The following is a 288,358-nucleotide window of genomic DNA, read 5'->3' as shown; positions in this document are numbered from 1 at the left end:
ACTACAAGTCCCAACTGTATGGAAAATGTTCACAGCTATTAAGAATATAAGGGCCTTCCGTGCCAGCTCTTGCCAGGCAATGAAGCCTCTCTAGTGAAGTGTTCACAGCAAATAAAAGGAATAGCTGAATTTTACTTATTTCCCCTATGCATCAGCAGACCTCTACACTTTTATAGCTCTGGAATGTATGCATTATTAGATCCTTGTACATACCTGTCACTGTGGTGTTCAAGTGCTGTTCATCTTGAACCAATGCACACTATCCAAAATTCCTGATATCCAGCTCTAATTTTGCAGTTTCAGACCATTTTTAATTGTTCCATATGCTTGGAAACGAGCCAGTGACACTTTCTTGGCTTTGTTTCCACTCCTCCCCACATTTGGGCAAGTTGTCTAATTATTTTAAATATGATTCAAATAATTTTCTTAAGGTGCTGTGAGACCTTCTGTGCTTAAGACAGTAAAATTTGTCATAATAGTATTTTTTGTCTCCTTTAGTTCTTAGCCTATGAAAAAATTTTATGACCATTGAATGTTCTTGTACATCTCCCAGGAAGAACACACAGCCAGCAACACTGCATGGACCTTTCTTAACCGAGGTATTAAGGTGTCTTACTTGCACTGTGGACTGGTTACATTTTGAGATCTGACTTAAATTATTCCAAACTGATCTTGATTTGCTGTAGGGATAGGAATATCCAGAGACCAGGAGCAGTTGCAGAAGTGTGCCTGAAGTTTCCTCATGGACAGAAAGATGACCATGAGCCAGCAGCGGGCCCTTGTGGCTAAGAAGGCCAATGGCATCCTGGGGTGTATTACAAGGGTTGTGATTAGAAAGAAGACAGAGGTTCTCCTCCCTCTCTATTCTGCCCTGGTGAGGCCACATCTGGAGAACTGCGTCCAGGGAACAGGTCAGGAAACTACTGGCCCCAGCACCCTGCCACTAAGATGATTAAGGGAGAGAAAAACCTTCCTTATGAGAAAAGGCTGAAGGAGCTGGGCCTCTTCAGCATGGGGAAGACTGAGGAGTGACCTCATCAATGTCTATAAATATGTAAATGGCTAGAGTCAGGAGGACAGAGCCAGGCTCTTCTCAGTGATGCCCAGCAATAGGACAAGGGTGCAAGCTAGAACATAGGAAGTTCCATGTGAATGTCAGGAGAAACTTTTTCACTGTGAGGGCGACAGAGCCCTGGGACAGGCTGCCCAGAGAGGTTGTCGAGTTTCTTTCTCTGGGGACATTTGAACCCTGCCTGGATGTGTTGCTGTGTGATTTAGCCTAGGTGATCCTGCTCTGGCAGGGGGGTTGGACTAAATGACCTTTCAAGGTCCCTTCCAACCCCTAATGTTCTGTGATTCTGTTTTTACAAACTTCAGTTTATAACCTGTCAGCCCCATTGACCCAGCTGGTAACCACTGCCTGTGCTTGCATTCTCCAGATTGCACTTCTTCCACTCCTCCTGAAACAGCTCTGCAGACTGTCACAGCCATTTGTCCCTGCAGAGGCAGGCAGAAGCTTTACAAATTCACCCAGAAGTTTAGCTTTGACTAGCCTTTCCCAAGAGGTCATTTCAAAGTGCAAACCTGCTTCTGCTTGGTGATCCTTTATCCTAGGTAGTTAAATAATTTTGTGCACGCTTCCATCTGTTTTATTCTTCAGCGTAGGGTTTTTTCACAATATGGTAAATGCACCTTAGCAAGGTGACAGCAGAGTGAAGCCCTTTAACTGCAGACAGGCTACATTCAGAGCAACAGCAGGGAAAGCTTCCTCCTAATGCTTGCACTTTCATCCTGCCCTGGAGAGTTTTCTGCCATTGTTGCATTCTTGTTAACAACGGTTGTCAGCAGCTGACCGTTTTCCTAGCACAGATGGACCCTAGGTATCTGTAGCCAAAAGTTATTGCTAAAGCCATTTGTTGATATGTATTCAGCCTGCAGTTCATGCTTAAACTCTTACATTCCAGCAGCTTTTGCTCCACACCGCTTGCATCAGCTGGTACCAACATCTGGCCCAAACTTTAAAGCTCAGGTCCAGCTGAATCAGTACAGAGTATGGCAATTTCTCTCATACACAGGAGAGTCCTGAACACTATACTGAAATGAAACAGTTCATCAGTTTAATTCTAAACCCATAACATCATGCATTTGGACATTACGCCAAATTTCCCGTGTCCTAGCAGCAGTGCTGCCACCTGCCAGGTAGGCTCTTCGGGAAGTGCTCAGTCAGGAATAGATGGGAAAGGACCCTCACATGTCAGCTGGATGCACAGAGCGGAGTTAGGTTTGCAGGTCCCTGTGGCTGGAAGCAGCACTGGCTTTCTCCATAACAGTGTTAGTGAGCATGCAAGTACCAGCAAAGAAACTCAGCCATCCATCTAGTATTTTCTCACTTGAGATGCTATTTTAAATTATTCTGGAGTAGTTTTTACTCTGACAAAACAGTCAGACATCCAACATCTCCACTTCTTCCTGCGTTGGTTGCATCAAACACTGGGCACTAAGTGAAGATGGTTCCTGGTTGTACTTAGGATAGACATTAGTCCTTTAGTGACTGATCAAAGATTATTGTGTTTCTTTTACTCTCTTTACACAAGGAACAAAGGAAGAAAAGCCCATTATATTTCTTAAAGAACAGTTTTACCTGGACTTGTGTTTACTTATGCTGCTGTGAATCAGAAATAGCATTGTTGAGCTCTGTGGTGCTACCTCAGGGTAAATCTGTTGTTAAATCAAAACCAAGGATGTTGTATTAGAATAATGATATTAGAGATCCTTCTCTTCATATGAAGTATTGCTGAAAGAGGGGTTTAACACAATGCTTCAACTGGAGTTCTCTGCAATTTTAACAGCAGTTGAAGAGGGTTTTTTTCCTTTTTTTTTTCTTTCTGCATATTATGCATATCATTCATCCATAAGATCCCAAATTATCCTAAAAGTCTACATACAGGACTAGCCATAACTCTGAATAAGAAGCAGTAATTAAAAATAAAAATAATGCTTAGACTAAACTCTGAATCCACAGAAATCAGGGTGCTCAGCTTAAGTTCCCTTGATAATCTCTCTACTCGTTCATTTATAATGTGCATAGGAGAAAAGGTGGAGATGTAGCTAAAGTTGTCATGACAACTTTGCCTTTAAATTATCTGTCTTTTGTCAGTTGCCTACTTTGGGGTACATGTTGCTCAGCAAAGCACTTGGCAGAGCATGAGTTTCATAGAAGCAGCTTTACAGATCTATAACTTGGTTTAAACTCTTAAAAATGCATTTATGCATATATATAACCAGAGAGAATAAAGGCTGAACATTTGATGAATCCAAGCATCAGCTAAAATGGAATACTTTGTGTCTTCAATCAATATACTAACGTTAGCAAGACTCTTTCATTTTACTTTTAGTATCCCTCAATCTTCATATGGAAAATATTCAGGTGATGTCTGAGCTGGAAAAGATGACATATTCATTTACCATCATTACCACTCTCAACCATTACCATTCATTTGTTTTGTTAGGAGCCTAATGAGAAACTGCCTCCTCCCAGAGGGAACATGATAAGCCCTCAAATGCTGCACAGAGACTTCTCTGCAGTAGGAACTCCGTATCAAACCGCAGTATTAAATATTGTTTCCTCACATATGTTTAGTCTTTGGGCTTCACAGATGAGTCTTTCACAGATCATTCTACTTGCATCATGTTCCTAGGACCAGAGCTTGCATACAGCCACCATCTTCATAAAGTTTAGTAAAGCAAAACAAAACACTGAGAAGCCTCCGCCTTTGCCCGCATGTCCTTGAAATTCCTCTGAAGTAAAAAGTTCTCATTTGATCTTGTAACAGATTTCTCTTGCAAAATATGATTTCAAGTGGTAAACAGTGATCTTTAAAGAAGGTATTTCCTCTAAAATACTTTCAAAATCATAACTCTAAGTCAGACAAGGGTTTAAATACAGTATCTGTGCAGGCTGAAAACGTCAAATTGCTTTCTAATTTGACTTTTCCTATCTGCTCCTGAAAATGTCAGCAAGACCTGCTGATAAAAGAAACTTGCAGAAGAACTGCAAACCTATTATTTTTTTTTCCTCTCGCTCACCTCAGGAAGATAATCTCCATCCAGGAAAGCCTTCCTCAAAATAGGAGCTCTGCTTTATAGACAAGAGTGTGTAGCAAGCAGAAGTTGCAGTCCAGAGCTGTGATTCCTGGGCGCTGCAGTAATGTGTCTAACAGTGAAATAACAACTGCAGCAGCATATTAGCAGACATCAGTAAACTCTGCACCCAGTCCACATTTCCTCATTTCATGGAAAGAGTTTGTTTTGTTTAAGTGGATCCACAGCCCAAGATCTCCACTTGTTCTGGATTAGACTCACAGAACTTCACTTTTTCGCCACTACTTTTTGCTACTAACCATATGCAGAGAACCAAGGGGTCAGAGTACAGGAGATTACCCAAATGCTGCTAAAAGGCTGTGGCCTGTCCCACAGGGGTCCCCGTAACTCAGTTAATATCTGTAGCTGTTAAAAGCTGTTGAAATGATGGTGCTAAAAATCCAAACAAGCAAGACAGAGGAAAGGCTGGCTAGAATTACTGAACCATGAAAATAAAGATGAATACAAGAATTTAAATGCATCATCACTATCACCACCACCCAAAAAAAAAAAGCAAAAAAAAAAAAGCAGGGGAAAGATAAAAGGCAAAGCAATAGGCAGAGAGCTCATAATCATCTGAAATCAGCTTTCTCTTCCCCCTTTAGTTTCTCTTCCTCCTCCCCCTTCCCCATCTTCTAACTCCTCAGCTCCACTTATACAGCTCTTCGGCCTCTCCTGTCAGTTTAGCATTAAAAATCCTCTTGCTGGATTTCATGAAGTCAAGCAGGCTCAGCGACGATCACTAGGCTCAGCTTACTCCTGGTGTAATCTTACCCAAATCCATGGAGTTACATGAGGGATGAGCTGGAACCAGTGATGTTTTCTGCATCTCTTGACATCCAGCTTTGGAGCTTTGTAACTCCAGACTGATGATACGCGCTGAAGGGTTTTCTGAACACAGCAGAGGGGGAAAGAAAAAATATAAGCTCCTTGGGTGGTTTTCATCACAGTAGTTTCACTGCTTCTGCCATATATCAGAACAGTTCCCATGTTTCCTACCCAAGATTCATAACATCTCTAAAAACACCACCATACTTCACCATGTTGAAAAACAAATTTCTCCATTGCTGGAGAAATACATTTTTCGAGGTATGATGGCAAGGAACACAATGTCCTCTAGTGCAATTTAACAAAAGAAATGATCTGATTCCTGGAAAGCCTTTTGCAATCTCTGCTTTTTTATCTGCAAACACTCTGCAGTTGTTTATTCGTGGAGCAATAATCCTCTCCCTTTGTCTTAGTGAAGACCTCTTCCTGGGAGATAAAAAACAGTTTGTACAAATCTGCAGTATTGCTTGTGAGTAGCAATAACCAACTCGCATCAAGGCTGTATTTTTTCATTATTATTTGTACTGCAATAGTGGTGGGAGCCCCTTGCTGGCACTGGATGTCACTGTGTTGGAACTGCGTATATATGTGGGAAGAGAGGCACTGACTGATATGACTGATCAGATGCACTACATTTTAAATAGAAGAGGCAGGGAAGAAAGAATTAAAAAATGAGACCAAAAAACACCTCAAAAGGTCACCTAATCCACCTAATCCTAATCCATAATGGCAGACTCATTTATGGCTGTTATGTTGCTACTATTGGTTGTTTCATCTGTTCTATAGGCGGAAAACAAAGAGATGGTGACGTGTCCATGAAGCCTTCTGTCTGGCTGTGGTAGAAGTGGAAGTTTAACACAAATCTCACAAGTCCTGGTTGATAGAGTCCATGAAAATATTTTATGTTAACTGAACTTGGGAGCATCTAAGGAAACCAGTCATAAACCTGCTATCTGTATTTGCTGCTATGAAACAGGGAGTTAAAATAAAGAAAATCTAGCTATCAGCTGCGATTTTTTATTTGCTCTTCTGCACTCAGGCATGCCTTAAAAAAAGCACAAAGTCCACAAATAGCTGTATGTATTAAAATATCTCCACCTCATTTATCACGCTGCATTAGATATTCATTTTTCCTTCACTATCAGTAAAAAACACTATTCTGTGTCATATATAATGTATGAAAGTCACACTATACAAAAATTCAGAGAAGATAAAATACCAAGATCAAAAGCACTCTATATCTGACAAAGGCTTCTTACACACTGCAGCGCATCTTCTGCCATGTATCCTGTCTGTTCCACGAAGCAGTATACATGTGCAGTATCAGATAAGCTCATCCTTTTAGTCAGTTATTGTAGATACCAAGTTTTCTGTTTCAATGCCGAAGAAAAAACAGTTCCAAGTTACAGACAGTTCCTTTTCTATCACCACGTTATCATTGCTTCTCTGAGCTGAAGTGTAATCACCCTCTTTCATAGGTTACTGTTTCTACCTTCTATTTCAAATAAGTTTCATACATTGATGCAACCTAGGTAAGATTAATATGGCTTTCCTCTTTAATATAAATCTTTTGATTTGTTGCTGAATGGACTGTTCTCAAGTATTGCTATCTAACTGCAAGGGACAATGCTGTTTATCATTTCGCCCTGAAAGCAGCCATCCAGATCTAGATATTGCAGCACTTTGAATTTAGAAACCATGAAATATAAATGTGTTCCTACCAAGAGTGAGTAGGAATTAAATGAATGTTTATTTTACATCTGAAGTACCTTTTACATTTACTTCTCATCTATGACATCTAGATAAAAATCCCCACTAAAACAGACAGCTAACACTGAAGGCTTCTTCTGAATAAGAAATATAGAAGTTCCAAATTAATGAAATTAAGATCATGAGAAATAAATTGAAAAAAAAAAGTAATTACACTTTGTCAAAAAACTTTGGGAAATGTTGGAGGGGTTTAAGGCAACAAATTTTGGGGCAGCTCCCTCATAAAGTCTAATTCTTGTTTTGAAAAACAAAACAATAACAAAAAAAAATCCCAAACCACCACCCCAAACAACCAACAAAAAAACTCAAAAAAGCTTCCATGTATTATTTCAAATTATTGCTTCTAAAAATCTTTTTACATCAAAATACATTCTAGACATTACAACTGAAACAAAAAAGACAATGTGATAGCTCGATTCACAAATTTCAGTTTTTACCAATTTTCTTTCCATTTTGGAAATGAGAGGACATTTCACAGCTGTTGGATTTCCTATCAGATAAAGAATCTGACACCAGTTTTCAGAGCATACTTACTTTTACCAGCTACATATTTCTTTCTACTAGTCATCCTCTCCTCCTCTGCTCCTACGGTTTGCAAAGTTGAATATTACAACACTTAGTACTGTTAAAGACAGCAGAAGTAATGTCCTGTGCTGCTGATGGTACTCTGGAAGCATGAAGAACATTAATTCTGTTTCTTACACTACAGAATTGAGTTATCCTATAGTTTTCTGACACAGAGTGGTATCATCCAAATGACCAAACAGGGACAAGCCTGTTTACATCAGCTGAGGTTGCTGTTGTACACATACCTGCTTTAGCTTGAACCAACCAGCTACACTGAGATGATGCTTTCACATGTACCTTTCTGTGCCTTTTCCTTAAAGACAGGAGACCCACAGGGCTTGTAAACACTCCAATCATCCAGACTCTGTTACACCATACCCCAGGGTACTGCAATTACTAAAATGGAGGAGGAAACCCAAATCCACTGGGTAACAGCATAAAAATAAAAAAGGATGTGAGGCAGACTGTCCCTTGTCCCCTCCTTGCAGGGTCACTGCTTGTCTCCAGGCTGTCTTAAATCTAGAAAGCTTGCTGGGTTTCAGCAAATGCTGTGCTCTTTTCTCAGCTCCCAAGAAGAGTCTTGATCTTCCATTGCTTCTGCACCTGTTCCTTGCCCTCCTCAGCAAACTCTGTCCCTGCCCAGAGCATGTTCAGTTACTTTGAAAGACTGGAAGCTCTCCCTCCTTCTAAAGTACTCCAATCGAATGAGGGTCTAGGGGTGAGGCCAGGCTGAGGCATACCTCCACCTTGCTGCCAGGTCCTTTCCTCAGAAGACATCCTTAAGCTTTACCAGAGGTTCTCAACTGTCAGTCAAAGAGATGTTAGCTCTGCAATAGGACAGGACAAGTAAAAACTTTTATCTATAGTCTAGAAAACCATCCTCACTCTAAACCAATGGAAACTCTCTAAACCAAAGGAAACAATCAGCTCTAAATGGGTGAATGAAGAACCCATTTAAAGGATCAAAGGAAGAGTGAAAGTGGATTAATGGCTGCCTAGGGATGGTAGAACTCAGGACCTGTTTGATATTGTTCATTACTGATGGGAGCCCCCAAAACACTAATAAAAGAGTTGATCTTTGAACCTGACTTCTGGAAGGCTTCTGGTGATACTGATGATGACCATGTTTTATTAAGCACAGAGGTACAAATTGTAATTGCTAATTTTTTATCAGACTCCAATTCTTGTTTCTGGGAATGGCACAGACAAAATACTTCACTGCACAGGTGAGGCTCCATTTCTTGGGAGAAAGGCTAGGAAATGGAAAAGTAACATACTGGCTATCTGGGAGAAGAAAAGGGCAATAGTTTACACTGTGGAGGTGTAAAAAAAAAAAAAAAAAAAAAGTAAATGTACAGCTTGTGGAGTCCTGAGGGAAGAACCTGGCACCTGTTCCCCACCTTCATGTGCAACTAAAGAACCAGGTGTAGGAGAACAAAATCAAGTAAACTTTTTTATCTAGAAAGGCTCACACCTCTCAGAAATGGGAAGTTTTAGAAAAGTTCAGAGGACAGATACAATTTTTTCAGACTGTGAAGAGCAAGACCCAAAGAAAAGAGTTGCATTTGGTGTCTGCAGGAAACACAGAAGTGCTGCGACAGGACCACTGAGTTGCTTTTGACTGATGGAAGAGTGGTGTTTAAAGGACTAATGGTTGGAAAGGATGTCTCATGTATTTCTAGTGGAGGGGATATGTGTAATGGATAATATATATTGTAGTTCCTTGTTTGTGAGCTTTCTCTGAGGTCCTTGAAACAGAATCAATGTCTATTTTTCTCATCAAGCCCCCACCACAATTTGAGTAGGTCACATTTTTAGGGGGGTCTTATTCACTGAAGACTCAGTTACTTCATCACTGAATATAAGTACAATATCATACTTTTGAAGTCAATAATTATACAGTCCCTTCAAAAAAACAAATCAAGATTTGCTTGGAGTGCTTGATCATGCAAGGTGGCATCTCCACCCAAAAAAGCACTAACAATTGAGAGTAATCATAAGCACACAAGTAATGCACACTTCAATGTGATTATGAACATTCAGGATTCAGAACAAAATATCTGTGCCAGTGGAAAACAGTGTATAAAGCACAATTAGCTGTGCATGCATGCTATTTAATGGGTACCCTTGCTGTTTCAAGATTGCAAGGCCTAACTACAACCAGTTGTAGCTATAATACAGGACTTTGCCATACTGCCTTTGCTAGTATGGAAGATTATTTTTTTATTACCCTGATAAAGGCTATTATTTTAAGTACAAAACAACTTAATTCTGTTCCCAGAATTAAGTTGTTTTGTACTTAAAATAATAGCCTTTATTCCAGATAATAGCCAGAATTCCCAGAATATTATAGCTACCAGTTGTAGCTATAATAGCTAAAATAATAGCCTTTATTCCAGAATAATAGCCAGAATTCCCAGAATATTATAGCTACCAGTTGTAGCTATAATACAGGACTTTGCCATACTGCCTTTGCTAGTATGGAAGATTATTTTTTTATTACCCTGATAAAGGCTATTATTTTAAGTACAAAACAACTTAATTCTGTTCCCTATGTCATGAGTTGGCTATTTAGCTGGAAACAGCATGTCCAGGGGTAAGCAAATGGAGAATAATTACAGGTTGATTTCACAATTTACCTTTTCTGTATCTGAAAAAGAAATGGGCATAGGTTAATCCCCTTCTGCTTAGAGGAGAAGCAAGCAGAAAGACTGCCTAGAGGAAAATTAAGAAACAATTTTCTCTCTAGCCGTTCCCATTTTATCTCATCTTTCCATTTCATCCTGAAGCTGCTGCCAATAGTGTTGGTTGTGGAATTAATGTCTTGCCAAAATGGTGAGAAAATACTTTTAAACAGCGAAGATCTATTAAATTATGCAGTAGTTTCCACAGGGGAAAGGATGAGAGCCTTATTGCTTAGGTAGTTCAAAAAATGCATGGATGGTTTAACAAAGGGAAGTGTAAAGTCCTGTAATGGGGAAAGAACAGCCACAGGTTCCACTATATTCTGGAGGCCACCCAGCTGGAAAGCAGCTTGGAAGAAAAGGATCTGAGCATCCCAGAGGACACCGAGTTGAACATGAGCCAGCAATGGGCCCATGCCACAAAGAAGGCCAATGGTATCCTGGGCTGCAATAGGTAAAGTATTGCCATCAGGTAAGAGGGAGGTGATCCCTGCCCTCTGCTCAGCACTGGTGAGGCCATACCTGGAGTGTTGTGCCCAGTGCTGGGCTCCCCCATTCAAGAGAGATATAAACATACTAGAACAAGTCCAGTCAAGGTTCACAAAGATGATGAAGGGACTGGAGCATGTCTCCTATGATGAAAGGCTGGGAGAACTGGGTCTGGTAAGCATGGAGAAGAGAATGCTTGGGGGGGATCTCATCCATGTCTACAAATACCTGTAGAGAAGTTGTAAAGAGATCAGATCCAGGCTCTTTTCAGTGGTGCCCAGTGCCAGGACTGGAGGCAACAGGCACAAACTGAAACACTGGAGGGTGATGAAGCATTGGCATGGATTGCCCATGGATGTGGTAGAATTTCCATCCTTGGAGATATTCAAAAGTGACCTGGACATGGTGCTGGGCAACCAGCTCTAGACGGCCCTGTTTGAGAAAAGGGGTTGGACCAGACAACCTCCAGAGACCATTCCCAACTTCAACCCTTCCATGATTCTGCAAAACCAAGCACTCAAAACCGTATTATAGAATCAATGTTGTACTAATGTGCAAAAAAATAGGATGATAAGGCACCAAAACTGTCCTTTCACCATATCTAATATTTGTAATTAAAGGTCCTATTTATATACATACCATTAATTGGTATCATTTATCTGTACTACATGAGTCAGATAAGGTGCCATGACTAATTTAGAGAAGAAATACAGAATAGTACTTGTTACTGGCAATTTTTCTAAAAATAATACAAAAAAACATGTAACCAAATCCAAGCACATTTCACAGACCTCATATGTAATGCTGGAAGCTCCAAAATTAATGGAGGATCAGCTTAGTGAAGTTTTCTTAACTAAAAAAAAAAAACAAACCAATGAAGGCTTTGTTTGACCACCTTGTCTGCTCTTTTTGTCCCAGAGAAAACTGTGAATTCCTAAAACAGAGTAGAAAGATACAATCAAAAAACATTCAGTGAATTACTTTTGAGTGGACTCATTACTGGCATGGAAAGCTGCTTCTCCCGGACAGGAAGGATGTACCATCCAAATTGCTTCCTGTTGTGCAGCCACAAAATTATGAAAAAGAATTGCACTTTGCAAAAATTCTTTGCTATTTGCTTTAAACATCAGGTTTCCTTACACCTATGCATCCCTTTGTTAGAGTACTGGAAGAAAGGTGCAATCATAATCAAAGTGAACTTGCTAAGAATTTCTACTTGACTATTGACTGAAAATATTTCTGTTGTCCTCACCAATGCTCTGTCTGACATCTCCCCTTTTGGCAAAACAAATTATGTCTGACAGTGAGCAACATTGGGTGTCCTGACCCAATTTTATATTTTCCTTTATTTTATTTTTAAGTGTGCTGTCTTATTATACAAATCTCCCAGTTGATTTAAAAATGCATACAACTCCAGTGCAAATGGCACTGTGGCGCTGCTGACACAGGTACCTTCATAAGCGTAAGGCAAAATGAGAAAGGAAGAAAAAATATTTTCTGATGGTTTGTCTTCTCTGCATCAATTATCTCAAGTTATTAAACACAAGTAGTTCTCCTTTGGTTAGTGTATGTGTCAGACGAGAAATTCACTCTGCAAAACTACCACCAACTAACACAGACCTAGTTTGATTAACAAGAGAATTATGGTTTCGGTCCCAGATGCTGTAGCTCATGCACATGCACTGGCTCAAGTGTCAGCAGCATTTGACCTCAAAGCTGTATCCAGCAAGCCATCTGGATCAAGCTCACAGCCCATTTAACATGAGCTAGAAACATTTATCAGGACAATAAAGCTTTCAAACTATCAGCCATCTCGGAGCATGAAGCTTGTTATGGAGCCAGCATCAGCAATGGAAGATGCCAGCACATGTTAGTTCCATTCCTCACATATCATCTAAAAGGATATCTCCTGGAGTGAAAGACATGTCAGACAGCACAAATGAGACAGTAAAGCAGGTAACTATGATCAATGAACAGAAATATGTCTGTGCCTGATAAGGTTTATTCACTTTTCAAAATGGGGTCTGCCAGTACAGATCAGTCAGGAGACGAGCCAGATGGCAGTATGTCATTGCGCAGGAATGAAAGCCCTTTCAGCACACCCTTGGTTCCACCTTCACTGATACCTGATATGTGCATTACCCAACAGTAAAAATTTCATCTTGGTCAGACAAGAACACAACTGTTTTTCTGTCATGTTAGAAAAAAAATGATACAGTACTTACATCAGCTCCTTGCCACTTGGAAAAGACAGTCAATACCTAGTCCCCTCTAAGAGAATGGCATGAGACTGCCTCTGCTTTGGAATAAAGTCCACTGGCAAAAAGTCAGCCCTTCAAAAGGAAAAAGACTTACATTTCAATTGTCAGGGTGAGTTTGCATCAGTTCTGTGTTTGTGCCATGTGTCCACGGTGTTTTTATCTGATCGAGTCTTTTAAGGTGGATCTGTGCATCACAGCTTTGGTGTCATATGTGTTCAGCACTTCATGAGACTCCATATTCATCAGTGGAAACTCTAGCTATGAGACAGTGCATTTAGGATACATGTAGGATTTATCTAATAAAACTTTAGATGTCAATAAAGGAGGTACCTGCAGCTAAGCTAGCCATTGGAGCCCGCCGTGCTAGTGAAGGGGGGAAAAGGAACATGTGGAACACGGCTTGCTGGCTTGTTTTAGAAGTTCTTTTCACAACATGATGACTCCAACCCTGAAACCCACATCTTCTTTACATTGACCTGAAAGAGAACCTATGTGACCAGCTGAATTCTAGACATCTATATGATCTGTATGTATTCAATTGAATCCTACAAATGCAAATTAGGGTACAACTAACCAGTCTCTTCAGTGCAGGTGTCTCTGCCTGTATACTGTTAGGTGGCTGCTACTTTGCCATGGCTGTTGAATTTGGCCATAATTTGTCCTTCCTATGAAAGTCAACCCTTCATCCCAGAAGTTCGTAATTCACTTTAAAGGATTACCAGAAATGTTTTATCACCTGCTCTGGTGTTAAACCATTGCTTAAAACAGTCTGCTACGACAGGAAGAAATGTGAGGGGGAGATCATTCAGGAAACTCTATCAGAAGACTAACTGGTCTGTGAAATACTCAAATATATGGTAATTATCAACTTAATAGAGTATGTATTCTGTTCTGATTGGTGATGGGGAGTCATTTAAACAATTAGAATTATTCCAATTTGTCAGTACAGCAATCCTAAAATTGCATTTAAAAATATCATGCCAGGACACTGGGAATTATAATTACTAAAGATCAGGCCGTGCACCTAATTTTGTTAATGGTTCTTTGATTTTTGCTAATGAATAACTGGAAGTATGGATAATATTTGAGTTGGAGTTTTTTTTAAGAGTCTATTGATCAGTGCTTCCTCAGCTACCAAATGCGTAACTGAAACCACTTTCAAAGTGGCCAGTGCTCAGGACATTGGATGTTCAGCTGTGTCCAAATATCCAAACATTTAGAGTTACTCAGATGGCTTTCCTAAACACTAAGCCATCTTTATAAGAAACACTTCAAGAATCTTGGTCTGCTTGCTGGCTTGCATTTTCACAAGAGGCAGGCAGACTGCAGACCTGCCTCTGAAGACGGATGGAGACAGATGGAAGCTCTCTCTGTCCGTGTGCTGAGTTGGACATACGCAAGCTAAGTGCTGTTCAGCAGTTGTATAGCTGTATTAGCACAGCAGTGTCAACACAGCTACACAACTTCTGGAGCAGAACAGATGAGGCACAGCACTGTGCAAACACAGCCAAATAGTTTCTGGACGGTGTTTGGTGGAGCTCAGGAAATACGAGTTGTTGTAAAATTTGAGGGAGGGCGTCCTATTCCTAGTAGAAGACCACACATTTTTGATTGACCTGAAAACAGAGGATGTCAGGATTTGCTTGGGTTTGTCCTGTCCTAAGCTGATAATTAGCTTGTTTTATTTAACTGAGGTAGGAAATGTCCAGCAGTCAGGTTTGCTTTGGGTTAGCCCTAGTTTGTAGTGATAATAAGTAGGTTTTCTATGTAGATTATATTACCTATGATCCTAGAATAAAATATGGTTTGTAAGAAAGCAAACACAGGAAACAGCCAGAGGTCCCAGACTGTAAACACAAATCCCAGTGGTCAGCCAGTGGTCACTGCAGGCATGCAACTGTCTGAACCGGTTTAGGTATATAAGCGAACACAAAACTGAATAACTGGGAACTGAAGAAAATAAAGCCCAAATAATGCAGGCTGTGTTAAGAAAACGAACAAACATCGAACCAAATTGACCCCAAAACAGAGGAGGACAGAATCTCCAGCATCAAGCTCATCCTGAGGAAGAATTCAGGATACTGATGGCTGCTGACATCGTCTCCAGCCCCTCTGCTGCCATCCCCAGGACACCCTCTACTGGAAGGATGGAGTCAAACCACAGAAAAGGGAGAAATACTTTATAATTTTGAAATTAATGCTATTTTCTTTGCAGCTTCCCTATAATCTGTCTTTTTGCCCCAAAAAATATTCACCATGAGATTTCTTTCACTTAATTTTAGCTATCTATACTGTCATCATCTACGCTTGATCTAGCCACCCCGGGGCTTCTATCATAGTCACTGGAGTAAAATGGGTATTTTTAGGGCATGAATTATCTGATGTGTTTTAGACGTCTGCTTTGAGCTGACAGGAATTGCACCCTAGAAGAGTTAATTTCCCTCCATTGACTAGAAAAGGGTCAAGGCAAATAATTCAGAAAGGGACAGCTACAAGGACTTTTACATATAATAAGAGAATCACAGAATTTTTGTGGCCTCACCAGTGCCAAGTACAGGGCACGATCACTTCCCTACTCCTTCTCCCTCTTCTACTCCTTCTCCTCCTCCAGCCTGCTTAGCCATGATCCTCACTGAGACAATAATTATTATGCTGGTTGCAAAACTATCTACCATACAGCCCAACAGTAGTATTCTTATATAGCCTACATGTAGTTTGCAGTCTATAGTGGATTTAGACACCGGGGGTGGGGGCGTAAATCCAAACACAGTAGTTGAGGTGCAGCTGTCACTAGAACCATGTACAGGGGATGATCACTGCCCTGGTCCTGCTGGTCACACTGTTCCTGATACAGGCCAGGATGCCATTGGCCTTCTTGGCCACCTGGGCACACTGCTAGCTCATGTCAGTTATTGATCAACACCCTCAGGTCCTTGTCCCCCAGGCAGCTTTCCAGCCACCCTTCCCCAGGCCTGTAGCTTTGCATGGAGTTACTGTTACCCAAGAGCAGGACCCAGCACTTGGCCTTATTGAACCTCATGCAATTGGCCTCAGCCCATCAATCCAGCCTGTCCAGGTCCCTCTGTAGAGCTGCCTACCCTCAAGCAAATCAGCACTCCTACACAACTTATTGTCATCTGCAAACTTACTGAGGGTGCCTTTGAATCATTCACGTGAGTGTACAAATCCTATCCTCTGTGTTACTGTGGTATTCCTGTCTTCTTTACATACAAATTATTTCAATGAGTCATTGGATTTAAACCCCTTAGAACACACGGGCTCAGGATTTAATTATAAAACAACACTGTTAGAAGTACAGATCACTCATTTGGAAGGAATTTGCATTGTACCAATAATAATAACACAGCTAATAAACAAAGGCCATAATCTGAAAGGTACTGCTGTTTCAGGAGAAATAGATAGGAACTATAGAAAATCAACACTTTCCAAGAAGTAATTCAGCATCTTCCTTGTAAATTAGGAAGCTCAGTTAAAAGGATCGTAAGTTAAGGAGCAAAGGCACAGCTACATGAGCAGATGGAGAGCTCTGGCAGTGAGTCCCATAGGAAGCAAGGAGAATTTGACACGTTTCATCCCTATTCTACACTAGCCAGCATGTTACTAGGACATCCTAAAGGACAGGACTACCCCAGGCTTGGGGCTTCCCAGCAGAGAGCTCTTTCCCAATCCCCCAGTGGTGCAGCCTCCTCCGGCCTCATCACTGAGCTCAGCCTGGGAAAGGAACCAGCCATGTGAAGCACCAGCTACTGCGCTGGTCTCCAGATGAGACAACTCGGCTCTGTGCCCATTTATAGCTCCATAAACAACAACAATACCAACAATTTACTAACTTCTGGTAAAGACCTATTTCTTGGGAATTGCTGATACTTCTATTTCTATGGGAAATAAATCTCTTTGGAAGCTTTGCTCTGCTGCTTTCTGAGCACATGAAAGTGCTGCTGAAATTCCTAATTGCAAATTAGACTTTTGACAGGGGAAGGCAGAGCAGACGGATTGAAATAGCCTTAAAGTGCTTTCCTCTTCCTGATGGCAGAAGAGTTCATAATCCAGACAAATTAACTGATTGTAACAAACAGCATTAAGGCAGCACTGTGCAATGTTGTGTCTGGCAGCTGGTGGCCAGACACTAGAACATACTTAACCAATTAGCACAGTCCCCCCGCGCTGGCCAAAACGCACATTAAAAACAACTGAGATGTGATCTGGGACACTTTGTGCTCCACGTACAGAAGCTTTACCAGGTGGGCCAGAAAAGTGAGATTCTCAGTGGATGAGTTATCTGGGGCTGTAATAAACCTGAGTCTGCTGGAAATCAGTCTTTGCATATCTTATTGGCTAAACCACCCCAGGTTTAGCTGAGCTGTCTTTTTGTGGCTTTGTAACACTTCAAGGAGATTTTAGAGGCATTTGGTGATTACTGATGCCTATGCCTTTCTATACTTACAAAAAAAAAAAACCCAACTAAGTAGTCTGCAGACCTTTCAGAATATTCTTTATCTGACATGGCAATAGTTACACTTACAGGAATAATTATTCTTGGTTATTGTACAGAACCTTCCTTCAGCTTTCCTAACATTAGTGAATTGCATGCTTTATTTTCAAACTCAGCGTTAGTGACTCAGCAGTCCATAAAAAATGCAGTAATTTGTCTGTGTTCTCAACCTAAAGATTTAGGTACTTTAGTCACTCATACCTGAAGACATGAGCTGTAGAGATTTGAGGCGCAGGTGGGAATAGATCACAGATCTCATGACAGTTAGTCATGTATCTACCCCAAAAGGCTCTGTTTCATCTTATGCCTGGATGATGTGAGGAAAACAATCCTTTTGCTAACATAGCATGGGAGTGCTGGCTTGCTAACACCCAGTTAGGAGCAGCAGGTGGGACATCTATGAATCTCAAAGCAGCATTTTGTCTCCCTGGCTGACCATAGTTTTGGAAGATGGGCTGGCTTGGATATCTACCTGTCCCCGAGGGAAAAAAAGAGTGGCAATGATATTGTTAAAACCAGGCTGTCTATTCACTGAGTCTATTACTTTAATTTCAGTTCCAAGGTTAATGAACCTTATTTTTGATGCACATAGTCATGTTTCATTCTGAATGTTTTTGCTGCTTAGGTAGCCCTGTGCCTTCCTAGCCAGTGTGAGCCCACTATCCAAACACCCCAGAGTTGTTAATGATCCATGTTTTCACAACAGCTATAAGGAAGCAGCAAATGCTTGCCCTTCCAGGAAATGAAGGAAACTGGAACACTGAAATTTTCATATCCCTGATTCTCAATGCCTTGAACATGGGCTGCTTTGCATTTCCTGTTAAATCAAAAGCATTCTTCCTGATTTTGGTTGTGTATGCTACAGTAAGGTGACTCACACCCTAGAAATGACTTCTTTTTGTTTCCATCAACAAGAAAGGAAGCCTAGGCAGATAATCTCAGAAAAAAAGGATCTCTGCATGGTAGATGCTTGGAGTTAAATTAAAAAACCACCAGTCCCAGAATGGGAGAGTGACTGCTGCACTGTGCTGCACATGCACAGACAAGAGGGATCAAAAGTGTGAGATATCAGAGACATCAGGAGAACTCCCCCCCAAAAAAAGTCTCCAGAGTATTCTGGCCAATTTACATATCATACTACTCTGAAATTAAGAAAAAAAGAAAAAAAGAATTCTGGTTACTTCACACCTCACTGAAATTAACTCCCTTAGGAGTCTGTCCTGTGTAAAAGAAAATAATCTGATCGCAATTTCTAAACAAAATCTTAGGTCAAAAATAGACGTACAGGCAGAAGAGGGTGAGGTGTGTGAGTTCTGAGCTCTCCATTTCAATCAGAAGACTGTACTCAATAACTTTGCTAAAAAAATCGTCATTAAAGCTAACATTTTTGTTAGTATGAATGTTTATCTACAAAGCAAAATATTTCAAGTCTGTTTCTGATTTATCTTGTAAGCTAACGTTAATACAGGAGAAAATAACACGCAGTAAATTGCTTTCCAACAGCAAAACAAGTTTGCTGATGCTTACCTGATGCCACCCTCTGACTAAATTCAAGAACATCCAATATAAGGGGTTAACTCTGATGTAGCCTTCATTTCACAGACTGACACCATAGCCACTTGACCGGACTGAGTTTGAGATGGACATTATCTTACTGACACAAAGAAAACACTTACTGTTATCACTGAAACTGCAGAAGTCCAAATAATACCTTCAAATAACTGAGGAGGGACTTGGTCCTTCTGTGGCTGGCTGCTCCTACTATCTAGTTGAGGATCTTCATGTCCCATGCACTTTTAAATCGGGTGAAGCAGATTCTTCTGGCTCTTCCCTAGCCATCTATCTCCACGGTGTATTCATTACTACGCTGCTTCATAGCGCATGTAAAACATTGTTACTCCCTTCACCTTGCATTGGCTTGTCAATGCTTCAACTTCTTTCCTTTCTACCTTCCTCCAATTTTGACTTGGAAGCCCAATACTGACATCTCATCAAGACCTGAGATATGAACACCATCATTCAGGGCAGTGTGTTGCAGAATTGATGCTTCAACATTTCTGTAGGCGGTGGCCATTTACCGGGCGGGCTCAGTGTATGGCAAGGGTTAGGTTTAGGCAATACAAAGCCTGTGATTGCCTCAGGAGCTGGTTTCAAACATCGAGTTACCTGCTGTTCTTTTTAGCTCTTTCATATGCAGAGGTCAATACTTTTGTAGAGATTATCCTTTTAAATCAATGTCAGCTGACTTACACTCCGATCGGCTTACTCAAAGTCTGATGGTATTTGAAGCTGTGGGGGGAATGTGTGCGAGCAGGGAATCCCATGCTGAAGGTCGGCCGTAAGTGTACACCCAGGCTCTGTTAAAGCATTTTGCAGCTTCTTTATTGTCTACTTACGACATGACAGCAGATTTACGACATGCTGTGACAGCCCCTTCAGCAAGACAGCGCCATTAATCTCCAGACAGACTACTGAGACCAGCACTGATCTTGTGTTTGGCTCCCCTAATCCAGGACCCTGCACCCAGCAGGACCCCTCGCTGCGGAACCTTGTCCCAGAGGCACAGGGCTTGATCTCAGCCTGGGCTCTCTTAACTCATATTTAATCCGTACTACTTTTCGCAGTTCCTCTGCAAGCGTTGTAATGCAGTGACTGAAAACATAGCCAAGCGTTTAAGTACGTGATTAACCTAAAGTGCTTGAATGGAATTGTTGACTTAGCAGAGCTGCTTGTATACTTAGAGTTAAAAATGCGCTCAAGTGCTTCACAGATCAGTTAATTATCATTAAATACATGCAGCAAGCAGAAACACAGAGGTGACACAACTGCAAAAGTACTGCAGAATGCATCTCCTGCAGCAGTAATGGCAAATCTTCTTTTTGGGTGCACCTTGAAAGTATGTATTGCAACACTAAGCCAAGAGGACATGTGGTTTTTAGAACACAACAGTCTCAGCATGCAAAACATGACCACTGTCAACCTGCTCGTGAGCTGTGTCTTGTTTCCCACAGAATAATCAAAATGCTGTGCTAAATGCATGCCAATAGCAAATTACAGAATATTGAAAACTTTATAAGGGAAGAAGCTGGTCATTGCTGTTCCCTCACACTGATACGGAAAATCACATTTTATTTAAAAAAAGGGGGGGGGGGGGGAGAGAAATGAAAGGGAAAGGGAGAAATGGGGAAGAGGAAAAAGGAAGATAAAAGTTTGCTGATTTATTCATTTGCTGTCTTGTTAGGATTTTTCCCTGTGAAGTATTGGAAGGGACACTTACTGGGGTCCTGTTGAGGGTCCTAAGGACACTATTTCTCAGGCTGCCTTGCTGTTTGTGGTGAGGTGGGACATGGGTGCGCCCCAGCCCTGGGATGCTGGGGGTCAGGTCAGCTACGGGACTGCGGGGCTGAGGGGCTGCTGGTCTTGGGGGCTGCAGGGCTGAGCAGCTGTGTGATTGAGGGGCTGCGGTGTCGAGGGGCTGAGAGGCTGCGGGACTGCAGGGTCGAGGGGCTGAGGGGCTGCAGAGCTGAGGGGCTGCAGGGCTGAGGGACTGGGGGGCTTCAGGGTCGAGGGGCCGCGGGGTCAAAGGGCTGAGGGGTCGAGGGGCTGCAGGGTCTAGGGTCTGCGAGGCTGAAGTTCTGAAGGGCTGCCAGGCTGCAGGGTCGAGAGGCTGAGGAGCTGCTGCCGGGCTGCGGGCGGCCGGTCCCCGCGGCGCTGCCGGGTTCCGCGGGGCAGCAGCGCGCCCTGGAGGCACCGCGCGGCCCCGCACCGCACCCGGCACCGCGCTCGGCTCCCAGCCCGCTCTCAGGGTCACTAATGTTTTTAAGAGAGGTGGCCGAAAGTCTCCGGGCTGGCCTGGGGCTGTGCCAGCGCCGAGGCACTGCTCTCGGTAGGGTTTTGATTAATGCCGCGTGTGGCGGGAGCAGTGATTTTCTGTACATTTGCATTACTTATTCTCCTTGAAAAGTAACAAGAAAGGGCAAATTTGGCTTATTGTTTCCTCATCCCTGTACGGAAGACTGTAAATCATTTCCAGGATGGATTAAATTATGCGGGGGGAGGCGGGAGGCGAGGTTGAGAAGGAGATGTGCAATGCAATACACTTTGAGTGATTTGCAATTTAGATTCGCTTGTATTGATCACTGCGCCATTGGGGGGGTGGGGAGGGAAGGAAAAAACCCCATTTGGCAGTTCTCCGACTCCAAATATTTCCAAAATGATTATACATTTTATTAATCAAGGTCAAAGTAACCTCATTTGGCCAGTATTAATGAAAACATAGGGTATGTGTTAACTAAAAATCACTTCAGCAAGGAAAATTGAGATATATTAGAACTCGGGGGAGAGCAGCTTACAGTGTGTGGGCTTCAGACGCCATCTACCGGCACATCTCATGCTGCAAAATGACAATCCTGCCTTGATTCCTGGGCTTGCAGGTTCCCCTCTTCCTCCCCACAGCCCACTGCCCACCGCCCCCTTCAGCAGTTTTCCCACCGCGGTTCAGGCTCAGGAAAACGTTTAAACCCGTTTCACTTTGGCTTGAGAGGTCAACAGGATTTGTGCAGTGCTCGAGCGCTTCGCCTTGCTGACTTGCCCATGACAGCGTGTTAAAGGTTGACTGTAACAATGCCCGCACAGGATTCCCTGTAAACACCAATGAATGAAAGGCGTTTTGCAACATAAGTACAGCTCAGAGCGCAAACATGATGCATGGCAGGAAAACCACTCCCAAGCACCTGAAAATAAAGTCACCTTGAAACAGAATGTATTGTGCAGTAAAGCCAAATTATTACTAGAAGTCGTGGTGCCTGGGATTATCAAAAAAAAAAAAAAAAAACCCAAAAGAAGCCTAAAGGAAACACTAATGTGTCACATATTTGGATCATAGCGTGAACTACGTGCTGCAAGTGCCCAGCAGTCAGTGGGAGTCTTTCTGTCCGCTTCAGGCTTCGGACTGGAGTCAGACAGCCCTATCCAGCTTCTCTGAGTAAGCACCTTTTGCATTTGGTGACTGTTTTCCAATTAGTTTGTTTCAGCATTGCATGGGAAAGGATCGATCTATTTCTGGGAAAAAGCCCTGGAGGGAAGAGGGGCCCAAGACAGATGGTTTATATTTAAGGATGACCTCCTCCAAGCTCAGAAGCGATGCATCCCAACGAAAAAGGAAGTCAGGCAAAAGCACCAAGGGGCCTGCATGGGTGAACAAGGATCTCCAGGGCAAACTCAAACGTTAAAAACAAAGACTACAGTGGGTGGAAGCAAGGGCAGAGAGCCTGGTAGGAGTACAGCAAGAACTACAGAGAGAAGCTAAAGCCCTTATAGAATTTAATCTGGCCAGGGACATCAAGGACAACATGAAAACTTTGTATAGATGATAAAAGGAAGATGAAGGAAAATGTGACCCTTCTTGAGAATGAAATGGGACACCTGGTTACCCACAATATGGAGAATGCTGAGGTACTCGACAATTGTTTTGACTCAGTTTTCACCAGCAAAGGCTCTAGTCACACTGTCCAGTTCACATCAGGCAAAGGCAGGGACTGGGAGAATGAAGAACCACTCACTGCAGAAGAACAGGTTCTAGAACATATAAGAAACTTAAAGGTGCACAAGTCAGTGGGACCTGAGATCCATCAGTAGATTCTGAAAGAACCAGCAGATGAAATGGTTAAGCTACTCTCCATCATATTTGAGAAAACATGGTAGTTTTGTGAAGTTCCCACTGACTGGAAGGGGAAATCTACCCCCCTTTTTGAAAAAAGGAATAAAAGGAGGATCCAGGGAACTCCAGGCTGGTCAGTCTCACCTCTGTGCCCAGCAAGATCATGGAGCAGATATTCCTGGAAACTATGCTCAGGCACACAAAAATAAGGAAGTGATTGGTGACAGCAAACATGGCTTTGCTATGGGCAAATCATGCCAGATATATTTGGTGGCATTCTACAACAGGGTTAGAGTGTGGTGGATAAGAGTGACAGACCTCATTTACCTGGACTTCTGCAAAGCATCCCGCATGATATCCTTCTCTCTAAATTGTAAAGACATGGATGGATGGACCACTCAATGGATAAGGAATTGGAAGGATGATCACATTCAGAGTTGTGCTCAACAGCTCAATATCCAAGTTGAGGCCAGTGACAAGTGGCATTCCTCAGGGGTCACTAGTGTTTAACTCTTTGTCAGAGACCAAGTCAGTGGATCGAGTGCATCCACAGCAAGTTTTCTGACAACACCAAGCTGTGTGGTGAGGTTGATACACTGGAAGGAAGGGATGCCATCCAGAGGTATTTTGACAGGCTGGAGAGATGGGTCCATGCAAACAGCCTGCGGTTCAACAAGGCCAAGTGCAAGGTCCTGCACATGTGTCAATGTAATCTCAAACACAACTACAGGCTGGGTGGAAAATGGATTGAGAGCAGCCCTGAGGATAAGGAGTTGGGGATGTTGGGGGATAAAAACCTCAACATGAACCAACAGTGCGTTTGCAGCCCAGAAAGCCAACTGTATCCTAGGCTACATCAAAAGAAATGTGACCAGTAAGATAAAGGAGGTGATTTTGCACCTCTACTCTGGTATCATGATACCCCACCTGGAGGGTTGTGCCCAGCTCTGAGATCCCCAACACAAGAAGGACATGGAACTGTGTCCAGAAGATGGCCATGAAGATGATGAAAGGGTTGGAGCACCTCTGCTATGAAGACAGGCTGGGAGAGTTGGGCTTGTTCAGCGTGGAGAAGAGAAGGCTCCGGGGAGATCATATTGCAGCCTTCCAGTACCTGAAGGGGCCTACAGGAAAGCTGGAGACGGGCTGTTTATCAGGGATTGCAGCAATAGGACAGGGGACAATGGCTTTAAATTAAAATAAGATGAAATATTAGGAAGAAATTCTTTACTTTGAAGGTGGGGAGGCCCTGGCACAGGGTGCCATAGAAGCTGTGGCTGCCCCCTCCCTGGCAGTGTTCAAGGCCAGGTTGTATGGGGCTTTGGGAGAGCTGGGCTAGTGGAGGGTGTCTCTGCCCATGGAACTAGATGATCTTTTACTTCTCTTCCAATCCAAACTATTCTATCATTCTATGATTAAATCCAGCAAGAGTCCGTACCTGGGGAGCTCCCAGCACACAGGCCTAATTCAAGCAAGCAGGTGCCTTCAGGACAAAGCATAAATGGAACGGATTTTTTCGATTCTGGGCTAATAAAACCCCAGGCTATTCTGCAGACTCAGCAGTCTTTTGTGAGCTACAGTTCCAGTTTTTAGGCCCCTTCTCTGTTTCTTTGATCTGCTACAAAGCAGAGCTACCATGCAGTTTAAATTAATTTACCTTGTATTGCATCAGATTACGAGCACACATATGGACATTTTCTCTCTCCTTTCCCTTCTCCATCTCCCTCTCTCTCTCTCACTAACCCATCTCCCAAAGCTGTAAATTTATGGACAAATAATCAGACTTTTTTGTTGGTTTTTTTTCAGTGTTGTTTCACTTTAATAGGACCAGTGGGAATTGGCCTACTTAATGAGAGAAGCTTTGAAACTCTTTGTAAATAAATCTTATTCCAAATTGTGAGGAATAGCCAAAACCTACAAGGTATTACAAACCCCCTGTAAATCTGAACATAAAGGTTAAGCAAAATGACTCGGGCTTCCACGTCCTGACAACTCTTTTTCACTGAAAGAGTTGTCAGGGCCTGGAACAGGCTGCCCAGGGACAGGGTTGAGTCACCATCCCTGGATGTGTTTAAAAGATGCGTAGATGAGGTACTTAGGGATATGGTTTAGCATAGGGCAGGAATGGTTGGACTCGATGATCTTAAAGGTCTTTTCCAACCTTTTAATTCTGTGATTCTGCAATGTACAAACAGATTTTTTTGTTAATAAGTTTGAATGTGTGATTTATTACTTTGACAATTTTGTCAATAACCTCTGGTTTTAAATATTTTTATTTTGAAATATAAGACAGGGATTTATCAATTTTGAAAATATTAAATGAATGTCTTGGCAATTAAAAAAAAATGCCCAGAAAGACAGCTATTTCCTGAGACCTTACTGGATAAATCCAGAAATCTAACTCTGTCCCAAAATATAATCAGCCTTACATAATGTACAGTAAGTGCACCAGATAAAGATAAATCAGCACCTGTCAACTAATGAGGAAGGGTGATCATTAAATTATCCCATAGTAACAGTTTCTTCTCCTTTCCTCAAAAATAATTTTTAAATCTCTACTTTAAACGTCTATTTTAAAGGGCCGCTGTTATAAAATACAACTTCCCATGCTAAAAACTCTCTTCAAATTCTTTCTCCTGAGCCACCTTGTAAGAAGAAAGCTGTAATACCGCACACACTGTGAAAGCTAAAAATACTTTGTGTCAGTGGCTGAGACAAGGGCTTGTTCAGGTCAGCTGCACTCTGTTGACACAGCAGAAGCAGCCTAGGTGAGGACCTGCCAGGTGCCTCTGAACCACTGGCACAGGGGAGAAGGACACAGTCCCAAACTTCAAAGTTCATGGGATCACTGGCTCCAGTCAGTGGGTGTTTACTGGCAATGGGACCTATCTGTTTTGCAACTCTGTTTTGAGTCAAGCAGCGCTGCCCCCAGCCTAGATCACACAGCCCCGATCATAGGTAAATGTGCAGGGGAACCAACTTCCTTACCATTCTCCAGGACTGTTTCTCAGTTTCCCCACCACAGCCTCCTTTTGCACAGTGGATTAGGGCCCAGAGCCTGCAGCCTCAGCTGTGCAGTTGTCAGAACACGCCACAAAACCTGCACCCCAAAACAACCTTGCTATGAAACACCTGGTGCTCCTGCTCCCACCACCACTGGTCACCATGGTCCTTCTGCTCCTCCTTGCCATGCAAAGACTTCCCAAACTGCCATTTGCTTAGTCTGGGGTAGGTTACCGTGCCACAGTTTCTGCATCTCAGTTCTGTTTGCTCTCACACTGGAAGAGAGGCATCTCTTCACCCCAAAACATGTAGAAAGACCAATAGGAAAGCTCAGAGTCTCAACAGTATTAAAGCATATAATTTTTACTGAAATTAATGACAGTAAAGTACTTATGTAGGACTTAGGGCCAGATGCACAAGGATTTCAGTGGGAAATCAAGTCCCTGAAAGTGATTCTTTAACACCTAACGACCTGAAACCCTTGTTTTTCACAAGTTAGAAACAGTGAATGTAGAGGGGCTTTAAACACTGTTCGGCTGTTCCAAAATGGATTCCTGGGTTTCACATCTCTGGAATTAATAGCATGTTAAAAAAAAAAAAAAGATATTGTTCATAAGGAACAGTGCTCATAACATGTTTCACTCCTTTTGCCCTCTAAACAGAAAAATAAAAGGAAAATGTTGTTCTTCCTGCATAACTGATTCACAGGTTCTCTTTGAGGTGGAAGTATTTGCTACATGAGCCATTCTGTAATGAAGCACAGATAGAAAATAGTAGTCTCAGCATACTGGAACAGACTCAGGGCCATCTTTGTTGCTGTTACCTAGATACCAGATACGCCCATTACATTTGCTCCCAAACCTGGAGACAGTAGACCCAAAACGCCACAAAGTATTTGGTGGGAGAGGAAGCAGAGAAGAGCAACAGGCTGGGAAATCACTAGGTCTGGGGTTACAGAGATGAGGCAGAGGGGTGGTCACAGACAGAGCACGTGAATCTAAACTGCAGGAAGTTTCCTTCATTGCCTACTCAACTGTAAGAAGCAGGAGCAAAAACAGATGCCAGTCCGACCCACAGACACCATCTAAACGAACATGAACACAATATTCAGGTACAGGATCAAGTGCAGATCTAGAGGAGAGTGTTGTGCACCCTGCTTGCTTAAATTAATCCTTGATAAAACAGTGCTGTCGATTTTGACTAACCAAAATACTCGAAAGGTCTGAAGGAGGACAGAAACTGTAGCTAGTTTAGAGCATAAATCTATCCAGCTGCAGGAAATTTATTGGCACTAATCATTTAATCATGTTCAAGTGAAGTAAGTAGTAACTCTGATTTTTCCTGAAGGCACATGTGAAGCAAGCTTATTTTGCATGAAATATTCTCTGTAAGCACAGTAATTGTCTCCTGTATGACATTTTTAGGAGCTTCTCTCATCTCCTTTTACATCCTTTAGTAGCTGAAAATGTTGAGATGCCTGTGTTTCCTACTTCTCTGGCACTGTCAGAGGGAGAAAAGAGTGATTTAATAACTTAAGGCTACAGAAATGTTGTTTTCAGCCAAAACAACAATCAAATTCCAAAGTTCTCAGAAATTTGATTCATGGTGTTTACAAAGCTGTGGTTCTGTGACCTCTGCTTATCACTGCAGTCATAAATAACTGTCTGTGTCCCTCTGCTACTTCTAGTTTCCTTTATCCACCCTCTGTCTCTTACTTCATCCTTAAATTGTATGCTCTAAGGAACAAGAAGCAGCTTTTCTCATAACAGTGCAGGACTGTGAACTAGTAGGTAGGTGCTTCTCTAATACAAATAATGAATACTCAGGAACAGCAAGTTGAAACTGAAATGCCCCTTCTGTGCCTCCCCTGCAAGTAGTCAACACCAAGTCCTTGTGGCTTGAGTTATATTAGCACCTGGGCAAAACAGAGACCCGGCAGTCATACAATTACTTTCTAATGTTCTGCTCTGCACTCTTCTGTTTACAAACAGCATTAAATGCTTCGCAAATGTGATGCTTGGAATTTAACACGTAATTTAACCACCGTTTTACCACCTTCAAATGTGATGTGCTTAAGTTTAATGGAGCCAAAAATGGATACTGTAAGAAAAGCACAATCTCCAAATATGTTGTATCCTAGTATAGGCACCTTATCTGAGGGTGAAAATCCATGTCATCACATGATATTACTGTATTCACGTGGAAGAAATTCGTAGGTGTTTAGTATGAGCAGTCACAAAAATCCCAAGAAAGGTCTTCATTGTGACCAGTGTTGCTCACAATTGGTTATAGGCCAATTGTTTCAACTGACAAGACATGAAGAAAGATTTCTCTTCTGACAGAAAAAGTATCTTAAATCTTTTATGGGAATTTATAAAAAGTAATATGGGTTTTTTAAAATATTTTTTGTAGTAAACCCAATTACCACAAAAAAAAAAAAGGAAGAGAGTACAAAAACCTTTCAACAAACTAAAATTATATTCAACAGTAGTTTTAATATCAAGCTACTGGCAAACATCCATAACTAATAAAAGCAACATTCCTAACACTCCCCACCAAGAGCTTACTTTCCCTCCCACAACATCCCCATGTGCTTAAAAAGTAGCTATGACAATTCTTAAGCATGTTGTGTAGCTAAAATATAAGACACCAGTTAATGAACTATGTACCCCTAGATCTGAAAAGGAAAGTATACCACATATGGTTAGATAAGATCCAAAATAGAAAAGTCATGGGAAAGGAACGTAGGAACTACATTAGCCTAAGAAATGTAAGACAAACATCTAGCCCAGACTTCTAAGGGCACAGGTCTTCGAGATGTTTCACATGACCAAATTATTTCATCATTTGCAGTGTTCAGGGCAATTCAGCCCCTGACAGCTTACTTAGCAAGCTGCATCTTTTTTTCACACCTATTTCACCTTGCTGAAAATGCTGGTCTTCTGCACTAAGTACTGTGTGAAAATGGTAGAGGTTAGGATCTATCTGATCTATATAATCTCAAAGGAAGCAGATTACCTCAGCAGCTGAGATCGTACACTGGCCTCAACCCACTGTCCTCTCTGGTTTTGATAATTGCAAGGTAGAATTTCAAGACAGGAGGATTTTGTAATGCCTTTTCATCTGTGTTTTCCCTTCAGCATACTAGGACCCATATCCCAACCTCAATATCGTGTAGCTGGGCCTGTGTGAACTCGAAGGCTATTTCTGGAGGCAAGGAACAAGCATAAAGTAGAAGGGAAGGGAAACTTTAAGTAGAGATATAGGGAAAGGGAAAAAATCCCACTGCTCCATCCGGCCTCTGCAAAGACCACACCTCCATATTAAGGACACTGAGTGAACAAAAAGTTATTGTACTTACAAAGAACTAGATCTTAGGAAAAGAATCTTTGGTTATGTACCGAGTAGCAGTCTTTGTGTCTGTCTTGTCTACAGTTTGCCTCTGGGTATTTTTGATACATAATACATATAATTAATACTATCATTTTGTCTATATACCCCCAGCTATGCTGAAAGTTTTCCAGATTTTAAAGATTAAATATATGGCCCCTGAATTCAGTATTACTTTATAACAGGCCAGTTCTTGAATGAGAGATTAGCAGATGCAAAAGAATATAAGGGGAGAACAAGAGCAGATGTGCAAACTTCACAGTAATGAGAACAAATTAAAGATTTCAGAGTTGAATACCTAAAGTGAAAAATCCATCTTCTATTTTAACCGCTAACGATGACAGAATTCTCCATACGTTCTTTTCTCATCTAGTCCAAATATGCAAATCTAGAATTAAAAATCTATTTGAAAATATATTTCAAAGAATGCACAGGCAAAATTGCTTTCTCTTTTTGTCTCATGCACCTCTTCTCACATCACTTTTTTTTCCTGTGTTCATCTTTCAGGGTACAATTCTGTAGGGTTGAAGCCAGCTGATCTTTTGCTGCTGGATCCACTGGCAGCAAGGTTGAAATCCAAAACTCATAAACTGTCTGAAACTGTCTTGATATTTGTATCTCTTCTGGTGTCAAGGACCTGAATACAGACAATAAATTCAGATGAAGGGTGCTTTATTACCTTTCAAATAGTAAATCTTTGAGAAGAACCATTAACCCTGGGATGAAACAGTCCCTTACTCTGACTTTGCGATTACACATATTAATAGATTTCTAACATTTACAGCTATAATACGTAAACTTCCACCTCCGTACAAAGATTACCTCACCTTCATTCCCTCAATTAAGTAAGAAATAAAAGGTACAATAAGAAATTATTTGTAGGGATGTCAGTTTATTTGTGATACTCTCTTTGTTGTACATTCATCTTAGGTTATCCAGTCAGGTGCTCTCTTCATTACAGTATTTTTCTGATGCATAATGTAAGGACATGCATAACAGAAGGCTTTTAATACCTTTTAATCAAGCCAGGCCAAAATTGGAGGCCACAGCTGAAAGGCTCTGCAGGTACAGAGATTCTGGTATATTATCATGGTATAAAGTTAAAGCAGATGCAGTTTATACAAGCAGAGAAGTGCTTTTGCCACTACAGTTTAGTCTAAGCGTTTCTTGTTTCTGCTGACCCAGGTTAAATACATCAGAGTAGCTAAGCACAGTTTTATGGGTGGAACTCCATCTACACTTGGCAATTTTAATAGCACCACAGCTATTCTGGTCACACATCATGACTCATCACGTTCTTCCTGGCAAAAGTTTGCACTCAGGCTAGAGAACTGCTGCCAAGAAATTATATGTCATTTGTGACGAAGAGAAAAAGAAACCACTGAAAAGCTAGAAACAAACTGTTAAAGGAGTATCAAAATGAAGTGAAAAACTCTGAAAGTAGGATAAAATATGACTCACTGCACAAAAATCCTGACCTTTGTTACACAGTTCTTGTAGATGCTAATAAGTCATGTCTTGAATTGGTCCTGCTTGAAACTCAGCACATTAATATGGTCAAGTTATGGCCAATACTATCTAAACCTTGACATCATTCAAATTGAACCTTTGCAGCACGGGGTAGGAATGTCTCAATCTCATACCAGCACCAGATAAACATCCACTCCTAGTTCCTCCTCAGTCTTCTGCTTCAATGCAGAAGGATGTAATTCATACTCCATGTGACTGTGAAAGAATTTATTTCTTTCAGTGAAAATTCAATAAACTGAGTTTTACCGGAGTGGAATTGGAGCAAAGTACAGGTTATCTTCAAATCGTGATAATGAACCTTAACTACATTCAGCCTTGTACTATCCTACTATTAGACTGTATATACTTCAGGTACTGAAGATAAAAGATTTTAACTTACATACACAAATGGCAAAGTAAACCACACATTTTATCAATTAGTAGGACTTTGAAATAGCAGGAACAACAAAAATTCCCAAAGGTGCTGCAGACAACATAAACATGCTAGTCATCTAGTGATCATGATCCAGTCTACAAGACATACAAAGAAAACTTTTGTCTATGGAACATGATTTCAGAATCTCATGAGACCAGAAAACTCTCACTGTTTCAAAAAGAGCTTAAACATTAACTCTATTGGTCTCTTTTGTCCGAAATTCACTCTTTCTATGAAATTCAACCCTGCACAAAGAGCCAGAATCAGGATTAAGGATCTCATAAACCCCATTTAATTCCTTAAAAAGGCTTCTGTGCAGAAATTAATTCCAGTCTCTGAGAAAAGTTGTACTATTAACAAAAGTATGCACACACACACACAAAAAGCATTTAGAATTAGTTTGGAAATTTTCTAGGAAACTTTTGAGATTCTGGGGAAACCTGTTTTTCCTCAATGGAGGTGTACATTCTTTAAAACATGCATTGAAATCTTAAAATATTTCCTCCTAAGAAATTATAACCATTAAGGTTAATTTCTCAGTTGCTTCTGGCTATGGAACAATAGTCAAAAATTACAAAGATCATATCAAATTCAGCCAGCAGCCACCAGAGCTTCTGACAGTCTCATCATTTGCAAGGATTCTCTCTAAAATTAGGGAATTGATCTTCCATTGACAGGAATAGGAAGCAGAGGAATCAAAGACAGGGAGTCTCCAGTAATATTTTCTTTGTGTACTCTGTAGGAGGTTGAGTTCAACAAAGAGAAGAACAAAAGATTGAAAGGAAGATGGCCCTACATTCAATTTCTACCTCCAGGCATAGTTTTACTTGGGGGTCTCCCTGTCAGTCCTAGCTGCTCTTTCTTCTGATAAAAAGTTATTGTCTCTATTACCTCTGTGCAATGCATAAGATAAACAGATTGAGTAGTGGGTTTGGTGAAGGGACCTGGAGACCCTACTTAAGTAATTTGGTGAATGGTAAAAAGAGCAATCCCTTCTGAGGAACTGCAAAGCTGAAATTCTTCGTGCTGGCGGAAAATTTACTTAAAAAGCATTAGAGCTCATTATCATGGGTTTCCTTGGCTAAAATCAGTTGTGACTCTCCATTACTAATCTAAGAAGTTATTGAACTGTTATCTGTCAGCCAGTGAAATCCAGCTTGGTGACTCTGCCAGTTCCACATAAGTCTAAACCCCTGGTAAGTTTGGGTGCATTCCTCCTCAAAAAAAAAATCAGAAAGGTTTTTTTCCTCCTCTTTTTTTTTTTTTAAGTTGGGGTAAATTCCAGCATTATTATTTGAGTGTGAGCCAGCCTAATGCTCAGTATGCCTGGGAGCCATATAGCGCTTGCAAAAACTGTGCTGATGCAGGAAACGGTCCCTGGGAAATGTGGGCTCCGAGCTTCCCATTGCTTACCTCAGGGAAAGGAGAATGCCCCAAGCAGGAAGGATCTGGTTTGTGGAAGAGATGTCCATTTAATCCTGTACATCACTGAACCCCAGAAGAGCTCAAGCTTCAGAGAAACTGCAATGTGAGCATAGCAACAGCCAGGCAACCAACAGATTGGTTGGAAAGCAGCAGAGCAAATACTCCACAGTGAAAGTAGCTAACAACAGAAGTGGTCAGTGGGGGCTGCCACTTAAAATAAATTGAAGTTTCCAAGATATTAATTCCCTTATTGTCTAAAGTCATAGGGGTGGGGACTAGGCTACTCTGGTAAAACAGAAAATTCAGTCCTGGGGAGATGCCGTAGACGTCTCGTGGCATAAATGATTTCACAACCCCAGTGAAAAGGTGATGATGGTGCACATGAAAATCAACTTCATTTACATTTTACATGGCAGATAACTGCTTAATGCATAAGAAACATGCTAAGAAACTCAGAGAGGAGCTCTGAAAAAAATAGGCATGTCTGGAAAACTTGTATCTCTTGACTGGAGGTCAGCTTCTAAAACCTGAGGACACAACATGACCCCACAGTGCAGACTCCCTGGGACTGGGCTCTTTACTCATCTGAAACATTATTAGAAAAAAAAAACCCAAGACAAGATCACAGAACTGCAATGGTTGGAAGGGACCTCTGGAGATCATCTAGTCCAACCCCCCTGCTATGGCAAGGATCACCTAGAGCAAGTTGCACAGGACCATATCTAGAGAAGTCTTGAATATCTCCAGAGAAGGAGACTCCACAGCCTCTCTGGGAAGCCTGCTGCAGGGCTCTTTCACCCTCAAAGTAATCTTTCCTCAGTTCACATGGAACTTCCTGTGTTCCAGTTTGTACCTGTTGCCTGAGGCTTCATTGAAAATAGTTTGGCCCATCTTCTTGACATCTATCCTTAGATATTTATAAGCATTGATGAGTTTCCCTCTCAGTTGTCTCTTCTCCCCAGTCCTGGAAACTGAGACTTACAGACATTGCAGAATCACAGCTTTTCTAGCATTGTTCATAAGTAAAACTTCTCAGCTGTCCTTCAAAAGCCAGCACTCATACTGTAAACCTTTCATGCCATTTAAGTAAAAAACGTATTTATCGTATATTTTCCTCAGTTACACACAATATATTCACTGTAATCACCTTATTCCCGTCTTCTGCACTACTAGAGCAATACACCTACAAGGATTGCTTAGCGCTTTTTATCACTAGATGGCGACATTAGAAGGAAGAAACGCGATGGAGACCAGGGAAAGAGCAGCACCTTCCACCGCGGCTGGGGGAAGCATTAACACCCAGCAGCAAACGGAGCAAACCTGCTCCGCCGATTTATTTATTTATTTGAAAATTCACGTACTGACTTTAAATTGAAAGCAATTAAAAGAAACCTCCGCCCAGGGGCTGTAAATCCCTTAATACAATCCTAGAATTATAACCACTCTAATCCTTGCTTTATAAACATTTTGGCGGGAATTCAACCCACCATCTACAAAAAAAAAGAACCTGTTTATACCTCTTTACCATGCAACATCCACAGCGGTGCTATGCAAACAAGATGAGAAACAATTGTCTTTCATTTCCAGGTATTTCATCTCTTTGTGACTTCATCACCGCTTATTTTTAAAGAAATACATGGAGTTGTTTACCAAACCCTGTTAAAATAGTACAAAAGATTTCAGCTGAATGAGTTCCAAAGTAGCAGTTTTCTACCACAGACCAAGGAAAGAAGAGCAAATTTAAGACACTAATCTTCTTATTGAAATGCACTGGTAAGAGTATGAGCTCTGAACGGAGCCCAGCATCCTAGTCAAGAGCAATTTTAAGCAGAAAAAAACCAGTGGCTCATTATTGATGATGTTAATAGTTTCCTGCATATACTCATCTACAAAATGTCTCGTTCTTTGAACAGTGAAAGTAGTGCAACTTACCTATGAATGTATTGCAGCCCCCACCACCCAAACTCCTCTGCTGCAATACTTCCACTTTCTCCTGTGACTACAACAATGCTCCAGTCACCTCCCCATCTCCTAACTTCCATTTTTGGGGTTCCCTGCATGAACTCCAGCCCCAGCTGCAGGCAGCACACATGCTCAGCAAATCAGGGAGTGTTCCAGAGTTGCTAAAACCAAGAAAAAGAGCCCTGGGCAGATCTCTCCTTGAACACCAGCAGTAGCAGAACCTCTGTCACCTGGCCTCTGATTTTCCACATGTATATAACATGAAACCTCAGCATGATCCCACTTCTGACTGAGGTTGAATGAGGAGCTGTGGGCACCACAACCAAAATGGGATTTATAGACACCAAAGATCACAGAACGTTAGGAGTTGGAAGAGACCTCAAAATCTAGTCCAACTGCCCTGACAGAGCAGGATCACCTTGACTAAATCACACAGGAACACATCCAGATGGGGTTTGAATGTCTCCAGAGAAGGAGACCTCACAACCTCTCTGGGCAGTCTGTTCCAGGGCTCTGTCACCCTCACAGTGAAAAAGTTTATCCCTATATTCACATGGAACTTCCTATGCTCCAGCTTGCACCCATTGCCCCTTGTCCTATCGCTGGCCATCACTGAGAAGAGCCTGGCTCTGTCCTCCTGACTCTTGCCCTTTACATATTTATAGACATTGATGAGGTCACCCCTCAGTCTCCTCTTCTCCAAGCTAAACAGGCCCAGCTCCCTCAGCCTGTCCTCATAAGGAAGGTGTTCCACACCCTCAATCATCTTGGTGACCCTGCACTGGACTCTTCCAAGGAGTACTATGACCTTCTTGAACTGAGGGGCCCAGAACTGGACACAATATTCCAGGTGTGGTCTCACCAGGGCAGAATAGAGAGGGAGAAGGATCTCTCTTGACCTACTAACCACATCCCTTCTAATACACCCCAGGGTGCTAGTGGCCTTCTTAGCCATGAGGGCACATTGCTGGTTCATGGTCATCCTGCTGCCCACCAGGACCCCCAGGTCCCTTTCACCATGCTGCTCTCCAACAGGCCAGTCCCCAACATATACTGGTACCTGGGGCTGTTCTTCTGCAGATGCAAAACCCTACTCTTGCTCTTGTTAAATCTCATCAAAAACATTGTTTACTTCTAAGAGGCCCACAGAGGACAGAAGTGCTGGCAGAGATTTTCCCAGCATGGACACCAGTGGGATTTCCCCTCCAGCTGGGCTCCAAAGCAGCACCCCAAGAACTTCTCCATAGTTACAGCTGTCCCAGCCTGCCTTCGTGTGCCCCACCACTTGAGGGCTGAACACAATAAATTCAGCTGACTTGCTCCCGAGGCAGCAGAAAAGAGAGGAAGTGACTCTGAGGGCAGCGCGATGCTTTCGCAGAGCCAGGCCACCCCTCAGCGACCAGTCACCTAGCAGCTGCCCTGGAGAGGCACCACACTGACGTACGGAAATAGACTCTATCACTCAAAAGTTATAAAGTAGGTATGTTTATTGCGCGCAGATGCACGGGGGATCGCTCCACCACAGACATGCACACCTGGAGTAACAAAACCATCCCATATTTATACAATGAAACAATGAATGTTCAATTAACGCCTATACATATTCATTACCTAAACCCGCCTACTCTCGCTTCTTATGCAAATTAGATTATCCGTCCTTTGCGATTGCGCAGTTTCTTCCAAAAATTGTGGGCAAGGGTCTTCGGTGGTCCTTGGGAGGAAGGCCCCGAGTCCTCCTCATGATGTACTTTTCACCTCTCGCCTGGAATGCGCTGATCTTGCCAGCTTGCAGTGTTCTTATCAGTCTGAACTAATTTATGGCCTTGTTAACTATCCGTTTTCCTCCAGTAACGAGGTCTACGAACACAATTGGTGTCCTTTATCAGCCACCTGTTTTCTTTAATAAGGAGGTAACGGGATGGACATTATTCCATCTTAGAGTTCTCGCTCTTTTATCTTCTCCTCGAGATAGTACAAGGCCTTCAGGAGTAATCCCTTTGCTATGGAAAAGAAAAACAAAAAGACTCCCCTTCTTCTTCACAAGCCGTTCCACATAATTATCTAGCTGAGCAAGAGTTGCTCTCCATAATTATACTACACTACATATATAATCGTGATTCTATACCCTCAGATCAATTCCTATACTACACTACATATATATGATCGTGATTCTATACCCTCAGATCAACACCTCAGAAACGCACAGAGGTTTTCCCCAGGAACGCATCGCGGGCGGACACAAAAGCGACTACAACTAAACCGCCACACTAACACTGCCTGAGACATGCTGGCAGGAAAGATAGCGGGGCTGCCGGCGCCAGGTCTCGAACCCACAACCTCCGGATCCCCAGCATTACGCGCCAACCCCGGGAACCCAAACACACCACAATCTAACAGCACTTCCGTAAATATCGCGGCAACCGAATGGCAGGGGTCAGGGCCAATCGCAGCGCGCGGGCTGCCGGGGGCGGTGGTCTCCTCTCGGCGGCTCGAGCGCCGAACCGCGGGAACGTTGACGGTAGAAGTAATGGCCGCTACGCGCCTTGCTGAGGGGAGGGTTCGGGGGGAGGGTTGCGTGTGTCGCGGCTGAGGCGGCGGGCGGTTCAAGCCGCTTAGTGCCGGGAGCAGGCCGCGGCAGCTGGGCGCGTCTCGCGTCAGGGCGCCTCCGCCGCGTCGGGTCTTGCTGCGGGGCGGGTGGTTGAGGGTAGGCCGGTCACCCTGCGGGAGGGTGTGGGGGTGGGAAAGGGGGTGCCTCGTCTCACCAGAGGGCAGCGGGCGCAGGGCTGCGCCTCAGGGAGGCTTGGCGGTGCTGGAGACCCTGGGCGAGCGCGGTACGCCGCTCCCGTGAACCTCTGCTTCAGCTGTGGGCTCCCCTCCTTGGCGGGTGGCTTCCCTTCAGACCTGGTCTTTCCATTCCGTTCGTGCTGGAGTCAGGTAAATCCTCTTCAGTAACCTCTTCGGAAGTTGCTGTGCAGGCTTAGTTTTGTTTGGCACCAGTTTCTGTGTGTGCCTCTGAGTAATTGCTAAGCCATAAGCATCTGGGATAAAGTATTCGTGCCCTTACATATATATATATATATATTTAATGGCATATTGAAATAAGTCCTTTACCAGTTTATTTTTTGGTGTGTTGTCACAGTCTTCAAATGGAGATAAAAGCAGTTGTGAGAAGGTATGAAACAAGAAAAAAGACAGCAGGAACGGGACCATCGTGCAAATCCCGAGTTGACTGGAGACGTACTAAGAGGGAGCTCGTACTACCTGACAGCAGTGATGAGTCCTCCTCTGCCTCTGAGAAGGAGGAGACTACTACATCAGAAGATGAAGTAGATGATAAAGCTGAAACCGTTGTGGAGAACGGCCTTTCAGATCAGGGAAAGAAAAGCCATGATGGGGAAGTAACAGAAGACGGTGAGGATGAGCGCATCATGCCTGCGAAGCGTAAAAGGTTGAGCACCTCCATCTTGTTTGACAGTGATGAAAGTGAGGACAGTGATATAGTTGTGAGGAAAGTTTTTGCTAAACGCCCCTGTATAATGGATGAAGATGAGTGTTTTGAAGAAACCTGCTCTACAGAAAATGTTTCTACTAACAGGAAACAGAAAGTGTGTGAAAAATTAAAGGAACTTGCAAGACAAAGAAAAACTCGGAGCTCCTACAGTGAAAATTGTGAGGTCTGGATTTTGTCTTTGAAATTCAATTGGAGGAAATACCAAATCTAGAGGAAGGATGAAGACAGATAGATATTTTGGGGTTTATTTGTGACAAGGTAGCAGTTCTGTAATATTTTAACAGTTGTCACAATGACTAGATATATGTTTTCATCAGTCAATATTGTTATCCTGAGTTTATTTTTAAGCACTGAAGATTTAAGAATATTCTTTTATTTGCTCTTTCAGGTATTCTAATGACTAAGCAGCATAGAACGCAGGTGTATCTTCTCTGCATAGTCAGAAGGGATGTGCGAGATGGCTATCACATGATTTTTTTTTAATCAAGAAGCAAAATACCTGCTGAAGTAACTTAGAGATCACGTTAGCTTAATTCCTACGAATAGACTGAAGAGAGGTGCAAGAAGCTGGCTGATTTAAAGCTGAAAGTAATTGTCATATAGTATTGTGTGATGTGTTTTTTGGGAAACGTTATTTCTTTTTCATTGAACAAACAGTATTATTAGAAATCTAAAGTCTTATCCAGTATATGTAATATTTTGTGAATGCAAACACTGAAATAATTTCTAAAATTATATTAGGATTCTGATGATGAAGAAGAAATAGAAGAGGAGCCACTCTGTGAGTTGTCCCTCACATCAACAGAAGGTAGTGAAACTGACGGGGACAGCATGAAAGATTTTATAGTAGAAGATGATGATGATGATGATGATGATGATGATGATGACAACACAGACCATGGAAAGAGTGAAAATCAACCACAGCAGAAGGAGTTAAATACATCAAATAGCGAGCTGCTGGCATACTACATCCCACGCTGTAAGATGAAAATTAGTGATGATACTGTATATGACTTGCTTGTAGTGCTGTATAATGATATATTAATGGACTGTAAGTGTAAATAGTTTGTAGTAGGATATGATAGTTTAAAAGCAGATTCCTAAAAGGCTTCAATTCATTGTGGAAGCGCTCTGATTTCCACAGTGAAGTTTTACAGTCTTTATCTTACTAAAGAGAGGGCTTAATTTGCGGGGAAATGTGATTTTTAAGTTAGTTTGATTTAGGATGCAGTAGGCTACCTATGATACAGTCATTCCTATGGAGACCCAAAAGCATCATCCTATGCCTTGTGGTATATGCTAAGAGCAGCTATGTTACTTCTGGCCAAATTCTGCTCTGGAGAGTGATGTAAAATTCTTTGTCATGAGTTTGGGTGTTTTGGGACTAGGGGTTACTATTTTTCTTACTGTAGTTTTTTATTCCATGGTGGTAAGACTTGGGAGCCCAAGTCTGTAGGGGTTTTTGAATTCATTGGTCATTTTCAGCTGAACAACAGAGAGCGAGAAAGCTTTTCAAGTTGTTTTTTTTATGAAAACTGGGATCTGGATAGAGCAGAGAGGTTTGAAACAGCTTAACGCTGGTTCTCTTTTTGTAGTGTTTTTGCCCCAGACAGCAGCTGAGTACCAGTCAGCCACTCACTCGCTCCTGCCCTGCAAGGAGATGGGGAAGAGAATGGGGAAAAAACCTTGTGGGTTGAAATAAAGATAGTTTTAATAGGACAACAAAGGAAGATTATATAATAATGAAACAAGTGATGCATAAATGCAATTGTTCACCACATGCAGAAAAACAAACAAACAAAAAACCCCCAAAAACCCAACCCAGTGGCCAGTCTCTTTCTGAGCAGCAGCACCACCTCCCAGCTCGCTTCCTGGTCCTATCTGGAGCACAGCATTCTATGGTGGGGAACATCCCTTTGGCCAGCCTGGGTCAGCTGTCCTGGCTGTGCTCTCCCAGCCTCTGGTGCACCTGGCAGGGACTGAGAAGCTGGAAAGTCCTTAGCATAGTGTAGACACTACAACTACCTAACAACAACTAAACCCATCAGTGTGTTATTGACACCATTCTCATACTAAATCAAAGCTACAGCACTGTACTGGCTACGAGGAAGAAAATTATCTCAGCTAAAACCAGGACGTCTTACATATTTTGATGTCCAGAAGCAGGTATGTACGGACTGGTTGATGCTATTGCAGATAATCACAAGCATTTGTGGTATTTCTGCCCCAGTGAAGACCTGAGCAGAACTGTGTGTAGTTGAAAGAAAGTTAGAAAAAAGAAAGAACAACCAACCCTAAGTCTGGCCTTCTCAGGTGTGCATTATTTCCTGCTGTTCATAGAACAAATTATTATTTTCTTCTAGTGTTTGTAGCTCTTGGTGTGGGCCCTTCTTGCTGAAAGGGTGTATAACTTCAGGATGCTAGAGTTCATTATGACCATTGGCATGGGAAACACTATTTAAAGGCAAGGTCTTAAGAGTGTGGATATTGTACACTGAAATTATTTTAAAATCCATGTTTAAGTGATTTTAAAATTCTGAATTTGCAATAATAGAGGAAAAAAAAAGAGTCAATGAAATACTTCTAACATTGCTTACACTCCTTTCTCAGTTTCTTGTTTGTTTGGTTGTTTTGGGTTCTTTTTAATTCTGGTTGTATTGCTTTATTCCCAGTGTCTCGCTGTGATCATTATGTACACTTCAAAAGAATAGTAAAGGCTTTCCTCATAAATGCAATTGATGACACTTTTCTGGGCTCACTATATGGTAAGTAAATTATATTAAATAATATTATGACATGTTCAAAGTTATACAGAGTTCTTTGAGGGAAACATGTCTCCTGATTAGAGTATAGGACTGTGAGTCCTGAGATCTGTTCTTAGGTTTCCTGCTCTGTAACTTTGGGAATTAAAAAAATAGCTATCTGAAAAGCATAGAGTAATTTTTGAGGAATGTACAGCCTAGAAATGAGGAATGCAAGCCTAGAAGGCATTCTGAGGTGTAGGGATGTGTTTCTGGGTTGCTAATTAGTAATAACAGTTCCAGCATGAAAGTGAAATTCATTTCAACGTAGATATCTCCGTGAAAATGTTGTAGAGTCATCTGATTTGTCAAAATGTTGCATGCTGTATAGCTTTTCCTAAGGAATTTGATAGATAATAAATAATTTTAGTTATGGAGATTGCTCCATATCTGTTTTTTATTATTATTATTGTTTCTTTTTTAAAAAACGTTTGTGCTTTGGGATAGGACAGTCAGTTCTTGCTAAGGAAGTGCTTTTTGGCATTTGGCCTGTTCAGGCTGAATGGCAACCTCACATGTAGTTTCAGAAGCACAGTAAAGGTGGGATTAATGAGAGGATTGTCAGTGTGAGGGTTTGGAAGGAGTCAGAGAGGAAGTTTTGGTGTCATCACCAACTGAGAGGAACTGAGAATGAAGTACACTGCAGGACTTCAGAATAAAGGCTGCATATTCTTGGAGCTAAAAATGTCTTTCATCTACCACTGCTAGTTCTTCCAGGCATTAGTTTTGTTTTGTTTTACCAAGTGAAAACAAATGTATAAGTAGTACTAAGTAAACTTTGCCAGTTACATGTTTTAATAGCTTCCTTCTATTTCAAATTGTATCTGCTCCACAAAACTAACAACTTACTGCCAAGGTGCTGGAAGCAGATCAGCTGTGTGGGTGAGTTGGAGGTTATAGTGTATCTTTCTGAAGAACATTGTGTAGTATGAACATAGCCTAGCATTACAAAGACAGATTTTTATAGCACCGAATGGCTTTTTCTGAGTTTAATGGAAGCAAATTTGTTAATCAGTTTGAATCACGAGCAACTACTTTAGTATCAGAGTTCAGACTTGCTTTTATTGTGAGGGATTTTTTTACAGTTTTCAAGCTTTTAGTATAGTTGACTTATGGAAAATACATGTCTGGAAAATACATATGGAAAAACAATTGTGATTATGGTGTCTATAATGATAATAACAATTAGCTTTTTATATAGGAAGCTGGATAGCCAGTTGCCTTTCTCAGATCTGTTTCTCTGGTAACAGCGTCACTAGGGAAGGTAGCTGAATTAATTTCTGCCTGTACATGCTGAAGCTCGAGACAGTACGAATTGGCCTGCACCTGTGAAAGTCCTGATTCGTTTCTGGAATCCAGCACATACCTGGGAGACAGTTAAGGGTCCCATGCGCTACCACTACCCCAGCCATTCAAGCCCCCCAGTAGGCACAAAAAAGGACTGTTGTTGTCCCAGAGCAGCACAAAGCAGCCTTCCTCTGACCATCCCCTTTTATGAGGGAGTGATGTCAGGTGTGGAAAACAGCCTGGGCTAACTCAGCTCACCTCTGCTGGCTTCTTGAGGAGGTTAACTCTGGCCTGGCCAAAACCAGGACAGTTATAAATGACGGAGAGTTGTCAAAATTTCTATTGTGAAGTAGCTCATAGCAGTTTGTTTTCATAGATTGCAGTCTCCTCTCTTATACATTATGAACAGCTTGCATAAAGTGGGCAAAAAACAAGAGACTTGTCTGCTCCCCTTTTTTTCATTCTTTTAAATGGGATCAAGTGAGTGGGTCCCCATTTGGGATGACAGTTTTTCACTTCAACCTTGATTGTAGAGTTTATTTGTGTACCTCTTGTGATACAGACTTTTAAAATAATTAAACATATCAGCTTACCAGAGAGGCATGGATCACTCTATGGATAACAGTAATAAATGTGTTCAGTAATATTATATTAAAATAATTCATAGTTCTTAGTATGCAGAAGCATAATGGCTTTGAAAATTTTGTTTGAAGAAGCTTGTACAACATAGGGTTATCAGCAAATTAGTAATGATTCTCCCTGAACAGATGGAACAAGGCAAAAGCAGTATGCACAGGATATGTTGCTCTCGCTCCATTATTTGGATGACCGCTTCATTCAGCCTCGGCTTGACAACTTAATCTCTAGAAGTCGCTGGAAAGATCGATACAAGGTATGTAGCTTCTGCTTTACATAGTGAAGTGAGCTCCAAATCATATTATTACTGACAGATTTTTTTCTTATACCTTAATTCTCACTGATTCTATATACTTTTTTGATAGAAAGTCATTGGTTTTTACCTTATGTAACTTATTTTGGTACTCACAAATATCAGAAGTATTTTATGTGTTTATAACCAGGTGAACATTCAGGTAATAAAACAGACTCTCTTCTCAGTTACCTGAATGCTTCTCCTGATAACTGCAGCAGATAACTTTTTGAGGTTATTTTCTGACTTGCTAAATGTTATAAGAAAACTTATTCCTCCTCCCAACAGAAAGATAAACCAGTATGTTCATAATGAACCTCATAATACTTAAAAAAAAAAAAAAAAGAGTGAAGTCACTATACAGTAACACAGTAATTGTATGTGAATTACTATTACTAGAACAGTGCTGGTGTTAGTTGTGGTGATCTAATAATGGCTGCAATAATGAAGTATGGACAGTGGAGAGATACAGTACATTTATTTGAAGTAGACTAACTTGATATAGTTGCACCCTCGACTCAAAAAAAGAAAAAAGACTTGGGAGGAAATTCTGGTGTGGGGTGCAGGAGCCATTGTATAAGTCTGAAGCTAAAAAAAATAGTGAACTAGAACTGAGTAAAGTGTTGGAAAATGATTGAGAAGGTATATGATGGCAACTGAATGGTAAAAGACTTCAGATTTCAATCTCTTTGTTTTCTCTTGCACTGATTTAGTATGAGTACAGAGTATTCAGCAGCCTATTTGAGGCGTCTTTCTGTTCACAAAGATTCTTTAATGTTATGTGAAATCTGTTTTCCAGGAGCGTGTGGATTGTTACCCAGATGTTCGCATAATCTTGAAAAGCTCAGAAAAAATGTCTTGTCAGGCCTGTGAATTGAATCGATATTGTAAGTTTAATGTGCAGCTCTCTGGAAGGCTTTATAACAGCAGAACTTTGGAAGCAGATGACTTCATGTCAGATGACAGGCAGGTAACTACAAACAAGCACCCTATATAATTATTTTTTAAGCTTTGCCTAGTGTTACAGAAAAACATACAAAGACTAGAAATCCTATCAACACGTCTAATGTCTGTAATGCTAGAGACAAGAGTTAAGCTACTCTTCTTCCATGCCTAAACACTTTTAATTTTTAAAATATGAGGATTCTTTTGCAGGTTGAGGGCATATAGTCTTGGAATTAGCCAGGAATTATGGAAGAATTTCCTATGAAACTTAACAGGATGAATAGAGGCATTCCCCCCAGCTCCCCACACACTCCCACCATCCTTTCTTATATTTGGGAAAATGGTAATACAAAGTATCCTCAAATCAACCTAACATTTATCAAGAAAATTAATAAGTCTTTTTTACTTTTCTGGGTTTGCCTGCATCACACTGATCTGTGTGCTGTTTACCCCCCACTTTTGCCACTTAATGCCTGATGCAGCTCATGTACTTGCACTGCTTTGAGTGCTAATAAGTACCTGACCATGAGCTGGACTTCATGGTAAAAATGATCAAGGGTTTGAAACATGATAGGGTTTATTGGTGACTCTTGCCTTCAAGTAAAAATTGATATTTGCTTTAATTTTTCCTCTGTTACAAATCTTTACAGTCTGAGTTTCATCCAGGACAAGAAGGAAACTAGGTACATGGCATCTTATGCATCCTACTTGGCATGCTTGTCTTCTGTGATGCATGAGGAGGCAGTCTGAAATGTGTGTTAGAGGCTGACAGCACACATGTAGATTCACATACTAACCAAAGCTCTAATACGAGCACTCAATCAGTTATTTTTAAAGTAGAGTTTTGGTATTTTAAAGAACATTCAGTAGAAGAGAGAAAATCTGAAAGTGGATGTGTATCTTAAAGAAAGGAAAACCAGTGGAAAAGAAATTACACAACTGTGTGATGCTCTAAACATGCTTGGTGTTCCTGGGTTTCACCAAGTACCTGAGAAATACTATGGTGTTGGGTTTTTTATCTTGTCTAGGTCATATCTCTTTATTCCAGGAGCCTGAGGCTTTAAGTCAAAACTGACATTTGCCTCAAATTTACATACTTTCTAAACCTCAGAATGCCTTTTCACTGGAATTAGATCACTGGGAAGCCTTTATGTATGCCTATAATGACCATAAGACTTTCCCAGCAGGAATCCTGCATTATTTAGCTTTCAGAAACATTACAAAAATAACTATCTAATCGACAGTCATCTCCACTGAATGATTGTGTTTTCTATTTTGTTGCCAACTGTATCCTGGGGTGCACTGAGCACAGCATGGCCAGCCAGTCCTGGGAGGGGAATATCCCACTCTACACTGCATTGGTGCAGCCTCACTTCAAGCATTGTGTGCAGTTCTGGACACCTCAGTCCCAAGAAGGACACAAAACTATTGGAGAGTGTCCAGAGGAGGGCAACAAGGGCAGGGAAGGGTCTGGAGGGAAGTCTTAGCAGGAGGGGTTGAAGTCCCTTGGTTTTTACAGCCTGGAGAAGAGGAGGCAGAGGAGACCTCATTGCGGTCTGTGGCTGAGTTCAAGAAGCATCTGGATGACTTGCTCAGTCCCATACTCTGACTTGGCTGGGTCTGTGTGGAGCCAGGTGTGTTGGACTTGGTGATCCTTATGGGTCCCTTCCAACTTAGGAGATTCTGTGATTCTGTGAAGTTTTTTTCTTTTTTTACATTGGGTCACTAGGTTTGTGCCTACTATGCCTCTAGCATAGTGTGCACTCCAGCTGTTCTTGTTTGCTCTAGGTCACTGCTGACTGCAACAGTGATGCTGTCATACTGATAGTCTAAGTGCAGCCTAGTTAGAATATACTGCTTCAGTATTTATTCAGAATTTACTTCAAATCTGCTATTTCCCATGTAGTTCTTCACCCAGGGTAAAGTATCTCGGCAGCTCAGTTTCACTGACACTTGATATTGCTGGTGGTCTTTTGAGAAGATTTGTTCCTAACTACTTCAGTGCATTTTATTGGAGCCTTCTTTTTCATTACTGCATTATCAGAACTACTTGTCCAAAGTAGAAAACCTTATGATTTAGGCAGTCTTGCCTCTTTTTCTCAGTCAGTTGCCTCTACTAGGACCTTTTGGATTGAATTACATTTTTGGTCCAAAACATGTCTTTCATGTGGTTACATAGTCATTATACACTAGACAGTCATTTTAGATGACAGGAACAGTCAATTTTCTCACATTTAACAGCTGAGACTTTTGAAGACCTCAGCTCTTAAGAACCCGTGTGTTCCTAAAATTTAGGGATCTTCAGTTACAGCTACCACTAATTGTTGTGATTGGGTATGCATATGACTTTCTTAAGTAATGTAATTCATCACCTTTTATGATTAAACTCAAAGCACAGGATTTGTCCTACATAAAGTATTGGCTATTTTTTATTTGGAAAAAAAATTGAAATATGCTATTGACTATTGAACCAACTTGGTAGTTCAGTTTGTCCTCTTCAGCTTAACAGTAGAAAATGAGAACTTTTTTTGCCCTGGGAACTGGTGAGATGCCTGTAATGCACATGCTCAGTGTAGCTCAGGGGCTGTAGAACAGACCCGAGAGAGAGAGTTATTGAGCACTTTCCAGTAAGGTTTGATAGTGTCTTTTGTAATGAAGCATTTGTGTTCTTACAGTGGCCTGTAATATAGGCTGCTTAAGGTACTCTTCTCATCTTTGAAGTTCTGCTGGCAATGCATTGATCAACTTGTCCTGCCAATTGAGAAGAGAAAAAGGAATGGGGGAGGGGGGGGGAGGAAGGCACTCAGAACTACATAAAACTTTCACTTTAAGAGTTTAATTGACTGAAAGAGAAGGCAGTTCAGCACTGGCAGATCAGATTGAATGGAAACACATAGTTGGACTGTTTTCTAAAATTTTATTTGAAAATACCCCAGAAAAGTGAAGAGAACAAAAACAGACCTCCAACCCTCCTCCAACCCTCCTCTTCTGCCTAAAACTTTCCTTTTCTCTCATCTCTGAAATATTCTGCTTTGCCAGTAGAAAGAGAAGAGAAACAGCTGTTGCAGTTTTGCTTAGGCTTGCAGTGATTGTTCTGACTGTAGCTGCCAATTCTCATTCCTCCTTGGTCAGGGAAAATCGAACAGTTTAGAGGTGTAGGTGCCCCATGCACACACTTCTTTGTTCCTGTGTCACCTGGATGAAAAACTGTTTTCTACTTTCAGCCTTGGTGTTCTGCTTCCATTTTTAATCATACTTAGAGGACATGAATTCAGTCACTACGTGTGCTATTGTCAGGCTGTGCTCACGCATTCCATACAAAGTGATTTAGCACAACTTTGGCTGATAGGGCCAGCTTGAGGAGATAAGGATTAGGACAGCATCACTGAGAACTGCAAGGGGAAAAAATAAGTGAGTACAATACAGACATTCTTTCCAAAGCTGCATTCTGAAATAGCATCTTATTTTAGACATCTTTCTTGCTTTATAAACACAACACATAATTACATTTTATGATATTTAGCTATTTGCCTCTGGCATTTCTCCTCTGCAGATATACTTACACCTTGCACGTAAATGAGCTATGAAACTTGTTGCCACAAGATACTTTAGAAGTGAAAAGGGTTGGTGGGTCCCAAAACAGATTAGACAAGTTATTGGGGAAGTTTCTTCCACACTATGGAACATGATAGTTGGGGCGATACAGACTGCCTCAACTGCTGTCTGCTAGAAGCTGTACGGTAACGTTATAATCAGTCTGGTGTTTGTCCTGCATCTTACACCAACTTCCAAAGTATCTCCTGCGAGCTGTTGTTACAGGCAAAGAACTGGGCTGTCAGTTTGATGTAGAGTGCTATCTTCTGTTTTGCATCATGTAATGTTCTAGATACTGCACCTCATTGTTTGGAATACCTGGGAAATTACGATATGCTCTGTGAAACATCTCAGTTCTTAATTGTTCTAGTATTTGAAATGGTGCTTCTGGAAATTTGAATGAATCAGTTGATATGTCTTGCATCTCAGAAGCACCTATAGCAGTGAACACAAGGCTTAGATTTTTCAGTTTTAGGGAAAGCGGGAAATGCAGCTCCATATAGATACATGTCCATGATCAGTAGAGAACTGTAATATGGTAACAGGGATTTCTTTATCTCAAGATGGTTAAAATTTCATTTAATAACCATCTACTGTAGGTCAGATCAAAAGTTCTTCTAAATGAGCAGGTCTCTGTTGACTTTGATATACCTGCCTGTATCAGTTGGGCTACTGGTGAATATATTTAAGAAATAAAATATTGTATTACATTTTCTTAAATATAAGAATATAAGTTTGTTTATATAAACTTTTTAAATACAAATATGCTTTTCTTTTACTGTCATTGTCAGTAGATGCTGCTAGTCTAGGTTGTACAGGTCAGCCAGCTGTTTGGGGAACTGCTCACAGATCCAAACATTTGGTCATACATTCGGAAAAGCTTCCTGAAAATAGGGATTGTAAGCATTGATTAAATCTTAACCTTCCCATAATGTAAAAGAGTGTTGAGATTCATCTGCTCTAGGGAACCTGCTTTGGCAAGGGGTTTGGACTCAATGATCTCTGGAGGTCTCTTTATACCCCTACAGTTCTGTGATTCTGTGATTATTACCAGTGGCAGCAATAAAGGGCGTCGCTGTTGCAGTTCAGAAGAGGTAGTTTTGTGATACATATATCATGGTTGCTTTTTAGCTGGATGTGCATGTGATCTGAAATAGCAAAACAATCACAGTTTGCATTACTTATGACAAGAACTTTGATGTTTAGCCATTTATCTGCTTGTTACTCCAAAAGGTGTGACAAGACATCAGTCCAAAACAGTACTGCCCTTGAAGAATAAGTCAGTCTTGGTTTGGATTTTGGGTCAGTTTGTTTTAGTAAAACCACATCGGTTTCTCCTGTATGGATGAGGAGCTGAACTTCTTTACAATTACGCTGGTTTTGAATGTAGAAAACTTGGCCTGCAAAAACCAGCCAGATGTATAGATTTCCTACCTGACAGGCTTTGTCTCCATGGGCTGGAGCAGTAACCTCAGGGTCATTTACAAGGGATAGATTCCTCGTCTGATTTGTTGTTGTATGCACTTGAACTACTTCTGTTGTGGGAATGGGAGAGAACTACTCATGTGAAATGCAGGATGTCCTTACATGCAGATGAACTTTGCCTCTTTCTCCCTCATCCCCTAATTTCACATTCTCTTAGCGAAGATTTAGGATTGCCAGAGAATCTTGTATCCAGTATGTTAGACCATATTTTCAAGTAAACACCTTCATGGAATCGTAGAATGTTTAAGGTTGGAAGGGGCCTTTAAAGGCCATCTAGTCCAACCCCCTGCAGTGAGTAGGGACATCTTTACTAGATCAGGTTGCTCAGAGCCCCATCAACATCTTTGTATAAAATTGGAGGTCAAGGTATGTTCAAAAGTAATCAAACAATTTCTCTTCCTCTGCTTTCACAATATAACAGTTGTGTAAAAAGCTAGTGATTTTGTAACTGAGTTCCACCAGGAGACAGGAAAGATACTACCAATGATAAACGTGGTTGTGTTGGCAAGGAAACAGTACTGATAAGCTGCCATTGCATAGACTTGCTGGTTGCCTGCTTGCTCAAAAGTTGCTGTGCTGTAGCTGTGTAAACTACACAGCTTTGCACTGACTTTATGCATGTAATATCATTCTGTTTATTTCATTATTCAAAAATTCTTCCTAGATAAAATCTAACTAGACTGACTTGATATTCTTAATAATGTCAAGATAGTCACAGTCCTGTAAGAAAGAATGATTTGTTCACTTTGGCCTAGGTTTTGAAGGTTGGCGGGGTGTGTGCAAATCGTACAAGAGTTTATCATAATTTGAAGCACTTCAAATACAAGTTGTATGTGGATTGCAGCTCCGTTGCAGAGTTGGATGGTGTTGAGGATGAACCAGTCAAAGACACAGTCGAACGGCTTTTCAGCCAGTTGGAAGACAGTGGGTGGATTCAGAAGGTACAACTGAGTTATTTGATGTATCCTTTTCCATGCAGATAGAAGTACACTGGGATAATATGTCTGATTAACTGATTGGTTCTTAATTACCAGGCTTCAACAATGTAACTCAGCTTACCCATTCATCTTCTTCTGCCAACCCAGTGGTACGCTGCTGTGTTCACGATGAGTGGGTCTCAGCTGTGGACATGAAGCTTTTTGACAGCTGCCTGATCTCTGGGCAGTGGTAGGCAGACTCCTGTTTTGTTTGAAAATAGCAACACAGCAAACTCCAGCTGCAATGTAAAAAGATTGGAAACACGTATGTGAGGTACAGCAGGGATATGTTACTCTTCTGCTTGCAGTGGAGTATGTTGACTTACTCAGAAACACTTTATGAACTGTGATAAGACAGTTTGTAGTGCAGTTGCATATTTAGCAAGCTGTCAGATACGATTGGCTCCGAGTTGTTACTGACATGCTTGTTAACGTAGTGAAGAAAAATCAGTCTCTATTAAATCCAGGTATTAAACATTGATAAAATAATACAGGTTTTATTTTATTTGCAGAGATACCATGATCTTGAAGACTACATGAATGATGCAGACAGTTTCCAAGAAGAGAAAATGGATTAAGTGGTCATACAGCTCTTCAAAAGACATCTTGGAAAAATTTTAATGGCCTGTTTTATCTGCATATATGTCACCTCTGCTTGGTCTTCACAATTCTTTTTGGGCTGTCTTATACATAAATCCATACACCTTTAAACTGCTGCTTCAGAATGTGCTGTATCTTTTTTTCCTCATCTGTGTCAATAATAGCCCAGTTTTAACAAATCAGTCCTTCTGGTTTTACTGCAGGGGCCACTTGAAGCTTCCTTCTGTTCTTAAGAATAACATCTCAGCATTTGTCAACTTGTGAAATAAAACTTCCATCTGTTTGTAGTGAGCTGCATCAGAGGCAAGGTAGGAGATGCTGAGTCCTTTTGCAGTAGGAGTAGCTGAAAAGGTAAGGCTGTGTTCTACAAGAACCGATGACGTGCAGCTTACCTTCCCTGTTGTATGCAAGTAAGTCCAACCATTTAGAGTGATAGTTACGATAAGCAGGAACCAAATGCAAAGATCTATTTCCCCTCTGAGGAATCAGTATAGACTGATGCAAGGCAACAGAGGAAGTGTTCTGCAGGCCTGAGTACATCTGCAGCACAATAGTCATTCCTCTCTTTAGAGAGTATGTGATGAGTCACATTATAGGCGTCATACAGACCCAGTCTGGCTTAGCCATCCAAGTGAATGCTTGAATGGCTGGCCTCCAGCATCTGATCCCTCAGTCTGGATGTGCAGCCAGGGTTGTCCCTTCCCGGGTGCGGAATCTGGCACTTACTGTGTCCAGCTCTGAGGTCCCCAGTACAAGACATGGAGCTGCTGGAGTGAGTCCAGAGGAGGTCACAAAGATTATCAGAGGGCTGGAGCACCCATCCTGTGAAGAAGACAGGCTGCAAGAGTTGGGCTTGTTCAGCCTGGAGAAGAAAAGGCTTAGGAAGACCTTACAGCAGCCTTCCAGTACCTCAAGTGGCCTACAGGAAAGCTGGGGAGGGGTTGTTTGCAAGGCCTGTTGTGGCAAGATGAGGGTAACAATGTAAAACTGAAAGAGGATCAGAAATGGACATAAGGAGTAATTTTCATTATGGCGAGGCCCTGGCACAGGTTGCCCAGAAAAGCTGTGGCTTCACCCTACTGGACAGTGTTCAAGGCCAGATCCGATGGCCTTCCAACACAAACCACTCTATGATTCTGTCCCTGTACTTTGTACTGCATATAAAACCATGTAGATGTAGGCCAAGATAAGATGCATGGCATAGAGTTTCTAATCAGTTAGGAACTGTTCCTACATCTTGCTGCATGCATGTACTCTTTTATTAATCTTTTGTGGCTGAGCAACTCGGTAAAAGCAAAGATACTGTTAGCACTCTAGATTCTTTCACCAAGCTGGTCTCTCAGAAGCACTAATGAAACCTGATTTCTTATGGTTTTGTCTGTAAGAACTCCCCGTATTTGTTATGCCACTCCACAGGTACCGTAGACTTCTTGGCTTGGCAACTGCTGCCCGGAGTATTGCTTAGCTGGCTGTTCTCCATGGGAGCTGTACCCTACATTTGTCATTCAGAACTCCTTTTCCGTCATTCTTTGTAAGAAATTAACTACTTTTCTATTTTAAGGGCTTGAAATTCAGCTGTTAGTCAGCTAATGCCATCAGTTCTCCATTGTACCCCATACAGACACAAGATTTACAAACCAAGATGAAAAACCCCAAGAAACAGATTGAGACTTTGTGTCAAGTAAACTTAGCTTTAAGATATTATTTCCATACCTTAACTGTGAATTAGATATGTAAATATTCTGAGATTTGATGCATCTTATACCTATCTCCTTGGTTACAAAAACTGAATAAACTCTGTCTTCTCTTTTTTATTCTGTCTTCATCCCTGTTCTGCTGGGAAATGCTGGTGGAAACATGCCTATCAAAAGTACTCAAGAATCCATCTTGCATATACTAGTAATATATAGTAATGCCCTTTAATGCACTGCTTCTTTCTGTTTGAAAATCTCTATACGCTTCTGTTGGGCTCTCCAGAGTCATAAAATAACATTTGTATTTGGTGTAACTTTATTCTTGCAAAGGAAAACTGTTCTGAAACAAACGGGGTCTGTACCACAGAGTGAAGTATGTCCCCTCAGAGCCCTCCTGGCTGGTGGTAATTTCTGCTTCCTTCTGAATTATCTGAAAGCTCTTGAGAATGTATGATTTTTATTTTAAAATGTTGCTATCAAAATGAACGGTCGATTTCTTGTTTTGCCACTTCTAAACTGCCTGCCACCAAATTAACAAGTGTTTGGGAAATTTTGGCTTGCTGATTATTTAAAATATTTGAAGAATACATACATTTGGATTGAAAATTAAAATTGGCAAGTTATTCCACTGATGAATTTTACTCATTTTACTGATTTATTGATATCTACATCCCAGATCATGTTTATAACCTCCCCTTCATTCACCTAAAAGCTGTGAGCTATCTGCTTCTTCCTGGTTCCTGCAGGCATTTTTTTCCCCCAGATCTTACGTTTTTTTTGTCTCTAGCAGGGATAGAGAAGTATCCCATTAAGAGTTTCTTAGACTAATCTTGTCTGTGGCACTGCTAGTCAGAATAAGAAAATGCCCAGAACTGACCCAATTGATTTCTGTTTCAGATATTGGATGTAGCTTGGCAGGGGCCGACATAATGTTTGTGTGTGCACCGTCTCTCGTGAACTTTGATATTCCCCTCACTGAGATTGGAGGAAGTGGTAATAATTTTGTGGCTGTTGTTTTAACTAAGAGTTTCTACGAGGCAGAGAACACCAAGCATCATTACATTATGTTTTCATTTGTCTTCACCACAGGAAATGAGAAAAAAACCCCACCTATTTTAGAAGAGCTGTATATGTAAAAACTTAGACCTAATTTTCCAGGACAGTCTGTAAAAGCCCATACTGCATGGAGTGTGAAGAGAGCTCTTACCCTGGAGCCTTTCCTGTCCAATTAGAGTAAGAATATTTGTAGCAGAAAGATTCTGTGCAAATATCTGATGGTGGGAGAAGCCAGAAAGCCAAGCATTCTTTCATACTCCCTTTCCCACAACAGAGAATTTGAATGGAGTTAGGGCATGAGAGGATATATCGTTCTGATAGGACATTTTTAATTGTCTTTAATGTTAATTTTTGAAGTAGTAGCTCTAATTAAAATAATGTACCTGTCTTAATGGAACAATGAAGAGAGCTCAGTATGCGATTAGAGTCGAAGGAGGCGATTAATGATCGTGCTTGGAAATTACTTTAGTTCCTGTGAGGTTTCAGAAATCTGCTCTGGTTTGAATTCTGTGACCAGAGACTACGATACACTCATGCGAGGTATTTACACGCGGGGTCAGGCTTACTAATGGGATGTCCCTCTTGCAGTGAAGGATGAAAAGGAGCAATTCTTCTGCCTGTGTCCCTTGGTTTTTGGAAAGAAAGTAATTTGAGGATCAAACAGGATGGTGAACTTTGCTAACTGAAGGTAGCTCTTACTGTCAGGGGTTTTTTTTTTTGACAGTGAAGGCTGCTCCTGTTTCCAAAAAGTAGCTATTTCTATCAGTTCAGCAGGCAATTACAGGCAATTCCCATGCTTAACTCTTCTAGTTTACATTTATTTGGATAAATAAAGACTTGTAGTTTTATCCTTCTTTAAGTCTGTCTGGATAAACAGAGTGGGTGTGTTAGATAAACACATGTAAATACAATACCACTCCATGAGAAATACCCAGCACACACAAAACAGACTTCATATAGTTTACTTTCTGATTCTGCTTTGAGAAATAAGAGCTTCCCATTTCTAATCTGAATTTAAGGATAAGAAAAAAAGTGTAAGAAAGTATGATACGCTAGCCAAGGAATATCGTGAGAAATATGTGAAGTGGTATTGAAAGAACCTGATAACAACCCCCTCAGTGGCTCTATTTCCCTGAATGGTTTATGTGAATTTTGGTATTTTTCTAGGTAGTAAACGATGTCATGGGGTTGCTTTGGTTGTGTTGTTCTCCCTGTGGTGGTAAAGAAGGTGTAGATGCAATTCCTTTAGACTGCTGGGTGGGGTTATGTTCTCAATTAAAAAAAAAAAAAACAGTGTGTATGTGTGTCTGTGTGTGTGTTCAATATGGTTTGTGTTACAGTTTAAACAGAGCAGTAATTGCATGCACCTTGTGCTTAAAATTGAAGGACAAGAAAACTGATTCAGGTGCAGTCAGACTCTGTTCCAAAGTTAAACAATTTACCAGGTGAGCAGCATGATGAGAGGGACCTGTGGGTCTTGGTGGGCAGCAGGATGCCCATGAGCCAGCAATGTGCCCTCATGGCTAAGAAGGCCAATGTCATCCTGGGGTGTATTAGAAGGGATGTGGTTAGTAGGTCGAGAGAGGTCCTTCACCCCTTCTACTCTGCCCTGGTGAGACCGTACCTGGAATATTGTGTCCAGTTCTGGGCCTCTCAGTTCAAGAAGGACATAGAACTCCTTGAAAGAGTCCAGTGCAGGGTCACCAAGATGGTGAAGGGAATCGAATGCCTTCCTTATGAGGAAAGGCTGAGGGAGCTGGGCCTCTCTGGCTTGGAGGAGACTGAGGGATGACCTTATTAATGTTTATAAATATGTAAAAGGCAAGAATCAGAAGGATGAAGCCAGGCTCTTCTCAGTGATGGCCAGCAACAGGAAAAGGGGAAACAGGTGCAAACTGGAGCATAGGAAGTTCCACATGAATGTAAGGAGAAACTTTTTCACTGTGAGGGTGACAGAGCACTGGGACAGGCTGCCTAGAGAGGTTGTGGAGTTTCCTTTTCTAGAGACATTCAAAACCCAACTGGATGTGTTCCTGTGTGATTTAGTCGAGGTGATTCTGGTCTGTCAGGGAGTGGGGTTGGACTGGATGATCTTTCAAGGTCCCTTCCAACCCCTGAAGTTCTGTGATTCTGCGATATGTGAGCAGCATGGTATGTGAACCTGTCTATGTGAGAACATCCCAGGAAATACATGTACATATAACTGTAGTCATTCAAAATGACCAAGAACCCTCACTGAAAAGCAAATGATGCAAACAGCTGAAAATTCAAGGTTCCAGTTTGCAAAATCCTTAGCAGGATTGGTATTGGGCATTTGCCTTTCTGGTGGAATCATAGAATGTGTACTGTTGGAAGGGACCTTTAGAGGCCGTCTAGTCCAACCCCCCTGCATGTGAGCAGGGACATCTTCACTAGATGAGGTTGCTCAGATCCCCATCAAGCCTGACCTTGAATATCTCCAGGGATGGGGCCTCCGCTACCTCTCTGGACAACCTGTGCCAGTGATCTACCACCCTCATATTGAAGAGCTTTCTCCTAATATCCAACCTAAATCTTCCGTTTTCTAGTTTAAAACCATCACCCCTCATCCTATTGCTACATGCCCTTTTGAATAGCTTGTCCCCAGCCTTCTTACAAGCACCTTTCAGGTACTGGAAGGCCACTATAAGGTCACCCACGGGAGCCTTCTCTTCTCCAGGCTGCACAAGCCCAACTCTCTTAGTTGGAGTTAACATAACCTTGAAATAATTTGATAGGTGATTTCTAAACAGAGATGAATGAGATTTGTGCCTAGACCAAAGCATCTACTCGAGTTTTTAAGTGACATAGGTTCAGCACAGCCTTTTATTCCAGTTTTCAAAAAGTTATTAACACAGTGGGACGTTTATGATGAGAAGTCCTGGCTGTGAACCCAGGACAAAGAGGTGCTGTGCTGATGTGAAGGTGCTGCTGACTTAGGGAACTCAGAGCTTTGACAGCCGACCGAGTTCACCCAGGAAAGGGGCTGGAGCGTGACACCTCATGGGAGATTACAGTGTTGTTAAAAGGACTCAAATTCGTGTCAACAGAAGGAAAAAGAAGTAATTATTTGGCACCTGTTACCGTTTTATCTCGTGTGTATTAGAACCCCTATGACACGACTCGCAAGTGACTTCCCATGACGTCAAGAACCGTTTGCTTCTAAGAGAACTGACAACTAGCCAATCCAAACGTGACAGCGGGATCCAGGGGCTGGTTACCTTCGCCGGGGTTTTCTGGACAAACCCCGCAGATCCGAGGGATGAATTTAGGGCACTTCCTTCCCGGGAACAGCAGGGGCAGCATTTGCTGTGTGTTGAGCGAGCCGGCCCCGCAGGCAGCTGCCTGGCTCTCGCCCTGAGAGGGCCGTGTTAAACCGCGAAACACGAGGTGCCGCTTGGCCAAAAGCGAATCTTAAACATCATAAGTTAAAATTGAAAAATCTTTGTTATGAAAGATCATTCTCTGAGCTCTACAAAATCTTGTGAGAGAGAGAGAGAACGCCTGCAGCTGCCCAGGCATCCCCTGAGCAGCACTGCCGATTGCCTATGCCACAGCAAGTTTGAAAACCCCAGCCAAGCTTAAGAGCTTATTCTCCGTGAGTCCCGTGTGTTCCTGTTGTGTGCATCCTGTGACTGGCCCTCTTGAACACAGCAGTGACACCTGAGCCATAAAGAATGAATAAAAGCCCCAGTGAGGCCCGAAGCAAAGGTAACACTGTCTATTCTTTTACAGACATTAAAATTTCATTTTATTTTCCAACTGTGCCGGCCCGTTGTTCTCAACAGATGCATATGCCACCGTTACGTGTCAAGTAATAACTCACTTTTCCTCAGCTGCTCAAAGTCAAGAAAAAAAAACCCACCCCAAAAATCCCCTTTTCCTGTTAGCAGTAACACCTTCCTCGGAAGGCAGCACATCCACAAACCTGACTTGCCCAGACCTTGTCCCTCAGTGAAGAGTCAAAATTGTTTGCTGGGGCTATTGTGGGTCTGAATGTGCTGGTGACTCTGGCTGGTGCTCACACAGCCGGATCCTGTTTGTTAGAACAGGAAGGAGATACAGGGCTGTCGTATCTCCTGTGTGTCCAGCACTGTGTATCTTTTATGTATTTTGGGGGGAATTCCCAGGAACGTGTCATTTCATCATTGGCATCTGAAGTATTTGTATGCATGACCTTGGAAGGGAATAAAACCACTTGAGAGGGTTATTATTAGTTCCTCCTCATCCTCAGGTTAATGCTCCCGGTGCGTTGTGATGAAAGTTGTGCAGTTTTCCGACTGCAGAACTAACTGAGACGATGCCCCCTTGTATGAGGCGCTGTAGAAGGATATGTCAGCTCAGGGATATGTCTCCACTTGCTTGGGGGGAATTTTTATTCCCAAATTCCCAAAGGGAATCAGAGTGGCACAAGAGTGTATTGCTTTAACAAAGCCGACCAGCTCCCAGCTGTGTTCGCATCCCTCTCCAGAGCTCACCTAGAGCAACACGCAGGACCTGACTGCTGCCAGCTGCAGCAAGGCCAGTGACTGGGGGCCGGACCTCGCAGTGGCCGTCCCTGCTCTAAATAGAGGAGTCGGGCAGGAGAAGCACCAAGGCTGAGGCTTTCCCAGGGGGGAAACCAAAGTGCAGGCGCTACGTGACTTGCGCCGGACACCCAAGAAGCTCATGTCCGAGCCCGGAGCTCCCACATCCCGAGCCTGACCTCGTCCCGTGCATGGGAGCGCCCTAAGAAGGCACTGCTTGTTTTTCTACCGTCTGTTCCAGAGAAATCCAGCTGGTAGAGGAGCGCAGCGCCGTGATTTATTTGAGAACTCCCTCGTACTCGCCCGAAGGTCTCGCCGCCGGGGGAGGAGGGAGAGCGGGGAGGCTGCGCTCCTCGGCAGCTGCTCAGGCGGCGCAGCGCCCGCCCGCGCCCCGGCACCCAGGTACCGAGTGAGGAGGGGAAAGGGGATTTCCTTGGCTTCCTCCCATGCAAATACCTCCCGGGGAGCAGCGGCGGCGGCGGCCCGACTCCCCTCCGCGGCCGCTGGGAGGCTCCGCGCCTCGCCCCGGCCTCCCCGGCGCCGCGTCCCCGGTGACACCCGCCTCCCGCCCCCGCAGCGCCCCGCACCGCGGACCCGCGCCGCGCCGCACGGAGGGGCAACGGGCAGCTCGGGCACCCGGCGGCAGCGGAGGCATCGCCCGGCGGAGGCAGCGCCGATAGCCCACCGGCAACCCCGCGGGTCCGGGATGGAATATACAAAAACACAAAGGAAAAGTGGCTGGACTGTTCTGGGTGCAAAATGCTGGAAGTTTGTAAGTGCAACTCTCCGTTTGTAATTACTGTCTGAAGAGGGGCTGGCTTTTTTTTTTTTTTAATTATTATTATTTTTCCCTTTTTTTTTTTCCTTTTTCCTCCCCGTGCTTTTCCTGAAACTGTACTTGAAACTGTTCAGTGTCTGGGAGCGTGAGGGAAAGTATGCGAGAGGAGTTCTTTGCCTGGGTTCGTAGCTTGCTGCTTTATTACTAAGGGGGGAAATAAGCGCTGGAAGCAATACGGATTCCTATCCAGTGGCTGGATTAACGTGAAGGCGAAGCGTGGGTCTGGAAGTCCACTGACTGACATTGTTCCGGACCGTGGGATCCGTCTCTCTGATTTTTTTAGAGGAACTACAATTTAGCGGCAGACAGTTGGACACGGTAATAAACCGAAGAGTGGCCGGCAAAGAGCGGGCGAGAGAAACGAGAAAGCACAAAGACTAAACTAACCCCAACCTCCGCCTCTTCCTCCCCCGGCTCTCTATTTGCACATTTACTAAGGACTTTATAAGAAAAAAAAAAAAAAAAAAAGAGGAAAACCCAACCCCAAGCCCCGCTCCCCCAAACCTACGAGGTTTTTGGTCCGCCGGGGGTTTCTCCGTGCCGCCGAGCGCGGCTATGCCTTAAATTTCCACTTCAAGGAATAACCCCCCCGCTCCCCCGAAATAAAATAAAATCAATAAACCTGCCAAGTCTCACTCATTCCCGAGGGAGAGCTCCTTCATCCAGGGATTCGTTTTGGAGGCAGCGGCTCGATTTTTTTTTTCTTTTTGGTTTGATTTTTTGGGGGCTTTTTTGGGTTTTTTTTTTTCGGTTTGGTTTTTTTTTTTTTCTCCTTCTTCCCCGGCGGAGCCCCCTCCCCGTCCCCCCCTCCCCGGGCGACCTTTCCGCCCCGCGGAGCCCCTCGGAGGGGGCTGCCCGGCCCCGAGGCCCCCCTACCTCCCGCCCGGCCGATGCTGGCACAACCTTAGCGGCCGCCGGACGCCCCCTCCTCATCCCGCCCCGTCCCACCCCCGATCTGTCAACCCCCCGCGGGGCCGTCACCGCCCGGGGGCCGGGTGGGGGTGGGCTGGGGGCGCGGGGCTGACCGCCCTCCGCCCCGCCGCCAGCCCCCGGGCTCGGGCTCCCGCCGCTGCCCCCGCCTCTCCTCCCCCCTCACACCCCCCCACACCCCCCCCCCCCCCCCGCTCCTCCATGCGGCAGTGAGGACCGACCCATCCGGAGGGCCAGGACCGGCAGGCAGCGATGGGCGACACGGCTCCCCCCCAGGCCGCGGGGCTGGGGGCCGGGCTGCTGGGGGGGGGCCCGGCGGCGCCCCGGGTGCACAGCGCCATCGTGGAGCGGCTGCGGGCCCGCATCGCCGTCTGCCGCCAGCACCACCTCAGCTGCGAGGGGCGCTACGAGCGGGGCCGCGCCGAGAGCTCCGACCGCGAGCGGGAGAGCACCTTGCAGCTCCTTCACCTCGTGCAGCAGGGCCAGGGCGCCCGCAAGGCCGGCAAGCACCCCAAGGCGGCCGCCGCCGGCGGATCGGCCGCCCCCGCCGCCGCCGCCGCCGCGCCCCCGGACTACCACCAGCACCTCCTCAGCAACGGCGGCATCAACGGGGAGCAGCCGGCGGGGGAGCAGCGCGCCTCGGCCCTCCTGGCGGTGAGTCACAGTGCCCCCTGCCGGCGGGGAGGGGCCGCGTCGCGCGGCTGTGAGAAGACCCCCCCCTCCACCACCACCACCACCCCGCTCCCCTCAGGGCACCCCCGCCTCTCCCCGCCGCCGTCCCTCAGGCCGGGCGTGAAGGCGGGGGCGGCGCCCGGGCCGGGGCTCGTCCCCACCCGGGGTAGGTCCTGGGCGGGGGTGTGGGGAGGGGGGTGTGTGTGGGGAGGTGTGCCCCGTGTCCCGGCTGCCCAGCTCCCTGCACCTCCCGCGCCCGGCCATGGTCCCGACCGAGGTGCTGGGCCTCGCAGTGACATGGAGGGTGTGAGGAGCCGGGTGGCAGGACGGGCGGGCCCGGAGCGGGGTGGGGGGCTGAGGGCCGTGTCCTGCCTCGAAGGGACTGTGGCACTGACTGGGTGTTTACTGAATGGGGTTGTGGTCCTACAAGTGCTTTGCGTGCCGCCGCCGTCACCTCGCCAAGGCGGTGACAGCGGGCATCCCTGAGGAGGGGCACCGGCAGCAAGCACTGTCGGCGCATCCCCAGGCAGGGGTTAAAGTGGCACCAAAGTATCGCTCGACTTCAAAATTGCCTCCCTGCCCCGTTTAGTCCTGTTCACCGGGGCTTCAGGCGGCTATTTTCACTCAAGGTGCCACCTTGCCGCCATGTCCCTTGAACTCAGCCGGTACTCTCGCAGGAGGCGGGCGGGCAGGGCTGAGAGACCGGAGCCTGTGTGCCCGGCTCAGCTGCCCACCTCAGCGACCGGCCCGCTGGCAGCAGCAGCAGCGCTGGATGGGAGCACACAGCGACGTCCAGCATGGCAGCGGCATCCCGCGCCCCGTTGCTCTGAGCCCCACCAGCACCAGAAAGGGTCGATCTGTTATTATGGCAGAGTGTGTTTCTCCCAGCAGAGTTACAAGAGTTTTCCAGGCACTGACACTTTGTAAATGATATGTTGACCTTTTTCAACTGGAAATTGCTCTGAACTTGTCAAGGAGGTGAAGCCTTGTCTCCTGTTACTTTATTGCGAGCAGTCGGTGTACCAGGCTTTTGAAAGGCGTGCTGCACACTGCGCTGCCTTCCAACTTCTAGTTCTCGGCACACAGGCAAAATACTGAGAGGAGTGACTGCGTCCTGATAGGCCCGTGGCTGCTATTCGAACGGCTGAAAATAGACCGTTCCCTCTGCTCCAGACATCAAACCTATCTTTCTTAGCGCCTGACGTATGCAAAAATGGGACCTTTGTGGCTGTTTTCTCTCTTCTTACCCGGGAGTTCGTCGCGGTGCGTGAATCGACGTTTGGGGCTGCGTTACTCAGCATCATTCATAAGGGTGATGATGTAAGCATTAATGCGATAACATTGTGTTCGAGGGGAATTTAGGCACTTCGACCTGACTCAATGTTCAGATTAAATCTCCCCACGTTTCTCGTCACAGTCAAGAAAGCCATTATCTTATTTTTCCAGTGTGTATTAATGAAGTGCCTTGCACTTGTCTTAAGGGAAAGAAAAAGGCTTTTGCCTAATAAAGCACGTCCCAGAAAAATCCACATTCTGAACTCAGGGAGCAGGCCCATGTGTGGGTTTTTTCGTTGCTTTTGGGAGTTTTCTTGCTAGTTGTTACTATTATTATGAAATAGCTGGGAGCAGCTGTTTGAAAGTGCTAAAATGAAACAACTCCAAAGAAAATAGTGAAAGATTTTCATCTTTTAAATGCAGAGAGGTTGTCCTTGTTTCTGAAATACCATTAAAGGTCGTTAAGCTGTTCTTTGCTGGAGAATGCTGTGCATAGCCCTCGCTCCACACTGTGTTTTGCCATACCTCCCAGATAACTCCATGCATATGTGCCTTTTTGACAAGGGAAAGGTCTGACAAAGTCCCCCTCTTTTTTTGCATGCTGGCATTCTGCAATGCTGCTGACAAGGTATGTGACTTCACTGAGCATGACGTCTGGGGCCCCGAACCATGTTTTGACACTGAAGAAATGCTGGCTCATGAAGCAGTATTGTTGTAATGGTATCACGGCACATCAATGATCCTCCCACTCCGTGCTTGACACAGACATTCCTCTTCTGCTGCTCTGGTAGGACTGCCTAATTAAGCGACAGAGAAAGTCATCAGTTCAAAGTCACGTCTCTCTGTCATGGAGGCACATGTCCCCCTTACCAAGAGCCCCTTACGACATTGCTGCAAATACTAAAAAGGAAAAGCAAACCACACAGTGCCTGAGAGGGATGAATTCAAGTGGCTGAGGGTCATGCACCAGGTAGCAGCACAGCATTGTGCTCCCGTTCTTGAAAATTCAGAGGGCAGGGAGGGATAGCCCAGGAAATAATGGGGCCTTGCTTTCACTCTGGTCATAGCTGGAGGATGAATTTGCTCTACCAGTTATTTCAAGGGTACTTGAAAGAGGAAGTTACAAGGCAGGCTAAGTCTATTGTCCTGAGCATTACAAATGGACAGGGAAGAGAACCATCTCTAAGGCAGAAGAATTCATCCTCAGTGGGGTGTTTCCCAAGAGGAAATCCAGTGGAAGCCTTACACGGCACCGATGGCTATTCCTCTAATTCCAGAGTTTTTGCTGGTAGCAGATGTCAGACCTGGGGTGCACAGGGTCCCGGAACAAAACGCAGCTCTGAGCTTCAGTTGTGGCAGGTACAGCTCTGGCAGAAGGAAGCACAAGCCAGTAGCATTTGTGTGAGCCACATGCTGAGCATGTGAGTGAGAATGGGAACATCTCTGACTCTGGGGGAACTGTGAAGCTCCACCTGCCTCGCTGCAGTTTAAAAAGGGAGAAAAATAAAAAATCCACAGAGATAAGCACGAAGGCAGTCATGACTGTCTTCAGGGAGTTCTTGCTATCAGGACGCTCTTTGTCTGCAAAACCAAGCTTGTCCCCGTGCTTCCTCTCCTGAAAATAGCTGGGTTGTTTCCTTTGCTTTGCAGGTCCCTCTGCTCTTGTTACAAGGGCGCTGCCATGTTTAGTGGCACTGGATGGGTCGTTTACACAGTTGGACTCAAGAGTAAATATTTGACACTCGATAACATTTGAAACAACGTTGACTTGAACGTATCAGAGAGCTTGAAGTGACTGTCTGACACTGTTGATACTATTATTTGATTATTATCTTTTCCCAGTAGGCACTTTAAAACCAGCAGAAGGGAGGGACTTTAGTGGCGCTTGGTTTGGGCTTATTTGGCTGCACTACTTTGGCAGGAGCATTTCTTAACTAGAGAGAGGAGAACAGATTTTTTTAGCTGGACCTATGGATGTGGGTGCATGTCAGGGAGAAATTTATTCTTCAGGACACAACCAGGAAAGCTTTTGTACTTTCTACCTCCCTGCATTTCCCAAGAGCTGACATTTGTTTATTTATACCGTGGTGTTACTTTTCATGGTGCAGAGTGGAACAGATAAAATATTCTGTCTCTCTTTTATACATACATCTATATGTATGTATATGCCCTCCAGCACTTAGCTGTTTATATTATTTATGTTATATATAAACAGTTAGCTCTGGAGGGCATTCCTCTGTGGCTTAAGCATTGAACTGGTAAAACCAAAGTTCTTGCTCTGCAGTTTCAAACCTCCAGTGGTCGATTCATTCCTTCGTTCTTCTGACACAGGCAGAGCACCGTATGTTTTGCTCTGTGCAAACCAGAAACTCTGTTTCATGTGCATTATTGTATTATGCTGGTCAGGTTCTTTCATTGCAACCATCACAGCAGTGGCAAAATCTTCCTCCAAGTGTGTTAAAGCAATGTTTTCTGTTGGTGACAAGTGACTTGTTCTACTTTAACTCATCTCAAAGTTGGACTGAATTTATCACTGTAAGGATTGCTAGTATTTTCTGTACTCAAAAGAGTGACTGTGAAAGGGGCCTGCTCCCCAGATGGAGTCTTGCAAGCCAGTGGAAAAGGGAAACAGTCCCATAAAAACAATGTAGCCGAGGAAGAAGGCAATAGGTTAATTCCTCCTACTCCCCTAACTTCTCATCCATGTCAGTATAAAACTGGAAGAGCCAGTGGACTAGTGGTTCCTTGAGGACCACAGTGGAAGACAGGGTTTCTTGACTAGTGCTGAGAGCCATGTTTGGCTTCTAGAACCTCAATTTAGACAGTTATTTTGCGCAGAGACCCTTTAAATGATCATGAAAGTCCTGGCTTTGTTTCCTAAGAGCTTTTTTTTTTTTTTTTTTTTTTTTTTTATGATCCACAGTGTGCTTACTGGGGTTTGGCCTCTCCTGTGTTAGCATTAAAAATCCTCAAGTATTTTGTAAAGAAGGATTGTGCTCTGGTATCTTTTACACTTTTCCTGTCTCCCAAGCTCTTTGCTTTGTTTACTGCTTGGCTGTGATTCAATGATACCTAACAATGCTGAGGTACCCATGCAGAACTAGTTGTGTTTTCTGGACGTACGTAACTTTTGGAAGCGCTCTGAAGCAAGGAGTATGAGGTGATCAGTTATGGGGCCAAGTGAAGTTATGGTGCAGTGAACACAGGTGGATTAAAGTGCAAACCATTTGGTGAAGCTGGGGTGGGATCTTTTGACTGACAAAGTTTGGTGCCGCAGCAATGAGATGTTCTGGTTTTGAGGTGAAGGACTGCTGCCCACTGCTTGTGATACTGAGGGAGCAAAGCTGGGTTCTGATAAAGACAATTATCAGTGTAGCTGAGACAGGTAAAATGAATGTCACATTGCCTTTGTGGGTAGGAAACTTTGATCTGCTGTCATGGACCCTCTGGCCTGCTGGGAGTCATTTGGTGAGGGTAGACACGGGCACCATTTAAAATCTTTGTTCCCCACAGCTGTGAGAAGGCTTTCTGAACCAAAATCAAGAAGACCCCCTGGAAGCTGCATAAAAGCTATATTTAATGAGAAGTTCAGCAAGTGAATTTGTTAAATGTATGTTAGTGTACGAGCCATTTCCATCCTAGATCTCCCATCAAATCTCTTGCCTCCTTTGGAGCTTTTTAAGCTGTGAATACATTTAATGAAAGTCTTCTCTGTTCTGAAACTGTTTAACAGACTGTTTCCACCACCAAAGTTTCTGTAGATAGTGAGCAGAGGAACAGTTTGTCTGTGAGAGCTTGACACGCCAACCCATGGGCTTCTTAACTTCACTATTACAGCATGTCCTCTGATAGAGCTCTTGCATCCCCTGGGGTACTCAAATTGAGCCCCTTGTGTGTAGCACCACAACAAAGGATAGTGAGATACAGTTTCTCTTTCTTCTGTGCTGAGAAGTGTGACTCCAGCAAAAATGTTAGCCACTCTGTGGGGAAATTTGAACCTTAGAAAGGTATGTCTGAGTCAGAGAAGCTGCTTTGATGAAACTTTGACTTATCTCACTATTATTACTTCTCCCCTCACAAAGAATACTGCCTGCAGAAGGTGTTACATTGGGTTCAGTTAGCTTACACTGACCAAAAAAACCCCAGCAACTAGGATAGTCAGCAGGTTAAGAAAGGCCATAACTTGCCTGTCTTCCTCTTCCTAACTGCTGTCAACGGTTCTTACTACCAAGATACCATCTTCAGAGGCCAGTTCTAGTCTTTCTTGTTGAATCTGTTGGATTAGGAAACCAATGGAAAAGAAGAGCTCTATCCCCTCTACTCTGCTCTGGTGAGACCCCACCTGGAGTACTGTGTCCAGCTTTGGAGCCCTAAGCACAAGAAGGAGATGGACCTGTTGGACTGTGTCCAGAGGAGGGCCACAAAGGTGATCAAAGGGCTGGAGCACCTCTCCAGTGAAGACAGGCTGAGAGAGTTGGGCTTGTTCAGCATGGAGAAGAGAAGGCTTCAGAGGGACCTTATAGCAGCTTTCCAGTACCTGAAAGGTTCCTGTAAGAAAGCTGGGGAAGAACTATTCAAAACAGCATGTAGCAATAGGGCAAGGGGTAACAATTTTAAACTAGAAAGGGGAGATTTAGGTTGGATGTTAGGAAAAAGTTCTTCAATATGAAGGTGGTGGATCACTGGCACAGGTTGCCCAGAGAGGTAGTGGAGGTCCCATCCCTGGAGATATTCAAGGTCAGGCTTGATGGGGCTCTGAGCAACCTGATTTAGTGAAGATGTCCCTGCTTACTGCAGGGAAGTTGGACTAGATGACCTCCAAGTGTCCCTTTCAACCTTACACATTCTATGAACCTGTGATTTATGTATCCTGGTCCCTCTGACAACTTTGGGAAGGGTAATATCTCCATTTTTATTGCATGTTCTGTGTGGTGTCGAAGGAGCCGGAAGCTGGCAAGCTGTTCCAGCTAGCAAAGCTCTGGCATAGAGGTGCTGGCTGTGCCAGCAAGCATCACTGTGGCCTTGTGCACATCCTCTGTTGTGCCACTCTTTCCCTTGTATACCTGAGCACTGTCTCACTGCCTAACACGTGGGACCTTGGTCTCTGCTGGGAGTCCAACTCCACATGGTAATGACCTGTCACCACCATTTCTATGGAGTTCAGAAGGTGGTTAAAGGAACTGCTATGCCACATGTAAGAGGGCACACAACCAGCTACGTGGTAAATGGAAGAGCTTTAGCCACCTGGCTGCTCTGAAGAGAAGAGGAGGAACAATGTCTGTTCTCTTTGGCTTCTCTCTGGTGTCTGTATGTCAGTGTTCCCCTGTATGACGTCCCGGTGATGGTAGTGTCAGCAGCACTAGGGTGAAGCTGATGAGATCCATGACAGGTCTGTGTTTTCCCCAAAGCTGAAATCAGTGGCTGTAAACATGAAAGGGATCTTACCCTTATCATGCTGCTACAGTTTGGAACAGCTTTGAGCAGTGAAAGAAGCAGTGGTCTTGGCTGCAGAAAAGGAGTTGATGCCAAGTGAGATTTGGATCACTTTTTCAACTTCACAGTATTAAGAGACAGATTTTTTCTGGGTTTGTTTTTGGGTTTGTTTTTTGGGTGGGTTGTTGGGTTTTTTTTTTAGATGAAAGCATAAACTACTTATGCCCCAGATTTCCCGTGAAGAGCTTGCTATAACCACTTGACAGTCAACTTGTGAATATGTCAAACTTTGTCAAGTCCTTCCAAAGTATTACTAGATGCAGGTAATCAATCCCTAATTGCACAGAAGTGCCAACACCAATACCTAACACAAAATACCTGCAACTGTCGAGCAACAGTTCTTAGATGTGAGCACTGTACAATAAAATCTCAGTGTTTCTATTCTGACATTAGAGTCTATTCAACATTGCTTCTGTTGTTTCACTTCCATAAACCCCAGTCTCCTCTATGAAAAATGCTATTTATCACCTTTGTAAAGTGCATTGAGATCTGATGGTGAGTTTTGTGGCTTAGAAGCCAAATTCATTATTGAGGGGGCCTAAGACAGGATATTTGAATGTTTGCTTTGGCCAAGCTGCAGACAATGTGCATGAGTTGATGGATTCTTCTTACTTCACTTCTGTGTTTTGAGCCTTTGAGGTGCACTCCAATCACCTTTCCAGCCTTTGACCCACAGGTATGGCTACCGGAAATACAAACCCATATGAGTCATTTACATAATCACTCCCAGGGCTGGGATTTTATGGCACCAGGTTGCCAAGGTTCACAATAAATATGCAAGATGTGGCGGTGCCCCTTCCTTTTAGGAGAGAAAAGCATTTCCCATTTTTTTATTCATAATCATAAAAGTATGCTTCATATTTTCTTGCTTTGCTTGCTCTTGGTTCTGCTCAGTTTGTACTAAAATTAGCCTCCCAGTTATTTTGGCTGTGTCCAAGCACTTCATGTACTTGATGCTCCAGCAAACTGGGAGGAAAGTGAGGCTGGAACTGAGAGCGTATACACAGGTCATCTGCTCTTGGTCAAGGCTGCAGCTGTACCCCCAGCACTAGCAGGTGGGAGCCACGTTGTCCAGCATGTGTTGCCTCCCATCTGCTAAGATAACTGTACTGTAGTAATGAAGGAATGTTCATGTCTATGCCTGTGGCTTCGCACACAGGTGGTGGCATTTCCCTGAAGGAATTTCTTTTGTTCAGAAAGGGCTCCTGTTGCTATTTTTATCTCTGTCACTCAGGTATCATTCTGATGTGCTCGCAAACCCAGCTGAATCAAGGTGCACATAAATTAGTGCCAATTAGAAACTGGCATGTAAGTGCTTCTGACACAGTGAGGAAGCAGCTCTTGCAAACCCATTTACCTGCTGCCCAAGCCTGAAGCTAGCTGAAGATCCTGAACTAGCAGATAAAACCCCAAGAAGGTTCATCGGGGCTATTCTGCTTTAATGCAAAACATGCTGTTGAGCAAGTGTCATCCCTGTGGTACCCTGGCTTTATTACAGAGCTCTGCAGGCACCTCCCTAGGGTAGGTGTTACACAAACACCCAGTGAGGACCATGCCCTTCCCTGCATACCTTAGGGCCTCGAGAGACAAGATAGACAAAGAATGGAAGAAGGAACAGAAGCAGAGAAAGGTCAAGTGTCTTGTCCGAGGTCAAAGAGCAGGTCAGTGGCAGAGCTGGGAACGGAGCCCAGATTTCCTGACTCCTAGTCCAGCACTCTATTAATCATCTCTGTGCTTTGTGTTCTGTGGCCTGTTACTGTCCATAGGAAATGTGAGGATGACTTTCCAACAGCTTCAGAGTTACTTCTTAGTTTTGGAAACTTGATCATCAGCACACTATCGAGATAAAGAGGTCATGTACTGGACATACGCACTGGAGGATTCAGAACTAAGTGCTCTAGGTATTGATTTCATTCCAGGACACAGAAGAAACACTTGGGACTATGAAATATGGCTTTTCAAAGTCAGATTTTTAAGTGTCTTTTTTTCCCTTACATTTTGTACAAAGTGGTTTGTTTTCATGGAGTTACTCATCACAGTTGAACTCCTACATTGGTGCTTGCCCTATAAATTATTTTTTTTCCTTGAAAATGAGCCACAGCAGTTATTTAGTTAGCAGGGCTTTTTTTTTTTTCTCTGTGGAATTTACCAATGAAACAGTCAGAAAAGCAGTCAACAGTGCTGAGACACTTGTGATTCTTACTTATTTTCATTCCTCCCCGTGCACTGTATTCAGTTTTCAGTCCTTCGATGGAATTATCTTGATCACAAAGAAGTTAATTATACCTGTGAGATTTTTTTTCTTTTTTTCCTTCCCAAAAATTTGGACTTGAGGCAAAACTCTGGCTACTGTGGTAATGACTTACCGCGAGTCTCTTGTAAACAATAGTATAATCACTTTCTTATAGTCATGGCAACAGTGTTGAAGCAATGAGCTTACTGAACACAATGTGCACTGTCTCCGCTGAATAGCTGTTGCAGCGCTGAAGTGTATGCTGCTCATTTTCAGAGGACTCAGGGACATAAATTATTCAGCAAAACAACGCTGCTTCAGAGAGCGTGTTCGAAATCACTGTATTTTGCACCAGCCAAAGAAGGATGCTGATCTGTGCCGCCAGGGCTGTGTTTAATTACTGTACGACAGTGTGCTCCTAGGGCCAGGTCCGTGCCCGCTGAATGTAAGTGTGTCTGTCTCAAACCGTGTGAGAACTGTGCTACCTGTGGGCAGGGCCAGGCTGCTTCCAGTAATGAGTGCCACCGTGGGAAACCCCGAACCTGGAGGGTAAAACTGCTCGGGTGAATGTGTCCTCCACATATGCATGGGGCGAGAGATGGTGGCTGGGTGCAGAAGGAGGAGGTTGTTTTAATGGACAAGGAGTTCACTCCCACAGGGCTGATCCTTTCCTTGGCCCAGAGGACCACCTGGACTCCTGTTCGTGGGTTGGACAGGCAACTTGGAGAGTGGATGGCTTCATAGGAAGCTTCAGAATTGAACCCCAAGACAAAGAGTTGTCTCTGATTTTTCTGTTTATTTTGGGTTTACAGTGCTCGTTCAAATAATTAGACCTGGAGGAAAGACCTTGTTGGCAACAGTTTTTGTTTTGGGATGAGTCATTCCACCAGATTTCAGAAATGCCACCCCAGTGACAGTTGGCAAAAATGCTGTATGGGCTGTTCAGTTTATGTTTTTCACTTTGGAAAATCAGACCATTTATTTAGGGTTCTGTTGCTTTAGAAACCATCTCTAGATACTCAAATTTCTTTCCCTTTCCCTTTCCCTCTCTCCTCTTTCCTTATCTTCCCTCTCTCTTTCTCCCTCCCCCCTTTTTCCTCCATTCCCATCTCTTTTTTCTCCCTTTGCCTTCTTCCTCCCTGTCCCCCTCCCTTCCTTTTTTTTTTCTCTCTCCTTTTCCCCCTTTTTTTTCTTCTCCCCTTCCCATCGTTTTTCACACCACCACCACCACCACCACCCCCCCCGCCCCCCATTTCCCTTTTTCCTCACTGTGGTATCTCAACATCTGAGCTTTTGAGTCTCACTTCTGATCTGATTCATTCCCTCCTGAAACTGCCTGTGGGAAATACTATGGACATCTTGTGGAACATCAGCCTAATGAAGGATCAAGCTCTTTATTTCTGGTTGTTATGATAGTTTACGGGAAATTATTTTGTTTTCCATAGACATGCATTCTCTCTGCTTCTCTAAAAGCTTTTGGTTCAACAGCCTTCCAATCTAGATGCACTTGGTCTTCAGCAGTGGGCTGCTTACCTCCATGGCCCAGTTCCCGGAAACAGTTATGCATGTGCTTAATTGTGCACACATGGGTACTCGCACTGAAATCAAGATGTGAAGAATTAAGCAAGTCTAGAAGTATTTGCAGGGTTTGGTCTTTGTTCAACAAACAGGCCTCTGCCTGGCTGAAGCCCACTATGTGCTACAAAAAGAAACGGAATTCTAAAGTTAAGTACTGTATTAATCAATTGACTTATTTCCTTAAACCAGTTAATTCTGTACTTTTAAAAACTACTTTCCATTTTTCCTGCAAATCCAATTGCCCTTCCTTTCACACTCATTTTTCCTCCTCACTGCTCAAGTCCCAGCAGACCTGAGCTGCCAGCCACATGATCCCCTTTCATAATGACTTGAGTTCCGACCTTTCTTTTTTCCTACTAACTTTGTGTATTACCATAATGGCTCCTCGGACAGATTTTGGCCAGCTTTTAGGGAGAGAGAGGCTCACAGTGTTTCAGACCTTCATTTCCAAGAGCAGTATTAAATATAATCCTTATAATTATAGCACTGACACTTGGACCACTGTAGTTCAGGCTGTGTCAATATGTCGTCAAAAGCTCTTTCTCGGGAGCTGGAACTCAGTCATGTTGATTGAACTGAAATTTGATGGCCAGCAGCTGCAAACACACTCTGGCCCCATCCCCCCACCTCCTTGCTTTTTTTTTCCCCCCTTCTACCACAAAATCCTCTTGCTTTGTGCCAAAACCACGAGTTTACAGAAACTAGATAATGGCTGATTCCAGGCTCAGTTATTCCAAGTCATACCTTTTGGGTACACATAGAGTGCCCGTCGAGGGGAGTGCTTGAGGCAACCTAAAGGCAAGGCACAGTCTGCTATGTGTGCCCACACCTGTGAACCTGGGAGCACAGCCCCAGGTGCAGCATGAAGGCTCTCCTCCGAACACGCCTGAACATCTCCGGCTTGGAGCTCATAGGATGACATTAGTGTCACACTCGGCAGCTAAGGAAGCTGTAGGCATGTCTGTGAGGGTCCAGTGAGAGCACGGTTGGGAGCACCACAGTTCTTTCCCCTCTTGTTGCCATGCAGGCCTCACTATCTGTCTAAGCAAAGGCATCAGGACAGGGGTAATTCCCAGCAATAGTTCTTACTGCAAATTTAATGCACACTTTTTTAGCCCTAGGGGTCTGGGGAAGAAAAGCCCACATGTTTGAATTGACAAAAAATATTTTCAAATGGTGTCCAGCAGATGTATAACACAATCCTGTATTTTTTTCCGCTTAAAAACCAAAACAACTCCCCAGCATTCATCACATGAGATATTCAGGTATTAAAAAGTGCCCCTTGCCAGTACACAGTAACTACTTTTCATAAGGCCTTTTAGTCCATGTATTTACAGGTGGACCAGAATAGCTCTGCAGAAGTTAATCCAGTCCCTTGAGTAAACAGTATGTGCTCCTAAAACTTTCCATATATACCAACCATATGTAAAGCCTTTGACATGCATTTGCACTATACACAATACATCTGAGGGGCTCCGATAGAGCCAGGATGGCTAGTGAGGTCAGTAACCCCCTCACTAACATACTGGATGTGTGTTCACTCTGTCAAGCCCAGGAAGGGTAACTGCATTTGGATGACCGGTGTGTCGAAAGGGCGATTTACTGAAACGGGCCATTATGTGGTTCTCGGAGCCCTCTCCCTGGACATACTGTCTGTGCTTGGGTCTCCCAGGCTGTCATCAAAGCACAGTCTCTTCCACACAGGTCAGAAGGACTCTTCATCACAGCCTCATGCCGCCTTTTTTTGGTCACAAAATTCAAACTTATGCCCTTCCCTGGGTAAGGTCCTTCTCTTCTGTCCCCCTCCTCCACTTCCCAAAGCTATTAGCTGTTCCTCCTCCTCCACACTCACCCCTCTCTCACCTGGGCTATTTGCCTCCCTTCTCTCCTTTCATGCTCCTGACACTGCTTCGTAATGTTGTTTTTCTAACTTGGAAGAAAGGGCCAGAGGGCCAGGCTGACTGAGAAATGTTGAACACATGGTTTCCACATGTTCTCCTCATCTTCCCTCATACCACTTCTCTGCCTTTTTCTCTTTGCTTCAACTGGAAATCTAATGAGCACGAGTGTGTTCTCTCATTAGTTTTATAAAGGACAAGCTCATTGTCTCAAGAAACACAGAGTAGAAACTTCTGTGAGTTGGCAGTGCAGTTGTAGGTTCTCCGGTCTCTCACCACAGGCCATGGGTGCTCACTGACTGGGCATGGAGCGTGAGCGCTCAGGCTCCAGTTCAGAAAAATACTTAAATAACATGTGTGAAGTTAAACATGGCTAAATGCTTTTCAGTTTCTGTGCTGCTGCCTTGAAGTGGGACCCCATATTGGAGAAGTCATCCTTATTGGCCTGATTCAGCAAATGCTTATGAGTATACCAAACTTTTAAGCACACATGTCCATCATATCGCATATTTAGTGACTCTTAAATAGGGTGAGGTGGTACAGGCAAGGAAGAAAATGTGGAAGCTCTCCTGCCTACCTCTGACATTTCAATTAGTGCCTCACAATCTGAGTGTCTCTGAATTCTAAATACACTTTGGTAGGGCTGCCTACATGCCACCCTAATGTTCTGTAATGTAGTTGTGTTGCGTGCTCGTGTGCAGATTATTTAGAGGAACTGCAAGTAAATTAAAAGCAATTAAGCCTTAGAAAGGAAATGTTCTTACAAAGCAGTATTTCTACGGCTGTGCTTGATGGTGAGTTGGACCCTTGGACCCTCAGATTACTCTCCTGCATCCCAGTGATCAATCTGGGAACAGCTAAGAGTTCAAATCTTTTTGACTTATAATATCTAGGCATCTAATCTTCTCTGTATTGAACTGAAACCAATGGGAGCTGGACACCTAATGGGATTTTTGGATCTCAGCCTAAAATCTCTGGAGTGCTTTGGAAAATTTATCCCTAGGAGGTTTTGCTTGAGTCAAGAATATAGACTGGAGTCATCGCTCACAAAAAAAAAGACCAACATGTGACATCAGTCAATGAGTCATCCATCAGTGCCAGAGGTCAAAGTATTCTTTGTATTTACCTAAGATGTAGTTACCTATTTACTTTCTGGAAAGATGTTCGTAGTACTAACATGACATTTTGGGTTGCTGCTCAGTGAAAACACTATTTGAGAATGCCTGTGTAAAGACAGGCCTTGTCATTTCTTTAAAAGTTAGAAATGCTAGAGAATAAATGTAAAAGGCCCGTTTCCTTCCGTGCTAGTATGTGTGGTCTAGGAAAAGTCCTGAATGGCTCTAGTAAGAGACTGTCCAGTCTCTTTTCTTGCCAATGATGTAAGCATTGCTCCTTCAGAGAAGGCTGAATTGTTATTCTATCATTGCCACCTTGTGATCTGTCACTGTTTCCGCTTTCCCTCTGTTTTGGCTTCTCATTCTTTCAATCCATTACTGAAAATATATTTTAAAGAATGAAGGCAATAATTTATTAAAAAGGGATTTACCTGTGAAGGACTCTAGGCATACCACACGCAGGCAGGTCCCAGCCAGGAAATCCAGTGTTAATGTGGAAACTCCATCCCTCAGGCTCACTGCTTCTCCCGGGTGCTTGGTCCTTGCTGCGTACTGGGATGCCTGGACTTCCCAGCACATGTGGTAACCATCGATCTTACCGTGGTGTCAGAGGCCAGTGCTAGGAGCTGAGGGCAGAAGTGGAACTGAGTGCAAAGGAGGAGAGTGAAATTTTGCTGTCAGTGCCTGAGTCTCTCTCTCTCTCTCTCTCTCTGTACAACTCTAAGCCATTCCAACAAAGGAAGATTGAAAATTACCCTGGGAATAGGAAAGCAAATCAGTAAAGACCAGGATAACCATCATTTCAGGGAGGAGAAAAAGAACTTGACTTCCGTTGAGTTCTTTATTTGTATTATTTTTCAAAGTAAAAGCCTCACTGATCCAACCTGACCAGCTCCACAGCAGCAGTGTGAGAAGCACCAAGTGGCCAGATCTGTTTCATGAGCCCTATTACTTTGTAGGGGAGTCCCAAGCCATTGCCTCACACAGGAGCAAGTAGCTACCTGTCAGGACTCACTACTTCTGAAATAGTCTGTAAGGATACGAGATTACAGGAGCAATGGACTTGGAAGCAAAACAAAGCTACCTATAGCAAGACACCTTTAATTCCTCCACGAGAAACACTGCCAGCCAGAGTCTCTTGCAACCCTCTCATCTAATCTGACATATCAGTATCTTTACTGCATTTATTACCTTGTTATCAAGCAATGACAGGAAGCAGATTGGGGCCTTGGTAGAAGCATGAGGCAGAGAGGCAGAAATGAGGCATACTGTTGTACAAAGGTTAAAAGAGCTCCTACAAGCAGGGCACTGAGTACTGCAAACAGCAGACCTTCTTGTCCTTCCCTCACTGTCTTTTCGGTGGTGAGGACCTGGCTGCACAGCCTGTTTGGTGTGGGAAACTGGGAAACCTGTTCAAAGGTTTCCTCTGCCTTAGAGGGTTCCTCCAGCAAAATTCAAGTGCAAGGCCATAGATGTCAATAATATGTCTGAGCATTAACTCAGGAACATGATTAATGAGATAATTTTTCTGAACAGGTGCTGCAGATTCTGCACCCCTGGATTTCATTTGGTTGTCCTGATGGGAACGAGCTACAGCTACTGTCCGTGTTTATTTCCAGTTAGTTTGACTCGCAGCACTCCTCCGTAGCCCATGAGTAGGATGCTCAAGTTAATCAACCCTCCCCTTCGCTGCCTCCCCCACTTTTGTTTATATGTCTGCTCTTGCATCACAGAAACACTTCCAGCCATTCCTCTTACACAGCACAGTTACTGAGGCAAAAGACTTGTCTAGTTACACTCCAGCAGAAACTCAAATAAATGAACACTGAACAAGATGCATACTTTGCCCAAAAAGTGGATCCCAAACCGAGTAGAACAGACCAGCGCCCAGAAGTGTTTATGAGGGTCTCTCAAGGACCTCAGGCTCTTTCAAACAGAGGGATGCACTCCTAGGATGCAGCATCAGAAAAACAAAAAAAGCTTCCTGCCTCCTAGCCAGGTTAGGGATGCAGCGGTGCCAAGTCTTTCCTCAGTAGCCAGGACAGGCTGCTTAGCAGGAGACACGCTCAGTGCCTGCCCTGCTCACAGCAGGCAGAGGAAGGTCTGCTGATTCATGAGAACTGTCCTGAAAAGGAGAACACAAAATCAAGCAGGAGCATTTGGTTCTTATTTAAACAGTTGCAGCTTGCCCTGGTGATGCCGCACACCGGTGTGTGTAAAGGCTGTGGGCCAGCAGTAAATAGCACACTGGGGCTGTTGTTGCTGATGGCAAGAGACACCTCTGATGCAAAGCGGGCAGGGCTGCACTGTGAAGCAGGATGGTGGTATGAAGGACTTTATGTTTGTTTTCCCTGTATGGGCCACATGATTCTTTGGCTTGCACAGGGACACCAGGAAGATGTTTGAGAGCTTTTGCCCCATCAATCTGTGAAGAGAACGAGCACGTGGTGTTTACCAGGTGTGATGGCTTTACATGCAGAAAAGCACTCAAGTAGCTGGGTACAAAGCCACTTGTATGCAAAACTGTATCTCTAGAGGTTTATGTCTTATAATTTATAGTAAAAGGCCACAGGTCTATTTAAAATCCACAAAAGCTCAGGACTAGGACCTGCTAAATTTTTGTCTGGCCTTACTATGCTACTGTGTGCAGTGTAAACTATCTATGAACATGTAGCATAAATACAGCCTAGAAGTATACAGGCATGGGAAAATGTCAGTCAGTGTGTCTTGGTTTCGCCCCAGACAGTAAATGAACACCATGTATTCTTCCCCTCTCCAAAGGGGATAAGGAGGAGAATGGAAAAGAACCTCATGGGTTGGGATGAAGACAGTTTAATAGGACAGCAAAGGAAGATTATAATAATAATAAAATAATAACAACAACAACAGCAACAATAATAACAATAATAACACTAATGTATTATTATTATTTACTTCCACATGTGGAATTAAAATAAGCCAATCAAATGTGCAGGGAAGTGATTGTGCCCCTGTACTTGGCATTAGTGAGGCCACACCTTGAGTACTGTGTCCAGTTCTGGCCTCCTCACCATAAGAAGGACATTGAGGTCCTCAAGCAAGTCCAGAGAAGGGCAACCAGGCTGGTGAAGGGGCTGGAGGGCAAATAATGAGGAACAGCTGAGGGAGCTGGGGCTGCTTAGTCTGGAGAGGAGGAGGCTGAGGGGAGACCTTATCACCACCTACAACTACCTGAAGGGAGGTTGTAGAGAGGTGCGCAATGGTCTCTTCAGCCAGGTGACAGGAGATAGGACAAGGGGAAATGGCCTCAAGCTGCGCCAGGGCAGGTTTAGATTAGATATTAGAAAAAAATGGTTTTACTGAAAGAGTTGTCAGGACCTGGAACAGGCTGCCCAGGGAGGTGGTTGGGTCACCTTCCCTGGATGTGTTTAAAAAAAGAGTGGATGACGTACTTGGGGATATGTTTTAGCTTAGGATGGGAATGGTTGGACTTGATGATCTTTGAAGGTCTTTTCCAACCTTGTGATTCTGTGATTCTGAACGCAGAAAGTGAACATGCAGACCCTTGGCTAGGGCAGGACCCTTCAGTTTTATACCCAATCTCGTTATGTTCTTCTGATTAAGACCATTGAGAGAAAGAAGAGAATCTGTACCAATATCAACAAGGCTGAAATTTCATCTCTGGTTAACAAGCCATTTGATCTTTGCTTGCTGGAATCCAATCTGATCTCCTCTGGCTGAGGCATCCCCTTGGGGCTTATATCCTGGTGCACGTCTGCAGCCATCAGCAGCAGCACACAAGGGAGCAATATGAGGAACGTCACGTCCATCCTTAGGCTTCCCAGCCTGTTGACAGGAACACAGCCACTCTTGCAAAGCCCCACAAGCTTTTCTGGGTCTGTAGGTTTTGAGACTGCTGTGGCAGTGCATCACACAGTCCCTGGAGTCCCAGGAGGGAATTGTGTTGTGTCTCTGTATCACTGTGGTTGTGCTAGTGACCTTGGTCACACAGGAGACAGGGGTCATGTTACCACTGATGAAAAAAGGACAAGGCCACAGTGAGACGTTATGTTCTTAAACTAAGGAAAAATAATAATAATAATAAAACAGTTTCTGTAGCAGAACAGCAGAACTCCACTTGGATTGACTTGCTCTGTTCAGCTCATAAGTACATAATCATAGAGTATCCTTTTTTTTCTGTCCTTGTTCCTGTTAACACACAGACACTTGTGTGCTAGCCACTGTTTTCACCACCACCGAGTTCTAGAGGTCAGCGACTTCTACATTACAATTTACAAGCTATCAAAGTGTTGGCTAAAGAGCCAGCTTTTTTAGGATGGTAGCTGAGAGACTCATTTCCTCTGTGGATGAGCCACAGAAACGAATGCATGTCACACACTGACCAGAAGGTCATATTTTGGCACCTTCACTATGCACATGTAACCCAGCAGCTGGGGTGAAGCAATCTTAGAATGGCATCAAACATATCATCAGGACAACCCCGTCATACTGTGGGCATCATGCAAAGTACTCTTGATGAAAATGAGAGTTAAACTCTCAGTTATTTAGGTACATCCAGCTTTGCATTCGTGGCTGCTAATCCTACCTGAGGTGTATATATGTCTGTTGTGCAGAAACCACATGCTCTTGCTTAACCTATTTAGCACCTACACCAAAGTAGGTCTGGCTGAGGGCATGGCTTAGTGCAGTTCTGCAGTAACTGGGACTGCAACCTGTATAACTGAAGCACTGTTAGTGCACCAATCCATCCCATGGTTTTGGCTTGCATCATTCACCACAAAGGATGGATAAATTCACCCAAAGGTTGTATTGGACCAAGGCAGACCCTGCAGACCCTCTGCATGAAGGCTTGTGGCTCGTGGTTCTCAGTCACACGTGTGTTGGTGAGGAAATACTAACCATGGCGGGATTTTTGCCATGGAGGCTGACACCCTCAAGTCACTAGTCCAGAGAATATGGCTTCAGGCAGGCTTACTCTGAGGCCAGGCACGCTGAAAGCACAGTGTTACCCACCTTTCCATTTAAGCCTGATTCCTTGGTGTATTATTTCCATTTTGAACTTTTCCCAGATAATTCATTTTTTTGGATGCTATAAAAATAGCTAAATAATTTTATAAAGTCTGGAGGACTTTCTTTTGCACCAGGATTTGAATTGGAGATGGCTGTTTGGGGGCCAATTTACCTCAAAATTCTACTTTGTCTATAAGGACCTAGTCGTGCTGTGGCATTTCCAGCCTACAAACTTTTTTTTTTACTTTAACGAGGGCTTTAAAACTAAACCAGCAAAATCATAGTCCAAACAAATTATAATATTGCTTGTGCCAGGAAAACTGTATCCACTCTGGAGCTTACACTGGTGAGGCTTAATGGTAGAGAGCTACCCGTACTCTTATCCACACTGTCACATATATACCCACAAATGATCTGAAAACGGTAGCTTTCCTTGTGTGAAGCAGGTTCTCGACATCTCTGTGGGGAAATATAAAGCCTGTGGACATACCTTTTAATCTTTTACAAATTGCAGGTACGCTGAAAGTTCTCCAATGCAGTTGAAGGTTCATTTACAACTGATTTAAGCCTTGTGGCAATTGATTTTGCTTTTTTTGCTTAGCTTTCACAGACCCTTCAGAAGTAGTCCTCAGACCCTCATGTGTCTGCAGACCACAGCTTGAAAAACACTAGTTCTTGGTTAAAATAAGATATTCTGTGGCCTTCTGGGCCTCATTTTCTATTGCCGTGCAGCTTGTGAGGTCTTATATACCTATACAAAGTGAGAGTAAAACGCTACCAGATGAGGATGGTGGTGTTCAGTCCTGGTGCTGGCCCTTATTTGGACAGGTGTGAAGGATGCCAATGTGAAGCAGTGGCAGATCAGGACCCAGCGCTCTAACTGCTCGCTCCCCATGCGGATCCTGAGCAGTGCCACTCAGAGCACAGAGCAGGGGAACAATCCTATTTGCAGAACCATCAGTCTGCTGTTATCTCTCGAAAGCCAGGCACCAGCCCAGCAGAAGTGCACGTGGATAACCATGGCAAGGATCAGGCTGTTGGACACTGTGGTGGGACACGTGGTTCTCTTGGGTTAAGGGACTCGAGTACTCAGCGTTGGACTCCTGCTTTGTAATGCTCTCGAGTACTTAGTGTTGGACTCCTGCTCTGTAATGCTGTTTGCACCCCTGGTCAGTCTCAGCACACTTCCACTTTTTGGCACTTCATGTCTTGTACATGCAGGAACAATCTTTTCCTTCGAGCAAAAGCACGCTGGGAAGCAGGGAGTGTTTCCGTGCCTTTTCCTTTCATCTCACCTAAAACTCCACGCAGAGGGTAACGTGATCTCCGTCACTATCTCCTTTCATGCCTGACAATGAGCACAGGTCCACGGGCTGGGTGCAATGCTATCCTTCCCTGTGCTGAGGGGAGACGGAGAAGGGGTTGGAGTGATTGTTTGCTGTGTTGATGACTGTGGTGTTGCCATGGAAAAGCTGGAGACTTCAGGGGAGTTTGTGTTGTGTTGGGCAGGGAGCCAACCTGCTCTGACTTATTACAACTGTGTGAGTGAGGAAGCCTTGCAGAACTTCATCCCTCTGTAGCAATTCCAAGGCAGGGAGGAAAAAAAAGGACAGGACTGCTTTAACAAGGAGGAGCACAGCACACTTTGCTGAAGGCCGGTCGCATTAAATACAGGAGATGCAAAAAGAGATCTTTTGCTGTTTTCCATATTTATTTTTTTTTTCTTTTTTGGCAGATTGTGTCTGGTCTCTTCTAAGGACTGAATTCAGAGCAGTGTAAATAATGAGATCTCAAGTAATCCTCCTGGAAGCCAGCAGGGCCATTTAATTGGCTGTATCCGTACAGAAAGGAGCATTTAGAGTTCCGCTGAGTCTGAGTCCATTAAAGTCTTTGATCTGTTCCAGAAACAAAAGTGGAAGTAGACTATACTGTTTTCATTGTCTATCCCGAATGAAGTGCAAAAAGTAAATACGTGGAGTAAACGGGGGAAAAAAATAAGCAAGGCCCAGGTCAAAAAACTATCTGCATACTGAACTTCCCGAACTCTGAGAAGTGCCATTAGTCTCTGGAAGGGGAATTAATAGTGACACATGCTTTCTACAAATCACTGTGTATGGGCACATCCCAAAGCCGTTTACTAAAGCAGCCGGTCCCATCACTGCCACATTGGAGAAGGAGTAACTGGGGCTGCCGGGGCACATCCAGGAGATGAGACCCTGGCTGCATCCCTGATTAGCTGCTGCCTTCTCACCACACCCTCTCTGAGTGTACAGAAACAAGGTATAGGTTGTCAGGGTTATTCTGAAGTATTAAAACAGGGGTGTAAAAATACATAGTTCTGTTGGTTGGAAGTACAACTTTTCCCTACAACCCTGACTGCCGTGCCATGTCCTCATGTGGTATTAACTGAGGTAGAGGCACCTATCTCTCCCCCAAATGTGCCTGAGCAGGTGGGAGACAGCAGGGTTTTGGTTTGGACTCTTCTTGCTTTCAGGGCTTCTGGATGTTTAAAAAAAAATTATGTGTATATATATATATTCTATAGGAAAAAACTGGTGTGGGGGTAATTTTCTGATTTTCTTTTTAAAATCAGAATTTCCTACCTGACTGTTCAATGTTATAATAGGTGCATCCAGGAATGCTATTTTAACCTACGCTTCTCAGGGAAAGGTGTTATAAATGTTCATGATACATTACCATCTGGCAAAGCTCTGATTTCTAAAAGAACAGGGGTAATCAAAATGATTGGGTCAGGGAACAATCCTATTTGCAGAACCATCAGTCTGCTGTGATCTCTCGAAAGCCAGGCACTGGCCAGGCAGAAGTGCACGTGGATAACCACGGCAAGGATCAGGCCATTGCTTAGATCAGACCTTGGCAGTCTTGGAAATCTTTGCTCTGCAGCAGTCAGTGACAAACTCCTAGTGCTTGCAGTCCTCTGGTGATCGTACTCAGGAAGTGAATCCTGCAAAACCTCTGATGGTGTGAGGTTCCTTCTATGACTTGCTATCAAGAGCATCACCTGTTTACTTCCAACAGTAACAAACTGCCCTGATGCCACCACAATCTCCAGTGTTAGGCTGGCTTTCTGTATTCTGTGTTTGAGCTGGGAGCTCTAGCTGAGGAAGGGGACAGAACTTACCGACATGTCAGGTGACAGAAATTCCTATTGATTTCACTGCCATCTAGAGTAGGTCACAGATACCAACTTAGGATCCAGCCACAGTTTGTTGGTGAACCCGTTGCTCTCTTGCTGGGAGCATTTAACAGGATCTACCGCGGGAACTGACTTTCCAGTTACTGGGTGGCTACGATGTCTCAAGAAATATACCATGGCTGCAACAAGAAGTGGACTACCTTTTGATCTAAATACAGCAGGACAAATCAATTGGTTTAAATAATTAGGCTTGTTGGAGCTGTGACAGTTCACACTAGCAGAGGACTTGCCTGTGGAGCTGAGGAGTTGTTGCTTTAAAGCTAATCCTCTACTCAGAAGGGTTGCTTTTATCCTTCTTGCCTTTTTTCCCTCTTTGCTGTTAGCTGTTTTGTGACATTGCTGTTTCAGTACAGAAATTCATGTCCTCCCCGTAGAGTTGTAGTAGCTACATGTTCAGGGACACTCCAGATTAATGAGATCTGCGACATCTTCAATCTTTCCTCACAGCATGCCGTGCTTGGGATTCAGTGTGTGAGAAAGGCCAAAAGTGAGGGATGCAAGAACTGTACTCACTCAGGAAACTGAAACTGCACTGTCATTCATTCCTGTAGTGCAAATAACCTTTTCTGTAACCTCAGCTTCCTGATTCTCGTGTGTCTGGGGCCAGATTTGCCACTGGTGCAAACTGGTGCAGCACCACTGACATCAGCTGAGATGCACCACTTTACTCCAGGATATAATTTGTTCCAAGACTTTTCAGGAATAAAAACAAGGGGACAGCCAATGTAGATGAATCTAAAAGGGGTGAGGTCTATAGAAATGAAAGGATTGTTTTTAATCGTTGATGAGCACAAAGGGTGGGCTTCTTACTGACACTTGGACATCGCTCTGCCACTGTCTTCCAAAGGAAAATCTTCTATGGAGTTCTCAGTGAAAGTATCCACAAAGTTGTTTATCTTTCAGGGAATCATCCTTAAACTGAATCACATCTTGAAAGCGTGTGTTCTTTCGCATGCTGCTCCACCCGAGGAGCTGGTGATGTTCCCTTTTCTATGGACTGTAACATTTCTCAGCTTTCCCTTCTCTAGCCAGAGAAGAGCTGGCTGGTATAAACTGCAGCAGCAATTTTCTGGGGTCATACATGCTGTGGTGTCAGAGAAATTTGGGAAGTCAGCTTCCGGAGCTCCTGTTTTATTTTCCTTCCCCACGGGGAAAATGATCTTAATAGCTATTGAGCCAGGCTCAGCTAAGGAAATGTCCAACAGCAGGTCTCACTATGTTAGCTCACACTGCTTCCCGGCCCCCAGATACGGGTATCAATGGTGGTTATGTTCTTCTGCAAGCATGGGGGGAGGAAAGCTGGCAGAGCCAGGGTGAGGTGGGCAGAAAAGGGAAGGAAACCCCTGCACACTCCCTCCTCCGGCCCCAGGCGATTGGCACTGTTTGTGCTGGGTTTGTCTGAGCTTCAGGGCAGCAGGCAGGGAGGAAGTTGGGGTGAAGCTGCAAACTCGCTTCAAACTTAACTGCATCCTTATCCCAATGCCTTTTTTTTATTAGGCAGCGGTGTGCAAATCTTCTCCTGCACACTCTGAAGCCTTCTCTGTTTGTCATAGTGATGTCTTCTCAGTGAAATCTTGCCATTATCAGCTAGCAGCGCTTCAGGCTAGCCAAGGGAGAAGGAAAGGCAACGGTTAGGCAGAGACTAATTACATGGGGCTCAGCAAGGATGCTGGCAATAGTGTGGACAGGCTGTGGAGATGAAGGATGAGGAGACACCCATATTCCCCACCCTCCCTCTAACAGACCCTTGCGCTTCCAGATGGCTACTACAAACTTCTGCAAGGGCTGTGAATTCCTATGGTGTTTCCTTACCCCTGTTCCAGCCAGAGAGGTCTGTGGAGACAGAATAACTCGTGCTACACATCAACACAGCTGCAGGAACTCACCTTCCTTCTCCTGACCTGCAGCTGAGCAAGGCAGATTTTCTGCCTCCTTGGGATCACCTAAATCCCTCTAATGGGGAGGAGAAGATAGCTCAGGAAGTGGATATCCTGGAAGTTCCTGGGTCCCTGGGAACTTCTTCATGCTGTTTGGTAGTGCTTTTTTTTAGAGATTGAACCACATGTAAATTGAAGCTCTTTAGATCCTCCCACATGCCACATTGCAGAGACCTTGCAGGATTCAGGGAGACCTACACCAGACCCACATTCCTTTATGCTCTTTTGAAACGTGCCCTCAGCCCAAAAGCATAGTCTTACCTTTAACTGGTCCAAAGCTGAAAGCTAAGCATAGTTAGGATCACTCATAGCCACACCCATTGACCCCTAATGGGTATCTTTTTGTTAAGGGCTGGGTGCAGCAACTGTCTGGGTGGGAAGGGGCAAGGGATGCTGCGTAGGACTGCAGCTGCACGCTGCACAGTGCAGGTGTACACGGCATGTACAGCTACATGTGAGTGGGAGGAAAGAGTGGAAAGAGAAGAGATCAGACCACTACAGTGCCCTGGGCTTCCCTGGCAAAATTGCAGAAGACTTAAAAGGAGCAATAAGTCTAGGTGGGGGCAGCCTTAAAAAATAATTGCACGATGCTGCTTTGGTTATAACCTGTCCCTCGTTCATAACTCCATCCCTGACTCAAGTGCCCTGCAGTAGTTTGGACATGTGACAGCTAATAAATTCATTTATTGCAAGGGACTGTTTGTTTCGGCTTCAGAACTGAAAGTTCATCTGCAGGTGCAGCAGGGCTGTGCAGAGAAGCAAATGCAGATTTACAGCTGTTGTGGCTTACTCCACTCCCCGCTACAACAAATCATTTTGTTCAGGAAAGAGGTTCTGCTGTTGGCCAACCAAGACGTGGTCAGGAATTTGAAATGCTGCTTTGTTGGTTTAAAAGAAAACATCGCTGGAGATGTTAGGGTGGGTGTTTTTTAAAGATTTAGTGAAATCTGTCGTAAATCAAAGGCTGATTGAAGCTGAACAGAATGTGCCTTGTTTTCCACCGTCCTTTCGCTATCTTCTTCCTTTGCCATTGTGAGGGTGGATGAAGAGCAGGAGTTTAAAGCGTTCAGCTCTGAAGGCCAGTTATTACTTCCTCCTGTGATCCTGTTTGATTTTCTGAAAATGAGTCAGTCATTTTCTGCAAGAGTTTGGTGCAGGCCGAGCCTTTTCTCTGAGCTCTGCTCTGCAAGACAAAAAAACATATTGCTTCACAGGCAAAGCAAGTCTGCACAATAGAAGACTTCCTTACAACTAGGCTCTGCCAAGTCTGCTCTCAGCCCTGTATGGAGTCATGTTACTCCTCAGCAAGGTCATACAGGCCTAAAATAATCACTGATGTTTATCTTTCCCAGAGGATATTAAGCACCCCCCCAAACACCAAGGCAAGAAAATCTATTAATAAAAAAACTCAACCAAAAAAATTACCCAAACCCGAGACTAAAACTAGTTCGTAGCTCAGCTATCAGTAGCAGAAAGGCATTATAGCAATTCTTTTCCTGTTAATATTTTGTGATCTCCCATCTGCAGTGCTGAATTACGCCAGCAGTGGGGGAGGAACAGCTTTGCTACGTTTTGCTGATGCTATACCTCTCTCTTTGCTTAGAACCAAGCTGTGTCCATTCCTCATCATGAGCTCTCCACCTTGGCTGCGTGCTGTTCTTCCGCTGCTTTCGTTGCAGGGACAGCCTGAAGATGGCTTGGTTACAGCAGTGGCTATGCCTGGACACTCTCCTGAAGGTGCTTAGCTGGCCACCAGCCACGTGCTAGCTGAACGCTTCCTGGATCTAGAGCTTTGCAACACCCTTGAGAAGGAGCGAAGTGCTGTCAGCCTGACTGCACAGATGGAGAAGGAGGAGGCTTGGGAGGAAGCATGAACTGGGAGCCATCTCCGCTCTCTGTCCTGTGCCGGTGGCTGTCACACTGCAACTCCAACCCCTTAGCACTGCTTTGTGTGCTTCTGAGCAAGCTGGAGCAGCTCCAGACAAGGAGAAAGGCTGCAGGAGGAGATGGTGATGAGTGGGTCGTGACCCGAGTCTGGCTTCTAGGGGGAGAAGCCGAGTCTGTTGCACACACTGGAGCTCCCAAATTGATGGGATTTTATCCCATTCGTGGGTGCCAAGCACTACTCTTAATGATTTGCAGCGTAGGAAAGCAGATATCCAAACACTTTGCAGCCTGGATTGCCCTGCCTTTCATGCCTGTGCTTTTGAACACCCATTTACTTCAGTCTTCCCTTCAACACCGTGTATTTGGTGCATCCTCCTCTGCCTCTGTCCCCAAATTCACAGGCCCCCTCTGGCTGGCTGAGGAGCAAGAGCCATTTCCTTGCCATGGCAGTGTCTGTGGGAATACGCTCGTGCAGGGGGGATGCAACAAGCTTCACGCGGGTTCTTTGTGTTTTGACAGACTTCGCCGGAGGGTTTTGCTCTGACTTGAGCCAGACGTGGTGCTGGCAGATGCCGTGCAAGCTTCCCACGCAGCACTGGCAGTGCTTCTCCGATCTGACCCGCGACCACCACCCCTTCTTGGCTCCCCCTTCTCTCTCTCTCTCCTCTCCCAGCCCAGGACAGCGTCTATCTTGAGCAGAGAGCGCTCTCCCTGCCAGATTGCGTGGTGGTTTTCTGATGTGAACAGATGGGACTAGGGGGGCAGGCTACATCTGTTCACTTAATTCTTCCACCTTCGCAATTGTTTGCAAATGGGTGAGAGCTCGGGAAGGCTGGGAAACTATAGGTTTGGGCTCGTGCTCTTTTCCTGTAACGTGCCCAAGAGCAAACCTGAACAGCATAATTAAAAGTCTGAGGGCAATGAAGAAAACACCCGCTGTTGCGAACAGCTTACCTCTTCCCTGCAGAAGCACCTATTCCCCGCAGGACCAGTGCTAATGCTTTCTTCAGTCCAGTTTAAAAAGGCCCAAGTGATGAATTCTCCCTTGGTATGCCACCCACAGAATCTCAGCATCAGGGTTTTGAGATTCAGCATTCCTGTTTCAATTTCTCATGGTATTTATGTAACTGATTTTCAGAAGGGCCCAGCTCTCATTTCCCTGCGTGTGCCAGACACAGGCAGATGCAAATAGCTAAAGGAGGCTGAACACTTAGTGCAAAACAGGCCCTACATTCTTTGCCTTTCTCATTTGGCAATATCCCCTTTGAAAATTTGCAGGTTGTTATCACAGAATCACAGAACCTTAGGGGTTGGAAGGGACCTTGAAAGATCATCTAGTCCAACACCCCTCCCTGCCAGAGCAGGATCACTTTGACTGAATCACACAGGAAAGCATCTAGGCGGGTTCTGAATGTCTCCAGAGAAGGAGACCCCACAACCTCTCTGGGCAGCCTGTTTCAGTGCTTCATCACCCTCATAATGAGAAAGTTTTTCTTTATGTTCACATGGAACCTCCTATGTTCCAGCTTGCACCCGTTGCCCCTTGTCCTATCATTGGACATTACTGAGAAGAGCCTGGCTCTGTCTTCTTGACATTCATCCTTTACATAGTTATAGACATTTGATGAGATCACCTCTTCTCCAGGCTGAAGAGACCCAGCTTCCTCAGCCTGTCCTCATAAGGAAGGTGTTCCACTCCCTTAGCCATCCATGTTTTCCCACTTATTTTTTGCCAGACTTTCCATATAGCTCCCTATTTTCCCTCATAAATCACATTGTCTTGCTTCCAAGCCACAATCTCTTCATCCTCTCCCCCAGCTTGCTGGGGGATGAACAGTCCTCATCCCTCTCACCATGTCTCTTCTTTCCAGCATAGCATCACTTTGGTCCACCTGAACCCCTCAGTGCTGGAGCCATATGTGCTGAATCCTAGCAAACCCACTGCATATCAACACCAGGCAGGGCAGCCCTGTCTGCTCACTGCCAGCCAAGGATGCCCTCCCACACACCCACCATCAGGAGGATTCAACCACTTGAAACCATCTTGTGTGTCCATTCCCTGTCCCCTTCTGCTCATCTCCTCCCAGCCCGGCAGTGACGGAACTTGGAAGCCTGTTGTCAGCATGTCAGGCTAACAAAGCAGCAGACTAATGCCCTCTGGTCCATGATGGTCTGCTGTGGGACTAAGCTCTCAGGAGGAAAGGGGTACATACCTCCCACAAAAAGGAGTGTGAGCTGGGTATGCATGTTTATGGCACTCATCTGCTCTTCTGCATACTCTCAGTATCATCTCAGAATCTGCACTTGGAATCCATTTTGCTGACTGTGTGTAAGCCAAGTAATTATTTCCCATAGACAATGAGTTGCCTTTTTGTGCCCAAATTAAATTTCAGTTTGTTACCATCTTGAGCTGCAGGTTTCTTTGTATTTGCAGTATTGCTCTGTTTTCATTGCTTCTTGAAGCTTCTCCCATTCTGTTAGCAGTTGGCGATTTCATTCCTGAACCATTTATTTCTTCTTTCAGATCCTTAATAAATAAAAAATAAATAAATAAAAGGATCCACCTTAATACACTGATTCACTCATTGCCTCACAGGGCAGAACTCATTACATTTACATGAACATTAGCCTTTGGTTATGAACCCTCAGCCAGTTTTCAAACCACATCACAGTGGCCCTATTCTGGCATACTGAATTATTTCTCCTTTAAGATTGTATCCACTGGTAATTGTGTGTATTTTAACAAAAAAGGAAACACTCATTTTAAATCTTTGCTGCCTATTATTTGGGTTTCCTTTTCCCTCTAGATGTTTAGCAAATTATTATGTCTTGACATCGTTTTCATTATTTTACTGTGAAGAGTGGCTAGATATAAAAGATTACAATTACTACAATCACTCCAGGATCAAAAAGCAGTACTGTGCTCGCTTTTCTTTGGTCTCTCACTTCCTTCCCATTTTAAATTGACTTAAAAAAAAAAATAAAATCAAGCTGTTTAGTCAGTCCATTACCAGATTCCCCAAATGCTTTACGAAGTGGCCGAGCAGGGCAGTCAGCACTGCAGTTGAGCCCGGTCTTAGAGGATTCCAAACCACTGCCTTTCATTCAAAGTCTGGCTTGGCAATCCCCAAGAGCATTGGGTCAGCTTTCTCGCTCTCTGGAAAACAGGAGTATCAAGTTTGTGATCTTCCCGGTGTCATGCAGTCTGGTTTTGACCTGATCAGAATAATTACTTACTCTTTGCTTGAACATTATGTTTGTTCCTGGACCTGAAGGAGGCTGATGTGCTGATGAAGAACACACAGGCACATATATAACATGTAATATATATATAAAAATATAAATTATATATACATGTATTAGATTCTTGAGTGAAATGTGTCCACTAAGTTCTCAAACTTTTCTTCCTCGTGACTACTGACAACCCTTCAGCTGAGCTTGGTGGTGTTACGTGTGACCACATCAGGCAGGAGTCACTTTTGGGAAGCAAAGCGGGAAATGTTCTCCTGTCGTGACAGGCTCAGTCCTCTCTGTGACACAGATTGCTTATATCTGTAGAGAACTCCTACAGACTTTTAACAAAATACCCAGGACAGCAAGGAGTGGAGGTTATGATCAAAAATGTCTTTTCATAAGGAAAAAACTACGGGCCTGTAATTCACACAGCTTTGGCCAAGTTCTCATTGGCTTTGTTCTGCTCTTGTTAAAAACTGGCTGGGGACAGTGGTTTTCATGTTGTCCAAAGAGTCCAAGAAGAGACATATGATGCTATAAATGACATTTTAGGCACAGCGTTGTTTTCTTGAGCATAGAAACAGTTTATATCTGAGCTGGATGCAAAACATGCTTTGTTGGCGGTTACAGCCATGGTTTTCCCTGGGATTAGGGAGTGACTGTGGTGTTTGAATGGTGATGTGGGAAATGGTCATCTCTCCTTGTTCCATAATAATGCAAGTCCTATCATAAAACCTTGCCAGAGGTTTGGCTTAAATATGGAGATCTTACTGTGAATGCATCTCGAGTCCTTCAGTGCCCTCTTCCAAAAGACATTTTGGACATCTACAGCAGAGCTGATCTCTTTGGATCCCTTTATGGTCTGTGGAGAGAAATAAGAACACCTTGGGTAGGACTTGATGCATGATCATCCCAAATCATTCGGAAAAGTCATACCTTAGAAACACTTACTCTTTTCCTTTGAATAAAAGGGTTCAGGGTGAATTGCTACTGCCTAAAGCTCTATAAATAGGTGAAATAGGCCCTGCCCTTCAGTGTTTGCCAGAGGAGGAGAAAGGCAAATAAGGCCATTTAAGATAGAGGTAAAGCTTTTGAGGTACTTCTACAGTATAAGTCAAACAGGCCCAGAGGCAACCTGTGAGGTTTACTCTGCACTGACAGCAAGCTCCCATGTAAAGCATGGACCTAGCCAGAACATATCCTCCAAAGCCTGTGAGATTCCACCTGCCTGAGCTTGCGCCAGGGCTCAGCACGCCACCATGCATGGCCAGAGAAGCTCTGTGCCAGCTGAAGGGACAGGAGGCTGTCGTGGGGCATGGCACAGGGCTCATGGACACTCCGTGGAGATACAGCCTGGAGCTCCTGGTCTGAACTGCTGTTGGCCATAGGGAACGATTTGTCAGGTGCAGAGATACTTATCTGTCTTTTTCTTTGGCCACATGGCATGTCTTGTAGTCAGAATTTATCCCAGTGTTGTGGATCTGGGACTTGAATGCCCTCACATCCAGTGACACCTCTAGAAGGGCATTGAAGGCTTCACAAAGCAGAGGTCTCCAATGCAGCTCTTGCCGTAGATGACTCTGATGGTCAGCAGTGCTGGTTTAACAGAAAGGCTTTGACCCCTATCAAATTTAATGCACGGGACAGAGGTTGAAGAAAAAGTGCTTTTGATGCAAAAAGAGTTTGTTTAGAGCCTTTTTGAGTGTTGGTGTTTTTCCTTTCCTTGCCAGGATTTTAATGGTAGGAGAAAAGTATAACACTAACGGTGTTGCCAGCTCTATGATTTTATCATGAGCCAGTGTTTGCTGTTTTGCTTAAAACCTCAGCTCCTAGAAACAATGGATTATGTGAGAATCTCTCAGCTCTAATTTGAAAAACAAAGACAATTTCTAGTGCTTTTCTTGTCAGAAAAAGGGTTGAAACATGACCCCGATTATATCCTAAGAAATCCAAAACCATATTTGGAATTGATTACATTTTTATGTGCATGTTTTGAAGCCAATTGTGTGATTTTTCTTTTGGAGGGGGGCATCTGACTCATGATTTTTGAATGCTTGGGGAGTGGTGTTATTACATGGGAGATGCTGCTGATATTTCCAACTCTGTTTAATGATTTCTGACACAAAAAGCTTTAGCTCTTTATAGCAAAGCAGTGCTTTAAATTTATAAAAAGTATAGGGCAGATCCTGCTTTATAAATATATGGATCGTGCTTTTATTTTGTGTTCCTGCTGAGCAGCAAAGGCACTGAGCAGATCCCATGCAATCCCCACCGATGAATTGTAATGTTTTTTGGTATGCACAAAGAATACCTGAGCTGATCACAACATAAGCTTGACAAAAGATCCAATCCCATGAGTGTTTAGTCAGTGGTACTGAGCTACTGGAGCTTTTGTACTTCCTAAGAAGCCCCCTCTGCACCTGTGAGATTAGGGGCGTTTCATGAAGACTGTGTAGATGCTCCTTTTGGGCAGCATAATTAATTGTCTCAGTTAGGCAGAAGTGCTGCCTGGGGAAATGATGTGAATTGCTGATGTAGGATGCAGGGACTCATGTATGTGGCTCAATTCTAGCTGAGGCCGTGAGCCAAATGTTTGCCCTTGGACCCCTGGCTCTAAAAGTCTATGGCCAGACCTCAGGGAGCACACAGTTTCGTGGGACATGGACAGGGTTGAACACGTTGCGATGCCTCAGGTGACAGAAAGCAATACCAGCCTTGAGGGCAGCAGTAGCTATTCTTTGTTAGGGCAGCATTTTTCAGTTTCTGGGTTTAAACAAAGGCAGATGAGAGCAGTAGAGGACATGGCTAATGAACCTGCTCCCTCTGGGAGTCCTGTGACACACACAGTGTCAGCACCTGGTAGATGATGCCATTCACTGGGATGCCAGTGTTTGTCCAGAACACATGGTAGGTCTGGCACTGCTGCCATGCATGCAAGCGCTACTAAAACATCTTCTGTCTTTTATTTCCTGGGAACATATCCTCACTCGAACAAACCCCCTTTAGAATTACCCATAAGACAGGGGTAAGGAGCATTTTTCCTGCTGAGAGCTCCACTGGACTTTCAGATTTATTTGGTGAGCCAGGCATTTGCAAAAACACGCCCTGGGTGCTTGCCAGCAGTAATGTGAAAAATCACATGCAGGCTGTAGCTGTTCCAAAGGGCTGATATTCTTTCCCCCAATGTAATCAAAAGACACAGGCTGAGTCCAGGAGCCAAACTATGTCCCTGATTACTTAATTTGATGGGGTTATATATATGGCCCCATAATTAAAAGAGGCTGGCAGGACTGGTGCTTGGTATAAAATTCATTACACTCTTGGAACAATTATATCCAGGGGATTTTGAACTGTGTGCTTTCCACTCTTACCCCCTTTGCTATGTTCCTCTTTGGTTACTACTCTTTACCTTTGTAGTTTTGGATTAAAATTATCAGAAGTTAATAAACTGGAGGAAGAAATTAGGAGCAAGATTTCTTAATTCATAATTGCAAAATGTTTAAATTTTTCAGTGATGCTGACAGTTGAGGTGCTAGTTGCTTAGCTCGGGGAGAAAGCAGGTCTGCTGAGATCTGCTGGAAATGAGCACATTGCGTGATAGATGAGGGTGCTGGTGTGGTGTGAGTCACCCCTTCCTTCTCCACATGAGGATCAGAAGAGAAGAGCAGTCACAGGGAGGGAACCCCCTGCCCTTGACCAGTGAGGGTCTCACAAGTCCAGACATTGGCTGCATGTCTTTCATTTAGACACCTGATACTGGAGTGGACTTGGGTCCTGGTGTCCCTGCTGTTGCCCTGCAGTGCCAGACTCACACTGAACACAGCCAGTGTGGGGAAAACACCCCCTCGAAACACATCTAGTTGTTCCATGGGCTGTGAACAACTGAGTCCTGGCTGGCTTGAGTGGATTCACTGATGTCTACTAAGGAATCAGGCATATTTGCCTCAGTGGGTTCATGAATACACTTCTGCTTTGTCTCTCTGCCTATTATCAATAGCCATAGAGTTAACTAAAATGTTTTCAAATTCATTTATATCTCGGTGTTTGGTTAAAATTGGCCAGCAATTATAAGAATCAGGGGTAAGGCTGAGTAGATACAAGTGTTAACGTATAAGTACACGTGGAATAGGACCACATGTATTTCTTTTCCTTAGAAAACCAAGCAAAAACATACCACCTAGTAAAAGAGGAGGCCATTGAAAACTACAAAACCCTGTGTTAAGGAGAGCTTTGTGGTGGGACTTCCAGGTTTCATGAGGACCTCATCCTGAATTCCTCCATCCCTGCAATCCCACAGAGCACCAGGGATGACTCAGGTCCTTTACCACTCACTGCAGGTTCTCTCTGTGGTGAATCCTCCACATCCCCAGGTTTTTTTTAAATGACAGTTTTCTTCCTTAGCATTTGGTATAGTGTGTTACAGCAGACACTTTGGTGTACTGTCCTTTTTGTAACACACCTGAGACCTCTCAAGCACCGCATTCCAATGGTGGAGACCCACTAATATCATTTTCATTCATTTAATAACCCGAAGTCATCTTTTTACCTGACATATCTGGAATAATTCAGTAGTAAGGATGCTTCACCATTTGTAGCTGGTGGCTGAAATCGCTACCACGGGTTCTTCCCTTCCAGTATCCAAGAAGGAAATTGTACTTGTGTTTAGGAGTGCCAGGTGGCCATTTTGCAGGTGGGAATTCCAACAACAGTGCCTTTTATGATTGTTGAATTCAAGCCAAAATTTAAGAAGACAAGCCATTGATAAGGACTAAGCACAGCAAAAGTTACAGTCTTCAGTCTGCAAGTGGGTGCCAGCGGTAAGGAATAGACCATGCTGGTCACTGGGTTTCTGACAAAATACATTGAATGGAGATCCTGCAACAATCAGGTAGATTGGCATCCCATCTGAGGCAAAACATCCTTATTCTGTCCCCACCTCCAAAACCACTTCGAGTTAGAAGAGTTTCAAAGAAGAAGTTTAAGGAAGTTTTGAAGATTTTTGCCGCTCTGTTTTTTGCTGAATCAGAGACTGGATCCTCTTAGAGTGCTTTTGTCTGTGTCAGAGGCAAATTCAGGACTGTAAATGAGAAAACTCTTTCTGTTGCTACTGATTTTTTGAGAGATTCTATTCCTGCTCTGGCATTTTTTTTTGCTAATTAACTGACAATTAGCAGCTGAGGAGTTTTCTGTTTATTATTTTCCTCTGCTTTTCCCCACTGTTAAATAAATGATCCAGAGTTAAACCTTACGGATCACACCTCTTTGTTCGCCATTGTTGATGGATCGTTTTCTGCTCAGAGTGGAAATGATTAAATCATATAAGAAAGGATCATGCTCACTGCTTATTCTCTGGCATCATATATGGAAAAATATTGCAGTCAGTTGAATTGTCTAGTTGAAATTAGCCTTTAAAGGAAAACAAACAGAAGGGAATTGTGCAAGTGGGTTCATTAGAGCTTTATCAGAACAAGGAGTGAGTGGTGAAGAGGGAGAAAAGATGATGGAGTCCATGTTCCTGCAGATTAATTTATCAGTCTTTATGGGTACATGAAAAGAAAATTATGGTTACCTATAAAGGTCTAATTAGGGCATCTAGTGTAAATTCTCTGCAGCTAATCTGGTACAGTTCATAAAAAGCTAACAATAAAAACATAATGACGTGTTGCATTAAATGGGCAATCTTCAGCAAATGGGGCTAAATTAAAAAAGGTCTGTTGGAAAAGTAGACTCTTTATAGGCCTTAAATTGAGGATAACTCATTAAATACACAGCATGTTTTGCTGTTTAGCCCAATAGCGACTAATGTACGCTAGATGTGAATTCCTGGGAGTGTTTCTGGTCTTGGGAGCAAGTCAGAACTTTTGGTAAAACTAGTGCAAGCCACACCATGAGCTCTTGGGTAGTAGTTTCATATTTTAATGCTTCTTCACATTTCTGAACTTCGTTATGTAGGCCAAGTTCTGCTGGTGAGCATTTCTTGATGTAAGCTGTACAAACTGGGACAAATTCTCTGACTCAGCCTTCACATTCAGGCCTGGAGAGTGGACATTTGAGAACCTGGGATGGGTCTAAAATCTTGTGTAAAACCTCAGTTCTGTCTGAAAGGAGTAATTCATAATTACTGTAATTTGAGGTCTCAGAGAGAGCACTCTGAAAACTCATCCCTAGAAAGTCTCCAAATGTAAAGGCAGTGTGAGCAGAAAGACAAATCAGCTCACTCAAAGTGCCATCAAAAAGAGAATTTTCCTCACTCATTGCTTTGACCACGCCATCGGCTTTTTGTCTTGTGATCAACTTCCCCTCCTTACTCACACCAGATGTAAGCTGCTTGTCTCTGCTTTGTGGGCTTTCTGGGTAGTCCCCACCTTCTTTGGTTATGTTGCTAAAACCTGAATTTTTTAGGGCCCCCTCGACCACCGATTGAATTTTCAAGGAAATGTCTTTGCAGTTTTGTGGAGGAAATTATCAAATGTACCAAACATCAGTAAATTTTCTCACTGCAACTTCAAATTCTCTGTAAAACTGTCATGGGCAAACGCTTATCCCTGACAGCTGTGAAGGGGCAACTTTGCTAGTCAGGGTGTTTCTCTGCTTGTCCTGCCTCTGCTCTCCTCAGCCAGCCTGCATTCAGCCTACAGCCTTTAAGGTAGTGAGAGAGGAACAATTTTTGGGAGGCTCCTGCTCTGTGATCACCTTTCTTAAAAGATAACTTTAAAGAAAAGCATAAGGAAGGGTGGGGATGCTTTCAGGGTGTGTAAGAGGGGCATGTACTGGGGCCTGCAGAAAGTGAGGCTCCAGTGAGAACTTCCTAGAAATGCGGTTCAGCTACCTCTGAGAGAAAGCAGCTCCTTCCCACATCCCTGAGTGATACAGAAAGAGGAGGGAAAATTGCAGAGGCCAAGCAGACCATATAGGAGGTAGTTTCCTTCCCAGACCTTTCACTGCATACAGAAATGCAGTGCTCAGATTGCTACGTGGTATAAAAATATAGGTGAGTGCATTCAGGGAAAATAAAAAAAGAAAGAAAGTAGTAGAGTTTTGTGAATAAATTATCCAGATGTTATCCTTTTCTATGTAAAAGAAACAGACTTCACAATTATGTTTACATCCACATCTTAGTAGGCCGTTTGAGCGGAGGTTTCTGCTCCCCCGGTGTGACTGCCAACATAGAGAACTTTTAGGTTTGGGGACAATTGGTCTAATTGGTTGTAAAATAAACTATTTCAAAGACCTGGCACTCCTTACATCTGCTGCTCTTGGCCTAATGTGTTTGTGATGTATTTGCTGGTAGAGAAGAATGTTGCTGGACGTGTGTGCGTTGGAAAGCTGTAAATTGTTTTTCCTTCCCTTTGTTTCTGTTTATCTTGGTTTGCAAATATTAAGCAGGCATAGTTCTCAATATGGACAAATGTGCTGCAAAATGCCACTCAGCTGAGGAGATCGTAGACGCTTTTCAATTATTAAAAGCATATGAGGAGGAGTAAGCTGCACAGTAATTTCAGGCTGAAGGTTTGCAACGGGTGCGTCAGCCCTGGCGAGAGGTGGTTTAGGTAACGCAAACGCTGCTGCATTTGAATACATACAGCATAATCCTCGGAGATGAGGAGGGGTGTAGGTTGGCAAGGTCATCAAAATAATAACCTGCATGTCTGAGAGAGCGCCTGTTAAATGCCACGTAGTCCAAATCTTCCAGTTACTCTGTTGACAAGCATGGGGTTTCTTGTGTGTTTGGGTTGGCCTGAAAAGAGAATATGTCCATACAGGTTGTGGATGAGCTTGAGCTCTGGGTACTTTGGTGAGGACAGGTTTTTCTCTCCCTCTGCACACACTCGTCTAAGGGCTGTTTTTTTTTTTTCTTTTTCTTCTTTTTTTTTTCCCTACCTCTTTTTTCTTTTTTCCCCCTCTCTCTTTTAAGACCAAGAAAATGCAAGCAATTCTGTGAACCAGGCACATCCACCAAAACAAAGAGCTGGAAGAGAAGCAGAGATAAGGGAGGAGAGAGAAAGATGAGGCAGTGTTACTGTCCTCCACCCCTACAATTTCTTTTTAACAGCCTCCCTGTCAGAAGGGAAAGGAATAAACCTTGATAAAGTCTGACTCAAAGTCAGGACTTGCAGGAGTCCTTACTGGTGTCCAAGAGGATGTAACTTAGAACAAAGTTTTAGCCATCGGTTGGGATGACTTTCAGAGCAGCTTCAGTGGGTAGAGTTATACACCCTACTCCCTCTGCTCCCGTGAAAATCCTGGCCTTAAGCCCAGGAGAGTCTCACAGCTTCCGCGGTGTAATGAGAGCCCAGGCAGTGCTTATGCATCCCGTTCCCAAGCCCTGAGCAGTGGGAGAGGATTCTCAGGCTGTTCCTCCCACTGCAAGGCACAGACGGACCACACGCTTGGATGGGGACCCTGCCTCATCTGTGTACACACGGACACTCCTTGGCTTGCTCATCAGCAGGCATTGGGTTTCTTTGGGCAGGGAGTTTGGGTTGTTTTGTTGTTTTGAGAATCAAAATAGACAAGTGACCTCCTTCAGCTGGATATCACAGAGGACATGCTTAGGTTGGCTTAATGGTGCAGCAATATCTATAAATTTCTTTTCTTTTGTCAGTTTGTGTCACAACCTTTATGTTGTTTGAGGGTGTGGGAGGGACCGCTGGGGTCTACCAGAGCCATAAGTAAGCATTTTTTCTCCCCTTGTCCTATCAATTATTTACAAAATAATGCAGTTTAAGTACAGCCAAATATCAAAAATCTCTGGAACCATCCAATGAATAAAGTAAATATTTCTATACCTTACAAAATTAAGGGAGTCACAGATCCTTTATAGTTGATGGGGTAGCAATACTCCCTTTATGTGCTTTCTGCAATAAGCCAGTTCATAAACATGTCGTCTGCAGCAAAGGTTTCTAATACAGGTCTCAAGCCTTCCTGTAGGGACAAAATCCTTCCTGTTGCTTGTATGACTTTGTGTGCTACTCTTACACAGTGGAGGGAGAAGATGCACAGTACTCTGCAGAGCTGCCCTTCTGGAATAGAGCTCCCTTCTCCGTGACCAGACACCCTGCTTGCTCCAGACTGAGCATATCTACTCCAGCTAGACCAGAGCCAGACTTGCCTTCAGCTTGGGTTTCAGCCTTTCCAGAAAGGCTTACAAAGCTTTTGTTGGTTGCAGGGTTACAGCATCCTCAGGGGAGCTACACAACCATCATCTCACGGTCTAGGAAAAAGATTCTTTTGATGCATTTTTTCTTAGAACTGTTTTGAGCGCCAGCCAGGCACTCGGGACCAAATACTGCTCAGAAGGTTATACAGACATAACTACAAGTATGCAAGTCAGTGTTTTGCTCAGCGAGTATAAACCTTTTCCCTCTTTATCCATCTCTGGGTGCCAACTGTACCAGAGATCTGTGGGGGCTTTGACATAATTTTGACATGAAAATAATCAGAATCAATAACAAGCAGATAAGAAAATGGTCATCAACAGACTGTCTGCCACAGGCATTATCTTAGCTGTGATTCAAACCACCAGCTAGGTAGGGTTGTCTCACTCCAACTCCTTGTGCAGTGTGCAGAGAGAAAGAGCAGGATAGCAGGAGGCCACTTGTGATCTGTGCCTTGTTTAAATGTCCCGGTTACCTCCCGGCAGCTTTAAGCTTTCTCCACTCAAATCCTTGGACCATCCAAAGACAACCTGACCAAACCCTTACCACTTTGTGAGTAGGTTTCTTAGCCCAGGCATGATGCCAGAAAAAAACATGTGGGCAGATTATGTATTGATTGTGCCAAGAGCCTGGTAAACAACCTCAGCCCCTTTTTTGACCTTAGGTACCAAAGTACTACATCAAATACTTAGAGTAGGTGGTCTGACTAGACCCCAAAGTGTTTCTAAAAAATGAGTAGGTTTTGTAATGGGAAGGCCATGTACTAAGACCAGAAGCTGCTTGCCTTTCCTAGGGGAACCATTGGAAGCTGTTGGCTGGACTATTCCACTTCTAGACCCAAATAGGATTTGGGCAGCACAGTCCCCACCAGACACTGTTGCCCCCAAAGCTCCTTCATGCAGTACCACCTCACAGCCGTGTTTATATGGGATGCTCCTGTGCTCCCACTTGTTGTTCTGCATCATCTTCACCAAAGACCTTTCTGTCACAGACCAGAGTTATTCCAGTAAGCCGGGTTTTATTGTTTCACTTGCAGATTTTGTGGACAATTATTCACAGGGAAAATATTTATCCTGTTTTTCCCAATCTCATTTCTACACCTGCCAAGTTGCCTCACCCTTTCCAACTCCTTTTAATGCCCATGAAGGTCCCATTGTATCATTTTGGTCCATTTCGTCAGCAGAAAAATGTATTGGATTGGGCAGGTCTGGCTTTACTGCCAACTATGACAGCTTATTTGAATGTCTGCTAGTTATCTGTGGGACAATATAGTGTTTTAATCTTAACCAGAATGGCATCAGACTTCTGGCGTGACTCCATCATAGCCAGCGTGGTTACTAGCAAAAGGATTTACTCCATAATGATCAAGTTCATTTGGTTTGTGCAGTGAATTCATACATTTATGGTGACAAGGTCTAATAATAGTATTTTTCTCTTAAATCGGCAGCCCCTGAAAGAGAGAAAGGAGAAATCTCAAGTTTGTTCAAAAATATTTGACCTCATCCTGGCTGTAGGGGAAAAAAAATGTTGTGAACATTTAGTTAGTGTGTATTATAGCTTCAGAAACATGGTAGCAAATAAATGTTGGATTCTTTTCATTATTTTCTTTTTTAAATCTCTTGGATTGTTTCTTTTTTTTTTAAGCCTCTCATAATTTTGTGGTCCAACTCTTGATTTTTAAACCCCAGGGGCTTACAGTTATATGTGTAACGAATTTTATGGCTTATTTTAAAACAAGTTTTAAAAACTATGGATCTTAGGCCAGCTGCCAGATATTAGGAATATATGGTTATTTCTTGATAAAAGCTTGCTATCGTTGAAGAAGATTTATCGTTGCAGCAGGATATGAACTGATAAGGGCTTAAGTCCAACCCATGAATTACCAGAATTTATGTGCAGTTCCTCCTCTTCAGTCAGTGGTTAGAGTAGCAACATGATGCGTTTGAACCAGTTTGTGCAAATGGTGCTTGTGGGAGTTACTTATTTGATATGACTGGGACTAGTTATGACTTTCACCTAAAGACTTCAGCTGATTGCCCTGGGAATTTAATGAGGCCTTGCAGTCTAATCTGTCCCCTTAGTTGGGGTGCTACTATTTCCCACATGTCTGGCTGTGATGCCAAGGGATGCTGAGCCTATTTGGTACCCACTGACTTTGACCTGAGTTGCCCAGCACATTGAGAAGTCAGGCCAAGCATGGATTTGGTATGTGAAAGCAACCCGAACTAGGGTGTGTTTTGCCTGTCTTACGGGCACAAAGCACTTTGGGCCATTGCCTGGGGTGCTTTGGGTGTAGCTGCTGTTCCCAGAACAGCTGGTAGGCTCAGACGGAAAGGAGCTGGGCCAACAAGAGTGGAAAAGCCAAGATTGCTCCAGAGGGAAGGGTCCAGTTTCCAAGCCCTTGTCCTGGGACACAGTGGCAGAAAAAATCTGCTGCTGCTGCCCTGGGAGGCGGGCCTGAAGGAGAGGCTGACTGGCATCAATTAAATGCCATCCTGGCTTGTAACTTGTGGGGTAAATTCACAGTGGAAGCTCACAAAGCAGAAACCATGAGCGGGCATCAGTGAAGCCTTGGCTTGTTTACAGAAAGGAGCATTGATGAGTGTGTTGCACACACAAGAAGGAGAGATTACAGTGCACTGAAAAGGGGGAGGCCTGCTGGCCCAGCAGCCTGTCCCTGATCCCAGCTGTGTCCTGTGGTTTGGGCAAGGCAAGGCAGCAACAAATAGAAGAGAAAGCTGTGAGAAGGACATCTCTGGAGGGATGTGCATGAGGGAAAGGAGGTAGTGACCTCTCTTCTCAGCTGATTCCCAACCGTGTTGGACGGAAGGCAGGGATATCCATCTTTGTTTCATATTCTTGGTGTACAGCTGTACATCAACTACACAATTTAGAAATGTCCCAGGCAGCATTCAGGAGGCCAGACTATTCTTTTACTGCCTTTAGCTTTTTTCCTTCCCTTACATTTGCCTCCTACCCCTCTGTGTCCTGCTCCCAATTCTGCAGCAGGACTCTGTCTGTGCTACTCCCAGTGCGACAGATCTGCTGGCTGGCATCTCCTGCTGTACCAGGTGAGCAGGAAGGCCAGAGTAGGAAGGAGAGAAGGGTTTTGAAGGCAGGGAGGAGAAGGAGTGGCAAGGAGAGAAAGAAAAAAATCACGGGATCTGGAAGATGAGAAAGGACCCAGAAAGCACAGCCACGTGAAGAGAGTGTTTTGTCTTCAGCAGTGTTTGCTGTAAACATTTGCTCAAAGTATGGAGAGGAAATCTCTGAGCAGTGTTATAAACACATCTCCCAGTCCTGGTTGTACACACACACACACACATAAATGGCTCAGGTTTCAATCCTGCAGATTATTATTGTATCACCACAACCTTGAGCTGTATTTATAGTCTTGTAAGCTGCCGAGCTGCAGAACTGCTGCTTGTTTTTCTCCTGGTGGCAGGCAGCGTGGCCTGGAGGGATGTCTGCTGCTGAGACCATCAGTGGAGGAGCTTGGAGATCAGCTGCTTGCTTTCCATGTGGCCTTGAGCAACTCCCTGCCTCTCAGTGCCTCAGTTTCCTCACTGATCATAGCAGGAAGGGTTGTTATCCCTGAGGCAATCGTAAGCACTTCATTAGAGGTCCTCATACCTTTGGTGTTGAATAGCTGCCAGTGGTGGTTACAATGGCTGATTATACATTCTAGAAACAGCTTCTTGTGAGACCTTTCCTTCAGCCTCTGGCAGCTGCGAGGTAGAGCAGCAGAGGACTTTGGTGCAGGGGTTCAATGTCCACAGAGTCACCCTGGCCCCTATTCACTGGGATGTCTGGAGGGAAGACGTAGCTTTAACAGACTTCACTGGCTATGGAATGATGGAGGAGGAGGATCTGTATCTGCATACTTCAGGAAAACTAATTTTCTTTTGAAGACAGGCATTAGAAAAGATGAATTATGTTAACTTTTTCTTTTCCAACCATGGGCTACAGTTAGGACAAGGCAAGAAGGGGCCAAAGAGGGGAGTGAAGGTCTCTGAGTCCTGTGCGGAACTGTGGGTGCCTGTGAATGTGAGAACAGGTCTGAGGAGGTGGTGGGAGACACCAAAGCTCATACTGGGGTGGAAAGCTGTGCTGATGAGTCCAGCTGCAGAGTTCCTTGCTTCTTATTTTTCTGACAGAGAAATTTCTCTCACTTTATGTGACGTGACCTTGTTGCCATCATTCCAGGCCCTCTGGACAGAGTTTTGTTTTGCCAAGGTTCATTTGAAGTCTAAGGCCTGAGAGGTCACAGTGTCGCATGCCTGTAACTTCCAGCTCCCTGACTGGCCTTTCCATGGCCAGCTCCTCAGTCTCTCTTCTAGGTCTCCTTCCAAATGCGAAGCTACAGAAACCTGCTTTTCCTATAATCATTTTTATCAGGCTTGTGATGTGCAGTAGTGTCCTCTTTGGAGCTTCTATTTCTGATGGCAACAGAAAAGTACTCACATGATGAGATGATTACCCATGGTTATGTTTTTTCTTTTCTTTGTCTTTTTTTTTTAATGAATAGTTAGTTCTTTTTTAATTCTCATTCCTCTCAAAGCTTCTGTCACATCCCTAACCTTAGGGGCTACTCAGAAGTAGAGAGGGCTTTCCTTTTTCAGCACATTCCTATCCTCCACTGTGAAAATCTGCGAGCCAAAAGATGATGTGATCCTGGCAGCTCAGTTTTTGTGTTGAAAGTGCACATTGTGCTAAGGCTCTTTCCCCCTGGAGTCCTCTTTGTGCACTCCATGAAATGATGAAATCAGGGATTGTAACTCAGCAGCTAATTAAAATGATGATAACACCTTATTCTTGGATACTTGCCAGCTTGCCTGGCTGTGGCAGCAGTCTCCCCTTGGAGGATGGTCTCACTTCAATCTCCAGGTCCCTCAGTTCTGTGATTACTCCAAAGGTGTAGGTGTCCCACCACAGCACATCCTGCCCCGCAGCTGGAGCCCCATGGCCTGTCTCTCTCTCTAGATCCCTGTGTCAGGCGCAACTCACCCCTGGTCCATGGCATACTCAGGCATCACAGACAAGAAGAGAAGTTGTGAAGGTACATTGCCATGAGAGGGAGTACTTTAAGACACACATAGGCTGCACAGCCCTTCCCCACTCACTGGAGCTACAGTGGCTCCTCCTAGGTCACATCCTATATCTGACATCTGGGTCTTCACCGAGAGGAAGAAAGAATAGGAGTTGTCCCTTTCAGGAGCCTCTGCTTGAAAAGATGAAGAGCTTGAAAGATGAATTCACCTTAGGAGTCCAATAAAACACTTCCCTCTTCCATTAATACTTGTTTAAAAATAAAAACCAAAAAGGGCAATTTTAAAAAAGTACTTTTTGAACCAACTCCTGATTGTAATTTTTGGGGGTGGGACAGGAGAGAGGAAAGGCTGAGTCACAATTTCTGAGCGCTCAGCTCTTCCATAATGCTTCAGCACTGAGGATCTTAAAGTGATTTTGTCATATGAATGAGTTAAATTTCACCACTTCCTACTCCAGCCAGGAAAACCTTTGTTGAGTTCATTCACAGATGAAATGGAGAAAACCTTTAGGTCAGAGTTTTCCAACCTGGATGCTTTATGTACGATACCAAAGCTAGAAATAAACGTAGTGGGTTTAAAACGCATTTTTCCATCCTTCTACTGTCACATTAACAAAGAATTACCCGAATTAATTTTGAATTTAACCAGACCACTGGATTCAGTAGCTTACTTCTGAGCTTTTAACACCAGATGTCTCCTCTGCCCCCACCAGAATTATCTCTGAAAAGCTGAAGAGGAGGCAGCTTTGCTCTTTGCTGCTGAACAGAGGGCTTCCTGCCCCACAAACTTGTAGCATCCTCCCTTCTCCTGTCTCTTCTTCCCTCGTTATGGTTTTCTGTGTCCAGGACCATTATGCAAAAGAATTAGAGATGCTTGATCCTTCAGCACCTTCAACTCCAGAGACATCTCCTGTCAGGCTTTCACTCCTACTCCTCAGACTTCTTGAACTGAGGAAGCTGACCTTGCCTGTGAACACCATCTGCTCACAGAGGACATGAGAGCTGCCATGAATCTGCAGAACAAAATGATGGCTTGGACACAGTTAGGCCAGTGGGAATCCATGTGAAACCAGCCAAAGTTAAGCTAGTTACCCTGGGACCATGCTGGGGGCAAGAGCTGTGAGTGGGGACTCCAGAGCACTTGCAGAGCTCCTTGAGCTGCCTGTGTGGCAAGCCCAGGGTGTGCTGACCTGCTGATCTTCGCTGAGCCATTGGGGCTGCTCACCTTGGCTGAAGCTCTTCTGAGAGCTGCCTCCATTCATCCACCTCTAGCCTGGACCTGCCCCAGCTCATCTGGGGGAAGCTAAGGTATCCCTGAAAGATCATTGACATCTGTGCTCAGTAGCTTCAGAGGAGTCACGCTGGCTGTGCAGGGTGAGACACAAACCTTTGGGCCTCAGACCTCCCAAAAAGGCTGTGTTATCTTCTCTCAGAGCATGTCTTGCAGGCAGTGCTGCACTAACAGGATTTTTGCTGCAGTGACAGATTACAAGGCACTACAAATATCCTTCAGCCTCTGGCCTGAAGTCTGCTCTGCCTCTGTGTCCTGACTATCTGAGCAGAAAGGCTGGCTTAGCTTGTAAATGTGACTTCACAGAAACATGGCAAAAGACAGAGATACCTTAAGCCAGTAAATGTTTCCAGATGGGGGCATTTCTGGTGAACTTTTTACTTCTACCTCTAAATGAGGCACTGTGAGCTTTTTACAGACTGGAGAGACTTGAGCTTTTGGGTTAAGTGTGGTGGAACTCCCTCTCCTCTCCTCTCCTCTCCTCTCCTCTCCTCTCCTCTCCTCTCCTCTCCTCTCCTCTCCTCTCCTCTCCTCTCCTCTCCTCTCCTCTCCTCTCCTCTCCTCTCCTCTCCTCTCCTCTCCTCTCCTCTCCTCTCCTCTCCTCTCCTCTCCTCTCCTCTCCTCTCCTCTCCTCTCCTCTCCTCTCCTCTCCTCTCCTCTCCTCTCCTCTCCTCTCCTCTCCTCTCCTCTCCTCTCCTCTCCTCTCCTCTCCTCTCCTCTCCTCTCCTCTCCTCTCCTCTCCTCTCCTCTCCTCTCCTCTCCTCTCCTCTCCTCTCTCTATCCTTTTCTCTCTCTTTCCCTTTTTTCTTTCACTCTCTTTTCTTCTTTCATTCTTTTTCATCTTTTATTTTCTTTTATCTTTCTTTTACTTCCTTTCTTTTCCATTCTTTCTCATTCCCTTATTCTTTCTTTTTTATTTACAAGTCTCCATTTTTCTCCCTTCCCTTCCCTATCTATTTTTCTGTAAACCCAGGCAGCTAGGAATAAGGAAACACTGCTGTTTTTCAGAGTACACCTTAATATATTCCTAGACGCCTGTAAGCAGAGAAAGAACAGGCAAGAGAAGGAGAGCAAGCAAGTTTTGACAGTAATAGCGGTGGGCCAGAGGAACATCTTGAAAGGAACTAGCCTTGTCTTAGGAAATTAGAAAGACATGTGTGTAGCTGTTAAAAAGCCTGAGAAAAGTGTCCATGGATCTCAAGTGAGGCAGGAGGAAGTTTACAAGACCTCGGAGTAGTAGTATCCGTGACTTTAATCTGGTCTTGGAAATTATTAGTTCTAAGCATGCTGGAAGGAATTAAGACCAAACAAGGGTTTTCAGTTTAGAATCTGAGTCTTTGATGCTTTATGAAAGTAATTTGATTGCATGAAATGGGTCCCAGGGATAGGAACTTTAGTCCATAAATATCACCGATCTGCATCGTTAAAAAAACCTCAATCTGCACTTTTTTCCCCCCTTCGTCTTTTTGCAGTGCTAATATTCTTTGGACATAAGAGGCCTGCAGCTGAATCAGCAGGGAGATTGATTTCTCTCTCTCCCTTTAAAAGAGGGAGAGAAGGTCCCTTTGGGTCAGGGTTAAGGGCTTGGAAGGGGCCTAATGGGAAAGTTCATCTCGCAGCTGCCAGCGGTATATAGTACCAGACCCACGGATAACAACAGGATGTGGGTTTCAAGCACTGTCAGCTCCTTCGTGATATATTTCTTTTTAATTTTCTCCTTTTAAAATAATACACCAGCAAAGAACATTCTTTATTATCATAACAAAATCTCTGCTCCAGTGACTGTGAGATGTTCCTAATTGTTTCCAATCGGTCAGGAGTGCTTTCTGTTTGCATTTCTGCAGCCACTCCAGAGATTGCTGTAAAGAAAACAAACAAACAAACAAACAAACAAACAGTCTGGGCTGTCTCAGGGGCTGAGTAATGGGTGAGAGCACTTTCACCTTGCTCACTGCTGCTGAGCAGGAACCAAAAGCTGAACTGGTTGGTACTAACTCGAATGCCAGCTTTTCAACAGCCAGCTTTGAGCTGTTGGCAGCATTGGGAACCACCAAACAGGCACAGTCACGGTCAGTTAAGCTGGTGATAGTGGAAAGCGTGTGGAAAACATCCCATTCACCCACGTGTGGAGATGCACAGCGAAGGGGAAGCGTGCATGCAGCCCTTTGCACCATCATCCTATGAATGACAAATAGCAATGTGAGAGACAAACACATCTCATTTAACAATTCACACTGTTTCATAAGAAGTGATCTCATTAACGTGAGAACCGAATGATTCCTGGGAACAGTCTTGTCCAGACTGGTTCCTGTCAAGCCTACAAGAGCAGGTGATACAGAGCAGCCTTATACCACCATAGCTGCACTCTCATTCAGCCTCTTTTCAATGGTCTGTGGGGACAGGACAAGTGGCAATGGCCTCAAGTTGGAGCACAGGAAGCTCTGCACCAACATGTGGAAGAATTTTTACACAGTGAGGGTGGCAGAGCCCTGGGACAGGCTGCCCAGGGAGGTGGTAGAGTCTCCTTCTCTGGAGATATTCAAGACTCGTCTGGACACCTATCTGAGTGATATGTCCTAGGGAGCTGCTCTGGCAGGGGTTGGAACCGGATGATCTCTGGAGGTCCCTTCCAACCTCTACAGTTCTGTGATTCTGTGATTCATCAGGGTGTCGTACTGGTCTCACGCAATGAAGGGAACGGTGGGAACAGAGGGGCTGTAGGAAAGGTGGTGCACAGGAGGGCAAGAGCCCCTGGCAGATATCCCACATGGGCCATGGGAGGAGCAATGAGGAATGTTCCCAGCAGCGGTCCCTGTGTGTGTGGGTGTTGCCTCCCACCACATACCCTGCGTCCTGTTACGACTCTCATATTACAGCACAAATGGTGGGACCCTGCCCCAGAGGAAGTCCCTGCTAAACTGCAGGCTGTAGGAGACAAGTCTTACCTTGAAGTGCTGCGGAACTAAGAGGGGAGAAAGAGCTGCCCCAGACAGCAAGCAAGCTGGGCACTGAATCATACAATCATAGAAAGGTCTGGGTTGGAAGGGACCCCAAGGATCATCAAGTACCAACCCCCTGCCACAGGCAGGGACACCAACCTCCAGGTCTGGATCTACACAAGGTTGCCCAGAGCCCCATCCCACCTGGCCTTGAACACCGCCAGGGACAGGGCATCCACCACCTCTCTGGGCAGTCTGTTCCAGCACCTTACTGCTTCCTCTGTAAAGAACTTCCCCCTAATATCTAATCTAAACCTTCCCTCCTTTTAGCTTTAGCCCATTCATATCGTCCACAAGAAAACCTCATTAACTGTGAAGCCCCTCCCTTTCCAGTGGCTGATGGTCTATCTGCAGGCAGTACAGATCTCTTCTTGAGCTTTGTGCTAAGATGCAGTGGTCATGATGACTATGGCCCATAGCCTTAGAGAAACCTGAATCCTGACCTGGTCAATGTTGAAGGTAATCAGAGAAAACAGAGGGCTGTGGATCAGGTCCACTGACGTTTATTCAGGATCACCCAGGAAGATGAAGATGGTACTGGGAAATGAGCTCCTCAATCACAGCTCAGTGCTGTAACAGTTGTTCCACTGGGACTGTTGTTTTGTGGATCTCCATGGCCATCAGGGCTCCAGATGTGTCTCAGTGTAGAAGGAGCTGAAGAAGAGTTAGGGAAGGTTTTGCGTGCATAAGCAAAAAAGCAGAACCACAGGGACTGTCTATCAGTATGTCTGGAAGGTACTCATCACCTTGGCATCTGGTATTGCCCTGAGCTGCTGCCAGCTACCAACACTGAGAAGTCCACACAAAACCTCAAGAGCTCTGACCACCCTTGGAGAAATGTCTGGGTGAAGAGTGGGTCAGTGCAGAGTGACACAGGCTTGAGTCAGGCTTTTGTTATGAAGCATGGGGAGAAGGGCCCGTGTCAGGAAGGGCTTATCTGCTGGTTTGGGAGTCATGGCTCCATTTGCTCTGCCACAGACTTCCCTCATGCTGTAGACACAGCTCTCTTTGGCTCTCTTTGGCTGCTCTATGTCAAGTGGAGGTATTGCTTTACTCTGCCTCCTCAGGGAGCTGTGAAAGACAGTCTATTTCCAATTTCCAGAGGCTCTTGTGGTTGGTCATGCAAGTGACTTTACAAACTTCAGCTTGCAGCAAACAGACTTTGGGACCCCTGCTCAGTCTCAGTATTCAGGAGGAAACCCACAGTGAGAGAAAACAGGAGTTCCCATTCCCCCATGCTGTACTGAGGTGGCTGAGAAGGCTTGTAGCAGGACACAGTTTCCCACCTGGGTTGTGCTGGCATAAGGAGTTCTGGCTAAACACAAGGCAGCAGTTGGGTCCTTGCTTTCCCACAGGAAGTGCTGGACGCAGAGATAAGCTCCTCCATGTTCCTACTGAGATAACAGCAAGTCTCTAGTGACTAGGAACTTGAAGCATGGCAGACGCAGTAGCCATGGGGTACATGGGGGCTCTGTCATGTTTTTTAAGAAGAAGCAAAGTTGCTTCCTCTCTCACTTTCCTGGGAAGGGGAGGTAGACCCTTGTGTAGCCTGGCTTGCCAGGAAGCTTGTTGCTCCTATTCCTGGTCCTCCCTGTGCTCCTTGATAGTAGGGTACAGAGATGCATAGCATGGCTGCAGGCAGCAAAGGAGCAAACAAGCTCTGGAACGAAACAGAAAGTATGTTCTCATGCAAACCTCATTAATAATGGAGAGTGAGTGAAGAGAAATGCTAAATATAAACGATACTTCTTGTTGGGAAGAGAGGGGATGTACTGCACCACTGCAAAGAGGGAGTGTGAAAGGTGAAGCTTTGCAGAGTTTACATCTCTCCGCTGCAAAACAAAGTCTAGGCTGTTCCACAGTTCCCGCGAGGCTTTGCCAGGCCGTGGGACGGCAAAGGCCACTAATAAATAACCAAAGAAACCTCTTGTATATTGAGATTTTTGCTATTCTTTTTTCTTTTGTTCTGTTTTAGTGCAAACCCTCCCATTTTCTCTCTCACTGCTGGCTCTCTGGAGAATTCAGATCCCTGCTGCAGTGATAAGGCTCCTCTCCCGTTCAGCGCACGGGGCCCATGTAGCACGGTGCAGCGAACGCACGGCTTTCGGATACGTGTTGCCACCAGCGCTCATGGCTGGGGGAAAACTCAGTGCTCTGGGCTGCTGGGCTACTGCCTAGCCCAGGGATCCAGTTAGGTGTTTTAAAAATGCAGGTAACCCTGAAGTAAAGAGCACATGTTACTTTCCCCATAAACCTCTCCCATGGTGTGACATAAAGACCTCCTAAAATTGCGGCCCACCCGTTCTTGCTCCTTTATGCAGGCCGTTAATCTCAGCAATGCATACGAAATTGATTTCCTTTTCATGACATTGTTTTCAAATGACTCTTCTGTTTTCTTCTGCTTGTTTTTGGCAATCTCAGAAGCTTGGGAGCCTACAAGGGATATAATTCAGGGCTTCTCCGAATGTTTGAGTGCTGAAGTCGGCAGTGCTTGCTGCCACCCATCTTTTGTTGGTCGTGGGTATGCCAAGGAGGCTGCAAAGAGCAGGGGCATCGGGGTGGTAAAACTTGATGTGAGAATCCAAGTAACCATCAGAAATGATTACTTTTTAGCTTACAGGAGTAGAACCAAGAGCAGAACTTGGATGCTAATCCTGCTAGCCCTTTGCGGTGGGGTTTTTACCTACAAATTCGAGAAGAATCACCCAGAAGAGTGAGTTGCTTTAGTGTGCACTGCGCTTCCAAACAGCAAAACTCCCAAAGAGTAAAACTCCCCCCAACAGCTCTCCCTTCGCCTCTGAACAGCGAGCTTACATCCAGGGAGGGGGAAAAATGCAGCCACATTCCTTTCGCACTCCCACTCGCCTCTGAGGTTCTTCCACTTCCTTCCTATGGCTTTTTTTAGAACTGTAGTGTTTTTCTCACGTCCGGCAACAAAGGATGTTTTGTGCTGCTGCTGAGGTTGTTGGTTTCTTTTTTTCCCTTTTTTTTTTTAAACTTCAGATGCAGCTATCATGTTTGAAAATACGGCTTTTGTTTGTGTGGGAGCCTAAGAGTTTTTGCTCTCTAGTACCTTACAAGTGTGATCAAATGCTGGGAATTTGCTAGTTGGTTAAATTCTCCCACCAGACTTGACATTTGTATTTCCCTGGAACTCTGTTACTTACATGTGAAGACCACCACACTGCAGCCCTAAAGATAGAATGAAATTTGGGAGCTTGCAGTGGTTTCTCTGCTCTGTTACTGGATAAGAAGTGGAAGCACTCCAGAATTACCACAGCACAGATGAGAGAGCAGGGCATGGTGCATAAATCGGTTCATAAAATGCAGAGCTCATAAACCCCACAAAACCCTCGTGGTGTTTCCAGTCAAAAAAAATCTAGTGAGGGGATAAGGAGGAGCAGATCAATAAGAGGATCACTGTCTCAAGCCCTGAGAGCCAGCTCTCCCATTTTATGGCAGTGTAACACCATGAAATCATAGTGGAGAAAAGCATCTAGGATTAAACCTTTGGGGTTTGATATATATTTTGTCCCCCATCCCTGTAGCCAGGTCTTTGTCACAGTGATAAATCACCTGCAGTCACACACATTGATGTTATTCACTTTCAGGAGTGAAACTCCAAACATCAGCCATCCCTGCATCAGGGACCCTGGATATTGGATATTTGGGCATTCAGTATTTCCAATTTATTATAATTTGTAGGCAGCCAGACAAGGTGGGGGGAAAGCCCATAGACAGCCTGGAATTATATCATAAATCTCCAAAAGCCCTAACATAATCTTTAAGCCTGCCTTCAGTTCCTCAGACCAGGGAGCATGATTTTGACCTTTCCCTCAGCAGTGCTGCACAGGTATTAGTACGCTCTTGGCTCCGGCTCCCACAGGAGTCAAATGCTTCCTTTCCAAGACGCTGATGCTCCAGCTCCTGGAAGCATTTGACTCCTGGAAAAAAACGTAAGGACTTCTCCCTCAGTGCCTGCTTCATCTCAATAGTCAGGGTGATGCAAGGAGAAAATGAGACACCCTGAGTATCTGCTGCCTGGAATCCCTCCTGGTTCGTGCACTTGGGGGTAGAGGGAGGTACCGCGCACTGTCACACTGGAGACATCCTTGAGCTGCACGTAACTGAAGAAATGCATGTACCCATCTTACATGCTGGGTGTTGTTTCCAGATTTCAGAGCAATGCCAATGCCAGCCCTTTGAGACAGTCAGCAATATTCAGAAGTGCCCTGGTTTTTGGCCAGGACAGAGTTAATTTTCACAGGGAGCCAGCTAGAGCTCTTACAGTTCTCCACCGTGATGTTGCAAAAGCCTTGCGACAGCCTTGGAGCCTGCTCTGGTTGGTCCGAGCCCTTGGGTGTGCTCCAGGGAATCTTAACACCCCACACACACTGTGCAGAGCATGGATGTCCCTGTCACTTCCTGACAGCCCAAGTGTGACACTGTTGCCTGTCTTCCCCCCCCTAATGCTAAGCTGAGCAGAGGGAGAAACCTCAGATCTGGGTGGCTGGAGTTATCCCTCAAGTACCATCCTGAGTCCAGGAATTCATGCTGCAGTGCCATCCATCCCCCTCTTTTCTGCTAGATTGTTCCTTCCCGGCCTCCCAGAGAGCAACACATACCCACACCACGGGTATCTCAGCAGCCCTGGGCGGCAGACGTATGGAGGCTGCTTCATGCCAAGATACCAGGCAGTGAACTGAGAAGCCCAAGGCACGTTTGCTTGTTTTCTCCAGCCGGTCCTGCTACGAGGGCTGTGTCTCTGACAGAGTCGAACACCCAGGGTGGTAATACCTTAAACAACCACAGCTGTTTACCAAAAGTGAGTCAGTCTTCCATTGGGTTTGGCTAACATGCGCTGGGAAACCTGATTTAACCTCAGCCTTTCCCTTGCTGTAGGTACAGCCACTTGGAGCTGCTTCTAGAAGGGTGTTTAGCCTGATGACAGCTCCTGGTCAGCTTTTTCTGTGACCCGAACAGATTCAGGTCCCTGAGCTATCAGCTGATGGTTTCTAACCCCGCGAGTGCTATGGCTTACGCCAACTGTGTTCCTCAGAGGGAGGAGGTGGTACGCCATGGCCATAGCCACCCGCAAGGTCAGCGCTCATCTGGAGAAAGTCAGCGTTGTCCATGTAGCCTGGGAAAGCAGCCTGCTAGTTTATAGCCAGCTCACTTTGCAAGTCAAGGTAAATAAAGGACAAAATAGATAAAGCTGCAAAGCTCACTAGTGTTGTAACTTGCGTGATAGAAATGCCCTTAACTACTTGCCCAAGTAAAACCCAGGAGGGTGATGCTGTGAAGGCTTTACCTTGCTCTCGTGGTGCTGCCCTGGGCCTCCTGGTCACAGAATTGGCAGCCTGGCCTTGCTGTTGCTGTTACTTCAGTGTTGCTTGTGTCTATTTGCATCCCATTAGAAAAAAAACCCAGTTTTGGTCCCTAGAGGTGCCCGTGATCCTGTTTTGGTAAAGACAAGCAGGTGCTGCTGTGACACCACCTGGGACCTGTGCTGCTATCCCAACTGCTGGGACACTTCCCAGATCAGGAGGGTGATGCCTTCATGGCCCTCCAATGAGGCCGGGCACAAAGCCAGGAAAAGCCCCTACTTTGCACCTTCCCGTAAATGTGATTTATGAGCAGGAAGGATCCACCTCTCAAGGTCGGCAAGCGCGGTGGGGCAGAGCACTGGATTGCCCAGCCAAGGCAGCACCTGAGACTGTGGCGCTCCATCCTAGCCACAGAGCTGCAGGGGAAAGGGAGTCTGGAGTTGCGTGAGACTTGGCAAATCTGTGTGAAATCCAAGGGGAACTGCACTTGGGAGAGAAGTGCAGCCCCTAGATCTACTCTACAGATCCCAAACCACCTCTGGATAGATTTCAGCTGAAAACTGGCTCTTTCATGCCTGCAATAACTGCACTTGACAGCCAAACAGAGACCCTTTCATATTTAAAAATAGAAAAAGCAATTAATTGTTGGAGTCAATATAATTTGGGAGCTGGCACAGCAGCAGAGCAGTGTCTGCAGCAATCTGACTGGCACAGGCCATGGCAGCTTTAGTGATCATCTGTCTGTCAGCCCAGCGGGACCCCCGGCATTTGGGATGAGAAGCTGCTCCAGCACAGGCGCAAAGCGGGTTCATGCCCCACGGCAGCGGGGTCGGTAGGCAGCAAAAAGTGAAGGCAGCCTCTGAACCCCTACAAAGAACCTGAGTCAAGCCCAGCCTAGCTCAGCATTTGGGTGTACTCCAGCTGAAACTTTTGTGTGTCTCTGGTTTACTCTTCTCCAGCAGCCCTGAGCAGCGACTGCCAGTGTGTGGCCAAGCACTGGCTGTGAGGTTACTGGGGCAGCCCTGAGGGCCAGAGCCACTGCCTGTTGGGTAGTCTGGTTCTGTATGGGCTGAAGCACTGTGCAGCAAAGCCAGGCTCGTCTGTCTCAGTGTTTACCTGGCATAGACGACAGTGTGAGATGGTGATGGGACTTTGGAAATTCTGGCTATGTCTCACTCAGGTTCTTGGTAGCATTTGGCCTTCGGTTGTCTCCGAGTCCTTTGGTCATCGGTGAATGATTGAGAAGGGAGCTTTCTTCATCCTTCAGGAGAAATCCAGCGTGTTTTTTTTTCTCTAAAACCCAAGTGGTGCCACTTGCTAGCTACAAACTAACCTCTGGGATTAGCAATTTGGTGAGGTGATAAAAGTAATCTGCCTTGGACACTTCATTTTCTGCTGCAAGACACTTGCATGTGACCAAGCCTGCTGATGTTTGGTGAGCCTAAACTGGGTGGAGAAATGAAAGGAGGAGCAGGTCTAGAGCTGGAGGAGACTGCGGCTGGGAAACAGGGGTGGTGCTGCCACGTGAGCAGAGGAGAGACCTTTGAAGCGCGGCCTTCGGGCAGCCGCCTGGGCCCAAAGTAAACACTGCACAGGACTTCCACTTTGCTCACGATAATGAAAGCAGTTCCTGGAATGATTTCCTTGTCCTGACAGCAGCACAGTTTGGTTGAGATATGCATCAATTTGATTAATTAATTAATTAAAAAGAAATAAAAGAGGAACTGGTAAGAGAGGCCTGTTCTTCGGTCCTCACAGCCTCCTTTCCTTTTCCAAATTGGTAATTCACAGCAAAGCCATGGTTCAGGCACATGGTAGCTGCTCTTTTCACACAATCAAAGGAATAATTATACGCAGCGGAATTCTCCAAACACAGAAATGGTGTGTGATCCTCCCAGCGTGAGGAACAGGCTGTGTGTCTGCACAAGGTTCCCATTTGCTCCACAGACAGTCAGCCTCAGGTTGCAGCCAAGGACGGTCCCTGACTGCCACCATGGATCTCTTCCTCAGCTGCCTCTTACTGTGCAAGCGTGCTCACTGCTTTTGGGCTGGCCGAGCAGCAGGCAGATGTGGAGATCCTTTGTTTCTCTGTGTGTTCAAGGGATGAAGGGGAGATTTCCCTAAAAAGTGGCCCACTGCTTGCTTAGTTTATCCTGGAATGGAAACTTCATTTACAGCAGCAGCAGCCACAGGCACCTTGGGCCCTAGCAACAGCTAAGTGAGCTCCACAGTTCCTGGTGGGAAATGTTGCAAGGTGCTGTGCTTCAGCAGCAGACTTTGTTCATGGTTTCCTCCTCTGCACCTGCCCCTATATCTTCTAGGAGCCTCGTATCAGAGATCCAGCCTTTTCTTCTTCATCTGTGAAGGCTTCTCTCTCTCCTCGCCTCCGCAGTCAGTGCAGCATGTTGCCTTCAGGGAAGGGCTGTAGGCAATGGGCCATGTGGAGTTGTGGGGACACAAGGTGGTAGGAACTCTCCCAGGGCTGCAAAATATATCTCTGGTGGCATGAAGTTGATGGGGCAGCACTGGGGCACCTGTCTGAGCAGTATGGGCTGAGTTGAAAGTCACGCAGCCCTTTGACTTTAGGGCTTTTCTGCCACATCTCCAGCTGCCATCCAAACCCAAAGCCCCCACCCTGCAGGATTACTGCTGGGGGATCCAGCCATTGCACTCTGGTCTACCTGCATCTGCTCTCCACAGACCACACAAGCTCAGGTCCATAGGAAATCCTTGGAGCTGCTCACGTTCTCCCCATTGATAAAGCTTGTCCGAATTCCCTGCTGGAGTGCACGCTTGCAAGGCAGGCGTGCAGATGGTGGGCCAGTCTGTGACTAACATATACATGTCCTCTCTCATCCAAACTGTTCCTGGCACCTCTCCTCTCTTTTCATTCAGGCACTTAGGGTGAGCATCTGGGGCGGAGATTGCCCATGTAATTCATGCCTTATATAATGAAATGGAGTTTTGGAGTGGCCTTGAACTCGAGTCAGTTGCCCTCTCCACATTTCTAAATGGAGCTTCACTTTGTCAATGTACATAGTTGGCCCCATCCATTAATTTATCTCATCTTTATTCAGTCATTCCTTAAAACTAGCCACTAGATCAGACAAATGCTGTTAGGATGAGTGCTGTTAGGATGGTGCTGACTGCTTGGTGGTCCACACTGTATCATCTTCACCAGTTTTTCATCTCTTTTTCCACACGTGACTGTAGATTATCTAGGTTGTTTTTGTTAATAGGAGACAGATGGGAATTGGGTGTCAAGTTGCGATTCTGAAGCGTAGGAGCTTTATAGCCTTTTTAAAAATGTATGATATTAAAGATCATTTAAAACAAAATTAGTTTCTGGCATTTAACAATTAGTGAGGCAAAATAGATGCTCAACAGAGAGCCCAGAGTGGGAGTAATTCTTTAGTCTCAGTAGCCACCTCTGAACCCCAGGCTGACATAAGCGCACCCATACAAAAGGCCAGACTTCTGCATGCTCTAAGTCTCTGGTGTTTGCCCCAGGACTGCTCAGCAGTTGTTCTGCTGGGTTGCACTGCATTTCTCAGTCAGGTGATGCACAGCCCAGGAACAGTTGGGAAGAAGAAATGCTGTCAGGACTGATGTATCTAGGACCCTGTACATTATACAATTCAGGTTTTGTGGAGCTTACTTTGCGTGGGTCAAGCCTTCAAAATCAAAAGCAGGAGGGTTTCTTGGAGTAGCACACACACTGTTCTTAAATGAGCCTCTGGACTTCTACACGTGGGTGAAGAACAACCATGCTGGGTTTGAAAGATGTATGTCAAGTGGAGAATGGTCCAAAGCTGCACCAGGGGAGGTTCAGACTGGACATTAGGAAGCATTTCTTTACCAAAAGGACAGACAAACACTGAAACAGTCTTCCTAGAGAGGTGGTCAATGCCCCAGCCTGTCTGTGATTAAGAGGCCTTTGGACAATGCCCTTACCAACATGCTTTAACTTCTGGTCAGCCCTGACCTGGTCAGGACTAGATGATCGGTTTAGGTCCCTTCCAACTGAAATTGTTTCATTCCTCCTCTCTTCTTCCCTCCCCTCTTCTCCCTTCCCTCCTATCCTATCCTATCCTATCCTATCCTATCCTATCCTATCCTATCCTATCCTATCCTATCCCAGGATCCAGTCCCAGTTCTGGACAGGAGTGGATGCTGGAGAAGAAATGTATGAAAATGACACACATGGCACAGTCCTTTTCCCAGTGCAGTTGTAGGGCTGGGGGGTCCTGAGCCAGAGATGGTATCTTTGTGTTTAATAACTCCAACTGACTTCTCCTCCACGAGTTTGTCTAATTGCTGTTTTAACTTCTGGCCTCTGCTACAGCTGATGGCAATGAACTCCACTGTTTAATTTGCACTGGATGGAAAAGTGCTTATTTTGGTTTGAGTGAAACCTGCTGCTTGGTAATTGCATTTAGTAACCTCTTTTATTTTGTAAAAAAAAAGGATGGGGAGAAGGCTCCAAACTCCCCAGGTCGCAGGTGACTGGGTGCAAGGCATACGCAACTGGCTCATGCTTGTCCTCATACATTCACTGTGTGGCTCAGCCTCCTGCCCTGACATGTAGATGAACTGTGACCTCCTTACCAGTAGCATCCCCCAAGCAAAGCACCCATGCAAGACCTCCTGTTGCAGTTCCGCAGGTCAATGGGCAGCGATTCTGGCTCCCATCCTGGCCCATCCTGTCTCTTATTGTGCTTTCTATCTTAAAGTCAAGTCGAGATTGGCTGGCATTTCCTGTCTGCAGGCATCTGCACACAGTCAGCTGCCCCCACTCCTTGGAGGCCCAGTAATGAGGAGGGCAGGAAAATGAGGTGCTCAAGAAGTGCCTCAGTACTGGAACAGAAAGACATTGCAGACCTTAAGTAACTGGTTTTCAGAAGCACTGTGAGCACCTATTAAAATTCACTGCCACAGTTGCATGGGCCACCACAGAAATCTTAATGTGGCTGTGTGGGGACGCGCAGCAGGAGCTCTGACAGCAACTGCCTGCTTATTTACTTACGGAAAATAATTTATGCTCCTACATTCCCTGTCAGCTCCATTTTTTTCTTTCTTAATTTATACTCCTGGAGGAGTTCTTTTCTCATCAACTAGTAGAAACCACTCTCCTGATTTAAACCCCAGGGTTAAATATCCAAGGTTATGTAGTACCTTTATGTCTGCCTACTTAAACCGCCCTGCTCCTTTTTTGGAAGGGTGCACTCCAGCCCCAGGTCTCATACTGCATCCAAGGGATGCTTGTAAACTGTAAAAGAGGGTGGGGTTTTTTTTGTTGCCACCAAAATACCATGGGATTAATCTGGCAAAGCGCTGCTAGTGTGGACACATGTGGCAAAGCTGTACTGGTATTGGAAAACCACTTTCCAGGGGAAAAACAACTCTACCAGTAGATGCATGGGATTGTCACCGTAACTGGGACAAAGGGAGAACTGGCTCAGGGCAGGATGGGAACACTTCTTATCTCCCACCATCTGGAAAAGAGGGTGGATGGTGAGGTGGCAATGTTTGCTGGTAATAAAAATGAAAGTTAACTGCAAAGACTTGCAGAAGGCAGTCGCTATAGTTGGGAGCAAGGCAATAAAAGAGCAGACAAGATTAATTTATTTAAACCTGGAGTGTTGCACTTGGGAGAAACTCCCAACCATAGATGCCAGTTGATTGATAGGCTGAGTTAGCTGTGCCTGTTTGGGAGTGAGAGTTATCCCAGAGCTGTGGTAGCTTTGCAACAGCAGCAGCTTCTACCTTGAGAGTGGGCCAAAACCCATTAAACCCGAGGTGTTATTAGGAGCAGAGATGGAAATAGAGGCATATGAACTCACTAGTCCCACCTTTCCTTCTCAGGAAGAGTGTGTTAGACAAAAAAAGGGACCAAAGTTACAAGGACATCCCAATGTATAGGTGTCTGTGAGTCCCTTGTCAGGAAAGGGAGCAAGTGAGAGGACACGTCAGAGCTGCTGCTGACAATCAGCAATGCTCCCCAGCGAGTCTGCAGGAAACGATTTGGGCTGTTTCTTTCAATACAAGACTTATGGGACATCCCATATAACGAGGGGGTGTCGGGCTCCAGACAGGCTGAGGAAGAGGTCGCGGTTAAACCCTGGAACTCACCACAGTGATGCTGTATGTGCTAAAAATTTGCAAGATAAAAAACAATTAAAGAAAGCTCAGGAAGAAAAATCCACTGACAGTCAGGGAATGCAAACATCCCAGCTCTGTCTCAGGAGATCACATGCACGGGGGAGCAAGGATGTTGAAGAAGCACCTCTGTCCCGGGACGCTTGATGGCTGCTTGGCCTCCTTGGGGAGGAAGTGGCTTCCATTTAAGGAGCTGGAGAGGTCCTTGGCAGGGATCGCAGCAAAGCGTCCCAACCACTGGGTCCCGTTGGCAGAAAGGCCGGGGTAGCGTGAGCTCGTGCTTTGGAAGTGCCTTCTTTTGTCAGCTTGAGACTTTCCAGAATTTCAAAGCGGAAAGAAAGAGAGGGGTACGAGGAAGCTATTAAAGATACGTAAAATAAACTTGGGGGCGGGAGGGGAGGTGTGGGGGGAACGTGCTTCGCTGAGAAACCGCGCACTTTATTCGCGGGAAGGACCAGCGAACGCTTATTATTTTAACAAAGACTTTTTCTGTCGCGAACAAGAGAAGCAGATGTTTAAAAGACGGACAGGAAGCGGCTGTGACAAATGAAAGGATTTTTGATTGAATTCATGAGCTGTGTTTCCTGCCAGAAATTCATTCAGCTGCAGGCTAGATCAAAACATAATATTTTGGTTTAATCAGCACGCTTTTTAACACGAAGCCAGAATATACAAGCCCTTGGTGCTACAGGTAAAAAGCCATGAGTACACTTGGCTCAGGGGCTTCTTTTTCATTCATTATTTGTTCTTTTTATTTTAAGAAAATATGTTGTCTATCAGCAAACACCTGAGAGCTCCTGGAGAGCCGTGGTTTGGAGTTCACGCAGGCAGGTGTAGGAAGGGCACAGCACTTTCAGGGCACGGCGGATGAAAATAGGCTGTCTAAAAGTTCAATCCAACTGCTGTTGCGGTCTGAGAAAGCTCAGCTTCCTTTTGACTGCCAGGAGCATTAGAGCAAGCTGGTTATCCTTGGGGAAAGAGGAAAAAAAAAAAGCCTGGCTTAAGGATTTATTTTTTCTCAGGGTAGTTCTGAAGGAGCGGCGTGCATGTGTGTGTGCGTGCACGCGCACACACGCTTGTGTTAATTTTGATGTCTTCTGCTTCCCTTCCTTCCTCCTAATGAATTCTATTTGTTTACAGCCTCAAGGAAAGCTTGTCACTAGAAATTTCCTTTTGAGTTTTCAGCTCGAGATTTCACAACCGCAGAGCCGTTGCAACACAGTGATAAACAAGCTGAGGGAGGCAACTCTGGAGAATTGAGGCTTCTCTTTTTCACCATTTAGTTAAGTAAATAGTTACCAAATGTGCGGAGAGATAGAAAACTTTTATCCCTCCCTCTAACAAGTACTAAAAAAGTTTGTGTTTCTTTCTTTTTTCCTAGCCAAACACCTAGAGTAGGCACAGGAAGTGTTTTGAGCAGCTTATCCTTACACCTCTCCTTGTCAGCAAGGGTCAGATGCTGTGCTGTACTGCTGGGAGACAGCACCAGGCTGTATGGGAGCTGGGGAAATAGAAAAAAGGGGTTTGCAAAAGCTGTCTAAACCACAGAGGCACAGCTCTGGCTTTGCATTTCCAAGGGCAAAACACAGGACACAGCTGAAACCTAGAAACACTCACCCAGCTTTGCCCCATGCACAGACACAGTCAGCGCAACTTTGGCTGCCGGGTGCATCTGTGTCCCATCCTGTGCAGAGCGTCTCCTTTCAACTCTCTGCCCATGGATTAAGCACGGTGTCCACAGGTCTGCTGTGATAACCAGGTGGGCTTTCTCCGCTGCATTTAATCTGCTGTAAAGTTTCTACAATTGCCCTTTAATTATAGAAACCTACTGGGGGACGCCTTGCATTTCTGGGGTGCTTTGGGATAAAGTGGATAAAGGGCAGTTTTCTGGAGGTTGTGATGAAAGATCTAAGGCACAGGCTCTCCTCACTGCAAAAACATCTCAGCATTGGATCAACCAAAACTTTTTATGAATACCTCTGAACTTTAGCAAGAGGTTTTGGCCATGCAGTAGCAGAGCAGGCATATCTGAACATTTTTGGAATAACTGAAATGCTTTGTTTTTTCACTAGGAAACAACGTTTTGTTTTGAAATTTGTCACAGCTCTGTAATAATAAAGAATGTTAAGAAATAAAAGTCCTTCCAGGGAAACAAAAATGGTTTGATTTAGGTTGAAAGAAGACTTTTTTTCTGTTTGACCCAAGTTGAATAGAACCTTTCACTTCTTTGAGAAAAAAAATCCTACTTTTGGATCATCAAAACAAGGAAAAAAGGAGTCTAAGACGTAATAATTAAAAAATTAATTGCCTATTTCTGATTGTTCAGGTGTGCAGTATAATTACTGATATCAAGAGATGTATCAGATGTAGAGGGCCAGATCCCTCACTCGTGCGGAGAAGACACAGAACACATTTAAGGACTTACTCCTTAGACTAGCTGAGCTAAGGAATAACACAGGGAAACCAAATGTACCATCCTTCTCTTTACTAGTAGGAAACGGAGGAGCCGCATTATGTGCACAGAGCACAACCTGATCCCACATCAAAGCAGTTAAAAGAGGTGTGGTGGGATCTGCTGCCAGCTGTTTGAGACAACCCAGATCACAGAATCACAGGCCAGTTTGGGTTGGAAAGGATCTTTAAAGGCCAGATAGTCCAACCCCCCGCCCTGCCATAAGCAGGGACATCATCAACTAGACCAGGCTGCTCAGACCCCCGTCCAACCTGGCCTTGAATGTTTCCGGTGATGGGGTATCTTCAACCTCCCTGGGCAACCCGTTCCACTGTTTCACCACCCTTGTAAAAATTTTCTTCCTTATATTTAAAGATTTTATATCTTCCTTATATCTAGAGCTTTCCAGTCTCCCAACCGAGGCACAGCATGCACTAATCCTCTCTCTAGTGTAACTGAGGAGGAGGCTTCCCAGGTCCTTTTGTCCCATAGAGCATCTTCACTACCAGAATTGTGCCCAGTAAGTGGCAGCTCCTTGGTAAACAGTATAATCATTAAATGTCAGCTACTGCTTACGGTTTAATTGCTTTTGAATTTTAGCAAGCAGCTCCTCATTCATAGCAAATTGGCGTTTCGTACATTCAAGATTGTGCTGTTAGCTGCACAATAGAGAGACTGGTTTTCTGTAAATATTGAGATTTGGTAATTATAATCCGACAGTTATTAACACTCCACGGCAGATAAATGCTTCAGCTGTTGAATCTGCTGTGGGCAAACCTCCTTCCGGAAAGAGCGTCTTATCAGTGAGTGGAAGAAGGCTCTAGCTGCCATATTCCATTAACACCACGTTAATGAGCCAAGAGCCCACGCACCACAATGAAAACATACCCTGAAGTGTAGCAGATGGGCTCAGAAGCCAAAGCCACACAATGGGGAAACCTCGGAAATCACAGCTAAATTTGCTAGAAAACAAAAGCTGGGCAGCTTGGCCCTCCTTGTAGTAAATATCCAAGAGTAACAGGCATTCCTGGAGCTTGCTGGGCGAAACTGTGGGCTTTCTGCTGACTTCAGGAGGACCCAGGTCTCAGCTGGTTACGGGCAGTATGTCACAACCCATCCATAAGCCACCGCTGATCGCCTGAGCTCAGTGCTGGCGTCTCCAGGTCAATCCGTCAGCCGGGCGCTGGCAGAGGACTTGTGATTCGATCTTTCGGGTAGCTGCACCGCTGACCCACGGGGTGGCTTCACCCATCTTGGTGCTCAAGCTGCGTAAAATAAAATAAACAAAAGTGAGTTGACAAATGTGACGGAGTCGGTGTGAGGGGAAGCGCTAGCGCATTAATCACGTAAAAGAGTAGCAACTCTCTATTAGTCACATGTGAACGACACTTCCCCACATGCTACTAAAAGTGCTACAGCATCATCCATACTTGTAATGATGTCATAGCAGAAAAAGGCTTAAAAATGAATGAATTCGCTGGGACACAATGGCTATTGTGTGTGGGCTAACCTTCCCACCAACGTGACATCAATCTGTCTTATTGTCATTACCAAGGGTGTTGTGCACATGAAGCGCAAAACCAAAAATCAAGCAACTTTACGTTGTACATGCCAGACAAAGCAAAGGCATCCTCAAAGCCCCTTGGTAAGGCTGTGTGTGACTACAGCTTGGCTGGCATTGTGGTTTGGAGGCAGCAGGGCCAGTATTGATAGGAGCATCCTGTATGTCAGTCTGGTAACATTTCCCCTGTAGCAAAATGATTTTGAATGGAGGGATACAGTGCCTGTTTCCCTGGAGGCTTGATACAGTCAGGAATTTTTGGACAAAAGTGCTTGCGTAGCAGGATTTGATACAGCAAGTCATCAGGAAAGGCTTTTTTGGTCCAAAATGTGGCATCCAATCATCCAGAGGGATGCTGTTTGCATCCGACATCCCTGCCCTGGTCTCCATGTCGGTGTGCCCAGGGAAGAAGCACACTGCTGCTTCCACCGGCCTGTGGTCTCGGCACCATGGGAATCCTCGACTCCGTATGTTATGTGACAGATTGGAAAAGAGAGCATGAACCAGGGAGCAACCACAGAAACTGGCGTTATTGAAAACAGGGACTCCTGTGTACACCTGATCCTTCAAAGGGGCCTCCTGCTCAGGGTCGATCTGGAAGGCGAGGTGCTTGGTGGAGCAGAACTTGGCCAGAGTTCATGATGCCAGGGATGGTGAGATGGGAACGCAGCCTCAAACACATGCTTCCAGTTTCCAGTGGCCAAGAAGAGGTTTTGGTTACTAACACGGATGCCTGTATTAAATATGTGAATGACAGCTCTGTGATCTTCTGCATCCAGACCTGCCCGACAGCAGCGACTGCAAGGCTCCTTTACCATGCAGTTCTGAGATGGGATTCTTTGTCAGGGCCATCTTTTGGTTAGCCAAAGCTTTCTTCCCCTCCCTCTGCCACAAACCGGGCTTGTCACCTGTTTCTCAGCTGTTTTCATTAGGGAGGAAAAGCAGTTGGTCCATATGAGTGTTATTGGAGAAATAGCTTGGCTGAAGCCATAATGTGGTGATTATAGGCCGAACCGAGCCATGCCAATGCACTTGTAGAGATGTTTGCGTGTGTGATACTGTCACAGGATGGCATTTTTTTGGGAGAGGGAGAACACAGAGGGGCAGGGGGAAAAGCTGGCCATTCCTGGCCTGTCCTATGAGCGTGCGGTAAACCTTGAAGATACAACCCCCCTTGGGTTTTCAGCACAACAGGAAAACAACAGCGTGCCCTCGTGTAAAATGGACCAATGGCTCATTTTCCAAACGGCTCATTTTCCCAAGGATTCCATGATCCTGTGTATAACAACTTGCTTCTGGGTTTTCTTTCTGTAGTTGCAAGGAGAGAACAAAACAAAACAGCTCATTTTTCACTGTTTTGGTGGTGCCCTCTGTTAAATAGCAACACATGACTGCTGGTACACCACAGAAACCAGTAACCCAATGTTCAGCGTGACGGCAGGCTCTGGCAGCAGCTGCGCTGTCTGAAGGAGAGGGGAAGATAGTGCAGGGAACCTGAAGCCTCAAATGACTCTCTCTGTGTGTGGAGGGAATGGGGTGTGAATGGGGCTCTGAGACACATCTCTGCAAACTCTGCAAAGAAAATGTTCAAAGCCTCAGTAGTGTTTTACAACATTGGTGTGCAGCACATCACGGTCCCATGCGGCAACAGAATGGTTGGAAGGGGCCTCCAGTCATCTGGTCCAACCCCCATCTAGAGCCAGCTGCCCAGGACCGTGTCCAGACAGAAGGACCACATCCGTAGCACCAAGCTGGTAGCATCTGCTTCGTGCCATGGGGCTTGGGTGCAGCTCACCGAGCCCAGGTGGATGTTACAGATCAGAGGGTTTTGCCTTGAGGCAGATGGTGAGCACCGGTGTCAGATGCTGCTGCAGGAACTGAGCCAGCCTGCATGACACTGTGTGGGTAACAGGACTTGGATCCTTGTCTGCCGCGTTGCGGTGCTGTAGGGTCAGAGAGGCACAGGACTTTAGGCTGTAGGGGAAAGAAGCCTTCTGGAGCTGGTCATGTTTCCGGGGCTGCTCTGGCCTCCAGCCCATGTCTCTTCCATAGTGTACTGCATTCCCTGGGGTCACTGTGCTCAGGAAGGGGATTTTCCCGGGGTGCCATACCCTGCAATTTCTCCAAATGCAGGAAACTTACCTGCATGTTTTGGGGAAGTGTCAGTCTGTGCTCACTCCCTTCACCATTTTAATTTTTCATATAGAATTGTCATATCTCTACTGAGAAATATGTTATATAAAAAAAAAAAAACCTTAGATGAGTGCAATGGTCTTATCCTGTACATATGGAAAAATCTGTGATTAGAATGGGGAGAGATTTAGCTGTGTCACGGGTGAAAGTGGCATTTGTAGAAAGCAGACGACAGAGCAGCGCTGTATTGGCACTGGACCTCTGCAAGCTCCACACCAGTTGAACATTCAGCTTTATTTCCATAGCCAGAGATGGCCATTTCTATTTCTATTTCTTTCTTCTACACTTTTTTTCTGATCAGGGAAAAATGACGCCCTTTCAGGCTTGACTAAAATGAAGCGATCTGTTCATTTAGCTGCTGAGAAGGGAAATTAACTTCATTCTTATCCGTCTACCTTATTAGCACAAATATTGCGGCTGCATTATCCTATCCCACATAAAACCCCGTACAGTAGAGCCTTTTAATTGTCTGGCTAATTGTTTGGCCTCAGAGCTGTCTATTTCTGATTGTCTAACTCTCATTAGAATGCCAGCTGACACCGAGTCCTCCAAAGCTCCCTTTAGCTGTTTTTAACCACTTCTGGACTAATTTGGTGGTGTTGAAAGCACTTACAGAAAGGCAACCAACAATAAGAAACACAGTGCAAATGTTTCTCTTCTCTAATGCATTCAACATTTGAAATCTTTGCCATAAAGGAGTTTTGATGCCGCTTTAAATGCGTGTATCCTTACAGAGTCACGGCATTGTTGTTAGCGTCCAGAAGCGTGTAAAATACGTGGATGGAAAATGTAGGCACAAATGCTTCAGTCCTTGATCTGAAATATCTCCTTCTGAAACCAAAGGGTTTTTTTTTTTCACCCTGTGAATAAGGAATAAATCAGGATGGCAGGGTGCAGGCCCCCAGCAGGAGAAAGGATCGGTCTGTGTTACAGTGCTCTTTGTTAACCCTACGTTAAGTGTTTCTGAGGACAGCCTACAAATCCTGAATGAAACAGAGTCTTGGGTTCACACTCTACATATGCTGCCATATATTATTGCTGTTTGGCTTTTTTTTTTCACATTTTGATACTTCAGCACCCGCTGCAGAATCTGGCTTGGGCCATTGCCATAGTTAGAACATTTTGCTGTTTTCTCTTCCTTCCATTACCTTCTCTAATTGCTCCCGGTGATCTAGTGAGTCATTTGAGATTGGCCAAAGATTGTTCCATGTTGCCATTGACGTGCACAAATGCAACAGGTAGAAAAACTCAGTGAGGCAGGGCTCCCTCCTACCACTGCTGCCCTGAGAGAAGTGGGAGAAAGAGATGTGTTCTTCACAGGTTTCAAGTGACTTTTGCTAACCTAAGTCTAGAGAGGCGTTGAAACATGTCCAGCTGCTGAAACCAGAAAGTAGAGAACTTCTGTGCGTTTGTTGTCACATTTAATACTGGATTCCACCAACAGAAATATGGGAGAAGAGTAGGAAAGGCATTGGTGTTGCCGTGGTGGAGGGTCTGCTGGCTTTCTGAAGATGCAGGGGCCTCTTGCTTGACTTAGGGAGCCTTGGCTGTTGGTAACCGGTGCCCCCAGGCTGCCTTTTGCTGCATCGGGCAGAAGGAGGGAGGCTTTGTGCAGGCTTTCCCATCTTCTCCCTCCAATGCAGCCAGGTGGGCAGATGGAAAGAGATAAGGGAAGACCTAGCAGCCTCCCTGCTGCCCTGTAGCAGCAAGCATTGCACCTTGCAGCCGGGGCACCTGGGACACCAAGCGCCCAGGTCACCGATCCCTGGCAGCCACAGCAGCGTATTTTGGAAGCGTGTTTGACAGCTGCTCTTACTATGGATTTTCTTGCTTTCTAGAAAATCACAGTGTTCTCCTCCGACATTTTCTCCAGTTTCATGGCAATGCAAACACAGGTGGAATTTATGGCTTTCTGGGTTGTATTTATAACTGTTTTTAAAAAAGACATCTGCAACGAAACTCCTGTTGGGCTGTTTCTTCCCCAGGCACCCCACACTTCACAACTGCCACCACACGTGAGGCAGGGCTTCTCGATGTGGTGTGAATTCCCACCTGAAGACACTCATGAGCGTTGCTGAGGGATCTACCCAAATGTGGTGCTTGCCTGAATCAAACCCTTTGCGTGAGCCATGTGCTTTCCACGCAGCATAACCACGCGCACCTCCACTCTCGCCTGGCTCACAGGAGGACAAGTTAAAGTGGAAGGAAATGCCACATATTGCCTGGTGTACACAGTCATCAGGCATTTACCTGCATTTAAACTTCTAGTTGCCTTTAGGCCTCGCAGACTCATAAACTCCTTTGGCTTTGCTTTTTGTAGATTTGTATAATTTTTAATGGCTATAATGCAGTTCCCTAGCTTGAATTTTTCAGATATGCACAAGTATCTGATTATGTTTCCCTTTTGGCCTAGGTTCCTAAGGAAACAAGCCTCATCCAGTTCTGTTTCTTGTCCGTAATAACTTCTGGGCACTTTTTCAACCAAATCTGATAGAAGGTTAAAGGTCCACAACACGTTAAGTTCCTGCAGTTTCCCTGAAAATAAGCCTTGTTAGAAGAAAGAGGAAGAAATTAAGCTGGCAGTGGAGGAAAGGCAGCTGTCACTCAGCTTTCAGTGACAGCAGCCAGCAGCCAGTCAGTGGGATCTAGCCGCAGCAGTTTGTCCCACCAAACAGGCTGGGAAAGTGAGAGGGAGTTGAGCAAACTGCTGTTTGGTGGTGGGATTTTGAGGACACTGGGCACCAACCCTGAAGAAACTGGAGTTTACCAGATCCATTGCTCATGGAACGACTTTATTAAATAGGAAGGCTAAGCAAACATTTTCCTTCCTCCTGATTGTGTGTCATTTCTTTTCAAGCCAGCGCTTCTGAAAACAAGAGTCTAATGTTAGCACAGCTTCCCCAGAAGAGGTTTCCAAGACTCTCTGCTCCCAGCAGCTCTTACAAAAATTAATGAAAGCTGCTGGGGCTCAGTGCTTCCAAAAATAAAAACACTTTGCCAGTGGTACAGATGCAGATGTCTAAATTTAAGCTGTAGTTTTTGAGCATCTGGGGCCTAAATCCTCATCTGAGCACTGCAAAACAAGTGGCCTGATTTTTTACAGGTACTCAACAGCTTTCCTGAAGTCAAGGGACTTGCAGGCTGTGCAGATCAGACTATATTTGGAAGTCAAGGGGTAGATACGGGTAGCTGAAATTTAGGCCCACAAATGGGAGTGCGTGGGCCATGCACCTGAGAGCAGGGCTTTTCAAAGCGATCAGCCTTGGCACAAGTGATCTCATTGAAGTCACCAGAGTCCAGAGGGAAAGAGTTAAGTCAACACTGAGCACTTCAGAAGGCTCCTGGCTCAGCATGTACATCTGTGTTTAAGAAGGATGCTGGAATAAAAAAAATACTTTGCAGGTGCAACACAGCCAAATTAGAGCAGTAGAAGGAACTGTAGGTTTTTTAAAGCCTTGGACTGGAGTGGTGGGTCTTGCAGCTTAATGCCACGCACATACCGGGGGCTTTTTGTATTTATTTTCCCTGTGTGTCTTGTTTTAAGAAAAAGGAACAAACAGGGAGCAGTTGGCTGGCAGAGCCTGCGAACTCGGCGGGAGCTGCCAACGGGCCTTGCTGGGTCTTTGCAGTGAAAGGAGCCGGCTTGTGGAGTTACAACTGCGCTGCAAACCCCTCCTGCCCCGATCCTGCCCCGGCTCAATGGGGCTTTGTGTAAAGACAGGGGCTGCCCGGGCAGAGCAGCCTACCCATTCACTCTCTGGGATGGAGACAGGCTGCCTTTAACCCTTGCCTAGCTCTACAGCAGGATTCTGACCCAAGTTTGTGTTTTGGATTTGTTTGCCTTGTTCCAGCACTAAGAAACAAACAACCCCCCCCCCATTCAAAAAACACAGACAACCCCCCACTCCAAATTCCCCAAACCCCTCAACAAAACCCCACAAACAAACAAATAAATGAATAAATAAAAATAACTTTCTTCGGGCTCTGATTCAGCACAAATTAAACAAATAGTTTAGATGTTGCTGACAGGGGAGCTGATCTGTAAGCGTTGTAAAGTTTAGTCTGGAGCTACCACAGCCCAAGGCAACCCCCTGTCCTCAGTGATGTGGGAGAAGTACCATGCTTGAACGCAAAGAGGCAGGATTTATTTGATCGGAGGTAGATGATTTATCACCTTTCGCTTGACATCTGCAGGATTAAATGTACTATTGAGTCAGAGGTGGCTGCCTATAAGGAGATTTACCTGTAAATGTGCCCCCTGAGTGAAACAGTCTGGATTTAATAAAGATGCCAGATTTACCACAAGCAAATGAGAGGCTACAGAGGCCCACATGATTAAGTGACAAAATGGAGGTGGAAACTGGGAGGAAATGAGGTGAAACACAAGGGAACGACAGTTCGAAAATATGGACTGAAAAGCAGAAGAGGGTAAAACATCTGGGCAGGACACTTGAGAGGCTTTTAGGTGCAAAGAGGCGGGAGAAACAATGTTCAGATACCCTTATATAGCATTGGCCTTGAGTCTTTGCCTGTCCTCCACTGGAAAATGTGGCAAAACATTGCCAAAGGTTCCTAGTGCTATTTATGGAAATGAGATAAAATTGAAGCCAGGTTTGGGGTAAGCAAAACCTCCTTCCAGAGCTGTAAAACCAAAACCCTGGTTTGGATTAAGGACCTGCCGGATCTGCATCTTCTGAGCTGGTGAGAGGGGAGCTGATGGGTGAGCAAACCCATCAGTGCATGGCTCTGCCTTGGAGAGCTGCTGGGAGCCGGCTGTCACAGGAATACAATACTGCAGAGCTCTTGTGTTCTATGTATTTGTTTAAACTCAATAAAAACTCAGGGCCTTAATCTGAAACAGTTTATTTGAACAGTCTGGGCAGACAAGGTTATTGTTGTTGTTGTTTGAAAGCCCTCTAATTGAAGAGCTTATACTAAAGATTCGTGGATGTGCATGTCCACCTGTTTGTGAGGATCTTCCTGTGGAGTACCCTATGCTGGGAAGCAAAAACCATGTCCACACAGGGAAGAGCTAATGCCAAGGTCAGAGTCCCAAAGATGGGCACTGAGGAGCTGCGTGAAGAGCTGGACACGAGCATCCCTGACACATGCTTCATGGGATATGCCCATCCCTGCGTCCATTTGCCTTGCCTCAGCCCGAGCTGGGAGTGACCTGTCCCTTTGGCTGGGTTTGTGTGCACGCGTGCTCAGTGGATACTTCTTCGGTGCTGCCTTCCAAAATCTGGCACTAATTTCAGACCAATTTACTATTCCAATGAAGTGAACCTGCGAAACACATGGTGCAAAAAGTGTTTGCCTAAGTGGACTGCACGGTTCAGTTTTGATTTGTGACTTCTCTTTGCATTCCCGTTCACATGGGAGCCTGTGATAGATCTTTAAAGAGAGTAAACTGAACCCTGTCCCCATCTGCCTTTCATCAGGGTGAGGGCTGCAGACAGGCTCCAGAGCCCAAATCTCTGTCCGGGGCAACTGCTGCAACTACTGTGGAGGACGGTGCTCGCACACAGCAGGCAGCGACTGCAACAAAGGCAGCAGGGTCTCGCTTGCCTTGTGCCTGTTTGTCTTTGAGGCAGACATTACGACCGTGTACAGAAATCCAGGCTGAGCTGGGAAAAAAGAAGGGAGAGAGGAGAAAGAATGGAAGGAATCATTTAAAAAAAATGAAACAACCCACCCCACCACGATGGAGATTTGGGTAGTGGATTTTAAATCACAGTTAGACATAAATCCTTTGAGTTCACAATTTCCATAGATTACTGGCATCTGTGGACCCCAGATAGACTGTAATCACTAAGATTGTTCTAATCTTCCTACAGGAGGTTTTCAAAGGAAGTATTGAATTACACCAGTTCTTAGCCGGGCTGGGTTTTAACATGCAAGTAACTGCTTTAAACCCAAATGCATACATTAGTGCCAGGCCTATAAAGCGAGGGCATGATGCTTGTGACTTTCATACCTCTTGATATGTAATTTGTTATCTGGACAATAAAACTTTGCAGGAGACACACATGCACAGCTGCACCCAGTAGTAAGGACATTACAAACTGTCAAGCCTGTGCTGTCATCTCTGGACCTTGTACGTGACCTCTCCTCTTTGCAGAGAGCCGTGCTTGACTCGTGCGCCAAGACTGAGTCATGCCCTGGTTGAATCTTGCTGCAGCGCAGCATTTCACACCATTGCCTGCTGTGCCTGCCTCTAAACCCAGCTCCCATCATAGTCTGCAAGTAGGAAGAGTTAGAAAACGGTGTCGTTGTAAGAAGTTCTGTTTGGTATGGAGAGCTTTGTAGAAAGAGGAAGGCTGTGGTGCCTGCTTGTGACCCAAGCGTGCGGGGAACGTCAGAGAACATCAGTAGAATAAATTCTGCTCACACCTATACAAAGGCACACTGAGGTCACTTCCACTGAACACACCAGAGGGATGTGGGGAGCTGGTATGAGATGGAAATCCCAAGTGCTGTGTCAGATTAATCACTGGTACATGAAAATGCATGGAATTATAACAGGGATTATACTGTCCCCATATGGGTTTTTATGCCTGGTAACTCCTCAGCTTTAATGGGTGTCGAATTTGCGCCTGCTGTACTGGGTTGCACAGCTGAATGCTTTTGCTCCAGTGCTAAGGGATTAAATAGACAATTGAGGTTTCTCAGAAAGGATGTAGCAAATGTAAATCAAAAAGAGTCACTGGAACTGGTTGCAGTGCTGACAGCTCTTACAATGCATGCTGCCTCCGACCGCTCGCAGTGACCGGCCGCAGCAGCACCCGGGCTGATGCAGAGCAGTGTCAGGGCCATACATGGGGACAATGGGACAAAGGACCGAGACCCTGTGTGTCCCCGGCAGCCCTCTCCAAGGGATGCCATCTGTGAGTTGGGAAGCTGAATTTGGTCTTCCCTTGGGGCTGGGAGAGCTGGTGTGTCCCCAAGGCAGGGAGCTGCTGGGGAATGGATGGCTGTGCCCTGATGACAGTGCTGGACTTGGCAAGACTGTGTCCCTCAGCTCAGTGATTCTGCCTTGCTGAACATGCCACTCGCCACGCAGATACCAGTGTAGGGAAATGTTTGCCTTTGCATTGCATTTGCACAGCCCTGAAATTTTAGGGGCCTGTGAGAAAGTTTGGAGGAGTCTAAGGCGATGCTGCACCTGCCCTGAGCAGAAATGAGCTGGGGGGTGGGACCTGACCTTGAGAACAATTTCACGCTGTGCTGTGTTACTCTGTGCTTAAAATCATCCAATTGACCAGAGGGCAAACATTTTTGTTACCTGCTTGGGAGCCAGTCAGCACTTCTTTTATGGCAATGCAAGTTTCCAGTTTGGGGTTTGCTCAGGGGAAAAAAAAAATATCTTTCTGGTTTCATTTGGTTTGAGGTTTTTGTTTGGTTTGGAAGAACACTGCTTCCCTGCAAGGGACCACAGCAATTCATTCTCCACAGCTGTCTGAAAGCCAAGCCGTGCAGCGAAAACCTGTTCCAAGCACTTGTTGATGTTCATGCAGACTCAACTTTGTGTGATGGGACAAGCAGTGACCACAACAGAACTGCAACCATAACTCCATGCATTGGTGTGATGTTGTCATCACCATGAGGCCAAGCTAGTTGCCTTGTCTTAAGTAGAGGAAAAAAAGATAAGGAGGTTGGAAAAGACAGTGCCAAACACTGCCACAGTGTACTCAGTGGTAGGAGCTGTTGTCTATGGTGTGAAATAAGTCCCTGGGCTCCTTTCTGAATAGACCTGTGGAGTACAGAGGGTGGTTTTGGTCAGCATGGTCTGCAATGATGTTGAGGGTGCTAGGAGGAAGATGATCACACTGTGGTGTGGTTTCATCAGCTTTTGTACAGATGCTGATGCTTCTGTGCACTTTTGGCAGCCACACTCATTTTACTTTCCTGTGTGAGGGTAACAAGGTGACAACCCCACAGTGACCCCATGTTGGACTTCCCAAGGTACTGCAGAGCTTGATGTGGGCTTTCTGTATATCCCCTTGCCTGAGGATCTGAGCACTGGTATGTACATGAACAAGGAAGGTGCCTGTTGCTTGCTTTTTGGACCTTGTGCTTGTCAGTGTAGTAGGTTGCCCGGGATCATTTCCAGGAGGGTTTTGAATATCTCCATTAACGTGCTTCCAGTGTTTGACTACTTCTTCACGACACATGTTGGCTTGAATGAACATCTTGGCTTAAGAAACGTGCCATGGTATAACCATGTAATGCAATTTGGAATGGTTATCTGTGTACCTTCCTAGCTGAAGTCGTGCACCTTCAGTCAGTGGGTCAGCCCTCTTGGTCAGGAACTGCAGAAGAGACCACTCAGGAGAGATGATTTGGTGCAGGACTTCTTGAAAAGCAGTCAGATGTTTGAGTAGACACTGTACATCCTGGTTGCCTTCAGGTGGGACCACAGCAGGGCAGGTGGTGAGCTCCATGCCTTTGACAGCTGGAGCTCCACAGATATCCTATGGAAAAGCATCTTGACACATTTCCTGCATATACTCTTGACGTGTGGCTACTTCATTCCCATCATGTTATCAGCCCCTCTTAGAGAACTAGGCAAATGTAGGTGTCTAGTAGGAGCCGACGAGCTCTGTCCAGGTAGTTTGTGTGGCTTGAGGACAGAATCCAGGGTCCTTACATGTGTAACCAGCCTCAGAGGTTGGATTCCTTCTCCAATGCCTCCTCGCTCCCTGGGCCTTCTCTTTTTCACCTCCTGTTTATTTCCTCCTTGCTGTCAGCAGATCAGCAGGACGCATTAGCTGAGGCGTAATTCTGGACTGGAGCTGGCTCCCATCCACTCAGCTTGGAGTGGCCTCACTTCACACAGCCATATATGCGTGCCCAAAAATATTCTTCAACTTTAGCGAAGACCAACGTAAGAGCAGCGTATATACGTGCAATAAGAGTAATGATAAGACTGACTGAGCTGCCTGAGTTGTCCCAGGCTTTGTAGGGACTCTGTCTCTCAGATTGGACTGCATTCATGACTTGAATGGATTCTTTTTTACTGGAGGTTCACATACAGATACAGTAAGATTACAAAACACAGGGCTCCTCAAGGAAATTATTCTTCAAAGAGGGGTTATTTTCTCTGCCTCTTACCTTTCTGAGTTTAAAACAAATGATTTAGTAGCTGAGAACTGTCAGGGGAAGACAGCGCTCCTGATTTTTCTCTGACATACACTATGGTGAATTAATAGTAGTTCTGTGGAAGGCAATGAAGAGGTAATAAGCAGGATAAATCTTGGTAAGAAACATGATTACAAGTCCTGTTTATTTTCCACAGTACTTCGGCAAAAAACTTTACCCATTATACATGGCAGTTTCTACTTGGACCTAGTTTGAAAGATGCAGTAGTTAGCTTTAGGCCCAAATTACCATGAGCAAAGCCACAACACCTTAGCTGAGGTGTGGAGCTCTCCTTGTGCATACGTGTTTTTAGCCTGGAGCCAATGTAAAGGACTTAGTTCAACCGCAGTTAATTACAGGCTAAACCAGGACAAGTTGCATTGCTGCGGTCTTCCCGCATGTGGAAGGTGAGTTACCATTTCTTGGCTGACACATGTGGTAGGATCCAGCTCCAGACTGTAAACACATCATTGTAGTATCTAGAAATTCTTCCCTGTGAGGGCTGTGAGGCCCTGGCACAGGGTGCCCAGAGAAGCTGTGGCTGCCCCTGGCTCCCTGGCAGTGTTCAAGGCCAGGCTGGATGGGGCTTTGGGGAACCTGGGCTAGTGGAAGGGTGTCTCTGCCTATGTGGGGGTTGGAACTAGATGGTCTTTGAGGTCCCTCCCAACCCAAACTAGTCTGTGATTCTGTAGGATGGAAACTGTGGTGTTTGACACTTTCCAGGCATTATTTCTCCAACAGAACACTGTTGTTTTGTTTGATACTGTACAGCCATGATGGCCACAGATTTTCCCCTAGGCCTTAGTGATGGGGATCATTCTCTGAGCTCATAATTTGTTTCAGAGACAATTCATGACATTTCCCCATTTAATGTGCAGAAATTCAGCTAAAACCTACACGAGGAAAAGCACAGTCCCTCGCCAAAGAACTGTGCCACTTCCTCCTGTTTGACGACTAATGGCAGAGTTTCTTAAACCCTATCCCTTGGTATCACTTGGATTCTTGACAACTCTACTCTCTCATGGGATGAGTAAATATCAGTCTGTTCCCAGGAAGATTAACTGGTGAAATGATTGAGGGGAAAAAAAAAAAACAACAAACCCAAACAACACAACTGTTCATCATGTTGCACTCACACCACCCTCCGGACTTTCCTTAAACCCTACAGGCTTTATTTTTAAGGTGTTTTAATTTGCCTACGTTCATAAAATCATGGAGTGCCTAAAAAAATTAAAAAAAAAATCATCATATTCTCCCCAAAGCAGCTAATTTGAGGAGGGATTTAGCACTTTGAATAAAAACCTTCGGTCTGCTAGGAAAAGAAATTTGTAAAACTACAGTCAGCCATTGCCTGCAGCAGGGCAGAATACGTCTTGCTTGATTTAAGTCAAGCTCGCTGTATTTGAGCAGTAATGAAGTGTGGACCACCAGAAAGGGATGAAAGCAATCCCTGCACACTGCAACCCTGTGAACTTCAGCGAAGCCTGATTTCTCCTCAACATCCCTGGGAATAGGGATTTACTTCACTTTTGTTTCATTAGAAACTTGGGCCGTTTGTCTTGGCTGCTTACCTGGGCTATTCCTGTAATCAGTGGAAAGAGAGAAGCATGTTCATGTGGTGCCTGTCCTGGCCTTTGGATGGGTTACATTGCCCTCCGGAGGTGCTTCTCTCCACAATGACTGAAGGACTGTGTTCCTGCAAAGAGGATGGAGGTTGAATCCCATGCTAGATGTTGGCACAACCTGCAGGGCTATTTAGATGTGGGAACGGGAACTGGAAAGCAGCAAAAACAGGGTGCCAAGATGACAAATCCTAACACAAGCCTCACCACCACCACCCTTTCTTTAGCTCTCTCAAGGGTTCCTTGGAGCATGTGGCCTCAAAGCCGACTCCTGCTCCTCTCTGTCACAGTGAGGTCCGTATCTGAGAGCCTTTCTCTCCCTTCATGATCTGCTTTGCAGAAAGACCTTGGGCAATGTTGGTCCTAGGGCAGGGACAGGCTGTGACAGGTCTCAGGAGCCTTTTCCCTACAGTAACCTCTCAGTAACTTGGTCAACTTGACATTGTCTCACCAGCTGTTTTACCCCTCATCATCATCAAAACTCTCCTACATGTTTGGAAATCGGGGTTTGGGCAGCTGCTTCACTTGGCTTTACAACCCAGTTCACCATTGCTGGTACTACAGAAACATGAAGCACTGGTGGAGGACTTCACAGACACTTGACTTTCCTTTTGCATTTACAAAAGACTCTGGATCCAGCCTTTTAAACAGAACATTTCACTGAACACAAATTAAAATAGACAACTCGAATACAGTGAAGTGATTTATAGCATCTGACTCTCCAGGATTCTGAGATCCACTTTGTATAGCAGATGCTCTACATACACCAGGTAATCCCTGCCATTGACACCAGCTGAGGACTGTTTATTTCATTACCCAGACATGATAATAGCATGCTCCCACTTCCCCAGTCATTTTATCCAAGGAATACAGAGCTCTTTCCTAGTGTTAATGAGTTAATCAGCATGATACCCCTATGAGCACACTGAGAAGCTAAAAGACCTTCCCACATTCACCCTGTGCAAACTGGGATTGAACTGGAGATGCCACCTACCTCGTCCCTAGTTAGGAACTGTCTCACCTAAAGTATCACAATTGCACACGAAAGTACAGCTCTCCATTTGGTGTTTTTGCTCTTTTTTTGTGTTTGTTTGTGGTAACGCTACCAATGTGCAAGAGGATCAATTTTTGTCTACTAGGTCAGGTCTTTTGCAGTTGCAGCTTGCCAGGACTTGGAGCACTGGAACACCAAGCTGAGTCATTTCTTCTTAGGTTGGTTCTCGGGATGACACACGTAGTTTTGGTTCTGAAATGTATAGACCACCCTGGGACTCACGGCAGTGTGGACTTAGAGGAGAAAGGAGAGGAAAAAGAGGACTTGGGCTTTCTCTTGGGATCTAAGCTTCAGGTCAGGTAGGAAGCCATTTGAATGACTTCAGGAAATTACCCAGTTTGAGGAGAGGATGTTCAGGAGTTAAATCTATACTTCTTGTTAATCAAATGAAGTGTGCACACCTGCCTCTGAGAGTGGGTTGAGAACATGGGTGCTACCTCTCCAGGGCAGCTGATAGCTAAAACTGTACAGTCCACATAGGAACACACCTCAACCCAGGTGATTCCTCTCTGATCACAGTGGAGGTTTCCAACTCAGATTGTGAGAAAGCTGTGTGCCCTGTACAACAGATGGAAATCTCTCTCTGCCCATTGTCTCTCCAGTAAGGGATAGCAAGCACAAGGAAGGTCCTCTCTCAACAGTCGCACTTGCTTGAGCTTGTGCCTTCTCCCTGCTGTGAGAGAGTTTGAAAGTTAGAAAAACAAAGAGTGTATCCTAAAGCCATGCAAGATACTGTATCTGCTTTGCACTTGTGCATTGCTCCAGCAAAATCCTTAAGCGTATGCTTAGGCTTAGCTGTGGCATGTGGGTTTCACCAAATTAAATAGAGCTGCTCACCTAGAATAATAGAAGATGGGGTTGGAAAGCAACTCAAGAGGAGGCCCAAATCCAACTTCTCCCATCTTATCTCAAGGCAGGATTGTCATTTTCTGAATGCAGTACTTGTATAGCCTATTCCTTCAAACCTCCACCAACAAGATTCCTCATCCTCCGAAGGCAGCCTGTCCTATGGTACTTACTGTTTCAGTCCTTGGGTGGCTTGGGACCAGATTCAAAGACATTCTAGGATTTTCATTTCAGAGAGTAATTTTATGAGTGCTTTTACTCATTCACTTATATCACATGGAAACAAGGCTCTCAGCATTGGTGATTCAAAACCATTAAGGGCTGTGTTTTTGGGGTATCCTGCATCTAGCTTTATCTGAAGGTACAGTGGATATCAAAACATGTAGCACTGATATCTAAAGTGATTATGACAAATACAGGTATAAATTTTTTACTGAGTGTATCTAATGTTTTTTCTTAAGTCTTTCATGCAATATACACACATTCATTCTGAAAGCAAGCTAGCTATGTGGAAAAGGTAGCAAATGTCATTTTAGGGAGAAAAGGATGTTATTTATTTGAAGTTAATTACTTTTTATGTTATCCCGTTGCATGACATGGGCACTATTAGGTACCAAGAAAGTAGGAAGTATTTACAAGAAAGTTTTATGTTGGGTTAGAGTGGGAGTTAATTATCAGATAAGGAATATAGGAGGGTTACTCTGAACCTCTGGGCAGAACATAAGTGGTTGCAGGTCCATATCTATCATCTGAGATCCTTCTTGGCTGGGATGGTGGAGGAGCAAAGCAGGGGCAGTGGGAGGAGACAGGCCTGAGGAGCACTGGGGAACTGTGGGTGTGCCACCATCAGGCCCTAAAAATCACATCAGAAGCCAGACTCTTCAGTCAGCCACAGCGATAGGACCTCTGCCACTCACAAGGGGTTTAGTCCTTCCTGAGCTGGTCTAGCATTACAGATACTGCTCTATTGGACTGAGCAATGGCACAGAGCAGCTTATTTCACTTCTTCTTCCAGTCAGCATCTAGTCTAGGTGGTAAACATTTGGCTTTGACTGTAGACCCAAATAGATGCAAATGTAACCCTTTCATGTTCAAGGAAACAGTCTTCATTCAAATGAGGAGTTGTGTTGTCTGCCTTTAACACATTGCAGCAAAATTTCTGTAAGGAGTTGGTCCATCTGCTAGTGGTGTTACCAGGATGCTTGATGTGTGCCAACAAGGTGGTGTCTGGTGCGAGCACCTGAGCCCTGGTTCTTCTGACCACAAGAGCAGGTCTGAAACATGTGTTATGGTGAGGATAGCCAGTTGGTTCGGTTGTCCTGATTCAGGCTGTGGTGGTCTGGCACAGGGATGCACCACAAGGACCTCCTGTTAGCACCACTCATGTAGCTTACACTTCTTGACCATCCTTTTCATCACTGTTTCTCACCCCAACTCTTCTCCCAAATAAATGACCCACCCCCAATGACTTTTCCTTTTGTTTGTCCCTTCCCAGATGGGCTTTTCAGGCAGGTAAAGAGTGGAGCTGGTTCTGGTATAAATCTGCAAGCAGAGGTATAAAGCTTCACCATTTTTGGATGCACGAAGCCAGGGCTTGTCAAGGCATCTAGAAAATGACTTTTTTTTTTTTTTGTTTTGTTTTTTTTTTTTTTTTACTTCTCTAAAGAAGCCACTGCTGGACTACATCCCTGTAGGAAGTGTTGGTCAGATCCTTCACAACAGAGTTTATAGGTCGGGTTTTTTCTGCTCGTGGCATGCAGCAGACACGTGTCATTTCAGGCAGCAGCAGGTGAAGTACTGAAGAAAGGAAAAGATGAAAACTTCTGGAGGGTCACTCTGTAGCATCATTGCTTAGCAATGCATGCAGTACATCTAAAAATAACAGCTAATGGAATGGGAAGCTGAGACGATCTGTTGATTTATAATGGCTTTTTCCTGGTTATTGCTTGAGTGCCCTGCCCACTGAAATTTGACATTGCAGCCAGACTGCCATTAGATAATCAACGAATGCTCTTCTGCTGGTTACTATATAGCCCTCTGAATTACTCGGCATGCACCCTTCTCTTCTAATGTCATCCAAGCAAATTAGAACTATGACTTCTAAACTAATCAAGGCATTTAGTTCTCCTCCGGTGATAGGCACAAGATGATGTGCATAGGATAAGAACCGGTGTGAGAGACACGTGTTCAAATCTGACCTGGATCTAAGAAATGTACTTTGGCTGGATTTATACTCTGGTTTAGATCTGAGTTTGTACCATTGGTTTGCACCGAGAAACATGGAAATAATAAATGTAGGGGTCCAGACTTAGTTCCTTTCCAGTTTCAGAATTAATCCTTGAGTTGTCTTTTAAAAGGATTTTGCCACTAGTGGAAGCAAAACATGCAGGTCTATTGATCTCTTTGGGTAGTTTTTACTTTTCAAGGCCCAGTAGATCATACACTGAGAAAGTAATATTTTATACGGTTTGTAGAAAATAAATCTGTTTTATCACTGCAATAAAAAGGGAGCCAGATGTTTAGTGGAACATGTTCCATATGGAAGAGGCTTAAAATTGTGGAACTTGCTAAAACCATGCAAAGCTGCAATTATGGAGAAAACAGGAAGGCAGCTTCCTCCCCGAACGTACACCGGTTCCCAAGGAGGAAGCGAGCCTTTTTTCTCTGCTCTTTGTTGATTCTGAAGCAGAGAGACAACTATTAAGTCGTGACCATAAAAGGCTTATGCTGGCAGTGACATCAGTGGTAAAACTGCTCTCCTCCCCTCCCCTACACTTTTAAGAGACTTCTGCTTCCCCTATAAAAAGGTGGAAGATGCCTTGATTTCTTCATTTTACGGCCAGTGTGCTATTTAATATTGGGACACCAGCATCATCCCTTTTCTGAACTTACTTCCAGCTTTGCAGAAAGCGGAGGTACCTTCTAAATTAGCATGAAATGAAACAAAGAGCCTCCTTAATTAGCTCATTTAATTTGGCTTTATGACCCAAGACCCCACAGTGCTGAGGTGTGGGCTGCCACATCTCCAAGTGTGCCTTGCTGCTGGCTGGCCAAGGTCTGCTGGCTGGCTTTAACCCAGCGACTGGGCAGCGCTGGACACTTACCGCCTGAAGTGTCATTTCATGGAAGGAGGAACAACACGGTACTGTGCTATGGAGAGCATCTAATTGCATTTGGTTTTTAATGGGGGCTGAAAGAGGTCTGTGTGCTGCTAGAGGAGAGCAGTGGTAACCCCATAGCTTTCTGAGGACTTGTGCTCTCCTCTGCAGACCACTCCCGAGTGAGGTTGGAAGCTGGTGTTGTCAGCACTTGGGATTTAATCCTAAAGCCCATAGCATTTTGCTCGGATCCCATGGGCGATTCCATGAGAAACTGAGGGTCTGAATTCACAAAATCTGCTGAATGTGTGTCATCACGCTGTGCTGGGTGTTGTAAGACTGGCAGTGTTGTGTCACCACCTCACCTTTAAGTCAGCCTTTGGTTACCATGGCCTAATGTTATCTAGTCTGGAGGGGCCATGAGAAGGTGTGAGGGGCAAAAGAAACCTGCTAAACCTCACATTTCTATCTTGCATTTACAAAACATGCTGTGAATTTCTGCCAGTTATCATAGCCATAAGTTTTGAGCAGAAACAGGAGGTAAAATATAACTTAAATTTGATCTTTGTGCAAATATATTCCAGGACGCCAGTAAAAAAAATCAAAATTGGTTGTACTACAGATACCTTTGGGTTTCTATATATTTCTGTCTTTTGGGGCTTTCTCCTTTGCCTTGTGAATGCTCGCGGTTGCATTTCCTGTCCTGAATTTCCCCGGGGCAATTCTGGGTACTTTGGAAGAGGAAATATTTTCCCACTAGTAACCATGCAGTCAGTATCTTTTCCTTTGTGATGGATTTTCCCATCTTGCTGCTAGACACTGCTTGTTCTTGATGCCATGTTTTCTTTCTAACCCTGATGTGTCTCTGCCAGCTGAGCACCACACAGCCCCTAGCTCAACCTCTTCCCACTCAGTGGGATGGGGAGGCCAATGGAAAAACAAAACCCTCATGGTTTGGATAAAGACAGTTCAGTAAGATAACAAAGGAAGGTGATGAAGATGACTATAATGATAAATATTTAAATAAAAAATTCAAGAAGTGATGCACAAATGCAATTGCTCACCACCTGTGAGGAAAAACCCCTCTGATGCCCAGTCTGTTTCCAAGCAGTAGTCCCACCTCCTGGCTAGCTTCCCCAATTAAATACGGAGCATGACATCATATGTTATGGAACATCCCTTTGGTCAGTTGGGGTCAGCTGCTCTGGCTGTGTCCCCTTGCGACTCCTTGTGCACCCCCACCCTGCTTGCTGGTGGGGTGGGGTGAGGAGCAGAAAAGCTGTTGGCTCTGTGTAAACACTTTAACAGTGATGAAAACATCCCTGTACAATCAACACTGTTTTCAGCACAAATCCAAAACAGCCCTGTACCAGCTCCTCTGAAGAAAATTAACTCTATGCCAGCCAAAACCATCACAGTGCTATAGGGACCACCTTGCAAACTGGTCACCATATTGTGTATGTGCAGAGAGGAGGAGACAGAAAACCATACTGCAATATTCAGATTTGATTCTCAAGCCTGAGAGTACAAGTGGCTTTTTGAATCATGCAGTCCCAAGGGAAGGTGTCATTTCAGGAGTCACTACCAGCAGCATCTGACCTTCTTCTGTCCTCCACCTCGGGTACATACCCGTCTCTCAATGAACTGAAATCTTTGGGGTCAGTGTAGGAGGATCTGGGCAGTGAAAAACCAGAAGATCAAACTAGGTGATTCAAGAGTTGTCTTTATAACCACCAGAGCTTGCAGGAAAGGGTGGTATGTTTGTGGCCTGGAAAGGGGCCAACATGAAGCATCATCAACCTCAGCTCAATTTGACTAAGAGCATTTTTGTTTCTAGCTGGTTTTATCGCACCAGACCAGTTACTTTCATGGGATTTGGAGTAAGTGCTGCTGCACCGCACTGGAAGTTTTGACAGTTCTTTTAGTACCCTTTAACAGGCTTAAGAGATAGGCCAGCAAGGAGCTGGGATGACATCCTCTGGAGCACAGAGCTTCAAAGTGAACAGATTCCCCCCATCCCTCCTCCCCCTCGCCCCTCGAAGTGCAGCTCCTCGGTGACTTTGGAGTTACAGATTTTGCAGCCGCAGTGAGAAAAAAAAACAAAATAAAAAGTGCTGCAAGATGGAAGGAAGCAAGAAGTATTTGTAACATCAGAGCCAAGTGATTTATGAAACAGTGAAAGGAAAAGATGCAGCACCTTAAAATTCTCATGCACATATTTCTTTGGTGGGGAAATGGGTTTTACAATCACCACCTTTTGTTCTTCCTTTGCGAGTCGACTCACAGTGCTGTGCAAAAGAAGCAAAGTCTGTGTCCAGATCTTTCCTTACCCCAGCCTCTCTGCCTTCCTCAAATACATTCAAAAGCATTATTTTCCCGTCTTTTTAAATATTAATATAGAATTCACTGCATAATTTTTATTCTTTGTGTATTAACATAAATTAATTACTTCAAAGATTTATCTCATAGCCAGTGATAGAAATCAAGAGGCAACGATTCTGAGCTCAGTTTGTTACTTTATTTATAAATTTAATCTTACATATTTGTTGTCTGCACTGGAAATTTGGCATCATTTCTGATGCAGAGGTATGTCATTATTAATGACTGTAGTTAAATGAAGCTAAAGTACTTGTCACAACTGTGATTTTTTGAAATCAGCAAGTAAATAATTTAAATCACGGAATCACAGAATCACAAGGTTGGAAAAGACCTTTAAGATCATCGAGTCCAACTGTTCCCATCCTATGCTAAACCATATCCCTAAGTACCTGATCTACACATCTTTTAAACGCATCCAGGGATGGTGACTCAACCACATCCCTGGGCAGCCTGTTCCAGGCCCACACAACTCTTTCAATGAAAATTTTTTTCCTAATATCTAGTCTGAACCTGCCCTGGCACAGCTTTGTGCCATTTCCCCATGTCCTATCTCCTGTCACCTAGCTGAAGAGATCATCGCCCACCTCTCTACAACCTCCCTTCAGGTAGTTGTAGGTGGTGATAAGGTCTCCCCTCAGCCTCCCCTTCTCCAGGCTAAACATCCCCAGCTCCCTCATATGCTTTGCCCTCCAGCCCCTTCACCAGCCTGGTTGCTCTTCTCTGGACACGCTCAAGGACCTTGATGTCCCTTTACATCTCAACTTGATTTGTATAATTAAACTTTTTTCCAAAGTTCTCATTTTGTAACAACTAAAATATATTGATTTGCAGCCAGGAATAGATTTTACATTAAAATTGGGGTGGTTTTAACAATTTAGAGGATATATAACACATACACATTGAAGCCATAGCATGCATATGTATTCAAATTATTACATTAGTTGTAATAGAGAAGATTATGAAATAAAGCCATTTTTATTATTGACATTTTTAAATTGCCTGTGCATGGAGTCAAGATACAAAAAAATAAATTTAGAACATCATTATATTATTTTGCCTTTTATTAACTGAATATAGTATATAGTACAATAAGAGTGTTGAAACTAGTTTATTTTTTGAAAAAACTACTTGATGCCTTAAATGATAGGAAAAATGCCATAAAGAACAGGATTGGACAGAGTATTTCAGGCTGTCTTGTCCTTCAGTTTCAAACTAGTGGGTGAAAACATCTTGTACATGTTTTTTATTCCTAAACTAGAAAAGGAAACTTGGTTTGCTTTTTTTTTTTAATAATAATTCTCAAGTAGTGTCTTAGCATTGAGTGAAGTCAGTATTGCCCTGAACTGAGATGAAGGAACTGAGAGGAAGAAGAAGTGCTTTCTGCACCTGCAGAACAACTTGCAGCTGTCAAGAACTGGTTTATCACTTCAGTAAATTCTTGTTCCAGGTGCTCAGCAAGTCACTTCCCCAAAGCCTGTTGCTTTACTTTCTTATTTACTTCAGTAACAGCATGCACTGCCTGAGTACTACTTGTGTTTAATTTAAATTAGGAAAATAGATTGCTTAAGTCTAACCTAAAAAATGTCAGTATTTTAAAGTTAATGTAAACAAGTTTATTCTTAAAGATACACTGTATTTAAATTGGGTTAAAATAGCACAGAATCGTGGAATCACCTGGGTTGGGAGACACCCTTTAGATCATCGAGTCCAACCACAGCCTAACCCTGCCTAGTCCACCTCTAGATCATGTCCTTAAGCACAACACACCTTTTAAATACCTCCAGGGATGGTGACTCCACCAGCCTGTTCCAATGCCTGGCAACCCTTTCAGTATCTTCCTGATATCTAACCTGCATCTCCCTTGGTGCAATTTGAAACCATTTCCTTTCCTTTCATGCTATCCCTTGTCACCCCAGAGAAAAGGCCAATGCCTACATCTCTGCAATGGCCTTGCAGGTAGTTGTAGAGAGCGACAAGGTCTACCCTCATCCTTTTCTCGACTAAAAATCCCCAGATCCCTCAGCCATTCCTCATAGGGCTTGTGCTCCAGGTATCTATCTGAATAAACTGAATGATAAAGGTACAAAAATCCTCAATAATCCACACATTCCCTTTAGAAAAGAGAATGAAATTATGTTTTTATTGAAACTATTCTTTAAAATGTACTCCATTTTTACTTAAATCAATAGAAAGAATGTTTGAATTACCGAGTAATTTTTATTTCATCTCCTTTACTCAGTTTATTTATAGACTATTGAAATTTTAATTCAGTTTTTGAAGTACCCAGAGGCCTCTTGGCTATGACATATATACAAAATTAAGAAAAAAAGTTACTGTTTTTACTGGAGGGAAATCAGATGGTAGCTTGAGGAGCATTCCCCTAACTACCTGTACTGAGAGTGAATCTGAAATTGAGATTTTTTGCTGCATTTTTTTACTGGTAAGCAGGGTAAACAGTCATGAACTCATCCTACTGAGACAACATCCTCACTTGAGGGTGTCCTTAGAGGTTGCAAGCAAAAGGTCCATCTAACCTGGTCCCTGTGCCTTGTATTGCCCAGGAGTGGATAATTAGATCAGAGTGCAGGGAATTAGATGATCGTTCACCTGTAACCATTACCAGTTTGCAGTAGTCACCAGCTCAGTGAGACCAGATGTGGTCTCCACTGAACTGCTCCACTGCGAATTTGTCCATTACTTTTCTGAAAGAACTTCTGGCAGTAAGTTCCTACTCAACCCTGCATTTAGTTGGCAAGATGGTTTAAACAGTGTAGCATACACAAGATACATTCCTGCTTTTCACAATGTCATTGTGGGATTTTTGGATGTCAGGGAAGGAATTGCATTACTTTCGGCAGAGACTGTCACTTGCAATGTGAGAATTGCGTTTGGCTGGGACGATGGGTACATATCTACTCCAGCAAGCTTTGGTCACCTTGAAAATGTTTTATAGATGGTGCCCTTCTCTGAGTCTGACTGGCAATTTTCCAGCATTATTCCTGCCTTCAGAAGCACTAATTGGTGTGTTGAGCACAGAGTGTGCTTTCAGAAGGACTAGGGGTGAGTTTCCTACTCCTTTATGTGTGAAAGAATTACAGCAAAAGAACTCTTGTTCCACTGTGCTGTGAAACACTCAGGCTACAGAGCAGCTCAAAGCACAACGTTTTGGACCTCCATCTAAAATTTCCTCAAATCTGAAGCTCAACCAGAGCTTTCGGGTTAGTTTTACACGCCGCGTGTGGGTCTCTTGCTCCAACTACTGTCAACACCCAACCCAGTAAGCAAAAAGCAGCTAGGAATTAGGGATCACCCGGCATTTGTAGCACAGTTAATTACATCTATAACATATAATGACTTCCTGAGATCTAGAGAGAAGGCCAAATGTAGTGACTGCATCTAGGTTCCTTGTAACTCCAGCTCAGCGGAGGAATGCATCCTCCTCCTTCGGTTTGCTGGAGCAAAGAAAGTGTTATCTGTGCACAGGCAAAACGTCTGGATGAGATAAAACCAAATCAAATGTGGGCTCAAAAGCTATATTTGGTCAGATTTTCCAAAGCACGCAGGGAGCCAGCCTGCAGTCCTGGCTCTCCAGCCATCTAATGGGGGACCTGTTTGGCCTATTGCCCTTGCAGTGGAGCCGTGGGATCAGCAGCAAAGCGGGGGGGAAGGGTGAATGCCTAGATTTTATTTGAGTTTGATGTTGTGAGGGTACATGATGGTCATTCAGGGGGACTTGGAACACTTCCTAGAGCTTCAGGTTCAACCTATGACACTCCCTCCACTCACTGAGCTGAAATTATCCAACTGCTTTGAATCTCCTGGAAGAAATGGAAGGCAGTTAGACAGGTGGGCAGGAGAGTCATGTGAACATCATTCCAGTGGGACACCAGCTTGAAGAAGTAGGGTTTGGATAGCTTTGACTTAGATGTACAAACTGGCTGTGCATGAGGATTAGCAGGAGTAAATTTAGACAAATAAAACCAAAATTAAATTACTGTAAGAGTGAAAGGTGAGATCAATTACCCTTGTACCAAAAATTCCCCATGCTTACAGGAAAAGATTCACAGCTTTGGACAACAGAAGGTCAGTCCCAGAAAAGGGGAGTACGTTTTGTTGAAGAATCACTATTCTTTCTGCTGAAAGGTAGAATGTGTTTTTCCAAAGGGTCCAATATTTTGCCTTTGCAGTTATATAGCAACAAACTTTAGGGATATCTATGGAATGGGAGCTGTTGTTGGCCAGCTGAAGTCTGAAGGCTTTTTTTTTTAGCAGCTAAGGAAAACAAGTTTTACAGCCCAGGAACAACCCAACAGTTCCTTCCCTGAAGCACAAAACATTCACAGAAAACAGTGGGGGTCTTGGCTGAGAAGGGAGCAGAATTCCTGGTTGAGCTTGTAGCTCCATGCAACAGTCCGGCATATAACGTGCTGAGGGTCTGCGCCAAGGCCGGCAGGGGCATAGAATGGACTTTATGGTTCATGTACAGATCCTGAACCATAGGGGTGGGGTGTGATGGTCTGCACAGACTGACAGTGTGGTGTTTGATCTGGATGTGCCTTCCCGCACTGCTGCCCCATAGGTATGTCCACCCTACACATCAGAGAGTTCTGGCTGGTGGAATTGCTGGGGAGTGGTCTGTGGATTTTGAGATGATTTACTATCCATGCCTGCTTATGGAAGGACACACAGATTTCAGGCACAGCCATGGGATCTCCCACACCGACCCCCAGGCATCTGAAGAGCAGTTCTGCCCACAGCCTGTGCATGGAGGGGATGGAGTCCAACCCACATGCTGCTCTTGGCATTGAGCCTGCTTAGAGGGAGCGGCAAGAACTGTGTCCATATTTAATATCAGACAACCATTGCAAGGCAGTCAACGTCAATTTGGAAAGCAGAAAGACAACTAAAGAAAAGACAAATGGACAGAGACCCCTGAGGGGCTCACCAGAGCCTACAGGGAGGAACTGCTCCAGCTTTTAGCCAGGTGGAAGGAGTTTCATGGCAGCAAAAGGCACCGTGTGAACGCCTCCACGGCGCACGCTGTAGGATGCAAGGATGTGGCTGGGTTCCAAAAGGAGTTTGCTTTGTGGCTGTCGATACAGCCCCTTGATTCATGGCTGGTTTTGTTTCTCTCTCAACTTGTTGTTTGAAACACATGTGCAAACTGGCCAGAGTTTTGCTTTTCGTACTGTTCAAGGATGATCAGAACACAAAGTGCTGTCTCATGAGTTTTGTCGACCCGATTCCCTTCCAGAAATTTGCTCACATCTGATTTTGTTTCCTCTGCCCACTCTCTGTAGACAACTGAGTTTCCAGTGTCATTTGCCTCCTACGCACGCTCATTAACCCATTTCCCTCCACCTCTAATCCTACAATGCCCATTTTATCCAATTAATGGTAGGAAATATGTGGAGTTTTTATGACAAGGGTGTGAAGTTCTGTCTGACACTTTGCATCTTTCCAAAGAACAATGCCCTCTTAATAATTATGTTCAGATGACCATTAAGTTGGTGCTGCCACAGTTCTCCCTTCAGTTTTAATGAATATAATAAACAGGAATGAACCTCTGCTATCTGCAGCTGCTGCCATTGTCTGTGAACCGCGCGCTGCTTCAGAGAAGTTTATTTTAGCTTAAACCTTTTTCAAACAATGTACGAGAGAGTGAAGAGGGGAAAAAAAAGGGGGGGGGAGGAAAGTTGGTGCTTTTTTGTCAGTTCTTGCCTTTCCCAGATGTTTTTGGCATGAGAAACGCTATAGCACAATTAAAAAGAAACCTCTTTTTCAGAAGTATTTGGGAAACAGGACCTCAGAGAAGTCCCAGGGGTCTGAAAGTGCTGAGAAAATCATCAGCACTGGGGTGCAAAGCCTCTCCCTTGTTGTATGACCACACAAATCCTGGCCCTGTCAATGGAAGAGTATTGGTGTAACCAAGCGCAGGTTTTTCAGTCCTGTTCAGACAAGGAGAAAATCCTGGCCTGACAATCTCCTTGTTTGGAGGAAATCTCTTAAGCTTTTTTAAAATGTCAGTCTATCCCAGTAATACTTTGCACCTAGGACTCTGAGCAGGGTGCTTCAGAGCATTTTAAAACAATTTCCAGCACTAGGAACAGACCTGCATGAGACTGGGACAAAGACCCTAAGAGTCACGGTACATGGTCCTTGCTCTGAGCACTAACATTTAACTGGCAGAGCATTGCAGGTGGAGAAATATTTCTTCTCCTCTCAGAGAGCTCAGAATTGAGTTCTTATTCTGTGTATTTTGACCTTTGAATTTTTATTCGCTACTCAGAGAGAACCAGTGCTGCACACACTACCTGTAGTGAGCATATCTAAGCAGAATTGCCCTTCCTTAAATATTGTGTTTCAGATGCAGGTATCAGTGGGAGTCCTGAAAAGTTCTGAACATTGGAACGTTTACTATTATGTACATACAGCTTTTGCAGCATTGTGATTAAGGTTGTGTCAGCAAGTAACATTTAAAAGCCAAGTTTAGGGCTGTACAACTCACTGAAGAAATTCACTTGGGACTGAAAGTTGGCTTTCCAAGCAATTCTGTGGGAGTTAGCCAGTATCTCTGAGTTTCTTGGCTTCTCTTGGCTTTGAATCAAAATGTTACTGAAACATGAGTTCCTTATTTGCTCTGTTTAAAAACTGATCTGTTGGCTTCCCACCCATAATATAAGGTAGCCCCAACTGTTAGTATTTGACCTAAAAATAGTTATGTGTTTCCTAATCGGTGGCAGAAAGCTAGTCAATTTGCAGAGAGATTAACTAACTAAGCGAGCACACATTGTGCACTGTTACTTAGTTTTATTTCTGATTAAGGCGGCCGATACGTGACTTTGCTGTGACAATTCGTAGCATCACACCCCCAGGGCTGCTCCTGAGAATCACAGTGTTTTGAGGAGTTATTAATTCCCCAAAGGGACAGTCAATGTGCACAGTGGTGTTCCCCTTGCGTATGCATGGCAGATAGAAGTCCGAATGACTTCTTCTGCAAAGGAAAATGTTGGGTGATGACGTGACTCCCATTTGGTTGATTTGCACAGTTTGGGGATTTGCACAGCTTCGGGATTGTTTTTCCCCACTTTTATGTCTAAAGGAATGCAAATACTGTGGAGGCTTCTTTCCTCTGAGTTCGTTCAAGGGTTAAATTAAGATTTGCAGCAGCCCTGGGAGGCAGATGTCCAAATCGCTGATTTTTGCGGACCTCGGCTGGTAGTGTGCCGGGGGTAGGTAGCTGTGTCTGGTGCAGCGCCGTGTACGTTGTTGTAGGGCTGCACATGCAGTTACCTTAAATTACTGCTGCGGTGGTGTCATTTGGAAACCTCACGCCTTTTCTTGCTTCGTGCTAAAATGAAAGCAGGTTCTGATTAGGAATATGTGAAGTTACTTCATGGACCTGTTTGAAATATATTTATGAGGAGGTGTTCAGAGGAGGATTCAGTCCTCTTGTGGTTACTATGAAATTTCAGGTTTACCTCCCTCCACCCCCCTAAAAAAAAGCCCCTTCAGATGTCATCATCTGCCATTCTTTTTCTTATGCCTCCCAGAGTTGTGTCCCCCCCCAGCCCTGCTCTGTTGTAAGCCTGGGATTGAATGGTCTTCTTTTCAGGAAACCGTCAGCTACACACTCAGGAAATTGAGGACACATCCTGCACTTCCATAGGATCCTGTGAAAGCAGTTTTGGGTTGTGTTGGCTCCACGTTGTTAGTGATTAGCCTGAGGACTCCTACTCCTACTATCATGAATCAAGCTTTTACTGGCCCAAAGTCTGGTGTTGGGAAGAAGTCCCTTGAGGGGACAGATTGTCTTTGGGGGGTGGGACTTTTGTGAGAACTGGTAGTGATGGGAAGGAATTGCAGAGGACGTGGCCAGAAGGGATGAAGAAGGTTGCACCTCCTAAGGAGAGTGCCAAGGAAGCTGCTGCAGAAAGAGGTGCTCTTGGGGGCCTGCAGACAAGGCTCCAGAAGTTTTAGCCAGTAGCAAGACACCTTGGATGAGGCTTTAGCAATTATTAAGCTCCAGAGGGAAGTCTTACTGCTGCTTTTATTTTTTTATGTAAATAAATACTTCTTAAGGAGTAACAAGCTTTCAGCTCTGGCATTATCTATGTTATCAAGCCCTAACACACTAGAAATGATACCTGTCCTGCCTTCCCCATCCCCGTTTGCTGATGCTGTTGGCAGACATACCACCAGTCCTCTCTTCCCAAGCTGAAGCACCTCAGTTTCCTTCCTTTCTGCCTTTTTGTCCACCTCGTCGCCCTTCCTTTACAACTGCATGTCTGTTCGCTTGCCCACCTTCTCCTGCAGCTCCCTCCAAGGGGCAAGGGTTGGAGAGATGTCACTTGTCAAAAGTAATTCATGACCTGGTTTGGGTTGCTCTGCTGGAGGTTTCAACCACTTCTTGTCACTGGGGAAAGGGGCCAATTTGAAATGGCTTAGCTCCTTAACGTGGCTAGCATAACGTGGCTTAACATAGTCTCTCACTGCTCTGCAAAGCTTCAGGTTACCATAGTCATTGCCACCATTTTTCAAGCCTCAGAAGTAATCACCATGTGACATGAACACATTCCCAGGTTGGGCTGGAAATACGTGATTGTTACAAGGCAGCATTGCAGAAAGAAGGAAACATCAAATACATGGAGGCTGCCACCATAGCTTCTTCCTTCTCTGACACCACAGGGAAGGAAGAGCTGCCTCTCAGAGAGCTAGGAAAGACAAACATGTCAGGTGACTTGATTGGCTTGTGCCCATGACATTCTGTATGGCCACCACCACTCTTGCCCCAGCACCGGGGCAGGGTGTGCAGCTGGCACAGATGTTAGTGCAAGGGGCTGAGAGGCACCGGCTGAGGTAGCTGATGACAACTCATGTGCTGCTTTGGTGAAATGTTTACCCATGGCTGTTTCCTGGGATTTTAAGAGAAGACGGGCAGCACTATTTGGTACCCACTAATTAGATGCAGTTTGAACTGTGTTGTGGTAATGTAGTGAAAATCTGACCCCTGCTGTGACATCTGCAGCCAGACAAATGACACCACCTAGCCTCTGGTCAAAGCCTATGTTTTCAATTCAGCAAGTAACAGCTAAAACACTGTAAGGACTTCTTCAGAAAGACAGAGACTTATAAAGACCAATTCTGATTATTTCCATAAGATGCTAAACAGGGCTGAAAATGCATACTTTTTTTCCTTTCAGAAAGTTGTTTTATGGACAGTAAATAAGCTTGGTGATTTTTTTAATATTATTCTTGGGAAAAGGGCTATTACTATTCTGTTGAGTAGTTCCATGTTTAAAAAGGGAGAAGAAGCTTCCTTGTAGAAATTAGAAGATCTGAAGATTTGAGAGTCGTTTGCTTTGGGGTACGTGAAGTCTTCTTCCTAATGTACATGTTACTTAGTTAAAAAAGCCAACATAAGCCTTGCACATAATTCACTAAGATGTTGGAAAACTGTAATTAAGGTTTACAAGTTGATTTTTATTTTTCAAGAAGCAATGGTACCATCTCCAAAAGCATAGCTTGGACGATCTCCAATTCCTACACTCCTGAAATGGAGGGCAAATGCCAAAAAGAGGAGAGATTTCATGAATGTTGCAACAGTATCAGAGGAAGTGGAATGACCTTCCCCACTGCCCAAGCTTAGATGAGTCCCTTTGTGGGGGCTTAGGACTGAGCAACAGCTGTAGATGTCAGAAGGGTTAGCTGAGAATGGTAATGTAATGGATGTCATGCTGTCCAGCAAAGTCATACATTCAGTAAACAGGAGACCTATAAATAGTGGTTTAAGGCCTGAAGAATTATTAAAGGAGAGCTTAGTACCTGGTTATGTGATTTTTCAAGAGCTCCAGCTGCTTGATGGCTTGTTTTGAACCACAGCACAGGACCAGAGGCAGTACATTTTACAGATGTGTGAATACGTTACTAGAGGTCATGGCAGAACGTGGGCCATGTACTGCCAGGACGGTGTGGGCTGTAGGTTTCTACATGCAGCTGCTGCCACTGCAAGAGGACACTGGATCTGTTGGCTCACAGTGTCACTGCCTCCCAGTCACATCTCTGGGTCAGTGCACTGGCAAGGTGGCAGCCCCCTCAGAAAAGCCTGTCACCCATCCCTGCAATAGACTGACCACTTTTCCTAACACTAATGTTAGCAACCTCTCTCTCCCACACAGGGTATGGCACTGGGCAGAGCAGTTGCACTGCTCGCTGCAGCTACATTCAAGCATTGTTTGGTGCTGAAAGCTGCCTCCAATTATCCCAGCTGCACATCCTTATTAGGAGCAGAGAATCGGCTGCCATTCAACGTGCTGCTAACCACAGCGCTCCCGCCTGCCATCAGCCAGAGAATTTGGTGTGTCCTAGCTGCATCGGCTCCACAGCCAATTGTTCAACAAGATTTAACCTCCTCCAGCCTAGATCTGCAAGGAAGTTTGGTTTCCTAAAGGGGTAGGGAGTGACTGGGAGTAAGAGGCCTTTAGCCAAATCACAGTAACAGCGAAGGGATCTAGGTGCCAGCTGCTGCAGGGCTTTTGATAAGACCAATTTTGTGGAAGCCAGTGGGACAGAGAGCATCAGAAGCCTAAAACACCTCTTTGGTTGCTCTCATACAAGCCAGTGGTCCCCCAATTGCATTGCAGGTTCCCACATCTTTTTGAAGCCTGGCCCCATGTGCCTGAGGGTTGTCATTCATCATGTCTACCTGACTTAGCAAAAGTGGCTGGAGAGCAGCACTGACCAGCAAAGCTGGTGGGCTTTTCATTATAAGACAGATGGTCCCTCTGCTCTAAGAAAGACATTGAGGTCCTGGAGTGTGTCCAGAGAAGGGCAACCAGGCTGGTGAATGGGCTGGAGAGCAAGTCTTACAAGGAGCAGTTGAGGGAGCTGGGGCTGTTTAGCCTGGAGAAGAGGAGGCTGAGGGGAGACCTGATCACCACCTACAGTTACCTGAAAGGAGGTTGTAGAGAAGTGGGTGATGGTCTCTTCACCCAAGTGACAGGTGATAGGACATGGGGGAATGGGCTCAAGCTGCTCCAGGGCAGGTTCAGATTAGACATTAGGAGAAAATTCTTCACCAGAAAGGTTATCAGGCACTGGAACAGGCAGCCCAGGGAGGGGGTTGCATCACCGACCCTGGATGGGTAGATGAAGTGCTCAGGAACATGGTTTATTGGAGGACAGGAACAGTTGGACTTGATGATCTCAGAGGTCTTTTTCAACCTAGTGATTCTGTGGGCACTTCAGCCATTCAGGCTAAACCCAACCTTGATCACACACCAGCGCCACCAGCTCCCTGCCTATACATAAACGTGAACTCCAGGGCAGCTAAAGACCCCAGGCTGATCAGGGCCTGGCTGTGTGGCACCCACACCCGCGCTGCCCCGGAGCTGCAGCCATTGACTCAGGGGCCCGCAGACAGCTGGCTTTGCTAAATTAGCCCCAACAAATTATCAGAGTTTATGAGTCAAAACCGAAAGGTCCTTTTGCAAATGGCTTCTACAGCACTCAGCAGCTTTTGTCATGCTAAATTCAGGCTGCTTGGCTGGGTCTCACAGGAGGGGCCTTGCTCTCCTTGCACACATGCTAGCTTCCTCCAGAGCACTGGGAGCAGAGATGCTCCCTGTCACAGTGAGCACTGGCGGTTCCTTTGATGGAAAACTCGTCTGAGAGCAAGAGCACTGCCAGGGAAATGCCTCTCAGCTGTGCACCTCTGCCGGGCATTCAGCTGCTCCCTTTCAAGGAAATAAACCTTAGCAGCAGCTTTCAACCTAGAAGTACCCTGCCACGAGGGTGTGAAGCAGTACTCACACCCACAGCCTGGCTTCATCTCCTGCAAGCACCACGCTAAGTCCTTGGAAAGGGGCTGTCAGCCCTGCAGAGGCACTCTGGAGCTCAGTGTTGGGGCAGGGCTCAGTGTACATCTCTACAGCAAGAAGCTGGAAAGCTCACAAAACCAAATTACTCAGATTTTCCCATCTGTGCACATGTGCTTAGCTGGTGTTAAATTATCAGTGTAAAGGCCTAGTAGCTTCGTAATGTACACACAGAAAGATTCCCACAGATTTTTCCTCTTTTTTTTTTTATTTTATTGAAGCCAGCTGAGTAAATTCATAGGAAGTTGTAACGGGACAAGTGAAATGTATACCCGCATTCCCTGGGAATCCAAATGCCTTTAACACATACTGTATTTCATGTGAAATTTATTTTAGAAGACACCAGAACAACGTAACTTTTTCATCGCTGTGTTTTAAAGCTATCACTTTTGAACTGAATAAGGTGACAAGAAGAAAAAGAAAACGTGAAAATCCCAGAACTCGATACCCTCCTCCCACACTGTAAGAGAAGAGATTAACTTCTCCATTTTTCTGGGTCACTTTCAAATTTATTAGTAATTACAGCGTAACTTTAAAATGCGGCCCCAATTTAAGCTACTGTGAGTGAGAAGCAGCTGGAGTGGCTGAATTTACTTTGGAGTTGGGCACTGCCTTTTGCTTACTCTTTATTTTCTCTCAGAAATGGTCACAATCCTATTTCCCTTAAATAAAAGCTATTTCTGTCTGTGGCAGGAAAGTGCTATCTGGGCACCACACGAGCGAGGGTTGTTTGAGGGGGCTGGGGAAGTTATCTGACAATCTGCAGGGAGTTCAAACTGCTGAAGAGCGACGTCCACGCAGATCTCCGCAGGCTTAGCAGACCTGTGTTGGTCCCAGCAGCCATGGTGGCGATCTGCACGGTCACACTGGTGAGCAGCCTGGTAGTCAGCTGTGGCTCGCCAGTCCGGGTGTTTGCGGCACCATGATACCGTGGCGTCCTTCACCTGATTTCTAGCCAGGCTCTGCTGCTGTTTGTGCTTAGCCTCACAGAAATCTGGGAGCCAGACCTCCAGCTTGTTTGAGTCAGGGGCTGATTTATGCTATCTGAGGGATCTGAAGGTCTCCGCAGTCAGTTCCTCATTTGTAAAATAAACTGAGCCGAGCTTAATGAGATTTTGTGAGATGACTTTGTTGAGCCCTGCATCGGGCCCGTAGCACAGCTCACAGCACCGAGGGTTGATGCTGTCTGTGTTGCCTGCAGCCAGGCAGGCAGCTGCTGAGCTGCAGACGTGGGGCAGCGGTCACTTATGGGAGGAAGAATTGCAAAATCCAGCATTTCCTTGGGGCTCGCACCGCCTGCTCACACAGTTTGTGAGGATAAATGCTCAGAACCTTCTCCCCTTGAAGTCAGCGTGAAATCCTACACCAGGATACAAGTCTGGGTTTTCCAGAAACAGTTTCTGCATTCATTCCAGAATTAAATGATTTGTTACTCAACAGCATGATAGCTGCTTGATAACTGTAGATGCCACTCAATATTGCAGAAGCTGCTTCTGCAAAATTTTGCCCATGAGTCGGTGTGCCTCTGAGCTGCAAGGGATTCCTTGCCTAAGGTCTGCAGGTCTGGGCTCCGGGTGTTGTGTGGGGTGGCACACCTCCAAAAGTGCACAAACAAGGTAGGGATGTGTCCCACTTTGTGCAGACAGAGCTTGCTGGACTCCTAACCCCTCCTTCTGTTGAACTGGAGCAGGAATGGATTTTAGCAGAGCTGAATTCACGCTTTGAGCCCTGGAGCTCCTCAGCAAACATAGCTTGAGTTGGCATGTCCAGCAAACACAGATCCAACCCCTTCTCCCACACCTTGTCCTTCTTCAATGCTATTGCTTAATGTGAAGCCTCCTCGAAATTATCTCGGTCCCGGCATGCCTGCCACCACATACACATCTAGCAAGGATTCTCTGCTGCCTTCTAACAAGAAATCAAGACATGTTAATGAAGGGGGGGACACATGACAAGACAGTGTTATAAAGGCATTAGCTTGTAAAATAACTGTTGCTTTGCAGTAGTTGAAATTTGTTTCTGGAGCCTAAGTTATCCCACTGATAATTGCAGTGAGGGTCCAAGTTGCCAGGAGTATTAGTCCTGCAGTTTTGTGCTCTCATGTTGCACAGCTGTGAGTTTCCTCAGAGGCCAGGAGAACTGGCCTCCAGGTCCCAGAGGTTCTCATGCTCCAGTTATTAAGCAGAGCATGGGGTTTCACTGATTTTTGAGCGGTACTACTTGTCTCTTCTTGCGTTTAACCCCGCTTTTCACAATGCCCGTGCCCTCCTCTTCCCACACTGTCTCCTGGCTGGTTTTTCTGCACTATATTTTCTGATCTGGAAGATGAGTGGGACTTTCATCTTGGGTGAGGAGCTCAGCACTGGGCTGGATCCAAAGAAAAAACTAGGAATCTGTGCTTTTCTGCAGGAATTCACTGACTCAGCAAATCTGAGCAGCTTTGCAGAGAGACTTTAATTTTGGCACAGTTCTGCTAGGGTATGGTGGACTCCTTGTCTTCTCCCCTTTCATTCCCTGCTCCACCAGCATCCTGGATGGAGCCAGCTCTCCTGGGCTGTCAGAAACCATGAATCCTGGACAGCCCCACAGCCCAACTCCAGTCCTTCTTCTGGAGCATTTTGAAAAGTGTAGGCTTTCCTTCCACATCCCTCCTGAAAGTCCAATTTCCAAAGAGAGAAATCCTTCCCAAGGCTACATGGCTTCTCTCTGCACTGCACAGGATGGGATCTTTCCACTCTGATGTATAGGCTTGGTCCAGCTTTCAGAGGCTTCGTGCCCCAGAGGGCATACGTTTGGCAGGGCTTGTATGCTGCTCAGCAGCTCTCATGCAGTCATCACAACAGCACTAATCACGTTTACAGTCTGATGGGTGGCTGGACCTTCTCAAAGAGGGGAAACTACAGGTACAGGCAGGGAACCCTGTTTCCTTCCTTCCTTCCTACACATAATCTCTTGCTGATTCCTCATCACCACATCAGTGGCTGCGGCCTCTCCCTGTTGGAAAACGAAAATTTTAGGGTCATTTCCACCCCACTGTTCTTGGCAAGGAACCCCTGACCTTGGGGAGAATAATAGAATGTGTAAGGTTGGAAGGGACCTTTAGAGGTCATCTAGTGCAACCCCCCTGCAGCAAGCACGGACATCTTCACTAGTTCAGGTCACTCAGAGCCCCATCAAGCCTGACCTTGAACATCTGGGGTGCATCCGGAGGAGTGTAGCCAGCAGGTCTAAGGAGGTCATCCTCCCCCTCTACTCTGTCCTGGTCAGGCCCCACCTGGAGTATTGTGTACAGTTCTGGGCTTCTTGGTATAAAAAGGACAGGGATCTCCTGGAGAGAGTCCAAAGAAGGGCTGCGAAGATGATTAAGGGCCTGGAGCATCTCCCCTATGAGGAAAGGCTGAGTAAGTTGGGACTGTTCAGCCTTGAGAAGAGAAGACTAAGGGGGGACCTAATTAAAGTTTATAATTATCTTAAGCAGGGGATGCAGGGGGAATCAGCCAGCCCCTTTTCAGTGGTCTGTGGGGATAGGACAAGGGGCAATGGCTGCAAGTTGGAACATAGGAAGTTCCGCACCAACATGCGGAAAAACCTTTTCCCAGTGAGGGTGACAGAGCCCTGGGACAGGCTGCCCAGGGAGGTGGTGGAGTCTCCTTCACTGGAGATATTCAAGACCCGCCTGGACACCTATCTGAGTGATATGTCCTAGGGAGCTGCTTTGGCAGGGGGGTTGGACCCGATGATCTCTCGAGGTCCCTTCCAATCCCTACAATTCTATGATTCTATGATCTCCAGGGATGGGGCCTCCACTACCTCTCTGGACAACCTGTTCCAGTGATCTACCACCCTCATCTTGAAGATTTTTTTCCTAATATCCAACCTAAATCTCCCCTTTTCTAGTTTAAAACCATTACCCCTCATCCTATTGCTGCATGCCCTCATGAACAGTTCTTCCCCAGCTTTCTTACAGGCACATTTCGGGTACTGGAAAGTCGCTATAAGGTCCCCCTGGAGCCTTCTTGAGGCTGAACAAACCCAACTCCAGCCCTTCGATCATTTTTGTGGCTCTCAGGATCTTGCAGACAACAGTAAAAAATGGGCTAAATTACTTCAGATAAGGGGTTTATTGCTTAAAACAAACAAAAAAAAAAGCCATCACCCCAGTGTCTGAGAAGACAGGGGGAATCCCTGTCTTCTTTTCTTCCCTGGAAGAAAGCATCTGGGGCGGCTGTTACCCAACCAGAGAGAGGCACCTGGTCACAGCACCCTAGGAAGAGCGTGCTGGGTTTGTTTTGAGAGATTTGCTATTCCTGCAATACTTTCTTCCCTTTGTCAAATGTTAGGGCCCAAGAAGGTCACAGGGCTGGTTATATTGGCTGTGTGCAGGCAGCATTCTGGCTTCCCAGCAGAGCTCTGTCAGCGCAGTTCAGGCCTGACCATAACTCCCCTGAGCTAAATCTGTCATTTGCACTTAGTTTTCTATCCATGAAAAATATTTACTGGGGCTTGAGTTAAAGTTGCCAGATAAAGCCTTTGTTTCACCGAGTAGTCTGGTAGTTAAGGGAGCTTTCTAGGATGCAGGCAGAGGTATTCATGCTAATACACTCATGGCATTCAATAAAATAAAACCTCTCCAAATACTGCAGAGGAGCTGAAATCCTCAGGTTCCCCCTGTCTAGCTTAATAACATCATCACTGAGCTTTCTTGGCTTGTCATCTTCTTGAAGTAAAACATGCCAAAATCCTAATGACAAGGGATTTTTAAAGAGTCGGTGATTTGTTATTCTGGAAAATGGACAAGTGTGGAAGACAACGGTTTTGGAAAGCTCAGACAGATCACCAACCTCCCTCCAAGTTTTAGCTGAGACATTGTAAAAATGGACTGTCAAGGTTATCAGCACATGGACAATAAACAGTTCAGGAATGCAAGGTTTTGCAGGCAAGATACAACTTTAAAATATTTGCTGGGAAGACCTTGGAGGAGGTTTAAGTCTGAAACCTTCCAAAGATAAGCAGCCATAGCAATATTTGTTATTTACATGTAGTTACCATCCCTCTTTTTTCCACAAAGGAGGAATCACTTTGCAAGAATTCAAAACAGAAGCTTGTGTATAGATGGCTTTGGTTAGGGACTCAGAGAAAATGCTCTGCTTATAAGGCTGCTCCCTAAATCTGGTCTAAACCAAGTTGGTCCAGTGGGTTTGTTTCTCTGAGGGTGTTAATAGTCTCTGGTGAGCCTTACTGGGATAGTAAGTTGTTGCCACCTAAGCCACCTACCCCACTGCCCTGGGAAGGTAGTCCTGCCCAAGAGCCAAGACAGCAGAAGAGAGTGTCTTCTCCCACCTCCTGCCCCCAGTGCCTCAACAAGGGTGAGCTCAGCCCTCAATACCAGGCTATGGGGCGGGGAGCCAAGGCACCGGACCCACATTCCCACCCGTCGTTTGGGATGGGGTGCCAGTGAGACTTTTCTCTTGTACCTCCCCAGCAAGATTCACCAGAGCCCATCTGCCAAAGCCCTCAGTGCCTGAGGTTCACTGTATAAAAAGGATTATGGAGATTTCTAGCTTTAAACAATTTTATTTCAACTCTTGTAAACCTACATTTTTTATGTCAAAGCCCCTTTAAGAACATATAGAGATTTGGGGGTGTTTTTTCTCCTTTCTGTCTTTTGCCCCGTGACATGTTTGTTCTGAGATCACCTTCTAGGCATCTTCTATTAAAATATATGTGACAAGCACCAGATCCAGTTTCACGCAGCTGTGCGGTATGTTATTTTTCATGCTAATGCACTGTTACAATTCTACTGAGTGCAGTTATCTAGAGATCAAATTCGCCACATGTGTGCTGTGTTTTTTGGCTACCAGGTCAAGAGCAACAAGGAGAAGGAAGCGATGCTTGTGCGTTAACTGTTCGTGTTGCCTTCATGAAACATGGGTTTAATTTGCAGGCAGTCAGGGGAACTTTTGCTTTGCCTCACCTGCCCCCTTGGTTTTTTGTTTTTCTGTCAGCACAGCTGACTGCTTCATCGAGATTTAAGGCCAAACGGACTGTTATTACATGAGACAGAGTCACTGTCTGCCACCAGGAGATGATTTAATGTTATGTGATACACAACCTTACTCCATGCCCCCCTACTGTTTTCCACACAAAAATCATTCTCCAACTTTCTTTGCTGTCAGGTTTCACCTAGGAGAAAATTTGAATCACTGACTACAGCAATGACAGCAACCAGAAGTAATGATTAAAGAGCTCCTTGTCATCGCTGCGCCAGATAGTCGTGGGTGAAACAGGATTATGAAGAGACATTCCAATCTTATTTACCCCAAGCCCAGCGGCTGAATTCTGCCTTAGACGCGATGTGTACAACAGGCATCAGGACTGTGCGCAGAGGTTGCTAAAAGAGCCCCAAATCTCAAGCTCTGCTACTGAAACAAGGAAATACTGGCTTTGGAGAAATCCTAGGTATCTGTATGGTCAGGGTCCCACTCCCAGATTCTCCTAGAAATGCCAAGGAACCTTTTGGTGTTGCTAAAAGGACTCAAGGTGACAACACAGAAGCAATGCAGCCTGTCACTCATGTACCAAATCCCTCTCACAGCCACTGGTTTCTTTCCTGACACCATGTCTTCTCCATCACAAACTACTGAACTCATCTAAATATGAACCAAAGTTGCACTCCTTTGGGGTGAGAGGTTTGAGGTCTTATTCACCAATTTCAGGCTTTGAAGAGGAATCACGTCTCCCTAACACCTCCCCCTTTGCTGCCTTCTGGGAAAAGGGCAAAATGCCTCCACCTTCCAGAGAGTGGCTTCCACCACTCAGTTATTTCTTCAGGTATCAGGAGACCCCTTGCCTCTTTCCCTGTCCTCATTTTCTCGTGGTCTCAGATTGATGGACCAAGGAGGAGGAAACTATTTCCCAGACTTTTCTGTGACTTCTGTATTGCTGAGTGTACGAGAAGATGCCTTTTAAGTTTACACTTGATAAAAAATAATGTCTCGTTCATAAGTTAATTATTTGAGAATGTCACAACAATAAACTTTGACTTCTTAGCCTTTTCTAGAAATGATGCCAAGACCAAATCCTGAGGCTGCTTTCTAGCTACTGATTAGTAGCTAAAAATCTGACCTTTTCTGTCTATGTAGAAAACAGAGGCGGTTATACAGCTCTCCATGCTGCTACATTCAGCTTGATTACAGCTACATCTTTCTTCCCAAGTAACACCAGCCCTTGGGTGTCTTGGTCTGTCCCCTTTTTCCTTTTGAAGAAAGATGGGGAATGGAGCTAGACTTTGAAAATGTCCAAATGTCATTACTGGTTGCAAATTAGTTAGGCTCCATCTTTGCCTCTGCTCCCTTCTTACCAGTTGTGTGCTTGTTGCTGTCATGTTTGACCACCTTTGAGCAGTGTGTCGAGCAAAGGGGACTGTCCCTTGGTCACACGCCATTTGTCCTGCCAGCCTCTTCCAAGAGAAGAGGACTGACAGTGGTTGAGCGCTTGGAAGGGAGTTTAATTCCATGGCAACACGTACATCAAACAACCTTGAAAGATTAGGTTGAAGAATGGCATGACGCCTGGGGAGCAGACGGTGGCAAGGTCTGTGATACTCAATAATTGCTGGGAGGGTTTGTACCCCCCCATGGACAGGACCTGGAGTATGTGCTCTTCTGTCAGGAGCTCCATCTTGCCAAGGAATAAAGTTGTCAGGAGGGCTCAGTTTCACCCCAAGACCCGCACTGTGCGCAAAGCTGCTCTGCGGTGCAGAGCTGGCAGCAGCGACTACTCCAAAGAGCTTTGTTTATCACATTGATGTACACTAATGATTACTCAGCCTCAAAATTATGTGTTCTTCAGGAGTGACGGGGTTTGGGACTGTCAGTCAAAATTTGTTATGATGAGTGATGTTGTTTTCATCCCAGTTTAGCTGATGCCAGTGAGGATGTTCCAAAAATTGTTGTGTTTGTCATGTATGCTTTACAGTTTAAAGGTGATCTCCTTATGCTATTACCCCCTCCACCACTGTTGCAAAAATAGTGTCTTCTTTTTAAGGTGTTCAGAGTCATCTGCTTAGCACTGAGTTGATGACAGCTTCGTATTTGTCTCTAGAGGATGCCTGGAAATTAACCCCTCTGTGTTTAGCTTGCAGGGTGCCTTGTCAGAACCTTTTCTGGGCGGTGGTGACGTGGTACAGCAGGGCTTGGTGGGCCAGAGCCGAGGAGGTTGTCTTGCCCAATATCAGCTATTCCTGTAGGCCGAGGTTTGGAAAAATCAAAGTGCTGACAGACAAAACCCTGATGAAGTTTGCTGCAAAAATTAAAGCATCTCCCACTTGCAGCTCTCTGCTGACTCCTGTCCTGGGTTTACCAGTCCTGGCTCAGTGCTGGCAGGATGGAACCTCTGGCTCAGCATCTGCGGTGCACTGTTCAGCGGCTGGGCAAGGCCAGCTTTCTCCTGGCCCTCAGGCTGAATACCCCTCCTGTGGTCCTGTCTGCCAGCTTTGTGGTGGAGATGATAGTTTGTGGCTGAGGAAAAAGAAAAGCTGGTGGCAGCATCTTGAAACCCCTGCTTCTGTGCACTGAGTAGCTGTGACTCAGAGCCTCTTGGCCCCGAAATCGCACACACTGCACCTTGGGGAGCAGCGGGGTCTCACAGAGTGCTGAGCTGCAGCCCCTGACATCCACAGACATGCATGGGGTTAGCATTTATCTACCCCAGAGCAGAAGAGAATGGAGGCTGGTCTCTAAGAGCCACAAATGGAGAATTACTCACCGTTTTTCAGAATGTCATTACTTCTCAGTTAATCAAGTCCCTTGAAAAGTCTCTGGCCACTTTTTACAGCCATAACTAGGGAAGTCACTTTCATGTTACCAACATCAAATTTGGTCCTTAAGACGTTTTGATTGTGAGGAAGCCCTCAGATGCTCTGTAGAACAAAAGTAATTAATGGCATATCTTTGGGATTCAGACCCAAAATGGTTTAGCTCTATAGGGATGATGGATTAATCACCATTTTATTCTGCATGTAAGCAAAAATATCTTTCAAGTCGGTTCAATGCTGCAGAGGAAGTTAGTGAGCTTTCCCCATAATGGGAGTAATGAATCTTGGCTGGGATGAGCATTTTGGAGCCACAGCTCTGCAAAAATTCAAATCCCTGAAGGAAGTACAGTAGCGGGAGGCCTGCAAATAACGGATTACAATAATCCCACCAGGAAGTGATAATGGCGTGTATAAATATTTGCCTAAGTTGATTGCAAATTATGTCATCCTAAACGATGTTTGTCAGTGTCATTAGCCATTAGCATCTTCTAAATGCTTTACCAGCCGTGGTGTCATTCACGGTGAGGACTTCATCTCTACCAACCATGACCAGAGAGTCTGAATGAGATCAGCTTGCTTTTTCCTAGTGTTTTTATTCTGCTGATTAAAAGCGAACTAAAAGCCTGTGGTGTCAGTCTGGAGTATTTTCCTGAAGAGCGCGGAGCGTGCAAGCCACGGAGTGAAATCCCAGCCGTGAAGAAATCTGCATCCAGCCAGAAGCTGAATTAAGACCAGATTTGTATGCAAAAGAGGAGGGTAGTGTGTTTATTGCCCCACACACTGCCACCCCATATTTTAACAGTCTCGCTTTGCAGAGTCCCGGCTGAAGGTGCGGATGGCTGTCATGAATGGGAACAACCTGTACCAGCAAACTGCCCCTGCAATTTCCCCACCGGAGTCCTGTGAAGTCGGGCTACCTCACAGCCTTTTACATCTTGCAAATTCCAAGAGGGATTAAGCCTTCATTGTCAGTCTGGTGAAGCAAGTTGAAACTCAGCTGAAGTTTTAAAGAAAAAAAGAAAGATCCAACAGCCTTCAACGGAGGCAGCAGTCTAGGAGAGAATGGGATTTAGAACAGAAGCACAGCCAGGAATCAATGGAGCTTTTATGGCATCCCTCCTCATTTATCTGTAAATCTCATTCTTTCAGCTATTTAGGCCTTATCTCCACATAGAAGCTGAATTAGTTTTATTTTGTAAACCAATTTAGCAAAGCTAGTGCAAAGCCCTGTATAGACACCCGTAGTATTTCAGTTTAAGAGTGGCTTGCAGAGGTTTAGCTGGCACCTGAAACAAAACCTCACTTAAAGTGGTACTGCTTGGGCTTATCTGCATGAGAGATAGAGTGAAATAACCAAAATGTGAATTTAAAGTGTTTGAGGTAAAACCTATTAAACCCCTGTGTGGTTGCTTTTATCGAGGCATAAAGGAGCCTTTAGTTTGCTTGATTCATTCCTAAAGCAAATTACAGTTTCTTTATTTCTGAATGAAACCTTCCATATAAGGATTTAATGTGCTTAGCTAATCTACTTTAAATTCACATCTGTAATTTGGCTTAGTGTCCTGTGTATACAAACCCTTTGTGCGTCGTCCAGGTCTGGTTTGCTGGAGAAGGAAGAGGAAGGCAGAACAATTTCCTCACTAAGCTATGTGATAATTACTTATAAATTTCTCAGTGAAATGAAATGAAAGGCCCAGGTATCTCCAAAGCATCAGTCAGCCTAGTTCTCCCAGCCCTATCAGTTCACACCATTTGCAGATTGACCCCTTTGCTTGAGGCTGGCATTGCTGTTTTCACGTTACTCCCCACTGGGGATGGGTTTGGTGTATCAAACAAAGCATCTACTCATCTCCCACATTCAAGCTATGCTGAGTGGTGCAGTTGACATGCCAGAAGGACAAGATGTCATCCAGAGGGACTTGGAGAAGTGGGCCCGTGTGAACCTCATAAGGTTCAACAAGGACAAGTGCAAGGTACTGCACCTGGGTTGGGGCAATCTTCATCATCAAAACAGGCTGGGAGATGACATAATAGCCCTGCAGAGAAGGGCTTAGGGGTGCTGGTGGATAAGAAGCTCTATCTGACAATGTGTGCCCGCAGCCCAGAAGACCAAGCATATCCTGTGCTGAATCAAAATGAGCGTGGCCAGCAGGTCAAGGGAGGTGATTCTGCCCCTCTACTCCTCTCTGGTGAGACCCCACCTAGAGTACTGTGTCAACTTCTGGAGTCCCCAACATAAGAAGGACATGGAACTGTTGGAACAGGTCCAGAGGAGGGCCACAAAAATTAATAGAGAGCTGGAGCATCTCTACTATGAAGACAAACTGAGAGCTGGGCTTGTTCAGCCTGGAGAAGAGAAGGCTCTGGGGAGATCTTATAGAGGCCTTCCAGTACCTGAAGGGGCCCACAAAAAGCTGGGAAGGGAGTTTTTAGAAGGGCATGTAATGATAGGACGAGGGGGAATGGTTTTAAATTGGAAGGGGGTAGTTTTAGACTGGATATTAGGAAGAAATTCTTCTCTGTGAGGGTGGTGAGGCACTGGAACATATTGCCCAGGGAGGTGGTGGATGCCCCCCTCCTTGGCAGTGTTCAAGGCTGGGTTAGATGAGGCCTTGAACAGCCTGGTCTAGTGAGAGGTATCCCTGCGCATGGCAGGGGGCTGGAACTTGATGATCTTCCAGCCCAAACCAGTCTATGATTCTATGATTCTATACCTGAGGGCACCTTGGCTTTCAAGGTAGCAACCTCTAACCTGCCTCATGCTCCCAAGAGCACACTTATTTCTCCCTCATCCAGCTCAAGCAGGAGCTGCGTAAGGTCCCTCCTCAGAGCTGTTAATGGTTGCGCCGGCTCTTCTGCTGGGTGAACTTTCGCTTTCAGTACGTTCTCAATGACAGGATGTGGTTTGCTGTGTGAATGTAAATTAGAGACGAGGATCTGGCCCAGTAAGTCTGCAACTTTACATCTAAAATACTGCAGGGTCCTTGGCTGCATAGCCTATTTGGCTCTTTTTGCTGCTGTCATTAGCGAGTGCTGTAGTGACGACCGAACGCTCATCAGAACATTTCCTACTGCCTAGAAATTAACCTACTAATTCAGGGGAACACTCATTTACCGAAACATCCTCTCCATGACAGTGATTATTGTAGGTATTACAGGAAAAGGTGCAAACAAAACAACCAAATAACCCTCAGGGCAGACAGTTATGAGTGAGCTTGCCAGAAGGTACTTTGAGTTGAATGCTTTAACACGTACCCACATTTATTCCCGCTGCAGTGTCACAGCAGAATTGCGCTATGGAATGGATTGCTATAGGAGATGCCACATACGAGGCTCTGATTCTCCTCATCTTTATAATTGTAGAGGAATGAGAATTAAAAGATACAAAATGCAAACTGGCCTGAGAGGGGAGTCAGGGCACCTTTTGGTATTCTTGTGCTCAGTGTCATGTATCAAACTTGTTTTAAGACCACCGATGAAAACTGATGCTCAGATTCCTGACTTTTCCCTCTTGTGGGCTGGCTGGGTGGAAGTCAGATAGTGCCTGTAATTATATGCCTGCATATGTCTCTATCAGCACAAAAGCGGTCATAATTTTAAAATCTCCAAAGTACATAAAAGAAGTAGCTGGTTTGGGTTTTTTTCTTCCCCTCTCTCCTCTGTTTCCTTCTCTTTCATGTTATGCTGTGTCTGTGATAGTCCGAGCACATCAAGCAGTGGCAGTAGCCCATATCATAGGTGACTGTTCTCCTTGAGCAAGACAGGTTTCTTGCAGTTTGTTCTGCACCCTGACCTTGTGAAAGGGACAAAATGTTGGTCTTCAGAGTGCCCATCCTATAGACTTAGTCAATCCTACAACAAGTCCTGTATCTGGCACAGACAGGCATTACTCTTACCATTGACACCTGCATCATCCATGTAGCCTACCATTCAATGACCGTTCTGGGCTTCTGGTCTGTGTCCATTGAGCACCTTGATGTCAGGACCTGAGCCCATGGTGTTGATTTGTTGGTGTCTGTAAAAGCTTGAAACATGTCTTCTTTTTTTTTCTTCTTTTTTTCTTTCTTATTCCTGACTCCCGTTGAGCTCTTTCAGACATTATGATAAAGTTGTCACATGATGTGGCAAGATGCTTTCCTAGGAAAGGCTGCTGTTCAGTGAACATGGACACAGACATTTATGCATTAGGAGAATCCATCGAATCAGAGTTTATATCTGAGCCTTTGGAATGTAGGTCTCATCTCAGGGAAGAGGGGCAATAAAAGTTTATGTCACTGTTTGTCCTGGTCTGTACCACATAGGTAATCTAGACATCTTCTTCCCACTGACTGTCCATGGCATGTCCATCACCATGCATTTGAACAGATGCCACGTTTCAGCTCTGGAAAAATGGGGGAAATCCTTGCTTTGCGCTCTCCAATTTGCTCATGTGAAGAGGGGGGAGTTGAGATACAGGACCTGCGAGGCGTCATCTTCAGAAAGAACATTTCCAGTTCCTGTGGTCTGCTGGGACTCGGGGAAAGGGGAACTCCCATTGAGATCAGGGGAGGGATCAAAGAGTGGGGTTTGCCCCGGGGGAGAAGTGGGGCAGCCCTGCCCTGGGTGATTTAACACCTGCACATATCCATAGCTGGCAATCAAAGGCTGCATGGCCCGGAGCTGAAAGGGTCTATTTTTATTTTTTTTGTTGCTAAACTTGTAAGTTGAAATAGCATCGAGGGGGGTTGGGGTTTTCTCAGATTTTTCTGTACATACCTTTTCTGTTTGTCTCAGTCACATGGATCATGAGTTTTTCGGTCTGTAGTTAAGTTCAAGAGCTACAAAGCATTTTGGTGCAAGACAGACTAACCCCATAGAGCCAAGGATCAGGCCCATCACACTTTTTAAAAAAGTCAGATGCTTTCTTATCAGGAAACAAAAAAAAAAAGGGTACTGATTTACTGCTTTCCCCTAGCTTTAAGCCAGTACATTTCCACTCAAATCAGTTATAACTAAATCACTACGCTGTCCTGGAGTTAGAGTAACATGGGCATAAATTAGTTTTCTTCCACATTGTCCTGTCTAACTATGATGATATCTGACACATGGTGGTTTGAGCCAAAAAAAAAGCACTCTTTTCACATGATCTTTAGTTTGATGCAAGTTTTCAACATCCTACTCTTTATATTGCAATATTTTAATTATTGTTTACTTTATTTAATTGCTGTTTTCCTTGCTAATTCTAAATATACATCTTTCCTCTCTACTTCAAGGCTTTTGGGACTTTTCCAATCAGCCCAGTATCAGAGAACATTTACAGTCTTGTATTTAAGCTTCTCATGTGTGTAAACTAAAACCTGTGCAGCCCCAGGGCCAAGACTCTGGCTGTGTGGTGTAGGGAGCTGGTATTTTTATACATGTATACGTTAATCTTTTGGGAAAAAGGTCTTTTGTGGGAGTGAAAATCTTATCAGAACATTGATGTTTACATTTTCTGATTGGATGAAAAGATAAAAAGTGAAAAATCTGAAGATGATAAATTAAATTTCTTCACCCTCTGTTTTTATAACTTTCTTTTTTCCTCTTTGTTCTTTTTTTCTTCCCCTGGGTTATCTCTGTGAAAGGAGTGTGAGAAGAAACCTGTGAAGTCCAAAAGCCTTTCCATTTTGTGTTAAAAAAAAAAGGGCTTTGTTATTCTACTGAACATGAGAACATTTGGGAGATAACACTTCCCTTTTGGAATTATATACATATATATATGTAAGGAATATCATGAGCAGAGACAGCCCCGGGATCCCAAGGCACTTCAGTACTAATTGCACTCTGTCCATAGTATTTTTCAGGATTCTTCTCTTTTCACTTGCCATGCAGGAGATCTTTAGGACTGTATCTGGTAGGGAAGCACTGCACTCAGTAAAGACCCTTGAGTAGGACAGAGAGGTGTAGCATCACCGAGCTGCTCAGATGAGTAGAAATGCAAGCGGTCAGGCTGTTAGCAAGAAGCAGCAAGTGATGTGGTGGGACGGGAGGGATCTGTGGGTGCCAAGGACCTTCTGTCTACACCTGTACGTGTTACGGGGTCTTCTGCTTTGGGCTAAGTCTTGTGCATTCACATGGGCTAAACAGCCTACCAGTGGCTGAATACATTCAGTGAGCCTCGTGAGCGCAAGTTCTGAGTTCACTTCACTTGCAAGGATGGGTTTGAGTGCTCTGGGAGCACTTTGTGATGTTAAGTAATGTGTGGGAAGTGGGAGGAAGAGAGAGGTTTGCTTTGCAAGACTTCAGCCCATGGGACATAAAAGAGTTGTATCGACACCCCTGCAGTCACAGAAAGTCAGAAAACTTGCTGTAGTCATGCTGGGAAGGCAGAGCAGGGGTGAGGGGTCTCCCGACCTGCACCTCTCCCCACCAAGCCCCCTGTTGCTTTCCAGGGAAGAGGTCCCCCTTCCAGTACCTGTGCTGACACTGTCCAGCAGCCCCACTTTTTGCAGATGTTGTGGTTGTGCCCAAAATTGCAGCAGGGAGTGATGGACAGCTTTCAGGATCAACAGAGCTTGGAGTCAGTGTTGTCAATACTGCTGCACTGAGGAGAGCTTTGAAAGATGGGGTTGGAAATCTCTTGATAATAAACTTTCTCACGAGATTTTTGGCAACCTTTGTGTCTTGTCCCAGCTGGAAATGCTATGAGAACATCTTTTCTCTGGGTTCTTTGTCACTCCCAATTTCAGAGAGCAAGTGGGAAAACATTTATTTAACATCAGAGAGCTTCAAAAAATGTTCTGGTAAACTGAATTGTAGAACAAAAGGGAAATTAAGGGGTTTTCACCCAATACGCTACAGAAGGTCACCTGAAAGTTACAGAAGTAAGAGATAAAGAAAGCTCTCCTGATCATTAGGACATCTAACTAATCTCCTTTCTGGTTCAGAATTACTCCTTGTAGTACACTGTCTTGCATGTTGTCAGCCTACTTTTAAACAACCCAAGCAATAAGCCTTTCACTTCTTCCCCAAGACACAACATTAGAAGTCAGGAGATCTCCAGCCAGGATTTTTTTTCTGATATCCAGGATGCTTTTGTTTTTCTTGGGTTTTTTGTTTTTTTTTCCTCAGCATTTGGCCTCACAAAGGAGTTAGCCAGTGGAGCTCAGCTTGGGTGATGTCTCTGTGCCCCTCCAATGCAGCTTAGCTCTAAACAATTTCAGGGCCCTCTAGGGCAAAATGAGCTTTTGGTCTAAAAGTACACAGGTAAAGAGTTACCGTGGCTCTGCTGACACATGCTAAGTTGCCACGTGATGTATGCCTTACGTATGTCAAAGTTTTAAATCTATCCCTGATGTTCCCTGGTAAAAAAAACCATAAATAATAACAGCTCCCAAGGCATTTATATTAGCCGGGCACGTCAATTCGGCGCTCAGGCGGGCTATATGCAGTTAGCTCTGAATCCTTTCCCCTCCACTGGTCCTTCCATCCACCTCATCTCTTTTGCGGCTGCCTTCCGAATTTCCTGCAGCCTCCCCGCTCGCCCAGCGCTGGGGCCGCAGCGGGCTGCTCCACGTGCTCACAGCGCAGCCGTTTACGAGCACATCGTAAACAGGAGTTTAGTTTTAGGTATGAGCAGAGCTTTGAGTGACCCAAACGGTGCACTTTCTATACGTCTAATACCGATTCCTCTAAGGGCAGCTATTAATTTCCAGTCTAATATATCGTGCATGGTTCTCCCTATCCTTTTAACAACCGCCCTTTTCAGAAAGATATGCATCTAGGGCTCTGTTCTTGTGTCTCAATTATCTACAGATCACATAGGATCAATGAAAAGCTCCTCTCTTCACCCTCCCAGCTCTTTGAGCCTAACCTGGGATCTCACAATGAAACTTGGATCTTATTTTTTTGGTTACACGTCATTCCCAGGAATCCTGTTTCAGCCTGAACTCCATTATCAATACAATTAAGGTGAATTTGAGCTGGCGTGTAAAGTTTTCAAAAGCACTTACATGACCTTAGAGGCTGGGGCTTATTTTCAAAAGTGACTCGATGTACTTGGGAACCCAAGTGAATTGATGCTTTATTAAATTGGTGCTCCCTTATCATTTAAATGCTGTTGAAAAGGGAAGTTGAGGTTCCTTAGGCCTTCTGAGTATTTCTGACAAGATTTCTAATGTTATTTAGGCACAAACATACCTGACCTCAGCTAGTACAGAAGAACTGGGAAAGTATGAAGTTCAATTTGCAAACCAAAATTTGAGTTTAGGGGTGTAACACTCAGAAAACCTATGCTGGAAACTAAGATGATTTGATCCCAAAAGTAGTGAGAATAAACACAAAATCCTTAAGTTCTGTCTGAAATATAGTCTCAAGTGACTGAGACCCACTGTGGCGGCTGCTGTAAATCCTCACTCAAGGACGCTCAGCGGAGACAAAGGAAGCAACACGACACAGTAACAAATAAGACATTCTGTTATATTATACAACATTTTATTTGAGGCATTTTTACTTGGTGCTCACCTTTATTGCAACGTTCTGCTTCTCTTTGTGGTCCCTAATGTGTTTGTAGAAAAACTTTGAGTAAGTATGAAATCTCTAAAGCATGCAAAAAATACAGTGCATGACATGAAACTGCAATGCTGCATATAGCTGTATTGATTTATTCCTGTTTGTCTTGAATTTTGTCTGGGAATACTAGTAAATGTCCTGAAGTTGAGGTCACGAGAGTTTTCTGCTCTACAGTTTTAAACCATGTCAACTAAATGGACTCTGTTCCTCAGTCAAAATGCAACTTTCAGTCATTTTCTGCTTCTCAGTCATGTTTACTGTGGCTTTTCTTGCTTATATTGTCTCATGAGAGACTGTTGCTCACAAATAGCTACTGAAATTCTGCTGGATAAAGGTACGTTGCCAAAACGATGCATTAGAAACAAACTTTAGCCCACCCGGGCAAATTAATCTCCCACAAACCCTACCCATGGAGTTAGAATAGAGTTCGTCAGCACTGTCTATAATTGTCCTGGAGTGAGATTCACATCTGAATTCACAGGGCACGTCATCCTACACTAGCAGAGGAAAGAAACAAGTCCTTTAGTGACCCAGTCTTTCCTACAACAAACTAACTTCCTTTAAAGAGCTTCTTTCCTCCCCGCCCCCTTTAATTTCAAGGTTTTAATTACCCACATCTCTATATCAGTTTACATCTCTGAAAAGGAAGTAGTGGAGGTCCAGAAGAAGAAGCCCTGACAGACTTTGTAGGCAAACAATCAGTTCAGTGAACTGATGGTTCAAGATGAGAAATTTAATTTCAGTTTTCTCCCTCTGCATGTGTAAGCTTGCTTCTGGTCTTACAGGGCACTTCTTCAGATGGCTCCTAAAGCCATCACGACGCGAGATCGGCAGCATGGTTGATGGCAGTGCAGCACTATAAGGGCTGAGCAAAGGCAGGATGGGGACTGTTGGCTGGGATGGGATTGCACCAGGAGTAAGCCAGGAAGCAGCTTGTCCCCGCACCTTTTGGGTTCATATGTTTTTAATCCCTGGGGTTAGATGGCACTGGGGATGCTGGCCCCTCAGTTGTGATGCAGAGATTGTTTGATTTTTCGACGATGTACATACTTCACGGTGGTTCTTGGTGTGTTTTTGTAATTAGGCATATTTAACTGTGCCTTGTTTTACTGCTGTAGGAAGAATCTCATTTGTCAGCAGTTTTAAGCTTTGCCAAATAAAGGCTTATTGGCAAACTGCATTGAGCACTCTGATAATAACCCAACTTTAGAAAACACACACCCTGCTGTGTTGTATTCAAGCCATGGTGCTGTTGAAATTAAAAGGGGAGACAATGCCTGCTTTCAAAAACTGGAGGTTCTTTGTATTCTAATAAAAGCCTAAATTAATGTTTTAAAAGGTTATTGCTATTTTTTACCAGCTAGCTGGCACTGTGTATAAATCTTATTTAGGCAAGGTCCTACATTATTTCACTGTTTTTAACGCGTCAGCCAGTATCATACTGCCATGGATAATCAGTTCCTGAAATTCATTAGTCCAACCCGTTAAATCCTTTTTGTTTAGCTTTAATAGCAGGGTATTTCTGTGTATTTGGGAATCTAATATATGATGTACATTCTGACAACACTGGCAGGGACCACAAATATTTCTTACATAACCTAAAGGACATATGTTTGGCTTATGGCAAAAATAACCTCATCATTCCAGTGCTTCAGGTTGAGGTGTCCATGTGAGGTCCTTTTATAAGAGCAAAGTAATAGGAACTATGTATAATTTAATCTCGTTGGCTTTTAATACATTTCCTTCAGCTTTTAAAGAGTGCTCTAGGAAATGGAAAAACACAGACTCAGCTATGAAATTCTATGACACTGATGCAGTCAGGCTATAAAATATTCTTTGCATCTTAATTGCATTTTACACAGCCGTATAACCTTGTGTAATTCCTAACTCTGTAAACCCTAGCTTTGCATCCCGCTCTGGCAGCTCGGCGAGAGCGGCCGAGGAATGTTTCCCACAGTTCATTGTTCAGGTCGGTGGTGTGGGCAGAGCACAAGCGTCAGGACTGTGCCGGGAACTTGTGCTGGACTTTGCAAACTGCTTTTTGCTGACAAAGGATTCTCCTCGTCCCTGAGGACGAACCTGATCTTGCACGATGAGATCCAGACCTGAGCTGTCTCCAAAACCAGTCGTGATTTAACAGCCAGGTGAATAACAGAGTCTGTTTTATGTAGCGTGATTAACTTAATATTTTGGAGGACAGTTCGGGGGAGAGAGTAGCTTTATTGGCATATAAACATATAAAATGTATAAAATTAGAATGAAGCAGGGCATGACAGAAGCTAAACACTTATTACCAGGTGAGAATTCAAGCCAAAGCCAGAATAATATTTCAGGCGCCACCAACCCTGTGAAACACTGACATAATTCAAGTGTGCTTCTAGCAATGCCATACCCAGCAACACAAGAGATGCTCCTGGCAGTACTTTCTGCCTCTGATCACCCTCCTCCAGTGAGAGCCCAATCCTCTGCCAGTGCCACGCTCATGGCCTTTCGCCTGCTTCCCCACTGTAAAACAGAGGCTGAGAAAAGGAGACCTGAAAGCAGAGAATGGAGACTGTGGTTTAGAAGTGAGGAAAACAGTGGGAGGATCATAAAGCGATGATGGATGTGATCTGTTCAACTCCGTAGCTTATTTCTAATAATAGAAGGTTTTTAGAATGGATAGACAGAGACATAACAGGATCCAGTGGCTGAAAACTGAAGCTGGATAAATTTAGATTAGAAATAATGCTCTGTCTACACTGCAGATTGCAGCACAGTGTTGAGATACACGAACATTAAATGAGCTAATTCGGAGAGCAGAAGCCGACCAACAGCAGTGCCGGGGAGATCCCAGATTGAATTAGCTCAGCAGAATAAAAGCGGCTGCTCAGAGGACTGTGCTATGGCCACCCGGCCATTCCCAGCTGTCCAGCAAGCATTTAACCTCACCGAATGCCCCAGTGCTTGACCCGAGCTCTGCAGTGGAGGCAGAGCCCATGTCAGAGTCCTCAAGAGCACGCATAGCTCATATTGCAACATCTCCTCAAGGAATGGTGAAATGATTGCATGGCACGCCGCATCTCGCTTTGTGCATAGATGTAAGACGGACTTTACTTTAAGGTCCCCTTCCGGATTTAGGAGTTCTGCGTGGCTGCACAAAGCGGGTGCTGTTCACAGATTCACAGCACAGTTGGCGTTAGAAGGGACCTCTGGAGATCCCCCTGTCCAAGCCCCTGCTAGAACAGGATCACCTAGAGTAGGTTGCACAGGATTGTGTCCAGGTGGGGTTTGAATGTCTCCAGAGAAGGAGACTCTACAACCTCTCTGGACAGCCTGCTGAGGACCTGTTGAGAAGTTCTTAGGGAGGTCAAACTATTCACATAGTTGAAAGTTTCTGCAAAACCAGCTGAAATTTCCATGTCAGAATTTCCATGTCATGGTGAATTTTGATATTTTAATATTTGGCTTCATTTTCCTTCAGAAAACTTTTATTTTTTTCTTGTAGCACTGATACTCTGCAGTGCTTTTTTTTTTTTCTTTGGGAATAAGTTCCACAAAATATATTGCTTTTGACAAATCAGCATTTCTTCAATGGAAAAGGGGGTTTGCCTGAAAATTCCTGTCTCTCTATCACACAGCTTCAGTCAAACCCATGGGTTACTCTCCATGAAGTTTCACAGGACCACCCTCTGCAGAAGGGACTTTTACAGCCTCTTTAAGAGCATGAAAAAAAAGAAAAGGAACTGACTTTGGCCCAAAGGGATTAATTGGTACCCTTATTTCATTAGTTTATTTAAAGCAAAGATCTCATTAAGCTTTCATTGGAATAATGTTAGACAAGGTCTGTAAGCTGCAGCTGTTGGGAAGAAGCGAGAGGTCAGCACATTACCAGATGATAACAAAAAATAGTATTAAAGTCTGAGAGAGAGAGAATTGAGGGAGAATAAAATCACAGACTGGAGATTTGGTATCTTTCATTCTCCATTTTTATGTTTGTTGGATATGTGGGCGCCGATGTGTCATTTACTCCATGTCAAATCTGTTGAGCTAAGGAGGTTTTCAGAAGCTGAGGAGACCTCACAAGCCTGGAGTGTCAAAATAAGACTAGGTTGTTCTTGTGGTTCTTCACTGAGACTGTTTGGTGCTCTCTGGCCTAATTAGCTTCTGTGCCAAGGATGATTTATGTTCTCTTGGTTCAGCCTGTTGAAACCACTCCACATGCATGGTGCAGTACTAATGGACTAGTCTTGGCACCCCAAAGTGATCGCATGCATGTTGGGGTGAGACCAGGACAGCATGACAACACAGGGAAGAAGAGAGCAGTGTACACTCCAAATGTCTTGTGCCATTTGCAGCCTTTACGTTTCTGAAGCTGGAATTTAATATCTATTTTGTGTTAGACACCTGGTAGTTCAACTCATTGGTTGAGCCTGAGGAAGGGGTGAATGATGGTTATGACCTGGTTGGTTTTGGCTCATCTTCTGTGCTGTATGGATGGTTAAAGCAGTGTTTGCACTGAGGGGATCAGACTCCACACAAACAGACTGCTGGGGTCACTGCTACCATGAAAGGGCAGGTTCAGAGGGCAGGTCCTTTGCATTTGAAGGGATGCACAGTCTGTACTGAAGCCGTAGGACATGTTGGCCAGGGTGTGCTGGCAGCAGTCAGGATGCCTGGGTTCACATCACTGTCCCATGGCCCCATTCCTCCCCTTCCCCATGTCCTTCTATTCCTTGTCCTTCTCTGTGGTGGTCTGGGCTGTGCTAAGCCTCAGAGGGCCAACAAAGCCCGGGGCCCGCTGCCCAGGGCCAAGGCACCCAGATGCATCCACATGTGGAACTGGCTGCTGGTGTCTGCCCTACAACACCTTGTCCCTGGAGGGCTTACACAAATGTTACCAGGGACAGGCTGCATTTCTGAGGATTCAGGGAAAAGAAAGGTTCAAGCACAGTGAAGCGGCTTATCATTAAACAAACTATTTGCTAGTCAAATCAGATTTGCAGCCCTAAGAAATAATGTTGAATTGATTGTTCTTCCTCTCTGGGACGGGAATGCTAACAGTGTCATACTTTGATGCCACTCAACAGACATAATGCTTCGCTGCTGCAGCCAAGGAGGGCTCTGCTTCTTTCCCTTCCCCTGCCTGCGCACCCCGCTGCTCCCCTTCTGCTGGCACTGCTGATTTTCTGCCCCCACCAGCAAACCTGTTCAGAAAGCAAAATCAGCAGAAAACTAACCCAACAGGAATGAGAAGAGAAGCCGTCAGCTGGCTCAGATCTCCGACCCAGCTCATCTGAGGCCAGAAAAATGCCACTGTGCGAGGAAGAGTGGGAGGGTAGAGGCAGGACCATTTCAGTGGTGGCTATCATTTCAATCAGAATAGTTTCCCCACAGCCTAAGGCATGAGAATGCCAGGATGACCACCCTGGTCTTACTAAGCCTCCTGGGCCATCGGTTCCCACCTGAACAGATTTGGCATCCTACATGCTCTCCAGCAAGCCCCTTGCCTGCACGGCTCTGCAGATCCAGTCCACAGGAATTCTTGGCTGCGGGAATATTCCTATTTCTACTTGCTTTTCTTTGTATACTTGCACTGTGTTGCAAATGCTGATTGTGTTTTTCCCTAGAGATGAGAAATCCTAACAAAGTCCACTGAAATCATAGAGCTCTTTCAGTTAGCAGCTCCTCGCCAAAAGAATTTGAGGTTTTTGCTGTAAGCAGGGTTATAATTGGCACTTGAAATTTGGCAGCTGCCGAAGACCTGTGCAGTATCACTGGAAAAGGAAGAAAGTGGGCATCAGTAAAAGGTGGGGAAATCTGACCTGCATCAACCAACACCTCTTCTGCAGCCTGCACATACGTAGAGCTCAGACTCTCAATTAGGTTACCACACCTCAGTACATGGGCTCTTCTGACTGTCGGTGGTAACTGTCCACGTGCACGCTCTGTTCCTGACAGAGAGGTGGAAATGTGACTTTGCACAACACACTGACACTGAAGGGTAGTTTGGTTTATGATTACTTGAATTATATCCCATTTGCTAGGCACTATGAACACATGTGCACACACAAGCACACTCACACAGAGTTGCCATGACTGAACTGACACATGCTAACATATCCAGCTGTGGGAGATGAATTACGGCTCCCATACTCATATAGATGTATTCTACTGGAGGAGAACCAACATATTTGTACTGGGTTTAAAAAAAATGGAAGGACCTGCTTCTGAATAGAATGTTGGTATCTCAGTCTGTTTCTTCTGTGAAAGAGAAGGCTGAGGACTGACTTTGCTAGCCTTGTGTGGTGCTGCATGAGGTACCGCAGGTGGGTAGAAAGCCCTGCAGCCACACAGACAGAACCAGAATGGGCTTTCATGGCTGGAAGCTGAATTCAGATGAACCTGTCTACAGGTCAAATGTGATGGATATTTACATGATGTATATTGATCTTTATGAATCTATGAGTGAACTTGCATTGACAGATGGTCAAATTCTGAGTTGAATTACAATGAAGTACAATTCCATTAATTTCAGCTGCTCTCTGGCGTATCTGCATCTCTCTCACAGTTCCTAATATCTCGGCTCTTCAGGAACAGACTTGCTTACTCCATTGCCTTTGAAAGCAACCCTTGAGGTTAGTTGTTTCGCTTAAAGCTGTGTTCCCTGAAATGCCTACGGCTGGTAAATATGTGTGTGTAAGGCTCCCACAGCTCTCTAGAAAACCTTTCTTCTACCAGTCCATCACATATGGCAAAAACTTGCCTCTTCTAGGTTTTTACTTTATGCAGGGTGGCAGTAAAGGGTTTAGTATGTTTGAATAGACCTTATTTCTATCTTCAGGGTTTGGCTTTTGTCTCAGAAGACTTGCACACAGGACTTGAGATAGTCCATGAGAAGACGTGAGAATGCTTTTGTCCTTCATGTTCATTCCTCTAGTGGTTGCCCAGTCAGACCCATCACCTGCACAAGGCAAATGCGCAGGCCTTTGGTTTCCACACAGACGCTGAACTGGCAGCTCCCTAATGACAAGTGTGTGTCCTCCACAGGGCTGCTCCAGTCCTGGTCTCCTACACACCACGCTGCACGGCTGCAGAGAGCTCTGCCTGCTGTGGGGAAGACAACCAAAGGGCAATTCTGACATTTCCCTCTGCTTCTTTTTTGCCTTCATGGAGAAAGCAGAGCATTCATGAGTCAGTTCCTCAGCATTGCCAACCTCAGTCACTCATGAATCATTAATTGGGCATCCAAAATCATGTCATTTGGGGATATTAGGGCTGCTATGATTTTTTAACTCTGTATCTTTTGCCCCCTTGGTTGTAGGAGCTTTGGATGCCTTCATTTCATAGTTCCCAGTATAAACAGGCCGTAGCATGTTCAGCAGCAGTCTCACCCGGACTGTATCTTCAAATGCAAGGCAGCAAATGTAGGCTGCAGTTTGGCATTTCTTCAGCCAACTTTGATCTCCTGGCTATTTTTCTGCTCCCAAACCTGACTTATGAAATGCTTGGGTTTATAACCAACCGATAGACACCATAGATCCAGAGTTCATGTGCTTTCCTGTGTGTTACTCAGCCAGAATTTAAAACACACCAAAAAAACCTACACCCTGTGCTCTTAAATAGCATTAGAATTGCCATTTTGCCATTTTGCTAATATGAATCATTAGTCTCCAGCAGTGTAATGCCCGTTAGATCATCTGGTTCAGCTCCTGATCCATGTCAGATAGTTCTCCATAAATATTTGTCTCGTATGAGGTCTTGCCTTCAGTTTACTACATTGTAGACTTTCCACTGCTTCCCTTGGAAAAGAGTGGATCGAGAATACTAGGAAACATCAGATCACATTGAATATGTAATTCCAGACTGTAAACAAACAAAGCTAAAAATAATTTGAGGACCTCGTACAGTGGAAAACTTCCACTTCCAGAAAACTACCAGGCAACTATTCTAAGGGAGCCCTTGCGTATCCTTGTGCAGTTGTTGTTTTTTCTTTGTCAGAGATTTTTATTTAAGCTATAAGGTGAGAAAGAACACGCTAGAAGCTCAGAATAGTGGTTTCTCTTGGAGAGATAAAGCAGCAGACTGGTAGTTCTGCTGCTTGTTTACATGTCATCCGCGCTTACTGGCAAATAATTATAAGCAAAATCAAGCACTAGATATCTGCTGTGCTGAATCCCACCACTCTGATTTAGTTACACTAAGCATGGAGGTTTGGAGTCTGATTTTTAAAACCGTCAGGCGCCAAATGGCATGCTCCATATTAGCCCACAGTTCTGTACCTAATTTGCATTCAGTTATGCAAATTAAACATTTGACTTGAGTAATCACACACAAATCAGCATGTCTGATCATTTGCACACATGCTTATTCACTTCATTTGCTCAAATAAAATATATACTCAAACTAAGCGGGCAGCTTAGTCCCTAACCATTTTAGCAACCAGCTTCAGTATTTCCGAGGCTGATAATGCTGTCTCTTAATAGGGCAGCTGCAAGAAGTTAATAATAGAGGCATCCCTTAATAAGCTTTCCCTGGTGTATGTTTGCATGCCTTTAGAATCTGCTAGTGATGGACATATGGTTGCCTGAATGCAAGGAAAGTCAAATGCGTGGTAGTTTGTTAAAGCTGACCAGTTGACTTCTTGGCTGTTGGTACATTAAAAGCAAAGAGGAAAAAAAAAACCCTGAGGACTAGTTAAGCATGCTCATAGAACATAACTTGGTTTGGACAGCTTCAGCAAAAAGTGCATCGACACATATGCTAGTTAGAAATGTGCAAATTTAGCATTCTCCTGCAGTAAAATAAGCAAAAAAAAACCAACCCAAAAAACCTTGTGTACCTAAATATTCATTCTGTCAGTAGCATTCCTCTGTTCCAGGAGGTTGCAATAATATAGATTGTTATCTGATGAAAGAAGATCAGCTTTTGGGAGAAATGTGAAATTATTTAGCAAATGAAGCTGAAAGGGGGGGGGGGTGTTCAAATATTTCAAATACATTCAGTTCTTCAGGGAAAAGCGGCTGTTGGCACAGGCACAGGAAACTGCCTTGATACGCTAATGCTCAACAAATACCTCGTTTATGAAAAATGCATTTGATAAGCAAGGTCTTTTGAAATTAAGGCAGTTTTTATTATTTCTTTGTGTGTAAAATTGGAACATAACCAATTCTGGTTAATTAGATAAATTAGCTGCTTAGGAATTAATCTTAAAAAATAGATAAATACTGTCCACTCAGGTGGTGCAGTACCAAAACTGCCCCCCTGAAGGGTGAACTCTGAAGGACCATGAAGGCTATTTGCTATAGATGGGCCATATCCAAAACTATTCAGGTAGGTGAGGAAGGCTCAAACACATTAACTTAAAGGAGCTCTGTAATTACAGAAAGTTTAAGTCCCTCATAAGCTGTAACAGTGTTGAGATGTCTGCTTCTCTGTATGCAGTAGGATGCTTTGGGGCATGTTGATAAGCCTTTGTTACCCAAGGAAATGGCCTTTCAGGAGCATCAGCTGTTGTTTTGAGGTACTGTCATGAGTTAGCTGTTGCTTTAGATATCCCATCTGCATCCCTCTTGGTTAGGTACATGATACCCACAGTGGTCAAGATGGCCCAATTCTGGTCAAGGTAACCCAGAGGAGCTGCCAATGTCTATGTAAGACACTTTTAATAGAAACTGGACTTTTGCCCAAAAAGTCCAAAATGGTCATGGCAGTGGCAGACAGCCCAAGAAACAGCATTCTCCTAGAGAAGCTGTTGACTTATGGCTTGGATGGGCATATGCCTCACTGGGTGAAACACTAGCTGGATGGCCGGGCACAAAGGGTTGTGGTAAATGGCGTTAAATCCAGCTGGAGGCTGGTCACCATGGCTCAGTACGAGGGCCAGATCTGTTTAATGTCTTTATCAATGACATGGACAAGGGAATCAAGTGTGTTGTCAGTAAATTTGCAGATGATATCCCGAGATTGACAGGAGTGTTGATCTGCCAGGCTGACTCTGCAGAGGGACCTGGACAGGCTGGATTGATGGGCTGAGGCCAGTTACATGAGGTTCAACGAGGGCAATTGCATGAGGTTCAACAAGGCCAAGTGCCAGGTCCTGCACTTGGGTCACAACCACCCATGCAAAGCTACAGGCATGGAGAGGAGTGTCTTGAGAGTTGTCTGGAGGAGTGAGTCCTTGGCATGTTAATCAACAGCTAGCTGAACATGAGCTAGCAGTGTGCCCAGGTGTCCAAGAAGGCCAATGGCATCCTGGCCTGTATCAGGAGCAGTATGGCCAGCAGGAGTAAGGAAGTCATCCTTCCCCTGTACTCAGCACTAGTGTGGCCGTACCTGGAGTTACTGTATGCAGTTTTGGGGTTCTCATTACCAGAAGGACATCAAGATGCTGGGCTACAGAGCTGTTGAAGGGTTTAGAAGACAAATCTTATGAGGAGCCGCTGAGGGATCTGAGATTGTTTAGTTTGGAGGAGAAAAGCAGACTGAAGTGAGACCTCATCCCTCTCTACAGCTACCTAAAAGTCAGTTATAGTGAGGTGACGATTGGTCTCTTCTCCCTGGTAACTAGTGACAGGACAAGGGGAAATGGTCTGAAGATGGATCAGGGGAAGTTTAGGTTGGATATTAGCAAAAAATGTATTTACTGAAAGGGTTGTCAGATATTGGAACAGGCTGCCCAGGGAGGTGGTTGAGTCACCATTGCTGGAGGTGTTTAAAAGAGTAGATGTTGTCCTTGGTCTAGTGTTGGCCCGAGTAGGGCTGGATAGATGGTTGGGCTTGATGATCTGGAAGGTCTTTTCCAGACGAAACCATTCTATTCTATAAACAGTGCTACCCCCTCCCCCCAGCCCCAAGCATCCTTCCATGCCATGCCACGTGCATGCACGGAGACCATGAGGCTGCTGGGAACATTTAGAAGGCATCAAGTGGTACAAACCCACAGTGTATGAAGCAAACCTGCCAGGCATTTTTCGCTGGCAGGAGTAGTTGTGCAGGCCCTGAGTATTGCTTGGCTTGGGAGGAGGGAGGAGGCAGTGAAGCTGCGTGGTGAGAGGCATGCCCCATGACCTCAGACTAAACAGCCCCTTTACAAACAATGGGGGCCAGAGATAAGTTTTGCTTTGTTTTGGCCCCCATATTAATTGTGATTAAAAATAGAGCCCTCGGCAACGGCAGGGAACAAAACAACTGTGGCATTGTTAGCTTTATCAGGAGAAACAGGGAGCATGAAGGATGAAAACACAAGGCAAGCAGAGGCACCAGGACTAGAAAAACGATGTCAGGTCCAAGGACTGAGTCGGTCTGGACCACCCATCCCCTGCTGGGTCAGTCTGCTTGCTCATTTTTTAGTGCAGAACAATAACATGTTTTTGTCGATGTTTTGTGTTTAAATGAAAGTTTTAACCTGTTGGTATTCAGTGGCTGGAGACAACAAACCTGCTCATAGGTCATCCACTCACTGCTTCCAGTTCAGGATTGTACAACTACAACTAAATCCTGTGGTGTTCTTAAAACTTAAGCACTGGAAGTAAAACCTCAGCCCCACTGGGATTTCCAATAACAACATATCCATCCGTTTCAACGGATTTCACCCCAGGGAAATAACATTCCAGCTTATTCTGAAAGTCATGGCTGAGTTGATCTCTAAAAGCTGAAGACTGCAGCACCATGGATTTGTCCTCGGAGCTGTGTATGGAGATGCTTCTGACAGACCAATGCCTATGTTTTCTAGCAGCTTGCTTCAATGTTGTGGTGGATAAATTTGGGCTCAGTGATGAGAGAGGAATTTGGAAGCCTCCTTTTAAACAGCATGGAACAGAATCACCCATGTCTGCAGTAACAAATCCCTTCATTAGCATTCATTAGGGCTTGTTGTTACACCAGCACCCAATGATCTCTACTACATGAAAGCAGCATTTTCTTGGCTGTTAGATGAACATATATATAACAAATCATATTTGCAAGCCAGAAGATGTAAGGCTTTACAAAAATTTCTTGCATTCCTTCCTAAAGTATTTTCTACATGCTCACCTCTAAACTGAGAGCAGTCTGAGATGATCAGAGCTAGCAAGAACAAAAAAAAAAAAGGGAATTTTTCATTTCATTTCATACACATATAAAAATGTTGTGATTTAATCTCAGAGCAAGCACAAATAAGAAGTGTGGACCAGCTAAGACCAAAGGTTTGTCTGGTTCTCAGCAAGGTCACTCTTGGTGGTCATTAGGAGAGAATAATAACCAGATAAACCTACACTAGCCTTCCCCAGGATGCTCTCCCAGCCTCCAACCATCTCTGGCTAAGCACCAATAAACAGTGTATTTGCATTTAATAGTTTGGATTTTTCTTCAATGAACTTATCCGGTTGCCTTCTGGCCCCACTGAAACTTACAGCACGTATGATATCTTGCTAAAAATAACTTCGTGTCTGTGTCTCACACAAGGACCTCCTTGTCTGCTCTTACCTTGCCTTGTGCTCCTTTTACATGATGCCCTGCAACTCTTGCATTGGAAGATTCATCAATCTCTGGTCAGCTACTCCACACAACATGTTTTATACATTCGCATCATAACACCCCTCAATTTTTCTTTTCCTGGGCTGAAAGATCTTACATCTATTTAACTGGTTCCTCTGTGGAAGCTGTTGAGATTCTTTTCCCATTGACTGTCATCTTTGCCCTTCTCCATGTATTTTTCTTTCTGCTGTGTTCTTTTTGAGACAGGGATTTAAACAGTGCCAACACAATGAGCCTTTGCTTCGCTCCCTATTCCTTTGCTGGCGTTCGGCTTGCTGTCTGAGCACTTGCTCTTCTGAGCACTGAGATGGTGCTTATAGTACTGTCTCTTCTGACCTTGAGATCTCATCCCTAAGGAGTAAGACTGAGTTTAGGTCTCATCACTGTAGGCAGAGTGAGGACTGTTTCCTATGTGCCGGATTTGTCTGTATTGAATTTCACCTACTATCACCTCATTGCTGGTAATCTCCCTTCACTGTGAGCGGATAATTTACTCTCACCCTCCCGTTCTGCCTTTTAACCAAAGTGAAGTGCTTCCCTCCTAATCCACAACAGCTTGGTTTCTTTAAGCATCTCTAAGGACTGATCTTGCTGAGCGCCTTTGGGCACAAGCTTTCCAGTTAAGGTTTGTCAACGTAGCTTGTTCACATGCTTGTTATCTCCTTCTAAAAACCTTACTGGAGTTGTGGAGTACAATTTTCCTTCCCAAAAACTGAGCTGGACTTCTCCAGCACATCCTATTTATCCAGGTGTCACCTAAAGCTATTCTCTAGTACGTTTTCATATATACATTTTGCCTGGTATAAGCGTTTTCCGTAGAACCTTTTAAAAAAGTGGTGCCACATTTGCCACCTTCTAGTTTTCTGATGCCAAGATCATCGCCAGCCGAAAGCTGCACACTATAGTTAGCAGTTGAGCTGAAACAAGAGGGAAGTAGAAAAAAATACAGATCTTATTTCATTTTTTCAATGTTTCCTGGAAAAGAGTATAGTTCTGCGAGATTCTGAACGACCTGGCATTTTAGTTTGCTGCTAATGTCAACCCATAGCATTTAATGATTATCTGCTAGTTTATCTTTTTGCTATTTGACAAATAATTGTGATAAAGGACACTCAGCCGGCCCATGAGCAGAGAGGCTGACCTGTGCTGAGAGCACTGGAAAACCTGACATGAAATGATGAACACAAAAATGGAACAGTAAACCTGAAATGATGTTAAATAAAAACTTGGAAGGAGGCAAAACAAAGCGCTCAATTTTATTTTGAGTCATTCTCAACATTTTTCCATTTCAAAGAGGTTGCCCTTCTCAGTGAAAACACAACTTGTTCGTAAATGTTTCTACCACTGCTAGAACTGAGCTTGTAGGAAAGCAGTGTGCTCAGCAGTATCTGTTACTCATCGGGGATGTTGTATATTTAAACTGACGCAGGACTGCACTACAGAGGCTGGAAACGTTAAATAATGTGCAACTTAGTGTTTCCTTGTGAACATAATTGCCTGACCTCTACAGCAGATGCAATTTGCTGAGATCTTCTTAACAAAGGCAGTGACCTTAGTTTACAACATCATATGAATGTATTCAAGCTTTGCCGCTGGCGTGTAGTGCATCCCCTTCCTTTCCCCTGTGATTTTGCCTGTTGTTTAACTCACTCTCTTTACTTGAGGCCTAAAAGAACCGGCACAAACTACCTGCCCCACCACACGTATCGATGAGGTGGATATTCCTTATTTTCCAAAGTTCTGGCAGAATGCAGCCCTGCGGGGCGCTGCGTATGAAATAAGGCTGCTACAAGGTCAGAGGACCGGCAGCCCCACGGGACAGTAAATAGCACTGCAGACCGTATACTGTTAATTATTTAACGTGTCTTTGGATGAGTGATTTGAACTGAACTGTCTCATCTTTCACAGCTAAACAGTGAAGATGACTCAAAAGCTTTTATGGCCTAAACCATCCTGGGTAATTTATCTCTGAAAATTGAGATGGTAAAGAAACAGAAAAAGAAACTGGGTTTATTACAGATTTCAGTCACTGTTCCTTTTAATTCCCTTTTCCTACCAATCACAACGCACGCAGCTCTTTCTCCTGTGTCCTGTAACATCCTCACCAGGCAAAAGCTATTAGATGCCAGCTGGGTCAGTTTGTAACTGTGCCAGCCTCTGCTGAACAAATACGGCTGGGTTCAACCAGCCCCAGGTTGGATGCTCTCCTCTTCCCAGCTGCTAGTGTTCATGCAATGGCAAAGAGCTTTGCTGCTCTGAGACTCCTGCCAGTCTGTCAAATCTGACTAGAATTGGCTCCGTATTGGCAGGAAGACGGGGGGAATTGCAAGGACCCTATGCTACCAAGACTCCAGCAGCATGGTGCTCTTCTGTGTTTGTTGTCTCCAGAAATCAAACATTCCCCATGCCAATCATCCAGCCAGGAACATGCTATTTTTCTATAACCGTGATACTTAAAAGTAGATCATAACATGGGTGTGTCCTACAGAGGTTCACAAATGGCAAACCAGTTCATGTACGAGCTGCCCACTAAAACTTGAGGGAAGTGAAGACCTGCCCTCATAATACAGAGAAACCACCCTCTGGGCCTGCCATCCCTTATTCCTTTGCTTCATTTACTCTTTCTTTCTTCTTTAGTTCTCCAGGATACTGCTGCAGCTCTCATCAATGTTTTCTCTTCTCTGATATTCCTCGGACTAAATACACTATCAGTCTTCCCTCCCTTATTGCCCTGGAGGGGTCATTTCCTTCTTTTTCCACGTGCTTTTCTTTCCTTGTCCACACTTTCCACATCTTCTCTTTTCTCTCTGCTTTTCTACCACTGTCATGTTTCCATCTCATCCTTAACTCCCTGCTTCATCATCTACTCTTTTATTCTCTGTCTCTCATTCCTCTTTGCTATCTTCTACTTGAATTTCACCATGCTTACATGAACTCAAACCTAAAATGCATGTCAACCATACTGGTCAGAAAGGGGAGGAAAGCAAGACTGCTTGATTGGGCACCTTGTAACTCAGCCTCAGATTTTCCAAGGGAGTTTAGACAGCTGCTTGGCTTTGACACATAATCCCCATTGATTTTGAGTAGGATTTAGGGGCCTAAATCCCTCTGAGTCTCTGGTCCCAGGTCAGCAACATTATCCATCCCACATTGCAGCCCATTAGCAAGACCCACCAATGTGGTCTCACAAAACTTAAGTTATTAACATCAGAAGTGGCCAGCATATGTGGCCATTTTTTGCTCTGCTCCCATCACCTGCTTCTTAATTAAATAGGCGTTGTGCTGATGGGTGGGGATGTACTTCAGCCTGAAATGATGATAAAAAGCTTCTGGGGAGAGTGATTGAGAGGGAAAAAGGACAGAGCAATATGGAAACCCAGGCACCGTAGTGATGTAGGAGTGCCAGTTTGAGGATTGCCCAACTTCACCAGGGTCTAATTAAGCCTCTACACACATTCTTTTCCCTTTTGCTTTCTCCAATGCTACAGCAAGAGAACTGAAGGAAACTGTGAGTAGGAAGGCAGATTTTCCAATGTCCTTTGTAAGGATGACCCACTTAACAGATGATACAATCAGGGTATTTACACTTTTTTTTGCCACTTCCAGTAAGGGATGTTCAAAAGCAAAATGCCCATTCATTGAGATCCCCTGTGTCCGAATCAGCTGGCACAAAAGACCTAATCTTGTCCTTAGCCATGCTATTTGTTCAGGTGCAAAGCTAGTGCCTGCCATAGCTACCAACCTAAATACCAATGCAGGGGGCTAAAAAAGGGGGAGGAGGGAAGGGAGAAAAGAGAGAGTGAAAGAGTGGAAGGCAGGCAGGCAGGCAGGCAGGCAGGCAGGAAGGAAGGAAGGAAGGAAGGAAGGAAGGAAGGAAGGAAGGAAGGAAGGAAGGAAGGAAGGAAGACGTTTCAGATGAGCCATAGTGGGCCCAAGAAAGTTTCAATTAAATGAATTGTGGAACAACACAGTATACGATTTTGGCCTCCTAAAATGGAACATATTCCTTATAAAATGGGCATGCTGTGCAGCGCTCTGACATTTCCAAGTGAAACAATAGGACCACTAGAATGGAAAGTCTGCAGGAACGGCAGACAAGGAAGGGAAGTTTAGGTTGAACAAAGGTTGTGTTCATTTTTACAGCCCCCGGGGGAAGAGCAGAGCTGTACAGAAGCTGTTAATGATGGGCTGGATTGCACAGCTGAAACCAGTGCCAAGATCGAAATGTGGTTTTCCTCCAAACTCCGCCCCAGCTGTCCAGATACCCTGCAGAATTTCCAGCTGGTGTGAACCCTACGGGCTTCTTGGACCAGCAAAAACCCCTAAACCAACCCAGAAGCGAGTGGGGGGTAATCCCGTACGCAGTTTGCACGCCACCTTCTTGCTTGATAAATGCAATTCACTTGCATGGAATAGCAAATCATTAAGCCTCCTCTGACAAACTTGCAAGTTGACCTAAACTCTTGGGTTGTAGGAAGGAACTGTGCTGTGCTGAGGGCTTGCTCAGGTAACTATGGCAACTCTGCTTCTCCGTGAGGCTTTGAACGAACTGTTCTTAAGTGAAAACAGCTTCAGCCTACCATCGCTGTTTAATAAATAATCCACTAGCGGAGGAGAAGTCAGGTTTGGAGAAACTGTGCTTCCTTTCAACTAAGAGCTGGAAAATGTGAAAGTAAAATTCAGCAAAGCTGCTCACAGAATTTCCATGACATGACTTTGTTCCTCCGGCATGTAAACAAATCCCTCACGCACAGCCCCGGGGGTTTGGAGGAGGGGTGAAGGGCTCAGGGACCTGCTCCTTGCTGATAGCTTCCCAGCAGGTAAACACAGCCCTGGAGCTCGAAAGCTGCCTTTGCTCATAACCTCCCTGTTGTACTCGAAGTCATTTCTGAGCTGTATGGCATCATTTGAGATCTGCATGAGCAAAATGAGATGTTTCTTTGTATTAGGCAGCGAGGGAAAGAAAAGAAGAGAAACCTTTTGAAATCTGTCATTCGGGACATGCAGGGGGAGGTTCAACCTGTGTAGTTCTGCGACATGTCAAAGTGCATCAGGGGCAGAAAATAACACTGCACGGTTCCTGAGAGGGAATGATGTTTACAGGCTTTTCTTTTGCAAGTTTAGATTCTGCCAGGGACATTACATGAGAGCTAACAATTTGTTCTTTATAACTAAGAGCCATTTTGAATAGTAGCCAGGCAGCCTGGGCCAGGTTCTTCTTTTAGGCTCTGATGCGGCAAGGACGGGCCTCAGGGGCTGGTATGAGTTTTCTGTTGACTTCAGTCAAAGTTGGTTTAATTGGGCATCTCACAGGCATAAAGGTGACCACCTTGGTCAATGGTGGTCTCATTCTCTCTCTGCAGTAGGGTGAAGGAGAGATGGCCAAAGCAGTGCAGCTTCATCCTGCTGCTTGAGCTTGGCCACACATTTTTAAGCCTGAGGCCTGTCTGTTCCAGCACACATCTTGTACGTGGCCATATCACCTCTCCTTCCCATGGCAGGCTGGGCATCACAGTATATTCAGAAGTTTGTCAGATAAATAGAAGAAAGTTTCTGGGACCAGCTGAGCATCTTCCACAGAGAGGCAATGGTTCTTACAGATACCCAACAAGATCTAAGGCACTTTTGAGAGCTAAGCACTTCAAAACCTGCCTCAGTCCGGTCTCCTGACCAGCAAGGAGAGCTCTCACCCTACCTGTGACCTGCTTTCCTCTAGCCACGGGCATGCTCTCCGCATGAGACGGCACTGAGGGCCACAGTATGCCCTTTCTTCCCTCCCTGCCCTCTCACTGTGAATCCCATCTAAGTTTGCCTGCCAATATCCACTGGCCTCTGCCAGCATAAACAGTGGCAGAGGGCCACAGGGGCTGCAATTCTACTTATGAGGAGAGGAACAATAAGAGATCAGTTTGGTCAAGAAAGTACATGGAAGTGGACAAAATGGAGGCATTACCAAAGCAAAGAGAAGACCTACAGAAATGGTACGTGTATGGCCCCTCCAAAACTGCAGAAACATAGGGTCACCTCTGCCTTCCCCAGCTCCTCAGCCTGGGTAGAGAACAGCAGTTCAGGTCCTCTGAATGTGCTCCCACAGGGGTGCAAGGTCCAGCTCCAGTAGGGAGAGTTACCTACCTCATCTTTGACCATTGGGTGTCATGGCACTCAAACTATCAGGAACACCAGGCAGGAATGGGGCCTAGTGACTATGCCAATGCAAGCCAGGGCCAATGTCAGGGCAGGGCCAAGGTGAGTGGGGTGGCTGAGGAAATAGAAGGAAATGTATTCCCTTCTCAAAACCCCAAAACTGGGAGATGTCTTCTACCCTGCCACATCTCTGCTTGCTCAGGATCTACTGGATCCTGAGATGAAGATAAAGGCTTGCAGGCTCATAGACACTATCTGCTTAGTGTCTATGAGGCTAGGATGTGATGTCATTAAAAATAACTCCTCTTGCCACTACCCAGATAACTCAGTAGTGTTGAGTGACTGTAACCCAATTTGGCCTTTTGTCATTCTGAGTGCTGCTATTACAAGGCTGCAGTTTCATGATTTGTGGAGGGCAAATTCCCCAACAAAGGCCATACCAGAGCAGGGCCTCATGCACATCTCCATGAGAGATGGGTGCAGTGGCCGTGCCTGTGTCCTCTTTGAGCTAAGGCAGCCCCAAAACCACAGTGATTCTGGGGGGGCTCTGTCACTGGAGATGGCTGAGCACCTTCCAGCAGGAGACTCACCTGGAGTGAAGAAGTAAAGGTTTATCACTGCAATCTATCAACATTTGGGCAAAGTGTACCTTTGTAGGTGAGATCAAGTTTCCACTCCTGATTGAAAAAAGGAGGGGGAGGAGAGGGAAAAGGGTTCAGAGCCAAAGAATCCTAACACTTAGATGTCTTAATTAAAGGTTAACTTTTGCTTTGGGGTGGCTGTGGTTAAAGCAGCAGGCAGAGACCTGACAATGCAGGCTAAACAGAGACAAAAAAGGCTTTCTTTTTTGTTTTTTTGACAAGCATTCACTTTGGCCTGTCTGAAATGGCTTTGAAACTCCAGACACCTCCATGTAAATGTTCTTAATAAATTTAAAAGAAAAAAAATTCCACTGAGGGACATTCGTAATCCTTCTGATTTAGATGTTTTAATCATGTGCAAGTTTATCTTGGAAGATGGTGGCTGATCTGGAATTAAAAGTATGGTTCTGCCAACATAAGACTAAGAGCTCAGACAGAAGACTTAAATATAATAGTAAAACGTGTGTGTATATATATATATATATGCACACGTATATATGGATATTCTATATAAACACATCTCTAAATAATTGTAAGCTTCCTTTAAAAATTATTTCAGCACAAATTAAGGCACAAGCAACTTTTGATTGGCTCAGACACTACAAAGCCGTGCCCCATGGTATGTTCATTTCCTATTCTGGTGTGGTTAATTGGGTATTTCAATTTAATTACCACAGTCAATAGCACTTTCAGTTGAGTGTCTTAAGTGTTGTTTTAATTTACTGTAGATTTAATAAGGCCGCGGTTGTATGTTAAAGCTGTTAACCATCTGGATGGGCTGCAAAGCCCATCTCTTCTCTTGGGTAGCTGGGGCCTGATCCAAGACACACTGATGTCTACAACAGTCTTTCTGTTGACTTCAGGAGCTCTAGACCTGGGCTTCTCGGGGACCAAGGAGGGAGGCAAATGCCTTTGGTTGTGAGCTTCCTGGCCAGGCTGTGTGAGGGAGGTTATTTTAAGGTGCCGTTTCTTTTCTGTAGGCAATTTTGTAAAGCAGTAATGGCAGGAAGAGCAACCCATGACTTGGGGCTTGGTAATTGTGTACTGTGAGACGGATCCTAATGGGTCTAGATCTAAAATGAAATTTCCAGAGGCTTTTCACAGCCTGGGTAAGGCCATAAGCTGGGTCACACCTAGGAAAAATTAAAATAAGCACAAAATAAACAAGCCTCATGCAACTGAGAGATCTATTTTACCTCTATCACAAGGTCCGGCAGAGCTGTTCATCCACTCTCCACCTCCTGTAAGTCACTAGCTGATGCCATGGGTCAGAAAATACACAGGTCTGCAGGTTTTGAGATCACTAACGTACCAGGGAGCAAAAAGAGTCAACCAGCAGATATCAGCAATGTCTCTCTTGGTTTCAAGGGGTCTCTTAAGTGGGAGCATGATTTGTTTAGGCAAAGGATGATATAGGACAAGGCTGTGATGAGAGGGCCAGGAAACCTGCCCATCCTGTCTTCCTGCACAGTCCTACTTCCTAAGCCAGGCTCTGGTAAAATGATAAAATAAGACAGCATTTAGTGTTTTATAGATATGTTAATGTCTAAAGATGCTTGTAGGTACTTGAAGGGATTTTCAAGAACAACTGGGTCAGGAGTGGCCAAACGTAACATGTACCAATATCCTCACAATGCACACTGTGTGCCTTGAATGGATAAGAAGACCTGGGGAAAGAAGAGGGGAATTTAGGTAGAGGGTGAATATCCAGGTTCTATAACTCTGCCATGGGACAAGCAGAAAGAGGCTGTTTGGGGGATTCTAGAGTAGCCTATCAGAGCAGGTCATGGTGACCCTGTGGCTTACCTCATACTCCAGTCAATGATCTGGTTTATCCAGCAACCCCTCCTCGCATAAGATCAATTGTATGATGTTGCCCAGATGCAGGGTCATAGCTGACTGGCGGGAGAGCTGCTTGCAACATGGGAGCCACAGGTTTGGGGCTGCGGACTCCCATGCCCCCACCCCCTCCCACCCAGGCTTGAAGCCAGGCTGCATTTAAAACCGAGCAGGGACAGGACTCCAGCACATGAAATCCAGTGGAGGGAAATTCTTCTGCTGCAGAAAGTAGGCAAAAGGCAACTGGAGATGAATAGGCTGCCTGACAGTTGGCAGACAGGCAGACTGTCTGCCATAGATGGTAATATAGGCACTGCGACTGTTATGGCATCTAAAGTCAAAAAAGCATTAAGAAGCTTTAACCTCTGCTGCCCAGGAACACAAGCAGCAGCTTCAGATGCAGTTGGTGGAGAGAAGTCTTTGGGATGCTTGTGAGGGGCAAGCGGTGTAGAAAGCCCTGCTGGGCTGTGCTGGGGATTAAGGGCTAGGGCCGGGAGCAGGGCTGCCTGGGTCCCTGCTCCGCTTGTGCTGGTTGCACAGCCAGCTTCAGAAATTACATTGCTCCTGTTATTATAATGATATTGCTATCACTGCTGCTATTTTCTTAGCACATCAAGGGAGTCTGGACAGCTGCTCTTTCTTTCTTACGTGCATGCAAACGGCGTTTAGATTTTTGTGGAGATCAGACACCAGACACATTCCTACATTCTTGTCCGATGTTCAATATTTTTCCATGAGTCAAGGAGAACAAGAATGGGCATATTGTGTAAATGCAAAACTCTGCCTCTTTCTGACTGACATGATGAATTTCAGCCCTGCCTCTTTGTCTCTCTGCTCTGAGCAGGGGCTTTTCAGCCTGCCAGATTTTGTTACTTGCTATCTTTGAAAAGGGAGGGAGGGAAAAGTCAGCCCTTGTTAATTCATTGTCTCAGCTACCTAGCAATGCTGTATCCTTAAGGATTGCTGGGGTTTGGGTTGTTTTTTTTTTTTTTTTTTCTCCTCTGAGATGGTGAAGGGCTGTTGCTTCCCTGCCAGCTCCATTGTGTTCCCTTAGTGAGAGCCTGCAATACCAGCGGCACTTTGAGAAGAGTGAGGAGTCTGTTGCAATAGAGATCCAACAAAAGTTCCTGCTGCAATTCATGCTTCCAGTAAATGCTGGTTCATGCTCCAGATTTCAGGCTCTGGGGCTGGTTCTTAATAAAACACTGGTACAGGTCAGTGGTGTAGCTGTTGTCTTTTTACGGCAATGGATAAAACTGGCTGACTGTCATATCAGGCTTCAGTATGGATTCACAGAGAAGGAAGGACATCTGTGCAGGCAAATATCAGCATATATGGTGTCCTTGGGATTTCAGTTCCACGGGGAGAGCGTGGCAAAATACTTTGACATCTCTTAAAGTGCATGTGGAAGGTGCCTGATTGATGACTTAACAACTTGTCCGTGCCTGCCAGAGCATCCGCTGCCCTGAAGACTGCTCAGATTTGATCTGTGTCCCAAGCAAGACTCCATCGTCTCCTGCCTTTCCCAAGGCTTTGCCTAAGTACAGAGGACCATAGACAAAAGTCTCTGTGCAAGTTAAGACGTTTTCCTAAGCAGAGATTTCTTTGAATTTTTGTAGATATTTTAATGGGCTATAAAATGCATATTCCCCACACAATTAATAAGAATAAATATGTATCTACCAAAACAAATCTCGTCTAAATTTCACTGGAGTGCTTTGATGACCCTGACTTTTTGGTTGGTCTTTCTGAGAGTGAAAAAGTTGGTGAATGCCCTCTGAGCACATATGACCCAGAGCTTCCTAGCTAAGGCTAATGAAAGAAAGAGTAGCATAGGAAGGGCAAAAGAAACTAATTAGGACCAAGGATGATGTGGCCATTTGTCCACTAGGAACTGGTCTGCTACCTCCAGAGTTTCATATGCAGCAGTTCACTGTGCAGCCCTTCAGCTGTAATGATTTCTGTCACCATTAACTGGTGCTGGAAAGGCGAAAGGTTTCACATTAGTTATTAAACTAGAAAAATATTTTTTATCCAGTCTAGTATTTTCTAAAGTATATTGGGATCCATGTTTTGACACCTAAATAGATGTCTGTTTTTCAGAGGTGTTGAACGTGCATCGGTATGTTTTGGAATTTAACTAGAAAACAGAGCTTGTTATTAAACTGTTCAACAGTGTCTAAATGCATGAAGACCATTCTTCAGAAAAATACATAAAGTCCTTGCAATGGAACCTTCTAATCAAGGAGAGAAAGAAAAGTCCAGCAAGAAAAATCCAGCAAAGTCCATTTAAGGACCTGGATATCTCAATGGACTTCAGATCAGGCTGAATAAAAAGCGTCATTTAGCATTTTGGGTTTATGTGATGCAGAATCAGTTTGCTTGGTCAACCTTTTGATTGTTTATGTCATTTAAAAGCTACTGATCTGATGCTTTCCCTGAAGGAATCTGCATAGAAACAGAGACTGACATTTCTCAAGTGCGTTGTCATTTATGGCTTTCATCTCCTCCCCCTCCCTCACCATATATATCACTGATTTGGAGAAAAGTCAAATTTATACATTCCTCCATTCAGAGTTTTCCAGCTACATTACAGGGCTGTCTTGGAAGTGAACAATAAAAGGAGGAGAGGCAAGGAACACAAGTTGCTAACTAGATGTGAGGGGTGAAAAGGGGAGCTAGATTAGGGCCCAGAGGGTTTGTGGAGTCTTCATCCATGGATGTGTTCCAAACTTACCCAATGTCCTGTGCAACCTGATCTAACTTTGAAGGTAGCTCTTGCTTTCAGCAGGGTCTGGACTACATGATGCCCAGAGGTTCCTTCACAGCTACATCATATTATCATCCTAAAGGTCTAAAGTGTCCTAAGGAACTCTTCACTAAGACCGCTGCCATGAAAGTTTTATTTTCTGTCTGTGAATAACATGGTAAATGGACAAGCTGCAAATGAATTCTTTCTGGCATGTTAGTGGTCTGCAGAGGTGGGATTTAAGAGACCCAGCTATGGGTCTATACGACCGCAGAGGGTTTCCACTGCGCAGCCCTTGGTGGGGACTTACTCCAGGTGCCTGGACTCCCAGATCCAAGTCAGCAGAGCAGCTGAACAGTTCTGCTTCTGGCCACAGAAGGTCTGCATCATTGAGGTGTAGGCTATAAAAGTGATGCAGCATTGATGCAGCAAAGGTCTGTTGTAGTTGAAGGATCCTTAGAATTCTTGGTGAGTCGTTTTCTCTGTGTAGCCAAAGGAACGCTGTTGCTTGTGATGGTTGTGGTAGCTGCATGCAGCCTTGCAGGAGTGTGTCCCTTTGTAATGGTGTGTTGAGAGAGGAGACGCTTTTCCACCCAGTCATTGCCAAACAGTATTTTTCTCATTTTGGATTTTCAAAGTCAGAGGTAACAGTTGGCCCTAGAAACAGGCCTGAGGTTGCTGCAGAGGAAAGCTGACTGAGAATGGCTGTTGCCTTTGAGAGGCCTAGAACTGCTCCTTCAGTGCTGTTCTATTTGAAGGAATTCCTTCAACAAATGGTTGATGCACACAGGAAAACAGGCATGTAGGAAGCACGGAAGGTAATGAATCCACTTCTGTCCCTTTCACTGAAAACTATCATAGTGGTCAGAAATACCTGCGGTATTGCGGTGACCCTCCGTGGCTTACTGACACAGGAGGTGCAATGCAAAGCTGGCAGGGACAGACCTCTGTCCAGAACTACCAGGAGCACCTTTGTCAGCTGCTTGGCATCCCACCATGTCTCACAGGACTCAGCGATGAGTCTCCTTAAAGAAAGCTGCAGTCATGATAACAGTGTTGGGTACAAAGGCTCCTGGGAGACTGGCTGGCTGCTGAGACGAGCGCATCTGCAGCAGGGGATCACCGTGATGGCCTTAGCAACTGGCACTGCCACTCCAAGCCACAGCCCACGGTGTGTGCTCAGCACCAGGGCTCTGTCTCAGAGGGGTAGGACAGAGGGGCTGAAAGGCTGCTGTGTGCAAACTGTGTCCCCTTGGCACTGGGGGAGGTGTGCGAGTCCTGCCTTGCACTGCCAACTTGACCCTCTCCACAGCCCAAGAGCACTGCTGTTAAGCCAGGCTCCCACAGACAGGCCAAGGCACCACTCTCACATTTTCTTTTCCTCTTTTAGCACTTCCCTGCTTCATCATATTTGGTCCTCAAACTACTCTCCCTCCTCACCGACTCCTGAGACACATGAACACTATTGCAATGTCATAAGCTTTTTCCAAAGCAAATCTTTTTGTAAAAGCTGATCTTTTGATAGATGCTCTGTGCTATTGAATATTCTCTTTGCTAATCAGATTAAAAAAGAAAGCCAGGGAACTTATTTTTCCTTTCTCCAGAGACGTCTCCCTGCACTTAACTTGTGCAATCATTTTTTGCTCATCCTCTCTACTCCTTTTGTAATTTATAACAATCTTTTTTACCATGATCTTGTAGTCTTTTCAATACCTGGATGGTCAAGAGAGGGTTTTTAGAGCTTGCAGATATATTTTTCTTGCCTCATACTGCTCCCAGTCCACTCTGTCCACACTGACCTTTCCCAGCTCCTGGAGCATTCCTCCCTGGGTGGTTGCTTTCCATTCCAAACCTTTCCATTCACCTTCTATGGCCATTTTATTTCATTTTGATTCTTTCAACCTTTCTCAGAAATTATCAACAAGATGGTGCTCAAAGAAAGACCAAATAATGACGTGAATGGTAACACATGCTAGTCCAAGACAATAAGGTGTTCAGGGTTCCTGTAACCTGCTAATGATCTTCCAGTGTCTCAGGCCAGTTTTTACTATTCATTCTTGTTCTGTCACTCTGTGTTTTCAGGCTAAAACTGAAACTCAGGAGTACTACTGGTAGAGTTACCATTTAGCTACTGGTGAAATTACTCCTCCCATTTTTAGAGTTTTCTTCTAGGCTTCTAAAGTGCCAGAAATACAGGAGTTGTGAAACGTGGCCAGGGGCATCGCTTCTAAACCCTTGCAGCATCTCATCGTTAGCAATGCCAAATACAATAGGGAAAGGTGCATGATCATCTTGATAGGCCACCACTCCCCTTCCCCTTGCATCTTCCCTGTACACTGACAACTGTAGTCGGTCCCCATGACCCATGAACTGGTTTGAACCTTGATATTTAAGATTTCACATCCTTTTCTAAATATTTTATCATCACCTTTCATAAGTCAGCATCTTTTCATTTCCAAACAAACTCATTTCCAGTCTCTCTTTAGGTCCTGCTGAGCTCTGGATCTGTCATGTAGCTCCTCAGACTCTAACCACATTGGAAGAAAAAGTTTATCATTTCACTGGGATTGAATTTACTGCTGTTCATGTTTGCTAAATACCCTCTTGATCCACAGCTAATCTGTTAGAGTCTTATTATATAAACTTCCATAATTTTCTCTTTTATTTGCCCTTTCTCTTCACTGGAGTATCTTCAAAGCTCTTTAATCATTGCTGTTGATTGCCTCTAAATTTTGCCATTTCTGCTCATATGGGTCAAACTCTTGGTGGGTCCTGTCTTCCTATCCAGAAGCCATTTTGCCCATTGGTCATTGAGTGTCCTAGTTGTAGCAGTGCTGGAAGGTGGTTCTCATTCAAGCCTTCCTTGTCCTGGCTGATGGAGCCTGAGGCTGGAAGCAGGACTGGGTAATATGCTGAAGGGATTATTTTTTTTTCCTATTGACAAGTGATGACTGCATCTCCTGTGAACTGTAACTTACCCTGCAGAAGATCTGAAGGCCAGACAGTTGGCGTGAGTGTCCTGTGTGACGCATTGATTTGCAGGAAGAGAGAAACAGTCTAAATATTTCCTTATTTTCCAAGGCTGGATGGATAGTTGCTGTCTTTCTCTATTGATTGAACTTTTGATACAGTGTTGCAGAGGAGATAGGTGCTTAGACAGCATGCGTGGGCATGGCTATGTGCCCTAATGAAGCTACAAAACCTTTTGCACAGCCATTTGGAAGTGATGTTAGGCAGAAAACCGGAGTCCGAGTGTTCTCAGCATTCTTTCCTTAGGTAAAATCTACTCTGCTATTGATCTCTAAAAGGCAAACCTAACAACAGCAGACACATTTTTAAGGATTAGGAGCTTCCTGTGCAAGACAGTATGTGTTTTTAATACCTTAAGCTGACTTACAAAACTGGTAAACAATGTGGAGGGTGTTGTTGGATGACCTCTTTTACATGCCTGATCACTCTGTCAACATTTCTAATGCATTTGATATTTCCTTCTCATCAGGGTAGGATCAGTTAAGTAGTCGCATTTCCCAAAGCTCAGGTTGCATTTTGCTTTGTTCCACATTTCATGGTAATAAATGTTGACATAATTTTCTGTAGATTGCACATAAAGTGATTGTTAATTTATTCATGGTTGAAAAGGATCTTTTTATTAAAAAAAAAAAAAGAAAGGAAAAAATAAAAGAATAGAATAAGCTTCTCCAGAAGACAAACAGGCAGCTTGCAGGATAAGAAACGCAGATCTTTCATGCCTATTTGTTTTGCACACAGTAATGACTGCTACATTCTGATTAGCAATCTTGACCTAGTTAAAGTGCTATTGTTTCTCTGTGTTCCTATTCTTCTAAAAGACTGTGGCTAGACATGATATTTTATAATCCATCAGATGTAAAATCTGCATAAAAAATATAATTATTGTGCTTCAGCAACTTGGACCAGAGCCCTGATGTCATATTTCTAGGCAGTACACTGTGAATAATATGGATGCATTTTTAGATTGGTATGTTCAGTTGGCAAGATATGTAATTTTTCCATAAGCGAAGGTAAATTGTGGGATTTCTAACATACTGATTACTATTCCAGCCTTGTTCCCAGCTAATAAGAATTAAGTGGATACTTGTCAGCCAAGGAACATCCTTATTTGTTACTACAAATTCAGTTTTAGTGGCACTTATTACAGTAAACAGGGTAAAACTTGTGTTACCTCTCAGTCACCATTATTGACAGTGGCTCTTATGCCTAGGGACCAGTTGGAGCTAGGACACCAGAGCAAGAGGCCCTCTATGGACATCAAGTCTCTTCCCAAAAGTGTGGGGTATGTGATCAGAATGGTTCCAGGTCCTAAACAAGAGAGGAGTGAGGCAGAGTGGAATTGTGCTGGCTTGAGCTGCTGTGCTCACCAACAGCATGGTGCTGAAGGCACCTGCTCATCCTTCTTCCCGGTCCCCTTCCTGCGAACATACTCAGAGCGGGTGGCATGAGGAAGAGGAGGCACCTGGAGCTAAGCCTGCACAAACAAGGCTGGAGCAGGAAACAGCATCTGCTACCCTTGCACAGCTCTTTGCAACCCTGATAGGACCGCCTTGACCCCATCACAGTGCTGTGAGGCCACACCAGCCCTCGGTTCTTCTCCCCATTGCTCTGTGAGCCCAGAGCCTCTGCTCTGTCACTCAGTACTGCATGAAAAATTAATGTTGTTTCCCAAATCAGCGTCATCCAGCAGATTGGACTCTCTGAACTTGGAGTTCTAAAATCTCTCTGAAGAAACTTGTCACACTTGCATTCACAGCCATGTCAGGTAGAAGTTGCAAATGAAGACAAAAGATTAAAAATAAACATCCTCTTGCTGTGCAGAGAAAGTGCAGAGCAGAGGGGCAGGGAAGAGGTGCTCAGAAGAAGACAATGCTCTGAGGACAGGCATCAGGTGAACCAGCTTTCCTGGGTGGGGGGAAGAATGGGAATGGGCAGAGCTGCCAGATTTGAGGTGTGTAGAAAGATTGGCCATGCTAGCCCTTTTGGCTGTTCCTATGGAGTGTATCTGTAGTCAGCAACAGGCTGTGAGGGCACATATGTGACCATGGTGTTAGGACCTGCGATGGCCTGGGAGGTGGCAGCTTGGGGATGATGACCCTCACTTTCATCCTTGACCAAAGGGGTGAGAAAACAATGAGGGGTCTCTGGTCCTCCTCCCCTCCATGGTGGGGAGATGCCCGCAACGGGGAGGCTCTGTGCTGGTGAACCCCAAACCTTTCTCAGTGGAATGCTCCCTGGCTCACTTCACCTCTGGACAGTACAGGAGGTGGCACTGCAGACAGCTGGCAGCAAACCACTGTTTGGGCAGAAAAGGGCAGCTGCTGTCATTCAGGATCCGGCCCTAACTCCCAAGGGCGCCTCTCTGATCCAGCCCCGGGATGCAAAGGTGCTTTCACAGCATAAATAAGAAGTCACATTCAGCATGTTTTCCTCCTCTGGAATGAATTCTCTTTTCTTGGCTGCTTTCACTGTTAGAATATTTTCTGTATTTTTCATGCAATTCCTTTACCCCTTCCCCTCCCCAGGCACATGAAGGATTTTGTTTGCGGTGCAGCCATAGATACAGTCAGCATATATTGTGAGAACATCTAGGGAGTCCAACAGGGACCTTTTAAAGTGGATTTGTCTGCTGCTTCTATATTAAAAGCATAAAATCCAAAGCCACCCCCTTAACATGAGAAGTATTACTCCACTATTGGTGCTGCGTTGCCTGCTACACGAAGTGTGATCATCGCTTGGGGTTTAAGTGAGCGGCACGGTAGGACTTTCGTCCTCCTCCTTCCACCACCCAAGCTGAGAAAACTGCAAACATGAGGAGGAAAATGTGAGAGATGAGAAAACAAAGGTGGTAGGAGAGGTCCCTTTTACATCTTGGGCTACTGGAAATTATTGTAGAAATAAACCGATAGAATTCTGTACTTTCTCTGTGATCTGCTTGGAGCATTTTGGGTTTTTCTGGTCCAGTTGTGTCTGGCTGTAAACATTTTGAGATGACAGTCAGGTGTGTTACTAAAATCTCTGTACAAGGCCAAGGATGGGTTACACTGGGAAATGAATTTTTTTGGAGAACTCCAGTGACTGTGGAGATACTTGGCCAAGCCAGAGAGACCGATTGTGCTCTATTTACTTGTCCTGAGAGCTGTGAAAGTGCAGGATGGGTAACCTAGGACTTCTCTCAAGAGCTGTGCTCCTACACCGAAGTAGAAAGCAAATTCTGGAAGACCTGCTAAAGAATCTGCAAGAAGCACACGAAAGCTAAGACTTTCAATGAAAGTGAAACCAAGTGGTCCTTAGTGTTTTCTGCTGCCTCCAGTTCTTGTTTTGGCTGTAATGGACAGCCCCTGCAGAAAGGAATACAAGGTGGCTGCGTATGGGTCATGTCAGAAATGGCTCAAAGATGTGTTAAAAATATTGTTGAATATGCATATTTTGGAGAAAACAATCTCTAAAGCTTCTCATTTTTCACAAATTGGGCTTTTACACCAAAGTTTTGGTTCCAGTTTCTGAAAAGGTTTTTGAGCCAGAGAAAAAATAAATCGATTTTCAGTAAAATTCTCTAGTTTTACATGTAGTAAAGCATTTTGATCAGAGGAATGGTGGAGCAAAAGTGCTTTTTTTCTCTCACAAAAGAGAAATTATTCGATACGAGATTGTGATGAGCCCTAATTATTAGCTCAGCAGAACTCCTGCCTGGTGTCAGGGAACGGTAGAGAAGAGGCTGCCTCTCTAAAATCCCTTTTAAGACTCAGAATAAGTTTCAAACAGAAAATAATTGTCCCTCTGCAGAGGACGCCGTGTCACACTGCATTGTTTAGACCAAGTCATCTCTAGAGTTCGCCCTCCGCTGCGAACGTCCGTGAGCACTTTGTCCCGTAGCCGCCGTGTGCTGTCTCACAGACATGATCTCCAGGGGCTTAGCCTGGGCAGTTTTAACTTCAGCAAATCGATGCATCCAGCACTTCCTCGCCGCAAGCGCGTGAGTGCCTGCCAGCTCGCCAGAGCCTGCTCAGCTCAAGGTCTTAGAAAAACACGGGCTGCCAGGAAATGCATCTGCTCTTTGGTGGCTGATAGAGCGCCACACACCTACCTGTGGGACAAGCTGTGTGTGGAGGGCTTCCTCCTCTCCCGCTTACTGTCATGTCCCTCATTTCCCATCACAGAACCTTTCAGTATTACGCAGTTTGAGCGGTTTGAGATGTGTAATCGCCAGCCTGTTTGATCTGAGGAATTTGCCTTGTGTGTTATAGGAACTTTCACTTTATGTTTAGTGACCCAAATCAATCCTGGTTTTTAAATTGGAAGAGATGGAGCTTGAAATCAAGCAGGCTCTTTTTTTTGCCCTCTGAAGAGGCAGTGCTTTGCTTGGGGAAAAAAGAGATCCAGTGCTGACTTCCTATCAATAGTTGAAACATATGATAGCAAAGACTCGAGTGATCGAACTCCGCTCTGCTCCCCCCAGAAACAAAACTGGAGCAATGCTTAGGAAGCAATGCCCCATAGCAGGCAGCCTGCAGATGAGATGACCAGACAGAGAGGCTTTATGATGGACATGGCTTGTCTCACTGAACAATCACAAACCAGTCCCCAGTGAACCTCCTGACACATAACTGGTACCAGCTCAGTGCAAGGAGGGAGAGGGGGCTTTATCCCTGTGGGCTGCTCACACCCTTCCCATGCCCTTGCCCTCCACGTCCCCAGCTCGTGGAGGATGTGAAATCGGGACCTTTCCAGCAGCTACAGTGAAGTCTCCTGAGAGTCCCCTGCACTTTCACAGCCTGCTTTGCTCTCATTTCTGCTTTAAGGTGGGGACATCTATTGACCAAGGTGTTGCCAGCATTCAGAGGGCAGTGTTCACAAGCTTTTGGGGAGATGTAATAAGCCAGCACCTGCTACTTCTTCTTTCAAAATGCATAGTGTCCTTTTCGGAGGGCGCTTTAGCAGACCAGATGTCATGAAACTAGCCCTGAAGCCCACAGCAAGGGAGGGGGCACTTGACTAAGGGATGTGTATGGAGATCATGGTGCTCACCCTGGCTCTGGGGCTGACGGGTGTGTGTCACCCGGCGAACCGCTTCACAGCTCATCGTGTCTGTTGGCAGCTGGTTCAAATGCAGGAGAAAAGCAGCTGCTACCTGCAGCGCAGTTCAGTGCATGTGCTTCTAGTCACGTCAGAAAGCCTGGTGCAGGTGCTCTGAAAACGTGAAGACATTTTAAGCAGTTCCCTCTGCTCCCAAACGTTGAGGAAAACCAAAATTAACTCAGGAAGGCGTATTAATGCCATAAAGCATATATGTGTGGAGAGGATATATTATTCATTATCTGTTCAGCCTTTCTGTCAGCAACACATCTGAAAGCAAAACACGCTGCCAAGTCATGTATTCTGGTGATCTGGGGACTTCCCCATTTCCCAGGAAGATTAATTTGAGGGCATGAGAACGATTTCTAATAAACTGATAGATGATGGTAAGAAGAAGTGCAGCTTACTGTTGTGTGTTGTGTGTGTTTTTTTCACGAAGGAAAGTACAGTGACTCATGTGTCAGAAGGAACACACCAACTGAAGACAGTCCGTGCTCTTTGCAAGTGACCACCGCAAACTCTCCTACCCCAGGGGACACCTGATGACTGTTCTTGAAGTCACAGGGTCTGCGGGCTTGTACAAGCAGACACTGACATGTCTGTCCTTAGGAAATGAAAATTTGAATCTGTGATTCAAAAGCTCTGCTGGAAACTTAACTTGAGGTATGAGATGAGATTTTCGGTGTGAGAGAGAGAAATTGCAAGCTTTATTTTTGAGGGCTAAACTCGGTGACCTGCTGATGCAATGGAAGGATAGGTGGGTGCGGAGGAAATAGATATTTGTCAGTTGAGCTCTTCCCAAGCAACTGACTGATACTCACACGAGAATAAAGATGCTCTCACCTGGGGTTTTCTGGAAAGAGCCCTTACTTATAGATAAGCCTGGAATTGAAAAGAATGGGGGGTCACAACTGTTTCCTGTCCGTGGACTTCTGTACATAGATAGAATGATAGAATGATAGAATGGTCTGGGTTGGAAGGGACCCCAAGGATCATAGAGCTCCAACCCCCCTGCCACAGGCATGAGACAGCATGATACAAATGATGGGATTGGAAGATCTCACATATCATCCTTCTGCACTTAACTGGAAAATTGGAGTTCTCAATGTTCCCTCTGCCCATCACAGCCTCACAAGCTATTGCAGTTTGTACAGGCAGTGTTTTCTCACCAGCACACATGGGTAGCTGTCAGATGACATTGCCCTGTTGCCTCCAACGCTGGTGCACTTCTCCCCGGGTGCAGAAAGGCAGGAGATGAACCCTGTTTCCCTGTGGAGTTTCCTGGCATTGCTCACAGCATGTGTGCCAACACACTGCGTGTGTGCGTGCTCACTGTTTGGTGTGTGCACCTTTAATGCACTGAGCTAAAGATAGGACACCTGTGCTTGCTTAAACGTGGTCGGTTCTTTTATGAACCCTGTTCAGAGCAACTTCACTTGAGGGTATCTGCACTTCACTTGAGGGAGCAAGCATGGAGTCCACACTTTTCAGCTTGTTGGACTACATCTTTCTTTTGCGGTCGTGGGGTGGGATCAGGTGTAGATCAGGTGGACAGAGCCACGAATCTCTTCTTTTGACAGGCGCACAGCAGTGGAAAGTGTTGCTGCAAATATTCAAGGAAAAGGAAAGATAGTTAAAGTTCTCAGAGTGGGATTGTGTGGGCTGGGTGTTTTATCACAGATGTTTCAGGACATAAACAATAGGGGTTTAATGTATTAATACATGTCTGTGGAAAATAATCCAGCAGTACATCATGGGCCAGACCCTTGGCTGACATAACCTGACATGGCTCTGGTGGCTTCGTTTTCAGTTTTCAACAAGTTAACATCTAATATCTTTGATTGTATGTATCTCTGTTAGTATAAACCTATGTGAGATCAGGATGCGTGTATCCTGCGTATGCTGTTAAAGTATCTCCTAGGAACTTTGGACTATACAGCAGCCAAAAAATGGTCTTTTGGATCATACCAAAATCATGAGAGTGAAATCCTGCAGCACTAGATAGGCACAAGGCCGGATTTCATGACTGCGTTAGTCTCTGCTGTCTAAAAATACTTTAGCTCTGTCTTGCACAGTTAGATGGGAGCAAATCCAGGGCAGTGATGCCCCAAGCTTTGCCAGCTACAGCTCTGGTCATGTCCCTCCACTCACACTCACAGGGGAAAGAGAAGTCTGTGATCAACAGTGTTGTCCAAAAAATGGGGTCGTTACCCGCTGTGCAGTGCGCCAGTACTCACCCAGACTGGAGGCATTTGTCTGCCCAGAGGTGGGTGCTGGGTGGCCATTCCACAAAGCCAGCTCACACAATCTACAACATACTCATCTCGTTACAGGGTTAGAAAAACCCACCTAAAGTTACACTAATGGGTTCGTAATTACCCCATCATCTAGTATTGGTCAAGCATATTCAAACTAACAAGCGTGCTCCTTGAAGGTGTGTGGGGGTCATTTGCACAGTCCTTTAATTGGGTGAGTGGTCCCGAACTCCCTCCTGCCACCTTTACCTTACCCTTGTTACTGCCCATTTTTGTTGCTTTCAGGCCTCCCTGGCCATCCCCCAGCTCTGGCACCTGCTGGGGCAGGAGGTTTCCCCTTTATCACTCTTTCAGCTCTTCTCCAAGGATACTTTTCAGCAAAGCGTGCTTCTTATCAGCCCTTCGGCTCTTCTTCAAAGGCAAAGCTGCAAGCAGAGCAAGGTGGTACACTGAACCCTAAATTAATCAGAGCTTGAGCACTAACCCAGACACACTTCTGTACCTGTGAAGCAGAAAATTCTGACTTATAGATATCAACAGGAGGCAGCAGTGCTTGAAAAATGCTGGTGGCTGCAAGGACAGGGGTGGTGGTGGCAGGGAGGTGTCTCATAACCTATTTTCCTACAGGTCTGCATAGTTTCATTAACTGAGAAAGCCCAAAGGAGCTTTCTGTACTAAGTGATGCTTACATGCCCATTGCCTTTCAAGATCCTTCTAGCAAATAAGACTACAGATTGTTTCTTGGGTATCATCTAATTATATTTTTATTGTCTCTGCTTCTTTCAGCTCCAAGGCTCCTTGAAGAGAAAATTGGTGGTAAATCTGTCACCTGTCAACAAGAGGCCCAATGGTGTTTCAGAGAGCTCCTTCCTTGACATTAAGAGGATAAGAGTGGGTGACAATATCTCAGTGGGACAAGGTGGACAACATGCTAACAATTGCCAAAGCCAGTCAATGTCAGGAACAATGTCTGTGGGACAAGGATCACAAAGAAAGGCTGGCAACCTAGCGAACAATACGCACACTAGTGGGAATGGCATGTTTAATATGACTTTGAAAGAGGTAAAGAAAGAACCAGGAGAAACAATGTCCTGCAGCAAACACTTAGATGGCCAAACATCCCATGAGAACATGTTCCCTAACAGATATGTGGAAGATTCATTGGAACAAATGATGGATCTGGAGCTTCAGGAACTATTTAATGAACTGACTAATATATCAGTGCCACCAATGAGTGATCTGGAGCTAGAGAATATGATAAATGCCACAATAAAGCAAGACGAGCCATTCAACATTGACCTTGGGCAGCAGAGCCAGAGGGGCCCTGTGAGACCCCTGCAGATGGATAAGATGGTAATAAAAAGTGAATATGCAACAGGCATGAATCAGGCTCCTGTGGGCTCCCCACAGATGAGGCCTTCTTCTACAGGTCCAGCTTTCACTATGGCCACCACTGCCATGTCCACCTCTTCACCCATCCCTTCGGTGCCTCAGAATCAAACACAGGTATCACAGGTTTCTTCTGCATCCAGCCGGCCGTTGCCTAACTGGCAGGAAGTATCTCATGCACAACAGCTCAAACAGATTGCAGCCAACAGGCAGCAGCATGCCTTGATTCAGCAGCAACAGCAGCAGCAGAACCAGACAGCCAACTGGTCCACTCTGTCTCCATCAGGACCTTCCCCCGGACCCTTTGTGCAAGAGAAAATCCCCAGTCCTTCTTTTCGCCAGCAGCAGTTTAGTCCACAAAGCTCAGCAATGCTTGGGGTGCCAGTGAATGGAAACCAGTCAAAAGGGATGAACAACTACGTTTATAAACCAACCACTCCCCAGAGCAACCCCATGGATATAATCATGCAACAGAAGCCTCAGGACCTCAACAGAAACTTTATCAACAGTGCTCAGCCACCACTAGAGCAGCACCACGGCAACACAAAGCCTTTGTTTCACTTTAACTCAGAGCAAACAAACCAGCAGATGCCTTCGGTTTTTGGTTCCCAAAACAAGCCTGCCCTCCTGCACTACCCGCAGCAGGCACAGGGTTCAGCCCCTGTGCAACAGCCGCAGCAACAGCAGCAGCAACAGCCGCAGCCTCAACCTGCTCAGCCTCTCCCAAACCAGTCTCTTCAAAGGCCACCTAATGTACCCCTAGCAATGCAGCAAAAAATGATGCTTCAGAAAATGCAGCAAAGCCAGCAAATCTCAGGTTTGCAGTATCCTGTCTCACAGCAGCATAGACAGGTAAGGCAAATTCCTCCTTTTTTTCACAGAGTCGTTCTGGTCTGAGTAGTAAAAAGGCTTTTCCAGCCTGGCCTCATTCCTCCAGGAGCTATGTATCAGTGGCAGATAACAGCCGCCTCAGCACGTACCTCCGCTTGTTCAGTGCCTATTCATGTATATCGTGGATGCAGATGTATAAGAATTTTGGGAAATGAAAGTTCATAACACTTTTTTCTTAACATAGCAGAGTGAATATGTCACTACAGTGCATTGTGCAGATATTTGTCAGAAACTTGAGGGAGTGAGGCAGATACAAGCTCCTATTGGATCCCTACCTAAAGCTCTTGTGAATGGCAAAATCTTTGTGAATGTCCACGTTATCTTAGATAATGGATTTTACAGCTTTAATTTTTATGTCATCATTTTCCTCAGGGAGGCAGGATTAGAAAGTTCTGGTTTTAGATACTTTTTGACTGACATGACAGAAAAACTTTTCCCACATTTGTTATCTGTTTGGCAAAGAAAAGCTAAAACTTATCTGTGAGTTTTATGAACACCCATCACATATCTGAGCATATTCTGTGGAAAATATGCAAGCTGAGATGCAAAGGTGAAGGTTGCCACCGATATGTCTACAATTGTATACCATGTGGCCAGGTCCCATGTGTTATCACTAGACAATGCTCTGCCAAAATCAGTCACTATAGCTCAGTTACACCATGCACCAGGATCCCAAGTTTCAGAACTGCCAACCCAAGTTTAAGCACAGAATCTCACTGTACCCCAGACACTGGGAACCAAGTGCTAAAACACATCAAATGTATCTGATCTTGGGACGTTTAAGTCACTCTGAGTAGTTTTGGTGGGGCTCAGGCTCAAGACATTTGAAGGCACATAGTGCCAATGTACATGTGGAGATCATTTGGGGGTGTGAAAACCACCTGTAAGAATCTACTGAGAAGTGAAGGCCTAAGTCTTCTGTGAAGTCCCAGAGAAGCAGCATTGTGAATTAATTGTTCAGAACTGGAGTTTCTTCACCAAATTGTTTGGGTGAAGAGTCTGACGTTTAAAAAATGAAAGAGGAAAGGAAATACAGTTGTATGTATGGGCACCTTTCTCCTTTTAGCTCATTTAAATTCCCTGACAACTAACCATGACCTTCTCCAAAAGAAAATCCCTTAGCAAGAGGTACCAGGTGAAATCTATGGACAGGTGGGGAGATGATGCTATTTTGGAAGATGCTTGAGAATGAGCATTGGCAGGAAACAAGCCCAGCTTTGCTGGTTTATAGGAGGTCTCTGCTGGGTGTTCCTCACCTTGGGCCACTGTGCACTCTCTTCTTAGGCGCGTTTCCCCATTCTCTTAATAGACTGGCAACAGGATGAATTTTAACAGTTCCTTCATTCAGCCATGATGAAGCTTCCAGCAATCTGTCAGCACAGGGGAGACAGGCAGGACTTTTGCAAACTACTGTTTTTCTGGAAAAAAATATACAAGGTCACATTCTGGAAAGGAATGAAAAACTCTGAGAGCAATGCTGCTTGAGGCAATATTAGCTCCTTGCTCCATGTCCTCTTGGGCTCCTGCTCAGGGTGGCAAGCCAACGAGATGGTACTTAGCAGTTTGGCCATGGTAGTACTTGCAAGATTTATCATGAGCATAACAGGATCTCTCATCTGTGCAGCCACAGGATCTTTTGGCTTAGGAAACTTGCCCAAAATGAACTTTGCTAAACTTCAGATATTACACCAAGGAAGGAGTTTTGCCGATGACTGCAGACTTCTGCAAGTAACTTTCCAAAGTTTCCTGTCATCTGACAGCTTTCCACAGATAGGTTTGCAGGACATGGATATCTGACCCACTGCACAGCTGAGGAGATGATAAGTTTTGTAGGCACAGATGACATGGCTTTTGATGTAAGGATGTTGGCTTTGTTGTTCTCTGGAGACATAACTGGATTTATTTTTTTAGAGATCCTTAGCTGTTGTTTCAAAGTTCTGCTGAAGTTAAGAAAACCAGGTAGGTGTCTCTCAGTAAGGTAGTCTATAGCTGATGGAGCAATCTTTAGAAATACAATTGGTCCATAAATTCTAGTGTTTTGGAAAAGTTAGAGTATAACTGTTCACCTGGCAGAATTCATGAGTTCTATGGACTCTTTTAGCTCCTGCCTGCACAGCTGCAAGACCCTGCCAACCCCAGGTCAGGGCCCACTTGCCCCATAAGTCCTGTCTGAATATTAAATCAGAGCAGGAGTACACACCACTAGTGTTATCTTTCAATAAAGATGACAAAGGTCAAAGCAACGTCCAGGATCAACTCCTGATGAGTTTAGCTATGGGGACATCACCTGGTTTAGGCCGCATGGTCTTCTTTAATGACCATGTCCCACCTCTGAGGATTCCCACACATCATTAACAGTAATGCATGATTAATTACCAGCATTCACTAATTAACTTCATGATTAATATTTATTTTACTCATGCCCTATTTCTTCATGAGGAATCAACATTTGAATCTGCTTGGTATTGTTCAACTCCTCCTCAGATGACTATAATTTGTGGACTGTAAGGACCACCTCAGAACTGGCTGGAATGCTCTGTAGCTGGAAATGTGAGTGCACATTCATAAAGGGCTGCAGTGACATTGCATCAGATAACACTGGCTGCAACACTATAAATTCATGTTTTCAGCTGAACCAGCTCACCCTCTGGATTTTTACTTCCCAAGCTCTAAGATCCCCAAAACCCATTTGAACTTGGCTTTATCAGCCCAAGCTGGCTAGCTGGAAATGTAAGGCTTATAATTTCTTTGCTTGTCACATTCAGTTTGTGTCAAATTGGAGCCAAATTGTAGTGGGATTTACTAATTAGACATCTTTTGCCTCTAGGGAAGAGTCATAAAAATGATGGAAATCATCTCGGTTTCCTGGAAGGTTGATCTGACTGAAGGGTTTGTTTGCTTCTCTCTTTCGTTTTCCATTGTTGTGGTAAAGATTCACCTTTCCTTTGTCTGTCAGGATGCAGCATATGCAGAGTCATGAGAAAACTCTTAGAAATTCAGCGTTCCCTTTGTTTTGGGGGATAATTAGAAGCTTCAAGTTCTCCACAAGTTTAACCAGGTTTACAATGCTTATACAGGGCCTGGGTTGATTTGGGGAAAATCTGTAACCCGGCTTGGGTAGCAGTTGGAAGTTTAACTTTCTCCTTGCGAAGAAACGTAGTCCTGTCAGTGAGAGATTCTTCTGAGCAAAAAAATTCAGGCTTTTAACTAGTCTAAGAAATGCCACACATATTTTCCAAGTTTCTGATCAGCCATAAGATTTGTACAATTAAGATACTTTAGTCTTCTGTGAAGAAGTAAAATAAAATAATAATTAAAAAAAGAAAAGAAAAAAAAAAGAAAAAGGCTGTATCTACTAAATAAAATATTATTCATCCCCTTTGGTTTTGACCTAAAGCCAAATTAAACTCAAAAGGTTTCAAGCTGACTTTTTCTCCCATTTTTTTTATTCCACTTCATTCACTCAAGGGAGGGGAGAAAAGAGAACTGAGCTCATGAGAACGGGAACCCTAATGGAGCAAGGCCACTCTGGCTGCTACATGTGGACATGTGCCCTGTTTAGTCTTGCCTTTGGGGACAAGGATAATTCAAGGGATCATAAGAGCTTCCCCGCTCACTTTACACAACCAACCAGTGACCCTTATTTTTAAGGCTCTGTAAGTGTCAGTGTTGTGCATGTAGTTACAACCCACAGTGGTGTTTCCCTATGCAGAGCTCAGGGACTTGGAGTCCTCTTGCCTTTATAACTGCTTTGAGGATGGGATTACCTTCTCCTTTTTTTTTCTCTTCTCTCTTCTTTTTTCTTTTTTTTCCCCCAAGAATCCAGGAATGTGGTGTGATTAGTTGCAGTTTGGGGCTTTTTTTGTCCTTACTTGCCCTAATCGGGGCATGCCTTAGATCGTTTTCTTCACCAGGTCTTAACAGGCTGCTTTTAAATCCAACCAGTCATCACAAAATCATACCAAGCAATCCCTTTTCCGGTACCTGCCCCAAGCATAAGTGTGCCCTACATGCCTCTTGCCTCCATGGTTTTCCACAGGAAGTCTTTGTATTTTGCAGCGTGTGATCAATGGCCTATGAGGTGCTCCATGACCCAGGGATGTAGCATGGATCCATCTGGCTGGAGAGTGGTCATGGTGCAGCACTGCACTGAACAGTGTGCCACCAGAGAGGAACTTGCTCTCAGGGGAGAGCAAAGTCTAGAAAACCAGTGCTTAACTGATCTATATTCATCACTCCTAAATACCTCCAACGGATAGAGATATTTCAACTAACCTGGCAACTCTGCAGAGATGCTGAGACAGATTCCCCTCTCGTTTTCTCCAGTGTAAACCCAGAATAATTTAATTTATTTTCAGGACAGCACAAATGGACTTAGAATAGCATAGTAAGCAGCAGGATATGGCCTTACACCTTTTTTTTTTTAAAGTATGGGCACGATACGGATTTAATAAGAAGTACATGTTAAAGCTGTCAGGTTGTTAGAGTGCTATGTGAGGAAGCAGCACCAGGAGCAAAAGATCTAATAGCTTTTCTTGAAAGCGCAGATAGAAAAAGTCTTGTTATCGTTCACTGCTGAGCGATAACTTACACCTCTAATTTAGCCTCCCAAATTTCTCAAGGAAAATGTGGCTACTTTGGATGATTCATTTAAAACCAATATTTTCCTAGACCTTTGTGTTTGCTGCTAAAGAGGAGCATATTTTGATGAGGCAACCTCTCTGTTTTCGAGTGTGAAGGAATTATTTTGCAAATATTTGTGAAATGAAGAGAGAGAACTTAGAGTGGCTTGTGGTAATTGGGGCAAACCGGGACTTAAATTTGACTTAGATCATAAATAACAACGATTCCAAGCTTTTGGAATCTGCAATAATAGAAACTGTTCCATAGTGTAAGAAAATAACAATGTGACCTTTCTTTCAATGCTTGCTATAAAAATAATATTTGGTTGACAGCTTTTTTTGATAGCTCCATTTTGGTCACATTCCTTCATGCAAGGACTTCTGAATTAAATATTCTGGATAAAGATTTGGGTATGTCTCAATAACCACCATCGATTGCCAGGTCATAGCTGATTTATGAACACAAAACCAGAGAGAAAATGTCTTAAGTTCCACTATTGTTATGGTGGACAGTTGTCTTGGTAATGCCATATATCATTCACGCTCAGTTTGCTGACTGAAATCTATGGAGAATCACACTGTGGATGGTCAGGCCCTGAGAAGTCCTGAGTGTCGGAATCTGTGGCTGCCCCCACCCTGGCAGTGTTCAAGGCCAGGTTGGATGAGGCTTTGGGCAACCTGGGCTAGTGGAGGGTGTCCCGGTCCACAGTGGGATGGGATTGAAACTAGAAGGTCTTTGGGGTCCTTTCCAGTATAAACCAGTCTGTGATACTAAGACACTGTGATTCAAAGGTTCAGAGATGCTGCCTGCTCCACACTGTTTATTGAACTCTTTGCTTGAAATATTCACATTGGTAGAATAGCAGAATATTAACCAGTTAGGTCAAATGCTTCTGGGTTTTCAGATTTGGGATGTAGTTGAATTAGTCCCTGTTGTCTCATTTGGGTTGCTTTTTTGAAGGTTCTTTCATGAAGATACCAATAAAAAAATCATTGTACTTGCTTGGATGAGTTCTTTGCTAATGGCATCACACTGCAATCTCATTAATTGTTTATTAGCATTGTGAAAATGCTTGTGAGGTCCATTGATAGGGCAAAATGCTCTGTGAAAAACTGTATGAATTCAAATTTTAAATGGTCCCTGTCTTCTTCTGTAAAAATCAAGGAAAAGACTAGTTTTAGAGAATGAACTGGAAGGGTATCGGCTTCTACCAACCCACATGTCTAGAGATGTCTATTAGAAGACCACAGTGATCCAGCAGGCACTTTGTTAGCCAGTCAGTTGTATTGGCTGTGGGGGAAAAATGGTGTTGGAGACAGGAGGCACAGTAAGAGTGCTAGATGCTTCAGTCCTTTGATTTTATTCCACTGCTACCTTGAAGGCATGGACTAGGGTGAGGAAGCAGTGGGAGTGCCATGGTGCCTGGTATATGTGTAGAAGAAGATGGTGACAGCTGCAAGGAAGAAAGGGCAAGTGAGAAGATGCAGTGTTGGTCACCGAGTTTACAGTGTACAGGCCTGAGGTGGTGAGGTAGAGCAGGGAACCATCACCAAAGGCAGGACGCGAGTTTGTGCATATGAGAAGAAGGAGATGTAACAAGACAAGACTGGGATAAGGAACTGTGAAGGTCCAATGCTGACTTGGAAACAAGGAGACAGGCACATTTCAGGTCTGCTTCTCTGCTACCAAGCAAGTTAGTCTGTCTTAACATATGTCACCAATGCAGCTGGGATATCTGCGAGGGCTTCTCACCTGGTTGAAGTGAGGATTTCTGCTCTTGCTGTGTGTGCATTTGAGGCCAGAGTCAAGCCCTGAGTCAACTTCCTGCAGGGATTTTGGAAAGGCAGCCTGGAAAAACAATATCATTCCACAGCCATTTGGAGCTGGCATGGTAAAAAACCCTTTCCTGTAAATTTTTGCTTATTTGTAGGCAATTTATGAATACCTTAAGAAGTCAGGGAACAAAAAAATTTTAATAAGCCCCAGCTCCCATTTCTCTCCCTGAAGCCTTCCTACGATTTTAATTCACTGAAGTCCTCAAGAGCAAGTCCCAGTAATTTGTATCTCTAGGGGTTCAAAATGAAGAAATATTTTAATGGCAAATATTTATTTCTTCATTCAGCCACTTTTACTGCTGGTGTTTTTATGGTGGGGACCTGCCCCAGGCCACAGACGACTGTCATTAAGACAGCAACAGACCTAGTAATGTTCCTTTAATGTGAGTTTTTCATGGGTGAATTTACCATTTGTATGTGATGCTGATCCAGAAAATCAGCCAGATGCTCCAACAAAACTAATCCAGAACCATCTGCCTGCTTCTTTTGCTGCATGCCTGTTCCTGGTAATGTACACACACAGTGCAAGAGACAGCTTTTGCCCTGAAGAATTTATAATGTAAATAAGAAAGCCAGCCAAACCTCGAGAGGAAGGAAATGTTACTGTATATTTTAGATATTATTATATATTTGGGGAAAAAGAGAGGGAAGATCTCATCCAAAGCTGTTACAATCAATCCACTGGAGTTGGATAAAGACAGAAGTAGCACATTTACCATTGCAGAGGAATTCTCTGGCAGAATCTGGACTTGAACTACGCCCAGTGTCAGTCCCAGAGACACTTTCCTTGTGTCCCAGGATGGTTTCTGAACCTGTCACTCCCCCAGTGCTCCTCTTGACCTTGACCCTTGGTCTGATAGTCTTCTCTATGGATATAGCATCCACAGTTCTGAGCCTGTACCGTCACCCGGAAGACACCTCTGGAGCACTTGAAACAGTGTTTGCTGCCCCTTTTTCTCTCTGTACCCATAGACTGATGACAAAAAGCCCATTCAGGTGCACTCAGCAGCTTGCCAACTTTCCAAGGGGTCATTGAGATGCCCATGCATGTGTGGACATGCCCTGGCTATGCCTGATATTCTGCTTGCCACCTTGTGTGTAGGAAAGGAGTGGGGTGTTGAGGGTAGCCTCATGCCACATTGAACAGTCCAAGCATGTTGACTTTGTGTCACCTCTTCTAAAAGGGTCCGCACTTCTCTGTCCCCTCTGACAAGGCTCTGTTATGTCAAGCCCCAGCTGGAATTCAGAGGGTGTGCTGAGTGCCAGAAGTGTATTGTCCTGAAAAGACAAGCACTATGGCTGGAGAGGGAAGGGAGACAACTGACTGCAAGAGGGAGTCTGGGTGTGGAAAGGGCAGAAAATGAAGGTTTTCAGGAAACAGAAAGTTTAGTGCCAGGGAAAGAAACAGCCATGTGGTACCAGGTCCTGATTAGGACAAATGTGATGGGGGAGATGGAGGTGGGAGGACAAATAGAGTGGGTAAAGGAATAAAGTGTGGGAAGGATGAAAGTTCAAGGGTAGGAAGAAACCTGGAAAACAGTAAGAGGGTGAAAATTGGCTTTGGGTGAGGGGGGATGAGGGAGAAGAATTGGGAGCTTAGGAGGAGGAAGCTGAGAGTGATTCTGGGAGCAGACAGAGGAGAACAGGGGATCTGAGGGTGAGAAATGGTGTGGGAGGGAATAGGGAGAGCGGGAGCTACTGTTGCCCAGGTGACAAGCACCTACGGGCTTGCAAAGGGAGAGAGTGGAAGATTTGTAACACTTAAAAACTACCAGTTTCTGTATCCTCTGGCAGGAATCAATGAGGGGGCAGAAGGGGCTGTCTGTCCAGCAGTTCCCAAAGTGTCTGTGGGATATCTTCAGCACAGGGCAGGAAATGTAGCGTTACAGCTCTGCCTCACTTTGAGCCCTTCAAACTGCCAGCTGAAAGGACACACTACACGGTTCACCCTGCCAGTCTCCATCAGCCAGGGAGACATGATAACCAGCATATTTGTCTCATTGGACAAAATTAATACATCCCATTCTCTGGTTGTCTTCCTTCAGGGGACCCTACAGCTATTCTCCCATTCCCAGCTGCAAGTGTAGTCATTGAATAACCAACTTGTTAGAACAGAATATTCAGTTGGAAAGGACGTACAACGATCATCTAGTCCAACTGTCTGACATGTTCAGGGCTGTCCAAAAGCTAAAGCCTGTTGTTAAGGGCATTGTCCAAAAGTCTTTTGAACACTGACAGGCTTAGAGCATCAGCACCCTCCCTAAGAAGCCTATTCCAGGGTTTCAAGTTTCTTCCTCCCTCGCAAATGATGCAAGAGAATGATGGAGACTGAATGGTCCTCTCAGCCCTCACAAGAAACTGTGTAGTCCATTTCAGTCGAAAAGTTCCCCATGATTGACTGATACCAAAGTACTTAGAATGACCAAGGTGTGAAAATGAAGGAAGATGGTTATTTCTGTGAAGCCAGTTTGTTCAATAGGTAGGAGGGACCTGGGGGTCCTGGTGGACAACAGGATGACCACGAGCCAGGAATGTGCCCTCATCGCTAAGAAGGCTGATGGCATCCTGGGGTATATTAGAAGGGATATGGTTAGTAGGTCAAGAGAGGTCCTTCTCCCCCTCTACTCTGCCCTGGTGAGACCACCCATTGAATATTGTGACCAGTTCTGGGCCCCTCGGTTCAAGAAGGGCGTAGAACTCCTTGGAAGACTCCAGCTCAGGGCCACTAAGATGATGAAGGGAGTGGAACACCTTCCTTATGGGGACAGGCTGAGGGAGCTGGGCCTCTTTAGCTTGGAGGAGACTTAGGGGTGACCTTATTAATGTTTATAAATACATAAAGGGTGAAAATCAGGAGGACAGAGCCAGGCTCTTCTCAGTGATGGCCAGTGACAGGACAAGGGGCCATGGGTGAAAGCTGGAGCAGAGAAGTTCCATGTGAATGTAAGGAGAAACTTTTTCACTGTGAGAGTGACAGAGCCCTGGGACAGGCTGCCCAGAGAGGTTGTGGAGTCTCCTTCTCTGGTGACATTCAAACCTCGCCTGGATGTGTTCCTGTGTGATTTAGTCTGGGTGATCCTGCTCTGGCAGGGGGGTTGGACTCGATGATCTTTCAAGGTCCCTTCCAACTCCTGATGTTCTGTGATTCTGTAACCCGTAAGAGCAGAGACTGAGAGCTTTCCATAATTCTGTGAAGATGGGTTAGATGTACTCTCACAGTCTTTTTCCAGTCCTTTCTATAATTTGCAGTGGTTGCAAGCAGGGACACAGCCTGGCTCCAAGTGAGTGATGAATGACTAAAGGATTTAGTGCTTTGGTTCTGGTTAGAAGAGCATCCAACTTTATCCATTGCAGAACTAGATTTCTCCAAATGACTGTAAACTGCAATCCCAGCTAAAGCTGGCTTTGCTGGGGTGACTCCAGTCTTGTCTGGTTTCAGCTGGAATGGAAAAAAAAAGAAAAAAAGGAAAAAAAAGGAAAAAAAAGAAAAAAAAAAAGAAAAAAACCCCAAAAGAATGGTGCTTTTTTTTTTTTTTTCCTACTGGAACTGGTAAAAGACATGGGAAGACATAGGGATTAGCAGAAGTATTGGGAGCTTCACAGCCTAAGTGCAAAACAGAGTGGGAGGAGGGAGGGTGGGAGTGAATTCTGGCTATCCTTCCTTAATCCAAAGCTGTCTGCTCCTTCCCAGGCTATACTTCAGTGTCATACACTTGCAAATTCACTCCAGGAATGAAAACAGACTAACTTTAAGCTTGTTCCCAAAGCTGCAAATTTGTCCCTGCTGGGTGTTAATTTAACTGCTTCCAGGGCACCAGGATGTCTACTAGTGTTCCTTTTCTTCCTTTCTTCTTTTTTTTTCCCCACACATCTGGTGTTGTGAAAACTTCCAAGGCACCGTGCAGAAGAGTGATGGACTGACCACTTTTAACCCTTTCTGCAGCATGCCAAGCATGAACCTGCCTGTCCCTCTCCCTGCAGTGTTTTATCCCTACAGCAGAGCCCATGGGAATTGTTACCAATGTGATCAACAGGCTCTAAAGAGAGCCTCATCAGCGTTTCATGGGCTGAGAATCCAGCCTTCCTTCAGCTACATCACCCTCTGTTTTTCCCCTGAACAAACCTAGCTAAACAGTAATAACTGGACTTCAAAAATTTCCAGCCGGAAGAAACAGGTTTGGGGCAGGGAGGTATTTTTTTTTTCCAAAATACTACTTTTTTTCCTCTGGCTTTTATCTGGCCTTGCCACTTCCTGGTGGGAGGCCGCTCAGTGCAGCTCAGTGCAGGAGCTTTGCTCACATTATGGCAAGTGACAGTCTTTTCCTGTTGGTTTTTATTGTGGTGTTTGTTCTGTTGTGGCTGCATTAACTGTTTGTCTGCCAGATCATCTGAAATAGAGCAAATTTTGAATGATCTGGGTGTTTCATTTCCAGTCATAGCACTAGTTCTTTACCTGGCTTTCTCCGCTTCGTTTGCTTTCTGTTAAACAAGTTCATTGCATGCCCAGCTCCATAGTCACTAACATATCCCTACCAATAGCATATAGGCTGGCTTGGCTTTTTTCTTTTAGTCTTTGACTAAAAAAGTCAAAGCCTTTCCCCCCCCAAAAAAAAAAAGCCAAAGGTACTCGAAACCCAAATTCCTCTTCCAGTTTGGCCTGTTGTGCAGTGCCAGACTTATGGCACAAAGAGGGTCCAAAGTCACAGAATCACAGAACATTAGGAGTTGGAAGGGACCTCAAAATATTATCTAGTCCAAGCCCCCTGCCAGAACAGGATTACCTAGATTCTCCTACACTCATTAGTCCTCCTTCGCTGTCTTCTTGTCAGCCCTGTCATTACTTTTAAACCCTCAGCCTTCCTTCCATACTTCCATCCCAGTGACTGTCCCTTCTCAAGCCTGGTTTCTCTTCAGCACCCGACTCTGGGGAGCTGAAATACCATGGAGAAACATCTCACAGCCATGTGGGCTGCTGAGCACATGGGAAAGCAGTGGTATCCATCACATCCATGTAGGACACCCAAAGAGAAGCCAGTCCTTGATTTTGGCATCTTCTCATCTTCATGTTGGATTTTCACTGCTAAGTTTTATTTTTAAAAGAAGTAAATAACCCTCCATCCACAAATTACAGGCCTCTCTGGTAAAAATGAGATCTACTTCATGGGCTAAGTACAGCTGTCTTGTCAAAATCTTGTTTCGTACTCAAAGTGCTATCAAGTGCTTTTTCAGAAGCAGCACTTCTCTGTGGGCCAAGCTCCTGGGCCCTGGGAAGCATTGGAGAAGGATTTTCCACAGCTGTATGTATGCTGTATTTAAAAAAAAAAAAAACCAACCACCTCTTCAGATTTTTAATCCTGCCTGAAATGGTTTCTGGAGCATTGGACTCACCACCTGAAAATACTAATGAAATTTGGTTTGTGGACATATAATTATTCATCTCCCTATTAGGCCTGAGCTTTTTAAAGCTGCAGAGTAGGACTTACATGTCCATAGCCAAATTATTTATGCAGATCTAAAGAATGTCAATCCAAACCCCATATAGCTTTAACATATCCACCCCTGTTTTCCTCCTAACAATTTTTCCAACTGGTGCACCTAGTAACCATGCATGAAACTGGCCCTGAGTAAATTTAGGCTGGAAATTAGCAGCACATTCCCAGCAATTGGAGAAATCCTTTGACTTTCTCCAGGAGAGTGCTGGTGGCCAAAAACCTAACTGCTTGTAAGATAAAATTCAGAATAAATGTCAGCTGATGTGTGACAGTAAGGCACTCGGATCCCTTTCTACTCCTCTGTTTTCATAGCAAAGACACGATAGGGTCCTCCCGCTGTGGGAGGGCCTCATGTGGCCCTTCCTTTGAAGAGCTGAGTGGGGAGCTGTGTCAGTGACTGCTAAGTGCAGTGATGTAAATGACATGGCTTGGGACACCTGACAGACTTACAGATGTTTAATTGCAACATGCATTTAAATATACAGTCTACCATTGTTAGGACCTCTGAGGATATTTTCCCTCTCTTCCTCCCAAAGAATCCAAAGCAAATTGAAAGCTAGTCAGTTGGTACTGTAATTGTATATAAATTTGCATATGAATCATTAATTCAAGTCAAGCTGTGGAAAAAATTAAACAGGCTAAAAGACCTTTGGACATTTGTGTGAAGATCACTGCGCTTGGTACCGGGGAATATAGAAATGCTTGGACTGTTTGCTCAAATGGGCACAATGTTAATGAATCATTTTAATCACCTTCATTATAGTCTTTCAAACAGAGGAGACTACTATGCAAAACCAAGCCTGACAAAACCAACACACACAACCCAGAGGCAATTGTGAGGCTGCTAATTAGATAACTTTGTCTTGATATTTGCATGTGAGCCGGTGGATCTGGATAACATCCTATGTTATTCTCAGGTTCAAGAAGCAAGGGAACGGCTGCTGTCTCATGTCCTCTCAAACCCTGCTTTCAAGGTGCCTCTTGGTCTCTTTCATTCCCCAGGCTAAATATTAGGGAGAGTCTTTTCTGTGTTTTTACCATTTTTTCCTCATGTCTCTGGTGTTTTTGTGGCAATGGGAGCTGGGATTACGCTATAAATGTTAGCTAAAAAAAAATAGATGATGAATGCCCAGATTTTGTGTTATTTTAGCCACACAAACGCTACAAGCAAAACCTAAACCAAATTAAGTTCATGCATGAATATCAGTATGAATGCTGAGATAGTACCGGTGGCAGAAGTAATGAAATTACATAATATGTTAATTGTTTTCTACACACTAATTCATCCATAAAGCTTCTGAGAAGTGACTGTAACTATTAACTGTTCTATGAAGGTTAAAGATCGTGATGGTGAGATCAACACTTTTTTCTTCCACAGATGATGAAGTTAAAGCATCAAAAATACATGTGGTGCATCTAAATAGGTGTCTTGGCACAAAGTGACTGAGTCAAGGAGAGATGAAATAGATCATCACTTGTGAAAACAGGTCATCTATTTAGATGAATAAATATGGCTTTAATTTTAGTCTCCAAAATAGAGATGGACTCAGAATTATCATAAAGTTTGCAGGTTTATAAATTTTTCAAATTAAAATGGTTTTGACCAAGCACTACCCCCTCAAAAATTCAGATAGGGAAAGATTCCTAGACATGTCGATGAGTATTTTCAAGAAACTTCTTTTTGAAGAGTTAGAGGTTCCTGAAATCTAAGTGGTCATAATTCCATTTTGTGAAAATTTAAATATATATAGCTTAAGCCAGTGTAAAAATTCAGAGGTTTACATTCCATGTTGAGAGAGGCTGTATGTGTCAATAAGTGTGAGTGATAAAAATGAACTCACATATGCTAAAGTAGAAACTTTATACTGCACAAAATGGCAAATAGATGCAAAGGTGAGATCTACACTTCCCAATGTACATCACAGGAGAAATTGATTTCACACCAGGACTTCTGAATTTGCATTTCAACTACTTTATACATACCTGACCCAGATCCGGCACATGGGTCAGGGCAATCCCAGGCACAACAGGCTGGGTGTAGAATAGATTGAGAGCAGCCATGAGGAGAAGGACTTGGGGTATTGATGGAGGAAAAGCACAACATAAGCTGGCAGAGTGTGCTTGCAGCCCAGAAAGCCAACCATATCCTGCATCAAAAGAAATGTGATCAGCAAGTCAAGGGAAATGATTCTGCCCCTCTGCTATGGTGACACCCCTCCTGGAGTACTGTCTCCATGTCTCCAATTCTATGGTTCCCAACATAAGAAGGATGTGGAGATATTGGAGCAAGTCCAGAGGAGGCCACAAAGATGATCAGAGAGCTGGGGAACCTCTCCTCTAAAGAAGTCAAGCTGAGAGAGTTGGGCTTGTTCAGCCTGGAGAAGAGAAGGTTCTGGGGAGATCTTATTGCAGCCTTTTAGTACCTAAAGGAGCCTACAGGGAAGATGGAGAGGGACTGTTTGTAAGTGGAGTGATGGAACAAGGGGTAGTGTGTTTAAACTGAGACAAGGCAGGGTTAGATTAGGTATAAAGAAGAAATTCTTCCCTGTGAGGGCAGTGAGGCCCTGGCACAGGTTGCCCAGAGAAGCTGTGGCTGCCCCTGTCTCCCTGACAGTGTTCAAGGCCAGGCTGGATGGGGCTTTGGGCAACTTGGGCTAGTGGAGGGTGTCCCTGCCCATGGCAGGGGGTTGGCACTAGATAGCCTTTGAGGTCCCTTCCAACCCAAACCAGTCTGTGGTTCTGTGATTTTATGACCAATTTACACAGAAGGCAAATTTTTTTCTTGTGTGGCAGCGCAGAGGCAGCCCTATCCTTGCTGAAATGGTAATCAAAATACTGTTCACAACTGCTGTGTTACATAAGCAACATAAACCCGTATATTTAAATATCTTACATTTCAGAACAATGCTTTCAGAGACTGGGAAAAACAGGGTTGTGCTCCTCGTTCAGACTCCAATCCCCTTTCTTGTCCATCAGCTCTGTGCATTACTGAGGCCCTGTAAGGAACACCTGGGAAAGTCCTGTAGTGAACAAGAAGGAAATGCAGTCTGCACTCACCTGCAACTCCCCAGAGTTGCTCAAAAAGGCAAAGAGAACAGGAGTCACTGAGTGGAAGACCAAGTGCACACGCATGTGCACACACACGCACACACGTGCAGGGGATGATGTCACTGTATTGCTAGCTTGTTTGCACCCCAAATACCACCTGCAATTAGTGCATCCAGCTTGGCCAACATGTGAAAGGGAAGAAGCAGCTGCCTTGTAATTAATCTGAGACTTTTCAGACAATGAGGTAGTATGAGAGAAGAAATACAGACAGAGATCATGAATGACATGGGGGAGATGAATAGGGAAGAATTAATTACTGCTTCTCCCAGCAGGAATGTTGTAAGCACCTAATGAAATTGCCAGGCAGCAAAACAAGCAAGAGGAAAGCATCTTATACCTAATACTGGGGAATACTTCAATACTTAGTCATCTTTGCTACACAACATTGTACAGGTAGGTATGGATTTGAAGCAGGGGTTGGGCAAAATCAGAAGGAATATTTGTCATAACAGGCAGTCAGATACCATGAGGCAGATGCAAAGTTGTACTCAGAAAATCCCTAATTGCCAGAAGCCGAAAGATATATTAGAGACAATCCCAACATATATCAGCTCTGTTCCTATAGCCCACCTCTGACCATCTCGGTCATTCTGACCACTGTAGCACACACTTCTCTCTCAAGCCACAGAAATAACTCAATATCATAGCAGAAAAGGCTATTGATACACACAATGCCATAAACAGTGCCTGATCTGGGGGAAGTTCAGCTTAGCCATGTCTTCCCCACTGAAGTTTAAGATCACATCACCTACCAGCCCCTCATTGTGACAGTATTTTTGCCAGTTGACTGGTCTCCAGTTGACCGGGCCCATTTTGACCCAGCAGCCCCAGGGCTTGTGAAAGTGGATCTCATGTTTGCTTTTGAGCTGTGAGAGTGGGCACAGCAATGTAATCCTGAACCTTACCTCTTGGAAAGAGGATTTTTACAGATGGCAGCTCTAGGAGAGCTTAGAATCCCCCAGCAGTTTCTACTGGTGTACACACCCCTCCTCTTGCTGCCTTCAAGGCAAGTTTAATGACCACTTGCAGTGTGGCAAAAATGTCCCGAGGAACACAGGGAATGGAAGGGAAATGGTGATTTTTCAGCCTTTTATAACTCATCCAAGCTGGAATGGCATTCCATGGAGAAGCCAAAAGCAATAGTGTTGAGGCACTAGACTTATTCACTTCCAAAATTTTCTTGCAAAGAATGAAGGAAACTAGATTTCTAAACTAATTACTGCAGGATCCCTTTTAAGAAGGGTATGTAAAGCCCCCATAACACTAATGCCTGCTTTTTATATTATGGTCAGAAGACTTCTGCAGATCACTAGGGTGATCAGTGGAAACACTGACCACGAAGCTTGTTTACTCCTCGCTGCTATTGCCAGTTCCTAAGCAAAAATTTTGTGTGCAATTCTTATTCAGGCTGAGGTCCCCTTTATATCATTACGACCGCAGAAAGGAGCCTTTAATTAAAAAAAAATAATTAAAAAATTACACGTTCAGGCCACTTTGGTGTAACAGGGACTTAGTGTTAATAGGAATCAGGCTTTAGGTGTTCCAATTGCTCTCTGAAAAAAAGAGACAACGATGTGCAAAGTAAACTCCAAGTTATTAATTCAAGAACAGTATGAGCAGCAGCAGCAGTAAAGAAACCCGATACATCCATCAATCAACACCGCGGAACCCTGTTTGTTTGCACTAGTTAGAGAGTGATGAATAGGTCCTCTGTGTAAAACATTCGGCTACAGTGTGAGAGGGTAATAAATTATGTTTGTTAATTTTATATGCCGTACATACAAAAATCACTAAAAATTGTTAATGCACTGCAATGGTGACGGAAAGATCTGGTGCTGTAGGAACCTTAGCGTGGTGCTTTTTCATCTCCATGAATGAAGGGCTCTTTTTTTGGCATTTCCTGTGTTTCAGGGAATATGATATAAAAGGCCTGGAGGAAGAATTTTAACTACTAATCACGCAGGTTCCCAGCTGCCCCACCGGACTGTGCTCACCTAAAAATGACTTTTCTTGCTTCCCCTCATAATCCCCATCACCTCAGCAGTCAATGGAAAGAGATAGGCATGTCCAAGGAGTAAACGTGTCTGTTCCCTGGGAGGTGCCCAAAAGAGGTGGTGTGATGTGTGGTGGTGGAGGCCATGGGGTGATGATGCCATGGCTCACACTCTCCAGAGAGCTACAGGCAGGTGAGGTGGATTCTCCTGTCAGAATGGTATACAGGCAAGGCATGAGCTCAGCTGTGGTGCTGGGCTGTGCATACAGTCCTGGCTTTAAGCAACCATCAATGAACTTTGGGAGTCTGGTCTCATTCTGGAACAGGGAGAGAACTGGGCAGCGAACACAGACTGCGTAACCACCTCAGCCTGGTTTCAAGGCTGCTTTCCCAGGCTGCTTCCAAATTGTTGCTCAGACCACAGTCAGTGGGCACAGTCTTTTAAGGCCAGGTTAGAGTCTTGCCATTTTCTTTATCTCTATCCATATGACCTTCTTCTACTTCTGACCCTGAGCTTTGACCAGGACAAAACCAGCCTGAAGAAGAGGAGGCTGAGGGGCGACCTCATCACGGTCTGTGGCTTCCTGACGAGGGGGAGCAAAGGGCCAGGCACCGATCTCTCTTTGTTGACCAGGGACAGAACCTGAGGGAACGGCATGAAGCTGCAACAGGAGAGGTTTAGGAATGAGGTTTAGAAGGATGCTAGGAAGAGGTTCTTTACTGAGAGGGAGCTGGGCACTGGAACAGGCTCCCCAGGGAAGGGGTCATAGCACTGAGCATGGCTGAGTTCAAGAAGAGTCTAGATGATACACTCAGTCCCTGTATGGTCCTGTGTGGAGCCAGGAGTTGCACTCAATCCTTATGGATCCCTTCTAACTCAGGAGATTCTGTGATTCTATGAAAACTTTGCACACACACACATACACACCCTCTTACCTTCTGTCCTACAACTACATTGATGTATGACTGTTCACATTTTCACACCTCCTTCTGATGCAGGCAAGGCTGAGCGACTGTGTGTGCAGCCTCAGTCATGCTCATGTAAACTGAAGCTGCTTTTCAGAAACCTTTCCTCTCTAGATCAGCTGGTTGATGTTGTCCAGTCTGTACTGCAGAAGGGTGCAAAGTCTGCAATGACATTAAACAGTGTGCACAAAAGTATGCTTGAGTATTTTTTTAAGGAATTGTCTCTGAGGAGAAGGCAAGCTTGAGAAACAGCTTCACTTTCTGGAAGGTTGCTTTACGGCAGCATTTATTTCTCCAGTCATGGCAGCGAGGAAATGAGTCTAATGCGTGAGAATGTTGCCATGTTATTAAATGGTGGTGTAAATGCTGTGCTTACTTTCATGGGAATGAGGTTCTTTGCCAAAACTGAGATGCCTCAGCTCCCCCATGGGACTGGATCCTAGTTTGGAAGGAATGGAGGAAGTTGCTATGAGCAGCCAGAGCAGATAGCAGGAACGATCGTGCAGTTGTCGCAGACTGTTCTCAAGGACGGAGGAGCAGCTTGGTCGATGTAGCAAGTATTGCATGGCATGAGGTTAGCAAATCTACCTGGTGTCCCCATCCTTGTACCCCAGCAACTGTGCCCTGAACTGTTGCTTGATCCTTTCAGCGCTTGGGTGTTGCTCTCATTTACACCTGGGTGCAAACCCAAAGTAATCACACCGAAACAACCCACTTAGATGCTGCAGGGTGCTATGACAGGGCAGAGTTAGACCTGCACCCATGAGACAGCACACCAAACTGGAGGGTCCCTTCTGGGGAAAATCAAGAAGGCTTCACTGATGGCTGAGCTTCATCCCCCCATCCATACAGTGAAAATGTGACTAGTTTTGTTTGCCTTGATAAACACAAATCATTTCAATCTCCCTGTCAGCAAAAAGTAATCTTTTTTTTATTTTTTTCCCCTAACTGTTTTTATTTTATTGGAAATGGGGAGAACTCATTAACACTGGTGTTTTGAACTGTAGTTTAATAGAAGGGTAGGCTAATACAGTTCATTAAAATATGCATGTTTGATGTTTGAGGTAATGTTTGCACAAGTCCTCAGGGAGAGGATACTGTAGAGCTAAAATGATGTTTTTCACAGCCAAACGGTATAATCTCATTACCAAAGTTTTGTGATCAAGATGAAAGGTACACTTAGTAATTGCAAGGGATAAACAATTTTTTTTTCTCCATAGCTGCCCTTATTACTCACGGATAAGAGATCCAAGGCAGACTGTTACATTTCCTTCTTCTCTCTTTCTGACTTCTTTCCTTTACCACCCACTTTGTTTATGATTCACCAGCAGTTTCGACGGACGGGACCTAAGGAATGAAGGAAGTTTCTGTTTGCCTATTTCATGGCCAAAGAACATCTTGAAGAGATGCATTTGTAATATTTAACCTGGAGGTGCAGATATTGCTCAGGGAAGACAAAATCTGAAAATCTGAAATGGTTTTCTGTGACTTTCCTGCAAGTTTGTAGCTTTCTGACAGGCTGCTTGGCATGCTGCTCTCCAACCTTGTCCAGCTGGTGAACCCACGTTATTTCAAGGAAATCCGCGGACCCAGGACAGCAAATAGAAACCTCACTTTTCTCAGTTACCTTTTGACCCTCAGAAGTAATCTGCAGGCTCCCAGGCATCTGATCTTATGCTGAAGACTAAGGATTTAGGAGATCTGAAGGAGAAAGGGGTACATCTACCAGAAAAGTGTAGCTCTTCTAAACATTCCTCTGACTACATTGCCTCTAGAAAGGAAAAAAAACCCCAAACCCACTTACATCACTTGCAGGGTATGGGAACACTCCTGCTTTCCCTCGATTTCCAAGGCCAGGTGGGGTGGCCTTTGGGCTGTATTGTTGCAAATAACTGAAATGAAACCACAGTGCAGTCAGAGCACTGGGCCCTAGCGTGATCTGGTGAACGTTCATTTCACATGTCCTGGTGGGCAGTTGTACCTCCTGGCAGGTTTGGGTCAGGGAATGGAAGATCAAATCACACAGTGAAATTTTTTTTCCCGCTAGAATGTCATATCCATGAGCGAGGCCTCTAAATCGGGAACTGACACTGTTCCCGCGTCCTAAATGACTATATGACCCCTTAGGATTGAGTGATGTGTTAATCTTTTCTAATTATACAATACTGTATCTGTGGCGTTCAAACATGGTCAGGAACAGGGCTGTCTCTGCTCCAGCGGATGGAGATGGCAGGAGGCCAGCTGGAGAGGCACCAAGTCCCATTTGCAGGCCAGTGACCATGTGTTTTGGGGGAAATCCGAAGAGCTTAACGGTCGTGGAAGACACAAGAAATAAAGATGCTGGGGCAGGAGGAGGAGGAGGTCTAAAATTATGTTTTGAATGTTCTGTCTATTTTGCAATATGATTCCTCATTCATCATGCAAATTCATAATCTTCATGCAATTAAAAAATAATTTTGGTTATGAAGGTGAATTTGATTATCTTGTAGAGTTGACAGCTAGTAAAGCTGTGTCAAGCTTTGAACGCACAAAAAGCTCTCCTCCTAGTGGATAATTCCACTTTTTACTGGAGAAAAGGCATATTTCCCTTGTCATAAGCAGAAAGGCAGGATGAGAGTTTGTTCTTGCTCATCTCGACACTGGGTGTTACCCAAGAACTTTATATAGGTGATCCAAGCTTGTTAGTGTCATAGAATCATAGAATTGTAGGGGTTGGAAGGGACCTCAAGAGATCATCTGGTCCAACCCCCCTGCCAAAGCAGCTCCCTAGGACATATCACTCAGATAGGCGTCCAGGCGGGTCTTGAATATCTCCAGAGATGGAGACTCCACCACCTCCCTGGGCAGCCTGTCCCAGGGCTCTGTCACCCTCACTGTGAAAAAGTTCTTCCACATGTTGGTGCAGAACTTCCTATGCTCCAACTTGCAGCCATTGCCCCTTGTCCTGTCTCCACAGACCACCGAAAAGGGGCTGGCTGATTCCCCCTGCATCCCCTGCTTCAGATAATTATAGACTTTTATTAGGTCCCCCCTTAGTCTTCTCTTCTCAAGGCTGAACAGTCCCAACTTACTCAGCCTTTCCTCATAGGGGAGATGCTCCAGGCCCTTAATCATCTTCGTAGCCCTTCTTTGGACTCTCTCCAGGAGATCCCTGTCCTTTTTATACCAGGGAGCCCAGACCTGTACACAATACTCCAGGTGGGGCCTGACCATAAAGCCATGACTCGGGAATGTGCCCAGCCAGATCCTCACTGATGATGCCATCATGTACAAGGACATTAAATTAGTTGTAGAAACCACAGTGACTCCTCTTAAAGTTCTTGGTGCTCCTGGAGTGATATAAAGGTGATACAGAGTAAATAAAGCCCAACCCCATTAAATTCAGATACACAGTGGTCTGACCCCCAATTCCACAGGGTCCAGCGCTGCAATGCTGTCTGCGGGAGTATTTACCACCATGCCTTCTCTTTCCTGCTGGCTGAAGCACTGAGGTAGATACATCTATGCTGACAGACAAGCATTATTATCAGCTTAGCTCATGTCATTTGGCAGCAGTAAAGCTGCCAGCAGAAGGACTTCAGTCAGCATACAGTGCTTCTCCACTGGAGTCTCTGCCAGTGTGTTTGCTGTGATGGGAATATCCTGGTGTGGACAAGCCTGGGTCGCCTTCCACTATCCCAGAATCACAGAATCACAGAACCTGCCCTCTACTAGACCATATCTCAAAGTACCACATCTACACATCTTTTAAACACATCCAGGGTTGGTGACTCAACCCCATCCCCAGGCAGCCTGTTCCACATCCTGACAACTCATGTAGTGGTGCAGCTTCATGCCATTTCCCCTTGTCTTATCTCCTGTCACCTGGCTGAAGAGACCATCGCCCACCTCTCTCCAAAAGGAGCACTGGACCATTACCTGATTGTGTCACCCTCTGTGTAAAGTCTCTTTTACACAACAGAGGGATCTGAAGATATCTCACCGTACTTCCAAGATGAGAGGATGGACTAGCACTCCAAAGCCCTCAGTGTGTGTGGCTGCAGCCAGATCTCCAGAAGAGCTTAACATCCTCTGAGGTCATGCAGTGGAACAGCCAAACACCTGCCTAGGACCAGCCCAGCTCAGGACTCTGGGAGCAATACAGGCACTTCCAGCACCCCACCAGTATCATAGATACACCCAAACTCAGATGTCATGAGTCTCATGAGCTTCTCTGTCATGCCTCCCATTTCAGGGAGTATGGTGGCCTTTCCTACACCTCAAGAGAGCCTGTTCCTGGCAAAGCTTCTGAGATGGACTTGTGGTCCCTCAAGAGCTGTATGCACTCTGGGACAGAAATTATGGGGTAGAAACCAACCACAGGGAAGTTCTGCTGCTGGGGATACAGCACACTGTGGGCTCGCCTGCTCCAGCAGCCCAGGCAGAGGCAACACCATGGCCTGGGTTGGAACTATGAGCCATCTCCATGGCCTGGGCTGGTGCTATGAGCCATCTCCCTCCATGTGACTCAGGCACATGACCAATATAACAGATGAGTCCTGTGTGACTCAGAGCTACAGATCTGTCTAATGATGGAAAGAGCAAGACATGAGAACTATTGAGTGTTGAAAGGTTGCAAAAATGAGAACTCAGCCAGTACATTTTTTTGATGAAGATGCTCAGGCAAGCTGGAGGTCAGGTTTTCTAGAGCTCTCAGCTTGACAGCTGCCTCTCAGATGCATGTAACTTGATTTTAGTAGTCAGCATTCACCTGCCACAGCCACCTCTTCCAAAGACATTGGTGCCAAAAGTCAAAAATGGGGGATTTTGAAAAAGGGATCCAGAGCTGCTGGTGGCTGTCATCCCAGGTTTGATGCCGAGTAGCTACAGTTTGAAAGGGTGGATGAATGATTGGTTCATGTAACTGAGAACTGCTACAGAGGCGTTTGCTACAGACTGCTTGCTACTGCCTTAGCACTCTGCTTAGACCTCACTGAAGTCCTGTCAGAGAGGGGTTTGGACTATTTGCTGATTCCTTCAGCTAGAAAAGTTCAGTAAGCCCTCCTGATGGGAAACTTGAAGTTGAAAACTTTTTGATTCCATCCCTTGGCAGCAGGTCTTTATCAAAACCTGCTAGAGTCACCCCTGGAAGAAGGAATGACTGTACCCTTTCTAGTTAGACTCAGATCTGTCAGAAGCATAGGAAGAAGTAGGGAAAATAAAGGAGCAAGAGAATAAAATTACTATCTGTCTTCTCTAATTTTCCATTTGTCTTCGAAGTTCTAAGGTTTTTAGAGAAAAACATCTACAATAAGCTTTTGACTATATGTAGTGCTATTGCAATACACATTTTGAGGCCAAATCATCACTGGTTATGGACAGAAAGGAAAGGAATGAAAAAGATACCTTCTTACTCAACCGATGGGTCCCTGGTGTGTGTATTATGAGTCATATCTGCTTATTTCACTAACAGAAACAAGTTTTTACTGTTTTTTCCCTTCCTATTAGCAGCACACAGCACTGACAGCTAAGGGAGGACTAAATAGATCATACTTTGGCTCTCAGCTCACCAACAGAAGAGTCAAGTACATTTTTATTGCTGCAGTGATGCACAGGCTAGAAGAACACAGCCTGACTTTCAGGCCTCAGGTAGCATTCAGAGTCTTGGCAGCTAGGAGACACAAATGAAGGATTTTGCAATGGAAAGAAAATGTGAGCCCAGCACTCTGAGTATCCACATTCACAGCAGATATGACACAAAAGTGTGGTTGTATCACACCCCATAGACAGAATAACAGATTCTTTAAAAAACCCAAAACCAAAAAAGCCCAAAAACTAACTACTGTAGGATAAGTCTTACCCTTAGTACACCAAGCTGAGTACTGTGGTTGACACAATAGAAGGAAAGGAAGCCATCCAGAGGGATCTTGACACACTGGAAAGATGGGCCTGGGTGAACCTAATGAGGTTCAGCACTGTGAAGTGTAATTTGTTGCACTTGGGCCAGAAGAATCCCAGACATAGATACAGACTGGGAGAAGAGCTCCTTGAGAGTAGCCCTGCTGAGAAGGGCCTGGGTGTCATGGTGGATGAGAAACTTAACATGAACCAGCAGTGTGCTCTTGCATCTCAGAAAACCCATGCTATCCTGGGCTCCATCAGAAGAGGGGTGGCCAGCAGAGACAGGGAGGTGATTGTCCCTCTCTACTCTGCCCTCATGAGACTCCATCTGGAGTACTGTGCCCAGAGCTGGGGCCCCCAATACAAGAAAGATGTGGAACTGTTGGAGACCCTACACTGATCCACACTTTAGTGACGGATAGAGATGCAGTCTCGCGTGGGCAGAAACACAGCTGAAAGGGAAGGCAGTGAGGCAGAGCAGGAGGTCATATAGAAACCAGGGAGGTTTTACTGTTCCAAACCCAAGTGTACATCCACGAGACCAAGCATCACTAGCTGGGATGTGGTATGGAAGGATGTCCTCTTATCCCTCCCCAAGAAAATTTCCATAGAGGGGCTTAGGCTGTGCAAATGATTTTATGAATGAGAAAGTAACCGGTTCATTGATTTGTCAGCTGACAAGGCTCATGCCAAGAAAGTCCTGTTCAGTCTCCTGCACATTCACTGACTCTGCCTTAACAGCCTAAGGGCCAACTACTCCAGCCTACTCCAACACCTGAGTGTCAGTAAACAAGACTTAACCAAACTGGCTGGCCAAACTGGGATTATGGCAATGTATTTCACACAGTTGGAGGTGTCTCTTGTGTCTGTTGTTCACTAACACAGATTCCATTTAACCAGGGAAATAAGCTTTGCTAGTAGGTGCCAGTTTTGCATAAATCTAATGCTATACTGATTCTCCCATCCCTATCACGCCAGCTTTCCCTAAGTTTGGTATATGTGGACAGAAACCGGGGCCAGCAGTTGTTTTCCCCTCCGGTTTCTACAGAACTGGTCACGTGCATGCTACATGCACTGAGTTACACTCACTCAGGAGCAGTCCCAACAGAGGTTGCTCTCAAGCATGCTGCCAGCACATAGTAGAGGTGAAACCACCAGGCTGCAATAAAATTTCTGCCCTCGAGGCAAAAAGAGGGATGGAGACAAAAAGCATTTATCATTTCCTGTCACTATTATTGTCTCAAGGCTCCTCCTCAGTTAATGCCAGACCTCTGGCAGTGAAGCGAGGAGGGATGGGAGGTCTCATGCTGTGTGCCCATTGAATTAAGGGTTTGAGGGAAGAGACTTCCAGTAGCTCCTTGAAGAATCAGTTAGAAGTGAACCTCAGGCAAATCTCTTGCTCTTTAGGTAGGTGCCTTTGAAGAGTAGAATTTGCCTTGTGAATTATTTAATTTAGTTTAACTGAAAGGTTTTAACTCGTTCAGTTAAATGCACTGAAATCTTCAGTATTATCCTGTGGAGCCATTGGAGACAATAGGAACATGTCTAGTGCTTTCAGTCACTTTGGGTCTATAAAATAATTTTTCTAATTTCTAATTTTTTCATAATTTCTAGTTTTCGAAATATTTTTCTAATATTTGTTTAATATATTTAGTTGTATTAAATATTTCTGGCACAGGAAAACTACAATCTCTTGGTTTCTGAATTTAAATCTAATGCTAACTGCACCTTTTAAAAGCCATGTTTCAATGAAAGACTTAATTCTATCACCAAACCCAATCTGAGCTCTCCTAGTATTTGTCAAATGTGGAGGGAAGTTTAATATGTACCAAAAATAAAGGGAAAAAAACCCTTTCTATTTGAACTGGAATTTAAAATTTCCCTCTGCACTTTTTCTGCATTTCAATGCTGAGTATTTAATTTAGGCTAGAGACCCACCCCCAAACTGCTAAAACAAAACCCTCAACAAAAAAACATTTTGAAATATCGATGTCTCCACAAAACACTGATGATTTGAAAACAATATGCCTAACCCTTTCAAAATGTGCATCCTCACTCCTACGCCAGTAGCACTTTTATTTTTGTAGCAGCCCAAAATCTGGCAAGACATTCATCTCTTCCATTGACATCACTGAATCATGGATCAGTGCACATAGGCTGGAAGCTTGTCATATAATACCTTCGTGCTAATATTTATACACTTGCCTCATTTTTACTCCTAAGAATAGTCCAACTACCACCAGCAAATTTCAGTTCATGATATAACTACAAGTAATTACTGCAGGTTACTTCATGCTTCTGTTTGTTGTATAAGCAGATGAAGGTGAGTTAGACCACTGACACGCTGTCTTCAATGCACTTAAAGTTTAAGTAGATGGCAGACAGTGTACTAGAAATTGTACATGTCCTTTGACTCATTTACAAACTCTGGTATGTCGTTAGGATATTTGGTATGCATATAATAACCAGAACTGCTCGTGCATACATTACTTCAGTGGAAAGTGCTGCAAAAGCATTTTTATTGCCTGTCCCAAAAGAGTCTCTACTTTTACCTATACAAAGCTACAAGGCAAGTCAGCTACAGCAGTTTCAGAGATTGCTTTTCACAAGCTTTCAATTATTAGCTCTTCAGTCGAATTTCAGGGCTGGTATCTTTGAAGTTTTGAAACAGCGCTTTTACCTCTTGGGCCTGACCTCTCAGCTGGTATTTAGGAAGTGCTGGGATCTCCCCTTCATTAAAATCGACTTGGGAGTGGCTTCAAGTTGACAGGGTGGTAATTTATTAAATAGCACCAGTCTGGTCCTTGGTGCTGTCTGCCCGTGGCCTGCCCAGATGCTGGTGTAGGGCACTGCCCTGCTATTGCCGTGCCCTCTCTGGCATCCGTGTGCGCCCCACGCTACAGGGAAAAGTTTGAACGGCTCAGGCTTCTTGCCTTCATTTTGCCCTCCTGCTTTTAGTACCAGAGGGCTCCCAGCACTCTGCAGCTCTCAGTGTTTTGCATTTTTGGTACAAGGCTTTGTTCTTTCATACTTTTACTGTGATGAGGGAGCCTGGTCTTCCTGCCAGCCATGTACGCCTAAGCAAAACTGTTGCGCTTGGAAGGATAAGAGGAAGCATTCTCAGTAAGATCTGCTTCATATACATCTTCTCTTAACTATCTGTTAAATGCTGCATTAATTGTGAGATATTAGTACAGGGAAGAATATCTTTTCACTTAATCATTCATGACCAAGAGGTTTCTTGTAAACTTGATTCACTCTCTTGTCTCCAGACTTTCTGCTCTTTTATCTCACTCCTCATGAAGTAGCAATCTGCTACTTATCCTGAAAACAGTTCTTTCCAGGCCAAAGGAAATGGTATGAAGCATCTTTTTCCTTCTTCCAGGCCTGCAGCCAGGACATCCAAGTCCAGAAACTCACTACTGAGTGTCCAACACAGTGTCTCAACAGGGACCAATGCTGTTCAAGCCCACAGCCTGGTTCAGAACAGGGGAGATCATGTCTTTCCCCATTTGTAAATGTCTTGTTACTTAAGAAAAAGAGCTGGTCTCTCCTCTAAATGCCAAAACAGACAAATTTGGTTAATTATTTTCCGTAAAATTTGTTGTATTACCTTGCCTGTTGGGGAAGATTCCTATGAAGCTCACAACTTTTATTCTTTTCAGTTGCTTTTTTGGGGTGATGGGACCCCTTTGAGTCACTAGGTCTCTGTCATCACCCTCGAGCTAGAAATGCAAGGAAGAAAAGAAAGAATTAAAATTCTGTACAAAGGTCAGAGAAAGCTTAAAGCCTGCAACTTGAAACCACTGGCACGGAGCAGCGGCACTTCATATTTTTGCTGGGAAGGGATCCTGCTTGTGGAATCAGAATAAAAGAAGTTCTTGTGAATCTCATGAGTGAATGCAGTGAAATATATATGCAAAATCATGTGTATGTGTGTATATACATGCATGTGTATTTGTTACATATACACACATGTATATGAAGATGGAAATCTTTTGGGGTAGTTTTAATTTGAAATCTTTACTTACTTCTGGGTGATTAGAAAGGATAATAATAACAATAAAAAAACCCTCAAATGGGGATTAAAACCTCAAGAGAAGAAGTGCTCCATTTATTGGAGCCTTGCTTATCTCACACAGAGTAAGGGGATTATGCGATTGCTTTTGTGTTCTGAACGATTGTGGCTAGACGGTTTCTGACATAATAGACTTGCCTACTGAAATAGAAACATTACTGTGAGATGGATTTGCAGCTGGCTGCAGAAACGCACTTGCCTGAACAGAAATGCCCCTTGTAACTCACTGAAACGCTTGCTCTGAGCTTGGAAGTCAGGCCTTTTGGGAAGACATACACTGCCTTTTGTTAGGCTCTCCGTAGCCCCTGGGGCTGGCGCGCTGCAGAGAAGGGACCTGAGTTGCAGAGAAGGGACCCGAGTTCATAAGCCTTTTGGAATTGAAAGTGCAACCCAACACTTTCGGACCAGAGGCTGGGTATATAAGAAGAATGGGGTTTAGGACATGCTGCTGATGCAATGGCACCAAAGAGAGGAGCTTGATCTGCAGGAGCACAGTGGACATATGTGGTCATCTGCTGTGGGCTGTCCTTGAGAGTAGGGTTTGGAAATACTTCTAGGACAAAGCTCCGTCTCTCCAGACACAGAGAGTACAGGCTGCTCTGTGATAACCACCATCGGCTACACACACTGCTTGGGAGACTTTGAGCTGCAAGGCTCCCTGAGACTTCCCAGCCTTGCTCTGGTAATTCAGACTGACCCACACATTGTACTCCAGGGCTGCCAGCATGTGTTTTCTGGCTGCTAGAGCATGCCCTGGAAGTGTTCAGTCCCGCTCTGCTCTGATGTTGTGATCACAAAGGGGTTTGGAGTGCTAGACACAACTTTTATAGGAGAAGGAGCCTTCGCATCCTTCTCCAGGCAAGGACAGAAGCTCCCTGCTAAAGGTGACACTGGGACATGCAGAGCAGGGCTCAGTCCCTCTCCCTCCATGTCCCTCGCTTTTCCTTGGGGTGCTTCTTTCCACATTTTCCTAGCTCAGCAAATCCCACATGACAACAAAGGAGCTCCCATCCAGCATGGCTGGGCAACAACAGAACTGAAAACCCCAGGTTGGGGATTTGAAATTCCCAGTGTGGGGTGGGAGCTCTTGGCTTCAGATGAACAGAATGAGGCCAGTGCAGAGCATGTGGGAAAAAATCCTCCCTGTCCACATCTGAAATGCCCCACTGGCACAGCGCCCAGACAGATCTTTGGGCTGCATGTTGCCATCTCTCCCTCCAAATCTCAGTGCGTCCTTTCCAAATGTTTCGTCAAAATAAGTGTCAAAATAGACCCTCTCGGCTCTCGCCTGTGCCCACAGATGGCTGTCCCCAGGGAAGGGACAGTCTGGGAGCGGTGTGTCCCAGTATGGGGATGACTGACCCATAGATCAAGAACACTTACAGGTCCAAGTGTCTTTTGAAACAAGGCAGCACACAGCCACAGAAGTATCAGCAAGGGACAGCAAAGGGTTAAGGTGTTTGGTCTGTGGCAGCCACACCAGAGCTTCTCTCCTTTCCTGTTTTCATTCATCTCTGGCCACTTTGACCAACACACCCACTCCCACCCCTTCCCATAACCTGGTTACTTTGTTTGGGGAAGATACTAACTTTCTGTGATGTTGCTTTTAGTGCTTTTGGGGGTTTTTTTACTTTAAGATTATGTCATTTTAAAATCATTTCACTTCTAAAAATGACAATAAACTTTACACTTTCCTGCTGTAAAACAGGCCAGTGCTGTCACTAGTCTGCTCGTTCTGGAGGATTTATGGCCCCGTGTCTGATGTGATGCAATCCTCCCAAATGAAAAATCATCACGAATGGGCCCGTAGCACAAAGAGACAATTTAAGAGGAACAGGAGTAATTAAGGCTGCCCCTTGCAAGCCCAACACAAAGGCATTTCTCAGAGCAGCCCGTACTCTTAGTGAATAGGCAGAAGGCGATCTTGGTTTTCCAAGACTGAAACCCCCCATGGTCTCCACCGCATCTGTGAGTGAAGGCAAACCTGTGTCTTTGGACTTCAGCTGGTGCTTGGGGTAAAAAAGACTGTGAATCTAGAGGGATCCTTACTCCCTGAGCACTTCAGACCTTGCCAAGCCTGTCTTGGGCAGAGGAAGATGCTGAGCATGTGCTGGTTGCAACACATACATGCACCCACACGGCTCTGCATCGCCCTGCTTTCAGTTGTTCCCTCAGAAGGAACTGAGAGCATCCTGTGGCCCCACATATTTGCATAAACAGCCGATAGGACTTCAGTCCCACAGTGTCCATCTCCCCTGGCTCAGCGGGTGCTGTCTCATTTGAGCCCCTGGCTTGTGTTTGGCATCTCTTGGATTTGGGAACTCCTGCTACATGTCCTTCCTCCAGTGCCAGTCCAAGGCAGGAATCTTCTCGGTGTCCAGTAACAGCCCAAACCAAGAGCTATTTAAAACCTCTAATAGTTCCCTGGGGTCTCAGGGAATGTAGCTTTCTGTGTTAAACCTCCTAAAGTCCCTGTGTCCTGAAGGTCCCTGCTGCAGCCTGCCTTCCCCTTGGGGACCTGGTGCCAGGTCACCACCTCCTGCTGTGCTGCTGGGGGATCAAAAAGGGTCCTGTGGTTCGCTAATCTTCCCCTCTGACTTTTTCTTAAGGCCCCTAACTGCATCTGAGGTGGGGGGAGGGAAATCTGCCCAGCAAATGTGTGTCATCCTGCCCATTTACTATGGGCTAGAAATCAGAAATTTGGGAGCAATCAAAAATGAAGCATTAGAGGAAGAGAAAAAGCACAAGTTATAACTGACATAATAATTTAGGTTACATGTTAAACATCCCTGCCAAGAGAGTTTCCCCAGAAATTTGGGGGGTTTTAGACAGCCACTCTAAACAAACTCCTGTAGATGCTCTGAAACTGGCCCAGGCTGTGGCAAGAGCTCTTGCCGTTGAGCTGCTCTCTCTTTGGGAATGGAATTCATGTCCACAATGTTAAAGGAAATGAACACTTCAGTTAAATGACAGGGTGGTAATTTTAAAAAACACACAACTTTAGTTTATCTTCAACTAAAAAAAAAGAAAATGGCCAGTGATTGCAATAGGAACCGAGTCTGGCTGAAAGCTTTTATTAAATCTCACTCATTAGCTAGCAATGTGACTGAGCAGAATACCAACAAGCAGGTTGCAGAGATCTAATTTTTATTTACACAGGATTTTGCACTAAATGACACATCTTTTTTTTTTTTTTTCTCCTTCAATTTCTGGCTTGGCTTTGCCTGTCTTTCCAAGAGGGAGGCTTCGGATTATAAAAGCCTTAGGTCAACTTGTGGCTGAAAGCACTCTAAAATCATCGTCTTTGCAGCATTGTGCACTCAAGTGGTGCAATTTAAAAACGATAATAAATGTAACAAGTATGAGGAGTGTGCCAGTGATAATCACATTTCAGATGGGCAGACTTCTTTGGCTTTAATGCAGAGAAAAAATGTATCTTTGATGCAGCTCCTCTTGTTTACTATAATTTCTGTGATTGTTGTTTTATGTACTTAAATCCAATCACGAATGTGACTCACTGGTGTTCTTGGCAGACGGCGTTCAGGGAGACCATCTTGTCAAAAGTTAGACCTGAGAAAGCAGCTCATTTACTCTACATACTTACTCTCATGTTCTGCTTGTAGGGCACGGATGTGAATTTCTGACAGTCAGATAATTGCATTGCTTGGCTTGCTTGATTTTATCGGGAGGCATTTTTTTTAAACTTTGGAATGTTGATGAAGAATTCCCTATAAGCATTTCATGACTGAGTTGTGATAGCTAATTATATGTGGTCACACCAGCCCTGTAGCATCATTTCTATTTGTTCATTTTAACAGCTAAGTTTGAAAATAAAAGATGTGTATTCCTCCAGTATATTGGTTTTCACTGGTTAGTGAAGCAATGTCAGCTGGAGATAGAATAGAGCTAGCATGATGTCCCAAGAGGAGGTGGTGCCCCAAGAAAAGGTAGCATCCTAAATTTTTCCTTCCTCACATTTTTCCCAAATGCTTCTCCCACCATCTTCCTCCAAACCTCCCCTCCCCAACTTTCTGTCCTTCCTTCTTCTCTTCCTCTCACAACCTACAAAGGCACTGGAGCATCTGGAGGTGGATCTGAGATAATGCAGAGCTGGCAGTGCTGCTGTGGCTGTGTTGGTCAAAGCTTAATCTAAATCCTCAATGCCTAAACTTGCCAAACCATTGGGACAAAGTTCTCATCTGTCACTCAGTCACACTCAGGTTGTCCTCAGAGGTGAAATGAGAAGCCAGCGTGCAGCTACATATCGGGGCATGTCTACTGCGTGTGTTCCTGCTGCATCTGGCCAAGGGCTGCAGCTGCTCCAGCTCTGCTGCTCTTGCTTAAGAAGGAAAGGTCTTGTACATTGGCCTCATTGGCCTTGTTATTGTTGCTTCCATTCGGCTTGGTTAAGTAATAGATTGCACTCCATTTTAGAGTTCCTGTCGTAATAGATGCAAATGAGCTGTACTCCTGGGCTGCTTTAGTTTTTGAGCCGACTTGTGAATAAACATTGGTTCTTCTCCAGCAGTAAAGCACCCATCGTTGCCTGAATACTGAGAGAAAGGTAGTACCTCAGGCTGCAGCAGGAACACGTTACCGGGTAGATCCGTTCCTGTTGGCACTCTCCTTCAGCACGTTTCCCGCACAGGGAGATTGTGAAACCGGCTGGTTTAGAAGAGAGCGGCTGCAGGCTCTGTCTTCGGGCGCATGGTGAGCTTGGGTAGAAGTTAGGGGGAGATGCCATCTGCTGGGAAGCCTGGACATTGTCGGGAGGAGAAGCGGAGCTTGAAAGCGGCTGTGAACAAACGATACGGCAGATTGAATCAGCGCTCCACGTACATGAGTAGCCACCAGCTAGGGGTGAATCCCACCTCCTGCTTCCTCCATAGCACACAGATCGCTGAAGCTGCTGCTCTCCTCCCGGTGGCATGGGTGTCCAGCCTTCGTTGGCTGAGCAGCTGCTGAACCCCAGCCACCACCACCGTCTGCGCTTGCATGAGGCCAGCGTGGTGGGGAAGAGAGAAAAAGGTCTAAGAGAAAGATGTAGGGAGATCATTAAGAGCAGGTAGAACAGAGAATAAACCATCGAGCATCTAGGAATGTAAGTGGGAAGGAAAAGAAGCCTGCAGAAGCCTTGGAAGGGAAAGCTTTTAATAGCAGGAACTGCAGTAACAATAATTGTCATCAATGGGGACTGATAAGCTCATGTCTCTGATCCAACAAAACGTTGAACTCGACTGAGTGATGCCGCCAGCACCTTAGTTAAGTGCTTATGCAAATGCTTGAATGATAAAAATGAAACCAAGCACAGGAAACGGCATGTCAGGAATAAACCAGTGATTGTTTTCTGATTTAATCCTCTGGTTCTCCTTACTGCTTCCTCCTGCAACCCACTGCGTTTCCACCGTAACTTCCAAACTTTCAAGGTGGCTGTAGAGACGTAGGTAGAGCTTAGTGCTCTCTTCATTTCCCCCCAGCGTGTCATTGCACTAAATGTGTTTTTAATATTGCTTTTTTACCACTTTGATTTTTTCTTCTGTTGCTGTTGTTGCTCACATCAGAAAACCACAAGGCAGACATTAGGTATGATTTATCAGGAAATATCTGGGGTAATGCCAGCTGATTAAAAAAGAAAAAGCAAGCAAACACAACACACATGGGAGCCCATCTGAATAAGATTCATTGGGCAGCAGTCATGAGAGAACTTCTCTCTCTGTAAACTGGAGTTGGATGAGCCAACAGCAACAGAGATACCGGTGTCAGTTTGTCATGGAAAAGCAGAAATGATACCTCACAGCCCATATTGATAGGACTTAAAAATAAAAGGCTCAAGCATCCTTCTTTAGCATCAGAGTTTGAATGTATAAAAATGTGTAATGCTGTGGGACTCCACTGTCATACACACCCAGAGATCCAGCTCAGAGCCTTACCGAGAGGCCTGTAAAAATGGATGGGACCAGCATGCCTCTGCTCCCATCGGAGTGGATGGAGCATTAGATGCTCCCACTGGCTTTAAGGCCAGTGTTAAGCTCTTGAGAACCATGAACCATGGGTCCTTTAGCAGTAGGAGGTCCTGACAACATCCTTAGGTGGATCTTGGGGCTGGAAAGTAGAAAGAAGATGTCAAGGACTAAGAATAAAAGAGTGGGAGAGGGAATGCAACCAGAGGAAAGGAGAAAGCAGAAATGTAGGTTCATCATACATGTATTTTGTGTGGTTGACTTAATTCAGCTTGGAAGCTCCACGTCTTCTTCACACCGGCAGCAATGAGTAGCTCATAGTAATGACTTGCAAAGCTGTGGATTGTTATAGGCTTGCAAGGTTTAATCTTCAAAGCTCTTCAAAGATTCTACCTTGAAGATCTGGAGGAAGTAAGATATAATGGTGATGAAAAATAATAGCCAGTCACATAGTTAGCTGGGTAGATGGGTGGGTAGATGGCTAACCAGCCAACAAGCTGCCCAGGGATTTAAGAAAATGACCTTTGGGTGCCCTGTGTTTCATTTGCTTGAAAACTCAAGTTTTTCCTCCCTCACCTGGGTCCTGAGACTGGCTGGTGGAGGTTTAACAGCTTGCTGAGGCTCTTATGCCGGTGTCAGCAAAGGGTCATTTCATGAAGCAAATTACCCTTGGGCATGGACCCACCCATTCCTGTAGTCGAGGTGAGCAGGTAAACCTGCTCCTTCAGAGGGAATCCATGCTACTAGAAGCATCACTGACATCTCTTCTCAAAACCAAGGAGACATTATTTAGGGGATTTGTCCCAACAACCTGAAGTTGGGAGAGTTAGACCATATATGCCATTCCTGTAACCAGTGAGTTTTATGTGGGCTGTGGATAGCATCTCCATGGGAAGTACAGTGGTTGTTCCAGCAAACAGAAGTGGAGTGCTGGGAAGGGGAGGGAGGAAAATCGTGTGCCTGTTGAGATTCAGCTACTACTGAAATTCAAAGCTCTCCAAGATTCCTGAGTTTAGTTCTTATATCCAAAAAGTTTTCTTTGTGCTTGTCCCAAGATTTTAACACCATCCAAGAGAACAGCATCAGAGGACATTTTTGTCACAATGCACTAACACACCCAACGTAATTAAACTAGCACAGTACTAATAACAACTCCAATAATAATAATAATATTAGTAGCCAGAGGAAGAAGAAGGGTTGTTAATCCTACTGCTTGAGGAATTCTACACGTACTTGGAGCCCATGAGTGACACTGATGTTCTCAGCGCTGCAATGCTTCCGCTCCCCCCAGTGAAAAATAAGGTACATTGTCCCTCCTCAAAATGTGCCAAATGACATGTGAGTCAGTCCTAGCACTCTGAAATCCTATCTGGAACGCCGGGGGAGTAGTTAAGCAGCTGCCTTCATATTGTCATAAAATTTGATAGCTTTTTGCAAATATGTACAAGCAAATGTTTTGTTTACTTTTAATGTGTTTGAACACGCACCCTGCCAAAGAGCTAAGTGCCTCCAACAAAGTTTGGTATTAATTCTTTCCCAACTTCACTCAGTCGCTTATTGATCTGGCAGGAAAAAGAATTGACAGGATTTAGGGCAAACCAAACAGTAGCCACAGTCTCCTTGTCAAAAGTGAATATTTTTAAAGAAATAATGAAAAGAGTGAACATTTGGTGGGTTTTGTGAAGTTAGAGCAAAAAGGGGGGGGAGGGTATGAAAATACCTTCATTCAGTGTCTAAAACAATTGCTTCAAGCAGGAAACTTGGCACTCGAAGCATTTATTAAATCAAATCAGAGGGATCTGTTTTCAACAAATGAGATAAATGTCAAGATGAAGTTTTTAGGCACTCACAGTACATCACATTTTCCTTCCCCTCGAAAGCAGAACAAAAATGTGCACAAATAAAATTACTTACATATGTAAAAATCACATTCAGTTTAAATAATCTTTTCTCCCTCCCTGGATTTATCAACAGTGTATCAAAGCTTAATGTAATCTTTTAAGAGTATGATTATTTGAGAATGTTTTCATCCTCTCTCCTCCTTATTGTTAACCTACATCAAAGCAGACATGCAAGCACATATCTATCTGGATAGTGTCTTTATTTTGGTCACAGTGGTTCTGGGTGCTTCCTATGTGTATATGGACAGGGACATTCAGGAAAATCAATAATAATTCTTCACATTTTTTTCCCCTCCCTCTGATCCATTTAGCAATGCCGCTCTTTCTTTTTGCTCAGTCTCTCATCTCCCATTATGTGTTTTTCAGGCTGTTCTAGCTCCTGGAAATGCCTGTTTTTCTGCTGCCTGCTCTTTGCTAGTGCTGTGCTTCCTCATGCTGCCAGGCACATTGGTTGTGGCAGGCAGGAGGGAGGACCTGGCGCACAGACAAGGGCATGCTGCTCTCACCTGCAGCCTTCAGACTCTCGTTACCACTCAGTCCAGAGGCTTTCTGGCAAGTGAGCCCTATGATTTTTAGTAGATATACAGCAGCAACCTAAGTTCCTGCACTCCCTTTTCTTGGAGAGAAGAGAGAGAAGGTGCAGGCTGAGAAAATCTTCAAACAGTTCTGGGTCTTGGGAGGTCAGAAACTGTGGGATAACTCTGATCTCTTCGTGCCAGTTCTTTTCCCAGCAAGTCCCAGTATGCCACCTAAGCAGCCACGGGAAAAAAGGAAATTTTATTTCCAATTTCTCATCAAGGTACCACCTGACCATGCCATCATGATACAGAAGAGGGAGGGTACAAACAGCTCACAGAGCTGGGAGGGCGCTGAGGGAATCTTTCCATCCCAAAGCCCTGAGATTTGTAATCCTTACTCAAGCTAGGAAAGGCTATTGTCAATAGTCCCTTGATATTTAAGCTCTCCAAACACTGAGTCATTGGACCTACTCATCTGAGTCATTGCAAAAGGGATAGAGTGGTGCTGTTGCACAGAGGACTTCAGCAAAGGCCAGTTTCCTGTGAACATCCCACTGGACAAATCCTCTCCCCACTAAATGTGAAGAATGTTCAGAACTCAGGAGCATAAAGAGAGAGAATCAGGGAGAGGGTGTCAGGTGGGAGGTGGAAAGCAGCAATGAGCATAACTGGTCAGATGACTTTTGTCTTCTCCAGAGGACATTCAGCCAGTTTTCCATCCCTACATCATATGACTCACGCTTTGCTCTCCCAGCATTACTGAGGGGAATCTCAAAAGATCAGAGAAGGAATGAAAAGAAAGTTTGTTCCTTGCCAAGTCAAAACATCAGCCAAGGACAAAACAACTCCAGGAAAAGCCACGGAAGAGGAAAAGTATAGTTCTGATGGCTCACATTGCTGGTTACTGAGTTTGGCGGGGCGATTAGCAAATCTTTCTGAATGAGCTGTCTGGCAGTGTGTAGAAATGGTCATACAGACTTCTGTGCTGGGCATCTCTGGGTAAAGAGAGTGTTTGTCAGGTTGACTTTGGCCTTGGTTAAGACAATGCTGTTTGATCTTGCAATGACACTGATATATGGAACTCTGTCATCTAAGAAAAACTCACAGAAGTCTTGCAAAGCTAATCACAGAAGCACAGGCTGGTTTGGGTTGGAAGGGACCTCAAAGACCATCAAGTTCCAAACCCCCTGCCAAGGGCAGGGACACCCTTCAATAGCCCAGGTTGCCCAAAGCCCCATCCAACCTGGTCTTGAATACTGCCAGGGGTGGGTGTCATATAAAGGGTGTGAGTGCAATGTGTGGCTGAGGGAGGCCTTCCTGTTGAGTCATGAGGTTCAGAAAGGACACACTTGCTTTCTAAACTCCTCAAAAAGCAGCCTAGGTGTGGCTAGGTCCAGTCCTAGTCCCAGACTGGGTCTACAGTTTATGTCTAAAGGATTTTTTTAACATATACATACCTATATATATATATACATATATATATATAAAACCACATATGAGAGTCAACATTTGCCTGTCAGAGCCCCCAAAGGACTTTCAATAAGACGGTTTCACAAAGTTGAAACTAATAGAAACTTTGTTAAAGTGACAGATACAAGGAGTTTGGGATGTCTGTTGATAAATGCACTTACTGCGATAGTCCCAAGGTAGAATCATAGAATCACCTGGGTTAGGAGAGACCTTTAAGGTCATCGAATCCAACCACAGCCTAACCCTGCCTAGTCCACCTCTAGATCATGTCCTTAATATATGCCTATGATTATAATTGTCATGCTAGCAAAATACTATCCCGGGAAGGCATCCCTGTTGTGGGTGGAAGAGAAGGACCACAGCCCATTGGCTGCCTCTTCAGAGTCTTCAATTTCTTCCCTCCCACCCCAGAGGGAAATTCTTCAATACCCTTTATACCCCAACCTTAGTTGTCCCCTCCCATGGGTGGCTTTTAGCATTATTTGGGTGGAGACTTGAGTACTATAGTCACATAAGTTTAGTATGTATCCTTTTAGCTCATTAACATATCTAGGCGTGTCAACTTCAATATGAATTTCATGGTTAATGAAGCAAAAGGTCTCACTACGGGCACTGTGGGTTTCAAAGATCTGTGTAGAAGCCATCTATCTGTTTATTCTGCATTATCTGGACAAAACAGGACCATCCTGCTGCCATAAGACTCCCTCCTTTGTCTGCTTCTCATACCAACCTTGCAGACCTCCATCCACAATGTCTGTATAAGGAGATAAGCAGACACTGGTGGTTTTAACCTCTTACATGTGATTCCCACAATGGGGCATCCAAACCATCTCTAGGCAACCTGATCCAGTATCTCAGTAAAGAAATTATTCCCAATATCTAATCTACCCTGGTTTAGTTTTAAACCATTACTCCATGCCCTTGTAAAGAGTTTCTTTCATGATTTCCTGTAGCTCCCTTCAGGTACTGGAAGGCTGCTGTAAGGTCTCCCTGGAGCCTTCTCTTCTCCAGGCTGAACAAGCTCAACTCTCTCAGCCTGTCTTCTTCAGAGGAGCGGTGAGGGTGTGCTCAATCCCACTGTACATGTCTCCAGCAGAGATGTTGAAAAGGGCCAGTCCCAATACCAACCCCTGAGGAACATGACTTGTCACTGGCTGCCACTTGGACATCGAGGCATTGACAACAACATTTTGAGTGTGACCTTCAAGACAATCACTTATCCACCAAGTGATTCATCCATCAAATCCATCTGTTTCCAATTTAGACACAGGGATGTCATGCAGGACAGTGTCAAATGTTTTGCATAAGTCCAGGTATAGACTCACAGAATCACAGAATTCTTTGAATTGGCAGGGACCTCAGAGCCCATCTAGTTCCAACCCCCTGCCATGGTCAGGGACACCCTTCACTAGCCCAGGTTGCCCAAAGCACCATCCAACCTGGCCTTGAAGCCTGCCAGAGATCCAGGGACAGCCACAGCTTCTCTGGGCACCCTGTGCCAGGGCCTCATCACCCTCATAGTAAAGATTTTCTTCCTAACATCTAATCTAAACCCGCTCTCTTTCAGCTTGAAGCCATTGCTCCTTGTCCTATGACTGCACTCCTATCCTGCAGTCCCTCTTCCACTTACCTGTAGGACCCCTTTAAGTATCGGTAGGTCATAATTAGGTCTCCCCAGAGCCTTCTCCAGGCTAAACAAAACTAAGCTCATGATGCCTGTCACTCTTCCTTTATCTACCAGCACTGTAACCCCATTGTAGAAAGCCACCAAATTTGTCAGGCATGATTTGCCCTTAGTGAAACCATCTTGGCTGTAAACAACCTTCTTATTTTCCATGTGCCTGAGCACAGTTTCCAAGAGGATCTACTACATGATTTTGCCAGGCACAGAGGTGAGACTTACTGGCCTATAGTTCCTGAGGTCCTCCTTTTTTCCCCTTTTCAAAAATGGGAGCTATGTTTCTGCTTTACCAGTCAGTGGGAACTTCACTGGACTGCCACAATGTCTCAAATATGATGGATAGTGGAAATCAGGAAGTTTCCCCTTGTATTACTGTCACTGAATGTTTTCTTTGAAAGATTAATTCTCCAGGAGGCAGAAGCTTGGCTTCCAAATCTTTCCATATCTCCTACATATCTATGCTCTCTTTTTTCACCTCTTCCTCTTAATGTGATGATGCTCCAGTCTGACATATCTAGGGAGAAAAAAAGCCCATATCAGTCTTCACAGTTTCAGTGATAATGGAAGTGACCCCCGATTCGGTCTCCAGTCCATGTCTTCATTGCAGATACCAGCTGTATGCTTGGTTTGGTCCCAGGAGATTGCAGGAGATGTCAAGATGACAGGGATTTCTTGATGATCCTTATATTTTTCCGACTTCTCAAAACATGCCTGTGATAGCAAGCAACCTTAAGGTAATAATCCAGATCTTAAGGTAACAATCTAAAGGTGTCAGCTTTATTTGTCCCCAAGGTATGAACATTGGGAGTGTGCACTTTGTCTGAGTAGCTCACATGTTGGCTTCCAAGGTAGAAAATGGGGTTGGAGATTAATAAATGTGTCACTCCAGTGCTATGAAAGCTGTGGACATTTGTCTTCAAAGGGTACCTGAGTTTTTTTAGATACAGGCATCCCCATGCAGACAGAAAGCCAGCATAACCAGGTTTATACTTTGCACTGTTTTATCAGCACAGGGACCATTTCGTGGCCAGGGTCATGCAAGGAAGGTCTTGACCAGTGATGGTAAGATTGTCTTGCAGGACCATTCTAGCTAGCACAGGTTAGAACAGACTTCAAGATCTTTTAGCTCATGTGTAGGACTGTTTTGGTGTCTCTAAATGCCAGAATGTAGGATATTTGGACCCTTGGGTTTTGTCCTGGGTCTTGGAAGTTGCCTGCTGGTTGGATGCAGCAAATACAACCAGGAATGAAATTTGGGAGTGACAACATGGATGCATTTTTGGTCTGTTGTAGCAGATACCTGTTTTCTGCTCACCATCTGGTTTAAGATGGACTTCTACTTCCTTTCAGTTCTGTTATGTAAATAAGGAGGCAGAGATACTTTTGCCTAACAGTGGTCAGACTATCAATAGTCTGGATCAAGTTAGGAAGGAAGCTGTGGGGGGCAAATGGTCAGCTTCCTAATAAAGGAGTTCTATCATTGGGATTAAGGCCAGGATCTTTCATGCAATGGACACATAGACCTAGAAAAAGGGGTGAGTAACAAAGTGATAAAGTTTGCCCATAACACACATTATTCAGTGTAAAACCAAAACCCAGCTGCAAAACGCTGAGAAAAGGTTTCTGAAAGCTGAATGACTATGAGATGGTGAATGTCTATAAATACAGAGCACAGACATGGTTAAAAGAAGAAGCCCTGTGTATCCATACAAAATCATGAGCTCTGACTTAGCTGCCACTGATCAGGAGAGATATATTGAGTTATTATGAGTAGTTCTCCGAAAATATCAGGATCAACAGTTACCGGAAAGGCAAATAGCAGGCACAAAGTGTTAGAAAGGAACAGAAAGCAGACTACAAAACATCATTATCTGTGTGTTTCAGCCCATGATTCACCCACATTTTGACTGCTGCGTGCAGTTCTATTCTCCCTAGAAGATCAGAGAAAGGCAGTAAAGATGATCAAGAGTGGAAACAGAATAAACAATCCAGCACTCTTCAGCTTGAAAAAGAGAAGTCTGGGAGGGTCTGAGAGATGCATACAGGTACAAGTGACATAGAAAAGGTATATGATGGGGAGAAACACTTTCCTTATGCTCTGTTGCCTGCACCAGGCATCTATTACCAGTTGCTACTGGAAACAGGATACTCAGGGAACTGGAGCTGTTTGTCAGTTCTTACACTCTTTCATTTGGGATAAGAGGAAGTTGTTACAACCATCTATAACTCACATGGGAAACTTGTATTGCCTCTTGCTGTATTGTGGATGTATTGCTGATTTTTGCATCGTATTGATGGCAGCAGAGAAGGTCAGACCAGGGTTTCTGCGGAGGTATCAGTTATGATGAAGAGAAACAAGGCAAAGTTTAGCTTATGGGCAGAAATTTCCCAGAATACACTGGCAACTGGATAGAATTAGTGCTTTGGCTTGGCTCCCAAGCACACTGCCTGTCCGATCCAGCACAGGAACAAACCTAGGCAGTGTTTTGTAAGATGGGTCAAATTCCTCAGAATGGACCTGATTCAAAAGGAGCTGCTAGTTCATGACTCTGCCCCAAGTCTAAGGGTTGTAGTAACCGTAGCAGGCAGTAGGAAAGCGAAGCACACAGTGAAACCTAGCGAAGGCATTTCAGCTTTATAAAGTTGCCAACTACCTACCAGCAATTCAGCGAAATGCAGAAGCTACAGCAGTGTTGCTGTAATTATTGGGGTGCATGATCTGTCATTATCACCGATGACACTCAAGCAGTTAACCTGGCCTTTGTTAAGGACCATCATGCACAATTGTTTCATCACACTGATACTACTAATAAAATCTAACAACTTTTGTATGATGGCTAGTGCTGTCAAATATGTTCTCAGCTGAGTATTTCAGGTACCTTATCTATAGTTGTTACTTTATCACCAACGATAAGTGACCATAATTTTTGTGAGGGACCTCAGTTCAGAAGAGGATCCCACTTTGTTACCCCAGTATCATCATATCATGAGGGCTTACATCACCATCACCTTGTAAAATATGGGAAGTGGTCAGATGAGACAGGATGCACACAGCAATGCTTTCATTGTAGGTGGTCTTGGTTTTGGGATAGATCTGTTTCCTCACAGCACAGGAACACTACTGAAGTGAACCTCATTCTGGTGGACACGGATTCCTAAGCAGGGAGATGCATGAGATTGACCTCTGGATGAGGCATAGACACCTTAGGGTTAACTTGTGGCACTGCTTGAGGCTGGTGGCAGAGAAGATTGAGGGTTGGAACTAGGTGGTTGGGTGGTTGGAAGGTCCCTTCCAACCCAAACCATTCTGTGATTCTATGACTCTAAGCCTGGAGTGTCTGAGAAGCTTATCTACGTGCTGTAATCTGTGTGCCGAAAACACCAGCTCTACTCAAACTGTCTTTCCTTGTTTACAAGCTCGCTCAGAGATACCACAGCATTTCTCCACAACACTACGTTGAGCAGCTTTCTGATAGTACCTCCAAAAATCACATGGATGTGCTCTGTTAAAAATGGGAAGGAACTAAAGGTCCTTGCCAACACACTTTAGAACTGACTATGTCTTAATTTATCCGTGGCAGAGTGTCTTACTCAGTAGGTGAGAATTTAGCTATGAGTATATTGAGTGGCAGCCAGCTTGGAGCATGAGTCTAATTTACTGTAACTCTTGTTACATTCTGTCTGATCATTATCTTGCTGAACAAAATGTTTTTAAAATGCTTTTATAGGGTTGAGTGACTTATTCAATAATTTATACCATTTGGGGGGGATTAGAGGATGAATTTAAGTCATCAAATAATGTCATTACGGCTCAATGACTACATTCTTTATCAGGAAAAAAAAATCAGTTGTAATTATGCTCAAAAAGACAGAGACGCTTTATTCAGCAGTTCCCCCAAGAACAATGATATCAAAGATGCTGATAGGTCCCTCAGCTGTAAAGAGGGCTGTCCTTCTTTGTTAGGAAGGAATATATCAGCTGCCGTCTGCTTATCTATATCACCATTGTGCTATTTATGCCACATATTTTCAGTGTGCCTGTTCCCTGCAGAGGCCAGTGAGCCGTCTGCATGCAGAGTTGTGCAAGCTCTCAGGGCGTCTATGGCCCCACTTAAGTTGGTGGGAGTTTTGCTCCCAATTTCAGCAAAGAATTTTTCTCTGCCAGAGCTCATGAAGCCAAAAAGAAAAAAGAGTCATGATCCTCACGGTGATTCTCTGGAGACCTTTGTTCACATCGGATTGCAAGACGTCAGCCTGGCCCTTAGGAATATTTAATTTATTAATATTTTTCTCTTTAATTTCTGTTTATTTATCTGAACTCATACCTGCCCTGGCCAGGGGACCACTGGTATCTCAAGGCAGATGTGCTTTCCATCTGGGGCCTGAGCACTGCAAGACTTCATTGGACCCAGCATAGGTCTAACGCTGGCAGACAAGCAGGGTAACCCAAAGCTTTCATTTTCCCTTAAAGATATCCAGTGAAATCATGAAATCCTGCTCACTTGACCTCTGAGCTGGCTTTTCAGACCAGCTTTTAGCAGCTTAGGAAGACTTATCTCAGAGAGGAAAATCAGGTCATGCAGTGTGTGTGGACAAAGACTAGATAAGTCTGATCTGAACAAGGGCGGAAAATACATTAGATCATCCCTTATCCTCGCAAAATGACCGTGTGTACAAGATGGGCATTAATCAGAGTAATTCCCCCAGAAGAGCTCGAGAGGAGCAGCCCAGAAGCAAACACTGGTCTCCGTGAGGGTGCTTGGGTTGGGAGTTCTCTGCACATCACTCTCTGTGGCCCTCACTTATTAACAGCATCAGCCATAAGCAGACAGGCCACAAAACAAAAGTTCATTAAAGACAGGAGTAATGAACAAGGAGCACGTTCAGTTTCATGTCTAAAGGCAAGGAAATCACTACTAAGGTCTGTATCTGAACAATATTGTATTGCAGGCATTGCCCTCCGTGCCATTTGGTGTAACATGGCTTTTCTAAAACACACCTCATCCGAAACACCAGCTGGCTGCTCCATGACTGTGTCTCTGTCCCTCCAGACCAAATAAATGTACCCTGTCTCCATAGCCAGCAAAACCTGTCTTACTCACAAAGAAATGCTTCCATCCCCTCCAGTCATGCTTCCTCAGCTTGAGCTCTGAAAGGGGTTGGGTTTCCACCTTCCCAAAATCTGTTGCCAGCACCAGAGTTTCTGCAGGCTGAACAAGGCTGTTAATGACACGTCCATTGTCCTATTAACAAGTTGATGTTTTCAAAAGCAGAAGGAATGGAAAAGTGTATGCTGATGACTCAAAATAACACGACCATTTGGCCCTGCTGTCTGGTAATGGTGTTGGCTGTACGGGCCTTGTAGGAATCAAAGGCAGGAAACTTTGATAGTTTGGCCCAGATTCATCAAGACACTACCTTGCTTCTGAAATCTGACTGGCTTTCAATCAGACCATCCTGAGGAGAATAAACTTCAGTTCATCCTCACAGCTGGGCAAAGGGACCACACTGCAAAGACAGGAAATGTCTTTATGTGAGCATACTCAGAATGACCAGAACCATGAAAACAGTATTTTAAGTGTAATTATGAAGAGCTCTGGATTCCAGCGATATCCCACTGATGTCAGGCTGAGGAAATTAAGAAACTTTAAAGATCTTGTTTGGCCATGATCTTAATTGCCGACTTTGATACCTGTGGAAGCAGGGTAAAAAGCTGTCATTTTCCTTCCTTTTTTGAAATTTTTTTATTAAAGGTAAAACCAGCCTTTTTCTAATCAGTGGCATTGCACTCTCTTACCCTTTTCTACTAAGGCTAGAATGCAAGTAAGGATATTGCACGCAAGGGGGGTGCCATAAATAGCCCCTTCTCTGCATTTCCTTTCACAGAATCATAGGATTGTAGGGGTTGGAAGGGACCTCCAGAGATCATTGAGTCCAACTCCCCTTCCAAAGCAGGTTCCCTAGGACAGATTGCACAGATAGGCGTCCAGACGGGTCTTCAATATGTCCAGAGAAGGAGATTCCACAACCCCCCTGGGCAGCCTATTTGTTTTCCTTCTGTAGGTGATGAGGTGTACAGTATTTTTGCTCATCCTTTGGCCTGCTTCCTCTCAAAAGTGTCACAGCAGATAAGAACTTGTCTTTATGACAGATTCTGGTCCAAAGCTCAGTGGGATCTTTCCAGTGTGCATTTGGCTCATAAATAAATTACTACAGGCTTGCCGCCCCGTACAATTTCTTATTCAGGTTTCTTACTATAAGGTGAGGATAATCTCATTTTATTGTATAGTCTCATGTCCGAGTTAGCCCCCCACCTTCCTGCAGTCAGTAGAAGGACACTGGCACCTCTAGACTCACCACATCTGTTTCAGAGGTCAGTCTTGACCCATTGCACTTGGGAGGCAATGAGTCACCTTGTCTCTGTGAACAACTGGGAGAGCCTGGGTGAGTGGATTAGATACCCAGCTTTCTAATGACATGAAATGAATCTGTTTCTAGCTCATAGATGGGACAATACGGTAACTCCTGTCCATTGTATATCTAGGAAGTCAGGGACTGGTGGGCCTGGCGGTTAAGATGGCTGTCTGAATCACTCAGCACTCTCTCGAATTTAGATGCCATAGTAGTTGCGACACCTAATTATCCATGTATAGTAGGTGGTCCAAATAGGAGTGCACAGCAGAACAGCAGATGTAGGTTGCTGCTGTCAGATTAGATTGAGATTAGATAGAGTTTAATTAACACTTTATTTTCATTAGATTCAACTCTGATTAGTCACACAAAAATTACCACAGAAAAGCATGGCAGAAATCGAGGCACAGCTAACGTTCTTATAAGTACAATCAAGGAAGCATCTTTACAGAGCAAGACCTTGCTAGTAAGGGGATATTCCCTGAATCTGACATCTCTTTGGTCTGGAGAACAGGATGAACTTAGAAAGAGCTCTTTGCTGCTCCAAGGGAGTACTTCATAAACTTGCCCTTTCTAGCCCCACACATTCCAAGCAATCTGATTTACATAATCATATATATTTCAACACACATTTGAGCTACTTTATGCCATTGTTTAAAACTCACATTCTTTCCCATTATATCACTTTTATATTTGTAATTACAAGGGTACAGTATTTTAGAGATGTTTTATCAAGAGTCTGCATAACTTTAGTACTATTTATCAAGTTTTTTGGTGTCAAACCCCATAAATGCCACTCTGGACTCCTTGCCACCCAGTCTCAAACCTTTATTCCAAATATTCTTAATCCATTGTTTGACACAGCACAAGAATTTTTGCCCTTCCCTTAATTAAAAATGCAGGTGACTTCTGTGTCAGAGTCTCCTCCTTTGTTGCATGAAACCAGTCTCCTGCTGGGTAGGTTTCTCCTACCTGTAACATCTAAAAAACTCACCAGGAGCTTTTATGTGGCCCAGAGGGATGGTATCTTGAAGGAGAAGCCTGCAAAGCAGGGTAAAATTTGTTTCTGTGCAAGACAATACAAACCAGGGAGCCAAGTAAATCCCATTTAAACTTTATTTTGAAGCTGAAGGAGGCATATGCTGTCTGTTGCCCAAGAGTGAATACAATTTTTCTTTTTAGGATAGGGGAAAAGATGTCACAGATCAAGATATTTTTTTCCAAAGAGCATATATGCAGGTGTAGAATATTTCTAAAATCAAAAATAATCCAAGCTTGCAATAAATGAATGCTTCTCTCTTCTCCTACGTTGTTGTCCAACTGTCAGGACTGGAAAGGGATGACGTCTACAGGTCAAGCTAAATCAAACCAAGCCAACTCCTATCCTTTCCTATCTGTGCTGTCTAACCATATTTGCAGAAGGTAGTACAACTCCATGTAGTTCAGCTGGTTTCTCCTTATAGTCTTCCTTTTGCTCTCTCCTCGCTTTATGAAAGCTCAGTTAAGCGGTCAGTTGGGTGTTTCTACTTCACTACTTTGTCTGAGCTGTCTGGTCCAACACATCTCAACAGGCATTGCGGATGCCTGTGAAAGACTCCTTAATGTACTGTTGTCTCCTCAGTTCTGCCACCAGACAGTGAGGACATATTCCATGCCCTGAAAAGGCTGATACCAATAAATAGAGGCATTTCTTAGTTGATGTGTTTATTACAATGTGTGGCTGTGACCAACAGGGTGCTGAATATCTTCATACTCAAGTCTGCTTGCTGTCTTGTTCATGGATTGCATTCAGTCTCTCGAAATTGTTGGAGAAAAGCTGAACGAAGTAATGTTGACAAAGGATTTCTGTATTAATTGTTTCTTAAGATAATACTACTTATATTTTTTTAGTGTGTGCTGTGAGATGACTGTAAGAAAGAGCTGGTCTAGGGAACACAACAGCAGCATGGAGGACACTGATATGATTCGTCCCCATGGGCATTAAAGTCCAAGTGCCAGTCTAAGACAGTTCAAGACAGCAAAGTTCACAATGAAGGATCATTTGCATTTTTGCTGACACATGAAACAAGGACCCAAGGACCTCTCCAGACAGACTAGAAGGAACATGGAAAACTGAAACAAAACATCTTGCTACAAACACATTTAGCAGCAGAAAGGAGAACGTGTTGGTGCCAGGATGTTCACTTACGCTTGTGGTAACTTAATTGAGAAGTCGTGTTAGATAAAAGAGAAAGAGTAAAAAGAGAGGTCAGTTCACTCTTCAAACCATGGACCAAGTTCCACCACCATGCAAAGATGGTGCAGAGCTTGCATCTCCCTGATGGCTCTGTGTGGGCCCTGCAGAAGACAACACTGTGTCCCCCTCCACCAAGCCCAAGGCTTGTCTGAGGTGGGGACAGCAGGAGTGGAACAGGCTAACCAGAGACCCCTTGTCCTTGCACTTGCACCTACTGACCTTTACTATTTCCCAAGATGTGGGAGGCACCACAGCAGAATTCGATGATTTGTAGACACAGGCAACTGCACTTGCGCTTTGCCCTGCTCTGACAAAGAAAACAGGACAGTGATACCCCGTCTACCTTTGATTTTTCCATACGTGAGTAAGTCTGTTTAAAAATGGGGATGTAAAACAAGTTTTCACTGCTCTTGCACAAAAAATGATGCAAAATGAGCAGAAGTAGTCCAAGAAAGTTTTTGTTGGCACCAACCTTCCCATTCTCCAGAGTCACGCTTTATCAGATAGCTGGAATACAGCAGGCCCTGGACAGTCTGTTATTCTTTCCCACGCTACAAGATCTGGGCAGTAACTAACTTAAATAAAAGCCAGAAGTATAATTCTTTTTCACTTCATCTGATTTAGGGAAGCCTTTCCTCAAATAATTCCTCCAGGCATGCTGTCCAAGGCAGGACTAGCCCTTGGTGGGTCAACTTCCTCTGACTTCTCTAGCTGGATTTCAACTTTCTAAAGGTTGCAGATGAAGAACAGAAGAAACAACTCACTCTATCCAGGAACTGTTGCACCTTTCTTTGAGCTTGGTGAGATGCCAGGCTCTCCTTGAAGAGGTGGTGCCCTCATGCAGTAGTAGTGGCCTTCTGCCACTTTTGATGAACCTGTTTTCTGCTCTGAAGCTAGATAAAAACAGTAACCATCATGTCCAGAGAAACAGTGGGGCAGCAGATAAATTCCCATGATGGGGATCTGGCCAGGAAAAGAGCTACAGTCTGTAGGGTTGCAAGCAGAAGTGTGTGAGCTCTAACTCCACCGTCGCCCAGAGAAGAAGTATTTGGAGCTTCTGGAGTACCTGATAAAACCACATTTCTTCCTACACCTTGAGTTTATAGCGAAAGTTGAGTTCAGGGCAGGTCCTGGGAATGCTCTTTAGGAAACCTGGTGTTGTCACACGTTAATGAAACTGCTGTTGGCACAGGCAGATGAAGGAAAGGTAGATTTGTCAAGCCCTCAGGCTGCCATGGCCACTGGCATTGTTTTGTCACACCCATCAAGAGGGTGAGAGGAGATGGCAAGAGCCAGAGGTTTGTATCGATTCCCACAAACTAACATCCATCAAATGAAGCTGTTTATAACAAAGTCAGTGACCATTCTAAAAGGAGAGTGCCTTTCAGATGGAAGAGTGAAGACCACTGGTGGGGTTGCGTGCTGGGGACTCGTAGCTGCTCCGTGGAGCCCTGCATTGTGCACTCACACCAGTGCTGTGGGCTCTCACGGTGGGGAACTTGTTGTCCCCCCCCAGACCTTTTGTGCCCAGGGACACTTGGTTGCCAGCCTGAGATGCTGATTTCAGTTAGCATCAGTCATTGCACTTGGAATGGGGAAAGCCAGTCCCACCACATGTCCCAACCAAGGCTTTGATCAGCACAGGGAGTAGCAGGTCGGAGCCATTCTTCACACATCACTTTTCAGCACTGGCATGGTTTTCCATTTGAGTTCAGAGCTGTTGGTTTAGAAAGTAGATCCCAGGAGGCTCTGATTTAAAGATGCTCATGTTCTTGCTGTGTATTGTCAGCAGGAGGGCTTTGATCCTACTATGTGTCTCTGACAGCCATGTCACCCATTTTGTGCCCATTTGTATTCAAGTGTTTGGTCCCAGTGATGTGGTTTTTCTGTTATTGTTGTTGTTCTTTGTGATCAATTCCTTTTTTCTTTCTCCATTAAATATTTCGTTCAGGTTGCCTACTCCCTCATGCCCCCCACAGAAAAACTGACATTGTACTGGCTTTGCTTTGCTTTGTTTTATCACTTGAGGAAAACGTTCACATTATGTCATCATCTCTTCTTTTTTCTTCCTTTTTCTTTATGGTGTGTGGTTGTTGTTTAGAAGTGACACAGATGTGTTTAAACTGCAGATGATTAATAGGGACAGTGAATCCTATGTGAGGAGGGATGTGGAAGGTGCAAAGTAAACCTACATAAACACCAGTGGGAAAAACCGGGGAAACCAGTGAATAGCCTGGAAATGAAGAGGATAAAAAAAATCACTGTAATTTCCTACAGAACTTTGATGATTAGCATTTATTACCAAGAAGAAAAGGCACAGGCTTTTATACTATTCCCATTAGATCCATTAGGAAGTGAGAGTTTTGCAAACACAGTACTAGTGGTGACCTGATCTTACAGTGACCGCGGTGCGTGGGTTCAGGCCTGGAAGATGGCTCCATCCATGGAGTGTCCTTAGCTCAAAGTCCCACAGCATAGTTTAACTTTAAAAAGAAGGAATGGTCTCTGAGAATAAATACTCCACACTTAGCTAGTTCACTTGGAACTGCTCCATGCAGTCGTTGCTGCCCTGGTCTCCACAAGCTGGGGACCTCTGGAAGTTGCCCGTATGCCCTTGGGTGAGTGGGACTGTCTGAGTTGCTTCAGGGAGGGAAACATGAGGATGATAGAGCAAAAAAGACACACATTACATGTAAGCCTGTTTTAGGTAAGACTTCAGTGTCACTTTTAGCACTGTTCTGTAAACTGGACACTGAAATATAAGTGCATCTGTATGCGAGTGTCGCCTATTCACCCAGCACTGCTTCTTACAGGACCCAGAATTTGGCTGCTTAGTTTTTCTAAAGTGAGATGAAACTTTCCATGCTCTGTATCAACCTCAGGCTAGATAAGTTTTGGGAAAGATAATAAACTCATGGCAACAAGACAGGAACACTTAGGCGAATAAGGTATATGTATATATCCACAGATAATATATGCCCACACTAAAGATACAGGCAGATAATCAAAAGCATTTCATTCGGTTAGTTTAGGAAGTTTTCACTGCCTCAGATGGAAATTACCCCAGCTTAGTAAGGGCACAGGGCCTGTGAGCACGCACGTACCTCATCCTAAAGTACAAAGCAAAACAGATCCTCTCACACCAGCTCTTGTTTTAGCTGGAGGGGTGGCAGTTTCTTAAACCTCTCTAATTTGATCTTCTGCAATTGTGTGATGATAAACTAAAGGGTTTGGCTTGTAGCAATGTGGATATTGCATATTACAGCCACTGTAAATGATAATGCTAAAGTAGAACAAATCAGTATGTGTCTGATCTTGTCAAAAACCTGACAGGAGCCTTCATCGTTCATGCTTATTGGCGTGCTTATTTCAGTATACATTAGAGCACATAAGGCATTTGAAACATGTACTGGTCTCGGCTTAGTCTTTGCCCAGGTACTTTAGTGGAATTACTTTGCTAGTGTCTTGCTGAACCAGGTGAGGAGCTTGTCCAGAAGCTGTATGCTGAGGTCACTCCAAACCATTGTGCCCTTTGGCTGGAAGGAGACCTGGGAGGAAATTCTACTCCAGTTGAAGTCAGCTGGAGATTTGCCATCAACTTCGATGGAGCCAACATTCCTGTTCTGATGCAGACGTTTCACAATGACCTCCTCTGTTGAACTCTCAACACGTGCATGTTATTTTCATTACAAACAAACAAAGTCTTTCTAAAATGGAGACCTTCACATACACATAATGCCAGAAGATCACATTAAAAGTTCATCAGGCTGCACATGGTAAAATACTAATAATCCATCCTTGAAGTCTCTGGGAAAATTTCTGATGTGAACACAAGCCCTTTAAGCTGTCCCACCCGAATCTCCAGCACTCCGATGTGCAGCTGAAGGTTTGTTATTTTTGCAGAACGGGCAGGCAGTCCGAATTCGCCGCGCTCCCAAACGGAGACAAGACCTTCGCCTGTGCGCTTGGCTTTGGGAAAAGACATCTCTGTGTGTCCGGACACGGGCCCTGGTACAGCGCAGACAGGAAATGTGCCAGACTGCCTCGGCAGGAGGCTGCCTCCGTCCGACACATGCAGCAAGGAACAAGAAATGTCTTCATGATTTATCGCCCTCAACCTTTGTTCTCGTTAAAGACTTGGTTGCCGGACAGGGCTCGTAATGAGGCACTGTCCCTGGGCCTGTTGCTACATGATCATGCAAGTCCCGAACCCCAGCCTCGGAGCGCAGAAGGTGCAGCTCCCACTTTGCCCAAGTTTAAGGGGTTGCTGTGGGAAGGTTGTTATAGGAGGGCCTGATAGCAGCTATAGGGCCCCGCAGCTTTGTGGCAAGGGATTATGGCAGGGCTATAAGCAAATCAGCAATGGCTGAATAACCAGTTCATGAGGATCTTGGGAGGGTGCAGATTCCTTCTCAGCACGGAAAAGGCGAAGTGCTATCAAAGGCTTCCATTAGGATCCACACAAGTAACTAATCACCTGGAAAAGTCTCTTGCCTGTGATTTCTCACCAATAGTGGGGGGTTGGCTCCTTTCAAGTATTTGATTACCCCTATTTACCTAGGAGATTGTGCACAGTGTTTTCAACTATTTTGATGTATGAACTTCTGCAATAGTGAGTAGCAGGAAAATTACCTATTTCTGAAAATAGTTCTGTGGTCCACTTCAGAGTGTCCAGAAAGCTGGCCTTCTACAAAGCCTGGCCTCCCTGGCACTCCCACCGGGAGCTACAGCAGTTGAGTGTGCTGAAATACTTATCCCTCTGCATGTTGAGCATCTGCTGCATCACGGACTGTCGCCGGATACCCAAACTGATCACTCCACAAGTGACTTATGGGCAGACATCAGGTGTGTGCGCCCAGTTTCATAGCATCTGAAGGGATTCATCCTCATTTTCTCTTCAAGCTCTGTCGCTGGGCCTGTTGAAAGAGTGACACAGCATTCTCTTCTTTTCCCTGGTTGGATGAAAGCACAAGTATTCCTGGCAGGCAGCCTGGGCTTGTGAAACTGCAAATGCTGGTGAATCCCTGTGTATCTGCCTCAGAAACATGGCTGGACCTGAAATTTTTGTTCTGAGAGCTCAGATGTTCACAGGAGAAAAACACAAAAGATGGCCCTGTGAGGCCAAGCCAATAAACACTCTACAAAATTACTGAAGGGAAATATTTTGCAGCCTTCACCCAGCTGTATCTCTGGATACTAGGCATGGCAAGCCCAGGTCTTGGGATTTTGCAATATTTGTTTGGTTTTTTTTTTCAAATGCTGTTCATACAAATGAAAGAAATTTTGCTAGAATGCTTAAAACTACTCTCTGGCAGGGTATTAGGAGAAATACAACCTGTAATGCTGTCTTCTGCATGATTAACTTGGGTAGGCTTTTGGGCCAGTCTACACAACACCCTTAGAGAGGGATCCACTAGTGCCTGGCAGATCAAGGGCTGTTCTTACTCACTCTTCCAGGCATCGTGTTCAAGTATGACTAGAAGCATCTGAAATGAGGAGTAGAAGGGAATGTTCCTATCGTCTAATCTGAGCTCCTCACTTAGTTGTCTAGATTAGGCATCTAGAGCCTAATTATACAACCCTGCCCCTCCATACTGTGAAGGGAGAGCTCTGGCAGGCAGTGCAGAGGGAACCTGATGTAAGGTTTTGATTTGGGATGTAAATGTAGAGGAGACTTGCTTTTATGCTGCGTGTTCCAGATATGAAAAAAGGCTGAAGGAGTTTGAGGTGCTCGGAAAAATGCTTTTGCACCCACACTGGGCTGAAGAAGCAGTAAACCAATGCAGAACTGGGCTGGCTGTGCTGTATTTCCAGTGCTGATACATAGATCAGATACTCAACTGTTCCCAAACAGCGTAACCTCAGGAACTACTTGGGGCTCTCACAGTGTGCTGGCACAGAAAGCAGCCTTCTGTACTCCAGTCAACAGTGGGACTTATTCCTAAAAATAAGAAAGCCCTTTAACTGTTTCATTAGTTAACAGAGCTCTTACTCTACAGGCACCCTGCCATGGTCCTACTGCAGTTTTCTTTTCTTGTCTGAGTCAGGGACACGAGCAGGCAATGCTTGGAGCTCAGATGGCCATGGAAGACCCAGCATCTAGCAGGAAGGGTGTTTCTGCTTGCATTAGATGTAGCAGAAAAGAAGTGGCTTGTAAGTGGGCTGGCAGATACTGAGACCGATTGATCAATAGAGCACCTTGTGCTTGGCTTCCTAAGTTGTGTGAGTGAGATGGGATCTTCTGAAGGAGCCTGGCAGTGCCCCTGCTTGGCCCCAGGGCTCACTGGAGACCCCTCCATTTCTGGCTGTGGAAAGGAGTGTGCCAGCTGAGGTGATGGAAGTTCACAACAGGGGGTCATGGGAGGGGGGCTGGGCTTTGCCACCAGACTTGCACCACCCTGAAATGGTGTGACAGGACTTCAGTGTCCCATTCTTTGGAGTCCTTCTCCCAGTGCTCAGTGCACAGGGTGGTTCACAGCCAAACTTGAATGTCCTTGAGATGCTCATAGGGTCAGGATGGCCACTGGTCCCTGATTTAAGAAGAGGAAATCCACAGAGGTGCCTTGATCTCCACCATCCTCACTCTAAATAGCCTGTTGTGCCAAGTAATGCAAGTGAATCAAGCTGCTTATGAGTGAGAACATCAAGCGCAGGTTTGGTCACCAGATGAAGAGAACTTTGTACAGCTTTTCCCCTGGAAACAGCTTTTGGTAAAGCACACACCCATCACTGAGCAGGCTTCAGAGACTGCATCTGAAACCTTGTCCTTATTTCTTTACATTCTCTGTTTCTTTAAAGCAGAACTAGTGCAAAAGGTCAGTGCAAGTCAGCACTGTCACTCCTGACGTGAGGCACATCCAGCTGCCCCACAGAGGACCAGAAAGGTGGAAAAATTCACCCCCTCCTTTTGAGGGAAAATCTGCAAGAACCAGAAGCCCGTCCTGTGACACAGAAACCAGTGCCCCTGGCTGGGAGGAGAACAGCCTCTGCGGGCATTGTGGTTTAGTGAAAAATTGACCATTGTTTCCCTTCTGTCCCACCAAAATTATTCATCAGTTCAAGGCGTTTCCAGGAGGGGCAAAAGGTTCGACATCCTTTTCCAGCAAAGTGTCCCTGAACTGCTGCTGAACAAGGACTGCAGAAATGCAAGCTTACCAAAAGCTTTCAGGGAGTCCCAAAAAGCTTTGGAAAGAACAGGGGAGGAGAGGATGGGAGAAAAGTGCACTTTGTTGGGGGGGCACAGGGCAACACCAGCTCTCTGCTCTGCAGAAATCCCTCTCTCCAGGCACATGCTGCTGCTGCTGCTCAGTGCAAAAGCAGCGAACAGGAAAATCCCCCAGCAAGAGCAGTGATGTCTTGCATTTCTGTGGAGCCTTTCATCCACCTCTTTGAGCTCCATGGAGGAGCCTGGAGAGCTGTGGGGTCAGGGAGGATGGGATGCCCGGCATTGGCACAGCTCCTTCCCATCAGCTCAGACCTGAGAGCAGCATTTGGGGTTGAAGGCTTGGCAGCACTGTGAAGGGTCCTGGCTTAGCTTTCCACAGCAAAGAGCTGCACAAATTCCAGAGGTGCTGGGCAGAGGCTCACTGGGGTGAGCTGCCGGATCTGACACAGCACGGGCAGGACAGAGGTTGGCCAGGCTTGTCCTGCACCGTAAGAAGACCAAAGAGAGACAAACTGCAGCATCTCTTGATGAAAGCATCAGGAATGGTCCCAAAAGAGACAATGGAGATGACATCCAGGCAGACCCAAATTCACTCTTAGGGTCTGTAAGGAAAGCAAAGGTGAAAGGGAGAAGGACAGAGAGAAGGAGAGGGGAGAAGAGAAGGAAAAGAGAGGAGAGGAGAGGAGAGGAGAGGAGAGGAGAGGAGAGGAGAGGAGAGGAGAGGAGAGGAGAGGAGAGGAGAGGAGAGGAGAGGAGAGGAGAGGAGAGGAGAGGAGAGGAGAGGAGAGGAGAGGAGAGGAGAGGAGAGGAGAGGAGAGGAGAGGAGAGGAGAGGAGAGGAGAGGAGAGGAGAGGAGAGGAGAGGAGAGGAGAGGAGAGGAGAGGAGAGGAGAGGAGAGGAGAGGAGAGGAGAGGAGAGGAGAGGAGAGGAGAGGAGAGGAGAGGAGAGGAGAGGAGAGGAAAAGCGAGAAAAGGGAAAGAACGGGGAAAGGAAAGGGGAAGGGGGAAAGGGAAAAGGGGAAAGGGAAAAGGGGAAAAGGGAGGGGAGGGAAGGAAAGGAAAAAGGAACAGTCTCTTTAAGAAAGTCTCTATGTGCACAGAAGCCAAAACTTCCCTTCATTTGTATGAACACAAGTCAGCTGCAGCAGGGATAGTGAAAAGCAAACTCAGTCTTAAATGTTTTGATTTACTGCTAATTTAAGCATTTGAGCATCATGCTCTTTGTGATGCTTATGAACAAAATTCCAGTTGTGCTACCAGCTCTGAGGAGCTTTCATTGCTTGGCCTCTTTCTGCGTCTTGGAGTTTTTGTGTCTCACTGTAGCATCACCGAGTGGGCTGCAACGCGCCTGCTCTGCACTTAGGGCATCGCTGTGCCGGGGTTTTGGCACCAGCAGAGCAGATGGGGGGTTGTGGCACATGGCGAACGCTAGCTCAGCCCTTGGCTGCTGCCCCCGCCCCAGCTGGCACCAGGCACATCCCTGAGCTGCAGGGCTGGAGGCATGCAGCATGCACAACCAGTGCCAGCAGTGGAGCAGGAGTTGGGGGCGAAGCCAGACAGACACTTGTACCTGCTGGAGGTGTGATGATGATTCCAATCCAGCCCTGACACCTGGCTGACTGCAGGGATGTGCTCCCAGTCCATCACCTCCTCGGAGGCAAAGTGGAAAGAAGGTTATCTTCTTCGTGCAGGGAAACACCATGGAGTCACCGTGCAGGAGTGCACGTGGAGCTCCTCAGCCAGAGGAATGCCGGGCTGCCTCTGCAGGCACCCCTGGGTGGGGGGACACACATGTCCCACTCCAGGCTTTCTTTGATCAAGGGTTTCTAAGGTTAAAGTACATGAACTGCAGCCATGGGAACCCAGAAATGGACTTCAAAAGGCCACCAGCAGTCCTAGTAAAGCTGCTGCAGTAAAGCCAGGCCTAAAGAAAGCAAGACTTAACAGTTCCCTGAAAGAAGGGCAGCTCAAACCCAGTTCCCCCCTTCCTCAACAGGGATGTCAGAAAGCGGGCTTTGCTCAGGCACAGGGGGCAGAGCTCCACGTCCCTGGCAGCAGCGTAGCCCTTCTCCCTTCCGAGTCGCACTGGTGCAAGCACTGGCTCAGTAGCACCAGTTCGCGAAGGGTCAAGCTGCTGTGCAGCTAATCCCCCGGGTTATTAGGAAACCATTCTTCCTTCTCCCATCACATGGCTGCTGAGGGAAGATCAGTGGGCAGCACTGCAGATTCATAGGCTCACGCTGACAAGTCATGAACAGCAGAGAAAGGACCAAATGCAAAAGAAAAAAAAAACCCACCCCAAACTGGCTCCAAGCTGATGATTTACAGTGTTTTCTCAGGGCCTGTTTGCCAAGCAGCTGGTGTTCTGTGCCAATTGCTGTTACAGAGGAGCTTTCTTTGATAGGTATCATGAATGGACACTACGCAGTTTATCTTAAAACAAAATCCCTCCCCACAGCGTGCACTGTCTGGCAGCGGGTGAGGGAGAGAAAAAGTTGGGCTTTGTTTTTTTTTGGTGGGGTTTTTTTATGCAGGACTGTGAAAGCGCGTTTGGGGGAGCCCACATTATCTGTGCAAAAAAGCCCGACAGATGAATTCTATTAATGGATGCAACATGTGGCTGGGTTCAAGCTAGAGTTGTCATCTGAATATAGAAGTCAAAGCCAATTTATTGTAGCATATTTTTCTTTTCAAAATATTTTAAGAAAGACAAAAAAGTTTGCGCAACAACTTGGCACGGGGGCTGTTGAGAGGAGGTATTTTCTATCTCGCAGCGAACATAAGGGCTGAAAAATGTGGCGGTGCCGAGCAGTCCCGGATTCCTTCTGGAACTGAAGGAAAGTGAGCGGGATATAATTGTGTAAGAGCCCAATAAATTCTGAAGGGTGGGTTTGTAACTCTGCCTTGGGGGCTGCAGGTGGCTCCAGAAGGAAGTCATGGGTTTTATTTCAGTAAAGAGACGTCAAATACTTTATCTAGCTACGCGCTCGTGTGGCCCCATCGAAAAGCCACAGAATTATTCTAAAATAGAAAACCCTGTAACAATCACTGTGTTTCTTCCATGCCAGATGGCAGAAAGATAAGTTGGATTAGTCTGTAGAGCGCTTGTGTTATTGTTGGGGGGGAGGTTTGCAAAAGCTAAGGCACAGAAATGAGCTTCCCTAGAGTTTGCATAATGATGGGCACTGGTGCTCTGTGGTCTTCAGGGCAGAGGTAGGCTATGCCCGGCCAGCCCTGGCCTCACTATTGGTTAGTCTATGTTTCCCCAGATGCCATGGGAGGCAATGGCCATGAAGCAGAGCTTTTCCCAGGTAGTAGACCAGGCCCTGGCACTACACCTCGGTACTGAGAGAGCTGTTGCACGGCAGGGAACACCAGACTCCAGCTGTGGATTCCTGCCTTGGAGGGCAAAGGTGCAGCTGCATGTTTGGTTATACAGAATTATGTGGTTAGGTTCCTAACCTGTCATCTTGCCACCAGTCAGAGTCAGAGGACTGAGGTTCTCCTGACTGTTGTGACCTCTCCAGCGTACCCTATCTTCTTTGTAGTGGAGCAGCTAAGAACTGCTATGAAGCGATCCTACATCGGCTGAGTGTTTGTGTGTGTGCACTGAGAAAGCTGTTTTCTGTGTTTGGTAAAGGCCCAAGTACCAAACACTGATGGAGCAAGTAGACAGAAAGCATACTGCTGCCAAGGGAAACCATGGCTAACAGAAAATGAGCAGCATGTTGTCATCCCATGATCATTCCCACCCTGTAAGTGTGAGTCCTCAGGTACCTTGCCCATTGCCTTCTGAGAGGACTTTTTGCCATCCCTCCCTTGTGAAGCTGAACACAAGGGAGGGGAAGTGGGTCTAGATCCATCCCAGGAGGACCCTAAATCACTCTTCAAAGTCCTGCCCAGTTACACAGTTGTTTTACCAAGGAACTTCATAAACTCTAAGCCTATTTAATCCTGCTGCTAATGGGAGTCAATTAGCGATCTCTCAGAGATTGTTCTCACTGGGGAGGTGGTGAGATGGGTGAAACCAGCACCACTCACCCCACTGTGAAGTCACAACTTACCGCTTCTGTATTTTCTAAGAATAGATGCCACTTGTAGCAACGAGTCCATAGCTTCTGGCTGCTGCTTGCCAGATGGTAGGAACCATCAGGCACCGAGTTTGTTCCCTTATGGTCAAACAAACTGCCATCCACACAGGTTTCCTGAAATCCCCAGGACAGCTCTGTTACTTCTGTTAATGTTTCCCAAGCTCCTGGTACAACACTGAGGTTATCCACTGGAACCACCTGGCACGTTTTCAGAGTCTTCCATGAGCGATGAAGTTACTTGATCCTCTTAGTCAAAGCCTTGATGTTGGTCACTTGTCCTGATGGTCTGTGGGCTGTGTCCTGTCCTTGAGTTAATTGCACAAAAAGGATTATTTCATTTTCTTGATGCTTGTTATTATTTTCATCCTTCACGACCTATTTCTTCTCTTGCAGGATCAACACTCTGTGGTAGGCCAGGGAGCTGGCCCCACTCCAAGCTCCAGTTCTTGCTCAAATCCAAACACTGGAAGTGGTTACATGAACTCATCCCAGCAATCAATGTTGAATCAGCAACTGATGGAAAAGAAACAGGCTCTGCAGCGGCAAATGATGGAGCAAAAACAACTCCTTCTACAGCAGCAGATGTTGGCTGAAGCTGTAAGTTTTCTAATTCCTTATTTTAGATGGAAAAGATTAGAATGGCAACATTAGAAAAGAAAGCTAAGATGGAGGGAAGAAAGCCCCCAAAATTGTGAGACCATTTTGGCAGTGCCTAGATCTTCTAGAATGTGCCTTATTTTTTTCAGCACTTTGCTAAGCCCTTTTGAAACCTTCCTCAGTTTCTATGGAACAGCTTCAAGTATCCAAGCTACTGTGGTTTCGCTCTGAGAACAGCCTGAGCATATGTTTAATTCGAGGCATATGAACATTGCCAGTGGTTTTCTTTGCAAGATAAGGTGCATCACTGTGCTACTTCAACCACAGAGAAGAACTGACTTCCAGCCTCTGTAACCGAGGCAGCGTGGTGTAAGGTGTCTGTGTATAAACAAGGATCAGGTACATCGATTTTCATGCTCTATACAAGCTTGTGTGTTTGGCTGGGATCATACATGAGTTCCCCTTTCTCCGGTTTTCCCTCTCCATTTCCAGATGTTTGTAGCCAGTTTTTTTTCTTTCCCTTGGTATCTGAGAGACCAGTGAGGAATCTCTGGTCATTTTATGAGCTGTGGGGGATATTTATGGTCTTGTTGGCAGTGATATGTGCTAGAACCCCCTAGTTTAGTCTCACTAAACTAGCTTTGCCATTGATACTGCATGAACCGAGTCAGCTGAAGGTGCTTCATGGTCCATCAGCCATGTCCAGTGCAACAGGGGCAGTCCCAGCTGCCCAGAGCAGTAACACATACCTTCTGCATCCTCATACTCACTCTCCCTTGGTAGTCCTGCTTGTCAAAGCATGGAGAATTGAAAAGTCCTAGGAGAAGAGCAGAGTTTGGCATGTCCTTGAGGCAGGCAGAAAGCAACACAGGTGCTCTGCAGCAACCAGGGAAAGGCTGCAGGGTGGATGGTGGGGAAGGACAGAAGTGATGCCACCCCCTGCTTTGCCTCTCCCAGGACCTGTGGCTTATTTACCTCAACCCACATCTCCCAGCCTACAGGACAGAGCCATTCATGCTGACCTGGCAGTTTGAATCCAGAGCTTTATTTTCCCTACAAAGTTTTAGACTCAGAAATAGACACATTTAGATAATGCCATTCAGTAATTAAAGAGCAGCACAAAAATGGAAAACCATCCATGTTTTTGTGGGGATGTTTTCAAAACAACAATAATTATTTATATATATATATTTTAGTAGAGAATATATATTTTTGTTTACAGACTTATTTCCATTCCAAAAATACAATTAGAAAGCTTGAGTTTGAAATTAAGGGCTTCATTTGTCCTATAAGGGAAACATTTGTTGACCTTTTAAATTATGCAAAAGAAAACTGAAGTTTCAAGCCAGCTCTCTGTGCCACGGTGTTCTGGCAGCATTTTTAGCAGAGCAAAATTTAATTGCTTTAATAGCTCTTTTTAAAAATGAATAAAATAGAAATTAAAATCACTCTGCAGAACATGCGTTTCTGATCAGCTTGCTTCTGTGCTGTGTACACAGAAATGCACACAGGGCCTGCCTGAAGTTTTTACATGGATGCCCACATTTCCTGGGAGATAAGTTGTCTTCCTCCCTTACAAGGGTTCAGGTCAACCAGTATGTTAAAACAAGCCTTATAAATCTTAATCAGGCGCCTCTCTGCCAGACTGCATTATGAAAATGCCTCAATACCACAAGAAAGGCTCTTCTCCTGGTGTTTTAAAGTGCTCCCGGCAGAAGGAAAACCAGATTGTTCACTAGGAGGTCCGTGCACGTGCTCTTTCCAGGCAGAAGATCACAGAATCACAGAACTGTAGGGGTTGGAAGGGACCTCCAGAGATCATCGAGTCCAATCCTCCTGCCAAAGCAGGTTCCCTAGGACAGGTCACACAGGTAGGCATCTAGATGGGTCTTGAATATCTCCAGAGAAGGAGACTCCTCACCCCCCTGGGCAGCCTGTCCCAGGGCTCTGTCACCCTCACTGTGAAAAAGTTCTTCCGCAAAGATCCCCAGTTCTTGGGGACCTTCTGTCCCCAGGATTCCCTGGGACTTCCATCACCAGGCAGGGACTGACCCTTTCACACTGACAGGGCAGTTGGCCACCCCGGCAGCTGAGCGTGAAACCCGGACACGTTGCAGAGACGGGGCGCAGCCCAGGCAGCAGCGGCGCAAAGAGCGCGGCTCCAGGAGATGTGTGTGCACCGGCTGTCACTTAGCGGTGCCTGAGGTGGTCAAACACCCCTTTTCCTGCCATGAGGCCACATGCCCCAAGAAGTGGCTGCTCATCATGGGCAGGAGCACTCTGGAGGCATCAGAACATGCTGATGCTCATGAAAGACTTGGCACTAACCCCAGTGCCTGTGCTTCCCAGGTTTTTATGAATACTGGGCAGTTAGTCAGATTTCAGTTCAAGGACTTACGTTTTCTACCTTCCCTTCACCAGAGATGTGTCCCTGTGGGCCTCAAATTTTTCAAATCTCCCTAATGATCTGTTTTTCTGCAACCTTTCCCCACTGTCCTTCCCCCAGGGCTTGCACTCTCAGTATAAGAGGAATCACAGCACCATGTCCTTGTACAGGGAAGCACCGGCACATGCCAGTGAGCTGGCATGAAAACCAACCAGCCCAGCACCATCCTTGCTAAACCCTGGCCATGTTTCCTGCTGGCATCCCTGGTGAAGAGAGACACAGGGAATGGCAAAGCAAGGGTTTTGCTGGTTTTTGTGGGAGCTCCTCTGGTGTAGGAGGAAGAATGGAGTGCGGGATGGGCACAGCTGCAGATGGGAATGACAAGCTGAAGTCCTCGTTGCCAGCTATGCACCCTGAGAGGGCTGTGCAGTGAAATGGGCTGGTGACCATTGACACAGCCAAGGGGCAGGTGTCTTTCTTTCCTTTTTTTGTTTATAAGGAAAGCCTTAGCAATATTCCCATTCATGAACAGAGGGTTCATCGGACACGTCTAGTGACAGATTGCCTTTAGGGACTCTTCAATACATCACTTCCACCGTGTTCTTAAATTTTACTGTCTTAAAGCAGTCAAGTAAGTTGGATAACTCCCTTCAATGCCTTTTCAGTTGCAGATCATGGTATTTTCATCCAATGGTCTTAAGGAAATAATTTCTAATTGCAATAATAAGATCTGGCAAGTCTGGACTCCTATGTATCCAGTTGTGTGCTTGGGTTAGACCCGGGTGTTTGCTCTGTCTCTGTCTTGCTCTGAAAGAAAATTTAGTTGCACAGATGGGGAAGGAGCCATGAGGAACCCTCAGGCCCCTCTGTCTGATAAGCATGGTCAGCAAGACAGTGCAGACATGGGAAGACACTTTGCACTGCAGTGAAAACGTGGCCAATGTTTTCAGAGGCTGAGCAATTCTCAGTGGTTTTAAGGGAAGTCAGGCCAAACTCAAACACAAATCAAGCAGAAGAAAGGTTTCCATATGGATTTCAGTGGGTAACAGTACAGGTTCACAGCCGCCTTTGCTGTGGACCAGACAGGGTGACAGGAAGAGACACTCCAACTTTGTACATACCGCAGAAAGAAAGAGGTGGGCAAAACCAGGAAAGCATAAAGAAAATAAAATTATTATGTTTCTGCTTTAACCCCCCAGGAGAAAATAACTCCACAAGATCAGCTGAACAGACACTTGACACGACCACCACCAGATTATAAAGACCAAAGAAGGAACGTGGTCAACATGCAACAAGCAAACCAGTACCCCGGTAAGTGTCCATGGGCTGAATGAAACTGTTTCCTCCCTTCCAGCTGTAAGACCATCCAGAAGAGTCGTGCATGCACCAATGACCAGGGCCTGGTTTTCTAGGTATCCCCTTACATCACTGCAGAGGCAGTGATGCAGGTGGTGGCTGCCGTTCTCCTCTGCTCTTTACCTTCCTGACCCACTGCTGAGAGGTGCTGCTGTATGGTCTGGAGAACCATCCAGGATGATGCTGCATCTCTCAGACATGGAGAAGGAGATCCTGGTACCCTTCCCATTAACATTGTCTGGGGCAGATGTGCATCCAGCTAGGTGATACAGAGGTGTTCTCTTGACTATGCAGCTTCGTGCCATCCAGATGCTTCTCTCATGTACATGGTGCAACTTGCTTCAGCGACTGAGATGAGAACCATCCCTCCCTTTGAATGGCAGCTCAAGCACAGTGTGAGGATCCTCATACTGATTTTTAAGTACTTTACATGACACCATCATGGGCAGCCAGAGCTACCACCTGAATGTTTGATCTTTTTAATATGCCTCAGTGCTGCTCTACAAGCAGCTTTTCAACAGGCCAGTCAAAGAGTAAGGCAAAAGCCCTGCCTCCTGCCAGAACTGCCCAGGGCAGAAAATGCCCAATGCTTCAGGACTAGTCTTTCGTTTCAACTTTAGTGCCCTCACCTCCTTCGAGAGCCTAGTTTGGGGAGCACAGGACTGCTTCTTTGGCTCTTCATGTTGTTCACCTGCTGGCTAGCTGGAGGCTGCTCTGAGAGCAAAGGCAGAGCAAGGAAAACATGCCAAGGAGAGAGAGGAGGTGAAGGGAAATGAGCTGATGAGATCAAAGGATGTTCTTTATAGCATCTGTGCACTGAAATATAAAAAAGAGTCTTTGCCTTCCTGGATAACTTTGTGTGCCACACACCGAGGGAAAAAATAAAGAAGTTTTGGTTTGTTTTTCCATAACTCGTGGCTCTGTGGGTTCATCCAGGAGTCTGAGACTTCCTTTCCTACCTGTCCATTGTAGCAAAACTTTTCCAGCTTCTATTATGATTTTAATGAGTTCCCAAGTGCAACTAACTCACACGCTACCCCTCTGCCCAACCTGCTGGCTAGGACACGCACAGCCCCACTACCTGTGGAAGGGCTGGGCTGGGCTGCTCAGGCAATGTTCATGCACTCCTTCGCTTTGGTTAAAAATCTTTAGGAGTGATAAGCTTGCCATGGTTTGGAAAATGCTGCTCTCCAGCAGGCCTGAGTGTTAATCATCTTCAGTGGATCTGCAGAAGAAGCACTGATGCCAGCATAAGAGAATCACAGAATCACTAGGTTGGAAAAAACCTTTAAGATCATCGAGTCCAACTGCTCAACAACCCCTGGTGCGGGCAGTGCCACAGGGCACAGAGCCCTCCTTGCTGGCTTCCACCTCCTGCTCTTGTAAAGCAAATGCGTTGGCAACCCCAGCAGTTTGCTGAGGAATCCTGTGATTTGGTGTGTTGTTTAAAGACTCATTCCTGGAATCAGATGATTAACTGAGATTCTTGGCTTTTACTTAAAACCAACCCATTTCTAAGCCCAAGAGAGAAAATGGAAACGACCACAGCCACATCCGTGAAAGGCTCTGAAAGAAGTAGATCGCCATTGTTATGTGCCTCTTCTTGTTCTTAATCTGATGGACTCTTTGCCAGTCTCCTGGTGTTTGGAGTCCCATCAGCTCCTGGGTTTGAAGCATGTGGGATTGGCAGCACTTGTCCATTCAGATCTCAAGTCCCTGCTGAGCGAGCCCGAGGAGGAGAGCAGCTTTCCAGGCTGGCCTGGGAGAAAGGGCTGTGCTGGGAGCTCGCAGCAAAGCTACCAGATGGAGTGATTAGGAAACTCTTGCATAAGGCAGTAACAGTGGGGGATTTGCTCCCTTTTTCTGGGAGTAGCTTTGCTCAGGTCAGGGAAGAAGAGACAAAAAGTGAAATAAAATAATGTAGGAGCTTGGAGACACTTGGTAATGCACTTTATTGCTCTTTGCTTTTCTATGTAGTGCCATGTCATGGCAAGAAACCCCCGAGATGAGAGCAGGTGAATCGGGCAGTGAAGGCGTTCCTCCCAGTCACCCTAGCCTGGGGTGCCCAGCTGCTGTACACAGCGCTGCCGGGAAAGACATTCCTTCCCATCTGGAAAACATCAGAATGGAAAACATTTACGTTAAAAATAAAAGGATAAAAATAGCCATACAAAGAAAGAGGAAGCTTCGTCTTTTGCACAAGTACAATCCACATCCCAACCTCTTTAAAGAGCGTGGTGTTTGCAGGAGGATCATGATGGTAGCTGGGGAGGGGGCTCAGCAGCTGGCAGGGTCACCCTGGGAGGGACTCCATCCCAGCAGCAAGTGAAGTGACTCCACAAACCTGTAGTTCATCTGGAGGGAGAGAACTAGCTCTCTCTGGATGGCTGTCCCAGATCTTCTGAAATGCCCTCGATTTCTGTGCCATTCCCCCTCCTTAGTACCAGAATAAGGGAGCAAAGAATCAGAGCCCCCCTCTTTATCAGCCCTGCAAAAGGGGGTTTCAGTGTTTCCAAAAAGCAGTGAGCAACGCACGACCCACTAACAAAGTCAAAGATGCTGCTAATCGTGAGCTTGTCTGCTGAGCACTGATTTTCTCCTCTTCGTTTCCAGAGCTAAATTCAGTCAGGGGGCTCCCTGAGGGGACATGAAGGAGAATCTGATTGTCCCTATGGGGGTAAAACCAGTTGGACTCACAGCAACTCCTATGCCAGAGACTGCCCAGCTTGGGGACTGAATTTAGGTGCTTAAGTTAGGACAATGTAATTGTTAGGACAAGTCAAGTGTCTCCAGCTTAGAGCCAGTTGGTGGAAAAGCCTGCCCACCAGGCAGGTGAGCTTCATAATTCAGGTATCTATGTTGGCATTGACTCTGCTGGTTGTAGTCACGCTCTGTGTTAATAGTGATTTGGGAAGAGGTGATTTTTAAGTCCTTAAGGGAAAAATGAATCCTTCACCTCCATTACTAAATGGAAGAAGCCTCTGTATAAAAATAACACAGAAAAGGCAGAAATATGACAATTTTCTTCTTCGGTTCCAGTCCGAGGGAACTGAACATCATTATGGTGAAATTTCAAGAGGAACAGTATATTAAACAGCTGTTCCTAAACATAGACATTTTAAATATGCATGCACATGATTTGTCTTCAAGAGCTTTAAAAGAGCTGGCTGAGAGGTTCTCCAAATTCTTAATGTCACTTTTTATTTAGTCTTGAAACTCTGAGGAAGACTGCTGGTGCTGGGACAAAAATTAAAAGAGTAAGTAGGTAATTGCAGCCCCAGCGACCTAATGCAGAGCTGAACAAAAGTACTGGGGAGCTGATACAACCTGAATAATAATGAACTTAGGAAGGGAGTATAATTAATGTCAGGCAGCACTGGCTGCTCTAAAAGAATCTTTTCAAACTAGCCTGGTATGTTTTTCAATGAAACCACAGCTTTGGTTGATAAAGGTAATAGTTGTTCAGGTAATGTTATTCAAAGTAGCTTCTTTCATACTGCCTATTTTTGGTTAAGAAACCAGAGTATTACCAAATTAACACAGCACATGAAGGACTGAAGGACAGGAAAACATACCACACACTGAGACTGATGTATCTGGAGAACACAGCCAGCATGATCACAGTCTTGAGGCACCTGTACATTAAGAAGGAATTGTTGATGCACCAACTAATAAAATTAATCACACAAACTAACAGAATAGAATGGTTTTGGTTAGAAAAGACCTTCAAGGTCTCCTCCCTGAGGACGACTTAGGTGTGTTGGTCAATGACAAGCTCAACATGAGCTGTCAGTGTGTGCTAGCAGCTCAGAAGTTCAACCATGTCCTGGGCTGCATCAAGAACAGCACGGCCAGCAGGTCGAGAGAGATGATTCTGCGCCACTGCTCTGCTCTCGTGAGACCCCACCTGCAGTGCTGCATCCAGCTCTGGGGTCCCCAGTACAGGAGAGACATGGAGCTGTTAGAGTGAGTCCAGAGGAGGCCACAAAGATGATCAAGGGGCTGGAGCACCTCTGCTATGAAGACAGTTGGGCTTGTTCAGCCTGAAGAAAAGAAGGCTTTGGCAAGACCTAATTGCGGCCTACCGATACTTAAAGGGGTCCTACAGGAAAGCGGGAGAGGGACTGTTCACCAGGGAGTGTAGGACAAGCGGCAGTAGCTTCAAGCTGAAAGAGGGCAGGTTTAGATTGGATGTTAGGAAGAAATTGTTTACTATGAGGGTGGTGAGGCCCTGGCACAGGTTGCCCAGAGAGGCTGTGGAAGCCCTATTCCTGGATGTGTTTATGGACAGGTTAGATGGGACTTTGGGCAACCTGGTCTAGTGGGGGTGTCTCTGCCCCTGTAAAGAAGAAAAGGAAGAGATCAAGAGATCTGTCTCTGGTCACTTAGACAGGCTTTGTCCTGTTAAAGTGCCCAGTGCTTCTTTAAAAGAAAGCAGAAAAGGCTTCTTTCTGTTCTGTTTGTCCTTCCCTGCTCCAATATTTCTCTTACAATGAGCACTAGTTTTGACTTATCTGATGATGTCCTCTGAAGGGGTGGACTGACCACTAATGGCTTTGCATAGACCAACCCCGCCTTTGGATGATAGGCATATTTAAGGTCTTGAGCAAATTCCTCTTAAGAATTCCTTGAGGAAGTCCTCTTAAGAGTAAAGTATCTTCTTAAAGAAACTCTGCTGCTAGAAAACTGGATTTTTAACCTGTCGGTACTTGAATGACATCACGCTTTGATGCGCTCATGTTTGTTTTAACACTTTTTTTCTCTCCTTACCAGGTGGTTCACCAGCTGTGAGTATGAGCTCCAACAACTTACCCTTATCCAACCCAATTTCAACTCACAGCATCATGCCCCAGAGCTCCAGCCTCATGTCCACCCCCACTGGGACCCGAATGCCTTCTGTTCCTGCCGCTCGGAGTATGGGGTGCTACGGGAACCTTCCTTGCAACCAACCAAGTGCATACACCGTGACTTCAGGAATGAACCAAATGCAGCCACACAGAAACCAAAATCAAGTCCTGCCCAGTCAGAACAACTCCATGATGTCTCGACAGCAAACCATAACACAGGGGAATAATGTAGCAGCTTTTGGGACAGGGTCAGTGGTCAACTCACAGCAAGTAAGGCCAAGCTTGAACCATGGAGCCACAGGTATCCCTGCGCAACGGCCGGCCAACTTGATGGCCACGGCTACTGCCACTGCCCAGAACTGGGCCCCACAAGAAGCTGCAGTGAAGCAACAGGATGCACTGAAACCTGCAGGGGTCCGTTTCCCCACCGGCACGCCATACCCTAACCAGTCTTTGCAACGCAGCAGCGTAGGCAACCAGCATTTTCCTCAGCGTGCATTGGCACCTCCTAACCAGTTAACAGCAGGAGTCCAAATGAGGCCTCCTCTAAACCAAATGCACCAGACTCTAAATGGACAATCTGCTGGCTCACTACGGGGTCTCAGCATAAGACCCAACCAGCTAAGAGGACAGACTGTGCCTACTTTGAATCAGCCAGGAACAAGTATGACACCTCCGTCATCTTTGCCATCAACCAGTTTCACATCTACCAACCAAACCTCTCGGGCTTACCAAGGAAGTGACCATGGTAATGACCTAGCGTTTGACTTTCTGAACCAGCAAGGTGACAGTATAGGACCTGCGCTCAACAGTGACTCAGATTTTATAGATTCTTTACTGAAAACGGAACCTGGTAACGATGACTGGATGAAAGACATCAACCTCGATGAAATTTTGGGGAACCACTCATAAGCAACAGTACCAAGGGTGAACCTGATGAAGAGACAGTAAGGACATTAGCTTTCTCTTTAGATGCCAACAGCCTGCTTTCTTAATTTAAACTTCAGTAACTGGGCTGTCCTTTAAACTACCGTATGGGGCGACTGTCCTGTTCGAAGAGTTGCTCTAGGAACAAAACTGAAGTCTCCCACAATGAAATGATAACATAAGTGACATTCATGCCTGCCACAAAGGAGTGAGAACATGTGATGGGTCTGTTGCCCACACCAGTGCCCTGCACCTTGCAGACCCATCAGTTCTTCTCATGGGAGCTGCATGGAAAAACAAGTTTAGCTTCCCACACTTCCAAGCAGACAGTGGTATGGGTTGTGAAGCATCATTTCTCTGAGTGCAAGTAAGAGTCCAAGTGGTCCAGAGCTCTTCAGTCACCATGTTGACAGCCCTTAACTTCCTCGGGACTACTCAGCCCTGACAGCAACAGGCCCTGTGTAAATGCCATTGTGTTACAAAAACTGTTTACTTCTTCACAGTACAAACTCCTATTTTCTTCCCCAGTAATTTTGGTTTAAACCCTCTATGTTTTGTAGCACAGAAAAGGGTAAGTGGCCTTGGCCAAGGGAAGAAGAAACAGACCACCCAGTGCATTACTCAGTGTGCTCTGGTGTTCGCTTTCTCCTTTTCATCAATGCTTGCAGCAAGTATCAGAGGATGCTGATGTCCTGCCAGAAGCACAGTCATTTTGGTCATTTAGGGGAAGATGAGATGAACTACACCAAAGTTCAGCATCCTCACTTTGCCACCTCACCCTCCCCCAGGGACTCTGGTAACTTAATGGAAAACTTGGTGAGAAGGGTGCTCATGATTTGGCCCTCACCAACTACTTTCCTCCTCCAGTGTAGAGGAGGAAGTGGCTCTGCTAAGCCACTGTCCTCATTTTCATCTCAGCCCACAACAAGCATCAGGTATTTCAGCCGGGTCCCTTCTCTCAAACAGGTTTACACACGCATCTCTGCCTAGGTAGAGGCTACTGTTTTGATTGCACAGTATTTTGGCTCCAGCCCACCTTCCCTTGGCCCTATAGGAGATGTTGAAAGAGGTCCAGTGATGACCCAGGTCCCCACCACCTCTGTGGGGCAGAGGATGAGCAGTTCTACTCCTGAAACTAGCATGCAGATCAGGTACAACTACCTGGCTTACTGAGTAGGAGGGTCCATTCAGCCATATTTGTGCTTGTAAATGAAACAGTTTTGGGGAATATTTTTGGGCACTGAACTCAACCATCCATTCCGGGCTTAAGGACAGCCAGCTAGCATTGTCCTGAGCAATTTCTGTGCATCACTAGGGATTCCAAGTGGATTCCCCATCCCTGGAGGTGTTCAAGGCCAGGTTGGATGGGGCCCTGGGCAGCCTTGTGTAGATCCAGGCCTGGAGGTTGGTGGCCCTGCCTGTGGCAGGGGGGTTAGAGCTCTATGATCCTTGGGGTCCCTTCCAACCCAGATCATTCTATGATTCTATGATTCTATGATTCTATAAACCTGGGGCAAGACCATTCCCATAGACAGTTGGCAGTCACAGAAGAGCATTAAGGCTACAGGTCATTCCACACAGCTTGACCTCAGTGCCAGGAATATTCTTGACCGAGTTAAATTTTCTCCTGGTCAGTAAGGGCATCAGAAGGAGGTGCTATGTCACTATAAAGCAGCTCTGCAGCGAGTCAGACAAGAGGATTCATAGATAAGAACAGATCTTGCAATTCAAATGAGAATGCTGTTCTTCAATATGATGTGGTGCGACGTGTTTCACAGCCTCCTCTGAATTAGTGAAAACTCGATGTGGCAAAGGAATACAATGCCCACGATCACATGCCTCAGCGCCGAGAGGCATCGCTCTGCCCCGCGCAAGTGCTTTATTCATCCTTGTTATCGGCAGCGGGATGAGTAGACTACTTGACAATAGCCTCTGCACTTATCTGACCTATTTCTCAAGAGGGGTTTTAATAAGGCTTTTCCAGTCATTTCACCCTGTCATTTCATGTGGGCTCAATTTTTCATGATGTTTCAAGAAGCATCATCACACAAACAAGCACGAACACCTCCAGGAAAGGTGTTACACGGGCATTTAGCTGGATACACCAGTTGAGGTGGGATGGTCCATGGTGCCGTTCACTCCCAGACATGTTTTGCATGAGAAGGACAAGAAAGTCTGCTGAACAGTCCCTTCTGCTGCCCAAAAAACTCCCTCTTCTCACCAGTTTTGTCTGGGGTTTGTGCAGTCCCTTTGAAACGCCAGTACAAATTTCTCCAAGTCTTCAAAGAGCTTTTCATCCACATCACTGGCACCCCACCTAAGTTTCTAGAGACAGAGGTGCGATCTAATGAATGAGTCTTCTATAAATTGTGCAAAACCAGACTGAAGTGGTAGCTACATGAGTTTAAAGTGGAGAAGACTGGCTCATCTGTCTCACAGACAGGCACACACCCCATCCATGGGCAGGTCAGCAGTGACTGCCAAAGCTCTGGTAGGAACAGATGACTTTGATGCCACTAAGGCTGAGGCTGAGTTAGTATCATCATGAGCAGTGGGTGCTGAAAGCTGGTAACTTCCATTACCCTCACATGCCATTGAAAAAGTCACTGCTGGTTTCTGTATTTAGAGTCGATCATTTTCCAGATCCTCCAATGATGTAAAATAAGACCTGTTCAGCTGAAAGTCCCAAGACTTCAGGATGTCATTCAGTGGTGGACTCAATGCTGCGTTTTGTCTCATTGGCCTCAGCCTGGAGTAGAGAAGACACCGGGCAGTGACTGCCACCCCCAGGATCAAAATCTCATCCTGTCTTACATTAATTCCACAAAGGCAGAGGCCATTTGCAGTCCTGCAAAGATACGCCTGATGCATTTGAAATGTCAGCTTGTGAAGGACTCTTGCAACCAAAACTTGAATCCGGAATCACTTCTTGTGAACACTTGTGCCCGAATGGAGCTAGTGTCTTTTTTCTCTTTCTTTGCCATGGCTAAGTGCACTACCCTTATAGTCTATTTTTCATCATTGACTGGGCGCTCTTCACAGTATTGGGTTGTAAATATAAAGAATTATTTGTTTTGTAAACTTTTGTAAAAAAAAAAACCAACAAAAAGTAATAATATTTTGGTAGGAATAATAAAAATCATATTATTTGGGTTATATTTATACATATGTGAAATAAATATACTATCAAAAAGTTGTATTTTATACAAAAAGTCAAGGGTTACCTTTTGTATTCTATATACAAAGTTTTGTATGATACGATTGTTTATTTTTATCTGCAGACTTCAACTTTGAATTTTGGGGGAGGGCAGAATGGGATCGTGGTTAAATAGCTGGGCCTGACCCCAAGCTCGCTGAAACCAATGGAGTCTTTCCGTTGCCTTCACAGGGCTTTGAATCAAGCCTCTAAATCTTCTTCAGATACGTTTGACATCTGAAGCTCTCTGGAAACCTCAACATGAAAACATTCCAGGTTTCAAATTTTTTTCCCTGAAAAAGGCTTTTATTATTATTATTATTGTTGTTGTTGTTGTTGTTGCTGTTATTGTTATTATTATTGTAACTCTTGGGAGGCAGGTGGGACGTATGTAACTGTCATGTCCTTGTTGCATGTATGTCTGCTTTATATTTTCCCCATATTATAAACCAGTGTTTCTCTATACAGACTGAAAAGAAAGGTTGCTGTACAGAAGTGTTTGTGTTTATGCATTTTTACATGTGGCTGTATATACCTCCTAGTACTATGCAGTGACACTTATTTGACTCCATTTATTTTTCACCTAAACATGAATAGTATGTTTTTCAGTAGCTATCAAAACTCTGCCAAGTAAATCAATCAAAATTATCCCAAGTGTCTCTTTTCTTAATATGAATTCTGTAATGAATGTCTGTTTAGTCAACTGCTCGTTCATCTAAGTAAATTAAAATTGCAGTGATATTTTAGGAGGTGGTGAGAAAAATGTGCATCTGGCAGCTTCTGGGAGCTCAGTCTGCCTCTTTGCAAGAGAGCTGAGATTGTTTTCCCACTGACAGAAGTCATGGTTTCATTACCAGCAAGGGTTAATGAATAACACATGGTATTTCAACTCCTGGTGAACGGGTTGGTGTAGCCTTGCAGCATGGCAATTCGCTCTGGGCTCCTGCTGAAGTTAAAACAGAGAGCTACGTATCCTGAGAGCTAGGCATGCCAAGAACTAGGTACCCCAAGAGGGCTAGCTGAGTCCCCAAGCCCTGGATCATGCTCTGGAGATATCTGCCCCTCTTTACCAACTAGCAAAGATCCCTAAGGAGATGTCAGAAATCAGGCAGCGGGTTTCTCCTCCTCTTCTCCATTACACCTCATTTTAGCCTAAAGAAGTTCCAGCATGTACCAGATCACATTGGGCTGTGGATTGTTTCACACAAGTATTCATCCCTTCCCGGCTATTCTTAGCAGGCTAGCCCCAAGGAATGGATTTTCCACTCCTCAAGAGGCTTTCCTCATTAGCTGGGTTCCACATCCATGTGGGTGGCTCTCCCTGCCCCATGGACTGAGCACAAGAGGTGGCAGAGGGGACACTTTGAATGGACACTTGTCAGCACAGTGCTGCCTGTACTGGGAGGCTGGGCTTTGCCAGGTGTAGCAAGTGGAAACAGGGTCTCACATCATAACTGCCTCACCATGGTTGGTGATGCTAAGGGACCACACTTTTAGTCATCTTCCATTCACCTTCAACCATGGGATAAGTGGGAAGACACCTTCCGTGGCTGCCCACCATGACCACAGCTTTGCTGGCTGCTGCCCTCCTCTTTATTTGCCAGTGCTGCTCAGTTTCTCCACTAAACCTGATTCCCACCCACAAATGATTCCTGTGTCCTTCCCTGGCATCCCAGGGCTGCAAAAGGAGGGACAGGGGGAGGATGTTGACACATGCCCTGTGTCCCACCACCCTACCTGTGTCTGTGCTCCCCATCCCGGCTGGAGAAGCTGAAGTGAGGATGTACCCAGGAGATTCATGTCTCTCCACCCTTCAGCATCTCCAGCACAGATGGCAGTCAGTGTTACTCTCCCACTCAAGGGTGGAAAACAGGGGACAGTCCCACTGATCCAAGAGTACGTCTAAAATAGGCCAAGAAACTCATGCCCTGAAGGTGCCTTTTTGTCTGTCCCAGCTGTAAAAGCAGAAGACAGGGCTGATGGGATGGGGGAGCCTCAGGCCAGGCTGCTGCCTGGCTGAAGAAGCTGCATCTGTAGCAAACTGATGACAAACAACCAGGGACTGTTCCCAGGCCCTGGAATGTGGCTGCCTGTGCCACCAGGCTGGAAGGGTCCCTGGTAGTGCTTGGGTGCAATGACGGTCCTTGCAAAGAGGTCCCAAATCCAAGAACCATTCCCACTTTGGATGCAAGATAAAAGGGATGAGAGGGTATAATAATATGGACATGAGTCATCCTGCACCATGTGGCCTCGGTGCCAGAACATGTCTCCTGTGTACAGGGAGATGTGGCCACTGAGACCACTCAGTGGGGGTGGGAGACACGGGTGTCAGTGAGCACCTTCCCTGCCTGTCCAGATGCAGCACAGCAGGATCATGGTGAGGGCTGACCTCTCCCACCACAGCTGAATCACTTGGTGGGAAGCGCTACCAGCTGGGAAGGGCAGCACAGCCAAGAGCGCTGCTCCCTCCCTCCCACGGCAGCACTGCAGCCCCCTGGCCACAGGAACCAGGGGGGCATGGAGGGGATCCTGCCACAATAAAAGCTTACATCAATCACCCTAATTTTTAAATTAGGCACTCTGGGTCATGCCAACTGCTCTGGCCCTTTAAGAGGGTTCCAAATCATACCTAGAGTAACCAGCTAAATAAAACACAAAATTTATTTCATTTCTTCCATCTAGCTCACAAAAATCATTGTGAAGCAGCCACAAAGTCCTGCCTCACAGGAGGACTTGCAGGATGAAATCCTAACCCATACGGTATGGAACAGGTCAGGCAAGCTGATAAAAGCAGCCTGTTTAGGGGTTTGAAATCTAGGGGGTTGGTGTTTTTATAAAAAAAAAAATGGAAACCAACCCCAAAATTAGCATTTGCCAACCTTGCATTTTCATTATAAGGAACTCCTGGAAAGAGTTGGAGCTTAAACAGTTGTTTTTTCTGCAAGGATTCAGCGTCTTCTGTGCTGAAGAGCAAGCACCCAGCAAGCGACAGCAGCTCCTGGTGACCATGTGTTGCTGTTTGTGTTGCTGCTGACGGGGTTCCAAGGCTAGATGAGCTGCTCGATCATCCTCGGGACGTGCAGAGGTAGTTGGAATCTCCCAGAGCAGCACGGTTGAAGCCTGGTGTGCAGCTCTCTCTCCCCAGACATGTGCATTCCTGTGCATGGCTTGAGACAACAAAGATGCTCTATCTACATTTTTTGGAGGGCTGCCTGGGATATTTTCACTCTGACTGACTGGTCTGCCTTGTTCTACAGGACACAGCTGCTCTGTCTTATCCTTTGTGCCCAGGAACATGGGGAAAATCCTGTGGTGCTGTTAAGTGTTTGGGTGAAATGCTGAGTGTTGGGTCATCCATGCAGAACACATTCAAGTCAACAGATCATAGAATCATTGAATGGTCTGGGTTGGAAGGGACTGCAAGGATCATAGAGTTCTAACCCCCCCTGCCACAGGCAGGGCCACCAACTTCCAGGCCTGGATCTACACAAGGTTTCCCAGGGCCCCATCCAACCTGGCCTTGAACTCCTCCAGGGATGGGGAATCCACTACCTCTTTGGGCAGCCTGTTCCAGCCATTTATGACTCCCCCTGTAAAGAACTTCCCCCTCATATCTAATCTAAACCTTCCCTCCTTTAGCTTCAATCCATTCCCCCTTGTCCTGCCGTTGTCTACCCTTTTAAAAAGTTGATTCTCTTCCTGCTTCTCTGCTCCCTTCAGGGACTAGAAGGCTGAGATGAGGTCTCCCCCACAGCTTTCTCTTCTCAGATCTGACAGCAAAATCTATCCCTCAGTATCGATTTGAAGTGAAAGGAAAGATTCTTGATCATTGTGAAGGCTGGTCAATGAACATCACGTAAGGGCAGAGTCTGTCCCTGACACCATTATGTTGGAGCAACGTGGTGAAAATAAAACCAGGGACTGTATTGAAATTGCTTTTTGTACTGACCTGGTCTCTAAGTACAACAGGGAAATTCAACTCTAGGGGCTAAAAAAAGTTTTTAAAATTAAATTAGTGCCTGAAGAGAACTAGCTGCAGGATACCAGCTGACTGAGAGATCTTTATTAGAAATTATTGTGTTGTTATTTGAGAATTTGATTTGGAAAGCTCCTTCTTATAGAAGTAGCCCGTGGGGTTAGTTCCGTATCTGACCAACCACGTCAGGACAATAAATGAGGACAATTCATACAGGAATGTAATTTCCATCAATAAAAGACATCTAACTCTCTCTAGGAAAGGCACATCCGGGCACTCGGCAAGTTGGCCACATCCCTTCAAATTTAGTTTAGAAGGAATTTTATAAATTTTCCAAATGTGTAGTTTTTAAAGAGAGGTGTCAGAATGCACGTGGTGTATGACTGATTCATTGAACTTTGTGTGTTCAAAGGTACATATGTGTCTTTAAGGTACATACCAAGGAATGTCTAAGAATATATGCATGGGCCAAAACATCCCTTTGTGATCTGCAGACAACTTTGCCAATGACAGCTTATTCCATTTTTGAGTTCCTTCTCCTCTCAGGGATCCTGTTTTTTTTCCATCTTACTCATCCTCCAGCAGGACTTCTAGATGGTATAATCACAGAATCACAGAACGTTAGGAGTTGGAAGGGACATTGAAAGATCATCTAGTCCAACTCCCCTGCCAGAGCAGGATCACCCAGGCTAAATCACACAGGAACACGTCCAGGCAGTGTTTGAATGTCTCCAGAGGAGGAGACTCTCTTGGCAGCCTGTCCCAGTGCTTTGTCACCCTCACAGTGAAAAAGTTCCTCCTTATATTCACATGGAACTTCCTATACTCCAGCTTGTACATGTTGCCCCTTGTTCTATCTCTGGCCATCACTGAGAAGAGAGTCCTCCTGACTCTCACCCTTTACATATTTATAAACATTAACAAGGTTTTATAACCATATTATAAACATTAATAATGTTTATTCATAGTAACTCTATGAGTAACTGAACTCTACACCAAATTAAAACTGGTGTAAAGAGTTCTGTTGTGCTCTCTTCTGTGGTTTCCTTGGTCTGTCAGATAACCAGGCCCACAGGATGCCTACAGCAGAGAGAGAAACTCCACCTGTGTTCCCAAAAGGCTGATGAGAGCTGCAGGGCTACATGGTATCCCCATTCTCATGTCAGAGGCAAGTTGACAGCTTTACTACAGCTAAAATCAGGGTTTTGTGCATAATCCTCTCTCAGAGCCAACCTTTCCCTTCATTTAAGAAACAAACCCATTAATCAAAGGATTTTCCCCAGGTTTACGTTGCATCTTTATATTATAATGTGTCACAATGGTCTTGATTAATTGTGTGGATCTTTTTACAGTAAAACCATTGCACGCTAATCTTAGTCATTTACCTTCCCTCCAACCCTGAAGACTTAGTCTAGTCTGTTTTACAATACAATCTACCAGCTTCTTACATACAAATACCAACAGACCATCTGTTTATACTGGGAGTTTAAAACCTTCTTGTAGAAAATATCTGGAGTCTTTTGGAGGGTTACAAAGAGAAGTTTTCAAAAGATGACAAGATAGAGCCTTTTAAAGAAGGAAATCGTTAAAAAAAACCCACAAAATAAAACCCCACCAACCAAAACCCAGGAAAAAAAACCCCAAACATCCTGAAGAATATTTCTTTACTTTCTCAACATTGCACATAAGTCTTCCTTTAAGTGACTAAAGTGCACAAAACAGCACAAAACCCCAGAAATACTCTTTTGTTACATCGTTTTTTAAGCTTCAGTAGTGGCCTATTTTGGTTTCCTTTTTCTTTAAAAAAAAAGAAGAAAAAGAACTAGTGTCCTTTTTATGTATTTTGCTGTGCCTCCAAAGCCTCCTGCTATTAGATTGGTTTTAGCTTTCAGCGAGTGAGAGCGTGCAATAAAGGAAAACCTGCCAGTGGCCACCAAGGCTGCAGCACAGAGTAGCTGTGCGTGTGGACAGCAGGATCAGCTCCAGAAATGCTCTTTTATATCAAACTATCTGAGCTTTCATCAGAGAATACCTGCACCAGGCTTTCACAGTCTTTGATAAAGGGTGAGATTTTCAAAAAGGAGCCCAAAATCTGACTCCTGTGCCCATAGCCACCCACATGTTGATGTGTGGCTCTCAGGTTTTAGCCCCATGGTTGCTTGCAGAATAGGGTCACTTTGGTGACGTGATGCACTCCGGGCAGAAATAAGCAATGCAAATGGTCTGAAGTCT

The 288,358-nt window shown here is 44.8% G+C and overlaps 2 protein-coding genes across 2 annotated transcripts; both read left to right on the top strand.

Annotated features, from left to right (window-relative positions):
- Window positions 1-37,782: 37,782 nt before the first annotated feature.
- On the top strand, window positions 37,783-50,790 carry CCDC82 (coiled-coil domain containing 82; the record flags this gene model as incomplete). Its single annotated transcript, XM_084279626.1, has 7 exons — window positions 37,783-38,310; window positions 38,889-39,126; window positions 40,820-40,912; window positions 43,003-43,127; window positions 43,963-44,133; window positions 49,943-50,128; window positions 50,677-50,790. The coding sequence occupies 7 exons, from the start codon at window positions 37,783-37,785 to the stop codon at window positions 50,740-50,742; spliced, it is 1,407 nt and encodes a 468-aa protein (XP_084135752.1). The 3' UTR covers window positions 50,743-50,790.
- Window positions 50,791-60,078: 9,288 nt separating this feature from the next.
- MAML2 (mastermind like transcriptional coactivator 2) lies at window positions 60,079-278,939 on the top strand (the record flags this gene model as incomplete). Its single annotated transcript, XM_084268835.1, has 5 exons — window positions 60,079-60,480; window positions 207,941-209,395; window positions 269,235-269,438; window positions 273,024-273,135; window positions 277,954-278,939. The coding sequence occupies 5 exons, from the start codon at window positions 60,079-60,081 to the stop codon at window positions 278,937-278,939; spliced, it is 3,159 nt and encodes a 1,052-aa protein (XP_084124961.1).
- Between the last annotated feature and the right edge of the window lie 9,419 nt (window positions 278,940-288,358).

Source organism: Gallinula chloropus (assembly GCF_964237585.1).
Source record: "Gallinula chloropus genome assembly, chromosome: 1".
NCBI lineage: Eukaryota > Metazoa > Chordata > Aves > Gruiformes > Rallidae > Gallinula > Gallinula chloropus.
Note: the sequence above shows the minus strand (reverse complement) of the source record. Positions and strands in the feature narration are given on the sequence as shown.